The 210,170-nt window shown below is 55.1% G+C and overlaps 59 protein-coding genes across 59 annotated transcripts; 27 read left to right on the top strand and 32 right to left on the bottom strand.

Moving 5' to 3' along the window:
- Positions 1 to 2,680: 2,680 nt before the first annotated feature.
- Positions 2,681 to 5,665, top strand: CGCS363_v005328 (uncharacterized protein; the record flags this gene model as incomplete). The annotated part of the gene is made up of 1 exon (XM_036637177.1): positions 2,681 to 5,665. One exon carries the CDS (start codon positions 2,681 to 2,683, stop codon positions 5,663 to 5,665), a length of 2,985 nt encoding a protein of 994 aa, XP_036497040.1.
- Positions 5,666 to 8,443: 2,778 nt separating this feature from the next.
- Positions 8,444 to 10,804, bottom strand: malA (NADP-dependent malic enzyme; the record flags this gene model as incomplete). Its single annotated transcript, XM_036637176.1, has 3 exons — positions 8,444 to 9,670; positions 9,724 to 10,154; positions 10,627 to 10,804. The coding sequence occupies 3 exons, from the start codon at positions 10,802 to 10,804 to the stop codon at positions 8,444 to 8,446; spliced, it is 1,836 nt and encodes a 611-aa protein (XP_036497305.1).
- An 11,428-nt stretch (positions 10,805 to 22,232) lies between these two features.
- Positions 22,233 to 24,270, bottom strand: CGCS363_v005326 (uncharacterized protein; the record flags this gene model as incomplete). The annotated part of the gene is made up of 2 exons (XM_036637175.1): positions 22,233 to 23,687; positions 23,749 to 24,270. The coding sequence occupies 2 exons, from the start codon at positions 24,268 to 24,270 to the stop codon at positions 22,233 to 22,235; spliced, it is 1,977 nt and encodes a 658-aa protein (XP_036498914.1).
- A 2,274-nt stretch (positions 24,271 to 26,544) lies between these two features.
- On the bottom strand, positions 26,545 to 29,046 carry olpB-1 (Cell surface glycoprotein 1; the record flags this gene model as incomplete). Its single annotated transcript, XM_036637174.1, has 1 exon — positions 26,545 to 29,046. The coding sequence occupies one exon, from the start codon at positions 29,044 to 29,046 to the stop codon at positions 26,545 to 26,547; it is 2,502 nt and encodes an 833-aa protein (XP_036497303.1).
- A 3,613-nt stretch (positions 29,047 to 32,659) lies between these two features.
- Positions 32,660 to 34,319, top strand: aciA (Formate dehydrogenase; the record flags this gene model as incomplete). Its single annotated transcript, XM_036637173.1, has 3 exons — positions 32,660 to 32,899; positions 33,206 to 33,360; positions 33,428 to 34,319. The coding sequence occupies 3 exons, from the start codon at positions 32,660 to 32,662 to the stop codon at positions 34,317 to 34,319; spliced, it is 1,287 nt and encodes a 428-aa protein (XP_036497302.1).
- A 918-nt stretch (positions 34,320 to 35,237) lies between these two features.
- Positions 35,238 to 37,154, bottom strand: Slc7a6-1 (Y+L amino acid transporter 2; the record flags this gene model as incomplete). Its single annotated transcript, XM_036637172.1, has 2 exons — positions 35,238 to 36,077; positions 36,129 to 37,154. The coding sequence occupies 2 exons, from the start codon at positions 37,152 to 37,154 to the stop codon at positions 35,238 to 35,240; spliced, it is 1,866 nt and encodes a 621-aa protein (XP_036498919.1).
- Positions 37,155 to 38,526: 1,372 nt separating this feature from the next.
- On the top strand, positions 38,527 to 39,063 carry CGCS363_v005322 (Uncharacterized protein; the record flags this gene model as incomplete). The annotated part of the gene is made up of 2 exons (XM_036637171.1): positions 38,527 to 38,856; positions 38,929 to 39,063. The coding sequence occupies 2 exons, from the start codon at positions 38,527 to 38,529 to the stop codon at positions 39,061 to 39,063; spliced, it is 465 nt and encodes a 154-aa protein (XP_036497308.1).
- Positions 39,064 to 39,911: 848 nt separating this feature from the next.
- On the bottom strand, positions 39,912 to 41,366 carry CGCS363_v005321 (uncharacterized protein; the record flags this gene model as incomplete). Its single annotated transcript, XM_036637170.1, has 4 exons — positions 39,912 to 40,195; positions 40,232 to 40,248; positions 40,352 to 40,477; positions 40,549 to 41,366. 4 exons carry the CDS (start codon positions 41,364 to 41,366, stop codon positions 39,912 to 39,914), a joined length of 1,245 nt encoding a protein of 414 aa, XP_036497307.1.
- Positions 41,367 to 46,210: 4,844 nt separating this feature from the next.
- On the top strand, positions 46,211 to 48,931 carry sec59 (Dolichol kinase sec59; the record flags this gene model as incomplete). Its single annotated transcript, XM_036637169.1, has 2 exons — positions 46,211 to 46,781; positions 46,833 to 48,931. The coding sequence occupies 2 exons, from the start codon at positions 46,211 to 46,213 to the stop codon at positions 48,929 to 48,931; spliced, it is 2,670 nt and encodes an 889-aa protein (XP_036497306.1).
- Positions 48,932 to 49,199: 268 nt separating this feature from the next.
- On the bottom strand, positions 49,200 to 50,991 carry orc2 (Origin recognition complex subunit 2; the record flags this gene model as incomplete). Its single annotated transcript, XM_036637168.1, has 2 exons — positions 49,200 to 49,314; positions 49,373 to 50,991. The coding sequence occupies 2 exons, from the start codon at positions 50,989 to 50,991 to the stop codon at positions 49,200 to 49,202; spliced, it is 1,734 nt and encodes a 577-aa protein (XP_036498046.1).
- Positions 50,992 to 51,696: 705 nt separating this feature from the next.
- On the top strand, positions 51,697 to 52,443 carry CGCS363_v005318 (Phosphatidylglycerophosphatase GEP4; the record flags this gene model as incomplete). Its single annotated transcript, XM_036637167.1, has 3 exons — positions 51,697 to 51,918; positions 51,970 to 52,308; positions 52,360 to 52,443. The coding sequence occupies 3 exons, from the start codon at positions 51,697 to 51,699 to the stop codon at positions 52,441 to 52,443; spliced, it is 645 nt and encodes a 214-aa protein (XP_036497581.1).
- Positions 52,444 to 53,376: 933 nt separating this feature from the next.
- CGCS363_v005317 (uncharacterized protein) lies at positions 53,377 to 55,194 on the top strand (the record flags this gene model as incomplete). The annotated part of the gene is made up of 2 exons (XM_036637166.1): positions 53,377 to 53,557; positions 53,609 to 55,194. The coding sequence occupies 2 exons, from the start codon at positions 53,377 to 53,379 to the stop codon at positions 55,192 to 55,194; spliced, it is 1,767 nt and encodes a 588-aa protein (XP_036497578.1).
- Positions 55,195 to 56,145: 951 nt separating this feature from the next.
- CGCS363_v005316 (Copper homeostasis protein cutC-like protein) lies at positions 56,146 to 56,898 on the top strand (the record flags this gene model as incomplete). The annotated part of the gene is made up of 1 exon (XM_036637165.1): positions 56,146 to 56,898. One exon carries the CDS (start codon positions 56,146 to 56,148, stop codon positions 56,896 to 56,898), a length of 753 nt encoding a protein of 250 aa, XP_036497579.1.
- A 1,896-nt stretch (positions 56,899 to 58,794) lies between these two features.
- Positions 58,795 to 60,909, bottom strand: phoA-2 (Alkaline phosphatase H; the record flags this gene model as incomplete). The annotated part of the gene is made up of 3 exons (XM_036637164.1): positions 58,795 to 59,326; positions 59,376 to 60,336; positions 60,390 to 60,909. The coding sequence occupies 3 exons, from the start codon at positions 60,907 to 60,909 to the stop codon at positions 58,795 to 58,797; spliced, it is 2,013 nt and encodes a 670-aa protein (XP_036497577.1).
- A 1,933-nt stretch (positions 60,910 to 62,842) lies between these two features.
- On the bottom strand, positions 62,843 to 66,608 carry CGCS363_v005314 (NAD(P) transhydrogenase; the record flags this gene model as incomplete). The annotated part of the gene is made up of 6 exons (XM_036637163.1): positions 62,843 to 62,874; positions 62,927 to 63,001; positions 63,059 to 64,582; positions 64,795 to 65,241; positions 65,295 to 66,431; positions 66,509 to 66,608. 6 exons carry the CDS (start codon positions 66,606 to 66,608, stop codon positions 62,843 to 62,845), a joined length of 3,315 nt encoding a protein of 1,104 aa, XP_036498045.1.
- Positions 66,609 to 68,349: 1,741 nt separating this feature from the next.
- On the bottom strand, positions 68,350 to 70,919 carry CGCS363_v005313 (putative transcriptional regulatory protein; the record flags this gene model as incomplete). The annotated part of the gene is made up of 7 exons (XM_036637162.1): positions 68,350 to 68,845; positions 68,910 to 69,160; positions 69,212 to 69,649; positions 69,699 to 70,000; positions 70,062 to 70,540; positions 70,611 to 70,729; positions 70,917 to 70,919. The coding sequence occupies 7 exons, from the start codon at positions 70,917 to 70,919 to the stop codon at positions 68,350 to 68,352; spliced, it is 2,088 nt and encodes a 695-aa protein (XP_036497575.1).
- Positions 70,920 to 73,079: 2,160 nt separating this feature from the next.
- pmd1-3 (Leptomycin B resistance protein pmd1) lies at positions 73,080 to 77,289 on the top strand (the record flags this gene model as incomplete). Its single annotated transcript, XM_036637161.1, has 8 exons — positions 73,080 to 73,190; positions 73,259 to 73,446; positions 73,507 to 74,163; positions 74,218 to 75,398; positions 75,449 to 75,624; positions 75,678 to 76,207; positions 76,256 to 76,559; positions 76,615 to 77,289. The coding sequence occupies 8 exons, from the start codon at positions 73,080 to 73,082 to the stop codon at positions 77,287 to 77,289; spliced, it is 3,822 nt and encodes a 1,273-aa protein (XP_036497576.1).
- Positions 77,290 to 78,064: 775 nt separating this feature from the next.
- Positions 78,065 to 81,856, bottom strand: CGCS363_v005311 (Heterokaryon incompatibility protein 6, OR allele; the record flags this gene model as incomplete). The annotated part of the gene is made up of 1 exon (XM_036637160.1): positions 78,065 to 81,856. The coding sequence occupies one exon, from the start codon at positions 81,854 to 81,856 to the stop codon at positions 78,065 to 78,067; it is 3,792 nt and encodes a 1,263-aa protein (XP_036497573.1).
- Positions 81,857 to 83,803: 1,947 nt separating this feature from the next.
- On the bottom strand, positions 83,804 to 84,812 carry spg1 (Septum-promoting GTP-binding protein 1; the record flags this gene model as incomplete). The annotated part of the gene is made up of 3 exons (XM_036637159.1): positions 83,804 to 83,902; positions 83,953 to 84,027; positions 84,078 to 84,812. The coding sequence occupies 3 exons, from the start codon at positions 84,810 to 84,812 to the stop codon at positions 83,804 to 83,806; spliced, it is 909 nt and encodes a 302-aa protein (XP_036497574.1).
- A 3,583-nt stretch (positions 84,813 to 88,395) lies between these two features.
- On the top strand, positions 88,396 to 89,028 carry CGCS363_v005309 (putative glycine cleavage system H protein; the record flags this gene model as incomplete). The annotated part of the gene is made up of 2 exons (XM_036637158.1): positions 88,396 to 88,522; positions 88,631 to 89,028. 2 exons carry the CDS (start codon positions 88,396 to 88,398, stop codon positions 89,026 to 89,028), a joined length of 525 nt encoding a protein of 174 aa, XP_036497786.1.
- A 352-nt stretch (positions 89,029 to 89,380) lies between these two features.
- pda-1 (Porphobilinogen deaminase) lies at positions 89,381 to 90,367 on the bottom strand (the record flags this gene model as incomplete). The annotated part of the gene is made up of 1 exon (XM_036637157.1): positions 89,381 to 90,367. The coding sequence occupies one exon, from the start codon at positions 90,365 to 90,367 to the stop codon at positions 89,381 to 89,383; it is 987 nt and encodes a 328-aa protein (XP_036497785.1).
- A 1,398-nt stretch (positions 90,368 to 91,765) lies between these two features.
- CGCS363_v005307 (uncharacterized protein) lies at positions 91,766 to 92,523 on the top strand (the record flags this gene model as incomplete). Its single annotated transcript, XM_036637156.1, has 2 exons — positions 91,766 to 92,102; positions 92,168 to 92,523. 2 exons carry the CDS (start codon positions 91,766 to 91,768, stop codon positions 92,521 to 92,523), a joined length of 693 nt encoding a protein of 230 aa, XP_036497788.1.
- Positions 92,524 to 94,412: 1,889 nt separating this feature from the next.
- Positions 94,413 to 95,615, bottom strand: cefD2 (Isopenicillin N epimerase component 2; the record flags this gene model as incomplete). Its single annotated transcript, XM_036637155.1, has 1 exon — positions 94,413 to 95,615. The coding sequence occupies one exon, from the start codon at positions 95,613 to 95,615 to the stop codon at positions 94,413 to 94,415; it is 1,203 nt and encodes a 400-aa protein (XP_036497787.1).
- Positions 95,616 to 96,328: 713 nt separating this feature from the next.
- On the bottom strand, positions 96,329 to 97,375 carry atnD-3 (Short chain dehydrogenase atnD; the record flags this gene model as incomplete). Its single annotated transcript, XM_036637154.1, has 1 exon — positions 96,329 to 97,375. The coding sequence occupies one exon, from the start codon at positions 97,373 to 97,375 to the stop codon at positions 96,329 to 96,331; it is 1,047 nt and encodes a 348-aa protein (XP_036497790.1).
- Positions 97,376 to 98,517: 1,142 nt separating this feature from the next.
- vps1 (Vacuolar protein sorting-associated protein 1) lies at positions 98,518 to 100,856 on the bottom strand (the record flags this gene model as incomplete). Its single annotated transcript, XM_036637153.1, has 5 exons — positions 98,518 to 98,686; positions 98,737 to 98,821; positions 98,872 to 100,517; positions 100,602 to 100,736; positions 100,798 to 100,856. The coding sequence occupies 5 exons, from the start codon at positions 100,854 to 100,856 to the stop codon at positions 98,518 to 98,520; spliced, it is 2,094 nt and encodes a 697-aa protein (XP_036497789.1).
- Positions 100,857 to 103,920: 3,064 nt separating this feature from the next.
- CGCS363_v005303 (WD repeat-containing protein) lies at positions 103,921 to 105,923 on the top strand (the record flags this gene model as incomplete). The annotated part of the gene is made up of 5 exons (XM_036637152.1): positions 103,921 to 104,587; positions 104,640 to 105,043; positions 105,096 to 105,576; positions 105,628 to 105,772; positions 105,824 to 105,923. 5 exons carry the CDS (start codon positions 103,921 to 103,923, stop codon positions 105,921 to 105,923), a joined length of 1,797 nt encoding a protein of 598 aa, XP_036497792.1.
- Positions 105,924 to 106,759: 836 nt separating this feature from the next.
- On the top strand, positions 106,760 to 108,234 carry CGCS363_v005302 (uncharacterized protein; the record flags this gene model as incomplete). The annotated part of the gene is made up of 2 exons (XM_036637151.1): positions 106,760 to 107,072; positions 107,123 to 108,234. 2 exons carry the CDS (start codon positions 106,760 to 106,762, stop codon positions 108,232 to 108,234), a joined length of 1,425 nt encoding a protein of 474 aa, XP_036497791.1.
- A 608-nt stretch (positions 108,235 to 108,842) lies between these two features.
- On the bottom strand, positions 108,843 to 109,643 carry CGCS363_v005301 (putative hydrolase; the record flags this gene model as incomplete). The annotated part of the gene is made up of 1 exon (XM_036637150.1): positions 108,843 to 109,643. One exon carries the CDS (start codon positions 109,641 to 109,643, stop codon positions 108,843 to 108,845), a length of 801 nt encoding a protein of 266 aa, XP_036497083.1.
- A 1,409-nt stretch (positions 109,644 to 111,052) lies between these two features.
- Positions 111,053 to 111,835, top strand: CGCS363_v005300 (uncharacterized protein; the record flags this gene model as incomplete). Its single annotated transcript, XM_036637149.1, has 2 exons — positions 111,053 to 111,385; positions 111,455 to 111,835. 2 exons carry the CDS (start codon positions 111,053 to 111,055, stop codon positions 111,833 to 111,835), a joined length of 714 nt encoding a protein of 237 aa, XP_036497793.1.
- Positions 111,836 to 113,510: 1,675 nt separating this feature from the next.
- Positions 113,511 to 113,927, top strand: CGCS363_v005299 (uncharacterized protein; the record flags this gene model as incomplete). Its single annotated transcript, XM_036637148.1, has 2 exons — positions 113,511 to 113,757; positions 113,827 to 113,927. The coding sequence occupies 2 exons, from the start codon at positions 113,511 to 113,513 to the stop codon at positions 113,925 to 113,927; spliced, it is 348 nt and encodes a 115-aa protein (XP_036497387.1).
- Positions 113,928 to 114,121: 194 nt separating this feature from the next.
- CGCS363_v005298 (Uncharacterized protein) lies at positions 114,122 to 116,104 on the bottom strand (the record flags this gene model as incomplete). Its single annotated transcript, XM_036637147.1, has 1 exon — positions 114,122 to 116,104. The coding sequence occupies one exon, from the start codon at positions 116,102 to 116,104 to the stop codon at positions 114,122 to 114,124; it is 1,983 nt and encodes a 660-aa protein (XP_036497386.1).
- A 1,844-nt stretch (positions 116,105 to 117,948) lies between these two features.
- lgrD (Linear gramicidin synthase subunit D) lies at positions 117,949 to 121,794 on the top strand (the record flags this gene model as incomplete). The annotated part of the gene is made up of 1 exon (XM_036637146.1): positions 117,949 to 121,794. One exon carries the CDS (start codon positions 117,949 to 117,951, stop codon positions 121,792 to 121,794), a length of 3,846 nt encoding a protein of 1,281 aa, XP_036497391.1.
- Positions 121,795 to 122,610: 816 nt separating this feature from the next.
- Positions 122,611 to 124,137, top strand: CGCS363_v005296 (Queuine tRNA-ribosyltransferase accessory subunit 2; the record flags this gene model as incomplete). Its single annotated transcript, XM_036637145.1, has 2 exons — positions 122,611 to 122,776; positions 122,906 to 124,137. 2 exons carry the CDS (start codon positions 122,611 to 122,613, stop codon positions 124,135 to 124,137), a joined length of 1,398 nt encoding a protein of 465 aa, XP_036497390.1.
- Positions 124,138 to 124,356: 219 nt separating this feature from the next.
- CGCS363_v005295 (uncharacterized protein) lies at positions 124,357 to 125,151 on the bottom strand (the record flags this gene model as incomplete). Its single annotated transcript, XM_036637144.1, has 1 exon — positions 124,357 to 125,151. The coding sequence occupies one exon, from the start codon at positions 125,149 to 125,151 to the stop codon at positions 124,357 to 124,359; it is 795 nt and encodes a 264-aa protein (XP_036497389.1).
- Positions 125,152 to 126,014: 863 nt separating this feature from the next.
- Positions 126,015 to 127,455, top strand: CGCS363_v005294 (Secondary metabolism regulator LAE1; the record flags this gene model as incomplete). The annotated part of the gene is made up of 7 exons (XM_036637143.1): positions 126,015 to 126,104; positions 126,164 to 126,196; positions 126,252 to 126,342; positions 126,530 to 126,684; positions 126,750 to 126,784; positions 126,841 to 126,978; positions 127,032 to 127,455. The coding sequence occupies 7 exons, from the start codon at positions 126,015 to 126,017 to the stop codon at positions 127,453 to 127,455; spliced, it is 966 nt and encodes a 321-aa protein (XP_036497388.1).
- A 1,025-nt stretch (positions 127,456 to 128,480) lies between these two features.
- tdiE-4 (putative methyltransferase tdiE) lies at positions 128,481 to 130,021 on the top strand (the record flags this gene model as incomplete). The annotated part of the gene is made up of 9 exons (XM_036637142.1): positions 128,481 to 128,573; positions 128,638 to 128,670; positions 128,730 to 128,829; positions 128,884 to 128,925; positions 129,001 to 129,155; positions 129,221 to 129,255; positions 129,308 to 129,445; positions 129,505 to 129,924; positions 129,991 to 130,021. The coding sequence occupies 9 exons, from the start codon at positions 128,481 to 128,483 to the stop codon at positions 130,019 to 130,021; spliced, it is 1,047 nt and encodes a 348-aa protein (XP_036497395.1).
- A 741-nt stretch (positions 130,022 to 130,762) lies between these two features.
- On the bottom strand, positions 130,763 to 131,409 carry N7BM (NADH dehydrogenase [ubiquinone] 1 alpha subcomplex subunit N7BM; the record flags this gene model as incomplete). The annotated part of the gene is made up of 5 exons (XM_036637141.1): positions 130,763 to 130,814; positions 130,876 to 131,077; positions 131,140 to 131,224; positions 131,283 to 131,303; positions 131,371 to 131,409. 5 exons carry the CDS (start codon positions 131,407 to 131,409, stop codon positions 130,763 to 130,765), a joined length of 399 nt encoding a protein of 132 aa, XP_036497394.1.
- A 302-nt stretch (positions 131,410 to 131,711) lies between these two features.
- On the top strand, positions 131,712 to 133,447 carry PGS1 (CDP-diacylglycerol--glycerol-3-phosphate 3-phosphatidyltransferase; the record flags this gene model as incomplete). Its single annotated transcript, XM_036637140.1, has 4 exons — positions 131,712 to 131,972; positions 132,029 to 132,100; positions 132,156 to 132,436; positions 132,484 to 133,447. 4 exons carry the CDS (start codon positions 131,712 to 131,714, stop codon positions 133,445 to 133,447), a joined length of 1,578 nt encoding a protein of 525 aa, XP_036497393.1.
- Positions 133,448 to 134,307: 860 nt separating this feature from the next.
- On the top strand, positions 134,308 to 134,700 carry CGCS363_v005290 (uncharacterized protein; the record flags this gene model as incomplete). Its single annotated transcript, XM_036637139.1, has 2 exons — positions 134,308 to 134,341; positions 134,483 to 134,700. The coding sequence occupies 2 exons, from the start codon at positions 134,308 to 134,310 to the stop codon at positions 134,698 to 134,700; spliced, it is 252 nt and encodes an 83-aa protein (XP_036497392.1).
- Positions 134,701 to 135,190: 490 nt separating this feature from the next.
- Positions 135,191 to 136,608, bottom strand: tif224 (putative translation initiation factor eIF-2B subunit delta; the record flags this gene model as incomplete). Its single annotated transcript, XM_036637138.1, has 2 exons — positions 135,191 to 136,015; positions 136,069 to 136,608. The coding sequence occupies 2 exons, from the start codon at positions 136,606 to 136,608 to the stop codon at positions 135,191 to 135,193; spliced, it is 1,365 nt and encodes a 454-aa protein (XP_036498312.1).
- A 627-nt stretch (positions 136,609 to 137,235) lies between these two features.
- On the bottom strand, positions 137,236 to 138,147 carry CGCS363_v005288 (Translation initiation factor IF-3; the record flags this gene model as incomplete). Its single annotated transcript, XM_036637137.1, has 1 exon — positions 137,236 to 138,147. The coding sequence occupies one exon, from the start codon at positions 138,145 to 138,147 to the stop codon at positions 137,236 to 137,238; it is 912 nt and encodes a 303-aa protein (XP_036498313.1).
- A 408-nt stretch (positions 138,148 to 138,555) lies between these two features.
- imp1 (Mitochondrial inner membrane protease subunit 1) lies at positions 138,556 to 139,066 on the top strand (the record flags this gene model as incomplete). Its single annotated transcript, XM_036637136.1, has 2 exons — positions 138,556 to 138,822; positions 138,878 to 139,066. 2 exons carry the CDS (start codon positions 138,556 to 138,558, stop codon positions 139,064 to 139,066), a joined length of 456 nt encoding a protein of 151 aa, XP_036498314.1.
- A 533-nt stretch (positions 139,067 to 139,599) lies between these two features.
- Positions 139,600 to 141,668, bottom strand: VAC8 (Vacuolar protein 8; the record flags this gene model as incomplete). The annotated part of the gene is made up of 7 exons (XM_036637135.1): positions 139,600 to 139,931; positions 139,982 to 140,731; positions 140,783 to 141,028; positions 141,084 to 141,197; positions 141,318 to 141,438; positions 141,496 to 141,581; positions 141,641 to 141,668. 7 exons carry the CDS (start codon positions 141,666 to 141,668, stop codon positions 139,600 to 139,602), a joined length of 1,677 nt encoding a protein of 558 aa, XP_036498315.1.
- A 2,727-nt stretch (positions 141,669 to 144,395) lies between these two features.
- On the top strand, positions 144,396 to 145,877 carry SNF4 (5'-AMP-activated protein kinase subunit gamma; the record flags this gene model as incomplete). The annotated part of the gene is made up of 4 exons (XM_036637134.1): positions 144,396 to 144,662; positions 144,836 to 144,959; positions 145,015 to 145,164; positions 145,222 to 145,877. 4 exons carry the CDS (start codon positions 144,396 to 144,398, stop codon positions 145,875 to 145,877), a joined length of 1,197 nt encoding a protein of 398 aa, XP_036498316.1.
- An 809-nt stretch (positions 145,878 to 146,686) lies between these two features.
- On the top strand, positions 146,687 to 148,140 carry rga6 (putative Rho-GTPase-activating protein 6; the record flags this gene model as incomplete). Its single annotated transcript, XM_036637133.1, has 5 exons — positions 146,687 to 146,902; positions 146,973 to 147,011; positions 147,059 to 147,365; positions 147,418 to 147,918; positions 148,133 to 148,140. 5 exons carry the CDS (start codon positions 146,687 to 146,689, stop codon positions 148,138 to 148,140), a joined length of 1,071 nt encoding a protein of 356 aa, XP_036498317.1.
- Positions 148,141 to 151,675: 3,535 nt separating this feature from the next.
- Positions 151,676 to 152,213, bottom strand: ssb3 (Replication factor A protein 3; the record flags this gene model as incomplete). The annotated part of the gene is made up of 3 exons (XM_036637132.1): positions 151,676 to 151,746; positions 151,899 to 152,001; positions 152,061 to 152,213. The coding sequence occupies 3 exons, from the start codon at positions 152,211 to 152,213 to the stop codon at positions 151,676 to 151,678; spliced, it is 327 nt and encodes a 108-aa protein (XP_036498318.1).
- A 9,042-nt stretch (positions 152,214 to 161,255) lies between these two features.
- Positions 161,256 to 162,288, bottom strand: CGCS363_v005282 (54S ribosomal protein yml6; the record flags this gene model as incomplete). The annotated part of the gene is made up of 2 exons (XM_036637131.1): positions 161,256 to 162,028; positions 162,096 to 162,288. The coding sequence occupies 2 exons, from the start codon at positions 162,286 to 162,288 to the stop codon at positions 161,256 to 161,258; spliced, it is 966 nt and encodes a 321-aa protein (XP_036498319.1).
- A 406-nt stretch (positions 162,289 to 162,694) lies between these two features.
- On the top strand, positions 162,695 to 164,110 carry CGCS363_v005281 (54S ribosomal protein L35; the record flags this gene model as incomplete). Its single annotated transcript, XM_036637130.1, has 2 exons — positions 162,695 to 163,232; positions 163,299 to 164,110. 2 exons carry the CDS (start codon positions 162,695 to 162,697, stop codon positions 164,108 to 164,110), a joined length of 1,350 nt encoding a protein of 449 aa, XP_036498320.1.
- Positions 164,111 to 164,968: 858 nt separating this feature from the next.
- ams2 (CENP-A multicopy suppressor protein 2) lies at positions 164,969 to 168,858 on the bottom strand (the record flags this gene model as incomplete). The annotated part of the gene is made up of 2 exons (XM_036637129.1): positions 164,969 to 168,684; positions 168,738 to 168,858. 2 exons carry the CDS (start codon positions 168,856 to 168,858, stop codon positions 164,969 to 164,971), a joined length of 3,837 nt encoding a protein of 1,278 aa, XP_036498321.1.
- A 1,787-nt stretch (positions 168,859 to 170,645) lies between these two features.
- On the bottom strand, positions 170,646 to 172,129 carry CGCS363_v005279 (3-hydroxyisobutyryl-CoA hydrolase; the record flags this gene model as incomplete). Its single annotated transcript, XM_036637128.1, has 2 exons — positions 170,646 to 172,013; positions 172,079 to 172,129. 2 exons carry the CDS (start codon positions 172,127 to 172,129, stop codon positions 170,646 to 170,648), a joined length of 1,419 nt encoding a protein of 472 aa, XP_036497916.1.
- Positions 172,130 to 172,714: 585 nt separating this feature from the next.
- On the top strand, positions 172,715 to 173,288 carry smd2 (Small nuclear ribonucleoprotein Sm D2; the record flags this gene model as incomplete). Its single annotated transcript, XM_036637127.1, has 4 exons — positions 172,715 to 172,737; positions 172,797 to 173,007; positions 173,085 to 173,164; positions 173,246 to 173,288. 4 exons carry the CDS (start codon positions 172,715 to 172,717, stop codon positions 173,286 to 173,288), a joined length of 357 nt encoding a protein of 118 aa, XP_036497915.1.
- Positions 173,289 to 173,779: 491 nt separating this feature from the next.
- On the bottom strand, positions 173,780 to 175,608 carry dak1-1 (Dihydroxyacetone kinase 1; the record flags this gene model as incomplete). The annotated part of the gene is made up of 2 exons (XM_036637126.1): positions 173,780 to 174,270; positions 174,327 to 175,608. 2 exons carry the CDS (start codon positions 175,606 to 175,608, stop codon positions 173,780 to 173,782), a joined length of 1,773 nt encoding a protein of 590 aa, XP_036497913.1.
- An 853-nt stretch (positions 175,609 to 176,461) lies between these two features.
- On the bottom strand, positions 176,462 to 177,896 carry DCW1-5 (Mannan endo-1,6-alpha-mannosidase DCW1; the record flags this gene model as incomplete). The annotated part of the gene is made up of 2 exons (XM_036637125.1): positions 176,462 to 177,654; positions 177,704 to 177,896. The coding sequence occupies 2 exons, from the start codon at positions 177,894 to 177,896 to the stop codon at positions 176,462 to 176,464; spliced, it is 1,386 nt and encodes a 461-aa protein (XP_036497912.1).
- A 2,802-nt stretch (positions 177,897 to 180,698) lies between these two features.
- Positions 180,699 to 183,539, bottom strand: CGCS363_v005275 (uncharacterized protein; the record flags this gene model as incomplete). The annotated part of the gene is made up of 1 exon (XM_036637124.1): positions 180,699 to 183,539. One exon carries the CDS (start codon positions 183,537 to 183,539, stop codon positions 180,699 to 180,701), a length of 2,841 nt encoding a protein of 946 aa, XP_036498456.1.
- A 3,466-nt stretch (positions 183,540 to 187,005) lies between these two features.
- Positions 187,006 to 188,862, bottom strand: SLC7A6-0 (Y+L amino acid transporter 2; the record flags this gene model as incomplete). Its single annotated transcript, XM_036637123.1, has 5 exons — positions 187,006 to 187,283; positions 187,332 to 187,411; positions 187,460 to 187,755; positions 187,809 to 187,970; positions 188,023 to 188,862. 5 exons carry the CDS (start codon positions 188,860 to 188,862, stop codon positions 187,006 to 187,008), a joined length of 1,656 nt encoding a protein of 551 aa, XP_036497914.1.
- Positions 188,863 to 191,528: 2,666 nt separating this feature from the next.
- On the top strand, positions 191,529 to 192,923 carry rpl401 (60S ribosomal protein L4-B; the record flags this gene model as incomplete). Its single annotated transcript, XM_036637122.1, has 3 exons — positions 191,529 to 191,733; positions 191,996 to 192,146; positions 192,224 to 192,923. 3 exons carry the CDS (start codon positions 191,529 to 191,531, stop codon positions 192,921 to 192,923), a joined length of 1,056 nt encoding a protein of 351 aa, XP_036497640.1.
- A 398-nt stretch (positions 192,924 to 193,321) lies between these two features.
- On the bottom strand, positions 193,322 to 195,593 carry CGCS363_v005272 (Aromatic amino acid aminotransferase; the record flags this gene model as incomplete). The annotated part of the gene is made up of 4 exons (XM_036637121.1): positions 193,322 to 194,054; positions 194,111 to 194,473; positions 194,532 to 195,177; positions 195,452 to 195,593. 4 exons carry the CDS (start codon positions 195,591 to 195,593, stop codon positions 193,322 to 193,324), a joined length of 1,884 nt encoding a protein of 627 aa, XP_036498432.1.
- An 879-nt stretch (positions 195,594 to 196,472) lies between these two features.
- TRA1-1 (Transcription-associated protein 1) lies at positions 196,473 to 208,184 on the bottom strand (the record flags this gene model as incomplete). Its single annotated transcript, XM_036637120.1, has 4 exons — positions 196,473 to 198,911; positions 198,966 to 207,797; positions 207,851 to 208,008; positions 208,130 to 208,184. The coding sequence occupies 4 exons, from the start codon at positions 208,182 to 208,184 to the stop codon at positions 196,473 to 196,475; spliced, it is 11,484 nt and encodes a 3,827-aa protein (XP_036497911.1).
- Positions 208,185 to 209,170: 986 nt separating this feature from the next.
- On the top strand, positions 209,171 to 209,915 carry AIG2C (Protein AIG2 C; the record flags this gene model as incomplete). The annotated part of the gene is made up of 4 exons (XM_036637119.1): positions 209,171 to 209,201; positions 209,253 to 209,260; positions 209,323 to 209,734; positions 209,881 to 209,915. 4 exons carry the CDS (start codon positions 209,171 to 209,173, stop codon positions 209,913 to 209,915), a joined length of 486 nt encoding a protein of 161 aa, XP_036497910.1.
- Between the last annotated feature and the right edge of the window lie 255 nt (positions 209,916 to 210,170).

Raw genomic sequence — 210,170 nt, 5'->3', positions numbered from 1 at the left:
GCTTGCCGAGAGGGCCCTGGGCGGCCCCTCGTGTTCCAATCTAAAAAGCAGCAGGGTTGAGGTAACCGAATCTGTGGTAGTGGGACAAGGGAGCTCTCAGGCGAGATGGTCCCGAGCGCGTTTCCGGGCCAGCCAACGGCAGGCGACGAGGAATGTTTAATAACAGCGGGGGGACATATTTCATAGGGAAATGAGTAGAACCGACGAACGAGACGGAGAGCCAAACGCGGACGCCGTTCTTTGTCCGATGGTGTGTGATTGTCCGACTCAGCAGCAGGTCAAGCACGCGGCGATGCGTTCGTCGTCGGTCGTCCGTCACACAGAGCTCAGACAGGACGGGACGGGCAGGGCAAGCTCCAAGGCTGCTGGGATGGGCTGCAAATGTTTTGAAGGGCTTCCGGGTTGAGCTGCACGGCACGGCCAATGACATGGGAGCTCTGAGCTCTTTTGCTGGGCGAGCAATAGCAGGGCAGCTAAGGTCGCCGCAGTGGGGGGATGAGGATCGCCGGAAGCGATGGAAGCGGGCGAGGATTGGCTGGTGCTGGCGCGCGTTGGGCTAGGTTTGTTCGCAGTGGCTGATCGTTTATTTTTTCTTTTCTGTCTGGTCTCTGGTTGGCGTCACACTCTGACTCTGAGTCTCTGACTGCCCTGACCTTTGGCGTTGTCGTCTCTCTGCGCCAGCTCATGCAGCCACGAGCTGAGCTACCGGCCTTAGCTGCAAAGCTACCTGACAGCTATCAGAGCTCCATGTTTGGTTTGACGTCTTATTTGCCTGTGAAGGTCGCCGGTAGCGTTGGCCCATGTCACGGTGCCAAACACGCATGTCTGGCAGGTCAAAAGACCACCCGACAGCATCAGTGTCAACATCCGAGCGTCGAATGTCGTGCATGCCATCTCATCTCTTCTTCCTGGTGCAGTGGAGAGAACGCGGTCAGGGGAAGCGCGTCAAGAAAGAGGGCGACGGAGGATGAGCATCGACCGCAATGCGTCGACCTCAGTGTGCGCGCGGGATTGACTGAATTAAGAAGACCGGAATCCCAAGACAGCTGTCTAGGGATCCCAGACATTGGCCTCTTGTTGGTCTAGGCTGTGGGAGGAGGCTGGCAGACGGACTGCATCAAGCTTAGACAGGGACAACCCATCACATAATCACATTCCCAGCGGGCGGGCGGGCGATGAGGACGGAAAGGACGTCGAAATGCGGTCACCGTCTGCATTAACCAAGTAATAAGTGGCCATGCAGAATGCAGAATGCGCTGCAGCCGGCATCAGGGCATCAGGGCACTGAGGGCAGACCGACTCTTTTGCTGCTGCAGAATTGCCTTGCGCTGCACCTCGCCTCGCCTCGCCTCGCCTCTTTTCTCGCCTCACGTAATTGCCTTGGCCCGGATTCGATAGTCGCCGTCGCGGTGGTATTCTTAGCCTTCCATTGTTGGTTTCGCTGGCAAGTGAGGATCACTGCAGAACAGCTGCGGCCAGTGGCCTTCTTCCACGCCTGCAAAACGGGGACGGACTGGCGCAAGCGCTTGCATGACGGGGGCTGGGAGGCCTGTCAATTCAGAGGGCATCTCCACACGAACCGATCAAATCCAGGCGTCGCCCACACCACATCACACACTGATCTGGGACACTTGCTAGGTGCGTTCTGCTGGGTAAGGCCATTCCCTGCCTCGGGTACCTGACTTGCACTCTCGCAGCCCATTCCAACCCCCGTCCACCACGTCCCCATCCATCCTCCTTCTTGGACCGGGCATCCACCCATCCACCCATCCACCCATCCATCTTCTTGGATGCAGCGTCCGTCCACGTCCCTGGTCCCCATCCAGCTAACGCACCTTACATGCGCCAGCACCCAATATTCCATTTCCATTAATCCATACCAATTAATAAATCTCCTCTTTCTGTCTGGAACACGAAACCCTCTTTCTGGTCCCCTTTCACCTGCTTCACATCTCCCTCTTCCCTTTAACCCCCCATCCCAGGCCGTGTCGCGGGTGCATTAGCTTGCTCTCCTTCACCCGCCCAGGCGCGAAACATCCGTCTTGCCCGACTTCATTCACTCCTTCTTTCATAACCTACCGACCCTATCCTACCTACCCATCCCATCCCATCTACATACGAATCTCACCTCACCAGTCCCTCATTCTTTCTTTACCTCACCAATCCGACGTTGCCTGCCTCTCTTGTCCGTCCCTACTGCAATACCCTTATCCATCCCACCATTTCTTATTCTTCAGCAGCAACAACCAACCCTACTTAACCTTGCGCGCCCTTGCATCCCCCGGACACCGCGCCGCGACCCCGTTCCTTTTTCCATCGAAGCCACACCAGCAACACGGCTGCCAGTCGGAAACACCCTGCGACTACCCGAACGAACGACAGCTACTCCCGAAGGAACCAGATCCCACCTTGTGTGTGCGACAACCTGCCTCCTACGCAGCCGCGGATCGTCTCAGACCAAGTGCGCCGGACAACAGAGCTCGAAAGCAAGGGAAAGAAAGGCCTGGTCATTTCGGCTTCCTCGATTATGAGAACCGTCTACAAACACCGCCCATGATCCGCGATATGGCCATATTCACCGACGCACTCTTCGTCCCAGGCTCATAGAAGCGAGCCATGCCCGCTCCCCTCGACCTCGCAATCGCACGTTCGACAACAAATTCATACTAACAAACACACAATGACCGACCATCCCCAGCCCGTCACGCCTAGCCATGGCCACCAGCTGCGCCCCCCGAGGCGCCAGTACCGCCTGTCCGACGAGCAATCGCCCACACGAAACCGACCCAACGACGAATTGTTGAACCGCCTAACCCCCATGACCGCCGTCGAGATGCTTCAATCACCAAGCACCGAATTGAAACAGTGCCTTGACAACTGCACCGTTAGCGAGCAGGAATTCGCTATGCGCGCTGCCGTTGCGAGCCGCAAGATATACGAATGGCTCGAGGAGCTGTCCGACTGGCCCTGGCCCGAAGCCTCCGGCTCCGCAGGCTTCGAGATGCCAGACCCTCAGAGGCGGCAATCTTCAGACCAAGGAGACGACACGACCTCCCGAGATGATGCCGAATATATGGGGAGCTTACCTGCCGACGACGTCCTCCGGTACGAGGACAGGGTGGATGGCATTTCTCACGACATGGACGAGTTGCGTATCGAAGATATCAAAAGTCACGTCATGCACAGCCACATCATTCCCTTATCGAGACCCGGAACGCCAGTTTCAACAGATTCCCGATCTGTTTCTTCTCTGCTCGCGTACAACCGCATGGATGACTTGACGGCTCTTCTCACAGCAATAATCATTCAATCACTGCCGAATCTTTCCAAACTCTGTCGCCTGCTGAAGGTTTGGCACATCAGACTGTCCGTCCTTCGTCGCATACCTGCTTTGCTAGCTGGCATTGCAGAGGCAGAGTTCGCCCTCGAATCCGCGTGGGATGTGCTATCATCGCCAGCAAACACGCCGCCGGTGGAAGACGCGGCTGAAAATGACGAGTTGTCTCAGCTCAAGCAAGCTTACACCGTTGTGAAAGCAGTGCTGGAGAAGCAAATCACAAAGTCAGGGCGCAGCCTTGATTACATGCTCGACAGCTTGGAAGGGTTGCAAGATACCCTGCCAGATGACTGGCTTGATCGGATGGAGAAGATTGAGCGGAACTACGCGGAATGGGTTGCCGTCGGCGAACAAAAGATTCGGGAAGGAGAATGGGCCAAGCTCATGCGCCAGAAGGATTCTATCTCAACCACGCCAACTGAGCCGGCGAGTGTCTCAATCAAACAGCCGCCGGAGGTAACTACGAATGGGTCTGAACAGCAAGCTCAGAAAACATCCACCAAAGACACTGTTGAGAAGACCGCAAGCAACCCCCAAGTCAATGCTAGCTCTCTGCCAGTTGTTGCGGACGACCCGAGGACGGTCACTCTGCCTGTCGCCGTCAAGAGTGAGCCTTCAAAGACAGAACCAGTCACCGACAAGAGCGAGAGCAATTCCATCATTTTCCACGCCGACGCCACCCCTGAACAATCAGAGGGCTCCGACGAAGAAGCCCCTGAGGTGTCTCCTTCCCAGCTACAAGCACACAAGAAGGCGCACTCAACGACAACGGCAATTGGTCTTGATGGCTCCGCTGAGGCTTCCAAAGCCAAGCGAATGCCTCTGACCGAGATGCGCAATGAAGAGCACACCAAGAAGAGTGACACATCCAGCTCTCGGGAAGGCAAGGCGAAGGAGGAAATAGTCGTGCCAATCATCAGAGCTAGCCATGAGGACAACACTGGCGCGCCCTCGACTTCGGTCGACGACGAGGGTGTCGAGATTCTGTCGGACACACCCGAGAGCGAAGATGAGCTGGAGCTGCCGCCACTGATCCGTCCTGGTCGGCGCGGCAGCAACGCATCGCAATCATCCACCGTCCTTCATGGTCACACCAGTCTGCTGGCAGATGCCACGAGTGACGCCCCTGAAGTCTCAGCTTCGCCGCCTCTGCCGCGTCAGAAGGCTGTAGAGACCGCCCGTCAACAAGCTGCCACCACACGTTTCATGAGCATCAGTCCGCCCAGCTCACCCCCGTTCCGGCCCAGCTTCAGAGAGGATAGCGCCAGTCCAATGGTTGGTCCACATGGAGACGGCCTGCTGCCGGCGCTCCCTCTCGAGTCTTCCTTCTTGGATGACGAGTTCGACACGTCTTTCACAACCGTCCCTCCGCCTAGAGCACCCTCAGATATCAGGTCAGACGATTATCTTCGGCAGCAAATCAGTGACATTCTTGACTCGATTCCGGCCAACATCAAGCTGGCCTCGGGTCCTCCGAAAGTGAACCTGAACCCTCCGCCACCGGATCTGCCTGCGAGACGGCTTAAGAAGCCATCCAGAGAAACGATGAGAAGATCCGCTTCCGCCATGTCCGTGACATCACGGACCTCTTCGCGAGCCCCTACACCGTACTTGACACTTGCACCTGCCTACGCCAAGAACCCCAGACCGAGGCGCCCTCAGGGCCAGCAGGACATCAAGGTTTACCACCTTTCCCGATCTACCGGAGAGGCTCCTATCAAGTTGTTCATTCGCTGTGTCGGTGAGAACGGAGAGCGTGTCATGGTCCGTGTTGGTGGTGGATGGGCTGACCTTGGAGAGTATCTGAAGGAGTATGCTGCACACCATGGGCGCCGCTCTACAGGTGCGGACAAGGCCAAGGTCGAGGTTCGAGATATTCCCCGTCCGACAACGAGCCACAGCCGGGGGCCGACATCAAGTCCTCCGAGCCGGCCGGCTTCCGCTTTGGACATGTCTCCGATGACTCCGCTGCATGTGCGAAAGGCTAGGAAATCTTTTGGTGCGGCGGATCTCCCATCAAGTACATCTGTCCCAATGTACCTCCCCCAGACTCCAGCGGTGCCACCCATTCCAGACAAGTACACGCCGTCTTCAGAAGATTCCAACAGGTCACGGGCTAGCTCGCACGCCTGGGCCGAAGAGGACAGCTCCTTCCTGGGCCTTGCTGGTCCGACTGGTCGGAGAGTCGAGATGAGTGAGGAAAATCGCGCCTGGGTTGAGAGCGTCAAGGAGAAGGTTCGCCTCGCTAGCGGCGAGATGCGCAAGACCTCTGAGTTTGGCGACATGGGCAAAGTTGGGGGAACGAAACGGCTTTTCCGTAAAGGCTGAGTTCAGTCTTTGCAACCGGTGCAAACAATCAAACACGAACAGGCGTATGGGCATAGGCGACACTACCGCTGGAGCGAGACCGTCGACAGGATCATTTCTTTACAGGATGGAACAGGAGAGAGACTTGGGGTTAAGATGCTTTATGCATGAGCAAAGGGAGTTCTGGGAGCGTGTTGTTCATCCTCACGAGGCAAATCGTACCATGAAGGAACATTTCATTACATCATATCGAAGTTGGAACCTCACTGCAACGGCATAGCCTGGCTTTTTTCTTTTTCTTTCCCTCGCTCATCACCTACCTGCTCTCAAAGCACGCTGTTTTCTTGCTTTGTCATTCATACAAAATACCCCCTCGCATTCTCGGTGCATATTGCCAAACCGAGCGAGCCAGACAGTTCAAAAACAAATCATACCAAGTCCTACATTGAAATCGATGGTGACCCATGGTGATGAAGACCGGGAAGTGACATTTATAGCTGTTTCTATTAAAAGCTGCAGGCATGGGTGCCGCGGTCTTTCGATGTTCCGGTGAGAATGACGGGTTCGGACGTGGCAGAGATTGAAGACCACGAGGCCCTATAGATCGACAAGGCTTAGATTGGAATATGAGTACATCATTCCCCGGACTGCGGCCTCCGCGTGCCGGCAACCACATCCGTATCCCCCCGATGGCCAACCGGGCGCCGTACCCCGACGGCGCGGGGAGTCAGCCCGGGACCCCTATCTCGAGGAGGTAGAGACACAGGAGGGTGCAGCGGGAGAACGTTGGTCCCCCCCTCCCCTCCCCGTCCTCCCGTCCCTCCCCCCTGGCCTCCAATTTCGCGGTACACACACCCCCTCCCCATCCCACCCCGACCCAGCCCCCAACATGCGGAGGAAAACGGGCATGAGCATCTGCAGCCTTAGGAATCTCATCCCTGTGAGATTTGCATCCTGCGTCTGCGTCTGCTCTTCTCCCGTACCACCCACACAATCCACATCTCGCTTCTGTTTTTGGTGGTTCATTACGGAGACGGAGCTTATCTGGCCCTGTCAATGTACTGCGTACCACTCTTCCCCGCGTTGCGCCGATGGAGATGGTGGGGGGTGCGGTGTGGTGTGGTGTTGAGATGGGACAGGATGGGGTTTGCTTGTGTTTGTGTTGCCTACGGATACCTAACGTCGTGAGCGTGTTGGACGAACCGATGCCGAGGCGCTGGGGACTCGACCTTGCTTGCAGTACAGGGTGTCCGTGGATGAAATCCCGAGCCGGCGCCGACACGGGGGGGGTGGAGGTTGGTTGGTTGGTTTTCCCAGACTTTTCAACATTTCGTCTAGTCAGTCAAGTCACGATAAACTTCTTCTCACTGTTATGTTTTCTTTCATCCGGTGTCTTTTTGACGAACTCTCCCTGCCGGCTTGATTGTAATTGCACACGTTCTACAGTCACAAACAGATGGAGCAGCTGTTGAGCTGGACGAAAGACGAACGTCGCATCCCGGATGGATACCCAAGAAAACGCCGCTGGAGCTCCGTCCGACTTACCGAGGTGCCGAGTGACAACCTTATGGAGCCAAAGTCCGGGGAACCTATGCCGAGGGAACATGCAACCTAGCCCAGCCCACGCCCGCGTTCGTTGGGCGGCGTATGACGTTGATTGGATTGGCAAACATCCCCCCCGAGCTTGTTCGCTCTGCATCACGGTGTATGCATGTTCTGTTCTATCTAGACGTTGCGTCCCTGAGACGCCGCCGGTTCTCTAGCGCATGCCGCCTCTCCCGGGTTTTGCTCGTAAGTTGTCTCGGGGGGTTGTCAGGAGGGCGGGTAAAAGCCAATTATATTCCATTGTTTGGTGATTATGATTAGTTCGGCGTAAGTTTGGGGTCCCGGCCGGCTTGCTAAAAGCAAACAAACGTGGCATGCGCTCTTCTGCCTAGTCCGGTCTAGTCGCTGGGATGGGAGAAGCACGGTTGGTTGGTGGTTTGGTGTTTGTTTCCCTTCCTCCTCAACAGGTTCCGAGCTTCCCCAACACAGTTCAGCTGTCCCCAAGTTGGAGACGGGAGCTTTGGGAATTATTGGGGCGAGCTCATTCGTTTGGGGACGGGGGGGAGACTTTTGGCTCAGGTGGGGTTCCATTGCATGCGGGGAGAGCTCGCTTTTTGGGGATCTGGACGACATCCCGAGGATTTGGGGTCGGGGTTGACGTCGTCTGGGTTTCTTTACGATGAAGCTGTTCAAGCTGGTCGCCTAGGTATTGGCTGTAGCTGTGTTGAAGCTGTCCCCTGTGTTTTCAATCATGTAGCTGAGTGAAGCTGTTGCTGTAGTCACGTAGGGGCACATCGCGGACAAAACATTGACAGAGGTATTGAAATCTATTTTCTATGTCGCGTTTCCATTCAGCCTCGGAGACTCATTAGGAAGTATTAACGCGAGACCTGACCACCTCTCCCCTCTCTACGGGGCAGCTCAACTAAAAATGCCGGGAATCAAAAAGGTCCGAAGCGACCACGCGCTCGGTGTATCTGGTGGCATGCAGGGGGCGTTCTTCTGAAGAAAGCATTGTCGTCCTTTTCGGTGACGACGACGAAAATGGTTGTGTATCCCTTCGCTCAATTTTGGGGGATGGTGAAAACAAGGCCCCAAATGCCTACCCCAACGCCGGAATCAAAAATTCAACTCGCTGAGAAAAGCATCTCAGATATCCTGTCCTAGCCCTCTTTTGCGGTCCGTAAATGCAACTCAAAATGTTTTCCATCATCGTACGCGGTTTCTGCTTGGAAGCAGTGTGTGGGTTTCGGTTTAGATACGGCTCCTCTCGGAGAAGCTGACGGGGTCGTAGACGCGCTCCTTGATCCAGGCGTTGAGGGCGACATCACCCCACTCCTCCCACTCGACCCACTGGGACTCGGGAAGCTGGGAGACACCGGCTCTGCGGGCGGCCTTCATGACCTCGCGGGCGACGACCAAGCTGGCGTCACGCACGCGCTCAATGCGGGGGTAGATGAGACCCTTGTGGATCTCGTCGGCGTTCAGAGAGGCGGCAAGAGAAGCAGCAGAGGTGTAAACCATGTCGTCAGTGACCTTGGTGGCCTTGGCGAGAATGGCACCGAGACCAAGACCGGGGAAGACGTAGACGTTGTTGCCCTGGTTGGGGTGGTAGGTGATGGACTCGCCCTCCTTGGACTTGACGGTGACGGGGTTGAAGGGGGATCCAGAGGCGAAGAGAACGGTGCCGTCGGTCCACTGGATGGCCTGCTCGAAAGTGCACTCGGCCTTGGTGAGAGGGTTGCTGAGGGGGAAGAGGACGGGGCGGCGGCCGAGGCCTCCGGCATCGACGGAAGCCTTGAGGGCGCGGACAACGGACTCGGTGAAAACACCGAAGGTGGCAGTGAGACCGACCAAGGCGCTGGGCTTGACGTAGGCGATGACCTCCTCGAGAGTGCGGAACTGGTGGCCGTTGTTGTCAGTACGGGCAAAGTACTTCTTGTGCTCGGCGAGCTTGTCGCCACGATCCTTGGTGACGAGACCCTTAGTGTCGACCAGCCAGAACTTGTCCTTGGCGGCCTGCTCGCTGAGACCACGCTTGGTGTAGTACTCGACAAGCTGCTTGGCAACACCGACACCGGCAGAGCCAGCTCCCATGAAGACCAGGCGCTGCTCCTCAAGAGGGACACCAGAGAGCTCGACGGCGTTGATGTAACCGGCCAGGACGACGGCACCAGTTCCCTGGATGTCGTCGTTGAAGCAGCGGTACTTGTTGCGGTAGCGGTCAAGGTAGTTGAAGGCCTTCTCGGATTCGAAGTCCTCGAACTGGACGGTCATGTTGGGGTAGACCTCGGCAACAGCCTCCATGAACTCGTCCATGAAGGCCTGCTGCTCGGCAACGGAGACACGCTTAGAGCGGATGCCAAGGTAGAAGGGGTCCTTCAGGTTGTTCTCGTTGTTGGTTCCGGTGTCGAGGACAATGGGGAGAGTGTTCTCGGGGTGGATACCGGCAGCACCGGTGTAGAGGGCGAGCTTTCCGATCTTGAAGGCTGTTAGCTGCTTGTCACTTGGCTCATTGTTTGGCTGTAACTTACAGAAATACCAACACCGTTGACACCCAAGTCACCAAGACCCAGGATACGAGAGCCGTCAGTGACGACGCAAATCTCGGGGTTGGGGTAGGGCCAGTTGCGGAGCATGGTGCGGATGGACTTGCGCTGCTTGATGGAGATGTACAGAGCCTCGGGGCGGGTGTAGAGGGTAGAGTACTGCAGGCAGACGTCGCCAATGGTGGGGGTGTAGACCAAGGGCATGAGGTCGCGGATGTTGTCCATGAGCAGGCGGTAGAAGAGGTCAAAGTTCTGGGCCTTGAGCGATGACAGGTAAAGGTACTTGTCAACGGGCGTGGAGCGAGTGTTGATCATCTTCATCGCACGCGCGCATTGCGTCTGGAGGCTCTCCATGGTGTGGGGGATGAGACCGGTGAGGTTCTTGTTGATGCGCTCCTCGGGAGTGAAAGCGAGTCCTGATTCGACCATGGCGGTTAGCTTGGAGGAGTTGTGGATAGAGGACGAAGATATCCTGGGGTTGAGCAGAGGACGGCGGGGTTTAAGATATTGGAGAGAGGAGATGGGGAGACGACAAGAGCGTCCTGAAAGTGAGGAAGCCATGCGGGGGAGCTATTGCGAGGGTGTGAATGGCAAGAGGAAGAGGGGCAGAAAGTGGGAAGGGTAAATGAAGGGAGCAGCTTTATAGAGCAGCAGTGCAGAGTGAAGGGATACGGCATGTTGGGGAAGCCAGTGCGGTGCAGTGAGGTGCAGGTGCGCGGATGCAGTAGGTTCAGTGCGGGCAGTGAGTGGTATGTTGAAGCTCCCGTGCATGACGGTGTAAGTGGAGGTGTGGTGCGAGGGAAGGAAGTGATTGCCCATTGCCCTAGGGTAGGGTATGGATGAATCGTGTGCTGTTTTTTTCTCTCTTCTTCTCCGAGTCCAACTCACCTTTGTTCCAGAGAGGCTCCTTGAGAACCTGGTAGCCAACAGCCTGAGATCTGGGGAGAGGCTCGTTGTTGCGGTATTGCTGGACTTCGCCAAAGGTGTTCTGGGCGTAACCGCGGTGTTGGTCAAGGGAAGCCATTCTCATCTTCTCCTCGATAGCGTTGATGTCAACAGAAGACATTGGGTTGAAGTCCGTCATCCTGCGACTGGAAATGGACATGCGCTTGTTAGATATAGACGAGCGGGAAGAGCGGGCAGAGGCGACGGACGATGGCGAGGGCGAAGCGGACCGGGGCGTAGAGATGTCTGATGAGCTAGATGAGCTGAAAGGATACGACGCCATTGACATTACCGGCGCATGTGTCGGAGTGAGTGATGCGGAGAAGAAAGAGGAGGCGGAAGTGGGCGACGGGACGAGGCAATTAGTAGTTGTTGGAAGAGTGCGGCGAAGCAGCAGGCGGGAGGGATGAGGAGGAGTATGGATAGTGGTGTAATGGGACCGGCCGGAAGGGGAGGAGGTGGGAGGAATCTGACGAGGCAGACAAATTCTCGGAGAAGAGGTATGGCAACGACGAATCGCAGCAGGTGCAGGTGCAGGCGCAGGCGCGAGAGGAGGAGCAGGCGTTGGAGAGAGGGCGGTTGTTGCTGCTGGCTTCGGGCAAGGCGCAGGAGAGTAATTTAGAGTATGGTGAGAGCGTGGAGAATCGAGAGTCGCATTGGATGGACCAACAGAGGGGGAGGGCGTCGTGTTCCCTGCAACTGGGCCGTCGACGAGGAAAAGTCGGTTTAAAACCTTGTGAACTGGTCGGGTTCTAGATGGAGGCTTGCCCAGCCAGGTACCTCGACTTAGACCCATGTGTATGAAGGATCTGAGAATGAGAGGGAGAAGGGGGTTTCAAGGCAGTTTCAGGGACGAGGGCGGGCAGCGAGGGGCGCCGCCGGCAGAGAGCCACAAGTACCGGGTACTTTTGAGGTTGACCAAGAGGGCCTTAGTACGGGATACCAGGTAATAGACGGGAAACGGGCGGAGGAGGAACGAGAATTGGGAAGTGATGGGATGGACGGGATTGGGATGGGGGAGGGCGCACGTCGCACGCACAAGCGACAGGCGTGTGTTGACGAGATGGGATGGCGGAAGAAGCAGGGAGTGAGAACAGGGGGTGTGTGTCTCTTGGGGATGTCGAATCGAGGAACCTATTGGAGGTACGGAATCCGTCCAGAGGCACTCGGCAGAGTATGATGTGCTTCCAAGGTTTCTTGTTCCAGCAGGAAAAGATACCCAAGCCCCGAGAGACAAGACAGACAGCCCGCTGCTCAGTGCAAACGAACGAAGACTAACAGTGAAGTGAGTGAGCTTCGGGAACACAGAGGCAGGCCCAGGGTCTCGAAAGCTAAGGTAAGCGCAAAGAGAGTGTGGGTGGTGTGCGACGGACGTCGGATTGTGCAGCGCGGGAGAGCAATGCAGCCTGGGACGTGGGTGTGTGGGCGTGGGGCCGGGAGACCAGGGGTGTGGAAGAACGGGGGATGTGACGAGGGTCCTGGCCGGACCGGGGTCCAGTCCTTTAGAGTGGGTGGTCTTGAACGGGGGGTGTTGGAGCCCTGGAGAGGATGGGTGTGGAGGAGGGTGGGAGAAGACGGAAGCCAGACCCGATTCCAGGAATTGGCAATTTCTTTTTTCTCGCTGGTTAATGGCTGGTCGTGTTTTTTTCCCTATTCTTTGGTGCCCAATTCTGGCTGAATTTGGAGAAGGAGAATTTTGCGAAAAGTTTTTGGGGTAAGGTAACTTCAACACGGAGGTACTTTGGAGCTTGTACTTCGTTTGTGTACTTCCAGTCCAATACGTACTGCGTATTGTTGATGCCCGGGCGTGGATCAGGGGTGATGTGATGCTGAGGGGCGTCGGTGAGGTGACGGGATACGGTCGATGTGAGAATGTGGTGACGCCGGGACGGTGTTCCCGGTGCCGACGTTTAGTCCAGAAACTACGGATAGTATCCGTGGACGGCAAGGAGGCGATTCCAACACACTAGTCAACGGGCCATTAGTTTCGTTTAGTCCCAGAGAGTTTGCATTGATGGTCAGGCAGGTAAGGTAGCAGAGCACAGGTGATGATGATGTTAGTAGGTGCCCGTAGCTCGAAGCTTGCTTGCTTGCTAGCTTGCTTGCTTGCTTGCGTGTTGAGAAAGATGGGCGGCCCGTTTCCTCAGCTCACAATGGCGTAGATGATGCGTTGTCCATCGACGAACATCATTAGCGAAGCAACGGGGACCGACAGGAAAGCCAGAATAGAAACCAGTGGAGGCCAATTACTATCCAGTAGGCTGATTCACCCGGCCGGAGGCTGGACAGAAGACCGAAATGCAACGTGGCGGTCGGCAGACAACGGGCAGCCCGCGGTGCGCTAAGCTGAGTGCAACTTGTTGCAAGCAATAACACAGGGCAGGTTGGGGTTGTTGGGGGTCACGCCGTCACGGTGACCAAGGTGAGATTGGAGGCGAAAAAGTGAAAAGGGGGACTGCCTACCTGGGAAAGGGGAAGGGATCGGATTCGCAGACTGGCCGCCGGCCGGTGGAGCTGGAATCAGGCCGTGGAATGGAGATGGAAGTCCGTAAGACGCGGCGGGTACGGATGATGGGCTAGGGGAGGCGAGGCAATGCGATTCGATACGATGCGGCGTGCGTGAGCAGATGCCAGATGCAGATGATGCAGACCAGACCAGACCGGACCAGACCAGTGAGGTATTCGTTCGTATACTTGTTTCGGTGGAGCAGTGACTCCTGATGGGGTTTTGCTTGTTTCCGTATTTGATCAAAAGTTGATTCAATTGATTCGGGGTTTGTGATTGATGATATCCCGTCAGGTAAACGATGGCAGCGAAAAAACAAACCAAAAACCAAGACCATGCCTTGTACCATCACCACCACCACTGCTAGAAGACGAGGCCTTGCTATTTCTAGAGAGTCACCAGCGAGAAAAAAGACTCAAGAGTCATAATCGTCGGGACTCAGCTCCGGCCATCGGATCGGCGCCGCTGGTGGCCGCCGCCGTATATGTAAATTGCGCGGGTTGTCTGCGAATCAAAAGAAAGAAGCAGCACGAAAAAAGGAGGCATCGTGGCTGCTAATCGGCCCTTGGCCCCGTCAATTGTTTGCTTGCTGCTTGACTCACTCCACATTCTTTCCACTCGTCGCTCAGAATCCGTGGAGTACGTATCTTTTTTTTCTCTTTTTGTCCCCTTCTCGCTTTTATTCGACCCCTGCAGATCCCCTGCTGTCCCACCGATTTCTCCTGCCACGGTGAGATCCCGTGCAGCAAGTTCGCAAAAAAAAAAAAAAAGTTGCAAGAGTTGCAAAAGTCGGAACGGCCTCGGACGCTGTACGGATAGCTCCAGTCCTGCCTCCTGAGCTCCTCCAGCTGTCTCCATTACGTATTTGCGGCAATGGCAGCTGCATCCAAGCTTCATTCGTTCTCTGCCTTGGAAACACAGATGCAGGTGGTCATAACTGACATAAGGCAGTTGGTTGACTAGTAGTCACTGTTTGTTTACTTACGATGCAATGTGTAAGTACGAAGTAGCAAGTCCCCGTGCTGGAGGTAGGTCCGCGTTTTGTTGGGACGTCCGATCCCTCACCTTCTCCAACCGGTGAGAAGTGCGCGATGTCGGCCCAAACCTTGGGCAGTGACTGGAGGCAACATCCAAATGTGTCAACTGTCGGCACTTTCCCTTCCCAAAGTCGTCAGCCATGCAGCTCGCAGGCGCATCTCCTGTCCTGTCCCTCCAGCCCTGGACACCCTCGACCCTGTCTCGACCTGCATCTGCATCCGCATCCGCCCCCCGTAAAAAAAAAAAAAAAAAAAAAAAAAGGTACTTTGCACTTCACACCTTCACCCTTCACTCTCTCTCCACCACAAACGACATGCTCCAAATCCACTCTTTTCTTCCTCGTGAGGCGTTCCACAGTCCACCCACTCGTGACTCCGTCAACCACGAATATTCGCACATTCTCCATCGCCGGCCGGACAACTCGCCGACGCTAGCTGTTCCTGGCGCAGCCCCGTCCGGAACTCCTTCAACCTCGATTCTTGAATCCGCCGTCCGACGGTCCCCGGGTCGGAGCCCAACTTGGCTGAACCACTCTCGCACTCACCCACCTCACCTCCGTGCGCACACGACACTCGCAGCTGCCTTGCCTGACCAATGCCTTGCACGTCGCATTCCCCATCTGGCAATATGCCACTCTCGGCACGAAACACCAGATGAACGAAGCCTCGTCCGTGGCTGACACACCCGAACAGCGCATATCTGTGTGTCGCCGGTCATTTCATCTTGTGTGTCGCACTATTGCAAGGGAAAAAGCAACACGTCCGAGCCCAGCAGAGACAGCGGCAACAAGAGTTTAACAATCCCCAAAGGCTGCTATTGAAACGGCAATACCGCGCAGACAGGGCAAACCTTCAAGTCCCAGCCAATGACGGCCTTGGGATTTGTTGGCTGCTGCCCTCTTCAGGCTAGTTTCTGTCACAGCGTCCCGAACCGTTGTCCTCCAAAGGCCAGCCGTCGTCCGTGAGCAAATGTTGGAGACTCAGGACTGGGCTGCACACCGTCCACGTCCACGTCCACGTCCACGTCCACGTCCACGTCCACGGCGGCCTGTTGGGCCCGGGTCGGCCGTCGGAATCGTGATCCCTGTTTGCTTGGGGCATGGCGTATCACTCACTAATGCGACGGTGTGTGGTGCCTGCAGATACTTTCCCCCCCTTGGCATGTTCTTGGACGTCTTCTGGAATTTTTGACTGAACAATTTGGAGAAGCCCAGCCAGAATATAGACGACGCTCGCGAAATCCAAACCCTCGCGGCGGATACCCAAAGCATCCACCGACAAAAACGACTGCGACTGCGACCCCCATCGTTGCCTGCGGGATAGCGGGATAACGGCTCGTCAGACGATTTCCCAGCCCTGCTGGAAGCACAGGATACGTCACGGTGAAGATGGGATATCGATATCTCTCGGGCTTATTCCTCGGGGAACTCGTGTTGAGCACCCGATTTGGCGGCGTTTGCTGCCCACCATCTTGCCACCATCCCGTGAGCAAGGTGGACCGTAACCCCCAAATCTCGAGCTCCCCGTCTCTTCATCAAGATAAGGAAAAGAAAGGGACAGAAACCGCAAACAACGGCAGGTACTGCAAAGTACGAAGGACACACTGAGAAAGACACACGAGACATTTGCATGGGCAGCATGACTGCAACATGACTCTCCCTACAAGCCTCAAACTTGAGGCCCTCCCGACTTTGCCCGATGCCTCCACAGGGATTCCCGCTTAGCGGCAAGCCACAGCGATTCGGGTCCACAACGCACGCGCGCTGACGGCGGACCCCACCGGTACCGACTGCCAGGCCTGGCTCCAAAATTTTCAGCCCCCTGTCGCCCCCGACCCCCTGGTCCCGACCCCTGCCCGCCCGCCTGGCTCTCTGCCTTGCTCCGACCGGGCTCCCTCCTTGCCTCCCGACTTCACCTCCATCTGCCACCCCGTTTTCCAGCCCGTCCATCGCAGTCCGGATGAGGATCCTCTGCCAATTGAAACATGGACTTCCACGCGTCCAATGCTCATCACTCACTAGCATCCTCACCCTCACACACAACGCCCGCCCGCTCTCCACCCGTCTCAAACACGAACCCGCTGGGAAAATCACAGTTTCGAAAGGTTTGAAGCACCCAGAAGACGTTATGCTCACTTGTCGCTCTGGATCTCACTGGACGATACGGGTGCTCACCGTTGACGGGTCTTGAGATCGAAATTTCAGACGAAACCACGTTAAATGAACGTCCTTGTTGCACGCGCCTGCCGCCAACGTTCAAATGTCCACGGTACTTTTCGCACTTCATGGCGTTCGAGTGCCCGCCCTGGTCGCCCTCCAGTCCTTGCGCTTCCATCTCGAACCTATCTGAAGCTCTCTCCCTGCTGCCGACGGTCCATACCGACTTCCCAACGCCTCTTATCTCCATGTCTCTGATCGGTGCTGCATCGCCGATGGCGTAACTTGAAATACGCAATCAGGCAGATCCCTTCCCCCAGAAAAGGCAATTTACGGATAAATGTTGCGCAATTCTGCCATCGAATGTACAGACAGCTTCGACTCCTCATGAAAGCTTCTGGCCCTCACTTCGCCGCGCACGTTAAAAAACAGCCCGAGTTTGGCCCGCAAGAAGTCAGAAAAATCAGTTCAACTACTACCAAGCAGCAATTGCGAGGTTCAGACGATTCCGAGACACTGCGGTCGCAATCGCCTGGGCTTATCTTGATTCACCCCAGACTATCGCACGTGCTGAGACAACCTTCTTCACGTCCGCGATCCTGCCCTCGCCTTGGCAAACTTGGCGTCTGGATACCACCGCCAAGCTTCTTGTCAGCAACGATCAGACGCGTCAACCTTAACCCCTCCCACCAGGGACTCAACACTTTGTGTCGACTACCGCGCTCTCACTCACCGCTCTGGCCATGCCTGTGAGGTTTGTCTGTCCAGCTCAGCTCAGCTCAGCTGGTCGAGCACATGAGTCTTGCACTCAATATATATTACCTAACATTACATAATAGCTCTCAGCCTCTGCACATTCCGGTGCTTGCAAACACACTGCTTACAAAATCCGAGTGTTTCACCTCTTCTCTTGCAGGAGAAACACAGCCAGCATGTCTCGCCGTCGTGAGGTGAGAGTCCTAGCGGAGGAGCGGTTAAACGCCGGGATGCACATCGTGTTGCCAAATGGTCAGCCATCCCGCACCTTCTCCTCCAGCTCCTCCGCCTCCTCACCCTCCTCATCAAGTGCGTGGGAACGCGACCCAGACCGGTATCGCTAGCTCGCTCCACCAGCGGCTCTTTGGTGCTTGGAGCTAGAGCGTCAAACCGCCCCTCCCCGGCCCCGCATGGAGCTAACGACGGGGGCGTCGCTCCCCGCACGATGCAACCCTGGAGCTGTCACGTCTTCCGTATACCTCCGTTGGTCTCCGTAACTCGGAACCGGTCCCCCCCTCTGGCGCGCGCCAACCATTTTTTCACCACCACTCTCCGCGTGTCCTCCCTACGCCTACCCCAGTTTCGATTCTCGGGCACCAACGAGAGACTGCCAGATGCAAGATCAAGTCCAGATTGCTGCTCCTGATTGGGCCGCGCCTCTGACAAGCTCTTTCTCTGGGGAAGAACTTCGGACATTGCCCGAGTCCGCACCTCCATTGAAAATTGTCGATTTCTATGCTAGGTTGTCCGCCATCGTGACGGTTAGAGTTTTGTGCGTCCACAGCCTCGTCCAAGACTCCAGTTCCCCCACACCGCACCCTGACCACCACGACGATGTGCCCCACGAACTGTAGGGTAGACCCGGAGCCCCCTCCTCGGTCTCCCCGACTCTTCCCGGGTTCGCAAGAGGAGCTCCTCACGAGAGTTTTTGTCTTGACGGAGAGCATCGAGGTTGACAGATGCCCGCGTGTCGAGGGCCTCGACCCCTCAGTTGCGAGCCGTTTTACCCTGAGGGCAAGTAATTCGCAAACCCTGCAGATACCTCACAGAATCTGCAATTCTAAAATTGGCAGTCAGGCCCGTGAATTACAGATTTGGGATCCCATTCAGCTTGTTTCTCTATCGAGAAGGATTTGATATCACGGCAGCTGGTGTCAAAACTCTTCGGAAGCTGCAGCGATATCGGCCCTGCTGACAAGAAGACGCAAGAGAGAGCAAAAAGACAGCCTTTGCTGCAACTGCCTCGCTTTGCAGCTAAGCTCTTTGCTTACCCCAAAAGTGACTTACATGTGCTGCTCGTAAAGTGGCGTTCTTTGCACAACCGAGGCGTACACGCCGTTGGAGATTGAGGTGCCATCCCGAGGTGAAGAATTCACCATCTTTCTGATGAACAGCTCATCCGTTTGTGTTCGAAGCGCTCGTCATCACAAAAGAACTTGTGATATCAGCCCATCTCGAGATGAGCCAATGCTCCCTCGTGTTTTGCTTTACGTTCCGGCAGATTCCTCTATTGGTCAGCTCGTCTGCAGCTTCCGTTTCTGCAGACAGGCCGGAGAGCTTCTTCTTCTTTTTCAGGTTCTCTCATCACATGCTATGTTCAATTATGCAAGTAGCATGGTTGGGACGGCATGGTGAGTGTTGCGGAACAACACCACCACCCTTCTGGGGGAGATATCTCCAACAAGCTTTCGCCGGGGAGAGGTTGGACTTGTCGATGCAGCTACGCCCCCTCCCTCAGAGCCAGAAGAAACATCTGGGGTGCGAACATCAAGTTCGGCGTACCAATATCAAAGTATTGGCATCACCGTCTACAACCGAACTTCCCCCCATCTCACATGTTTGAAGTCAAATAAATGCTGGAGAAGGAGAGAGGTTCAGCTAAACACCATCTCAGCTGCAAGGACAGGGATCAGGTTTGCGGTTGGAGAAGGTTGGGGGGGATATCAACATCGAAACTTGCCGAGGGTCTCCCGACCGACGAGATGAGGGGTTCGGAAGGGAGCTGCCTCGGGATGTCTTTCGTCGACTTTCGCTGTTGTCGGTCGTCTTCGGTGAATCATGCCTCCTTTGACTTTCAGGCTTCATGTGAAGAAGCTTGAGCTGACGACGCTCGACGCGGGCTGGATACTTGGTTCTGAACTCACGTTGATTCTCGCGGCGACCACGCGTTCTAGTCCGTGAGACCCCGGATGCCGCCGGTGTGAATCGGTGCTCGGCGCCGGGTGGAACCCGTACCGGTTGAGGTTGCACTGCAGATTGGGGCCGGACTCGTCCTCCGATGACCCGATTTCCACTCGGCTTGCCTCCGTGACCAGTCCGGAAATCAGGTGTGTCCTGGGGATCGGTAGAGACCACAATGGTATCTTTTGACTAAAACGGATTTGCACCTATGAATCTCAAAACCTACGTGGCAACATAATGGGTGTCGTCAAGTCATCCGTCTTGTCCTGAACGCGCGGGGACCGTAGTGGCCATTTGAACCGTGGATTATTGCCTCCTCTGAGTGTTATCTTGTCTGCTAACATTGACTGGCCTTCATATCTGTGTTCGTCGAGATATCTGACACGAATGAGCCAGGACCTAGGAAAACTTGCTGCAGTTTAGAGAGATCACCAAGTTGGTCTGCTTCGTTCCTGGTAGCAAGCTAGGTGACGTGCTTCCATACATGTACGAGTCCCTCAATGTTGGATGGGCCGGTCATGTCGTTTCTCATATGTGACGTTCCACTTTACACGTGGACATCTTGGGGCTGCTTCTCAAAACCACGCCCTGTCCACGCAGCAAGACAAAGTCCACCAACGCCTCCATCACCTACTTGATGCTGTTAGGTTCCCAGGGCGACCGCAGGGATCTACCAAGGGTAGATCTTGAAGACAACAGTAATCCGCCATGGGTCCATTTCATCAAAAGCCTGGTGCCTTGAGTTCATGTGTGGTCTGATCCAGCTCGATGCTCGCCATATCGTCGTTTATTCAGAGAACCACAACCACAACCATGACGACTCCATCTCAAATTTCTTGAATGTGGATAAGGTGGCTCGCCATCGTTGTTGCAGCTCTCCGGGGACGTGGAAATGTTGGCACGTCCTATCGTCGTCTCGCTATCATTCAATATGCCAATTCACTATTCCCAGGCATTTTGCAGTGCCCCAGTTGCGAACCCATGAACCGACGTTCTGGTTGTCGTCATGGCTATCATGCCAGGACTCCACAGGTCTTCCTTGGCTGTGTTGGTTTCCCATGAGCCAGGTACGAGCGACGACCGTTGTTCGTGTCCTTCTTCCAAAAGTCGTTGGAAGAAACCCCTTGCCCATGCCTCGACTCTCGAGAAGCAATCACGAAATATCTACAAGCACAAATAGCCAGCTCCATAAATCGTTCTCCGTAGAGGACTATTCTCTCGAGGATAGACGAGACCAGTGATATATATCCTGAAAAGGGACTTCCATACACCGGCATGCTTTGGTCGCATTCTCCTCGTCATGTTCCTTCCTTCCGGAAGCTTCGTGTATTCGAGGGAGAATAAGTCCTCTCCCTGGAAGTTTGAATGTTTCGGCGTAGGCCTCTTCAGCAGCAAGAAGCGTCATGTATCCGAGATGGTCTTGAGTCCTGTCAGTCTTGGCCATCACATAGCCCGTCGTTAAGAGCAAACTATCAATCCATTTACGCTAGGTTCGAAGTAGATGCTCACATTGTGTGTGCTCAGCATCCGCGGCTCATCCGGCTGACGAGATGGTTTGCGTGGTACGTCATCGCGACGGCGCGTGACTTTAGACTAGGACACTGCCGCGTAGGAGGGAACAGCAGGACTGCTTTTTCATTGAATCTTTGAGGCGCCTTCGCTCGCAAATTCAATTTCGACTGAGGGGTGTCTCAGGCTCCGAGGAGAACAGCCAGATCTGATGCGCAGCCAGCCTTGTGAGAGCACCTTGACAGACAACCAGCACACGTTCTTTCTCGAGCGTGATGTTGGGCGGCATGATTCATCGTGGGTTTCCTTCTAACGACTTCGAGAGCACACCTGCCCACGAGCAGCATCGGTCAATGCATACAGGACACTAAAACTCAACAAGGCACCATCGTCTCCAGTCCCTATATTGGGTGGCCCCTCAGTAAACATCACCTGAGCTCAAACAGGTATCCAGAACGTCGGCTTGTGGACGGATGAGTTGAAGTGACGTTTGGTATGAATACCGGCAGAACTGAATGAGATGCGCCTGATGGAGGTTGAACTCGTCTGAAGAAGCTCATAAGCCTAACGGAATGCCATGGTTTGGCACAGAACGGTGACGTATGCGACCTGCACGAGTAGAAGGCTATGTTCACATGTTCCCAAAGCTGAGAGACGAAAAGGCACACGCCACACAGAATCATATGACCAGGCCCGAGTTTGTGAGCGGCGGTAGCCTTAGGACCTAAGAACTGGATTGGGAATGTCTTGATTCTCATGAATTATTATTAGATTTCATTTATATCTATGTTTTTGACATTTTGAAGTCGTGATGACGACCTGCTGTGTCTTCTCTTAGATGCTTTCAAGCAAATCTGCAAGAAGTGGCACTGTGTGAGGATATATATTTGCCTCTGTAGTCTGCCCTGTATAGGGACTTGATGTGCGCTTGGTCGGTTGAAAACCGTCCCTCACTCGAGCTCTGTGTCGGCGGGTGATGGTTTGAGGCCGGTTGCGTGACACCGACGATGTGTCGGATGCGTCGAGCAGAAGGCGCCGCTGAGTCTGGTTCAATGACTCGTTCCATTACTGCGACCTCGAGCGTTCAGACATCGCAGCTGGCGGCTGTGATAAAGTTCTGTCGGCGTCTGCCAAAGCCTTGCAGCTAATGGTTGACCATGTGACGCATCTGTATTCCTGCGCATGGGATTCAAGTGTCCCCCGAGGCAGTGTAAGCAGTCAAGCCACATGGCTGACTGAGTGGCTCATGCGGCTGAATGGCCGCAGTGGTTGAGACAAGACAGTGCGGGTCTTTGTCTGGGTATCATGGGTGTTGCTCAGCTGAGCCCCTCCGCCTAGAGGCCACATTTCGTACTCGGTGATAAAGATTCTCGCTTTTGCGATGTGTAAGGTTGTTCCCACACCTCATCTGTTTGTGTCGCCATGTGCTCCCCTCGTAGGCCGTATGGGATTCATCTCATACGACTGCGGCTCTGCACTCCGCCCTGTGGGTTTTGCCAATTTCATCATGTCGTGAAAGCTGCCAAGCACCTTATCCTCGCGCTCCCGCGTAAATGCATCTTGCCCGGGATGGTATGCTCCCAGGACCTTGGCTTCGTGTTCGTTCTCAAATGTGTCAGGGCCGTGCTGGTATGCTCCCAGCTCGGCCGTCGGCGCTCCCAACATCTTGGCCTCGTTCCGTGAGAAAGTGTCGGGCCCATGCTGATAAGCACTCAGCTCAACCTTTGGGGCTTCCGGGGCCTTTGCTGGCTGTTCATTCAGAGAAAGATCCGGGCCGTGGTGGAAGGTACCCAGCTCGTGTTGTCGCCGCACGATCTCTCGCTCCGCAGCCTCTAGTTCGTGTGGCTGAGGCATCGGCTCAAAATCCGCTAGATTAACTGTGGAACTGGTTTGGTTTTGGCTGGCGCCATAAACGTTTCGCTGTGCCGATGTGTTGGCTGCTCCAGGGGCGAATTCGGCAGCGGCCGTCGGATGGTCGAACTGATGACGGGGAACCGCAGGAGCGGTTGTGGTTGTTGGCCCTATTGATTGTCCGTAGAGCGAGGCGGATCCGCCCGTCGGAGCATTTCGCTGTCCATAGATCGAAGCGCCTGGTGTCTGACTGGTCGTCGGCGGAAGTCGTTGCCCATAAAGTGATGCGATCGGCCCGTCTCCGCCAGCAAAGTCTGATTGCTGCCCGCCATATGATCCCCCCGTGACTGGCGACGGCCCGCTCACATACGTTATATTCTGCTGTTCGGTGATAGTCATCGGCTGCCCGCCGGCGTAGACGGCAGCTTGCTGTCCCCCGATGGCCTGTTGTTGGTGATCCATATAATATCCACCCTGTTGACCGCCGGTCGCTTGCTGTCCCGGGGCGTAGTATCCGGATTGCTGCGGTTGCCCGTTGACGAAGGATGATGCTGGCGGCACGGAGACGGATGATGCTGGCTGCCATGCATTCAAGCTCGATACTCCTACGGTCGGGGAAACGCCATGTAATGAAGAAGGCGCGCTCTCGCCAGATTGTGAAATGCCTATTGAAGAACCTCGGTCGGGGTGCTCGCCGTTTTTCGCTTCGACTTCGCTGTATTTCGTTTTCGGTCGCTGGGATCGTCGCCACCAGAAGAATGCCACCGCCCCTATCAATCCCACGACGCTGAGCGCAACAGCGACGCCGATGCCCGCTCCGGCAGCGGTTGAAATCCCCTTGGACGGCGTACTGGTCGCGGTGGGCGTGCTCATCGCGTCGGCAGGGGACGCAGTCCCTGTTGTCGAAGATGTTTGTGTCGATCCTGTGGAGGTGGAAGTTGTGGTTGTTCGGGTGGTGGTAGTTGCAGAGGATGAAAGCGCAGCTGAGTTAGTGCTGACAGCAACGTTCTGCACCACCTGGTTAGCGGCTCCCGTTTCGATTGGTGCTCGGTTCCCGAGTCAAACTCACGCCAGAATAAATGGTAGAGTAGGCGCCGTCATTGACGGCGCTAACGCTTGACAAAACCCAATGTTGAGCAAGTTGATTTTCTGCGACACCCTCAGACCCGTCGATCTCGTTGGACATGAACAGGTTGTCTTTCGGGTGCACGTCCAGCACGTAGCTGGTCCCGTTCTTCACGTTGACAAACTTGAAGGTTCCCGACCCAAAGTCAGACACATCCCACAACTGAGCTTCGTCCGTCGAAGACTCCTTCATACAAGCAATGGTGTTCCCCGTGGCTGGTTCGCCCGAGTCGTAGCATGCGCTCAGCTGCGCCTTCACACCGGTCTGGTCGAGGCGCATGAGGTAGCGGCCTTTGACATCGCCATAGGGCTGGAACTGCCAGGCCGCTGTTCCACCTGTTATCGGATGGACTCTGAGACCATTGACCTCGGTGCGCAGCTGCAGGTTGAGGGCGAAGGGGCCGGTGCTGTTGTCGACGCGTGTTTCGGAGATGCGATACCACGCATTCGGGTCCAATGTCGCCATTTTCACCGTGCTCGGGCGCACGACTCACTCCTGTGTGGTGTGTTTGGGAATGAAGCTGTCGCAAGCAGCATGCCGCAAGCCGAGCCAGAGAGGAGGAAAGGAGCACGAGCAAGCACTCAAGGCGAGGAGACGACAGCCGGGTACCGTTGCAAGGTGGATGGGGAATGTTTTTGTCCGATCGACGGCCCACGAGTCCACGACGCATTGTTGCCCAGGGCCCGAGAAATGACATTTCCAGGATGCAGACAATGGCGGGCTGGCTGCAGCGGGCGAGCGGGCTGAGGTGCGGCGTGCCAACTTGCTGGCTGGCTGGGCTGCAGCAGCACCTCACCTCCTCCTCAGCCAGCTCACAGTTCCCGCACGCTGCCCACCTTCAGTGACCAGTGACCACCAGCTTCAGTCTTCAGTCACCACTTACCAAGGCGCCCTCGCTGCGTGGATAAGGACGAATTTGCCTGAAAGGATCGCCAAGACCAATCTAGGTACGGGGCGATGCAACCCTGGGGCCGTCATACAGCGCGTCTTCAGGGGCTAAGCTGAATGCAAATATCCAAAAAAGCGACAAACCTGCCGGGATCAGTGCCCCAACCCAGGGGCTTGGGGTCCGCAGTCTGCTGCTCTTTCGTGCCTTTCTCGACGCCCATTCGACAGATGCTGGGCCTCACTTTCACCAGCCCCCATCACGGCTCTCTGTCTCCCGCTCGACCCCAGACACCTTTGCGATTCCAGAGCGCCCGTAGCCTCGATCAGAGGACGCAGTGGTCGTCTATTGGTCCATTCGCCTTTTCGTGGCCCTATCGATTTAATCGCAGCGGCCGCTGAATTTTATGTCCGCATTACTTGGAAGCTGCATACGATGCAGCGCTTCGCTCGGCCAATGATGATGTCGTCTGCATATCGTTATTTCCGTGGATGAGCGCGAGACGATATGCTCAGGCAAGCGCTAGACTGCGCTGTGCATGTCTATATTTTCGTCTTGCTGCTTCTTTCTGAGTCTGCTCAGCCTGCGGGCGGGTGATATGCAGACGCAGACGCGGGGCTGATATCCTAAGCTTCAGAGGAAGCTCCAGCTGAGGGGCCGGCGAAAAAGGTGGAGAGTGGCGAGAAACAGAAAGAGGCGAAAAGGATCGACGGAATCCTTCTTTGCGTGATCGTGACCCAACAGTCCGGTCGCGAGTCCCGGAGGCGAGGTTGAAAGGAGACAGCCAAGGCGGACTGCGTGGGTTTTGTTCTCAACCCAGGCACTGGAAAAGGACTTTGGTTTCCGTCCCGTACTTAGCCGCCGTTAAATCTCCTAAACGGCTGCCTAGTCGAGAACCCCACGAAAATGTTCTGCATGCAAAGGCAGTGCTACCCAGCATCTTGTTGGGAGTGGCCCGCGTCCCTGGCGGTTTCCAAGGGCACTGTCATGTCACTTGCTGATCAGTCGCTCTTGTTGGTTCCTGCTTCGGCTCGCAACTGACTCTGAATCGTCATTTTTCGAGATTAGCTTTCCTTCGGACCAGGGGTATGGAGGGGTTGCATTCAGAATGCCGGACTTGCGTATGATGCGTATGATGTGATCGTTCCAGGAACAACAGTACGTTGCCGGCGGCACGATTTCTTCCTCATAAGTCGAGGAGTCCATCCTCCCTAGGCAATCAGGCGCTCTGGATGTCAACATAGCTATCACTGGTATTTGAGGTGATCGCAACTGTACCCATTTTCTGATGGAGTCGACAAAACGGTCAAGCTGCCATTATGGTTAGCCTCATATGCCAATGTAAGCTTCAGGAAAGGCCCAGGGCTCGATATCCCTGAACCCCTGTGCATCGCGATCCTACGAACCGTCCATCTGGTAAGCTGTGCCGCGAAAGTAGCGCATCATTAATCGACGAGTCGCGGAATGGAATGACAGTTTGAAGTCGTGATGCAGGTTGGACTGCGCGTCGTGAGAATAAGAAGTCGTCGATGCTTCTTTGCCTGGCAGGGCAGGCCTGGTGGAAGACACCGTGCACCAAAGCGTCTTTGGGCAAGAAAGCAGTGAGTTCGCACTGTGCCCCGGTCACCATTCCACTTTCCGTATCTGGAAGCAGGCACGGCCCGGACCCGGGGCTGCCCCGGGAGACTTCCAAGGGTCAGCAGCGTTTGTAAGTGTGCCTCGAATCAACATATTTATTTCCAAATTCATCACCTTGTTATTTTCTATGCTATGGTAATTCTAATTCTAATGTGGATGGCGCTGAAGGTCTACAGACTAGCGATACATGCTCAGCGAAAGGTTGCTCCCGGGTTTCACTTTCGAACGAAAGGCTCGTTTTCCCACTCCGTAGTCGGAGGGGTCTGAGAGAGCCTCCAAGAGCCACACTTGCCATTGCTGGCAACGAAAGCGCCATCAAAGTTGGCCCTGCGGCCGTAGCGAAGATCGCCAGGGTTGCCGCGGGTGTCGGTGGAAGGCCTGAAGGTAAAGCATGCGCCGCGGTAGTACAAGCTACCCGTGCAGCCGTTCTCCAGCTGGCACGAGACGCAGCAGGCGTAGGCCGAGTCGGCGTGGCGTCTCTCACGGGTGATGCTGTAATCGTTGGCCGCTTGAACGATGGGGCGTCTGCCAGGAACGTGCGAGACCAGGTTATCGGACTGGCAAGCTGCGTAAAGCGTCGCAGTCGGCATCGATGCAACAGTGACGGTCGACGTAGCGTACGTGGTGGTGGTTGTGGTGACCTGCGCAGGGACGGATGGGACACTCTGGCTAGGCGTCGGTGCGGTGACGAACGTCGTGAAGACGCCAGTGATGGTGTTGTCCACCGTGGTAGTGGTGTAGATGCGAATGACGCGCTCGCAGTGGACAACCTGAGGGAATAGGGGAGGGTCGGCGACAAGGGCAGCATTGTTGGCGTTAAGGCCAAGCACCAGAGGCTGCCTTACAGAACGCTCTTCGACGTGAGAAGAATCACCGCCAACATTCTGGGCACTGTCACGGACGAGGGCAGATGCGAGAGGTGTGAATCCTGCTGGTGCTGGCACAGTGGCGAAGGTGCCTGCAGTGATGCTGGTGATAGTTGTGAGAGTCAGGGTGCTCGTGATGGTAGCGGGACCTGTCTGGCCGGTAGGGGACACCCCGGTAGGAGTGATAGTTACTGTCACCTTGGATGGGGTGACGTAGTTGTAGTAGGTGACGGGCGTGGTGATGGAATAGATTCTGGAGAATGTCTCTACATTGGCGACTGACCTCGGGCCGAAGTCGGTGTAGCATCCATATTCGCCCTGGACAGTTGAAACGGAGCCAGCCGGGGTTGTGGTTGTGATGCTAGACGAAGTAGTGAGAGTAGATGAAGAAGTAGGACCAGAAGAGGTCGTGAGACCGGAAGTCGTAGGACCAGAGGAGGTCGTAGGAATAGAAGATGTAAGGACAGACGATGTTGTGAGAACAGATGATGTTGTGGGACCGGAAGAGGTCGTAGGAATAGAAGATGTAAGGACGGATGATGTCGTAGAGGTACTTGTCGTAAGAACAGATGAAGTCGTAGGGACTGATGAAGTCGTAGGGACTGATGAAGTCGTGGGAACAGATGAAGTTGTGGGGATAGATAATGTTGTGGGATTAGATGAGGTTGTAGGAACAGATGAAGAAGTAGGATCACTTGAAGTAGTAGGAACAGATGATGTCGTGGGGACTGGCGAGGTCGTAGGGACTGATGATGTTGAAAGAGCAGATGATGTCGTAGCAGCAGATGATGTCGTAGCAGTAGACGAAGTCGTAGGGGCAGCAGACGAAGTCGTAGGGGCAGCAGACGACGTGGGAGCAGACGACGTAGGAGCAGGCGATGTTGTAGCCGCGGACGACGTCGTGGCGGGATCAGACGAGGTGGTCAGAACCGAGGACGTCGTCGGAGCAGACGATGTTGTGATACCAACGGTTGTCGTAGAAATTACAGAAGAGGTTGTGAGGGCAGAAGAACTGGTAGGAACAGAGGAGGTCGTAGGAGCGGAAGAAGTCGTGGGGACAGAGGAAGAGGTTGTGGGTACAGAGGGATCCGTAGAGCTAGAGGAGCTCGTCAGAAGAGACGAAGAAGACGTGAGGCTAGAAGTGGTTGCTGGGCTGGAGGAAGTAGTGAGGACAGAGGAAGAAGTCGTAAGGCTCGACGAGGTTGTGGGGTTAGACGAGCTCGTCAGAACAGATGAAGAAGTCGTGGGGCTGGAAGAGGTTACGGGGTCAGAAGAAGTCGTCGAGCTAGACGGAGTAGTAGGGACAGGGGAGGATGTTGCGAGGCTCGACGAGGTTGTAGGGTTTGAGGACGTCGTAGGGACAGAAGAAGAAGTCGTGAGGCTCGACGAGGTTACGGGGTCGGAGGAGGTTGTCGAGCCGGAGGGGGTCGTGAGGATAGTGGAGGTTGTGAGGCTTAACGAGGTCACGGGGTCGGAGGAGGTTGATGAGCTAGAAAGAATTGTAAGGATAGAGGAAGATGTCTCGACGCTCGTCGATGAGGTTGCGGAATCGGAGGAAGTCGTTGAGCCAGATGGGGTCGTAAGGACAGAAGAAGAAGTCGTGAGGCTCTCCGACGAGGTCACGGGGTCGGAGGAAGTCGTGGAGCCAGAGGGAGTCGAAAGAATAGAGGACGAAGTCGTGAGATCAGAAGAGGTGGAGCTGACGGAAGAGCTCGTGAAAGTCGAAGAGCTCGAGGAGCTTGTGGAGATACCAGTGGTCTCTGTCACGGTGACGATAGTTTGTGTTGAAACAAAACTTCCTTGGACGAGCAGGATGGCAACCGCCAGTCCCGACCTCTTGCTGAAACCCATTTGGACTACGTGGATGAGAGATAAAACGAGTGCAGAGATGAGTCGAGCGTGCTCCAAAAAGTCACCCGGCATCTGGAAAGAATGAGATCAATCCTTATAAGACATTGGTGATGCCTCGGAAGAACCTTGATGACAGGGAAAAAGGTTCAGGTGGCTCGTCTAGAGTGCATGATTGTTGAGGCGCCAAACACGGCATGCAGATCCAGGAACATGAAATCAGTTGTTTGCAGCCGCCTTCGGTAGTTGAGATCAGTAATTGAGTTTGCAGAGACAGCAGCCATGTTCTTCCGTGGACGGCGCCAGGACAGATGAAGGATCTAGAGCGTCCAACAACTTCGCGTGCGTCGAAATTACCAACAGATCCAAAGCCTGTGATGGCCTGAAAGTCTTGTACCATAGGTAGGGCAAGCACATGTCTGATCTACAATGGCTGAGGTCGATGGCGAAGGTTTCAGGAGCCATGACGTTTGGATGGGAATATCTTTCGATGCCATAGATTTCCATGATCCGAAAATGTGGTCTTCACACGGCATTCTAGCCATCGCACCACCACCTTCGTCACTCATTTTGAGTCGCATTCTCGCGCTTTTTCATGTGACTGTCAGCTCAGATTGACTTTCCATGGTGGTTAGCTAGCAATCTGATCTCGGTTTTATAGCTTCAAAACCCCAGCTCAAGCCAGTTCAGTCTCTGTACATTCGTTTCGTGCAGCGCGTGGGCCAGTTGAGTAACAGAGCGGGAGGACAAATAGAGCGCATATTTCATATATGTCCAGAACTCCGCAAAATCAATTTATACTGATGGAGTGGTGTAACACAGCAGGACTTGGGAACATACTCAGATTGCGTATCTCGGGAGCGCTTGCTTCTGAGTGAAGTCTTCGCAAAGGAATTGCTAATGTATCTGACAACTGCAATGATCAGAACTGGACATTCACGTTTTCGGAATAAAAGAAACTGAAGTTGCCCTGCTATCTGGGCCTCTCTCGAATGATTGATCACAAGATTACATCACGACTAGTTCACACGCTTTGAAAGAATTCAAAGTGAAATGGAAACGATTTAGGAAAGCCTCATATTGGTCCGTCAATGAGTACACCGCCATCTACAGCAGTGGAACGTGAACAGAACAACCCGCTTCTTGGCTCCAAGGCAGTAGGTGTGTTGAGATTCAACTGGCACAAAATCAGCAATCTACTGAGGCCGGCCTCCAGCACGTATGCTGTGGTGACAAACTAGAACTGGGTCTGAGAAATCTCACAGTAGCTGTCATATTAGATAGCTACCCCGCATTCGTATGCACTGTCAAACGTCACAAAGGTCTTCCAGCAACACTATTCAAGCTTGGTCAAGCAGGATTCACGGCAAATGACAAAAATGGAAAAAAAGTTGAAGACAAATGCAAAAACAATGGACACTGTGGGAATTGAACCCACGACCTTTCACAATTGGCAGCGCGCAGAAGCGACGATGCGAAGCGAAAATCATACCCCTAGACCAAGCGCCCGTTGTTATTTAATCACAGCTGTTTTGGGTAATATGTAGCCTCACTACAGAGGGCCCCGCTCGGTTTCCGTCGCAGCCGTTGAGCTCCGCGCTTGTGGACCGATAGGGCGCGACGGGCCCGCAAGAACAGGGACACGAAGCTCCGCGCGGGTCCTTGTGCTGTTGGAATGACGGAAGCATGAAGAGGCACGGCAAGTTTGGGCCGTATGATGCCGTCTTCGATGGGCCCCGATTCCATTGCCTTCTGAAGGCCGACCCATCGATGGAATCATGATAACCTCAAGATGACGAAACTCCGAGCTGGAAGCCAGCGCCTGGCCGTAATCCGCACCAGGTCCGCAAGCTGCATCATCTGGCCGCGCAGAATGCCGACGGTCGCTAGACGGATGTGCCTCCGAGGACACAAAGGTGTGGTGCCGGCGCGAGCAGCCAGCACGCGCCAACAATCGCCGAAGCTCTACCCCTCATTGTACAACCCGACAGATCGCCGAGCCATCACCGTGGAGACAAGACACCTCTCGGGCTCGAAGCTTGACGACAAATCTCCGTACTAGCCACCCGAGGACGCATGAGTGCTGATTTGTGCATGGCCTGAGGGAGCTAGGACGCAGCTAGAAACGACCAGGCCCCTGGAAACCGACAGCCGGCCTCTCTTTTGCGCAGACACGCGGCGGATTGGGAGGACAGCGGCGTGCTCTTGATGCAGGAAGCTGGTGGTGTGTGTGATGGTAACAGACGATCAATTGGTAGCGGCGGATAACGATTGGATTGCATTTCTTGTATTAGGTGATGGGATCTGGCCGCGTTGGATGGAACAGCGGACGTATGATGCCAGGTTGGAAGGTCCATTTACCCCTCACTCTGACCTGCATCTGCCTCTGCTTAGCCACGATGGATGGACGGACGACATCTGCTGTTGATTGTCGATGGTCTTTCCTCGGGCGTGTCGTGTAGCCTTGTCGTGCGTTGCAAGGGTACGCGCCAGACGCCAATTGGGTGTTGCTTGGTATCTGGGTCGAGCGAGGTGGATGGCGGCCCTGGTCGCAGGGCAGACCAATGTTCCATGGCTGCAGACAACGTTGAAGTTGAAGATTTGCCGGGGACTGCGGCGTTTCATCGCCATGGGAGGTGCTGCCAACTGAAGCGGGCAGCTTGTTGCTCGGGTGGAGGGGACGAACCATGGCGGCTGGGCGAGCGACCAATGGGGGGAGCCGAGCAGATTACCCCACGCATCCTAGCCAGAGGGTGATTTGGAGATCCCGAATCGATAGTAATTAGTAGTGAGTGTGCATTGCAGTGAAGAAACCTGAGGTGCAGATGGACAGAAGCCGTTGCCGCACTTGGATACTTCACTCACTTCCTCGCAGAGTGAGTGTGGCTAATTAGGTAGAGACGAGACTAGCCAGCCAGAGATCACCGTTTCTCGCTGGGTAGTCGGTATCTTCGTTTCCTGTCGGACGAGATGCCGTGCTTGCGTGCCTCCTCACTCCTCGTCAGTTGCCGCACTTACATGCCATGTTCCTCCCATTAGCTGGGTCTTAGCAAGCAGTACCTTCCCGGTTATGCTCCAGCCTCGCTGCCTTCCCGAACCTTCATGTTTCCGTCCGAGTGTGAGTGGCTGACTATTCAAGGAGATACTCTGGGAAGGAGGGGCAATGGGAATCTGGCATCTCGGAGAGGTGGAGGACGGCCGACATTGGACAACGGGCGGGAGGCAGACACGCAGCTCGGAGAGGAGAAGCTGGCACATCGAACCAGCCCAGACCACGCAGACGAGCGCTCGTCGGATTGTATTGCCTCTTTCTGAACGTTCAGCCATGTACACCATGTACCACACTTGCTCCTGTCGGTCATGTTCCCCGCCCTCTTCATCCCGGCCTCTCGGTGATGCCTGCAAGCATAAATAAACCTGTACCAGCCGCTTTTCCGTGTCCTATTTTCATCCTCATCTCATACAAACACATCTCATCAGCCTAGTCTGCAAGATCCCGAGTCTACGGATCTGTTACATCGCTCTCATCTCTTCTTCTATATAACGACCACCTCCCACCTCACTCAACACCACATCTCTTGTCTCGACAAGCTCATCCTCTACACACATCTTCAAAATGGTATTGTTCTCTCGCAACCTTCGCACTCTTGCCCCTTCTGTCTCTCGGGGACTTCACTCGTCCTCCAAGGCATCTTTCCTGGCTCGGCCTGCCATCAGCAGAGCCGTTGCTCCCTCCACGGCTCTTCCTCGCAAACTGCCTGGCCAGCTTTCTTCGGTCCGCACACTAACAACTACTCCCCACAACCAGGTCAAGGTTCTCGCAGTACTCTACGACGGCGGCCAGCACGCCAAGGACGTAAGTGCCATCTCACTTCCTGTTCTCCCAGATTCCCACAATGGCATCCGACACACCCGCGCCTTCACCACCAAGAAACGTCACTATGATAGCTCGCGCGGAGCTGTGCCCCGCCGTGATCTCAAGCAGGATGTCTCGCCTGCAGAGAGCTAGTGCGGGGATGACGGGAGGTGCGGGGCTCGGAGGTCGATCGCTGATACATCGGCATTCTGCCCCAACTCTTGGCAATGACCCTCCGAAACTACCAAATGCGGGGTGCATCGCATCCATCCCTGGAGCTTCTGGGCTGACTTCGAAACCACACAGGTCCCCGGCCTTCTGGGCACCACCGAGAACGAGCTCGGCATCCGCAAGTGGCTCGAGGACCAGGGCCACACCCTCGTCACCACCTCCGACAAGGAGGGCGAGAACTCCAAGTTCGACCAGGAGCTCGTCGACGCTGAGATCATCATCACCACCCCGTGAGTACAGACCGACATCAGCTGCATCACCATGTTCCACCACGACTGACACGCTTTTCTCCCCCAGCTTCCACCCTGGCTACCTGACCGCTGAGCGTCTCGCCAAGGCCAAGAACCTGAAGCTCGCTGTCACTGCTGGTATCGGCTCTGACCATGTTGACCTGAACGCTGCCAACAAGACCAACGGCGGTATCACCGTCGCCGAGGTCACCGGCTCCAACGTCGTCTCCGTCGCTGAGCACGTCGTCATGACCATCCTCGTCCTCGTCCGCAACTTCGTTCCCGCCCACGAGCAGATCGAGCGCGGCGACTGGAACGTCGCTGCTGTTGCCAAGCAGGAGTACGACCTCGAGAACAAGGTCGTCGGTACCGTCGCCATCGGCCGCATCGGTGAGCGTGTCCTGCGCCGTCTCAAGGCCTTCGACTGCAAGGAGCTCCTCTACTACGACTACCAGCCCCTGTCTGCCGAGAAGGAGAAGGAGATTGGCTGCCGCCGCGTCGAGAACCTCGAGGAGATGCTCGCCCAGTGCGACGTTGTCACCATCAACGCTCCTCTGCACGAGAAGACCCGCGGCATGTTCAACAAGGAGCTCATCTCCAAGATGAAGAAGGGCTCTTACCTCATCAACACCGCCCGTGGCGCCATCGTCGTCAAGGAGGACGTCGCCGACGCCCTCAAGTCTGGCCACCTCGCCGGCTACGGAGGTGACGTCTGGTTCCCCCAGCCCGCCCCCGCAGACCACCCTCTGCGCACCGCCAAGAACCCCTTCGGCGGCGGCAACGCCATGGTTCCCCACATGTCCGGTACCTCCCTGGATGCCCAGAAGCGCTACGCCGACGGCACCAAGGCCATTATTGAGAGCTACCTGAGCGGCAAGGAGGACTACAAGCCCGAGGACCTCATCGTCCACAAGGGCGACTACGCCACCAAGGCCTACGGCCAGCGTGAGAAGAAGTAGACGTGGAGGATGATGGCATCATACCCAGTGAGGGATATTTAAGTGTTATATATAAGCGTTGAATTTCGAGTTATGCATCGGCATTGCATAGTGCTTCCACAAAAGGAGGACTAGGTTGTAGTATATAGGATGCAATCTAATGCGATGTTCAAAAAACTTTTTCTGAAAATGCGTGGTGGTTCTGTGACTGGTTTGAGGATATCCTCATGATAACTGACTAATTCTGTCGTTGATGACAGTGGCTGCTTTCGCTGGTTCATTTGTTCCCTCCCAACTTCGTCCGCAGAACTCCTCCATACCCAATAACGTCTTATTAGCTGCCCGCTTCCGTCGCACACACCTTGGCTGTCAAACAGTGGTTAATAGTGTCACTCATCATGGAACTTCACCCATTTGACTGGAAATCGCGACGCTGATTGATTGCATGGGATTTAAAAAGATGAGGCCGGTCCCGTAGCCCCCATGTATATGCATTGCTTTCAATTACAAGACAAGTAAGTAGTACAGGTGCGTCTGTGTTTTCTGTTCCCTTCCTGGGGGTCCAGACGACGCGGTGTCGTCGAACAGAATTCCGTGTGCCGCGCGACCTCTCGGGTCCGTCTTCTACCACACTCAACGGCTATGTTTTCATAAACAGCTCTTCCCACCACCCATGATGCTCCAGCCGCCTAAGCAACAAGAAAAACACAGCGCGCGCGCGCTTCCAAGTTGCCTGGTTATTTTTGTTTTCCAAAAGAGAAGTATAACTCCATTTTTTTCGAGAAACACAACCGCCCATAGATATATATATACTCCCCTCTCCAATGCTCCAGACGGAAACGTCTTGTTCCCATTGTGCAAAACGAAAGGTCTAATCAAACAACCGCACCCGCGAACGGCCTAAGAGATGCTTTCAATCTGGTGGGAGAGAAAAAGGCTTTACGACCGTTTCCAAAACTGCCACCAGGGCCGCTCCTCATGTCCCGCATGTCTCGTCTCGCGCTTGATCACCTGCTGATCGCGGCCGCGGATGCGCCAAAAGTACACTGGCACGCCAGCGACAACGAACAGCACGACGGTGACGGTCTGTAGCGGCTGCGCGAAGACGGCGCGGCTGAGGAGGAAGAGCGACACGCAGCAGAAGATGATGGGCGTCGTGATCCACGTGCGGTATGGCCTGTCGAGCTGCGGTTCGCGGACGCGGAGGATGATGAGACCCAGGACCGTGATGAAGTAGAATGTGTACCCGGCCACGCCGTAGAACGTCAGGAGGGTGCCGAACTCGCCGACGACAATGTACGCCGCCGTGAGCACGCCGTTGAGCACGAGCGCCCACACGGGCGTGAAGAACAGGCCCATATCATCATCGCCGAGGGCACGGATCAGCATGTTGGCCACGCGCCCGCGCGAAGTGCGCGAGGTTTGGACGGAGTGGGAGTCGGATGGGGAGAGGCCAATGCGGCCGAACATGGAGGGGATGTACCCCTCCTTTCCGGCCACGTAGACGAGGCGCGAGGAGGTGAAGGTGGAGGAGTTGAGGGCGCCGAAGCAGGATGCCGAGACGATGAGGGCGAGGACGAGGGAGCCTACGGGGCCGAAGACCTTGGCGCCGAACTGGACGGCAATCGTGTTGGAGGCGTTGACCGTCGCCAGAGGGAGGACGAGGAAGTACGAGATGTTGGCGAGAACGTATGAGAGGATCACAAGAGGCATCGCCGTGTGGATGACGCGGGGAAGATCGCGGCTCGGGTTGCGGAACTCGCCGACGACGTAGTTTGTCTGCGCATGTTAGTAAAGGTGTGCCACCTCGGTGCAGGGAGAGAATCTTACGTTGTCCCAGCCGTCGTATGCCCAGAGACCGGCATACAGAGCCACGGCCCAGTTGGAGAGATCTGTCGAAGTGCCGGAGAACCACTCGTGCGTCTTCCACTCCATGTTGGCCTTGCCCGTCAAGGTGGTCCCCGTGATCGCGACTACAATGCCGGTGACGGTGACGCCCAGCAGGGCGACAAACTTCAAAAACATGAGCCAGTCGTTCACCTTCGTGCCCAGCTTCGTCGACACGCAGTTCATGAGCGTGACCAGAATCAACCCCACCATGGCGACCGCCTTGTTGATCCACGGGCTCAGGCTCTCCGCCTCTGCGCCTATCGCCGCCCTGACCAGATACTCTCCCATGATGATGGCGATAATGGCCGCACTACCGGGCTTCAGAACCAACACGGCGACCCACGTGAACAAGAACCCGGCCATCTCGCCCAAGATTTTCGCAAGGTAGACCTGCGCGCCGCCGTTCAGGGGTATCGCGCCGCCCAGCTCGGCATAACTCGCAGCACCTGTCCAAGCAAGCACGCCGGCGATAACCCAGACCACGAGGGCGGCGCCGGGCGACCCAACCTTAGAGCTGACCTGGCTGGGACTGGAGAAGATGCCGCTGCCGATTATGAGACCGACAATCAGACTCAAGCCGTTCATGTAGGTGAGGATCTTGTGCTTCTCCAAGCTGCCGCCGCCGAGGCCACTGTTCTGTATCGCTGTCGAGGTCGGGGCGCCGATGGGGGCGTACCCGCCTGCCCCCGCGCCGGCGGTGGAGCTCAGGGGGAAGAGGTTGGCGGCGAAGTCGAAGCCGGAGGAGACTGAGTAGGAGCGGTCATGGCGATTGGGGCGGTTCGAGCTGGCGGCAGGGTTCGCTGCATCGAGGGGGTCTTCGGCCTCGAAGGAGAGCTTGCGCGAGGAGGAGATGGAGGGCCTCGAGGAGGGAAGGTCTGAGACGACGGATTCGGCGCGAGATGAGGAGGCAAGGGAGGCGAGCTCGAGGGAGTCGCGATGCGACTGGATGTTCGTGTAGGGCGGCATGGCTGCGTCTGCGAAGGGAGGGCGTGGATTTCGAGCGAAGGGGGAGAGGAGGAGGAGGATCGCGAGCAGCGATGCTCGACCTGTCGGTTCGTTCAAGCGTTCAAGAAGTTGCAGCGAGGGCTATTGCATGTTGCAGCGCCGACTGGTTCAGGGCCGGTGGAGACGGATCGCACGCAGTAGTCGCCTGCGCACGCAGTGGTGTTTCGAATATTAAGTAGCGGTGGCTGGAGGAATTCGTCGTGACGTCGTTCGCATATACGTTTCGTTTAAAGGAGTCGTGACAAAGTTGCGCCGTGCCCCGTTCTCTCTCTCTCTAATGCCCACTTTCCGAGTCCCCCAGAAGAAAAACAAGAGTCGGAAAAATCCAAGTTATCCAAGGCAAGCAAGCGTGTAGTGCTGTGCAATTAAAGAGACATGTATCGCTTTGGTGTCCAAATAAGATTGCCTCGGGCGCCGGGGGGGTTTAACAGAGAGGAGGAGGTGTACTGATGTAGTAGTGTTTCCGTCCGGGTGTCGTCGGTGGTGGTGGTGGTGTTGAGGTACAGGTACGTATTGGGAGGAAAGGAGGTTAAAGAAAAATTGAGTTTGGCGCAAACAAAGGCGGTTCGGAGAATTGCGACAAGCGGCCAAGAATACTGGATTACGTTTCTTCTTTCAGCAATCCAGGATGTGCCGCCCTCTCAGAGCCTCAGATTCAGAAGACTGACTGGTCGGTTGCAGCAGTGGTTTGGTTGTCAGCCAGTTCAGTCAATCAGTGTCTGAAAGGGACGAACGGGGCCGAGTCAAGCATTTGCACCCAGGCCAGAACCGCCTCTTGGCTGTGAGGTGGGCTCTGGGCAATCTCAATCTGCGACTGGGACTGCGCTGGCTCCAGGAACATCACTGAAGCCCCCATGTTTCGTGCCCGCTCAGACCCTCAGTGCCCTGGAGCAATGACCCGGAACAAACCATGATTGGCCGCTGGTGGTTTGCACGGCAGAATCATCTTGGCGCCTGCCACCAGGATAAAGGTGTGGGGCGCAATGCCTCCTCCCGGTGCACTTCCGCTAGAGACAGGGGGGGAAGGGGGCCAAATCAAGCCACCGAAGCCACTGAAGCGGCAGACCGAGGCGCGCCAGGGGTCTGCCTGCCAACACTAAAGAGCACCTAACGAAACCAAAGACAACTGAAAAGCAACCACACCTACGGAGCACCGCCGCCGGCCTGCAAACAAAACGAGCAACTCCCCGCTCAAGCCGCGGATCGGACAGAGCCAGCTCGGATCCGTTCCCCTCCCATCCCTTCCGACTTCGAATACGCGCATCAGTCGTTCCTGCGGATACCTGAACCTGGGCGCCAACTGACCGACCAACGCCCGGTCTCCGCGCGTACGATGCCGATCGACGAGTACGCTTCCGTCGGCGGCGGCCTCAAGCTCAAGGGCGCCAAGGTCGGCAAGCCCAAGAAGAAGAAGAGCAGGAAGGACAAGACCGACCTGGAGAAGAATCTCGACGATGGCACTGACGGCGGCATGGCGCTGGTGAAGCGCCGCTCCGACCAAGACGACGACAACAACGAGGAGGACAAGAAGGTCAAGAGGACGAAGCGCAGGAGTGAAGACCCTGAGGCAGAGGATGGTGATCACGATGAGGATGGCGGCAGTGGTGGTGGCAGACACAAGACGGAAGCCGAGCGGCGATATGAGGAGAGGAAGCGCAAGAGAGTACGTTTTCCCACCATAACCATTGATTCGCTGTTGCTGGACAAAAAAACGCTGACGATGATGCCCCCACAGCTCCTCGAACTTGCCGAGTCGTCCAGCTCGAGACCCGAACTACTCAAGACACACAAAGAGCGCGTGGAAGAGCTCAACACCTATCTGTCCAAGCTGAGCGAACACCACGACATGCCCAAGATTGGCCCTGGCTAAGGCCGCAGGCCATATCGCAAGAGGACGAAATCGGACAGCATTCGTGTGTGGATGGATCATTTAGGAGTTTTCTTGGTTTTGGCGTTATGAATACCCGCAAAGTCATGAAGAGGAAGATAGAAATGAAGAGAAGCAAAATGCAGCGCCCACGTGTTGTTTTGACTGCCCCCTAACTGACGTTTCGCAAACCACAGTTGCTATTCTAACCGCCTCGAATGGTTAGGTGATGCCGTTCAAGGGCAATTGACACTCATCTCCAAAGGGCATGCGCCCACATACCAATGCCTCCAAAACAGTAGCGCAGTCTCATAAGTTTACCAGCTTCACGCTGGAATGCGGGAACGCCCACAATCAAACACGCATGTTCCAAGCCATCATCAAATCATCGGCACGGCACTGTCTCAAAACTTTGAAATGTCAATTTTGATTTCATTCTTTTCTCCTCCCATGTCTGTTGTTGCATGGGTCTGGTCTGCTAAGGACTGCCTTCAGGTGGAGTTGCTTTTCTTGTCAACACCTGTTTTCTTCCGCCGTACCGAGGCCCTGTCCCATTTTCATTTTCTCTCTCTCCCCAGCCTCCGTCTATTATTCTGCCTCCTCCCTCTCTGCGGGAAAGCGCATTGCCGCGCGAATTCTATGTTGTTGTGTGTGTGTGTTGTGTTGTTCTGCCCACCAGTTTGATGCAAGGAGTGAATAAGACCGTTGAATGTCGTGAGTAAGTAATGCTGATGATGCTGTGTGTGCCGCCCGCTCCGTTTGTACCGAAAACACCGTGATAAAGGAATGATTAACTATGTAAACAGAATAATCGTCTCAACGTGACGATGGTAATGTCGCTGCTTCTGTGTTTAAAGCAGGAGCATAGCGCCGGCGACGAATCCGGCGAGGGCGACGGGCACGCCGAACGAGACGCTGCCGATGGGGGCGGCACCGTTCTGAAGGCCGCCGCTGCCGCCGCTTCCGGAGGTGGAAGTCGGCTCGGCGTCGGGGGCCACGGCGACGACGGAGGTCGCCGTCACGAGCACGACGTCGCCGTTGGAGGCGGTGGAAGTGAAGGTGGAGAGGACGTTGCTGAACGAAGTGGTGGTTCTGCGCGAGGTGGTCGCGGTGGTGGTCTCCCGAGTGTTTTGCTCTGTTATGAAAGTTAGCGTACTGCTCTTTTTCTCACTGATGAAACGGCCATGACTAGAGAAAGGTCGAAGGGGAAAAAATGCCAAATAAGTCTCCAAAACGGCCTCCGCCTTCGCTCGAAAACATGACTGTGCTACAAAACCACAACGCAACATACCAGATTCGGACACAGAGGATGATGAAGAAGGCGCACTCGAGGTTATGGGGGACGAGGATGTCACGGCCGTAGTAGTCTCGGGAGGAGAGGAGGTAGACGTACCCGACGCGGACGCACTCGTAGACCCTGGGGAGGCCGTAGTAGGTTCAGAAGAGGGGGCAGCAGAAGGGGAAGGGGGAGAAGAAGAAGAAGGGGACCCACGAGTCGTCGTCTGAATCTCAGAAGAGGCGGACGGCGGCCCGGCAGTGGTAGTAGTAGTATCAGGAGCAGCAGAAGTAGCCTGCTCCGTTTGTGACGTACCAGTAGTAGGGGCTGCTGCTGAAGTTGCCGGTGTCGTAGTAGTCGTCTCCTGAGCCGGAGTGGTGGTGGTTTGAGGGGTAGTGGTCTCCTGCGGCTGCTGGGTCGTGGTCGTGGTCGTCTGGACGGCCGGCGCCTGAGATGTAGTCGTCTCTGCGGGAGCAGCAGATGTGGTAGGCTCAGCGGCAGACGTAGCCGGGGCTGAGGTCGGCGTGTTGGCCACAGACTCAGAAGTTGTGGCGGCTACGCTGGCGGAAGGCGTCTGGGAAGCCTCGGTAGCAGCAGAGGTCGTGGTGTTGTCCTGACGCTTGGCCAGCTGGAGCAAGGCAGAGGCCAGGTCGGCATCATCAGCCTGGACAGCCTCTAAAGCTTCCTTATCAGAGGCGTATACGCCATCCTGATATCTGTCTGGGAAGTAGGCATGGAGCAGTTTGTGGAGGAGATCGGCCTTGGCAGGGTTGTTGAGGTCTTCCTCACTGATCACAACCTGGGCTTTGGTGTGATGATCCCTTGCACAAGGCATGCCCCGGTGACCGATGACTGAAGCAAGACTGAGTGTCATCAAGCCGCACACAACAACGCCGAGCAGGACACGGCGTGGGCCAGCCATCTTCTTGGTTGGTTCCTTGGACGGTCTGGAAATGGTGGAATCCCTCTTCTCGTCGATAGGCAGCAGTCCCTCTTCCAGGCGGGAGTCGTACTTGGTGTCGGAGGCCATGGTAGCGAAAGAGACCGGTGGCCGAGACGTGAGGCGATATGGGTTGTTATAAGAGGGGACGAAGAGGTTCAGAAGGTTCTGCCCAAGACGGCAGGACGGAAACGACAGGGAAGATAACGTCCAATAACTGGACTCGGACGTATGCAGGGTAGAGTCGGTGACAAGATGCGGGCCTTCTTTTAGCGTCCTCACTGCTGCATGGCGGCGAAACGCAAAAAGATGTAAGAGAGGAGGAGGGGAATCAGACCCGAATGGTGGACTCGAGCCAGGAGGCTTGGGAGCTTTGTATATCCGTAGGTCACAAGCGGCCTCCGTTTGATGTGTGAGGGAGGGGCAAAAGACGATCTAAAAAGAATGATATGCGGTGGTACCTGGCTGGCCGAACCCTTTATCGGTGGCTGGTGTTGAGAGTAGGGCCAAGGCTTGTTCAAGACCCGGCACGCTAGCTGAGGTCTGCGAGGTGGATTAGGCACGCTCTTAGCTCACTTTTGAGGATGAGACTCTGCCGTCGGTTGTTTATTCGTTTTAGAGTGGACGAATGCAAGCCTCGATTGAAATTTGAACTCAGAAACCCCAGTGTCTGACAAGGCGTTGAGTCTTCTGGAAGGTATGTACGCAGATTAGCGTGCTGGTCCGGCAATCTCACGAGGCTCGGACTGAGGAATGAGTCGAGATGAGCAGGCTGTTGATACGGCTTGATAGGCGGCACGATCGGGTGGCGATGTGTTGTGAATAGTACAGACGTGTCGTGTCGGCAGTGATGTATACGAGCGAGCGTGGTAAACAAATCAACAACAATCGCAGTTGCCGGCAGACGGGAGCAATCGAGCGAGAGGATGGATGGCGAGAGACAAGATTGGGGGATCAGATGGAAAAGCGCGAGAGGCGAGAGTGAGCGAGGGGATTGGCGTTTAAACCTGTTGAAGATCGTCCCAGGCAGCCTGCACACCTGCTGCGCGCTGCCGTCTATCCAGACGGCTGGGGGAAGAATCTTTGTGCTATGCATATCAAGATTCCCTGTTTCGCCGCGCCGGCGACGTACCCCTGTCTTGTCGGCCCAACTCAGGTCGAGCTATCCGTCCCATCAGCTGCGCACCCATGCTCAATGGCCCACGGATAGCTCTTTTCTCGCAGACGGAGCCACGGAGCCACCGTTTGCACCCCTGTTCTCTCGACAAGGGAGCTTCTGGAGGATGAGAATCGGCCAACAGTCTTGCAGATTTCTCGCGGCAGAAGCCCCAATTGCCCCAGTGCAACCCCCCCTTCACCGTGGCCCAAATATTGAGCTTCCCATTTCATCACTTCATCCACATCTTCCATCACTCATCAACTCCCGTCCTGTGCACAGCGTCCGTTTTGCCAGGGAAGGCCGGTATGCGCCCCAGCGATCGACTGGCACGCTGGAACGGGTTTCCACCGAGCAACCGTCACCGCCGTCAGTCCTCGGTTCCAGTTTGATATCGACTTGTTCTTCTTCTTCTCAGGAATGATGTATTAGTGCAATCTGTGGACGAGGCCTTGTGTGGTTTTTCCTCGATTCCTTCGGGCGTGCTCTCTGCGCTAGGCATGTCTTTCCGCCCCTACCACGACGGTATGGCGGCGGCGGCTGCTGATGTCCACTGTCTAAGTCCACTGGCTCACGCCCGGCGCTCCCGTCAAGTGGGTTGTGACATCACTACAGCGAGCCTTCAAACACACCAGACACAAGAATCTCGTATCTGCTCTGAGGCATCGTCAGTCTGATCCAAACGTCCCACACATTCGCTCGCTGGACGAGCGCGGGTGAGTGACGCCGTGCTTGCAATACGAGTCGTCTGGTGTGCTGGTGTGCCATGTTCAGATGGACGGGCTTGTAGCATTCTGCGCCGCCGCAGAGTGAACACGTCTCCTCCACACACTGCCACATGCAGACTTGATGTTTCGTTGATCAGTCAGACCATGGGGTTTTGCTGGCCAATTGGTTCCCAGCCTGCATTGTGCTCCCTGGAGAGCTGACTCTCGGGGCCTGCACCCAGCCGCCTAGCGAACGCCCGGGGTTGGGCTTGTGGGCTTCAAGTCTTGGTCTGTCTGCAGCTTTTCGCGACATCGTCCACGTTGTCACTGCATGCAGGCTGACTATTAACACTCGGTCGTCAGCTTCGCGGGGCGGGCGTTGAGTCTCATGATCTGAGGGAGAGTGAGAGGGGACATAAGCCGCTCAGCCTTTCCTCTAGTCTCTCATCTCAGCCCATTGTAAGATGGAGCCTCATCTTTCAAGCCCTCTTCAGCCCAGTTCCGGCTCGTAGGGAGAAAAGAGTGTTCCGATAATGTGACTCTGTTCTCCCCCTGAACAGCCATCTTGTACCTGAATCCGGCGTGGAACACGTCAAACGGCGAGGTGCAACTATCCAGAGCCCAGATGGCGGCAACAAGCATCCATCTGATCTGGGTAGCACAGCACTGTCTTTGTCCTCCGTGGAGGTGGCTGTGATGGTTGGCCGTTTGAAGCGTTGTGCACCTGAAGCCGCCCGTACTGCGTAGGGTCAAGCAGCCCGTCAGACCCGTTTGACGTTCTGTTTGCGTGCTTGTGAAACAGCGAGCCGGCCGTCAGAGGGTGTACTGTCACCCTATCAAACCGAGAAACGGGTACAGACTGAATGCACCGGAGCTGTCACGATGGGGCCTTTGGGGGTCTTTGACAGAGCCTCTCGTATTTTTTTGACTTTTTTTATCTTTTGCCCATGCTCTGTTTGGAGCAGTGGCCCTGTGCTGCGGTTTCTCCAGCGTAACCCCCAGTCTCTGGCAGCCAATCCCCAAGAAGCTGCAGGGACCAGGCGATACGAGATTTGGCCTCTCACGAAAACGGATGAGGACCCCTCCTCTTGGGATGGGGCATTCGCAGTCGAGCAGCCGAATGCCGGACGACGACCCTATTCGCCTTCATTCGTGGTGATTCGTGGGTGTCGACGCACGCTTCGTGGCCCGCTAAGGCATCCCGGAGCTACCTTAGCGGGAGGCGAGATGTTGAGGCAGTGAAGGCAGCTCCCGACCGGTAACTGGCCGGGCCACGGAGAGAATTGAAGATGGTGGGCTCCGGATTGGGAAACGCTCTGCGACCGACCAGGCCCGGCCCCACGATCTGGTGTTGTGGCTTGCAGCTCCGATGGACAGTTATTTTTGGCAGGCCTGCCGTGCTTGCGACGACTCTCGGCGGATTCTGCAAGCCAACAAGAAGATGCGATGGCGACGATCGCGGTGAGGTTTTCGACCGCCCGACGGAGAATTGAATTGAATTCATGAACCGACATGTACTCCGTGGTGTACCTTGTCTGTTATGGGTCACATGGCGGGCTCCGCGGTGTCCAGCGGGATGCGAACTGCTGCCCAGCTCCAGTTTTCGAAGCATTGGAAGAAGCACTGGGAAGCTTCGGAAAATCAACAGGAACTCCCCACGATATCCAGTATTCCAATTGCTATTTCGTCAGCAGTCCACCGCGTTCCAACTCTGATGACTGGGCTCGGTCGAGGCTGGACTCTGGAGCCAGGCCTCGACTCTATTCTGCCATGGAAAGGCATGGTTGAAAAGGTTTGACAGATGCGACTCCCAGCCAGATGAATCGGTGCCAAGACCGGGCGGATGCCGAGATGGCCATGGCTGCTGGGCTGACGTGGTCAATTGAGTTTTTCTTCCGTCTCTTGGAGGGCTGAATGATGCTTTCTGGCCCTTGGCCTGTGCTCGTTGTTTTCGTGGTGCGATTACTTGAAAATGACATGGTGATGGCGACTGTGTTGTGTGCCGTTGACTAAAAGGCCGGGCAATGCCTGCTGGAATTCGCAATATCCGGCGCATTGCGGTCGCAAATTGGGTGTGCGCCGGCCTGGACACTGTAGATGAGGTCACCAGCGTCTGGGATGGTGTCGCATGAGTATCTTCATCTGGCGAGAGGGAGACGGCTGTTGACTCTCGACTCTCGACTCTCGACAACAGCCACAGGTACCTATCGTCAGCACCGCACCCTGATGAGTTACCATGTTGCCCGGTAATCATAAAGCGGCCTTCTTGATTGCTGTTCGGTCCCGTGTCGGAGCGTTAGGTAAGCTGTGCGGCTTCCACTTGGGGCGAAAGGAGGCTGCGCCAAGAGAATGAAGTCGCTGAGCCACCGCGGTGATGTTTGTCTGGTGTGGCTCGCCCGCCCGTGCACCGTGCCCCCTCCCAGTGCGTGGTCCACTGGGTTCCGGTGGGGATTTCTCGCGGCGGTAGCCTGTCTTCCCGCGCCCGGCTGCCCGCTGTCACCCTCTTCCACAGGCTGTCATTGGCGTGCACAGCGCTGTCGCTGTCCCGCCCAGCCAGTCGCGTCGGCGCATCTCTCCCTGGCCGCGCGGCTGATGGCTTCCCAACACTGGTCTGGTGGTGGCAGACGGGAGAATGACAACACGCCTGTCTAAGGTAATCCATAGGGAGTGTCGCTGAAAGTGGTTCTCACCTCACCAATTTGGCACTTTCATGTGATGGAGCTCTCTCCCCACAACCGCCTCGTCGCCGCCAACTTATCCCCTCCACGCCTCCATTTCCAATCCGCTGTGGTCTGACGTGTGAAAAAAACATCCACGACAACATCAACAGCCTACCAAAATACTCTCGGCCCCTGATTGACGCCCGGATTCCGCTTTGCGACCTGCGAGCCGCACCTTCCCCCTTAGCGCCATCCTCGTCTCAACCACGCTCCCTTCCGTCTTTCCATGTTGCCTACCTAGCACCACCACGGCTACCGTCAATCAACTCCACCACGCCCACGCCTAGGTCGGCCTCGTCTTTCTCGAATTGATGCTGCCCCCGCGGCACTCTCCGATGCGATAGCTTCGCCATGCCCGAGCATCTCGCACCAAACGCTCTCTTCGGCCACGATACAGAAGACAAGGATGAACTCCGAACCCTTAGCCGCTCTCCCCACCCCTACCATCACCTCAACACCGAGCTTCCTCATCCTGCCCATCGCATAGTATACCGACCTTCCAACCCGACCTCCACACCGCCCAAGGATTCCTCCGCAGAGTCGAGTCGAACCCCTTCTCCCTTCCCTTCCTTCACCAAGGACTCGTCCCAGGGAAGCGACAGCGGCACAGAAGCCGACGATGAGCACTTCCTCAAGGGTCTCCCCGCCCCCAAGGTCCGTCTACACAAGGGGCTGAGGGGTCGCAACGAGATCATATCTGGCGCATCAACACCGCTGTTTTCCCCAGAGAACCAGGAGGACGACGATGCAGCAAAGCGACAGGCACAAAGGGCAGAGAAGCTTAGATTCTGGGAGGATCGCAACTACCGCCGAACCAAGGAGCTTATCCGACGAGTATCCGAGTTCATCATTGTGGGCTCACTCTTCGCCGTTGTTCGCGCCAACCCCAAGGTCAAACCTATCCTCTCCGCCTGGAGCCAAGGTATGCGATGTGTTCCCCTGCGCTGGCGGACGTTAAACTGACCCTGTATAGATCTGCGCTTCCTTGCAACGTTAGTCACATCGCTCATGCTTCTCTACCCTATTCGACTTGTCGCATGGTCGATCCGACACAAGACCTCATCCAGCAAGTCACCAATCGCAGTTCCGACAATCTTCGACCCTGCGCCTATCCTCTACCCGCCTTCGATCACACTCCTAGTGTCCCTTTTAATTTCCCCTGATAACGAAGCAGTGATTCTTCCAAACATCATTCTCGGCATCTCTTCGATACCCAAGTATTTAATTCCTACGGCACGAGCTCACGAAGCGATCAACCCACTTCAATGGGTTCTGTCATGCGTGCCATTATGGCTGGCGCGACATTCCATAGTCTCTGCGGAAGCAGCGAGACCAAGCGTCCCCCTCGAGACCGCTCTTCTTCTTTACCCCTTGCACCAGACCTTGCTCACTGTGTTACACTATCTCACGACGACCAGTTTGCTCACAGCTGAACTACAGCTGCTTTCGATTGCCTTGATCAATGTTCTCCTGCTTGCTCACTCGCCTCAAGCCACGATTCTTCAAGCGCTGCTCTGGGGCGGTGGTGTCGGCGTACTCGTCGTTTGCGGACCTGTGGTTCGATGGGGAATCGCCTTGGCTAGGGTTCCAAGGTTGCGCTTCAGGCGCGTGATTTCTCCGTCGAAGAAACAGTCCTTCTTTGGATTTCTCTCTGAGGGGCTCTCGATGAGGCGTTTCAAGCATGAGCTGCTGGGCTCCTCGTTGGAAGAGACGGCGTCAGAAGCCGGAGACTCCGAAGACGAAATCGACGGGCCTTTCTCGAAACCACTCAGGGTCAGAACCTTCGGTGTGGCCGACATGCCATCGCAGACGGACCGGAAAGTCGATGGCTTGCATTCCGACAACTCCCCGGACTCGCCTGACGGCTCCGCGATTAGCCGCAGGAATACATTCCCTCACGTGTTGCAGCGACCACGTCCACGGAGGTCCCTGACGCACACGTCTGCTGGTCGCAGAAAGCGTACCGCCTCGACCACAGTCCGCCAGTTCTTCAAGCTCACGGAGGCTCAGGCGACCATGAGAAAGTGGACATACGCTGCCTACGTCTATGCCAGCATTGTCTCCATCATTCTGGTACCTGTGCGAGAATATATCGGCAGGTTTGCCCTTCAAGGCAATGAGCCTGTGGGTTGGGCCTTGGGATACCTGCTTGGCGAGCTTCCGTGGTTCAGGTTCCAGGTGGTGAGCGCAAACCTGGAAAGATGGATTTGTTTGCCTACGCGACTGGATGAGGAAGAAAAGGCAGCTTGTCACGAGGGCTGGGTTCAGCACGTTCGATTCTCTGACTTTGGAGAAGCCAACACTCGACTTCTCATGAGCGCTTACTGGTTGATGATCGTAATCATCGGCTTGACGATTGTCATACGCCTGGATCCCAAGTACGAGGTCGACACGCGGCGCAAAGTCTTCCATTTCATGATGGTGGGGATGTTTCTCCCGGCCACCTTCGTCGACCCTGTCTACGCTGCCCTTGCGTTGATCTTGGTTCTGGCCATCTTCCTCATTCTCGATTTGCTCCGGGCAAGCCAGCTTCCGCCCCTGTCGAGGCCAATCGCATCTTTCCTGACTCCCTACGTCGACGGCAGGGACCACAAGGGTCCCGTTGTCATCTCCCACATCTTTCTCCTCATCGGCTGTGCCATCCCCCTCTGGCTGTCTTTAGCTACCCTTCCCCGTAGCGGCAGCGGCTACTTGGCTGGCTGGGAAGTACCGACGCGCGAGGTGAGCATGGTGGCAGGAGTCATCTGCGTCGGCCTGGGCGATGCAGCAGCATCCCTCATCGGTCGCCGGTTTGGCCATAGAAAGTGGGTTTGGGGTGGTGGAAAGAGTCTAGAGGGCAGTGTCGCCTTTGCGGTGGCAGTTTTCCTTGGTCTCATGGCCGCTACTACGTGGCTGAGAATCGGAGGCTGGCCTGTTGCTCCTGAGCAGCAAGTTGCCTGGCCATCCTCAGTGCGCAACGCGGGCTTCTGTGCAAGCATGGCGAGCTTGACTGAGGCAGTCCTCACGGGAGGAAACGATAATGTCATCGTGCCGGTGGTCCTCTGGACATGTGTCAAAAGCATTGGAGTGTAAAGAACATAGGATGGCGTTTCGGGGGACAGGGTGGGGGGAACAGGTTTACAAAAGACGTTTAGAGCATCCCAAAAGGGGATAATGATTTCACGAATGCAATGCCTCGATTCTGACGCACATTACTGATGTGAATGCGTTGCTTTGCTTTTGACAACCTCCATATGCGATGCGCCCTAGTAGAGTTGCCATCTTCCTTGAACTCCATGTATAATCCTGTGCCATGCGCTCTCATGTTCTATCAATGCTTTAGATCACCCGAATACTTGATTTATACAACCATCTCCTCAAGAATAGCCTCAAGCTCATCCCTCTTGAATGGCAAGCTCAACAACTCCGTGCCGAAGGCGTCCTTCTTGCTGATAATCATCTGATGGTCATGGAATCTGAATCATGTTAGCATACGCTTCTCAAGTATGTGTCATGGGAAAGAGGTTGGCTCACTCTTTCAGCAACGTTCGGAAAGCCACCTCCGAAGTGCTGATGAAATTCTCCTCGGCCTTCCTGTAGACCGTGTTGTACTCCAACCCGGGGTTCTCCGCCCCGAGCTGGTGCGCAGCGTTGCCGTCGTCATCGTCGAGCGCGAGCAGGACCTCGGTGACGATGAGCTGGAAGAGCTCCCTCGCCCTGGTTGAGAGCGAGCGCAGGACGAACATGGCGCCCTCCTTGCCGTTGACGCGGCGCGCCTTGCGGCCGAGGAGCTCGTGGACGTCGTCGACGGTGTCGAGCTCCACGTCGAGGGGCTTCAGGGTGGTGCAGTCGTGGAAGAGGAAGTTGAACGAGGTGCGCTGCGCGGCGTCCCACAGGAGCGGGAAGGACGGCGTGTCGGCGGTCGCGACGAAGCGGACGCGCGGGTGTGCGGCCAGCTGCGAGAGGAGCTGCTGCGTCGCGGGCTTGCGGAGCGGGGCGGCGTCGATGCAGTTGATGATCAGGGTCACCGGCTTCGGGTGGGACGTCAGGGCCGAGGAGAGGGTCTGGAGCATGCCTGCCGGCTGGGCGGGGAGCTTCAGGCTCGGGCTTATGGCGGCGGCGACGGTGGTGAAGACGTCGCGCGGGGTGATTGTGCGGACGTATCCGTTGACCACGACGATTGGGGCCTTGGGGTCTGCCTCGTACAGATGCGATGCCAGCTTGGCTGTCAGATCGCGCTTGGAACCCTGGCCGAAGAGGCACAGGCCGAAGCCCTGTGCCAACTCGAAGCACCACTGCTCAAAGGAGGCTTCGTGCAAGGATTGCAAGAATGCAAGGTCCTCCGCGTGCGGCTCTTCCCGGGCGCGGAGGAGCTCAAAGTACTCGTCATGCGATAGGAGATCGAGAGAGGAGAAGGTGTTGTGGGATGTCTTTGCGCGGCCGGGCTTGTTGTGCTCAAAGTACAGCTCGTGTGGTGCCAGCTCCCGGGGAGGAGTCGGCGACTTGGGGGGCGGTGGTTGCTTGCGCGGACGGCCTCTTTTCCTGGGCGTCGCTGACGGGGTGTCGGGCTCTGTGGGCGGTGCCTCAACCGGCGGTGGTGGTGCCTCTGGTTGCTTCTGCTTCTGCTTCTTTTCTACCGGCTCATCTTCCGCCTCCTCCTCTTCGCTAGATTCGTAGATTTCGCGTGCCAGACCCTCTTCGTCCTCCTCGCTGTCCTCGTCTGCGACGACACGCTCGATCAGGGCCCTGGCGCTCTTCCGCCGCGCAGAGCGATCCGCCGCCTGCCTCCTCCTCGGCGTGAAGCCATTCGCGCCCGTGGCCTTGACTGGCGTCACCAGAGTGTTCACCTGGCGCAGTTTTGACGGGGTGACGGCGCCGTTGGCCGGCGTTGCGGATTTCGGCTGTTGGCCTTTGCGCTTCGTGGGGGTGTGTGTTTCGGGTTCCGATTCGGCGGCGTCTTCGACGTCGTCGTCATCGGAGGGAACCTCATACGGATCGCGGTCGGCGTCGCCTGCTTCTTCTTGTGTCGTCTTTGATCTCCTCCGCTTAGAGGGCGTGCCGTTCACAGGCTCCTCGTCTGCTTCGTCGCGGCGTGCACGTTTTCGGGCGGGGGATTCGGCGGGTTCGGGGTCTTGTTTGCGTGTCCTGGCCATCTTTTCAAGATCTGTCCTCGGTTGATTTGGTACAGATGTTTCGGTTTCCAGAGTAGTGGTTCTAGGTCGAAGATTGTCGAATCTTGAAGTCCAGCAATCTGAGACGCGCTGACGCGAAAACGTGAAGTCCAACAGGGAGAATTAAAGTGGGGTCAGATTCCCCAATTGAGTTCCATCGTTGAAGTTCCCCTAGCCCAGCTTTCACCACCACTGGAGAGACGTCACAACTCATTCGGTGTTGCATTTGAACAATATGGTTTCTAGTTTCTACTTAAGTGTACAATCTTGTTGCGTTAAATGTTCAGCTTGTTGTCCAACTTGAATGGACAATCTAAACTGCTCATTGATATCTGGAGGCAGGCAAAATGACGGCATCTCAGCAGCTTAAGACTCTCAGGAGAACCGAAATACCTCTCTTACTTGCAGCCATGCAAAACCTCCCATGTTACCTGTGTTACCCGCCGATATTCCAGCCTTCGAAAGATGACCTCTGACAGATGCCTCATCACAGGCTGGTCCATCGAACAGGGATCCCCTGCAACATCCCCAGGGGTTCTACTATGCAGTATCTTATCGTCTGACAGGGGTAGCTGCAACCAGATGGCCCAAGCTTCCGCATGCCAAATTTCGTCCCTCTCTACCACTCCAGCCCCGACGTCACTCCTCCAACACATCCAGCCAGTCCGCCCCGGCACTCAGTTCACCATGAATCTCAATCTCTCGGGAACCGTCAACGTGTTCAAATTGCTATTCAAACCATCACTATGTCTTCCGCATCACACCGTAGCAACCTTCAATGACCTTCCTGTTCCTTTCGAGAAAGCCTTTGAGGGACAAAATCGGAAGTGCGATATTAGAGCAGTCGTTCTCGACAAAGACGACTGCTTTGCTGTTCCCCACACAAATGAAGTTCATAAACCGTACAAAGTAAACAAAACTGCAGCTGGGTTTCACGAAATTCTTACTGACTAAATAAAGGAGCGCTTCGAGCAGTTAAAGGCCGCATACCCCGGCCGTCGCCTCGTCATCGTGTCCAACACCGCCGGAGCAACTTCATATGACACTTCGCTCAAGCTGGCCAAGGAGCTTGAGGAGGCTACCGGCATCACCGTTCTTCCACACAAGACGAAGAAGCCCGGCTGCGGCTCCGAGATCATGGACTACTTCCAAAGTCATCCGGAGACAGGAGTCTCGCACCCATCCCAGGTTGCGGTCGTCGGTGATCGCTTGACAACGGACATGATGCTGGCCAACTTGATGGGCGGCTGGGGCTTCTGGATCAGAGAGGGCGTCGTGGCTCCAGAGAATAAAAGCATTGTACGTCACCCTCTGCGCATGCTTGAAAGTCGCGCTAATCGACGAATGAAGTTCTCGAGGCTGGAGTGGCGTCTCGCCGCAGCACTTACATCCAGAGGCTATCAACCAGCCGAGCCGCAGAGTCCATTTGAATAGATCTCCATCTGAAATGTATTGATCGCACCCCGGAAGAGGCAGGTGGCAGATCAGGTTGCACTCTCTCCTCGTTGTATACCACGGTCCATCGCGTATTCGGCTCAGCTCTGTTTCGTCGTCCTGTTCATTTTGACCAAATGCCTTTTCTTGATCTCGGCGAAATATACCGTGGACTTTTGCTATTCGAAATGAATATACGCCCACTCTGATTCACCCTCAGAAAACAAGGCCCAAAGCTTTTCGAGTCACGAGATCCGTCTCCTTCATCCGTTCTTCTCGCTTCGGCCACGAGATTTTCGCGCTAAACCTCACATTCACCATCACCACCCACCCCCTCCCTCTTCTCGCTGACTGCGTCCTCACGTTACGATTTTCTTTGCTAAATCACCGCCTTTTTTAAACAAAAAGTTGGTTCGTCAGTTCACTTGCATCGGGCAACCAATTCACTGGCCAAGTCGCTCTCGCGCCTAAAGTCTTCATTTACTCACCTGGTCCTTCTTTCCGTTCACGTATAAAATTTCGACCTCGAATTTTATCCGTCTGCTCCTTCCGACAAACAACCAACTTCCACCTCGACAAGCACATTTTTAATCTCTCCCACCACCCAACCTTTTGGAACCAGGCTCTTTCCATCACTTCAACAGGTACCCTTCGCTTCTTCAAGGGACTGGTCTTCCTTCCGTTCACCGTACAACTTTCAACTCCTCCTTGTCAACAGCAGCCTTCAAGCGACAGCAGCTGTGCTGCGTGTGCTTAGGAATCGTCCGACAAGACCGTGATTCAGCGATCCGTGGTATTGTCACCGGCTCAGCCTTCGAACTATAAAAAGCCACACAGTATCCTGCGATCTCGCGAGCATCAACCTTATCAACATACATTTTCCACCAACATAACCACCTTTCACCCGTTCACAAAGACATTCGCATCAAAGAAATGGGCGGCAAAGTGTGGTCTCCGGCGGAGGAGCGCGTCTACTGGCGTACCATCGTCCCTCAATCTCAGAAGCGCGCTGGTCGCGGCCCTTTGCCTCCAAAGAGCTGGGAGGATTTGGCGGTGGTGATGCAATCAACAATGCGCAATGATGCTAAGCGCAACTACACCGCCCTTGGACTCTGTCGGTCACATCCCTCTTTCGATTACGCACAGAACGCTGACAGACCTACAGTTGAACACTACTTCCAGAACATCGAGAAGGGCCGCGTCTCGCCCAATGCCACCAAGTATGTGCGTGAGCACAAAGAGACCCTCGCCCGAGTAAATCAAGAGGAAGAGGAGACTGAGATCGAGGGTGATATCACCGATAAGGACGCGACCATCTCTGATCACAGCCAAACATTGCCTAGCTCTCGTACGGGTGAAACTACTGAAGAGGAAGAGATGTCTGATGCCATCGACATATATGAAGATAAGGAAAACCGACCTGCTTCCTGCACCCGCAAGCCTCTCAGATCCATATCCTTTTCCAATACCAACCAAGCCGAGGAGGCTGACATGGGTATCGACCCCAGAGCCTACCTCTCAATCTCCTACAACTTCCCTCGCCCTGGGTTCAATTACCAACATCCAACTTCGGCTGAACGCTCAACCATAGACAGCTTGGGGGTGAGAGGTCCTACACCTGGATTCGAACACCCTTACCAGGACTATCACGATCACTTCCAAAACAATCTGGCTCATCGACGCAATCAGAGCATGTTCCTGCCGCATGACCAGGTTCCTGCCCATTTCCGCGGCAACCCAGCGGACTATGAGCCCGGCGGCCGCTACTTCTCGCTGCCGGCTCCGGACTACCGCTTCGCTCAACCAACCCAGGACTTTTACGGTCTTAACCCCATTCAAACTCAGGCCGCACCTAGCCACAGCCTGGGCTTCAGTGTCTCGAGGCAGCAATACAGCCCGTCGACTGCCGACTTTTCACCTGGAATGTCGTTTGATGTCTCCAATCACAGGAGAACTCGGTTCACTTCCGAAACAAGCAGTTCCGGCTCTCAGTATCACAGCTCACGATCTTCCTCGTCCATGCTTCGGTCGGCTACCAACGGAAGCTCCGTAGATTACGGCCATGCACGCGCCCCGTCATCAACTACGACCCAGAACGACTACTATGGACGCCAACCCAGTACAGCATCGAACTCGGGTATGCCCAAGTCAAGCTATTCTCCCAGCAGCGCAAGGCCCGAGCAGACCCTCAAGAGGAAGTGGACGGGGGAAGAGAACAGCGAACGCCAGTCACGCCAGCAGGTAATGAGAGACAGACATGATCACCGTGGAGAACCCGAGGGAGCCAGCTTCCAGCACAACTACGAGGATTGGCGCAACGAAGACAACCATTTGAGAAGCCAATACAGCACTGCGCATGGCTCGCTTCACCCAAGCCAACTCCCTTCCTCCGCTGCTGTCAACGCCACTTCCTACTACACCTCGACGGGCCCTCACGTCTCTCAGCCTTTTGGCACCGATGGAAGAGGCACTGCCCCAGAGAATTCTCCGCCGACCTACTTCAGCGACGGCGAGGAGTTGTGGTATAGTCAAGACATCCCCGGAGCCATCACAGACCCCGATCCAGCGTATCATTACGGCAAGTCGGCAGGTGAACATCGCCGGTTCGCGGCCTCGATGGCTGTGGCCGAAGAGACTGGAGACCCGAGCGCTATCAAATCAGAAGATGGATTCATGGCCTTTGAAGTCCCTCCCCCTGCCGAACGCGGCTTCACTGGGGCAAACTCTGCATCTCATGATCGCGTGCAGTAGTCAGTCTATCATCGTCTCTCCCCACAGTTAGCATCACTGTACAAACATTCGTTTTCGCAACATCATTTCCAGCAATGATACCCGATACGCATACCTTTCCCAAGACGACAATGCCAGCCTAATACATTATTACTACCTGAAGCGGCACAGGTTTTCAAGTTTGGGGGTGGTCGTACATGATTTGGGCCAGCACTATTTGAGGTCAAAGCAGGATGGAATTTCTTTTGGGTTCGGTATCATGATAATGCTGTCAAGTGACAGTATAAGAAGGACACAAGGATACCCCACATTGATATGCGGTGGCGGAGTGCACTCCGTAATGATAACCCCCAGTCATGAACAAGTTTAGCTAGTTTTTGCCTTCACTCATAGCCTTTTGATACAGAATTTGAACGACAGTCACAAAACCTCTGGCGGCAGGCGGAGTTATCCCTCCCCGAAAATGATGAAAAGACAACGCGCATCTAAATCATAGCTCATCCTGCTCGTCCAACCCCTTATCCCATGCATGATGACTAAGGTAAGCTTGCCGAGGAAACTCGGACGACTTTGAGATCTCCATAGTGGGTACGGGGCGCGTAACAAGGGAACGGATGGCATGATCTGATATTAAGAATTGCTGTCCGAGCGGGAAGGCCATGAAAGCAAGGAAATCGGAGTTTACGGGGGAGTCTGGGACACGAGAACTGGTTTTCCGTCGTTTTCCAATTGTTTTTCGTTTGCTTTATAAGTCGTGGTTGCTCCCCTTCGGGAGAGATGAGATATTGCAGAGGAAACCTTACCAACTTACACAGGAACGTTACATACAGGGTCACACTTGCTTTTTTTGCCCCGTTATCTATTTTACCCCTCATCCCAACCAACCAGAACACTCTTTTATATACTTTCACCCAGCGTCTCATTCGACAAACATACCAAATGGGGGCCGCTCAGATTCTCAAACCAACAACCATGCCAATCAATCTCGAGATACCAGTCTTCTCGCCCTCGTCCGCGCTGCACGCCCAGGCCATCGGCGCGCAGCGCATCGAGCTCAACGCCAAGGGCAGCTACCCCGTAGGCGGCACGACGCCCTCGCTCGCGGACCTGGAGGGCATCACCAAGTGGCTCATGGTCCCCGTGCGCGTCATGATCCGCCCGCGCGGCAAGCCGACCGACGGCCCGGACTTCATCTACACGGAGGACGAGCTCGCGGAGATGGTCAGGGATATCGAGGCCTTTCGCGGGGTGCTGCGCAAAGACCGCGGCGACGGGTTCGTCTTTGGCGTTCTGAAGGCGTCTGCGGATGGTGAAGCAGTGGCGGTTGACGTGGAGAGGAATCGGAGACTTGTGGAGGCGGCCGGGGGGCTGCCGTCTTCTTTCCATCGTGCCTTTGACGAAATTATCCGGGACGGGAGCGCGCAGACGGTCGGGCGGGGCGTGAGGGAGCTTGTGGAGTGCGGGTTTGCCGGGGTGCTCACCTCGGGCGGACCCGGGAATGCCGCCAGCAACAAGGCCGTTTTGGAGGAGGTCGTGCGGGCCGCGAAGCCGTTCGGTTTTGAAGTCATTGTCGGCGGGGGCGTGAGGGCTGCCAATGTCGCGGACGTCACAGACGGGTTGGCGGGTGTTTGGGCGCATTCGAGCTGCTTCAATGGGAGGTGTGAGGAGGGGGAGGTCGATGACGAGGAGGCGATGGGCATCTTGGAGGTTCTTGGTGAGAGGTGACCCTTTTTTCTTGGGTAGTGGAACGGGAGCTTGGAGAGGCATGGGGCAAGTCGTGATAGATTGGAGTCGGGACACGGCTGGCTAGACTGTACATAGGAGGGACATGGATCAGAGCCGAAGCAGGGAATTCTTCGGTCGATTGTAGATAGCATTCGAACTTGCCAAGTATTACATGATTTAAGCCATCGTCTTTCTCCCTGTGCGTGATTATAGAGGCCTTCTAAAGTCCCTTCTCAAGGTGATGTTCACCACCCAGAGTTCCAATGAAGTCAAAAGACGGCCGCCGAGACGGGATGCGGGAGATCGGCCACAGGCGCGTTTACCATTGCGGGGATGGTTCGCGCCATTTAGACGAGATCCGTGGCCAGGCCCTTCAATAAATCAAGGAGGGGGCAAATAACAAGGAAGAAACAGAAGACCATGAAGCGAACAATGCACGACATACTTACATCGTTTGACAGCTGCAGCGTACGATGTTCTGGCCGGGATGCAACCTTGCAATGTTAGTCTCGTCAGTCGACTTTCCCGGAACGGCTTGGAAGGCGAGTTTCCTTCCCGTGTCTCCCCTTGCGCGCATCCATCTATCCCCGGCAGGATCTCGGTGCAATATCAATGGGAAACTCAATTCACGAATGGGGGAAAAAAAGACCGAGTTTGACGGATTTGTAAGTCGTTGATTTCCCTGGGAGAGAAGCAGAGTGGCATTGTGGGCGAACTGACGATTTTGGTGGGACATGACATGTTGATCAGTCCATTTACGAATGGTGCGGTGGACGTGCGCCATGATAGCCGACTTTCGGTATCCCAACTTGGCCGTCGTATCTTTGGTGTTAGTAGTAATGTTGCGGACTCGTGTAGTTGATTTCATCATGGAAATTGTTGGTGTTATGCTGACATGCAGATTGATGCATCCGAAGATGCATTCATGGATATTGTAGCATGCATAGCACAACGTCATTATGAACACTACAACTGACTCAAAGATTGCAATGCTTGAAGATTCAATACATATCTTACTCTCGAACCTCCTGAGGCTTCCTTGACGGAGAGCGTCTCTGCTTCGATGCAAACCGTCCAAAGTAATACCACCAACTTAGTCCAGCCCCGCCGCCCCTTTGCCGCTAACGGCGTCTGATATTTAATAAAGATCTGTCAGTTGACAGCAACGATCAATCTATCGGACAGATTGTTGATACTTTATAAGATGCTGGGACCCCTAAACCAGGATAATGCCCGGATGAAGGGACTCAACGACTGCCAGGGACGAACTCCCCTTACCCTGGCTTGAATGTGTCCCCTCCACTGCCCCTCCCAGGGGACTAAGACGCGGTTCCCAGCGGAGCTATATTCTCAAGTGAAGACGTTTCAAACACAATCAAATATATTGGTTCCCCTGATTCTACGCATCTGCCCCCCAAGAAAGGGGTTTGCGTGGGGTTCGGGAATTGAGGTAAAGAGCTGGGTCTGAACCTAGACTTCCAAAACAAACACACTCTCATCAGTCATATTTTGACGTATGAAAGTGTCACTAATGGGGCAAAAACGGGAATGAAGCCCACTGTCTCTTTTCGGCATCCACAGAACTGAGCATCTGTTCATCCCATCTCATATCCGCTCGTTATCTGTCAAAGTGACACCGGTGGGCCCTCAAAGAACATGAAGATACCCAGAGCTTGTTTAGATGACGACAGTCTCACACCACGATGGAGACGTCGTCAAATTCACTTGCAATAGGCTGTAACGTCTTTGATATTAAGTGTATTCATTATATTCAAGAATTTGTACTTCGTAAATAGTCTACTACTTTTCGCTCCAAACACGACCTCTCAACGCCACCCATGCTTTTACATCTCGCTACATCTACAAACAGGTATGAGAACCTACAGCAGACCCCACTCAGGCGTGGAGGTTGACCGCTCTCCTGCGACGAACACCGCCGCAGCCAGTAGCGTTGCGCGGCTGAGCCAGACCCAGGCAGTTGGCCATCTTGTAGAAGATGTCGATGTTGTTGTAGGTACCGCCAAAGGTCTCCTGGCAGGGGCCGCGGGCCCAGACGGCGACGTCGGTGAGCGAATGGACGCCCTGGGCCTCGTTGGTGGGGATGGTGCCGTTGACGACGAAGCCGTCGGCGGCGTCCTTGGGGTTGACGTAATAGTCGGAGGTGTTGGTGGCGGCGACGGCAGGGGTGCGGGCGGACTCGTGCAGGGCGAAGTCCTCGCGGCGGTCGGGGCTGGCGCCGACGCCGGCGGCGATGGCGTAGCGGGGGTTCCAGTTGAGGGGGAAGTTGGGGCCGGTGTTGTAGCTGATGCCGGGCTGCTCGACGGTGTACTGCGAGAGACCGGACTGGGCGTAGGTGCCGACGGCCTTGCGCTTGGTGCGGTCGTCCTGCTGCTCGGCGAGATACTTGGTGTCGGCGCTTCCGAAAACGCTGTCTTCTGTTAGTGTTGGTTTTTCCAGAGTGGCAGAGTTTAACTTACTCAAAGCCGTGGCCGTGGTCGGAAGACACAACGACCAGGGTCTCCTCGAGGATGCCGAGCTCCTCGAGCTTCTCGATGGTGGCCTTGACAGTGTCGTCAAGCTCAAGAAGGTCACCGAGGGCACGGTCGTAGTCAAGAGAGTGCATCTGCTTATCGATGGAAGCGGCCTCAGACATGAGGAAGAAACCATCCTCTCCACCGCGGTTGTGGAGGATATCAACGGCCTTGAGGGTCATCTCCTTCAGGCCAGGAATATCGAGAGCAGCACTCTTGTTACCGGTAGGGTCGTTCGTAAGCTTGGCCAGGTTCTCGGTGAGAACGTTGCGGTCGAGCCAGACGGGAAGGTTGGACTGGGTGAAGATACCGAGAGTCTTCTGCTTGGAGTCGGCGGCCTCGAGGGAAGTCTTGTTGAGAGCGACAGTGTAGCCCTTCTTGGCGAACTCCTCGTAGTAATCCTTGCCCTCGTAGGAGCCCTTGCCGGCGTAGAACTGCTCAGCACCGCCTCCAAAGTAGACGTCGGGACCCTCCATCTTGGTCCAGGTGTAGTTCGTGATGCCGTTGAGCGCCTGGTCGATAAGAGGACCGTACAAGCTGCGGGACCGAGTGTGGGCAGTCAAGGCAATCGGGGTGGCGTCGGCGATGAAGGCGGTGGAAACAGCACCCCATGCAGACCCCCAGATTCGGTGGATGAGCTCGACAATGGTCTCAACCTTGGGGTCGTCGAAAGCGTCCGGGGAAGAGTCAGCGTAAACGCCCATGGCGTTGACAGTGCTCTTGTGGCCAGAGTACAGAGCAGACGCGGAGTTGGCAGAGTCGGTGATGTAGCTGTCGATGGAGTGCGTCATCTGGTGACCGATGACGGGAAACTTGTCGAGAGCCAGGCTGGACTGGTACTTTCCGTTGATGCTCTTGTGGCCGAGAAGACGGGCGGCAGTGACCATGTTGGTAGTCATACCATCACCTATTAAGCTATTGTTAGTTTGAGACGAAGCCATTTGCAATCAATCTACTTACCGATGAAGAAAATGACGTTCTTGGCCTTCTTCTCAGTCGCCAGAGGTCGCACAACCCAGTTGGCGGTGGTCGTCTTGCCATCGTAGTACTTGAGGGTAACCACATAATTGCCGGGCTCGTACAAGGCGATGTGGCGCCAGATCTTGGACGCCACGTTGACCACGCTCTTCTGCTTCGCGTCCTCGGCGAAGAGGTCCTCGTACCAACCGAAAGACCACTTCTCGAGCTCAGGCTCGTCGAGGCCGAAGAACTCGGTCAGGCCCTTGGCCGCGCCGCCCTCCTTGGCGATGCTGACGGAGAAGGCCTCGTCGGGGACACCGTTGTTGAAGGCCTCGGAGCCGTTGACGGGCGCATGGACCTCGACACGGAGGTCAAAGAGCTGGCCGGGCAGGAAATCGGACTGGTCGGGCGGGAGGACGCAGCCGAGATCAGGGCAGGTGCCGAGTCGCTGGTAGGTCTGCGCCGACACGAGGGACAGCGAGGCAGCCAGGACTGCGAGGGGGCTGAGCTTTGCCATCATGTTGATCCGACGAAGAGTTGTCTGTCAATGGGAGTCGGGACAGAGACGGGAAGCGTGAACAGAAGATCCAAGCTCGGGGAAAGCTTGCTGCAGCTCGAGAGCTTATATACCCTCCTGCAGCCATCGCAAAAGAAAAAAGTCATCCCATGTCAATTGATTTCTGGGAGGGATCACCCCCGCCGAAGCTGTTGTCCGTCCAGTCCCAGAGCCATGTTCCCAATGCATGACAGCATACTTCTGTTGGTTCGCGGATCCTCGCATTCGCGGGCCAAGCACCGTGAGAGCCGGGATGAGAAGCTGCAGATTGCGCCGCGTTGCAATCCTAGCTGAGGAACTTTCGACCAACGCGTTAGGTAGGATTCCGTCACCCGGGCCACAACATCACCACGCGATTGGCCGTCAGGCAGGCGGATGGGCCGATATCATGACGGCGTACGGTGACGGTGTCTTGGGTCGAACGAAGCAGGATGCAACTTCACGGCTCATCTTGGGCAGAAGAGGCACGTGTTGCGCCGAGCTGAGCGGTCGGCATCTCGGTTTGTTATTGCCAAGCCTCTTGTCAAGCGTAGCGGGCGGAGATGATGCCAGGGACAGCAAGAGGAAGCTGTGTCGTCGGTCTTCGAATTGGGGGATGAAGCCTGGACGCCTGGGGTTGCAGAGGAAGAAGAGATGAACGGCGTCATGTGGCGTAGGCTTGGCACTGCAGGTCAAGGACGGGCATTGTGCCTTTAAAGCTTCTGGTGTGCCCGGTGTATGTCGTGATTCGCCGATACGGTTGCTTTTCATCGGTTCGTGGGGAATCGATAAAGTGATCCAAGATGGCACAGCGTGGGAGTCGTGAGCGGTTGCTCCGGGAGGGTCTAACCATGGCCGTTGAGCTTGACCTCGTGGGCGAATTGACGCTTCTGATTGGCTGATCACCGTGTAAGTCGAGGACCAGGGTCCGTTGCGGGGGTCACTCACCACCATATAAGAGACTTTTGGACGGAAATCGTAATCTTGAAAGACCATTTGAAGGATTCAAGGTGATCCATGACGAAGATTCTAACTGTACGTACCTGGATTATTCCGGGCTCAAGCCAGTGACTTGGGAACTGCACGGACGTGCGCGTTCTTCAGTGCCAAGACTGGACTGGATGAGCTCCGATATGGTCAGCAAACATTAACTGCCAAGCAATAGAGAAGCTTTGCTTGGCGTTTAAGCGTTGTGGCCGGTTGAAGACCACCGATTTTTTATTCGCCCGAGAGTTTCTTGAGGAATTTCCAAGTCACATATTTGCAAAAATTGCATGGTTTTGATCATTACTGTTCTTTAAGCCAGACCAGGATGAGGGCGTCAAGTAGAAAAAAGTTTCAGGCCCAGGGCAATGGCGATTGCGACGATGTATGTCGAGCGCCCCAATGAACAATTGTTGAAAGGTAGACTGACAAAGATCATTTGGTGTTGACAAATCAAGGAAACATACAGCAAGTCGAACGACACTGGGTCCGTTATGGGGAAATGCAGACCTGCGGACGACCTCTTACCTGACTAGGCATACCAAGCACGGACTTGGATGCAGCTTAATCTGGTCGGCCCGAGGCCATCGCTACCAATGAAATGGACATAAACATTCACGGGATGTGCCTCACTTCTGCTACTGCAGGGACAGAGATCCTGGCTTGGCTTTTGTTCGAAAAGTATCGAAGCCGGGGACCAAGGTAAACAGCAAGCCGGCTGGCTGCATTTTGCTTCGTCACCAAAAAGGAATATACTGCATAGATTTCAACACTGCCGTCCCTCGTCGGTATGTACAGCAAATCAACTAGATCAAACACACAAAGAAAAACATGAGAGAGCTCCTTGTAGATGCAATGCCTCTAAGAAAGATGCTCCCCAAACTCAGGTATACCACCGAGGATCGACGTGCGCAAAGGAGATCTCTCTAAGATTCTATGCTCGGGCCTCGACAGCTGCTTTGATTGCTGTGAAAATAACGGTCAGTATTGATGCTCCGAAGCGAACGGAATGACATACCGTCGCAAGTAACTTTAGCATCTCCAAACAACATGCGTGTTCCAGGCATGTAGAACATTGGATTGGGTACATCGGCTATATCATGTCAGAATTTGCTTCTTCAAGGGCAGGGCTTCACATCAATGAGCTTACCGTATCCGCTAGCCATGCCTCGTTTCATTACGATGACTTGCTTGCTCTTCCACGCTTGCAGCACGGGCATACCGGCAATGGGGCTACCAGGCTCCAAGGCGATGGGGTTGACGGTATCGTTGGCACCAATAACCAGCGTTACGTCAGTGTCGTTGAAGTCATCATTGATCTCGTCCATCTCCAAGACGATGTCGTAGGGCACGCTCGCCTCTGCGAGCAGGACGTTGCACTGACCGGGCATGCGACCAGCCACCGGGTGAATGGCGAAGCGGACGTTGATGTTCTTTGCTCGCAGCATGCTCGTGATTTCGCTGATGGCGTACTGCGCCTTGGCCACAGCCATACCGTAGCCCACTACTATGATCACATTTTCGGCGTTGACGAGAGCTTCAGCCGTGTCTTCCACGTTTGTTTGCGTTATCGCCCCCTCTATCTTGTAGTCCGATTGCTGCGGTGCCGATATACCACCAAATAAGACGTTTGTCAGCGATCGATTCATCGCCACGCACATAATGTACGATAGAATGGAACCAGATACGCCGATGAGGGCTCCTACTGTAGTTAGAAGCGGGTTATCTAGCATGAATCCTTCTGCCACAAGAGCGAAGCCAGAGTACGCGTTCAGCACTGTGATGACGACAGGCATATCTGCTCCTCCAATCGCAGCTGTTGTGGTATAGCCCTTGATGAAAGACAGGATGGTGTTTGCTGACAGAGCTGCGGCAGCAATCATGGGTGAGCCGGGCGCCATCGTCACAAAGGCACCCATGGTAGCAATGTTAGCTGTGAGCATGCCAGAGTTTAAGACATGTCTTCCGGGTAGCATGAGCGGCTTTGAAGACATCCTGCCGGCTAGCTTGAGGAATGCGACAATGGATCCAGTGAAGGTAATACCACCTATGAGGACTCCCAAGTAGCCAGTAACCATATGGAGCGTTGAAATGTCGTCAATATGCGCCATAACACTTCCGATAGAAGTCAATACAGCTGCCAGACCAACCACGGAGTGGAGGGCGGCAACGGTCTGAGGAAGGTCCGTAGGAGTGATCCGCTTGCCGATAAGAAGACCGACAATACCTCCAAGAGCCGCCAGAGCACCAAACTGAGTTAGAACCTCAGGAGAGAAGCCAACAGCCAGAAGAGAGGCCAGCACACCGGAGCCAACTCCGAGCATGCCCAGCATGTTACCCATGCGAGCTGTGGACTGAGATGCCAAGCTGGAGAGGGAACTAATACAGAGGACAGAGCTGACAGCATACCCAGCCTGAACTAAAAAACTAGCCCCAGTGGCCGCTGCAGCAATATATCCTCCGCCGCACAAGGCCGCGGGGATGGCATAAAGCCATGGGTATTCCGGTGGGTCAGTCGGTCGCTTGAACATGTCCAACATTCGCTTCGTGATGACGAAACCGCCAGATACATTTACGAAGGCGAGGAGAACAGAGAGGGCGCCGAGAACTTGAGGGATCGTCTGAGGAACATAGCCACCACCTAGAATGAATAGGCCGCCAATTCCAACCATTCCTGGCAATTGTTAGTTCTGTCCATTGATTCTTGCGATTTGAGGGAAGCTGGGCGGCACCTGCGGGCAGGTGCCGTGCGAAGGGGTCTGTGCGCCCCGGGCCGGGGCGCACAGACCATTCTCCACCTTCTCGGCCCGCAAAGCATTCCAGATCTGCTATCATCATCACACTGATCGCCGTCTTCGCGCCCATTGCTGTGATAGAAACACTTACCAGAAATCGCATTCGTCACGGACATTAATGGCGAGTGTAACGAGGGCGAAACGTTCCACACGACTCTGTATCCGATGAGGGAAGCGAGAGAGAATGTCATGAAGAGAGGTCCGGTCACCGTTCCCACTGCAAGCGCAGTTCCCATACCAGCGGTGACGGTCGCAACTTCGCGGGAAGTCTTCTGAAATGGTGTCAAAGCGACGACTTCAGCTTCGGCGGCAGCGGTAGGAGTCGGAGGCGGAGCTGGAGCTGGAGGAGGAGCCTTGCGAGGAGCTGGTGGGATGATGTCTCCATTTTGAGTGACGATCGCTCCTCGGACAACCTCATCAGACAGGTCGATTCCGAACTGCTTCTCCTTTGGAGCTATGGACAGTAGAAACTTGGTTATGTTATTGGAGTACAGGGTTGATGATTGCGTGGGCAGTCGCGAAGGCAAGTCTGTGTAACCTGGAAGAGTGTCAGTCAACCATTGTTAGACCAAGGGGCTTCGTAGAACTTACCAATGATCTTGACGTCCTTGTAAACATAGAGCTCTCCAGGCTTGGTCTTCTCGCAGTTTCCGCCTGCCTCAGCTGCCAAGTCGACGACGACCGAGCCGGGCTTCATGATCTCGAGCATTGACTTCGTAATGAGCTTAGGCGCCGGCTTTCCAGGGATCAGGGCAGTGGTAATGATGATGTCGACCTCGCGGGCTTGTTCAGTGAACAGCTTCATCTCGGCTTCGATGAACTCCTTGGACATCTCCTTGGCGTATCCGCCAGCTCCGGAGCCGTCCTCCTTGATGTCGACCTCGATGAACTCGGCGCCTAGCGACTGAACCTGCTCTCGAGCCGCGGGACGTGTATCGAAGCCTCGCACGATCGCGCCGAGTCTCCTAGCGGTTGCGATTGCGCTCAGTCCAGCAACACCAGCGCCAATGACAAGTACTTTGCAAGGAGGAACCTTGCCGGCGGCGGTAACCTGGCCGGTCAAGAAGCGACCAAAATTGTTGGAAGCCTCAAGAACAGCCTTGTATCCAGCAATGTTGGCCATGGAGCTAAGAGCGTCAAAGACCTGGGCACGTGAAATCCGGGGAATTTGGTCCATGGCAAAAGAGGTGGCCTTCTGCGCCGCGAGCTTCTCTACGAGTGGCTTGTTTTGCGCAGGCTGCAGAAAGGAGATGACGGTCTGCTTCTCTTTCATGAGCTCGATCTCGGCGGGAATTGGCCCGCGGACCTTGAGAACAATATCGGAGCCGGACCAGACTTTCTCGGCGCTGTCAACAAGCGTTGCGCCGGCGGTTTCGTAGGCGGCGTCAGGGAAGTCGGCCGCGGCTCCGGCGCCTTGCTCTACAAGGACTTTGGAGAAGCCCTTTTTGAGCAGCAAAGCTACATTCTGGGGTGTTAACGCGACGCGACGCTCATTGAGATAGATCTCCTTGGGGACGCCAACAGCAAGGTTGGCGTACGGGACAGACGGGGGCTCCACAACCGTGGAGTAGGGCGCGGTGGTGACAGGTCCGGAGACTACGGAAGCATGGCGAACGAGCTGAAGAGGCCTCGAGACGGCCGGAACAAGGGCCGTCGTCTGGCGAGCTCGCGCATGTGTGCAATTCCACTTGCGCTGGCCTTCAAAAGCCAGAGTAGCCGGTGCGACTTCTGATGCGGGGTAATCAGCATCGAGCAGGAAGCAATTGAGTTCGCTCGTTGTCTAGTGCCGGGGGAAGCTGGCTTACCTAGACCGACCGGCCACGAGCGAGGGACGAGCCGCCCGGAAGCGCGGGATGAGCAGAGGTTGGTGGCCAGAACTGGCCGCAAGACGGATAGGTTCACCATCGTTGCGAGTAGGCTTCGAGCATCCAGGCTAGCGAGGCCGGGGCGACGAGGCGATCAGGCAGCGCGGCTTCTCATCTGTCGTCGTCACTGCCGATTGAACGACAGACTGGACAGACGGCGCAGGGCACGTATTGGTGTCTATACGAATGCGGAGCTGCTAGAGTGTTGTAGAAAGGGAAAAGAGAAGACACGAAGAACAGGAAGAGAAAGAAAAGTTTAGGGTTGGGATTGACTTTGCGCCCGAGGAAGAAACAGACAACGGGCTCGTACCGTGTCACGTTATTCACCCGCGTCTCGTCCATGCCCCTCCTCCGCCCTCATCGCCTCTTTGGCCTCCCGAGTCCTCCTCCTGGCTTCTCTGCGCATCCGGATCCTTGTTCACTCCCGTTCCCGCTTCCATTTTGCCCCCCCAGGCCCCAGGCGGGAGCGCAGAATCGGCCAAGTGTGTCGCAGATGTCGCAGGACGAGCTCCAAGCTCCTCCAATCACTGTTTGAGTCTGATGCTTGGGGTAGCCGCCAAGGTGGCCACCCCGCTCAAAGCTCTGCTCGCTCTGATTCACAGCCACATGGGTAAAATAACCGGATTCAAGAAGACGCGGGTGCGGATCTTCCGCGAGGGTAACCGTAGACGAACAGTTGGAGGTAGAGAGGGAGATGGTGTGCGCGTGCGACTGTTCGCGTGTGGTACGTATGAGCTTCAGGGGGTGATGGTGTGAGCTGCTGGAGGAAGTGGCCTGCTGCATGCCTCCGTGCAGGGAAGAAGTTACCTCGATTGCGCCCTGGACCCGGTCACCCGCTTCTCCAGTGCGGGGGTGGGGCCGTGGATACCAAATATGGCGCTAAAACATGGCAGCACGGCTCTTTTCCCCGCTATCCAAGCATCTGATAAGCCGTCGATAAGCCCGATAAAGCTCCCCTCGAGCACCGCCATCAGCCAGTATACACTGTACGCATACCAGAGTATTCGTCTCAAGCCAATGCGACGGGAGACGGAGTCATGGGTCATTATGCCGCACGGGCTGCGACATAGAATCCCTGGCCTCATCTTGACCCGTGTTTGCTGCCGTGATGCGGAGAAGCTGCAGCAGTCTGTCCCCTGTATTCGTGGGTATCCGCATCTTCCGTGCTCCCTCCCCGTGATCCAAATTCAGTTGTCCCAAATCTCTTCATATTTCTGGAACACACCTAGCGTAGGGTTGATAAATGGACTCAGATCTCAAAAGCAAACTTTACAGGTTGACTTCAGCAGAGCGCCTGGACAGTAGCTCGTGCTTGTCAAGGTGTCGTCTCGACTCCAATTTAGCCAGCCTGATGACGACCTCCGTTACATGTGTAATGCATGCAGCTGCGCACAGAAAAGGAAAACTTGCGTCGGCTAGCTCGGGCTTTTCCTCGTTGAAGACGGGCGGTAGCAAGATGCGGCAGGAGGACAGCCAATGGGACTGCGACATCTGAGTTGGAGAAGCAGAGATACGTTCTTCAGCTGGGTTGTTGCAGATTTAGTGTCAACCTTCTCAGTCTCGCACAGCAGTGGTCGGATGATGTCTTCCAGCGGCCGTCTTAGTCATGGTGAGAGGCGATGCTTTCTTCGTATTGAAAGCTCTCGAGCTCCATCATCTACCCTTCTACTTCCCTGATCTAATACATGATATTTTGCCTTCCCCGCCTTTGGGCGTTAGCATCCCTGATGCTTTTTTTTCTTCTCGCACACCGCGATACACCATGACCCTTCAGCAAATTTTCACTGCAAAAACGACGTGTCGTCTTCCACAAGACCCATCATCTGCTGGTTACTGTAAAACCAATCCTCCAGCTGTGACGCGTTGCCCATCCACATCATCTGGTTGAGCGGGCCCGGCCCGGCGGGGTTCATACCGTCCTCCAGCGACCCCATCTGCTCCGGGTTTCCAACTTCGCCCGTCTGCTGCCGATCGGCGCCACCGCCAGTCAGCCCCGCCGGCGGGAACCCGAGCGCCGTGAGATACTTGTCCATCTCCTGGCTAGCCTGCACCTGCTCCGACTGCTGCGAGTCCTTCCGCATCTCGACGTACCGGAACGCCACGTTGTACAGTACGTGGAACAGCCGGTAGAGCCTGGCTGACGCTTCGGTGAACTCCTTGGCGGCCTGTATCGATGTGACGAACGCTTGCAGGTGGGCGAGGTCCGCCGCGTCGTTGGTCTCCATGACTTGGCAGAAAATCACAATGAACGGAACAAACGGAGCGAAGAGAATTGTCCTGCGTGAGTTGTTAGCAACCGTATTGTTTGCGTCGTCATAAGCATGCAACCAATGACACTCACCAATTCATGTACATGGGAAAAAGATAATAGCCGTCTTTTGCCATGATCTTCATACAGTCCTGGTGTCTTTGCAACGTCGCCCTCGCTGCATCGATGCACTCGGTGCTGAACGTCGTCGGAGAACCGGGAGGCGACGGCACGGCTCGGTAGATGATGGTCAACAACGACAACCTCAGAACCTCATCAGAGACATTGAAAAAGTCCATGGTGTTTTCACCGACGGCCTCAATCGCTGCTTGAAGATATTGCGCCTGGTCAAACTGGTCAGTACTGAGACATGCAGACCCGTGTTGTGCACTTACGTGAGTCTCTTGCGTGCGCTCCGTCACGCGCTGCAACTCCGCAGCCAAACCCCGAGCGCGACCTTCACGGACGGAAGCTGGTTGTGAGAGTGCCTCAGGACTGTATAGCTGCTCGTACGTCTTCCCCTGGATGCTCGAGACGATTACCCACAAGCAGAAGTAGCTCATGAGCGCCCCGTGGATCTTGCTTGAACTCGACGGGTATGGGACGGTGACGTCGTAGTCCTGGATGCTCGACGGCCTGCCAAGACGGAGTGACAGACTCTTGTCTACAAAGTACACGGACCAGAACAGAAAGATCTTGTAGTCTTCGTCGTCCTTGTTGCTGCTCCTTACAGAAGCTATTCTGTGGTATCCGAGACTTTGACACAGCTGAGCCGCTGCACAGTTGAGCGTCCATGCAAGGGACGGTTTTGCTACCTCGACGGCGTGGTACGCCTGTAAATTGTAAGCCATCAAACAATGCAGCAGAGTTCGTTTAACTCACCCCGAAGAGCAAAGCCACGATCATGTCCATGGTTGCTGGTAGGTGTAGGGGGAGATTGGCGAGGGCGGTCTCCAGGTTATCACGGCAGATGCCGCTCATCTTGGTGTACTCTTCCTTTTGTTGTTCCGTGATCTTCCCCGTCATGATCATATCCAGGTAGAGACTCTCCAGTCCGGCATTGACGATGATGAACTCGGCTTCATTAAATTCAGTTGGGGCAAAGAAGACTTTGAGTGTAAGATCTACAAAGTGATCCGGATGCAAAAAGTTGTTGACCCATTGAACGCCAAGCACTCGTTGCGCTGTTGTACAAGGCGGAAAGTTAGCGGTGCAGTAGAAAACGGCCGGGTAATAAAGTCGTACCTTTTGCATCGCGGATGACGCTGACTGCAGATTGTACCGGAGGCATTTCCCATTCACTCAAGGCCGGCCGTGGAACAGGTCTGGCATGGGCATACGTCAGTTCGTGAGAGGCAGACTGCTGCTTCAGCCCCTCGACGAGCGAGTGGAGGGCGTCGAGGGTTTCCCGCATCTCGAGAACTGATGCGCTGTCACCGACAGTCTTGCGAAGGAACTCGTGAGCAAATATGGACTGGGCCGTCATTGATGATTCGCCCTCGAGCATGGGCCCGGTCGGCTGCACGGTGTTGACATGGCTGGCAGGGGTCGATGTCGAGGTGGTAGCGGGTTGCGAGGGCAGCGCGCCAGACTTGGCAGCTGCGGCGGGAGCGGACGAAGCCGAGGCCGCAGCTGTCGCGACTGTGGGGAGTTGCAACTTGAGGTCTTCGAGAAGACGTACGACGCCGTCCAGGCGGCGGTCAATAAGATCAATCTTCTTTTCGCTTGAAGGTGGGGTGAGTTTGTTAGAAACAAGTTTTTTTTTTTCACGATGCGATGAGATGGGACACATACTATTGAGGGGTGATGAGAATGCGAGTTCTCTTCTCCTTTGGCTTCAGGCCCGAGGTGTTCTTACACTCGATGCCGGCGTGTTGGCAGTGGGCGCAGGGGGTCTCTCTATCGCAACGAATCTGGGGATTCACAAAGTCAGCTCACAGCGTCCAATGAATGGCTGCGAGTGACATGACACATATCATGGCTACACTAGTGTAAAGGGAACAAGGGTTGAGGTTGCTAGGGGGCCATCTGCGTACCTTACGAGCACGGCAAGCGTCACACTACATATTGGATTAGTTGGATGAACTCAAATCAAGGGACCATGATTTTTCAAAAACTTGCCGCTCGTTTGATCGGGAGAGAAGAAGGGTTTGAACCGGGGCCAGTTGCTCCAGCGCCTGCACCAGACGATTCGGCCTCCATGATGGCCGGCGGGATGTGGGTGTGGTTCTGTCAGGTGTGGAAAAGGCTAAGATGCAAGGGGTCACAGTCTTCTAGAAGCCGGCGGGGCGGATGACAGATGGGCAGAGGATCCGAGCCCGGAATAGTGACTCGACGACCGAAATGTGGGGACCCAGACTGGTTCGGGGGCGGGTGACGTCGGGCTCCGAGCAGGTTGAAAGAGCGGGCGTTGGGGGTCGGAACTCAGGGAGTAGGTTCGGGAGGAACGATGCCGTCCGGAGGCGTTCTTTGAGCTCTTCTTAGAAACGAATGCGGAGCGCGCGGGACCCGCAACCGAAGCACTATGGGTCGAGGCCGCCGGGTGCTCGGCGGGATACCGGTGGCTGTATCTCTTGGAGCTAAGGTAGCTAGGCTCTGGCAAAGAGGCTGTGGCTGAGGCTTAGGCTTAGGGCAAGCACATGGAGATTCGTATCTGCAGTTATAAAAGGATGAGCAGCTGTTGCACAAGAAAGGGACCCGGGACATGGCTCATATGAATGGTTCGTGTGCGAGCAATACAAGGCGGACATGGATTTTTCCTAGAGATTAAGCTTCAATGCCCCCTGGGGACTGGCAGCATTCAGGGGACACGCACAGCCAACCGTCCAGGGCAGACCCAAGCCGCCAGCCCCGGACTGGCCGCTGTAGAAGCCATCCTGAAGAGGAATACTTAGCCAGGGCACGGGCCTGTTCAGTTCTAGTAGCGACTTTACAGAGACTTGATTCGTCGGCATAGGGGCAGTACAGCTGTAGATCCCGCTTTTGCAGTGGTTCTAGCGCATCTTCGGGCTTATCCCACCGGTTGCTCCCAGGGTCCCCCCACCGGTACTGACAAATGGCGGGCTATGTTTCTCTGAATAGCGACCAGTTCATCGAGATATCCCGCGGGCATTATGGCTAAACTTAGCTCGTCTAAGCTTGAGACTTTGTCCAAAACCCCAGGACTCCCGCCGCTGTTGAAGCCGTCTGATTGACCGTTGCATCAATTCCTCTTCATGTCTTCTTTCGCTGATGGGTGAGTGTGTTGACAAGAGTCACCACTTTCAAGACGAGATGTCATATCATACCCTCATGTGTGAGTTGTGTCACAATGTCTTCAGCCATGCTTCGTTTGCCCGGGCTGAGTATGGATACGGACGGCTTCGAGGCAGCTTGGCTGCATGCCTGCAACCTGTCGAGTAGTTGAGAGGTCGTGGTGGGTTGGGAGCGACACAAACGGAGCCGGCGGCAGCATTGACCCGTTTGGCTCACCTTGGCTCACCTTGGGAGGAGGGTTAGACGACGAATCTTTTGCGAGTGCGGCGTCTCACACGTGTCGTTTGAGCGACAGTGTCGTCGCGTCTCAGAAAACGCACCAGCTGGCATGCTGCCGCACGATGGAAGAGTCATCGGCGTGACCACGCATTCGGCCGTTTGGATGGACGAATGCTGACAAAATCCGGGGACGCGACGAACCCTTTAAGCTGGCCGAGCCTCCTGAAAGTCCGTAGAATCGGAACCCGCGAACACCGTCGTCCGACGCTGTGGGATGCCGGAGTTGGCCCCTTCGGCCCCCGCTGTCAACCCGCCAAGCGCTTCCGGGCCAATCAGATAACCTTATCTTTTCCGGCTCTTGGCGGGTCCCACTCTTCCTGGTCCGCGGAACGCCGTCCACGAGTGTAATGGGGGTTTCAATGATGAAGCTGGCGACATTGACTCCTGTAATTCGGACAAACGCAGCGCAAATTCTTTGGAATCCCGACAAGGAAGGCGCACGGCGAAAGGTGGCCGCGTCTTTTCGTGAAAGCCTCCGAAATTTCGTCAACCAAGTCATGACGTGCTGCAAGATATAAGCTCTTCGTCCGTTGTTTTCCATCCAAAAGCGCATCATCATCACCAACCCAAACACTGTGAAGCTCGTCCCTTGCCTCCCACTTCCCAAAAGGCGCCAGAGCTTCATCACCCAACCACAATTTCACCACGAAAAACGAAAAAGAAACCCGATTACGAGAATACGAAAATCCTCAACTACAGTTTGCGACCACGGATCGAAACCCCGAAATAATGGGGGCCGAAGCCGAGAAAAGGGAAACCGTCCCGGCGGAGGACTTCGCTGCGGAGAGCTCCCCGGCCGACGCTGTCAAAGAGGAGGGTGGCGCCTTCAAGGCCTATTTGGTAAGAGCTCATCAAGCGCCTTCCATCTGCTCAATTTGCCTGCCGTATCTTGCGCTGACTCTCCAAAGAGGATCTTTTCATACGGAGGAACGTTTGAGAGGATTCTTCAAGCCATTGCTTTGATATGTGCAGTGGGATCTGGTGCGGGAATCGCCCTCCAGAACTTGATTTTTGGCAGCTTCGTCACGACCATCCAGGACTTCACCACTGGAAAGTCCACTCCGGACCACTTCCGCGGCGAGGTCTCCAAGCTCGCGTACGTACATCACTCGGGTTTTTTTTTTTTTTTTTTTGAATTCGGAGCTAACTCCGCCAGTCTCTACTTCGTCTACCTGGGAATCGCCAGATTCGCTCTTGCGTATGGCTACATTTCGCTGACGACATTCTCCGCCTACCGCATCACGAGGAATCTCCGACACAAGTACCTCCACGCCGCCCTCCGACAAGAGGTAGCATTCTATGACTTTGGCACCGGCGGCTCCATCGCGACCCAGGCCATCTCCAACGGACGACTGATCCAGGCTGGAATCGCCGAGAAGCTCGCCCTGACCTTCCAGGGACTTGCCGTCTTTGTTACCGCCTTCATCATCTCCTTCATCACGCAATGGAAGCTCACGCTCATCGTTGTCGGCATTGCGCCCCTCATTCTCGTCGTTATGGGTGTTGCCTCAACCTTCGAGGCTGCTCTTGAGACCAAGATCCTCGATACCTACGCCCAGGCAGGTTCCTTCTCCGAAGGTATCCTCGCGAGTGCCCGAACCGTTCACGCATTTGAAATCAGGTCAAGACTGGTTCAGAAATTTGACAAGTTTCTGCAAGACGCCCATAACCTCGGAAATAAGAAGTCGCCCCTTTTCGGTATTCTGTTTTCATTCGAGTACTTCGTCATTTATGCCGGCTTCGCCCTCGCCTTCTGGCAGGGCATCCACATGATGAACCGTGGTGAGATTACCGAGTCTGGAGATATCTTCACGTAAGTGTAATCCCTGTTCCATCGATTCAGTGCCGAGGAACTGACGTCTATCAGCGTTCTGCTTTCCGTTGTCATTGGTACTACTGCTCTGACCATGTTGACCCCGTACATCATCGAGTTCACCCGTGCCGCTTCCGCCGCAGCTCAGTTGTTCAAGCTCATCGACCGGCCTTCGGAAATCGATCCGTTTGACAAGTCGGGTGAGCAGCCAACTGACACTGTTGGAGTCGTCGACCTGGAGAACATCACCTTTTCGTACCCGACCAGACCTGGCGTTACTGTGCTGGACAACTTCTCTCTGCATATCCCCGCGGGCAAGGTCACCGCTCTTGTGGGCTCCAGCGGTTCCGGAAAGAGTACCATCATTGGCTTGATTGAGCGCTGGTACAACCCTAAATCTGGAACCATCAAGCTTGACGGCAAACCCATCGATCGTCTCAACCTCAACTGGCTCCGTAAGAATGTCCGTCTTGTCCAACAGGAGCCCATTCTGTTCCAGGGCACAGTCTTCGACAACATCGCCAATGGATTGGTCGGAACCCAATGGGAGAACGCCCCGCGGGAGGAGCAAATGCAGCGGGTGCAAGAGGCCGCCAAGATTGCCTTTGCGCACGACTTCGTCTCACAGCTTCCAGAGGGTTATGACACCATGATTGGTGAGCGCGGTGGCCTCCTTTCCGGTGGACAAAAGCAGCGTGTGGCCATCGCTCGCAGCATCATCTCGCAGCCCAAGGTTCTTCTGCTGGACGAGGCTACCAGCGCTCTCGACCCTCACGCGGAGGGCGTCGTCCAACAGGCTCTCGATAAGGCCTCCGAAGGTCGCACCACAATCACCATCGCGCACAAGCTGGCAACCATCCGCAAGGCAGACAACATCGTCGTCATGAACAAGGGCAAGATTGTTGAGCAGGGAACCCACGAGGGACTTCTCAAGCAGGATGGCGCTTACACTCGCCTCGTCAGAGCCCAGAACTTGTCTGTTTCGGAAGAAGGATCTATCACCGAAACTGAGGGCGATGACGACGATTCCACCCCGAAGGAGAACATCGAGATGACAAAGACTATGAGTCGGTACCGGACTGCAGACCAGACCCGCATGGAGCTCCAAAAGGAGCGTGACAACTACGACCATCACAAGCAGAAGGGCCTCATCAGTGTGGTTATCAGAATGGTTCGCGAGACCCCGGAGTTGAACTGGGCTTACTTTGGCACCTTGGTTGCCGTTGTTGTAGCTGGTAAGTGCCCTGAAGATGTATAATCCGTGACAATCGCTGACAGTAAACAGCTGGTGCATTCCCTGGTCAATCTTTGATCATCGCCAACCTCGTCGACGTCTTCACCCTGACAGGCTCAGAGATGATCTCCAAAGGCAACTTCTATTCTCTGATGTTCTTCGTTCTCGCTCTCGGTGTCTTTGTCTGCTACTTTGCTATGGGCTGGACGACCAACACAATTGCACAGGTAAGTTCGGCCCCTAATTTGATACTCCAAGTGCCTGATCTAACGCCTGATAGGGCCTCAATCACAAGCTCCGTAAGCAGGCTCTCAACGATTTCCTCCGACAAGACCTCCAATTCTTCGACCGTAGAGAGAACAACACTGGAGCTCTGGCCAGCAAGCTTGAGTCCAACCCGCAGTCCATCTTAGAGCTTATGGGTTTCAACATTGGCCTCATCTTGATCTCAACCCTCAACGTTGTGGCTTGCAGTATCCTGGCCATTGCCACCACCTGGAAGCTTGGTCTGGTTGTCGTGCTCGCCGGTCTCCCGCCCTTGGTGAGCTCGGGATATATCAAGGTCCGCCTGGACTCCAAGCTCGACAACAGCACGTCGAAGCGCTACTCTGCCAGCGCTGCCATCGCCTCGGAGTCGGTGACCGCTATCAGGACTGTCTCGTCTTTGGCCATCGAGGAGTCTGTTCTTAAAAGATACACAGACGAGCTCGACCACGCAGTCAGGGCTTCAACGGCACCGCTCTTCACCATGACCGTTGCCTTTGGTCTTACCCAATGCATCGAGTACTTTTTCATGGCTCTCGGCTTCTGGTACGTCCCTAGCCCCTTCTCATTGTAGTGCACACTAACACACCGCAGGTACGGCTGCCGACTGTTGTCTTTCAATGAGATTAGCATGTACCAGTTCTTCGTCGCCTTCATGGGCACGTTCTTCTCCGGTCAGGCCGCCGCCCAACTCTTCCAGTACTCCAGCAGCATGACCAAGGGTATCAACGCCGCAAACTACCTCTTCTGGCTCCACGATCTCCAGCCCACCATCCAGGAGACGCCCGACAACCATGACAAGGCCCCCAAGTCAGGCACCTCTCTCGACTTTGATCACCTGAAGTTTTCCTACCCCCTGCGTCCCGAAGCCCACGTCCTGCGCGGCGTCGATCTGGAGGTAAGCCGTCCCAGTCCTCTACAAACTGACGAGCATCGAGACTGACACATCGCAGATCAAGAAGGGCCAATTCGTCGCCCTGGTAGGCGCCTCCGGCTGCGGAAAGAGCACCATGATCGCCATGCTCGAGCGCTTCTACGACCCGACAACCGGCACGATCCGCATCGACGGCGACGCCGCCCTCTCCGAGCTCAACCCGCGCCTCTACCGCCAGTTCGTCGCCCTAGTCCAGCAGGAGCCGACCCTCTTCCAGGGCAGCATCCGCGAGAACATCGCCCTGGGCATCGACTCCGACTCTCTCACCGACGTGCCCGACGCGCAGATCGAGCAGGCCTGCCGCGCGGCCAACGCCTGGGACTTTGTCTCGTCCCTCCCCGAAGGCCTCGGCACCCCCTGCGGAAGCAGCGGCATGCAGCTGTCCGGCGGCCAGAGGCAGCGTATCGCCATCGCGCGAGCTCTGATCCGCAACCCGAGGATCCTGCTGCTCGACGAGGCGACGAGCGCGCTGGACACGGAGTCGGAGAAGATTGTGCAGCGGGCGCTCAATGAGGCGGCGCGCGACGGCGAGAGGATCACGATCGCTGTCGCCCATCGTCTATCCACAGTCAAGGACGCGGACATCATCTGCGTGTTTTACGGGGGCAGGATCGTGGAGAAGGGGACGCACGCGCAGTTGGTAGCCAAGGGTGGCATGTACAAGCAAATGTGCGAGGCGCAGAATCTCGAGTAGAGGGACACTGAGGATTCTTTTGTCATCAGGAGTTGAGCAAATGGCTCCTCCTTGGGTTTTTCGGCATGGCGTTGGGAGACATTACCCTGTACAACGTACGCATCAACTGCACACAACTCGGCCACCATAGAACTGTAGAGTAGATCTTAATGTTTATCCACTTCAAGATAACAACGAATTGTTGATGGTCCTGTCCATGCTGATTTTCATGTGTCTGCGTGGCTACATTTCCTGTGTTCTTAAGTACCCCTACCATTTCGAAGACGATAGTAGCGACGACGGCTATAGTAGCGAAGACGAAGATGACGACAACGGTGAGGTAGATTGTAGCCACAGGTAAAGTAGTCGCTCTACCACAAGGAAAATAGGCAGCCTCTTGTTGTGGCCATACATACACAGAAGCCACCTCCAGGTCCCTCAGCAACCAAGAGAAGGAAAACAATACACAAGACAATACAACACAGTACAATACAATACAGTACAATACAATACAGTACAATACAATACAGTACAATACAATACAGTACAATACAATACAGTACAATACAATACAGTACAATACAATACAGTACAATACAATACAATACATTACATGACAGCAAAATAGTACATTACATCACAGCAATACAAGACAATCCAGTAAAATACAACGCATGTGTTGTATTTGACATGTTGTGTTGTCTTTCTCTGCCTAATGGCCAGAATATTCCATAAACTGGCTTTCGATGAAATTTACATACATCCTACGGCGGTTCATGGTCGGCCGGGCGCAATCTCAGAATATTACAAACTCCTCCACCAAACGCTCTTCATCCTGAAACAACGCATACGGTTCCAGTCCATATAAGTAACAATCATTCGCCATCACCCATCCCTCGCCCTCCTCCCGCCGACGCAGCACAAACGGCTCATCTGCCCCGGGAAAGAACACGACATGATCACCGACCCGTGCCCGAGGACCAGCGAGCCCCATGGACTCGTCTTCCGTGATGAAAAACCGCCGGCCGTAGCAGGAAAGCTCCATCTGCTTAGCAAACTCGCGGAGCTCATACTCAACTTCCGTGGCAGTCGTATCTTCTCCGTCATCCTGTTTCCCGACGCCCAGCCACCACAGGTAGAACTCGCGGTCCCGCAACATCATGGCCGGGTCCGCCTGCTCGAGTATCCCCGTGCCGCAATGGCGGTACCACTCGGCGTACCCAAAGTCGATGCTGTGCAGCTCATCGCCATGACTGGCTGCCAGAGTGGCCGCAAACGCCCGCGTCACTGACGGGGCATTCATCGTCTTCGTCCACCCGGGAATCAGCGTCGCTGCGAGGGCTTCCCATTCTCGCATGACGCGGGCAAAGGCGTCTGTTCCGGGCATATAGGCTATGTCTGCGGGCAGTTCGGGCCCCAGGGAGCGGATCGTGTCGACACGCTTTCCTTTAAGCAAGAGCGCACCGTCATCTCGGAAGGACATCCCGGGAAGAACCTTTTGCGTCAGCTCGCTTGCGGGAACACTGGAGGAAGTCCCGTCCGCCAGTCGATAGTCCAAGTCTTGCGGGGTGCCGTACGGAGGGTGCCACGAGTGCAGGGGAAGCGTGCCCGCCGTCGCCGTATCTGTAAAGTCGGGCACCCAGGACGGCAGGGACTTCGTCCGCGCTCCAACGCCGAAACACCTCAACACGCGTAGATCGCCCGTCAGCCGGATCACGGCTTCCGTAAACTGGCGGAATATCTGCTCCACCGGCATATCATAGTCCACCGTGACGAAGCCCGGCTCAAACAAGCCCAAAATCCCGTATACCCTGTCCTCGACCTCGCTCGTCTGACACACGCGGCTGTACCGCATGATGCTCACGGGGTCACTGCCGTACTTCAACAAGCGCAGTCTCCAGATGTGACTGTCCGCGTCGAACCCTGAAATGGGATGGTCCGGGGGATTGCCTGGAAAACTCAGCCTGCTCGACAGCCCGTTGGCGCCGCCCGAGATGTCGGAGCGGCCGGAGCCCAGGTCCATCCACGGCGCCGCGTCCTCCCCGCACATGACGATGGCCCTGCGGCTCAGCGCGACCTCCTGTATGACCCAGGTGCGGAAGAACCACGGGCGCGTGATGAGGGCGAGCCACGCGCGGCGCAGACGGGGCGTCGGTTTTGCAACGTTGGGCCAGGACTTCTTCGCCGACTTGTCATTGAGGTGCTCGAACACGAGGCGGGAGTCGTCGGCGGCTTCGCCCAGCCAGACCACGACCTGGCGCGCGGACTTGTAGATGTCTCCCATGATCATGACCTGCTGGTTGCGCTCACCGTGAGTCGACTGGTCGATGCAGAGGGCGTCGACCCAGAGAGTTCGGGCTTCGCTGCTGTGACGGAGGTGTACCAGCGCCAAGTGGAGATTTGAAGTGATTGGCACGGTATGTTCTTCGATGAGGATATGTTCGCTAGACCTGGCGTCTCCCCAGACGTACGACAGAGCTTCGTATTCTGGCTGGTAGGTGATGTCGCTCTGTATTAGACGACCACTCAAGGGTGCTGCGCGGCTGCTTGAGGGGAGCAACTCTAGGAGGCGGAACGAGCTTTTGCTAGGTAAAGGGGTATACTCAAGTATACTGTTGGCGGCGTTGAAATGCGCAGTTGCTGTTGGCGGTCCACGCTTCAACTGCGACATAACATCGGGTGACTCTTGTCGAGTTTCGACGAGTTGTTGTAGCCGCAAGTCCCACGCCCGTCTTTGTTTGATTATGGCGTCTTTTTGACGAGTTATGAGCTCCCCATAAGAAGGCAGTGACCAGTCGTCATCGCCATGAAGCTTGCGTTCCAGCATCTTGACCACATGCAGCCGCTCACCGATGTTCTTCAGGGAATGATATTGACCTTGCCGCATCGCCGTTGACGCATCCAACTCCAGGCCAGGACACCCAGGATCAGCGCCAGCTTCAAGAAGCATCCGCATAGCCCTGATATTATCCCTGACAATCGCAAGATGCAGCCAGCTCGTCGGCGTCGGCTGGTCCTTCCCGTCGCGCCGCAGCCTGGCGCTGAAAACCCAGTCAACGTGCGGACCGGGATACTCGGAGACCAGATACCGAATAGTGTCCAGGTATGCATGCCCGCTGCTGATCAACCGAACGGCCGTCTTGCCCCAGCTCTCCGGATCCGAGGCGAGCTGCGGCCCGTACTCGCCGACACACCAGCGCAACAGCTCCAGCTGCTGCCTCGACAGCGCATTCTTCTGCATCGCGGCGGGATCCAGGACGGCGCCGTGGGATATGAGGAGCCGCGCCATCTCGAGGCTGCCGACGTCAGCGGGGACCGTTTGCGGGTGGATGCCGCGCCGGAGGAGACGTTTCGCGAAGTCGAGCTGGTTTCTGCGGGCGCAGTAGGCGATCATCTCCTGGTAGTCGGACTCTTCAAGGCTTTCCGCGCATGCTAGGAGGCCTTCCATAAATGTCAGAAGTCTTTCTGCGTCGCCGTAGCGCCCTGATGCGATGGCTACCTCTAAAGGGGTTTTGTCTTCATCCGTCGCCCGGTTGCCAAAGACGCAACGCCGGCGGGTTCGTGGGCTTTCACCGTGTTCCATGAGAAGCTTCGCGACTGGAAGCTGGCTTGTAGCTGCGGCGGCATGTAGGGCAGAACCGAAGGAGTCTCCGTCTCCCTGGCCTCCGTCCACCATCCTGGGGCCGGCCACATTGGTAGCGACACCAAAGCTAAGTAGCTTGTCAACGAATTCGAATGCGCCCTGGTAGCAGGCAATGTGCAGCAACATAACAAGCCCTGGGTCGTCCTTGGTGTACGAGAGTCCTGCCTGCAAGAGGTGAAGTATGATGCCGCCCCAGGTGCCTTTGAGATACAGCGCCCACATCGGTCTGTCGTAGTTCACCCCAGGCGGCCAGCCAACCCAAGTCATGTCGACGATGCGTTGCGGCGATATCAAGGCGTCAAGCGTGACCTGAAGAAGATTGACTTTGGTCTCCGGCTTGACCTGCTGAGGCCCCTCAAACCCGTCTTCGGTTTTGCCCAGTTGTACAGGGGGTGACCGATGATGCTCAGTCGAAAGTTCCGCTCCAGCGGCCACCAGAAAACGGAAGAGTTCCCCATACCCCAGGACGCAAGCATAGAACAAAGCCGTATTTCCATCCTCATCCAGACAGGTGACCGAAGCCCCGTGTTCGATCAAGAGCTCTACTATGGCCATGAGCTCAGGACTGGACTCTCTGGGCGACTGGCCAAGCAACCCAGGCTCGACCTTGACCGCTTTGATCGCGACCTGCAGGACATCATTCTCCTGTGCAAACAGAACATTCGTGTCGTCCTGCTCTACCAGTATGCGTGCAAGGCGATAGTCCGGTTTCAACCCCTTTGAGAGACACTTCCGTACGGCCTCGACGTGGTACCGTTTGAATACCGGTGACTGCCGATACAGCACAAAGAACTCGTCGAATTTCAGCTGTTCAAGAGGAGTGAATCCTTGCGGATCGTCATGTGTGTTTTTCTTGCTGCACAGGCTCACGAGCCAATCTCCTGCCGCTGCAATGACTTCTTCCGTCGCGATGGCATCGTCCTGGCCGGGTTGCGGGTATTCCATCAGCGCCGTGATCAACGTCGCTGGGCTGAAATAGAGTGAAGAAACGTTGAATTATGTTGTCTCCTAGGGCTCTCGCAAGATCAAGAACTATGAAAAGGAAAAGTCATTATCTGGGTTGCAGAGTGTGTGGCGTCAGATCCTCAGTCTGCTGCCTAGCAGATTGCCGTGGCGAGGTAAGCACGCTACGCAATGGCGAAACTGGACAAATCCTACGGCTGAAGCTTGAAGATGCTAAAATAGTCCCGCGCCTCCGGAGGATGCAAGAAGCAGAAAAGAACAGCTTATCGTTAGTGTAGATCGCTGACAGTGTGCTTGTCGGTTCGGCTCCGTGACGGAGGCCGGATGTGGCTGATGGGGGTGCCGTGATTGCCGATCGGTGTGGGCACACCGCGATCGCGCCCCCGGGCATCTTGCCGGCTTGACTTTCGGATTCCCAATCCGGCGCCCAGGTCGACGCCGACAAGAGTCGCGAACTATGCGAAAGCTAGTCAAATGAGTGGCCGATTTCAGGAATGAAAATACGCAACGCCAAACCACGTCCCGGTAAGTTGAGCGTCAGGGGACACAGTGCAAGGCTCCTTGGGACACATGAAAACGAGGTTGCCCTAGTCATATGCCCACTGACAGTCAAAGGAAGACGCGTTGTCGATGGCGAGGCAGAGCTGAAGGTAGTTACTCCCTTCTTCCAATCTCGCACACGCCCGTCAAACTCATCCGCGTTTCCTCCACCCCGACCGACGCCAATTCCGAGAATCTCGTTCGATGCACGTCATTTGGGCAATGGGCAAATGAGCATTGACATGGACAACCCGGCACTCACCAAATAACACCCTCAACTAACTCCTGTCGGTTAGCAGGCACATCTCAGGGAAATTGGCACCAACGAGAAGCCATTCTCTCTCTCAACGGCATGTGGATTGTCCGATCTCAGCCTGCGTCGTCTACTTTGACGGCAGGCTTTACAAAAAATATTACACGGTCGCCCCCTACGGACCAAGGTTCCAAAGCCGTCTACTCCTTCAGCCTCTGCAAAGTCAGAGACATGTTTTTTTCAGAGAGGAAAAGAAAAAAAGTGGGCGAAGTAAAAAACACGCAAGGTGAATTACTTGTTACATGGTGATCTCTTCTTTCCTGCTTGTATCGTCTTCTCCATCATCTTCAGGGAGACCCCGGAAAAACAACAACTGGGTTGGCCATATCAGGTTGATGGTGATCTGAGTCCAAAAAAGCGACAGAAAAAGGAAAATGTGTCAAAAGCAAGTTTTACTGCACCACTTCTTCTCTGGTGCAGTGTGCAACGGCCGTTACGCCCAAGAACAAGACGGGCACTCCCTTCCAGCCTCATTTCCCTCTTCGTCCCCTCGTGCTGAGAAGAGTTCGAAAAGAATTAACTGAGTGGAGGGAGCCCCGCCAGACCATGATCCTAAAATGCATCTTATCCCGCCTTCAACCAGGCCCGCCGTTCCCTACCAATCTTTGAGAAGAAGAGTTGAACAGATGTGTGCAACGCCAATTGCGATCAGGAGGGGAATGTGTAATGTGTGGTGTGAGTGTGATGGTGTGCGCGTTGATCAAACTGGTGACACTGAAAACGCTGCGATGAGGCCTTTACGGCGAGTTTTGTTACAAATGAAAAAAGTGAGTGATTCGGGTCGATAGTCGAATTATGCCCGGAAAAATGAGCTCGTGGCGCTCTATGCAATCTGAAAGTCTCAAAGTCGGGGCTGCGCGGTCGCCAGGTTCTTGACGGCCCGCCTTATGCCTAACGAGGAGGCTCCAGTAGTTCAGCCGATGAAGATCAGCACGTTTTTGAAGGTCGTAAAGTACGTAATGGGTCATGATCCATTATAAGTATGCGACAGTCGAGTTGAACAGAGGTACGTGATCGAACGTAGTCGAGGGCATCGCACCAGAGCCAGGACAACTGGCTGGCGCGGTCGGCTGAAATCAGCAGGACTGATACAGGAGCAACGGCTCTCCTACGTTCTCGATTTCGGGGATGGTGCACTTGAGGTCGAAGGCCTTGGAAAGGACAATCTTGAAGATCTGCGACGAGTCAGCTTTTGGTTGTCTGGCGGGTTGTTCGGTGGTGTCACCTTCTGCACGTTGATACTATGGCTCGTGCTGGAGAAGATCAACGCCGCGCGCATCGCCTTCGCGAACCGACGAGCCTATGGTGTGTCAGTTACATGAAGAGCCCAAGAAGGCGAATGTGACATACCTGGTTGGAGATCTCTTCTTGGTCTTCCCTCGGGAAGTTCACAAAATGGTCGTACTTGGTGCCCACTAGGATTGGGATGGCCGTCTTGTTGAAGCCTCGGCCTTGGCGATACCACTCCTTGATGCTGTTGAGGGTGCTCTTCCGTGTGAGGTCGAACATGAAGAGGATGGCGACCGCGTCATTGCAGACGAGGGGCAGCATGTTGACAAACTCGCGCTGACCGCCCAAATCCCAAATGGAGAAGGTGATTTCGGTATTCCGAATGGAGATTGTCTTCTCCATAAAGTTGACGCCCAGTGTTTGGATATAGTCCTCGTCCCAGCTTCCCTCCACGTACTTGACCATCAAACTCGTCTTGCCGATTTGCGCATCTCCCACCATGCCGACCTTGATAACGACGTGATTGCGACCGTTGCTCGCCGCAGCCTCGGCGCCGGCGCTGCTTCGTGACGCATGGTCGGCGTAGCCCTGTTGTGCGCCATTGCCCGAGAGGCCAGATGCCGGTCTTGAGATGGGAGGAGCGTTCATGGGCAGCGGCGGGGTGTTGTACCGGTCGGCGTGCTCATCGGCCCGTGGTGATTGTGGTGGGAGGCCCTGGTCGATGGATTGGGCTGATTGATGGCGCTGCTTCTCTGCGTACTCGTATCCGTTGGACTGGACGACCTGAGGAGAGCCGTCAAGACCGCCGAGGGTATCGTCGGGATGAGGCGGGGCGGGGGTGTATTCGTGCTCCATGTTGTCGACGGCGTCGTGGAACTGGGCCGGTGACCCCGCGGACAGTGTTGAGGAATCCAGGGTGGAGGATCGCGGGGGAGGCGGGGACAGAGAGGCTCCGTCTCGGGCGAAGGGTGAAGAGAGGTGAGGTGTTTCGTCGCGGTTGGCCGTCTAGCGTGTCGAGGACAGCTGGTCGTCGGCACGAGGCTCTGTCGGGGAGCGAAGGAGAGACCGGGGTGGTAGGCGGCAGGTTTCAGTTTAGGCCCGACGATGGCTTCATGGGCACAGCCAAGTGCAGTGAGGCAGCGACAGATCGTCTCTGAGCGCCTGACTCGAATTTCAGGTCTGCAAAGCGGTAGCCGTCAGTGATTAAAGTTGGCGACGAAAAGACACGCAAGTCTTGGAAGTGAATGGCGGCGTGAGAGGAAAGGGAACGAGAGAGTGTCAGGCGAAGATGTCTCACCTAACCTCTCCACACAGAACAGAGGCAGAGGAGGAGGAGTCGAGGAGGGACAGGAGAGTGAGGTAGGTAGTGTGTGGTGCAGTGGACGGTACGGAGCGGTACGGTACCTATGGAGTCGAGACGGTGCAGTGGCAGACAGAAACAAGAGACGGGATTGGGCGAGGGAGGTGAACCAGGGGTTGCCCACCACAAGCTGGAGTCGAGTCGAGTCGAGCCGAGCAATAGGAAGACGGGCTTGTATTGGACCAAGCAACGTACCGGCGTGAGAAAGGGTGTGGTGGCAGTTGGCGAGCGGGAAGCCGGGCTGGACCAGGTTTGCTGGACTTCAGAACCCTCGTTTGGATCCAATAGTCGGGTCAGGCCCGAGAGATGAGGACAAGCCAAAGCAGGGCAGGGCACAAGGCGAAAGACCAAGGAAGGAAGATGAGCAGCAATGTGCAAGCCTGGTGAGGTTAGGTTAGTTGTGTAGGCAGGGCGGCGAGAACAAGGTAGTGACGGACGGGACGGGATGCTGATGAGATGCGGCGGTGCAAGGCGGTGCGGTGCGGTGCGGTGCGGTGCGTGGGTGGATGGAAACAGACCTCTGAAGGCTGAAGGAACCAGCAGTCACGGTCCAAGGAATGTACCGAGACGGACGGGTCAGGGCAATGGAAACGGGGGGAAAGGATGGAGATGGCGATGGAGACGGATGGGATTAGCGGAGCCCAGCAGCAGCACGACGCATTTGTGTTGTGCGCGATGCAATGTGGATGAGCATTGAGATGGGGGACGGGGACGGGGATGCGATGCGATGTTCGTGTTATTCCGTCTCGACACCTGGGTGCTGACCGGCTGTTTGTGCTACGGTGCCTTGTGCTTACCGGCCAGCGTGCTGTGACCACTAATGGATCTGGATTTTTAGCGGGTGGCCTGGCGGGATTTTAGCAGACACGCCAACGCAACGCAGGAAACGCGGGCAGCAGCGAGGAAACAGCCAGTCAGAGCCCAAGGATGCGCGCTGGGGAGGGGGACCGGCCAGAGGAGGGGGGCGGCACTGGCGAGTGATGCACCGGTGATGACGCCAAAACCTCACAGTCCGGCCCAGTTTGTGTGGGGAAAACGCGCAGGACGCGTTCACAATGTTTTATGTCTTCTTTTTTCAGCAGCCCCACGCACATAAACCACAACCACCTGCTTATGCCATGGAATTAGCACCCAGGCACTACTGTGTATTCCATGCTTTAAGTTGTTAACGTCAAGGTCCAGAGGTATCCGTAGGTTGTGGACAGTGGACGATGGACCATGGTCCAGGCGGCATTTATGACGGGCGGATTCACACTAGCCGCTTGTGCTCTATTTTCCACCACGGCCATGGTTCATCGGGCTTCATCAGCCAGGCCACGCCTGTTTCTGGTCTCCTGACTCCTGAGTGAGCCTCCCTGTCTCTGAGGTTCTGGCAGCAATTCAGGCAAAAAGCTGAACGAGGCCCGGCCCAGAGTCCACCCTTCGCTGTGGGACTCGACAAGGACGCTGGCGAGCCAAAAGACCCGACGGCGACGGGTACGGGCAGAGACGGTACAGACGGTGTAACTCATCGTAGGGCACTGAGACAAAACGTTCGACGGACCAACCGAGACTTGCGGACCAAAACGAAACAGCCTCCGGGGCGGTGAGTCGCTGGCCGCTACCAAGCGATTAGCTAGCTTACCCCCTCCAAAACTGCCAATGCAGGAACGGAAGAGACAATCGATCGATCTTGGGTTTCTCTACTCCAACCAAACACCAATGAGCACAGAACAAGTCGATTGTTGTTATTGTTGATGTTGATGTTGCCGTCGCCATTGGCAGTCGTGCGTTTGAAATGCGTGATATTGGACCTTACCTCCCGCTTGCAGCTGGTTGTCCGGTAAAAACTGCAACCCCAATGTCAACAGCCAAAGTCAACAAAGGGGAACGCCAACTGAGCCCAGAGCACGCGACATGGGACGATGCACGGGGTCAAGGGTAGTCAGTAGTCAGCCAGCCAAGCAGGGACTCTGACGCCAGACCGCATTTCTAGAAGCTGTCTCTCGTATCAATCAATCAGGCAAAGAACCAGAACAGCACCGATTCCGATCGCAAACCTTAGGGTTGAGCTAAGAATGAAGAGGTGACCAAAAGAAATAAAAATATTTGCCGTGCAATCTCCTGGATTGCAAAATGGGCAATTCATGCAAACGGCATGACGCCGTCAAATAGCACCCGCTGTGTCCTGCAGAGAAGGCCCCCGTAGACGGTGGGTTTGTTTGCGACGTGTTCCTGGCCCGCTCCGTCCAAGCCATTGGGTTGTGCCCGGCTCGACCGCGGGGTCCCTCTTACTAAGCAAAGCCGTTACCTACCTTACATAAGACGGTGGTCACTGGTTTGAGTATTTCTGCAATGACCGTTGAAATGTGCCAGCGTGCGTAGACGCAATGACAATTGCAACAATCGCATCGTTGGCTTGACAATGATCATTGATACGAATGGTGGCAATCGAGTTTAGGCTCTACAGCAACAATAGCGTAGAACGATGGAGCACTTTCAATGATGCCGAGCATGAGAAGAACAATAGCAGGAACCGGGAAAAAAACGATGCAAAATGACACAGAGAGTACGCAAGTAAGGAAGACGGAGAGAATGAGGAACATTCAATCGCGACGAACCATGGAACGGAACAGAGATATTTATGGCGTGTCCTTGTTAACGGAGACATTCAAAGGGCAAAAGAGGTTACCAACCTCAGTCGAACAATTGACTTCCTCACGCCCATTGCCCGATAATGACTAAAGGCAGCGCGCTTCTTTGTCTGATTGGCCGAACAAATGCTTCAGACATGGCGCGGCTGCTGCTGCCATGAGGCGACGGATCAAGACCCGAGCGCTCGGTGGGCAGCTCCGAATACTCGTCGAGAGTGGATTAAATAATCACCCGTGATTGGCTGGAGGCCCATCCAGAGCGGATACACACCGATAAGCAACCCCCCCGAACCGGCTCTCTTCCCAAAGCTCTAATTATCTACTGCCGGTCCTGCTGGTCACCCTTCTGACCTCATTATCTCAGTCCCTCGCGAAGACCAATTTCCTCACTCAACCCACGGATTTCCTCCTCGACAAACCACACCACCCTTCACGAACAGCAACAATGGCCTCAATTGCTCGCAGCATGAGGGCAATCCGCCCCTCCGCCCTCTCCCAGATCACCAAGGCCGCTGCTCCCCGCGCCGCCTTCGCTCGCCCAGCCGTCCGCTCCTTCTCCACAACCCCCATTAGTGAGTGTCCCGCAGCGCGCATTGCTCTTCCACGGCCGGATATCTCTTCGCGAAGCATTCCGCACTACACAAGCACACCATACTGACCTCCGGATCCTCTTCCGCCAGGCTTAATACGCAAGTACACCAAGGACCACGAGTGGGTCGACCTCAACGCCGACAAGAAGACGGGCGTCGTCGGCATTTCCGAGTACGCCGCCGAGCAGCTGGGCGACGTCGTCTACGTCGAGCTCCCCGAGGAGGGCGCCACCGTCGCCCAGGGCGATGCCATCGGCGCCGTCGAGTCCGTCAAGAGCGCCGCCGACATCAACGCCCCCATCACCTGCAAGGTCACCCAGGTCAACACCGGCCTCGAGGAGAAGCCCAGCACCATCAACAAGGTCCCCGAGGACGACTCCCACGGCGGTGGCTGGATCGCAAAGATCGAGGTCGACGAGGCGGGCGTCAAGGAGATCGAGGCCCTCATGGACCCTGAGCAGTACAAGGCTTTCACCGCCGACCACTAGAGAGAGCTCAGGATTTGCGATAACGAAAGAAATAAAGACGAAAAGGGCAAAAAGAGCAAACGGGTGCGGGAACGTAACCGGTAGTGTGGCCGGCAGCAGTTCAACCTGACATATGGTCTGCAAAGGGTGAGGGAAGGGGTCGTCGGGTTGTATCATACACCGATACCGGGCGCGGATATTATTTTTATTATCATCATAGGGGTTACGATTTCAACGAGATAACCGCACACATAGAGGAGATGAACAAGACAGCAGACAAGATTAAAAAGTCATCGTCAATGCTCCCATGCGTCAGGGAATCAGTCTATTTTGTTGTCATGACATGGTCGTTAAAAAACCGTTAAAACAAAAGTTAAGTAGCGGGGGCGGCAGTTGTCGTCGTCGTCGGCTGCGCATCCGGCTTCATCGCGTTGATCTCGTCAAGGATCTTTTGTGCGCCTCTGTCCACCAGGTCCTGTGCCACAAGCTTGCCAAAGTCATCCGCCTCCTCGGCCGTCTCGATCGTCTCGGTCCGCTCCGCGTCCACCCCCTGCTGGCCGTCGACGTGCACCACCGTCGCCTTCACCCGCAGCTTCTTGGCCCCTCCCTCGGCCTCCACCCAGCTCGTCTCCACGCCAATCGGCACACTGCACCCTCCCTCGAGCGTGCGCATGACGCTGCGCTCTGCCACGCACGCCAGCATGGTCGTCCGGTCCTCATACTCCTTCAGCAGCTTCAGCACCCGCTCGTCGTCCGACCGCGCCTCGACGCCGATGGCGCCCTGTCCGACGGCGTGCAGGATGCCGCCGCTCTCCGACTCGAGGTACTGCGAGATGCGCGCGCCGTAGTCCATGCGCAGCAGGCCCGCGGCCGCGAGGATGATGGCGGAGAAGGGGCCCTCGGGGTCGTCGCACTTGCGCAGGCGGGTCTCGATGTTGCCGCGCACGTCGGCGAACTTGAGGCCCGGGTAGCGGCGCTTCAGCTGGGCGATGCGGCGGATGCTGCTGGTGCCGACGACGCTGCCGTCGGGGAGGTCGGCGATGGACTTCCAGCCGTGCTTCTCGGCGAGGCCGGCCTTGAAGACGACGACGTCGCGCGGGTCCTCGCGCTTGGTGACGCAGCCGAGGACGCAGCCGTCGGGGAGGGTGGTGGGCATGTCCTTGAGCGAGTGGACGATGATGTCGATCTCCTTCGCCATGAGCTTGGCCTCGAGCTCGTTGGTCCACAGGCCCTTGCCGCCAAAGTTGTACAGCGCCGTGATCTGGTCCTTGTCGCCGAGCGTCTGCATGCCGTGGACCTCGAACTTCTGCTCGGGGCGCAGCGCGGAGAGGCCGTCGACAACGATGTGCGTTTGCTTCATGGCCAGCGCCGACTTGCGCGTGCCGATGTGGATGGGGGCGCCGTTGTCGGCCATGGTTGCTGGTAAGACGGGGAGGGGAGGGAAGGAAGGGGGGCGTGAGAGTTGCAAATTCGTCCTCAGCGCATCAGTCGACGGCTTCCGTGTGTCCTTGGAAGGTGAACGAGGTCAATTGGACTCGGTGTACGTGGTGGTTTGCGGTGTGTTGCTGGGGATCGTACGAAGTTCGGGATCAGATTTTGGAGCTCAGATAATACGCCTGGCGCGGGAGCACAAAGATGGCGGGGTTTGGAGGGGTAAGGACAAGGTGGTGCAGGCGCAGACAGTGCTGATTTATGTATTTACTGGGTGGCCTACGGTGCATATGCAGGGTCTAGTTCGGCTTCGGCTTCAGGGGTCCCGTCTCATCAAACATCAACGCCGCAGCTCCGAGCCGACCGCACCTCAGCCACCCAGTATTGTTCATCCGACCTGCCCTTGGCAGCCGTCAGCTTCCAGGTTGCCGTGGAGGTGTTCGGGTTGCGTGCCTGGAATGTACGTCGGAGCATCCGAAGCCGAGAATGGCAAACCTCTTCTGACGTGTCGAGGCACGAAACATGACACGGCACGCTTCGATGGCCGGGAATTCCTCCTATTTTCCTAATCTCCTTAAGACAGGATCACAATGCGCGACAATGCCCAACTCTGGAGGGACACCATTCTCAGGAGAACGTCTCACCGATGCCTCGAGTGCGAGCACCTTCTAGTGAAGGGTGGTGCGCAGAAAGATATTTGATCGTATCATGAACTACCATCCCTCCCAAAGAGAGTCCATTTTCCTGGGTCGTGACGTGGTCAACATGTTGTCGAGTCCTGTTGCACCCGTCTAGTGATCGGTTACCTCATGACCTATGTGACCGGAGGGCGGCAAGTGTGAATTCTGATGGCGCGATGAAGTTATCTTGATTCAAGCCCAGCCAAATGAGATATCGCGGGCTAGTTAGGCGCCGGTATCGAAGCACGATGCTGAGGAAGTGTCCCGGCGTCTCTTAAGACTTGAAGGCAGATTTGAAAGTCTCCAACTTGGATTGGCTCATCTAGTTCAGACTCGAATACGCCGGAAACAAGCCGTCCCTCAACGTTTCACTCCTCTCTCATCGACGGCGTGCCGGTGCGACTCTATTCACGGGTGGAACGGACAACGTGTTTGCAACCCCAGACCGAGTCCTCGACAGCAGCGATGACTTGGAGTTCCCAAAGGCGTCCCTAGACTATCAGACTGTTTGGTGATCGTGAGAAATGTATATAAAAGCTGTCAACATTGTCTAGACAAGCAATCACGCCATCCTCGTCCGCATCAGAATCATCAGCAACTTCTCATCACTTCTCTTCCCTGCAAAACAAACGGACATCACTTGAAAGATGAAGGCAGCTCTCCTCACTCTGACCTCCCTCCTAACCTGGGCCTCGGCAATGCCCCAGGCCGAGGGAGGACAGCCAGAACAACCTCAACCTCAGCCACAAGTCCCCACGACCAACGTCGTAGTCGTGACCGTCACCGGCCAACAGCCACCGCCCGCTGAGACGCAACCCATCCCCAACGTCCCAGTTCCCGTTGATCCTGCGCCGCTGCCCAGCACACCGGTCAACCCGACCGCACCCGTCCCCACGCCTCCCAATCCCGCGGTGCCTCCGTCCGGCGGCAAGAACTGCGTTTGCGGCGCCACCTACTGCGGCAAGGTCCTCGTCGGCTTCCAAGGTACGTTTGCACTCACGATACAATACCAGAAGAAACCCAGGCACTAACGCAGGGAATCCCCCCAGGCTACAAGACTGAGGAACTCGGCCAGAGCTACTGCGCTACGCCCAACACCAACTGCGCCTCCTCCGCCCCGTCCCCGGAGTCCCTCGAAGACACCCTCTTCGTCTGCATCTGCGACCCGGGCCAGGAGAAGGGCAGCGTCATCGAGCTCCTCTGCCCCTGCCAGGGCCGCTGCAAGAACGACAAGCCCGACTTCATCGGCCGTTGCGAGACGCCTTGCAACCTGGGCTGTGCCGCGCCTGCTCCGGGCACCACCGGTGTTCCCGTGCCCGAGCCCGTCCCGATGCCCGTCCCGGTCTCGCAGGGGGTACCGGCTGACGCCGCTCCTCCGGCGAACAAGAAGGCTAGGCGGCTCTAAGCGGTGTTTTGCTTGAGTCGCGGAAGTCGAAGGGGAGAGTAATTCTATGATGTTTATGTCTTCTCTTTTGTTCCTCCGTTTCTGGTGGGTTCTCTAGGAATGTGAATGGTAGTATTAGTCGGCACCCCACGAAGGGTGCTGATGTCGACACTCTTTTTGATCATGTATGGGGCGCAAACGAAGGGCTCGAGTTTTGCTGGTACAGCACACCACGTTCGTTAGGTTAAGATACCAACATTCCCTCAATCTACTTATGTGATATTGATGTACTTATGTACAGTGCGTTTGTGCTGGCTAGAGAATCCTGCGTGACCCTCTCGTTTTCGAGCTGCAGTTTTACTTCTTCGGAATTATCCTGCAGTCTCCAAGCGGGAAATATGCTCACATTTTTCTTTGAAAACGAGTGACCGGTATGTGTGTGTCCGTCTCCAGTCGTCGAGAGGCTTCTGATCCAGCAATGAGATGTGGCATGGAGCATCAACTACGCCGAAGCCATCTCCTGATTCTGCATTGTGATAAGAAAACCTCGCATACAGCACCATGCATGAAATACCTGCATTACATCGAGGCGCAAAGGTGATGCCAGGCCCCTGTTGTCTGGAACAATCGGCTTGAAAAAACTTGTCAAGTCTACCAGCGTGAAACCTGTTCCTCTGCGCATTATTACATCTCGTTTTTGACAGAAACTGTGGGAACTTTCAACACGTCGCAGGCTTGGTCAGACAAATCCAGCGCGAATCGGATACCATAATCACTACTGAACAGCGTTATGACACGCTTGCTTTTTGCCCACGCAATCCTACCTACATACATACATGCATACAACAAAAACGGAGCGGTGAGCCCATGCAGAACCCGGGGAACCAAGCAAGCCCGCGTCTTTCCACCACGCAACCACTCCTTTCGCCACGCTGAGCCCATCTTCGACAATGATAGGTGAGAAATGAACGCTTCCAAAAAGGTCCGGGAAAGTTATCCGTCTCGATCCGACACGCCGGAACCAACTGAGACAACCAATCTGAGAGCCATTTCCTTAGAGGATGGCGTTGAGCGGCAGAGTACAGAAGGGGACAGGGAGGTGGACAAAAGAAAACACACAGGAGAAAAAAAAGAGGATCTCTCTCTCCCTCCCGCTGCTGTCGTGCCGTCGCGGGAGCGGCTTCCGGCATGGTGGCAGACAGGGTCAGAGTCGGTCAGACAATGTTATTCAATGAGAGCCAAACCCCCGGCCATCTCACCATTTAAAGGTGGAAAAAGGAAAGAAGAGGCAGACAGTGGCGGTCTGGGACGGGAGGGCGCAGCGGCGACGGGAGGGAGGTCGAAGAGGGCCGATTTTTCATGGCCGCAGGGGAGGCTCGAGATGATTCATCGGTGCGGCTTCGTATATTTAGAGATGAAAAGGGAGTTCTTGTGAATGTTGAGCTTTTGACGAGGAGCTCATCGACGAAGCAACACCAATTACACAGTCATACAGCCATCAAGAAGCATTGTGAAGTGAGTATCACACTGACTCTGTCTAGTTGCTTTGGCTGAAGAATTTCAAGGTCTTCGGCGACTAAAAGACCGTTGTAGTCTGCTACAGAGAGCAGCGTATACGAAGAGGAGCCGCGAGCATGTCCAGGAAAGATCCGCCCTCTCCTCGGCCGCCTCCAAACCCCCCGCCAAGTCCTAGCTAGCATCGAGTGTGGTGATGCTTGAAAGAGTGAGCGAAGATGTTACTCAGCCGTTCGTTGAAGAAATGGCGTGCTGATCCATTCTGTCTAGACTGAAAAGACGATACTGGGTCAGGATTGAGGGCAAATGAATAGATATCAGATTTGAAGCTCTAAATAAGTAGTCTTCATGAAAACCTCCAAGAAATAATACAACGGCAATTATCTATACACACCTCAAAGCTTTGACTTTGCTTTGAGTATCAGCCCTCCATTTTGCACATCAAAATCTCTCCCCTTCTTCCACCCAAACCAATCCGAGAGCACCCTCTCCGCACCATCGCCAGGGGCTAGGGTGAAGCCTTCGTATCCTCTTCCTAGCACCCCCGGACCTTGGCCTCTTCTCGGATCCCCCGTCTTGGCTTCGTCGACGGCCAGACACGGCGTCTCCACCAGCGTCACCACCGGCCTCTGATCACCTTCCCTCTCCGGTTCCGTCTCGAGCTCTGAGTACTCCAACACAGGTGTGGTACACGCATCTGTCCCATCAAACACCTTCTCCCACTCCGGCCTCGTCCTACTCTTGAATGTTCTCGTCAGAAGCTCCCTCAACTCCGGCCACTTATCACGGTCGAACCTCCTCTCCTCCCACGTCCTGTCCAGCTCCAATCCCTTTACCAGCGCCCTGAAGAACTGCGGCTCCAGCGCCCCGACAGCCATATACCTGCCGTCCTTGGTCTCGTAGGTATCATAATAAGGACACCCGCCGTCCAAGATGTTCTTCCCCCTCCCCGCATCCCCAAGCGGCCCCTTGAGCGCGAACCGCGGGAACGTGGCCAGGTAGGCCGACCCATCCACCATGTTCGCCTCCACAACCTGCCCCTTGCCGCCGTTCCTCTCCCTCGCCAGCAACGCCATCAACACGCCCTGGAACAGCACCGCCCCGCCGCCCGCGAAATCAGCCAAAATGTTCCACGGCGGCTGGATCTTCTCCCCCTCGCGGCCCAGCAGACCCAGCAGCCCCGACACGGCGAGGTAGTTGATGTCGTGGCCCGCCATGTCCTTGTACCGCCCGTCGCGGCGAAACCCCGTCATGCGCCCGTACACGAGCCTGCCGTTGAGACCGCACAGCACCTCCGGGCCCAGGCCCAGCTTCTCGAGAACGCCCGGGCGGAACGGGTCGATGATGACGTCCGCTTTTGACGCGAGGCTCTTGACGAAGTCCACGCCGTCCTTGGACTTGAGGTCGACGGCGACGGAGGCCTTGTGGCGCGCCAGCATGTCCTCGGTCGGCAGCGGGGTCCCGCTGCCGCCGACGGTGCGGTCGATGCGGAGGACGGAGGCGCCGGCGTCGGCGAGGAGCATTCCTGCAAAGGGGCCCGGGGCGAGGCCGGCGAATTCGAGGACTTTGATCCCCGTGAGAGGCGGAGGGCCGACCATGTTGGGCGGATTTCACTCTGCGATGGCACTGGATGGTGGTGGTTAAGAATTGAAGAAGAGGTTTACACTATCAAGCTTGAGTAAAGTGATCTCACAGGAAAGGAGAGCACTTCATGTAAGAATGAAACGAGTGAGCGTCTGAAGACATCTAATATTAATGAAAAAGGCACGGAATAGAATAACCGGCAGAGATAGAGTTGGAGAAGCTCCAAAAAGCCGAGGCAGATTGCGCCTGTGGAAGGGACCGCATCCCCGGTCAATCCGCTGGGGGGCACTAAAAACAGCCGAATCGCGGGGGAGGAGAGCCGCCGTGGGGGCCCTTTCAGTGCATGAGAATGTGGGGTCACCGACGGTGAACTGGTTGCTCGATTCGGATTGCTGCTGATGCCGTGACTTTGTGAGCACCTCATCACATCACTTCTTGTTGAAGATGTTTCTCGGATTTCCAAAGTTTTAAGGGCTCCTCAAAAAGAAAGACGGGCCTATTAAGAAAACAAGTACTAACTTGATGGTTTTGCTCAGTAATATTGCGACAAACTTCAATGCCCGACTTACACGGCACAGTTCCAGGTTGATACACATGTCACTTGCAAGCCACATCACAGCAACGCAGCAACATAATACATACCTATCCGAGACAAAATCATACAGCCCGAGGTATCTTACAATTTCCCAATCCATCCCCAAGACAAACGAAAACCCTCAACGTCAAGTTACAAGTTCTTCGAGAGCCCAGGATCAACCCCGTCCAGCAACTCCACCGTCTGCTCCCAGAGCCGGGTCTGCATGGCCTCACCCTCCTCCCCTTGCATCAGCTTCGGGAACTTGACAACGATACAGTCGCTCATGTACCTCCCGTGAGCCTCCTCCCCGGCGAATGCGCCCGCCATGATCGTTCGCGACCCAACCTCCGCCGACCGCGCAAACAGCTTCAGCCCGACCTTGACCACCACCGTCAGCGGGAACGGCACGTTGCGGAACAGCGCCGTCGCGCAGAGGCCCGGGTTCAGCGTCGTCACCTGCACCTTGCCCTTGCCCGACGCGTCCGCCGCGATGGCCATCTGCCGCGCGATGATGATCTGCATCAGCTTCGTCGTGTTGTACCGGTCCGTGAGGCTCTTGTTGACGTTGAGCGCCTTATAAATGTCCTCGTCGTTGCGCTCGTGGAACTTGGCCTGTCCCCGCCCAAAGATCAGGATCCAGCTCGACGCCAGGACCGACAAGCCCGAGATGTACGAGGATGAGGGACTCACCATCTGGCTCGCGTCCGAAGCCGTAATCACAATCTTGGGCGTCACGTTGAACGTCGTGCCCGTCCGCCGCAGCACCGGCAGCAGCTTCAGCCCCAGCAGGAACGTGCTCAGCACGTTCACCGTCACCTGCGACTCCCACCCCTCCGCCTCCGTCCGTTTGGAGGTTGCGATGCTGGCGTTGAGCACCACGTAGTCGAGCCGTGGCAGCTTGTCCGCCCGCGCCGCGAACTCCTTGACGCTGTCGAACGACGCCTGGTCGAGCGGCCACACCTCGAGCACGTCCCGCCGGCCCGTCGTCAGCTCAATGTCCGTCTTGGCCGCCTCGCCTTTGTCGGTGCTGCGGACCGCCAGGATGACTTTGCCCGCGTTGAGCCGCACGAAGTGGCGCGCCGCTTCGAGGCCGAGGCCGACGTTGGAGCCCGTCACGATGATGGTGCGGCCTCCGCAGTCCTCAGACGGGTAGGGCAGCTTCTTGAACTGCGAGCGCACAAAGTCGACTGCCTTCATCTTGGGTGTCGGGACTTGTGTGTTCTGTTCCCTACAAATATTTAATGTCTGTTGTTAAAGAGGTCTACAGCGCAGGCTGCAGAGCTAAAATCGACTCGTTGCCTTTGCGTTGGTGAGCTTTCTGTTACTAGGTAAGTAGCTATATAAGTGAAGATGAAACAGGAATGGCGGGGATGAGGAGATGCAAAGAAAAGGGAGAGAACGACGTGAGTTTTGTTCTACAGAATTCGCGTGCGCCTCCTCCCTTCTTCCAACCGAGCAGGCCGCCTGTCCTCCCCTCCTCGCCTCATCTTGAGCGGAAGCTTCGACCACTTCCAGAAGCGGGGAGGGCTAGACGCAAGGGAGCTACCCTGATGCTTCCTGGTTTCACCCGACACAGTTGCACTAGCGCACGCAACGTAGAGGTACCGGAGTTTCAATACCCAGATGCTTCATGTGGATGGCGTATGGCCGTATTCGTACTTACTCTTGCTTGGGAGATGTATATCGCTTTGACTCGCTCTTTCAACGGTAATCTGGGCCTAGACCAGACCATGTCCGAATGGCTGCCCTGGAAAGTATACAAGAGCACGCGCCATGCTGGCACCTCATCGAGTACACCGACAGCTTGGTTCTTAACATAATCCATCGAAGCGACCGACAGTCGTAGGATATTTTAGCCGTTGAACGTCATACATGTGTTGGCGGATATGAGCATGCGCTTTAGGGACCGTCTGAATGTTGAATCAATTCCAGGGGCATCTCACGAAACGAGAGCTCGAGCGCAAACGTTGGCGAAGGGACATGAATAACGAAAGCGAGAGACGATCCGAAGTCACGTTCCTTCAAAAGTTTGCGCATAATTTTTCATTGCTGCCTTCTCCACGCTAGAATGTCTTGACGTCTTGATCCAGTCTTGTCTTTCCCTGAAGGAACAATTGTATGCCGTCTCATTAAAGGACTATCACCGGAACTGCCGCCACCCAGCCGTCTACTGTCGTCCACGCCTCCAGGGGCCCCGCTGACGATTTATGGGAATATTCCACTGCCTTAACGCCGCGCTCCTTCTTTTTGTGTGCCCCCGGAAGCGTGGGCCTGCCAGCACTTCAGCAGGCAAAGCTCTCATGTTCTCAGGAGCTATCATGTGCGTCGTATCGTGTCGTTTACTGGACCTGGCTGACGATCTCGCTGGCCTTGCCGAGGGACTCGACCATTTGCTGGCACTCCTTTCTTCTGCGGATGGTGAAGTCACTCTCTTTGAGGAGGTCATCCAGGGTGTCGCTGCGGTACATGTTCTCCAAAAGCTCCTTCTGCATCTCGTCCTTGGTAAATCTATCGCGTGTCAGCCATTTATCCATCGTGTCAGAAGGCGTCTTACTCACTGAACGAGGGTCAGCATGATAGCCTTGGGAACCATGTCAATCATCGTTCTCTTAACAATGTTGTAGTAAGAAGAGATGAGCAGCTCTGCAAGATTTGTTAGGCGCTTGTAACATAATACGACCCAGAATACTTACTGATAACCTCAACCTCGATGTTCTCCCGCTCAGAGAGCGTTCCAGAGGCCTTGAGTGTTGGCGGCGGCGCGTCCATCGCCGCAGCCTTCTTCTTGTTCTTGGCAGCGAAGAAGCTACCAAAGAAACCAGAGTTTGAGGTATCCTCGGGAACGACAGGGCTGGATGCTCTAGGTGTGCCACCCGGGAGGGGCTTGCCCGTCTTGGGATCGACCTGGACAGGCTTGGCGGGGTTGTAACGCTCGTTAACGATGGCCATGGCGCGATGGCCGTTCAAAAAGTCAGGGTGGCCAGTGTTGATGTAGCATGCCTCCATCGCCACCAGATCCTTGACCAGCTTGTTGGTAGGCTCCATAGCCTTCTTAAAGAAGTTGATGACAACCGCGTGGACCTTCTCCTTCAGCTGAGGATATCTGCGGTAGAGCGTCTTACCAAGAAGCTGCGACAGGATGCGCACCAGCTCGTCGTAGACAAGGGATACACACTTCAAGCTGGGGTCTTCCAAGCGCTTAATCTGCTGCTTCACAATGAGCTCGAAAGCAGTGGTGCCGACGAACAGCGCTGGGGAGGAACCAGAGGAGTTGTAGAGGATAGTGCGGATATCCACATCCTTGACCACGTCAAAGGGATCCACCGCCTTAACACCGTTGGAGTACAGCTCGTGGAAAACGAAGCTGATTCTTGCACCACCTGACAGTTCCGTGCTCGAGAGCTCCGTGTTGTTTCCGTCCAGCACTGTCCGCCACTCGTTGGTGAATTCGGTGATGATGTTGAGCACAATGTTTCCGCTGTTGCCGAGCATGCTTGGTCCCAAGCTCTCCAATTCTGCCGCGTACTTGGACAGGGAGCTGGAGATGCGGGCCTTGATGTCGGGCAATGTCTGCTTGATGTGCATCATGAGAATAAGGTTGAGCTTCCTAGCCAGGTAAGGGGTACCGCAGTATGAGCTCTTGTTTCGGTACGCCTTGTGGTTCTCAAAGAAATTCTTCTCGTTCTCCAAGGCAGCGGTAATAGGCTTCTTGTTGTCAATGTCACGCTGACCACGGTTGACAACGGGGACGTAACCAAGTCGCAGAGGAATAATACGGCCAGCCAGGATATCCACAACGTCGGTTCCCTCGTCCATGAGATCGACCTTGGTGAGGACACCAATCGTCCTTTGACCCTCGGGGTCAACCTCGCGGGCAAGCTTGAGTCCGTCAGAGTTGGCCAAGTCGATGTTGGCAGCGGTGACAGCGAGGATAATGGCGTTGGACTTGGAAATGAACTTGAGAATCATGTCGCGGATCTGGCGCTCGATGTCTCGGGGCTGGTCGCCGACAGGCACGCGCGTCAGACCGGGCAAATCGACGAGGGTCAGGGTGAGGACGTTCGGGGAGTAGATTCGGAGGTTGATGGGAGCGGGGGAGATGCCGGCGTTGCGGCCGACCTTGGCCTCGGTTTCTCTGCTGATCTCATCACGGATCTTGTTGAAGTCGTAGAACTTCTGGCCGGGGATGTGGAGGAATTCGCCCCATTCGTCGGCGTTTGCTGCCTTGTCGTTGGTGTCGGCAAGCTCCTCGACGCCGTTGGATTGGGAAGTCGCGGGACGGTTGATGAGCTGGAGAACGAGGGGTCGACGGGTGACGATGCCAGAGCCTCGAGGCAAGCTGGGAAGACAGGGTTGTTAGTTGTGGTCCATAACCGGGCAGCATGTGACGATGGCGGGTCACGCAGTGGTTGGGCAGACTCACAAGTCTCTTCCGACGATGTTCTCCAAGACGGAACTCTTTCCGCTAGACTGACTGCCGACGACGACTATTTGAGGCAGATCGATGGGGTTGGTGACACCGACTGTTGTGAAGACATCTTGAAGCTTGTTCACGAGCCTGAGGCGCAGGGTTACAGTTAGCTCGAGGATTGCGTCGAGGACGGTTGGGCATCACGAACGTGATCAAGGCGGGATCAGAAATGCCACCTTGCGTGGAGAGGGACTGAGGGCCGCTCATGGTTGCGTTGCGACCGGCGCTCTTTGGAGGTGGTTGTTGGCGGTGAGAAGTGTTCGAGGCAAAAGGGTCGGAGGGACGTCTTTGTGGTCAAGTGTCCTGTCGCAGGTCGGTCGCTCCTGAATCGCAGTGTGTGGAGGGACGACCGGGTAAAGGGGGGGTCGGATTCGGTGAGCAGGACGACTGTGCACTGGTCGGGGTCAGCCAAGATCGGTCGTGGTAGCCTGTTTGTCGGCGAGGACGGGGTATTTGTACGGGTTGAGGGTCGAACGCAGGAGATCGCTTGCGAGAGAAAAGCGTGGTGTTCTCTCTTTTTTGTTCGGTTGGGGGTGATGGTGGTGGTGGTGGGATGGCGGGAGAGACGTCGCAAGCACCCAGGCCATACATACCAGGTGCTTAGGTGCTGCTCTCGAAACCTAAGGTACGGTCTGCGGTGCCACTCGCACTCTGGACCCATCCGTACCTAACCTGACGGGACCCAGGCCACGTCCCCTACCTTACGCAGTGGCAGTCCACACGTTGCTGCCCTGAGAGATCCCTGACGCACCAGCCACATGCGACTTGTCTCCGTAGGCCCCTGTCACTCTGCCGACACGACGACGTTTGGCGGGGCTTTGGGACGGTGAGGGACCTCACGTGATCGATCTGGGGACTTGACAGCTGGAAACGATAGGCGGACATTTGAGTGGTCAGCCACGATCTCTAGTGCAGCTCTCGGGTTACTCGAGATGTGCTCTTTGCATGCGACAGGCAGGGTAGGTAGGCGGCGATGAAGGAAATACAGTTGCCTGTTCCGCGTACGTCATTCAAGCCGCGTCAGTTGTTGACAAGGTAAGGTAGGGTAGGGTATGTTGACGATGCCAGGTCCCGAAAAGACGACAAGTGAGTTATCGCTTATGCCTCTCCAGAGTCAAGTCAAGTTGCGCGTGAATTCATCACCCTGAGGGACTTTCAGATCCAGGCAGCGGTGGTGCCTCTTGATGCACGTCCGAGTCCTCCGTGACTGATACAGCCAACTGACCGAATTATCTCATTTGTTTCTCTCTTCAGCTGAAATGGTACCAAGGGGTTTATGTTGTTTCCTCTCGTTCCTGTAGTGCATCTGATGCTGCATGAAGACGAAAGAAACGTCGGTGTGGACCAGGATCCGCTGCTCTGTCGCCCGGACCGAAACGGCGAATGACGGCAAGGGACCGGAAGACAGGCGCAACTTGCAAGACTTGGCTCTGTGTTGCATCAAGAGACCTGTCCAGACTGCTCGGTCCAGAAAACTATCATCAGCAACCATACAGCAGTGGTTACGACAGATAAACTGCATGTTCATCCACACTCTGACGGGGACGATTGCCGATATACTTCGGGAAGTGAGTGACAGCATCGTAGCTTGCCGGCTGGCTTGATGATGTACACAGGCACCTGACTGATAATGAGCATCCCGGCCTCCGTTGTCGCTGCTACCTTACACTGCCGTTACCTTAGTTAGGCAAGGCAACGTTGGGGTACCCGCCAGTAAGACCGATAAGAGAAAGCTCAGCCCAAGCATCCATCTGTCTTGGGTATCTGTAGGTACCTTGTCCAAATGCCACTTCGACCTCCCATCTTCCACGCCTCTGTCTCGTGAGCAAGGTATCCCAACGCACTTTATTCCCGGCTTTTATTCGGACCTTGGTTGTGCACTGAGAAAGGCAAACGTGCCTTGGCCATTCAAGCGCGCGCCCTCCTCAACGTATCACCAGCAGGAATCCTCCTTTTCAAATCGTATCTAGGGTAGACACTTGTTGTATTTGGCGTGGTGCTGCTCGGACAAACAAACCACTTAGTCGGCCTCGACTATGCACTTGTATGTGCTAAGCAGCTAAGGTAGGGAATGGTTGTCTCGGGTTCTTGGGAGATGGACTGCACTGAATCGTCCCTCCAACCCCCCGGTAAGCGGTGCAGGTCATTCGTCCCCACTCCATCGCGCAGGGTGGCTGCCATAGGCCCAATCAGCCGGCATCCCGTCATCTGCTCGTCCGCTGGCTCCAGTGGCACTCCCTGCAGCCCAGTCAGTGTGCTGCAGCGGTGCGCGGCTGCCGTCCACGGGTCCCTACCTACCTACCTTCTTGCCTAGGTAGGTAGGTAGGTACCTTCAAGACAGCCCAGGCAAGTATTCGGCCAACCTACAGTGGAAGGTACGGTAGAGACTACGTAGATGACCTGCTGGGTAGGTATGACCGATGCCATCCTTCACTGCCCCGAAACCTGCACCAACGAACTCCAAACCTCAAAGCTTCCCCTTCCCGTCCATTTCACGCTCCCTCCACCACCCTCGTCTACCTACCGTACCTCACATACCTTACCTCACCAGAGACTACCGGCCTCAACGCCCAGGCCCGACTCCCAGACCTCGTCCCTCGTGCATACCATCTGCCTCGTCTGCTCTCCCACCAGCGATTCGTACAGACGCAGCTCTACTGACCCTCGCCTTGCCGTCCCTACCTACCTACGTTACCTTACCTAACCTGACCCGACTACCTGACGCCCACAAACACATGTCCGTCCGTTCGCACCCATCTCTCAGGCCTAGTAATTAAACTGCCTAGCAACAGAGCGACTCGTCACCGCCGACCTTGCATTCCTCCGATGCTGGGCGACCCTACCTGCTTTTCCAACAGATACCGACCGACGAGAGCATCCGCGGGTTCTCCCCGCGGCAACAGAGCCCGACCTGGACCCCAACTTCGATCCAGATCCCAACTCCCACTACATTCTCGCCGCCAACGATCACCCCACCCCGCCGAACGTTCAGATACCCTCTAATCCAGATCTATTGCCCTCTGTCGCCGCGTCTCGCCCCTCCTCGGCCTCCCCTGACGAACTCCATCCTTCGTCCCTGCACTCCCCCGCCGTTGCCCAGCATTCCTCGACTGCCACCGAAACGATAGCATCTAATACGGCGCCTCGTCAGGTCTTGGGCCGTAGACAACGAGCCACTTCCGACTCGGATCGGGGAAGCCCTCCTACTACGTCTGCCGGCGCCAGTCGATCCGCCTCCCACCGCGTCAAACGCAGAAGAGGCGACGCCAACATGATCTCAGACGGAGATGGACTGGCTTCCAACGGCGCTCCGAGGGCTTACTCCAACGGCGCATCCTCTGATGCCCAGCTGTCTGCCTCTGCTACAAATGGAACTCGCAAGGCCGCTGCCATGAACGGCTCCTCCCGCTCCGACAAGGAAACACCGTCACGACCGCCGACGACATATTACGGGCATGATCGCGAGGAGGTGACGCGCATTCTGATCCAGGCCCTTTCCGACATGGGTTATCATGGTGCTGCGGAGAGCGTCAGCAAGGACAGCGGCTACGAGCTCGAGAGTCCAACGGTCGCCGCCTTCCGGAATGCGGTCGTCAACGGCGAGTGGGGTCAAGCCGAGGAGCTTCTCTTCGGAGCCGTCATGTCCGATGACCGAGGCCAACAAGGGAACGGCTTAGTCCTGGCCCCCGGGTCAGACAGGAACGTCATGCGATTCTGGTTGCGCCAGCAGAAATTTTTAGAGCTCCTGGAACAGCGTGATACGAGTAAAGCTCTCATGGTACTACGAACAGAGCTCACGCCGCTTTATCAAGACACCCAGAAGCTCCATTTCCTGTCTAGTCTACTCATGTGCCAGTCCACGGAGGATTTGAAGGCCAAGGCAGAATGGGACGGTGCTCACGGTCAGTCCAGAAAGGTGCTCCTGTCGGAGTTGTCGAGTATGTGATATTCCCCCGAGCGTCATGTGTCGCAAATGTTGACCTATCGTAGAATGTATATCGCCGTCTGTCATGTTGCCTGAAAATAGGCTGGCGGTTCTCCTGCAACAGGTAAAGCAGAGCCAAATAGACAGCTGTCTGTGGCACACCACTGCATCTTCACCATCATTATATTCCGACCACTACTGCGAGCGGAGTCACTTTCCCACCGAGGTAGCCCTGGAGTTGACAGATCTGAATGGGGAGGTATGGCAAGTACAATTCTCACACGACGGCAAACGTCTGGCAGCCTGTGGTAGCGGCGAGGCAGTTGTCATTTGGGATCTCCCTTCATTCTCAGTTTCACAAGTTCTTCGCCCACACGCTCATGGTGTTGGCAACTTCTCATGGAGCCCCGACGACTCGATGCTCGTAACGTGCTCACAGGACAAGTATGCACGGCTGTGGGACACATCGGTATGTTTTGTGCGCCTGCTTTGAGGCCCCTAGCTGACAACTCATGATACAGACTGGGGAATTGAGGCTTAAACTGGAGCGCTTCGAGGAGCCAGCCAGCGGTTGTGTATGGGCCGCTGACAGCAAGAGTTTCGTGACCGGAGCTCTGGATAAGCAACACGGCCTGCGCACTTGGAGCACCTCAGGGGAAATGCTGTACGAATGGGGCAAGAAGCACCGGGTTCAGGACTTGTGCGGCTCGCCCGATGGTCACTGGCTGGTCGCGGTGGACGACGTGCAGAAGATACACGTCTACAATCCCACCACACGCGAATTGGAGTATGAAATGGAGCTGAAGGCTCGGCCAACTTGCGTCAGCATCAGCGAAGACTCCCGTCATCTTCTCGTCAACAAAAAAGACGGCGAGGTGCAACTGATAGACTTGGCAACTCGAACCTCTGTACAAAAGTTTCTCGGACATACGGGAGGCGACTTCCTCATCAGGAGTGCTTTTGGTGGCGCCAACGAAAGTTTTGTTGCTAGCGGCAGCGAGGGTAAGTCGGAGTCGCACAAAACTGCATCGTTACAAGCTAATCTAGAAGCAGATGGGAACATCCTCATCTGGCACAAGAATAGCGGCGCTGCCGTTGAAAGGCTTGAAGGCCATCAGCCCCGGACTAATGCCGTCAGCTGGAATCCAGCAGACCCTTGTATGCTGGCGTCGTGCGGCGACGACGGAAAAGTCAAAGTGTACGTTGGCAACACCACGACGAGTCGTGCATCTCTGCTGACAACCAACAGGTGGTCGAATAAGAACCAAAGTACAACTCTCAGATCATTACATAGTGCAGCCTCGAGAGGCTCGAATGGATGGAGAGAAGACGATCGAGCTGAGGAGTAGATGTACGTGATCAGATGATTGGAATCATAGACCAGAACAGGAATAAATCTCCTTCATGCAATGTGTATTATGGGGTATTGGCGCTCGGAGAATGGGCATGGCGGTAGGGCGGCCACTGAGTTGACGATGGACTCGTTCGTCAATGCTTACAAATATTTCATAAAGGCATAAATCAATTACATTACCGCCCTACGTTGACCACGCGGGATCTTGCGACTCACTTGCGGCTTCCCCCCACCAACATCTATGGGTCTTGCCGTTTTGCAAGTCAAGTCCGCAGTCGCCGCCTTCTCATGACAGCTCCTTCTGCAGTTGGTCGATGTATGCCAAGACGAAGGCGTAGAGACTTCGATGCCCATGGAAGAAGACGCGGGTTACCTCTTGCCGAAGTGATGCCAAGTTAATCGAGCTTGGGCACCTGCCACCCGTGGGACTGCTCATACCGTCATTACGCCTAATCATAACTGATGTCTCTCCTCCATCTAGATCTCTGCGAGAATCATCCAACGTCACGTCCATTTTCGACCAGCTCAATTTCCAGCCATCAGTATCTTCAGCTACACTTTTGATATCCATCGCTCGTCATCCTTTACCGGACACAACAAGTCCCATTCATTCACTTGCCATTCTTCCTTCTCGCTGGAAGAATGAGCTTCCCCATCGGGTCGCCAATTCCCAGCGTGGACCATGGCTACAATAACCTGGATCCCGCCCCCCGAGGCAGTTCTCGTCCTGCTTCTCGGGCTGTTTCTCGCACCGCTTCTCGAGTTGGTTCTTCGGAACACACTGTGGTCCACGAAAAGCTTGCAGGAGACCACAGCGAGGACAAGCCCAAAATGGCCGGGGCTCAAAGACAAAGCGAAACGGTTGAGACGATGAGAGCTGTTGTCTTTCGTCACAGAAATGATCCCTTACTGCAGACCAGAGAGGGTCGAACTCTACAGCTTGTTTTGTCCGATACCTGGCTAGCCGAATCCACCGACGTGAACAAGTGGTATCCATCATTGGAATACTACTGGTGCTGTGCTGGCATGGCGTACGCGAAGACGGAAGAAATGTTGGACCGGATTGCCTACTCGGAAGACCCTTTTGCTCCGTCAGATGTAGGCTTTTGCCATTCCGTATGTCTAGACTACACGTGCAGCCGCGGTAAGTCCATCTCCCGAAGAAGTCACCTTTCACGAAGCTAATCAATGCAGGATCCGGTGCTGCAGCCATGGCTCAGGCTCAACGCCTCGCGATTCGAGAACACTATGTCATCAAAGGCAGCGAAAAACTAGACCGTCATGCCGCAGGTTCCGAAAGAACGAGGACCATCAATATAAATCACCAGGAAGTTACTATGCGAGAGAAGCTCTGCAGAGAGCTCGACAAGCATCCTTTCCCGAAACCGCCCATGGGGTCACCCCGCCGGTTCAAGCCTGTGATGACCCCCTACATACCACCGCCTCAAATGGAGATGCCCGGGATGAGGAGCCTGCCTGTCATCTCTGAGTCGCCGGAAACGTCGATACCTCGTGTAATTCGGCGGAATCCGCTCAACAGCCCACCTGTACGACACCGGACTCCTTCCGTGATCAGCATTGTCGAAGAACTTCTCGAGGACCCCAAAGAAAACAACTGCCTACGCGAGAATCGCCAAGATACTCCTGCAAGATCGCCGGATGTTCTGAGAAGCCCTGTGTTGGGATCACAAGATCCTAATGTTGTGGTTGACAAGCCATCTGCATCTCACCGACTCGCCCGTGATCCAATAGCTCCGGCTGGACTTAACCCCCTGTTCCACAGCGTCCACGACGATCCCGTCCTTGGCACGGCCCAGGAAGTGCGCCTGCACACTATTCACGAAGACCCTGTTACCCAGGTGGCTCGCCAGCCAGAAGCTCACAGGATCAATCAAGATCCAAAGGCCAAGGTCGCAGCCGCTGCTTCACCTCACAGCGTGCATGAAGATCCTGCTGTCAAAGTCGCAGCCGCCGCTCCACCTCACAGCGTCCATGAAGATCCTGCTGTCAAAGTAGCTGATTACGGCTACGACCATCGGCTCAGTCATGATCCAGTGGTCGCTTCCGAACCCCCAACGAAGCCTCACACCGTTCACGATGATGAGACTGTGGCGATGCCTAGAGCGTATCAGCCGGCACCGCACCGCCTGAGCAGCGACCTTCAGGTCATCGGAAGGGGGCCAACAGTGCCTCACAGTGTCCATGATGATCCAACCGTGAAGGTGTCCCAGGGCGACCCGAGGAACCATACCATGCCAAATGACTCTGATGTCAGGAAAGGCAACGAGAACTCGCCCATGCCTTAATTGGCGTCATCGAATCCTCTTTGGGCGACGAAGTCTATCGAGGGACTCGCATGAGGGATAATGAGGCATTCCTGCTGCCAAAGTAGCAGATGATGCAGGGGAAAACGGAGATAGGAGGACGTTCCAGTATTCTTTGTAATTATGGTATCCACCGCTAGCCTTAGGATTCCTCGACTGGTAGTATTGAATACCACATCCTACTCGTCCAGGCAGTTCGCTCCATCTCCTCCTTGAGAGGCTTAGGAGCTTTCCATGCAACCTTCTTCAGTCGTAAGGCAGACATGTCCTTTAAGGGGAGTGATCCATGTTACGGTCTCTAACCATCAGCTTGGGTCTGCCGGGTGAAGCCCAGGGTCCTTCGTCCTCAGCTCGTCGATTATGCAGTTGTGTCATTCGGCTGCTGCACATGCTTTACTGGGGCCATTCAGCAGCCCCAGAACCCATGTTTTCATACGTTGTCTCCTTGAATATAACCCAACTCTTGCAAACCTGTTGGCGATGATGGTGGGGAAACACATGAACTTGCACAATCGCTGTCTAATTCGCTGTGCATGTTGAGCGTAGACACATTCCGTCCTGAGCGTTTCCGTTGACAAGTATGCTGCAGTCTACCAACCACTCTTCAGACACTCGGCGAAGAACTTCATCAGAGGAAACATCTCCTCGCGGTCCCGGGGCATCGCCACGTCTTTTCGCTTCCACCTTACCACCCTGACGTCAAGAAACTCTTCCTTCACTTCATCAAAAGCGTCATCGTCAAGCTGGACCAGGCAGGCTTTCGTCTTCGACTTGCCGCGCGTACTAACCGTCGGGATCATGGAATGGGGCAGGGGCCCGCCGATGGAGAGCACGCCCTTGAGGGTGCCCTCGTCCACACCCTTCCCTGCCTTCTGGCCGCCGTCCGTCACGTCGACGACCTTGGGGCCCAGTCGAAGCTGCGAAGCAAGGCCCAGCGCGAGAGATCCACCCTGCCCGAAGCCAAAGAGTATTATGTCGCTCAGCTCCCAGCCACAGCGGCCGATGAGCGTCTCGCGGATAAGCTTCTCTGTGACTAGGTTTGCGGCTTTGGTGAATCCCGGATCCGGGGAGATGTCGTCCGTGGCGGGGTCGAAGGTCAGGTCGTCGCCCCAGTGGAAGTGGCCTGTCGGGGAGGAGGAGGAGGACTGCTGGGGCAAGTCGGGCAGCATGGATGGAGGCAGCGGGGAGGGCCCGCGGACGGAGATTGCGAGAACGCCGGGGAGGGACATTGCGCGGGCGAAGGAGGCGAAGGGGGCTTCGGAATCTCCCAGGCCGTGGAAGAGGATAAGGATGGCTGTTGTGGACTCTGGCGGGTTTGGGAAGGCTAGGGTCAGGGGTAGGACTTGCTGGATTGGAGCGAAGTCCTCCGGGGTCGGGATCCGTGGGGGCATGATGGTGGTGTTCGGCGTCTTCTTTCCTGATGGGGGGTTTTGTGAGAGACGGCTGAGTCGTTGACGTCTCCTATTTTTGAAAAGTCTCGAGTCGTAGGGATTTTGTGAAAAGTGTGGATGAGTGAGTTACTCGGGAGATGTTCACTTGACTGAATGCCAAGCCGAGTAAGATGAAGTTATCTCCAAGTGGAGAGGTTTGACGTATGAACGAAAGCGAGAGAACTGACTTTTGACCCCACTTTTCTCCAACGCAAAGTCGAGCTTCAAACACCACCATGTGCGATAAATTGCTTTCCTCAATCACCGCAGGGCTGATCTTAGCCCACTGAACGTTTTGGGCCCACGAGCATGTAATATGGGTATCGTAAGCTTACAATCTATCGCCGGTCGATCTGCGGGGGGTTAGGCTTGACAGCTCTCGGCGGCTTCACTCCTACCTCCCTCTGTCTGTCTCTCACTCATCGCACACTCTCACATGGCTTTCATGGTTAAAGGATCCGGCATCATCGACCGAGACCGAGGCTTTGACAGTCCGGATCAGTGAGAGAAAGCCTACGCGTCCCTCTCAACACTGACTCTGCCCAACGGTCCCATCATTCCTCAAGGTTCAGGCTGTCAAAAACATCAGTAAAACTCGTCTCAAATTTGAGTTTTTCTGCCTTTCATAACCTGCTCTCCTTCCACCAGTTTCCCTCTGCAGACTCTGCAAAGACCGGTTCGCCGCTGACTCGAGCCAACACCCAACTTCGTCGTCGCATCATGAGACGGCGCAGCCAAGACCTACCTGCTCAATGGGGAGGGGGACAGCATGAGGCTCAGCCCCGGCCGCGCCAGGGTAGGCCCTTGAAGTCGACCGGCATCTTTACCGTCTAGCTGGACCCACGACCACGAGGCGGCTCTACGGTTCTCGTACGCCTTTCTCTAATGCTACCCTTTATTTTTCTGAGTGTTGCTATGTTTGTACACACGCGCGTAGAGAATAAGTAATCACCTCACTCTGAAACCAACCCGCGCGCCTTAATCTGCCCGTATGGCCCCTCACCATCCCCATCGTATCGTCGAAAGCCTAATCACCGACCAACACGGAGGCAGACGGCTCCGGTACGGCGGCGCCGAAGGTTCGTCCTGTCAGTGCTTTCCCATGGATCTGTCGAGTTGGAATGTGTAAAGACGCTGGTCCGAGATGCTCGGAAAGATCTATAAGATCGGCCAAGACTCCCGCGTCTGTACCACGTTTTGTTCCTCTCTCCATCTCATCTTCAATCTTTAGTCTTCGAGTCTTATTCTCTACTTCCCACAGCTGTGCTGTCGTTTCAATTCCTTCTCACCAAACCATCGTCTCTCGCTCAACAATCGTTTTTAATTAAAACCTACTTTTATAACCACCTTCTTTTACAAACAAACTCAAGATGAAGTTCTCCATCGTCCTCGCCGCCCTCGCTGCCGTTGCCTCTGCTGCCCCCACCAAGGACAGCAGCAGCGCCGGCAAGATCCAGAAGCGCGCCCCAGTCTTCACGGCCAAGACTTTTGACGAGCTCTCCATCAGCGGAGGCACCGCCGGCACTGCCAAGGAGGATGCCCTCAAGAAGTTGAGCGGCCTGCCCACGGACCTTACCCAGGTTGACAAGGCGGACATCACCTTCCTCAACAACGTCAACAAGATTGCCAACCAGGCCGAGCGCGGCGCTTACAACACCAAGATCGCCGAGACCACCCCTGGTGAAGATGCTCTTGCTCTTCAGGTTTGTTTCCCACCCGGCTTACTTTGTTATGAGAGTCTCAGAATATGCGACTAACACGACAACAAACAGCGCGCCAAGATCCAGAACAAGGTCCTCAAGCTCACCGCCACCGTCATGCAGCTGCAAGCCCAGCAGGCGCAGGGCCAGAACGTGACGGCCAAGCTGGAGGAGGAGACCAAGAAGCTGAACAAGAACATCGCCGACGACCAGGCCAACAAGGGCAAGACGGCGACCTCGCTCAAGTTCAACGCCTCCACCGACAACCCGACCGCCTCCGACGTCCCCAAGGACGACGCCGTCGCGAAGAAGGCCGGTGATGTCGTCGACGCCTCCGTCAAGGCTGCTGGTGGTGGCACTGCCGGCGCTGCCAAGACCGCTCCCAAGCCCAAGAAGACTGCGAACAAGGTTGTCGAGGCCGCGCCGGCTGACGCGGTTGAGGATGAGGAGTAGATTTGATGATTGATGATCAGAAAGTTGGCCGAGGGGTGTTTAAGAGAGCTTGGTTTCTCGACGCCCTGGAGTGTCTACTCTTATTCTCTTTCTTTTAGATACTGGAAGATTTTAATTAATACATTCCCGTTTCTATGGAAAATATTTGATACGTCTCTGTGATGACCTTCACTGAGGTGAAATAGAATATCACCGAGCTTCAGAAACTCATGCCATTAACTCCACTGTCACCCAGTAGTTTTGCACGTCTCTCACGAATACACTCCGTGTTAGTCGGGGATTGAAGATTGTGATTAAGTATCTCAGCAATTCAAGATCCAATTCAACACCACATTCACTTCCAAGTCCATGTTCATCTTCAAATATGACCGGCAATGAAATCCTACTTAGCATTATGACTGAGCTCATCTAGGTGCCAAGATCAGGCAGCTCCGCACTTCTTGAATTGACAACAACAGAAATGACCATAGAAACAACGACGACGACGGCAGAGCTCCCCGAGAAAACGTTCAGCTTCCATAGCAAGATCAGACGGAGATCATCTCAGCCGTGATCGTCACCGAGCCGTGGTGATCCCCACAACCGAAGCCGTCTCCCGGGCACGTCGTATGCTGACAGCAGAAACCCTCGGCAGATCTTTCCGGGGGGATGGTCCAGAATATTCCAAAGGTTTTGGGAAACAAGTGCCTCTTTGATTCAAATTGCTTGAGCCATGCTAAGAAAAGATCCGCCCGCTCCCAAGCTGTCACTGTTGCGGGATGCCGACTCTGCCGAGACCTCGAGCTTACCATCCTTCGGACACCGTACCCTCCTCTCCCCTCAAGAGCAAAGCCCACCAACCACGTCCGAGAACCGATCGCATGAGCTCTTTTCAGAGTACCTTACCCCATGTTTTCCTCGAATTCGTCGCTGAAATACAAAAGAAGCCTAGCCCAACTCACACAGCCTTCGGTTCCGCTCCGAAAATGTGAGGGTCGTGAGGAAGCGATACCCCTGTCCGCGGTTTCACCTCTCCAGACGAATTCCCCACCAACATCGTCGCATCACGACTCCTGGAAGCACCAATCTAAACCCAAAAGGCCCTCTTGCATGTCCCAGGACAGAGCCTCCCCTTACCCATGTTCGTCTCATCCACGTCCCCTTTTGGCTTTCGCTCTTGGATAATGACAGGGCTTAGACTTTTTTTGCTGGTGACGAGGTGAACCTCAGACGGCCGTGATTCAGGTCGTCGACGGCCGTCCCATGTCACCGCCTCCTCCTTTACCTCAGCTCTTCTTTCAGCTGGGGGAGTGCAGCAAGTCTGCCCTCCCGAAACTCCCTCATCCCTCCGGTTGATCATGGGGATCGTGTAGTATTGGGGTCCGATGGGTTCGGTCACTTCGCCTCTGATTGCACCAAGCCAATTGACGCATCGTGAAAGCCGGGGTTCGAGCTCAGATGGAGAGGACTACTCCGGACGCTTATATATAACCTTACCGTTCCCGCCCCTCTGGATGACTTGTCTCGTTAGGCCTCTCATCTCAACTGTTCAGTCTCTTCTGCTTCTCTGCCGCCGGTCGGACATTCTTTACTTACACACATCCTTCTTTTGCTCTCGCGCTCGACAAACCCGGCCACAGTCTTTCCGACACCCACCAACACGCATATACCCAAATTCTCCATACCTTGAGTCAAGATGAAGTTCTCCCTCCAGACCATCGTGATGGCCTTCGCCGCCGCCCACGGCGTTGCTGCCGCCGCTGTCGAGGACCCCGCCATGGCCGCCGTCCGCCGCGATACCCTCCTCATGGAGCGCCAGGGCGCCAACGACAACCGCCCCGTCCCGAATGGCGCCTGCTGCGTCGCCAACACGAGCTTGAAGCAGGACGTCTGCAACGTCAACGGCCAGACCGGCCGCTGCGTGCCTGACAGCATCAACAACTGTGAGTTTGCACTTTCTAGGAAGCCAAATAGAGAGGGAACTCGGGACATGCTGACACTTACGAAACCAGGCGGCGCACAATTGACCTGCATTGAGGACAGCCGCTTGACGTGTGACCCCAACACCCTCGAGCGTGGCCGACCCCTGTGCCGCCGCACCCCTGGCGCCTAGATTCCGCGAGATGTGAAACCGCGTTGATCTCCTTGCTATTCAAAGATACCATAGTAATTCCAACGAAATTCTCGCTCATGTTTGCCGAGGACATATGATGCTTCAGTATCGGCTCCGTAGGCCGGTTTCATGATCCAATCAAATGATCTTGTTGACTATACATCTAGTATAAGTGTGCTTCTCACGTTATATAATTACCACCGCGGTATCCTCTCTTCCTCTTCTACTAAGCTTCGACTCCGCACCATGGAAGGACCCTCCTTCATGTCTATCCATTTGCCCTCGGCGTTCCAGATGCCGGCTTTAGTAAAATCATAACTCTCGCTGCCTTCCATGTATCCAAAGCGGAAGTATTCGTTCATTCCAAGGTTGCTGTCGCGTGTCCATTGGAAGCTATTCTGAACGGGCGTGTCGTCAAAGTACGTGCGGAAGCGCTCAACATCGTTGACAAGAACACTGATTCCATCATAAAGAGCGCCTGAGGGGACGGTCCACGTGAAATTGATGCTCCACGTGCTTCGAGCAAGATCGATAACGGGCGGGAGAATGTTGGGAAGTGCTGATCCATGCTGCGCGTCTCCTTGCAGCGCGGCGGGTGTTTGGAGGACGGCGTCGAATCCCCAGCGAGCGATACCGTTGATAAAAAGACCCACCAAAAGGCCCTGATAAAGTAGCGAAGGGCGAGTCTGCATGCTTGTGCCGGGCAGTAAAAGCAAGGCGAGAATGTAATGATGGATGCGCAGACTCAAGTCCGGAAGGACGAGACATACGATGATTCCACCAAGGAAGAGCAAGTATAGCTTTAGGTACTTGATGAGCCGGCCTTCTTGTCTAAAATACCACACCTGTTTGACGATGATAACGACAAGGACAATGATGATGATGGCCAATGCGGCTTTGGCGCCAGGTTGCTGTTGCAAGTCGTGGGCGTTCAGTCTTTGGATTGGAATCCATGTGAACGTGTAGTTGGTGAGAGCACCGACCCAGCATCCGCCGAGCCAAAGAATGGTTTTCTCAATCTGAGCCGTCAGGCCGAAAAGAGTGCGCCTAATACCCATCTTGTCGTACATGACCCAGGCGCAGAACATTGCCGGAAGGAACTTTCCGATAATGTTGGAGACCAGGTCAGCCACGGAGTAGTGATTCGGCGGGTCTGAGGCCAGTCCAACGTGCCAGAAGATGCCGGTGAAGACCGAAAAGAAGAACAGCGCTGGTGAAGCCGTAAAGATGGAAAGGATGGCAGTGAAAACGACCGAAACAGCTAAGAGGTTCCACCGCAGATCGCGGGCCTTGCATTGCACATTCGGCTCGAAAGTGAATGACAGCGGGAAGTACGAGTCGAAACTGATGCTCTCAATGTCGTTTCGTTCGGTGCTGATGTAGTCTTGTTGCTTTCCAACGAGACGAACCACTCCACAGCCTCCATTCTCGTTGCTGACCACGCCAGCATGGATAGCAGCACCGCATAGGAAGGAATCGCCGCGGTAGACGGGCTGGCTAGTATCGTTGGCCGGTCCGCCGATGACGAACGACTGGTACACGATTTCCTGGTCACCGACCGCTCTCGGGTTTAGAACCATGTAGCCTTTGCAGTTGGCCGAACACCTGAAGGGAAATCCGCTGCCGTTGAAGGGACGGCAATCGGCGCCATTGAGGCCGCACTTGTTCCCTCGCCCCCAGTAAGTCGCGCCGCATCCAATCTGCTGGGGTGCTCCCCAGCCCTCAATCTCGGTCGCAAACGTCTCACTCCTCTTGACCAGAGCGAATGTGATTATCCAGATGGCAACATAAAGAAACACAATGCCGACACGATGCTTGAACGTCTTCAAGTACTTCTCAACCAGAACGAGAGGAAACTCTTGAACCTGGGGGAGAATGGGCTTGATCTTGTAGTCCCTGGGATTCTGTGGGCCCTTGGACCACTTCGCGGTGGCCTTCAGGATTCGGCGGACCGGGTATGGCACCCACTTCCAGCGCTTCCATTCTCCCTCATCCTGCATGAATCTAGGAGTCGATGGTCCAGAGTCCTCGTCGACTTCAAGCTCGCGGCGTGGATTGTCTTCGAGGGGCGCATCGGGATGGTCGGTCGGGTTCGTCCGGTTCGCAGGCTCGTCGGCCTGTTGTCGCTCCATGTTACTCAAGAGCGGCTCGTTCTCTGAATGGTTTCCATCGACCATTGTGTTCGCGGGTCGGGAGCGTGGGGGTAGTGAGATGATATGTAGTCGTAACAGGTCCGGACCGGACGGGGGGGCGAAGGGCTAGGAGCGTGGAAATCCGAGGACGGCTGCGCCATGACGATCAGTCAGCGAGGGAAAAGGCTCGGCATTTACACCCATTGCGGTCAGATCGGAGCGGGGGGAAGGCATACCAGCGTGCCAAGTGGTGAGAGTGCGGTAGTATCAATGCGATGCAAAGCGATGCAGAAAAATGACGAGTTCTCTCGGGCGTGAAACGATTGTTTCGCTGGCCTCCATCGAGCGAACGACGTCGAACGCTTTGGCTTCAGAAAAACATCAGACGAAAGGACGGTTGAACGACGGATGGCACAGCTGTGGCTAAGGTGAGGAAACGCAGCAGCACACAGCACCCGGCCAGGTGATCCAGGTCCTGGTCCTGAAGCAGTCGATCCCGCGCTGCCGAAGCACTTCTCCCCAGCTGTTCCCTGTCTCACTTGGCAGGTGGGCCATCGACTGGTCCATGCGTCTCGCGTGGCGATAGAGTGGTTCCGGCGATAACGCGCCCAGTACGTATCTTTTTCCCAGTGCTGCTTTAGGGGTGGGTGGCGCTGCTTCGGTACCTTACGTTTCCTTTCCAGGTTCCTCAATTTACCGACAGCCGATGGTCGGATCTCGGAGCCCCCTACAGCCACATCAATCACAAGCCACACCCTGACAGGATTATGTCATCTTACAGCCACTCACCGGACCGAGACTCGCCCGCAACAAAGCCACAGAGGTAGCACGCAACCGGGGCTCCTCAACAACCAGCGAGTCATTTCGCATGAAAGGTCGATTTCGTGCTTGACTCTGTCTTTAATTTGACAATTGCAACTCAGCTTAAATTACCCATGCTCAAGAGACAACAATGGACCCCACGCGAGTTAACTTTTTTCGTCACCGACATCGTCTGCAACTTTTTTGCATGTGTTAAAGCCTCGCCCGCCTTTCATCCCAAGTGCCCCCCTTACGCCCTTTTACCGCATAACCAGGCCTGGACCGGCCAATTGAGGCATCCTACGTCGCCTAGTTGCTTAGGGTAAGGTTCGGAGTAGTCCAGATGCCTGCTCAGCCCGTCTGGCGGCCCTAGGGTACCGAACAACTGCGACAACCGCCTTCCCGCGCTGCTCTCTGCGTTGGAGTCGGCCGGGACACGGTAACGACGCCGACACCCCGGGTTTCTTTCGCCTTCCATCCAGCTTGACCCAGTTAACCCAGCCGGTCAACTCTGTCACTTAGCTTCTGATTGGCCGCTCCCCCACTGGAGGTGGGTGTTATGGGCCGCTCTCGCCTCCCCATACTGATGAATGAACGCTTCGTGACAACTATCGCATTTGCATGTGCTTCGCTGGTTGGTCCCTGACTTGTTGAGGGACTTCTTAGCGGGTAGGGGACTTGCGAAAGCCAAGCAACCCAGGCAGTTAGGTACCTTCCACCATGTCCTTCCTTTTTGTTGACTTGCTTTTTGCCCGGGATCTTCCTCTGTATTCAGGTATTCTCGCCTTCCCTCAAGGTAACTAAAGTTGGAAAAAAGCTCTGGCAACCTGGTCTCGTGACCAATTTCCTTCCCAGCCTTTGAACGCTGCAGCTTTCCGGCACTTCATAAAAGTCCTAGAGCTTAATCTAAATCTTTGCCTCTACACTACTTGCAACCTTGCTACACCATTCCTGGGCACACTGTCTGTTGATTTACCTCCTTATTTCTCTTATCGTGTATCCCGGGAGTGACCACCGTTTCCTCATACTTACCTTATCTTCTTGCATTTGGCCTACCTTATACCCTACATATCCTGCCAACAGTAATAATGCCTATTCTCGACGTCAACAAGGACCTCGCTGCCCTCTTTGAGCAGCAGGCCAAAGCCACCCCAGATGCTGTGGCTCTCGAGGATGAGACTCGCACCCTCACCTACGCTGAGTTGGACCAAGAAACGCAGACTCTCGCTGATCGTTTGCGCCGGCAATATGGAGTCGGCCGGGACCACCTCGTCGGCATTCTCATGAACCGGAGTGCCGACTACGTTGTGGCTTCTCTGGCTGCTCTCCGTGCAGGCGGGGCCTTTTTGGTGCTCGAGCTGGCATACCCTTCCGGGTTGCTGCGCGATGTGATTGAAGATGCGAAGCCGACAGTAGTCATCACTCAAAAACAGCATGTCGACCACATCAAGGCTGATGTGCCCATCATCGCCTATGACGAGCCTAGCCAGCCAGCCGTCAACGGACACAAGGAGTCAGAACTCTCTCCGTTGCCCGCCAGCGATGATCTCGAGCGTTTGGCATTTGTGTCCTACTCGAGCGGTACAACTGGCCAGCCTAAGGGCATCGCCAACCCTCACAGAGCTGCTGTGCGCTCATACGACCTCAGATTTGGCCTCAGCGACCTTCAACCTGGCGACAGGGTGGCCTGCAATGTTTTCTTTGTCTGGGAAATGCTTCGGCCCCTTCTGCGTGGCGCGACGGTCTTTGCCATTCCAGACTGTGCTAGCTATGACCCGACAGCTCTTGTGAGCCTGCTTGAGTCCCGGCGCATTACAGACACTCTTATGACACCTACTCTATTGGCTACTGTTCTGTCTCGTCACCCGCACTTGGGCAGCCGCCTGACAGAGTTGCGATCTCTCTGGCTCAACGGTGAAGTTGTCACCACCGACTTGTGCCGTCGAGCAATGAAGGCTCTGCCCAACACCAAACTGCTCAATGTTTACAGCGCCAGCGAGACCCACGAGGTTGCGGCCGGAGACATTAGCACGTTCATTGACTTTGAGGCCCGTGTCTGCCCCGTGGGGCCGCCTATGGATCCGGAGCACATCTACATCATGGATGAGGATGGTAACCGCGTTGGCAACAACATCAGCGGCGAGCTTTACGTTGGTGGAGACCTCCTTGCACGTGGGTACCTGAACCTGCCCGAGACGACAGCCAAGGCATTCCACACAGATCCCTTCGACAAGAAGGAGGGTGCCCGCATGTACCGGACGGGGGATCTCGCCCGCATTCTTCCTAATGGGTTGTTGGAGATCACTGGCAGAGCCGGTGGCATGATCAAGACGCGTGGCTATACCGTTCAGCCCGGTGCCGTTGAAAATGCCGTCGTGAAGCACCTGGCTGTGCGCGATTGCGCTGTCTCCTCTCACGGTGACGGCCTCGAGAGGCAGTTGGTAGCTTATGTGGTGCGGGATAATGAAGACAAGAGAGGCCGCGCAGATGTCGTTATTGACGAGTCTGGATACAGCCCAGGCGCGAGGCGCATCCTCTCAGAGCACTTGGCTCTGTACATGATCCCCACTTTCTGGGTTGAGTTGGAGCAGCTTCCCACCCACGGAGTCTCTGGCAAGGTCGACCTCAAGGCTTTGCCTCCACCCCCAACCCCCAAGGTTGCCGTCAACGGAGACAAGGAGCAAAATACCAAGGTCAAGATGGAGACCGTCAAGAAGCTTTGGGCTGCTTCCCTCAACATGCCCGCAACCGCCATCACGGAAGAGCACAACTTCTTCGATATCGGCGGTCACTCTCTTGTGCTGGCGGACCTCGCAAATCGATTCACCAAGGAGTTCGGATTCCCCGTTCCATTGGCTCCTCTTGCGGGCAACCCGACTCTGGAGGGTCACCTGAAGGCAATTCGTGATGCCCGCGATGGTCACACTGCCGCAGTTCAGTCTGATCTTCCCGCCGTTCTCCGGGCTGACTGTGAGCTTCCCAAGGACATCAAGTCCAACGGCACTCCTATGCGCAAACTGAATGATGCCGATACGGTGCTCCTTACCGGCGCTACCGGCTACCTGGGAGCCTTCCTTCTCAAGCAACTCATCGAGACTACCGCCGCGCACATCATCTGCCTAGTCCGTTTCACGGATCCGACAGAGGAGTCTGCGCCTGCAGGTATGGCTAGAGTCCGCAAGAACCTCATCGATCTGGGTATCTGGGACGACTCCATGCTTGACAGAATGGAAATTCTGCCCGGCAATCTGTCTCGAGAGCATCTCGGTCTGGCACCCGACGTCTACGACGAGCTCGTCTCCCGAATTGAGGTCATCATTCACGCTGCTGCAACTGTCAACTTGGTTTACCCCTACGCTGCTTTGAGAAGCCCCAACGTTGGAGGCACCAGAGAAATCTTGCGTATCGCATCCAAGAGCGGTGCCACCCTGCACCATATCTCCACAAATGGTGTCTTGACACCGTCTGTGGCCGGATGGTCCGAAGACGCCATGGTCGACATTGACGATGTCCCCGAGAAGCTCATCGATGGTTATGGACAGACGAAGTGGGTAGCCGAAAAGCTGGTCTACGAGGCTGCTCGCCGCGGCATGCCTTGTAAAGTCTACCGCCCAGGTACAATCAGTGGCCATAGCAAGACAGGCTCTACCAACGCCTGGGACTTGCTCAATGCCTTGATTGTCGAGTCTCTGCAGCTCAAGACCGCACCAGGCATCGACAACTGGTTCGCAGAGATGACCCCTGTTGACTATGTGAGCGCTGCTATTACAACACTCGCTAACCATACCGACCCCAACCAATTGGTCTATCACCTTGGCGATCCCGCCCCAATTTCGGCCAGCTACATCTTTGACAGCCTACGGGAGCTTGGATACACAACGACCAAGATTCCATGGGACGACTGGGTCGAGCTCTGGACCAAGAAGAGAGGATTCGGCACCAAAGCTGCTGGTGACGTGCCTTTCACCGTTGACATTCTTCGCGGTGGTATGCCCACTGCCGAGACTCTGCAGGCCGTCACTGTCCTCAAGGACGATGCCACTGCGCCTGTCCTGGCAAAGTACAAGCTGGATCGTCCCAAGATCGATAGCCATCTGCTTGAGACTTACACTCGTCACTTCTACGCTAGAGGATGGCTTTCAAGACCGCCGCGTCGGGCCAACGTCAACGGCGCGGCATCCAGAGTTAACGTGGGCCGCCTTGCTGGCAAGGTTGCCGTAGTCACTGGTGCTTCATCTGGCATCGGAGCAGCCGTCGCAGCTGGTCTCGCCAAGGAGGGCGCCCACGTCGCTCTCGCGGCAAGGCGCACCGAGGCCTTGGAAGGTGTCAAGGCCAAGCTTGCCGGCACTGGAGGCAAGGTTCTCATTCACAAGACAGACGTCACGAAGAGGGAAGACGTCGAGTCGCTTATGCAGACCGCGACCGAGAAGCTTGGACCGGTTGACATTCTCGTCAGCTGCGCCGGTGTCATGTACTTCACCATGATGGCCAACAACCACACCGAAGAGTGGGAGCGTACGGTCGACGTCAACTGCAAGGGTCTCTTGCACTGCCTGTCATCTACTGTGCCCGGCATGCTCGGTCGCGGAAAGGGCCATATTGTCGCCATTTCGTCAGACGCTGGCCGCAAGGTGTTCCCGGGTCTCGGTGTCTACTCTGCTAGCAAGTTCTTTGTCGAAGCCACCCTGCAGAGTCTGCGTCTGGAGACCGCAGGCACAGGTCTGCGGGTGACTTCGATCCAGCCCGGAAATGTGGCTACGGATCTGCTCAGCATGTCTACGGACGCCGAGGCCCTTAAGAAGTTCGGCGAGCCTTCGGGCGCCAAGGTCTTGAATGCCGAGGATGTTGCGTCGTCAATTGTCTATGCGGTCTGCCAACCGGAGCATGTTGCTGTCAACGAGGTACTCATTGAGCCTAGGGATGAGCCCATTTGAGCTGTTGCCCAGGAAGAGGTATATGTATGGACATTTACAACGAAGTTTTTGGGGTTGAGATTAAACTCCAATTGCCTTTAGTTTGATTCATTTTGAAGATATAGTAATCAAGACGATTATAGCTGGAAAGTGAAATAAGGCATCTAAATCTCCGGGCTTTGCCAAGAATTGCGTTCAGATGCACTGTTCTCCTAGGATCGTCTTATTTGTCAAGGCGTTCATAAAGCACCGGATTATGCAAGCCGGCCGAGCCGTTAATCTGAGCACCTCTTATGACATCAAAGATGGATAAAGCAGCAGGGGAACTAGACCCAGTTCAAAATCCCCGGAAAGTCTAAGAAACCCCCTGCCGTGAGTGAATCGAAGTAACAAGAGTCAAGTGTCATGATTGGTTGAGTCTGCCATGGCCCGAGTTGCTTTGCCCCTGCAGCAGCTCCTCACTCGGATCCGCCCGAGCTTTTCCCCCAAACCCCGGCTGCCATCTCTTGCCCACTTGCCCCACCTGGCCAGGGAAGCTCCAGCCACATCGACCAAGCCTCGTCCCTGATAGCTCGTGTGGCTTGAACTCCATGTGTGGCTGCCATGTCTGTTTTCTCTCACTCATTGCGCTAGAAACACCACAACTGACGATTTACCGAAACGACGAATATTGGCAAGTAGTCCACAAAATCTGGGCGCGGAGAAGCGAAATACTTCAAAAATTCATTGGTTACGATAAAAACGCTCCGAGAGGTCTCAGCAAAGACTTTAAAGACCTAGTGCCATTGAGCTTCTGAGGTTGACTCATTGGCAAATCGGAGTTGGTGATGTGCCAAAATGTCTGATGCTACAACCTGCAACGGGGCGAGAAAACAGGACGACATGATTTTCGATATCTTAAAGAAGTCCGCCGACGGTGCGGCGGCAGCTCGTCTGGGAAGGCTAGTGCTCCCCAATCGAAGGCCCATCGAGACGCCCAACTACATTGCGACGGGCTCACGAGGTGTTGTCCCTCACATCACCCCCGACAACCTCGCAAAGCACACATCCTTTGGAGCAACCTACATGGCACTCGAAGACTGCAAGTCTATCGCCGATATCCTGCATGTACCGCGAAGCTAACTGAACACAGTCATCGAGAAGAAGAAACCTTCCGCACTGTCAATACCTTCAGGGGACCAGAGACCGCTGCATGCCTTCACCTGCTTGCCAGATAGTATCGCAACTGTCCTAGCTCCAAGGCGAAACCCGGCCATCAAAACACCAGTAGGGAACAGGAACAAGACCATCTCCATCTTCACCTCGACCGGCTTCCGGAACCTCACTACTGATGATTATTCCGCCGCCGTCGAGACACTCAGGCCCGATATCGTCATTGGGCCCGCTGATCTATTCCACACGAGCAGCATGCCACCGTCTAAGAAGCTTGTGCGCATGGCCGAACGGACTGAGGAGTGGACCGACGTCTTTCTGAGTCCCAAGAGGCAGGAGAGGCTCAAGGAGCGTGGTGTTTCGGTCTTTGCGCCGGTTCTTGCCGTCCCGTACCAAATCCAATGGGAGCACCTTAGCCATCTGGCAGACGACATTGTCGACTCGCTCTCAGGACTGGCCATCTATGACATTGACCTGTTGCCTGATATCGAGGAGAACTACAAGCCTTTGGTCCACCTGCCTCGGTTGTCCTTGCACATTCCCGAGACACCGCAGGCTATCCTCCGCCAGGTCTCTCTTGGAGTAGACATTCTGACGGTCCCATTCCTCAACACCATCTCCGACGCCGGTGTGGCGCTCACCTTCACTTTCCCCCCGACAGACGGTGGCATCCAACCTCTCGGTATCGACATGTGGCAACCAGACCACGAGACCGCGCTCGAACCCCTGATGGAGGGCTGCCAATGCTACGCCTGCACGACGCATCACAGAGCTTTCGTCCACCACCTCTTGAACGCAAAGGAAATGCTTGGATGGACTCTTTTGCAGATACACAACCACCAGGTACTGACAAACTTCTTCGCCGGCATCCGGGCGGCGCTGCAGGCGGGCTCCGATAAATTTGAGGAGGTATCGGAAAAGTTCGTGGCCACTTACGAGGCGGAGCTGCCGCAAGGAACCGGCACCAGGCCGAGAGCGAGGGGGTACCATTTCAAGGGCGAGGCGAATCCTAGCAAGATCAACCCGTCCACGTGGCAGAACTTCAGCGACGGTAGCTCCGATGCTGGGGCGGAGGTGGGGGTGATCGCTGGTGAGGCCAAGGTCGCGGCACAAGAAGGAGCAGAGACACCACTTGTTCCTGATATCAGCTCATTGGAACTCCAGGAAAAGGGTTTCGCTGAGTTGGCTGAGGAGAAACCAAAGTCCACATGATGGCACGATCACGCTGAAAGCAGAAAATAAGACTCTTCACGACGGCAAATATGCCATCACGCTATCAGATTCTCGGGATAATACTTGATTGACTAGACTGCGATCCCCTCACTAGACGAAGCACTGGATGAAGTGCTGTTGCTGTGTTTATCCTACTGTGTACCCTCTTGATAGATGGGCCGTAAAACTTTCTTAACACAAAGCTTGACTGAGAAGTTTTTAGTTGTGTTGTACATAAACGCCTCGGCTCACTCGTTCAACCCGATACACAGGAGCAGTAAATGATCTCTGATCCCGCTTCTTGCGATTTGTGTAAGCATCGTCGCATGTGTTCCACATCCTATATAAAAGTTCCTTCGCCGCGATATTCTCAAAGGACCTCTTGGAATACCTCTGTGCCCACAAGGTCTTCAGGACCTGCGCTTTTGGCTTGCTTGAGACTTGTGCGTCTAGAACCGTGCGCGCGTGCTCATAGACGCCCCGGAGGAACATCTGCTCCTGGCTGGGCTCGGGAACGTTGTTTCTTAGCACCTCGTGCTGCCACTCCCTGTCAAACATGCTGATATTATCACCCAAGCGATGAAGGTGGTTCAACATGGTCCGCCACTTCGAGGGAGACAGCAGGATGTAGACGGCTCGAGAGATGACGGTTGCCCAGCTGGGTGCTGTCGGGTGGTAGTTTGGGGTCGCCCATCGGGTGCCGTGGTCGAGTGATGACCATGGGTTGTGGGCGAGGGTCTTGGTGGCATCGATGGTCTCATCGCCATCGCTGTCGTTGTCACTGTCTTCGGTGGCCTTCTTCTGCTGGTCGTCTTCCTCATCTTCATGGATGGAGGGGCTTGAAGTCTTGGTGGATGAAGTGTGGTTGTCGAAAAAATCACCAATCATGACAAACTCTTCTTCGGTCTTGGGAGCGTCCGCCGTCTTGCCTGCACCCTCTGGGATCTCACTTAGATCGACGACTCGACCGTCGTGGGAGATATAGATGGTTTTGGGAGAAACAATTCGAGCCATGACTTTGAAGCGTGTGGACTGAGGAGCTTCTTTCGAGTTGAAGAGGATGTATCAAGCTGACAGGCAGTATTGGTTCTGTCAAGCTGGATGGTGAGGAGGAAAACTTTCAGACCGTAAAGCGAAAGAAGAAAAGTCTTTTTAGTAAGGTAAAATACTGCGTCAGAGAGGTATAATCTTCGTTTTCACACCTTTTCTATGCTTGCAACTTAGTGTAAGTTGTGGAATTTGGAACCCTACTGAGCTCTTGTGCAGACAAGGTGCTTACGCCTCACACAACCAGCAAAGTGTGTGTGCGTCGGAGAACCAAGTAAACTTTCACAAGGTAGGCCATCGTGGCTCTGCTCTCAACATTTCGGCCTTGACCGGATATCCCTAAACCGGCACCCGGCCCCGTTCGTCCGCCGGACCCATAGCGGCTCTTTTGGCCCGGAAGGACTCAATTCGGACTCAGTGTTCTCTGACCTGACAAGACTGGCTGGTCAATGGTGGCAACGAGATTTGCATATGCAGCAGAGCGCGTTGCCAGTCTCGGTTACGCAGACCCATGGTGTTTCTAGCCAATGGCGCCCGGCAACAATCTGCAACAGGTGACCTTCCTCGGATCATGGCCCGATTCAGTCCACACATCGCCGGACCTTCGCTTTCTTCAGGAAGTTGGGGTCCAAGAACGCGACGTCTTCCACACTCGCCGCCAGCCTGCATACACAGACGGGTGTCTTTTCGGCCAAGGAGAGGGGTATAGACTGCGCCGCGTTCGTAGATTAAATAGACAGCATTCGCTCGCTCGCATGATTCTGTACTCCGCCTTCTTGATAGAACATTGGGAAAGCCTGTATGTTTGAAGCAACATTGATTCGTCCGTAATGTCTGCAGCCACCGAAACATCGGCTCCTGCGCCGAATGTGCAGTCTGACAACCGAGCTGCTGACGATACTCCCCTTGTTGCTGATGAGGTATGGATTCACCATGCAAATCACGATCAAGACGATCGACCTGACAAACCTATCTCTAGGCCACCGACGACGCAGCTTCGGATCTCGGTGCAGTATGTTATGCGAGGATAGTTCAAGTTTCGCATTCAGACTTACAGTGTATCACAGAGCATCGCTTCTTCGACTACAAGTGTTACTGAGTCCATCTTTAATTACAGATTGGAGAATGGGCGAACATACCACAAATACAAGGACGGAAGTGAGTCCCCCGCCCCAAAGACCGGATTTGGTGTGAGGTTCTGACAACAATAAGAATACAACTATCCCAATGATGATAGGGAAACGGAACGACTCGGTACTGTCGCCCTGGTTTCTCGCTTTCCTCCTTTCTAGCTTGTAACCATATTCCAGATGGACCTCGTTATATTTACTCACAGCTTTTATAGACCTGCAGCATGAGCTGTTCTTCCTGTCTCTGAACGACAGGCTGGGACTGGCACCGCCCAACGACGAGGGTTCGAAGGTCAAACGCGTCCTCGATGTTGGAACTGGGACTGGACTTTGGGCTATTGACTTTGGTGACTTGCATCCTGAAGCTGAGGTATGTTAAGCTTGCCGCTCTCCCACGGTGAATAAGAACTTGCTGATCGATACGTCATTATTCAGGTCATTGGCGTGGACCTCTCCCCTCCTCAGGCTGAGTATGTTGCAACCCTTCATTGGAATGTCTTTGATGGCATGTCGTTAACAACTTCAGCGCGCCTCCTAACGTTTCTTTCGAGATCGACGACATCGATGAGCCTTGGACATACAGTCGGCCGTTTGACTACATTCATAGCCGGATGATGACGTCGAGTGTCGCCAACTGGAAGACCTACATCCAGAACTGCTTCGAGTACGTCGTTGGGTGTGACCTGCATGAAAGTATCTGCTTACGAAGCTACGCAGCAACCTCGAGCCCGGCGGATATCTTGAGCTTCAGGAGACTGACCTCTTCCCCGGATGTGACGACGGAAGCCTCAAGCCAGATGCGGCAATGATCAAGAGCGTAACGTACATGGAAGAGGCTTGCAAGATCCTCGGGCGACCTTTCCAAGATATACCGGCACTCGTCGACGTAATGCGTGAAGTCGGCTTTGTCGACGTCTCCATCATGAAGGAGAAGTGGCCGTCAAACACCTGGCCTAAAGACCCGCACTACAAGACGCTGGGAATGTGGGCACATCAGAACAGTATAGATGGGATTGAAGGCTGGACCATAGCGCCCTTCACTAGGGCTCTTGGGTGGAAGAAAGAGGAAGTACAGGTGTTCCTCGTGGACGTGCGAAGGGAGCTGAAGGATACGACCATCCATGCATGGTGGCCTATGTGAGTATTTTCCCCTGTCTTCTGCAATGCCCCTGCTTCAGCCGAGTTGCTTACTGACATTTCAAAGTTATGTCATTCATGGAAGAAAGCCGTAGTGAAGAAGGACATCTCATGCAGTACACAAGATAACGGCGGAAACTTCGATGGAAACGGGTTCTGAAGGAAGGGTATGAATATCGGCATGAGCTCTTAACATCGCGGATGCGCTATGATTACCACCAGGTGAGGGCTAGGCCAATTCCGCATTGATATGTAAATGAATTTGTTTTGAGATATGCCATACAAGTCTCTTTGTTGTGTAACAAGTGGAGATGGCAAGTACTGCAATAGGTGGGCAGGTTTCGAAAGAGGAAAGGCTGGAAAGATGACTTGTACTCACCTGTGTGAGAAAGGCAGCTGCGGTAACATACAACCCCTATTACCTTATTCGCCCTATTACCTTATTCGCCCTATCTCCCGATCTCTCCGTTTGATCTTCAACGCACGCCATTGTGCCATCAAGTATAGCAAACTGACATGGGAACCGTTGCTCATGCGTATCTTTGCGTCTCTTTACTTTCGGCACAGGCGACGTCAGCTTGCTACGGCAAAGCGGGTTACTATCGTATGATCGAGATTCCTCTGTTGGTCCCCGGACAATCTCAATACGGATGTAGATCCAACAGCATTTCTCGAACCCACGCAACAGATCGTTTCCCCGAGCTTGGCTAAGCGCGCCTCGTTCAATGAGCCAATGAAATTAAATCTGAGCTTGTCATAAAAGAATTTCGTCGGGTAAGGGTCCAATTCTGTCCGGATACACGTCGGACTTGGTGTTCTGCTTGGGAAGCTGCAATAAATCGTTGCATTTTGCGGCAAAGTGCATTGTTGCCTCTGGCGTGCATGAAAGTCATCTTAGAAGAGGGGTAGATGAGTCCGCATCAGCTAGATCGATAAAAAGAGCAAATTGATCGCATGTTTTATCCGACTTCGCTATCCTCGATTGAACGCCAAGCTCATAGAAAGCAAGCAGCATCTCGCTACGTCAAAATGTCCACGCCCAACATTGTAACTCCTGCAGGACGTGAACACACCGATATTCGTCATGTTGACGAGACTCAACTTATAGTCGATGATGCTGAGGTAAATATTATCTGCAGGCAACGAATAGCTACCGCATTCCATCAGCAGCGCTTAACTTCCACAGGTCGCCGAAGACGACTCATCAGAGCTTGGTGGTGTAAGTCGACCCCACTGCATTTGACGATCATTCAAGCTGTTGAATGACACTTCACGTAGAGTATTGCTTCTTCCCAGCAGACTGCTAGTAGTATTGCTAGCTCCATTTGGAACTTCCAACTTGAGAATGGGCGAACGTACCATCGGTACAAGGAAGGAAGTAGGTCAACCAAGCTTGTGATTGATGTGGTGTTTTGAAGCTCACAGATGACAGAATATCAATATCCGAATGACGAGAAGGAGACCGAGAGACTAGGTGGGATTCTAACGCGCCCCTATGCGATGACGATGTTGTGTATTTCGTCATTTGGCTGACATTAAATTGAGATAGACCTCCAACATGAGCTTTGTCTCCTCACTCTGGACCGGAAGCTTGGTCTGGCACCGCCAAACGACGAGAACTCCAAGGTTAACCGTGTGCTTGAAATAGGCACTGGGACTGGGCTGTGGGCCATCGACTTCGGAGATGCCCACCCCAATGCAGAGGTAAATTGAGGATCGGCTTGATCTTAGATCAATGGAGTTTGTTACTCTAACGCATCTTTACACAGGTTCTTGGCGTTGACCTTTCTCCCCCAGCAGCGGAGTAAGTTTGTCTCGCAGGAAATCCTCATGAACATGACCTGAAACTTTCGCAGGATTCCACCGAACGTAGTATTTGAGGTCGATGATGTTGAAGAACCATGGGCGTACACCCAGCCCTTCGACTACATCCATAGTCGATTCATGACATCGAGCATTTCGAATTGGGAGAAATACATCCAGAACTCCTTCAAGTAAGTTACTCAGATTCCGCACCATATCATGATTACAAGATGTTTACAGGATCTTTCAGTAATCTTACCCCCGGAGGCTACTTCGAGCTTTTGGAGGTCGGTGGCCAGCTTCAGTCAGACGACAACACGCTGAGACCTGACTCCGCCGTTGTAACAAGCGGTAAGCTTTTGAGAGAGGCATGTGCAATTCTGGGCCGGCCGTTTCAGAGCATTCCGTCTTTAGTCGACGTCATGAAGGAAGTTGGCTTTGTCGATATCGTTATGACCAAGTACAAGTGGCCTATGAATTCGTGGCCCAAAGACCCGAAGCATAAACTCATCGGCACTTGGTCACTCCACAACAATCTTGAAGAAATTGAAGGTTGGACCATGGCTGCCTATACCAGAGCGCTGAACTGGAAGAAAGAGGAAGTGCAGGCCTTCCTGGTCGATGTCCGGAACGGACTGAAAGACAAGAGCATGCATGCATACATGCCGATGTAAGCTACCCTCGATCCCTGGAGTACTTTTCTGCCCTCATGATTCCACTGACTAACACTCCTAAGTTACGCTATCTACGGGAGGAAGCCAGAGTGAGAGGTGCTTTTCGTAGCGTGTGGGATACATGAGGGCGGCGACTTTGATCGGAGTAGGTTTTGATGAATGGTAGTTGACGAGTGTCACCGCAGCCTCCTGCTGCCTGCAATGAATAATTCAACCCTGACTATTTGCGTTATGATGGCCCTCTTTGAAAAGACCAAGCAGAATTAGCAGACCCAGTAGCAAGTAGGTCTTGAAGCGTTCTGTAGGTGTCGTCAGAGTCGCAACAAATCGAGACTCCAAGTAATGGATGAATTCTACCAGACGACCCAGCCAATATAAACACAATTACCCAGTATAGTCATCTCACTTAAGGGAGTTCTGTTGATGGAACCGAGGGTTCTGATAGGATTTCAAACCTCGCGACGGAAGATTCGTCAAGCAGCAGCTGAACTGTCCTTGAAACTTGATTCTTGTAGGATCCTTGAGCAGCATCGACGATGCAGGTAGTAATACCAGTCATCAACAGTATGTGTCAACAGTACCGAGCGCCCCGGTTGGAGGCGAAGCTAATCTCGAGACACTCATCATCAGAACGATGCGTTCCCAATAACACCAATCCCGTTGCTATCATCACTCATTTGGTGCTTGAACAGCCACTGAGGGTACCCGACCAAGCCGCCGAACGGCGGACGCCAAGCAACACTACAAGCAAGTGCTGTGATCACAAAGCGAAAAAACTCTGAAATTGCGTCGAGCGATGTTGGCATATGTACATTCATCCCTCACTTTCAGCGCTCATTGCCTCTCAACAGCCTTGGGCTCCCAGCTCGCAATCTTTGGCTTCGTTCTGCGGAGACAGTATCAGCAACCCGCCACATCAAGACCCGAAGAAAATGAAACAAACTCACGTGTTAAACGTCTTGAATGCTCCTCTAGTGGCAGTCAGGTTGGGAATCGGCTCCGGGCGCTCCCACTTGCGGGTCTTGGTCTGGAGGAGGGGGTCCTCCGTGGGGGGCTTGTCGACCATGAAGCCTTGCCACGCGTGCCAGCCGGGCTCAACCTGCGCCGAGTCGTAATCGTGCTTCTTAAAGTCCACCCATCGTGTACGCACTACCCAGTTCCTTCGTCAGCCTTCATCCTACCCATTGCGCAATATCGGAGGGGTCTCGTACGGGGGAGTTCGTCGTTGTTCTCGTAGAACTTGTTACCGGCCTTGTCCTCGCCGACAAAGCGTCCGTGCTTGGTGTCACCAATGTACTAATTTCTCGAGCGTTAGAGGGGTCAACTGGCGATCGGGGTTCGGAGGCGGATGTACCAGAAGCTGGCGGAAGTATTCCTGCAAAAGAAAGTCAGTGGCGGCTTCGTGATCGGGGCGGGAGGTTGTTGCATGCCTTGATTCCAACCTTGCGCAGGTTGCTAATCGTTCTCGGGAGGGTCGACATGGCGGCGGCTGGTCAATTGACCTCGAGAAGCTGTGCTGTCGTCGGCGATGATTGAAGGCTCGACGTTCGGGAAGGTTGAACGACGCAGGTACCGCTGTGGAGCTGGGATTACATAACCTGAATGGCGATTGGACAGAGGCTCCCTCGCTGGAGCCGGTGAATCCCGCCGCCAATGACGGAGCTTCATGCACTAATCCTGGTCTTTGGGGTCTCGAAGTTCGCATTCTTTAGATGAACTCTTTCTTGAATGCGCAACCTCATGGCGAGGGAAAAATAAGTGTTTTTCGGTCCATCAAAGCGCCATGATTGTCCGCGGGGTCTCGCGGTGCTCCACGAAGCTCAAGATCCCTTTCGCCCAAACGAACGTCACCCGGTCCCGACCGCAATGCCGACGATTTGCGATGCCCGCCGCCGGTGCTCCAGCGGCCTCGAGCTCCGGTAGTGCAGCAGGCATGCTTGCGCCCTTTGCGAATGAGCTTGACAAGATCGCGCCGTCTTTCAGTATAAATGGCTCCCAAATCCGAATCATCAAGACACCGACCGATTTCTACGAAACTCTGAAGGTGTGCGGCGCAGAGAACTATTTCAAGCTCGGAGCGGAAGACTGATTCGGCGATAGGAGCGGATACGCAGCGCCAAGAGCAGGATCTTCTTGTCAACCCTGTACATCGGAAAGACGGAGAAGGAGCTGGTGAGATACACTGAGAGCCCATTTCGGCCTGGAATGACAGCTGATGGAGCTTGAGATCGCGACTTTGCATGAAGCTCTGCGGAACAATCCTGAGCTTAAGGTGAGCATCCTTACGGATGCGCTTCGAGGCACTCGAGAGGAGCCGAATCCATCATGTGCCTCACTACTTGCGCCTTTGGTCACCGAGTTCGGTCCAGACAGAGTAGAGATTCGAATGTACCACACGCCTAACTTGACAGGAGTGAGAAAGAAGTACATCCCAAAACGCATCAACGAAGGATGGGGCCTGCAGCATATGAAGCTGTATGGCATCGACGATGAAATCATTCTTTCTGGGTATTAATGTCCCTTCCCAGTTCCAGATGATAGCTAACAGAGTTAAGGGCGAATCTTTCTAACGACTACTTCACTAACCGTCAAGATCGCTACCATCTATTTTCCTCAAAAGAGGTGACCGAATACTTCTGGAATATTTACCAAGGAGTAGCTGGTTTCAGCTTCCTCGTCGAGCCCTCAAAGGAGCCCGCTGGGTTTGTCTTGACTTGGCCAAAGTCCAACCCGGCGCCCTCCCCTCTGGAAGAGCCGAAGCAGTTCATCAGCACAACCACTCCCGCTCTCCATGCCCTTATTTCTCCCAGGCAGACCGCCGCGCAGGATGCGAGCAAAGACACTAAAGTGTATATGCTCGCTCAACTGTCGCAGTTGATGAAACCCGACACATCTACCGAGCTTCCCGCTGTCACGCACGTCCTGTCCACACTTGCCCTGCCTGAATACGCAGGTTCATCTTGGACTTTTACTGCAGGCTACTTCAACCCTGCACCGTCATTAACCAAACTGCTGCTTTCCACAGCGTCTCAAAATAACGTCGTCATTACAGCCTCCCAGCAGGCTAATGGCTTTTACGGCTCCTCGGGCGTCTCTGGGCTTCTGCCTGGCGCATATACCCTTCTTGCTCGCCGCTTCGTACGCGCCGTCCACGAGCGCAAGCTGGACGACTCCATTGTTCTCAAGGAATGGCGCAAAGGTACCGTTGGTGAGCCTGAAGGCTGGACCTATCACGCCAAGGGCCTCTGGATTACGTTGCCAGGGGAGAAAGACCCGTCCATCAGCGTCGTGGGAAGCTCCAATTACACAAAACGCAGCTATTCTCATGACTTGGAAGCGGGCGCCATGATTCTCACCAAGGACGAGGACCTCAAGAAGCGCCTGGGCGAAGAGCAAACATGGCTTCAAGAATACGCTGAGCGCGTTACTCGCGAGGACTTCTCTAAGCCTGAACGCCGCGTCGGTCTCAACGTCAGGATAGCAATGTGGATCGCACAGGCTGTTGGCGGCGCATTGTAGAAGTGTATGTATAGACGTTTACGTATTATGTGAGCAATCTGCTCAGGGGGTTGGAAAAAAACAGTGATACCCGTCGTTTAATTTACCCACGTTGCCAGCGTGCTAAAAATCCATCTGATTGTTGCAAAGAGAAAAAGCTACCAGGTAGCGGAGGCTCTGTGAGAAAAAACGACGTGGGAGATACAAACAAAACGATTTAGGAGGATAGGTGGAAAAAGCAAAAGAAAAATTCCGAAACCGAGAATCGAACTCGGGGCTATGCCTAACCTCTCAAGTTTATGAGAGGGCATCATGTTGGCCACTACACCATATCGGACGCTGACAATTAGATCTGAATTCATTGACTAAGAAGCTTTACCGCATGTGTTCAGGTCGTGAGGCGTGCTGTCAAGCGTAGGGAGAAGACCTTTTGGGCTATAGACATATCTGAAAATACCATATCAAAATCAGACGAATAATTTGTCATAAAAGTTTCCTGTGAGATAGTTTCTCTTTCCTGTCCTTAGGTCGGGAGGTACGAAAGAAAGTCTTGACATCCAGGGGAGTTGAACCGCCGAAACCCCCATACTTTCAGGGGTCTACAGCGCTGGAAGCACCCCCGTCCAGCGTTCACCCAGCGATCGAATCGGAAAAACTCGATTTGCAATTATTCCGCCGACCCCAGCGGGCAGCCCGCCCGGCCGGGGACGCGGACCACAGACCACTCATCCAAGCTGCCATCACCACCTCAGTCAATTGAATCGAACCCGACGCTCCACCAAACCCGAGATACCAGCTATCTAACGATCGGCGGAACCGGCCCTTCCGTCAATTGACCACCTCTCGAACCCTTCCCGGACCCCTTCACAACTCAAACGACAATGGTCGGCAGGATCGCCTTCTGGAGCGGCTTCGGTGCGTGATGCCCTTTCCCTGCGTTCCGTCACACCCCGATCGGCTTCCGAGAGCCATTGAGGACGGCGAAGTTGCTATCGGCCTTTTCAAGAGAACAGAAAATAGGTATTGAGGACAGCATTGCTGACGGAAGAACCACAGGCTTCGCCGTCCGCTTCTGGCAAATGGGCATCGAGATGCGCCCCTTCTTCAACAAGGAGTCCCTCTGGGTCTACCCTATCTACATGGTCGGCGGTGGCAGCTTCGGCTACTGGCTCCAGGGCGTCGACGACAGGCAGACGGCCTTCCTCAACGAGCGCAAGTCGATTCTGCTCGAGAAGCGCGCGAGGGCAGCGGCGCGCAAGGAGGCTGATCAATAGACGACGAAATTTACCGACAATGGAAAAAAAGAAAGAAAAAGATAGAGCGGAAGGAGTTGTCTATCTCGAGGATCGGGTAGAGCGACGAAACGATACTCGAGAAGCTTAAGCATGACGACGGCTCAGGATTCGCCAGAACCTGTATCAAGCTGGAAAGGCTGGGAACTGTGCCACGGGGCGTCCTTGAAAGTTTTTAGGACGATGCCGTATGGGATATTCTCTTAAAGAGAGCGGATTCCCTGTGTAGATATTGCGCTGAGAGAGGCTTAATTGACGCCGTAAAAGTCACCAACGTCTCACTGCCAGACATGAACTCTTCAAATCGCGATGAGCATTTGCTAAGCTAATGTCTATGATGCGTCTCTTTCTGAGTCCGCATGGATTGGTATCTATTTACGGGAGAAACCAAGGACTAGAAGCGCCCAAAACCCGGTGTGTCCCTTCGGGAACACACGTCGCTGCCTCACACAATCTACCACCTTTTTCTTTCTTACAACTCCTCCAACTTCCTCAGAATCGCCGGCACAGACACAGGCGAGGTAATGCCCAACTCCGTAATAACAACAGAAATGTGACGATCCCGAGTGGTGTCGAAGAGCAGACGGAAGCTGTCCGCAGTCATCTGCTCAGGGTCGATCTCGTTGAACGTCAGGGAGTCCATTGCGACTCTCTCAGTGAAATTGATGGTCTCCGACAGCGCAACCACGCGGATACCCTGGTCTGCAGCCGCAATAGCGATGTCGCTCGTTCCCGCGCGAGCGTACATGGCACCGTTGCTGAACATGGCCTCCGCGCCGACCAACACGCGCGATGTCTCGTGCAGGTGGGCTCGCATGGCGCTCAGGTCCGGGCAGTATGAGACCTCGACACCGCCTCCGGGAAGGGCGCGCAGGCTCTTGGCGAGCTCGCGGCCGGTGCTCTCAAATGGGTCGTCGACGACAGTGACGGAGAACTTCTTGCCGTCGGCGTGAGCTTGACGGAGGGCGCGCTCGACGAGCGGGTGGTGCGCGTAGGTCAGGACGACCTCGCCGTTCTCGATGCTGTCGGCAGCCGTCTTGACGATGACAAAGTCGGCCAGCTCGATACGCTCGCGAATGAAGTTGTCGACGGATTCGCAAAGGAGCTTCTTGGCCTCGAAGTCGGGGAGGTCAATATCGATCTTGCTGACTTGAAGCTTCAGCCAGCGCACGGCGTTACCCATGGAGAAGCACATGGGTCTGCATGCCGAGAGATACTCGATCTGGGGGTTCAAAATGTGTGATGTGAAGTGGCGGGAGAATGTGTTGCCCGGAGGTGTTGTGTATGAGTCGATGACCTGCCACACGTGAGAAAGAGAGTCTTGACCTTCTCGGAGCAAACAAAACCAACCTTCTTGAACGCCAGCAAAGTCGCCTCCAATCTCGTGGTGCTATCACTGATCGCGAAAGCGCTCATCTGCTGGCCCAGCGCCAGAACGGAGGGGTGCACGTCCTTGTCAACTTCCGTCATGTGTATCCTCTTAGCCATAGACAGATGACTGAAGCACTCAGGGACTTTGGGTTTGTTCTCCTTGGGAGGGGCGATGACAGCCTTTCCCGCTGGACCGCCCTTTCCACCAGGACCACCGACGCCTTGTGGTCCGTCTTGTCTCTGTTTCGATTTCCCTCCCTTCGCATCGCCGCCCTGCTGAGCTCCTTGGCCGGCTGGTGGTGCGGGTTGCGACTCCTTCGCCTTTGCTCTTCTCGCCGCCTTCTCCGCCTTCGCCTTGGCCTTCAATTCGGCGCCGGAAAGCTTCTTCTCTCCTCCCTCGGCAGGAGCATCTTTCTTGGCGTCGCCCTTTTTGGCATCGCCCTTCTTTTGGGGTTGTTGACTCTTCTTCTCCTCGGCGGCCGGCGGCGGCGCGGGGGTGTTTGGTGTCTCCGTCGCCATTGTCTGGTCTCAGGGTCGATTGAAAACGTCTGCTCCGTCCTCGGTTGTGGATTTTTTCGGTTTCTATTTGATTAGGAGGTGAGTTCCGACTTTCTGCAGGTAGTTTTGATCGCGTTCGAGGTGGGACAAGTCACCAGAAGTTATCTGATCGGAGAGGCTGAGAAGTTTTGGAGGGTTGAGTCACAGGGGTTTGCGCGGCGGGATGCGACTCCTTAGGTGCCCCGCGCTAAAAGCTCGCTAAAGCTTAACTGCATCGTGCGGGGAATGACGTCCAAGCTGTGGCGCCAATCACTATCCAACAGCACGCCTGCGGCCCAAGGCTTCTGCAGCCATTTGGTCGTCCTGACTGATTGAATCAGATCTGGTTATCAGACGATTCCATCTGATAATGATGAGAGCTTTTAGGCCATCAGGTATCCGTACTCAGTCACCCATCTGCCCCAGGCAAACTCCCACCACACAATCACTGCAGTCGGGTTAAATGGAACGCAGAGTCTCTATAATTTTTAGTGGTGGTCTATAGATCAACATCATCCATCTTACAGTTTCTGTCCGCCTTTTGTATTTCCTGTACAAGTCTGTTGACTCCGCCTGTTGTTACATGCATGTGGTAGAGACATCAAACGCTCAAGAGGCAGGGGCTGCTTGCTTCTCGTCGGGTGAGGCCTCAGGCGAAGTCTCTGATGAAGCTTCTGCCGAAATCTCGGACTGGTCCTCTGCAGATGTCTCGGACTGCCCCTCGGCAGACGCCTCGGAGCCATCCTCAGCCTGAGCCTGGCCAGCCTTGCCACTCAAGTAAAGTCTCATCACCTTAAGTGGCTGGCCCTCCGAGGCCTTCCATTCCTTGGCGCCGCGGGTCTCTTCCACAACGTCTCTGACTGCTTGAACAAGAGCTTGCGCTTCATCTGCTGTAGCAATCCTGCTTCCCTTCTTTTTGGCCATCAAGATCTCAACCTTGTAACCCTTGGTTAGGAACGTCCTCAACTGCCTCATCTTGTGGTTGAGGTCATTCGACGCAATCGCCCAGTTGAGTTCCAGCTCTTTGGTCTTGTTTGTCTTTGCCTGAAGTTTCTTCGCCTGCTCCAATTTGCGCACCCTGGCTCTCTCCTCCTGAATGTTTATGATCTTGCAAACGGCGTAGGCTGGTTGGTCTGGGCCCGGGTCCGAGGGGGCCGGGGAAACCAGTCGCAACGTTTCCTTCTCGAGGTCCAGGGATAGCAGGACTTTTGAAGTGGCGTACGGACCAGCCAGCTTGTTGTCCTCGTCTACAACCATGATATTCCTGTCGCGGATCCTGTCGTTTTCTATCAGGCGCTTCTTGTTTTCGTCTGGGCGGCCCGTTCCGCGCTTCTTATATCGATGGATCATGGATGCGTGGCGTGAAAGGTTCGGTATCGACGCGGCGACGGGTGGAAGGACTCTGGTTGCGGGAGCAGAGAGAGCGCTGCATCGTGATAGCACCTCAACTTTTTCGTAGGGCGAGATGAACACCCTATATAGGGCTGTCCTGCTGTTGAACAAGCATCGTGCGACCCTCATGCTGGCAACCCGTCTCCTGAAAACGTTTTGGAGCTTTGGATCGTCGATTGACTCACAAGGCGGGTTGTTGCTTGTTGATTTCAGCACGTTTGGTAGGTGGGAGCTGGCGCAGATGATGGGAGGCGAAGAGATGAAATTGTAGAAGACACATGGGGTAGGTAGCTTCCCCGCCAATCAAGTCCCGGTTCTGAGCTTTCAGTGGGGTCCGAGCTCCGACTTCTCGCGCCGGCGGGTTCGCCGTGGTCTCCTCATCACCGTAGGGTGTGACACTCAACTCCTCAGCTGTTCTCAGGCCTGAGACGAGCATCAACAAACACACGGCTTCCCCGTTCGGACGCGATGCTGCCTCCATGGGCGAGAGCCATAATTGGCCATCCGATTCGCCTGGTTCTCGCTGCCGGAAAGACCATGGCCGCTGCCCATGTCTTCACAAGTTACTGCTTCGAATGGGGACCGGCGGCCGGCCCGTCAATGCTGCCGACTTTCGACATCGCCGGTGATCACATCATTGTTGACAAACGCTACCGCTACGGCCGCAATATTGTTGTAGGAGACTTGGTGCATTATCGAATTCCCATATTCCAACGTGCGGAAGGCATCAAACGCGTAATCGGCATGCCAGGTGACTACGTCCTCGTGGGAAGCCCCGATGCCTATCCCCAGAAAATGATGCAGGTATGGCAGCTTGTGTTATGAAGTTGGCGAAAGTCTCACACTGACGATCTGTCAGGTACCCCAAGGTCACTGTTGGATTGTGGGCGACAACTTGGAGCTCTCGAGAGACTCACGGATGTTTGGACCAGTACCACTGGCTTTGATAAAGGGCAAAGTTATTGCCAGACATTTGCCCTGGAGTACCCGTCAGGTATTCCGCAATGGCCTTGTGGATCCAGAAGACGAACATGATGATAAGGAATGAACCCGATAATCCAACCAGATCATCCTCACGAGGGGCACAACGAGGGCTTGCTCGACTAATGGATGAGAATTAATCACGAATAGTGAGTTGTTTTTTGGTCTTCTAAGGTCTGATCCTAATTACAACGAGGTAGGAAGGCCAGTGGCGTTAAGGAAAAGTTCATCAAGCCCGGCGACAGGCCGAGTAACGTGGGAAATTGGATAACCCGACTGACGGGCCATAATGCTTAATACAAAGTAAAAGGGTTAGGTCGTCCTTCTTCAAGAGACATGCCGTACCTTGAAACTAAGGACGGCGGAAAGGGTCGTCCGTCAGGAATAGGCTCGCCAAAATAAACGCTCCTTCAAAATGCTTCCACGCCAAAACAAATACACGCAAGGTACCGACCGGAACTCATTCTGCATAGTCATCAACGCCATAACACCTACAACCCAAGCCCCCGAGCCATTTGATCCTGTAGTAGTACCCCAGAAGGGAAGCGGAGGAACGAAACAGTGAAAGCGAGACCCGTCATACTGAAGAGAAAAAGGGCTTTAGCCCTCGATATGAGACTTTGAGCCACTCTGGCCAAGCAGCTCCAGGCAACGCTGTGCCAGGTTCACGACCTCGCCCTCGTCGTCATCTTCGAACTCGTTGTCAGGCTCAATTTGGCGGTTGGCGATCTCCTTGATTTGGTCGACAATGTCCTGGGCCTGGCCGATCAGCTGGATGAGGTTCTTGTCCTCCGACTCGAGCAGTTGGAGCAGAGTCCAGATTGCTATGTGCTGAAACGTCGCGTCGCCGCTCTGGAGGAATCTCGTCAAGTATCCGTGGATACCGCCGTTAGGCTCTTTCCAGTCTTGAACGAACACGGCATAATCGCCAACTGCGGATGAATTAGCACTCAAACCTTGATTGAGGTGGTAGGAACCATACCTTTTGAAGAGAGGTTGCCGAGGGCTGCAGCGCTGTTGCCCTGCACCTCAATGCTGGGAGAATGGGTGAGGGGAATAAGGACCTCAAAGACACCCAAGTTCAAGAGGTGCGACTTCAGCTCATCACTAAGAGCCAAAACAGCAATCGCAGCCGTCATCTCGGATTGGACCGTAACCGGGACGTCCAGCACCAACTGCTTGCACTTCTGAACCGCACCAGCATCGAGGACCAGTGCCTTGTTGCGATCAGAGCTGGCCGCCAGGTTCCTCAGCGTCGATATGGCGTGGCACTGAATCTCCTCATTCTCGGTCGATCCCAGCAGGTCCACCAACGGTTTCAAGAAGCCAGCTTCGATAATGGGCGACTCGTTTAATGGGTGAATGGAGATGTTGCGTATGCAGGCGACGGCGGAAAGGATCAAGGGCAGATAAGACGACGACAAGAGCCGCAACAACGGAGCCAGACCATTTGACCGCACAATATCCAGCTGGTACTTTTCGTCCGAAGCCAGGTTACGAAGTGCGAGCGCTGCCTGGCATTGAACTTTGGGTGACGAGGAGTCCATGAGAGTGACGAGCGAAGAGACAAGCTTCGATTCGGTTTGTGCAAGTTTTCGTCGGTTGTTAGCATCGACTGCAATGTTGCTGAGAGCGGTTGTGCAATAGTACTGCACATCAACGTCTGACGAGGACAGGAGTTGAACCAGGACGGGGATGGCTCCGGCGTTAACGAGCTGCTGGCGGTTCTCATCTTTCTGAAGTTAGCGAGAATGACATGTCGATAGTATTGGCGATAACGTACCCGAATGTGTCATGTTCAACAAAGCTCCAGTTGCGTTCCTCTGAACCCGCATGTCCCTGGATTTTGCCAGCCTCGTCAGAGGACCCAACGCGCCGGACCGCGCAATCTTGGCTTTGTTCTCCTCATGTGTGGCCAAGTTGGTAATGCAGCCGACGGCATTGCATTGCACCTCGACATTTGGCGACAACATCTGCCTGATGAGAGGCGTAAGTCCACCGAGCTGGACAATCAAAACCTTATTCTCGGCTGGCGATTCAGATCAGTAGTGCTCATCCTACCAGGCGCGCGAAGCTAGACTCACTGTTGACGGCCAGATTTCCCAGGGCTGCGCTGGCGGCGCGCTGAACTTCGATATCAGGACTCTGCAACAGGAAGAGGATGGGCTCGAGGGTATCGCGGTCGACTTCGCGAACATCTACGGAACGGGCACTGGCATTAGCAGGTGACGTAGACGAAGACGCCCGCAGGTGCTACATCGCACGGTTCGTTGGACCAGCTTGAAGCTCTTCTCGGGCGGTTAAAATGTTCGACATACCTCGCTCTGTGATTTCGGCAAAAGTAAGACTAGCACTGCGTTGAAGATCGATGTTTTCAGAGAAGACGAGAGTGCTTAGAGCTCGAAGAGGTTCGCCCGAGAAGAAGTCGGTTTCACCGCGCTGAAACACAGTCAGTATGAAGGTTCAGCTGTGTGGTGGGTAAAGAAAAACGCGTACGTTCTCCAGGTACTGGAGGAGGTCGGCGACAGCCTCCCGTTCGCTGTCGGCGAGGACTGGCTCGTAGAGTCCATCGCGGGATCTCCCTGTGCAGTCATCATCAGCTTGGCTGGTCAGCAGCATGTGGCAGTGAACCGCATCATACCTCCGCAACACGATTGACACACTCCCATGGCCGACGTGGGCAACAAAGGCCGATGTCGATGATATGAAGACTCGACTTCGAAGTAGCGGTCTCGGGGGGCGGCTGGGGCTGTTTTGTTTGGATGGATCCTCTTTCGCAAACACGAATGTTTTAGCAGCCCAACCAGAGGGATGCGGAGCCTGCGATGTTTCCGACGGGTCGATGATAGAAGCGTATTGTCGATTAAACGTGACGAACGGATTAAATTCGATAGTGAGCGATAGCCGGCGAATTAGAGGTACGTTGCTGCCCAGCGGAAGAGGCCCGACAGTCGGTCGGTTGATGGACGATGTGATCGGTCAAGTGAGGTTCTGGGAAGAAAGTGCCGTCGGGAGGCTGCTCCAGTTGTCTCTCGGAGCACAGGCCCAAGCCGCAGCAACAGCAGCAGCAGCAGAGAGGTAGCAACAGCAGTAGCGCAGGACCTTGGTGAGGCTAACGTGGTGGGGCTAGTAGTGACAAGGTACAAGCACCTAACTTGGGTAGCTTCCCGAGTCACCAAGCAACGAGCAAGAGCAGGCACAGGCACAACACCACAGGATGAAAAAAAACGAGCACCACCAGGTCCAGCACCAGCAACGGGACTGGCACTCTGGAAAAGCAGCAGCCGCCTCCAGGTTGTGATAGGACCGTGACACTGTGGAACTCTCTGTGGAGCTGCCGACTTTCCACAGTTGGTCGTGCTAACCCCGTCGGGATTAGGGGGTCTAGGTGACCCAGTGCAGCAGGTACGTACTGAGCGTACCTGCAGCGTTGCCGACTTTTACTCGTGATGTGACTGGCGGGCGGCTTCCTCTCCCCGGTTAGAAGAGGATGCTGGAGAGGCGCATCCGCCTCACTCTGCCCAGATTCCAGGACCGCAAGTTGCAACCACTCCGCGCCGCCTGTTCCTCCTCTCTCCATGTCGGGTCTCCTCCTGCCTCGGGCGGCACTGCCGCAGCTTCCTCACCGTTCCTCACCGTCCTCCACATCTCGAGCTCGAGACACACGGACCACCCACCTTCTTTATTCACATGCGGAAACAAGCTGTGTTTGTGAAGCTCATCCTCCGCGGAGTCGACTTATGTCATCCAGCAAGACATCATATCGCAAGCAATGCAAACTCGTTCTGGAGAATGTGGGAGAGCCTACCTTCTGGCTTCTACTGTGTCCTCGAGAGCTGCCATCAATTTCTAGAAACCTATCAACAAGCGACGTCTGCTTTCCTTCCCCTTTGCGACAGCCGGAATGTACATCGGCACATGATAGCGAAGACCTTATCTTGCGTACGTGCTTCATGAGAAGCTTTGGTACGCCGATTCCTCCATGGCGCCTGCACGATTGCCAGGCAAGAGAAGCTTCAGACGAACATTACAACAGGAGCACACCCTCTTCTACCCGCGATGTTGCCCCTCAAATGACCCGATGACTTGCCCGTGTGCTGCTACCCTGAATGCACAGGAGCCTCCAGGGTCCAATATCACGCGAGCCTACCCGCGGAGACGCTGGCTGAATGAGGCATGGATGGGTTTCCATAACAGACAGCATAGAGTCTATTTGGGCAATGAGAAATCGCAATGTGATGCCTTTCCACAACAATCTAGTGTCGCATGGCACTCATGAGGGGAATTTTTTGTCGGCATGTCTCGCATTGCAGCTATCCCTGGCAAGATATCAATCCGGGAGAGACAATCTTGCTCGGGGTAAGAAAAAGAAAGACTGTCGGATGGCAACGGCGCGGAATCTGGCCACCGCACGGCAAGATGCAGCAGTGATCTCGTCCCAGTGAGATTGTGCTCCAGCCGCTACTCGTCGGGCGCTGCACAGTTGATTCAATGACCTACCTAGGAAAGAGATGCCGGAAGGAGCAGCTACTACCGCTGGAGTGTCGATGGCCGATGTCTGTCTGCATGTGGCTCAAGTCGTGTGTGTGCTTCATTCGCGCGTGTAATCTTCTCCGCCCATAGCAGCCGGCGGATCATTGAAGCCATCTCCAATGGCGACGGCTCCCGTTACAACCGTCATCATCCTCTCTTGTCATTCGGAACTGAAGCCGCTGCACCCGTCAAGCTGCAGTGCCAAGCGCTAATTATAAGCATCACTTCGTTGACTTCCACTGGACTGGTCATCGTCGCCGGAGCGGCAGCGCCAGCGCCAACCTGCGTCAGAAGCCAAAAACCCCAGAATCAGACGGTCGACGCCACCCTTGTCTTAGGCATCGGTGCTCGTCCGGGCTGTTCTCCAGGTAGGCTCTCCAGGTATTCGTAGATCCAGTCCTTGCTCTTATCCTTATCCTTATCTATGGCTGCCACAGGCGAGGTGAGACAGGAGGGATGCAGTCGTCAGTTCGTCTGCCGCCAGGGCTGTGGAAAGGTACTTGCTGCTGCTGTCACTGAGTGTCCATTGCTGCCACCTGCCACAGCCGCCGCCGCTGTCACTGCTAGTCACCTCTACTATCTGCCACCGCTGGAGGGGAACAGAGAAGGAACCTGGAAGAAAAAAAGAACGACAAGGGAACAAAAATCACCAATGCGTCAGTTCCAGTTCCAGCCCAACCCGTCCGATTCTTCGACCGCAAAATTCCGTCCTTGTCTCTGAACTCCCGCCTCTGCCGTCCGTCTCCCGTTTCCTGTCTCCCGCTCTCTCCTCCCACACCAGTTCCCCCGTACCCCGTCCCGTCCACGTCCAGAGGGGCCACGCGCGCCATTAGCCAGCCCTCCTCGTACGGCACGACGACACAATGGACGACCCCTCCTCCGCGTCCTCGGCGTCGAAGGACAATGCCGGTCCTGGCTCCATGTCCATGTCGCATCAGCAACAGCCTAGCGGTACTGGTCCACTACAACCGCCCGTAGTCGCTACTGCTGCGTCCATCGCGAGACCACAAGGTCACGAGCTTCCCTTCGTCACGCCCTCATCCTACCTACGCCCAAGACCGCCCTCTGTGCTTCGCAAAATGCCTGAAAAGCCCCCGAGCCCTCTCGATAAGGACCAAATGCAGGGTCTGGTAAGCTGCTTACACCCTTCCACCGCCCGTTTTCCCCTCGAGCGTCATGCCGAATTTGCCCTGACCTGCTGCCTCTGCGCATGCGGGGTTGCGCTTTACCATCTGCCCGCCGCCATCGCGAGGGGCGCGTTTAGACCGCAAAGACCCGTGGCTAATTATGCTTGTCTGCCCAGAAAGCGATCCGCGAGTTCCTCAAAGTTCGGACCAGCTACGATGTCCTGCCGCTATCCTTCCGTCTCATCGTCCTCGACAATGATCTCTTGATCAAGAAGAGTCTCAACATACTCATTCAAAATGGTACGAGTCATGCCGCCTGAATGCGCCGAGCTGTCCATTCTGACTTTCGCCGTAGCAATCGTTTCCGCGCCGTTATGGGATTCGCACAACTCGACCTTCGCTGGTCTTCTGACAGCTACCGACTACATCAACGTCATTCAGTACTACTGTCAATTTCCTGATGAGATGAGCAAGCTGGAACAGTTTCGCCTGAGTAGCCTGCGAGGTTCGTGATAAGGGCAGGCTCGTTTGCTGGGGACCACTAACCAACGGCTTTTTGTAGATATCGAGAAGGCTATAGGCGTATCTCCGCTCGAAACAGTCTCTGTCAACCCCATGAGACCACTCTACGAGGCCTGCCGCCGGATGCTCAAGACCCGCGCACGACGAATTCCTCTCGTGGACGTCGACGACGAAACCGGCCGTGAGATGGTTGTCAGCGTCATTACGCAGTATAGAATCCTCAAGTTTATCGCCGTCAACAACGAGCATAACACGGTGCTGCTGAAGAAGTCGCTGAGGGAGATCGGTCTGGGCACATACAAGAAGCTGGCAACGGCCAAGATGGGCGATTCCGTCCTGGACGTTGTAGACTCGATGGTCAAGTATAACATCTCATGTGTCCCTATAGTCGACAAGCACAACCGGCTGCTCAATGTTTTCGAGGCTGTCGACATCATTCCATGCATCAAGGGTGGCGCGTATGAGGAGCTGTCCTCCAGTGTTGGCGAGGCCTTGTGCAGGAGACCCGATGACTCCCCGGGAATCTACACATGCAGCCCTGACGACAGGCTAGACTCCATCTTCGACACTGTCCGCAAGTCACGAGTGCATCGTCTGATCGTAGTGGATGATGAAAACCGGCTCGTGGGCGTGATTTCCCTGTCCGACATCCTCAAGTACGTTCTTCTGTACGGAGAGGAGGACGACACCAAATGAACATGAAGTTGGAAAAGAAAAATGGAATTTACATAGAACCAAAGAGCGACGGATCCTCGCTGGAATGACATGGGACACGGTAGACATGGTAATGAGCATGTGCCAGGCGTATGGGGGCGTAACTGGGAGGAATACCAGATGGTGCGCATATTTAACATTTTCTTTCACTTCATTATAGAGGGTTGGAAGGTCTATATGGAGCAGTCGGCTACCTGGATGCATCACGAAATGAGAACATGTCGATATCAACTCCTCAGCGTACTTGTCTGTTTCTGGCATCATGCCACCCGGGCTCCAACTTGCACCCTACGTTAAGGTTTGTCATTTGCGCGGGAAGGCGCATCTTGTGGCCAACGGCGCAGGCAATGTCACCAGTGGCTGGCTCGCAATATCATCTTGCTATCCAGGTAGGCTGGGCCAGGAAGGTGCGATCCAGTTGAGGCTGTCGCGTCTCTCGGGATACGAGGCAAGAGCAGACTGATGACAACTTTCTTTCAGCCATTTTATTGTTTTGGACAGCCTGAATCCAGGCACAAACGCCTCCCCATCAAACTTGATCAGCCACTCCGACCTCACTCGCAAGCTTGCAGCGGTTTGGCATAACATAACTTGTATCCCGAGCAGAGCTGGCTGCGTCCAATTCACCTACTCAGTCTCCATCTCATTTGCGCAACTCCTTTGCGATGCAGCATTATCGCCCCGACCCATCGATATCCTCGGCCGCGTCTCGCGATGCAGAGACTGTGACCCATGCGAGCCAGAAGCCTAGCACAGCACCTACGAGCACATTACCTCCTCAACTGCCAGTGATGTCTTTCTCAACACATGATGGCCCCGATCGACAGCGCGTACCCAACTCGACCACACTTCCCGCACTTGCCAGCAGGGACAACCGTCGCAACCGGGCTCTGCCAAGCAGCGCAACATGGACTTCCTCTGCCGCGGACCTAGCCTTGTACCCAGACACCGATGTGGTCGAGAGCCGCGAGTTTTTTGTTCAAGAGTACAATCGTCTGGCCAAAAAGGTAACAAAAATCCTGTCTGCTTTAGCGCAGTGCCTTCCGATGGTCGATTATCGCTAATGCGATATGACAGCATGGAATCCGAGCTCTTGTTGTCGGGGATTTTGAAGGAGTAAGTGAATATTCCAAAGTGTGACAACAAGAGGCTAATTGCTCCAGCGACCAACGACACCTGCGGCCATGTCAGAAAAGCGGAGGTGGTGGTCGCGAATGTTTCGTTCACCTTCATCTGGACAGCCGTCCATTTCTCGACGACCATCCAGGTCGATCAAGCACAGGCGAAGTATCAGCGATCTTGCTCTAAATATGGTTGCGCATAGGAGACCGGAACGCAGAATCGTTGATCTTCAGACGATGGTCAGGCTCAGCGGCAAGAACTTCCTCTACTTGCCAGAGCCGTATGCCCCGAGCTCTCTCATGTTGCCGACTTGCTTCAGAGCAACGGCTCAATATCTGGTCCAGTATGGTATGCTCTTCCTCCTGCTCCCTGCACATGATCATAACCTTACAGTGAACAGGACCGGAAACCCGCGGAATCTTTCGTATTCCAGGGTCAATCCGTGGAGTCAATACAATCTTCGACTACTACTGCGACGAGAAGGCTGGTGAAGAAGTTACCAATACGATTCGCTGCGCGTCTCTCCCGACCCATATCAACGTCGGAATACACGACATAGCGTCAGCCTTCAAGAAGTTCCTCTCCGTTCTCCCTGGCGGTATCCTGGGTACACTTTCGCTTTTCGATGCACTGGTGGCCATACAATGCCAGCTTCGGGGTGAGCCCGAGCTAAGCAGAACGAAAGAGACGAAGCTTCGAGCCCGCCTCATCGCGCTAGCAATCGGTACTGTCAAATCACAATTCCAGCGAGAACTGATATGCGCCGTATTTGGTCTGCTCTCTGTCATCGGCCGTGCTGGGGAGACGGCAGCCCGCGAAGACGAGCGGGGTCATCCTCTTCCCACGTCTGATCTCATGGGATATACCGCATTAGGCATCGTCTTTGGACCCCTGCTTGTTGGTGATCTTCTAGATTCTTATACCATGAAACTGGCAACCCCGTCTGCTGGTCTTCTACTTTTCCCCCTCACGCCGCCGCAGTTAAAAAGAGAACGACAGCGCACAGCGAAAGCACAAGACGAACCACCACTTCCAGCGATAAACAAGGTCCATGTCGCGAACGAAATCGCGGAGATGCTCATCACCAACTGGAGGGAGGTCGTCAAGAACATGAGGGATCTAAGAATACTTATTAGGACTGATCAAGGAGTGGACAAAAAGGCCCGTCACAAATCACATTGGTCTTCCAGCTCCGACCCGTTTACAATTGGACTGCCCAGAGGATGGAAAAGCAAGTCGGCCACGCCGGGAGCCACGATTGATCGGGATGGATCTCCGACTCTAGACTCTCCCACACCAACTTGCAGTAGGCCAGCCTTCTCTCTGGGTCAAATTTGGACTAACGAGATAACACGAATAGGGACATTGGCACGTTCGGCGATACCCGACGGTCCGACGCACAAACTTGACGTACAAAAGGTCCGACCCCAAGTGTCTCTTTCTCCATCCTCGAACCGACTTCCGCCTCAACAATCACTTCACTCGTTGTCGCCCACTGCAGAAGAATCCACGGCGAATAATCATGGTGTCAAGAGAATTGGGAGCAAGCAAAGCAATGTCAAGATAAAATCTTCCAAGACCAGTTCCACGAGGACCAGAGGTACAAAGGCGGAGCGAGCCTCAGAGGAAGCAAGTCAGGCAGCGGTCTCTACATCGTCGATCACGGGCGGCTCTCCAGAGGGGAATCGCTGCGAAATTTCTCATCCTACATCTGGCAGTACTCCCGATTTACAAACACCGACGAGAGTTGGACGCCACGACAAGCACACGAACAACAATGCTCGGATACATGACGTGCTCATTCCGGAGAGAACTTCATCTAGATCGACAGTCCACCGGTCAAGCGAGCCGTTAAATACCATGAACATCAAGGAAGCCAGCGAAACTGGCCATGGGCAAAATACCCGTCTGTCTGAGAGATCTTTGGAGCAAGTCTCGGAGGAAAACGGAGGAAAAGACGCTGGATTTGTCTCTACAGCTTTACGTCGACTTGTTGGAACTGATCGAAGCGGTGGTTCGTCCGGCAGCTCAACACCAAGAACGCCCAAGAGAGAACACATCGTACCTGATGACATGAGTCCTCGAACCATCATCAGATTGAGTGGGAGTGATTCTTCAACTCCAACAGCAAGGAGCTTGTGTGGATCCGACGTGGCTCAGGAAAATTCAAAGCCCAATGTCCCAGTGCAGAAGGCTGTGGTTGCGAACGCAGGGACCCAAACGCGTGGTTTCCAGAAAGTGGCAGGGTGGAAGTGGTTATCAGACAGCGACGTCCGTCTGCCTAGAACGTCGGATCTCGAACGCGAGCGACCTAACCCTCGAACCCCGCGGCATAGCGACGAGACTGACATGAAGTTCGATGACAACAGCTCCATTCAAATCACTCCGAAGGAATACTGCGCTGAAATGACAGTCCCTCAAAGGTCTCGAAATAACGGCGCAAACTCGGCCAAGGCGTTATAGGACAAGCTGCCAGCAGACGATTCTTGCCCGAAAGAGGGTTTGCAGACGATTTTGCAAAGAGATAAGGACATCAACACTCACCACCGGAATGGCTTCGTCGAGATACCTTCGGAGAGAGATGAATCGCATGCTGGCTTACCATATGTAAATGAATCATATACGAGAAAGTCGTCACCGAAAAGCTTGGCGTCCAAAGCGGAGGAGGTTGCGCAGCGGTCGCGAGCCTCTTCTTTGCGGCCGGTGGTGACGCCAGCGCGGACATCCGGAGGAACATCTAGAGTGTCCACACCTGCGCGTAAGTCAACCTCCAAGCCTAACAGCGTCAAGGCCATCGCCGCGATGTTTGAAGTGGCTTCTATGAATTCGTCATATGCACCTTCGCCGATGACGGCGTCTCGAGCGAGCGAGACTGCGCCAAATCTCGTTCATTCTAGACTTGAGACACCGTCTCCTAAGTCTTTGGCATCCATGGGATCATCTTGGAGCCTTGGAAAGACAAAAGAGGAGCAAAACCGTCAGAGCTTCAACTTGAGCAGTCGACCCAAAAGTGTCCGCCAAGTTGGCCGCCGGCCTGAACACGCGCCTGCTCACCCAGAAACCCCCGTTTTCTGCCAGCTTCGACAAACCCCCGACCTCCAAAATCACCACAAGTCTGCCGCGAAAGGCCCGCATCTGAATGATGACAGAGGCCTACGAAGTTTGGGTACAATGACCCGACACCTTGAACAGCCACCTGTTGCCCAGCATGTTAACTTTCCTCGGCCTCCATCTACGCCATCACTGCGCCAACTTGGGGAATACACAATGGCTCCACGCCCGGAAAGCCCCGCAGGAAACTCGATGCTGTACGCGCAAATTCGCAGCTTGCAAAGGCAAGTAGACGCCAAGACGGAGGAGACTGCCTCGCTTCGTCGTCAGTTGGAGACGAGAGACGAAATGGATGTTGGCCTGCTCAGCGAACAGTTACGCTCGGCAAAACGCGAGTGTGCCATGTGGAAGGGGCGAGCAGAAGCTGCCGAGAAACGGGTCGCGGTGCTCGAACGCTTCACACGCAAAATTCGGTGCCTCAAAGGGGGAGATGGGCAATATGATTCGGTTGATGTGTCTTCCAGGGAGCGAGAGAGCACCGACACGACCGGAACCGAGGATGGGGAGTTGGTAACATCGAGAATAAAAATGGCATTCAGGAATTTGGATGGCACCAGAAGCAGCGATGGCGGAGCCGCTGCGTGGTGGAATACAAGGAACGGTGTTGATGAAGGGATCAAAGTTGGTTTGACTGACACAGCCCTCCTCGGGGTTGTGGAAGCAGTCCACGAATTGATGGCGGACGAGGAAGGCTATTAGGTAAACATAGCCGGCAGTGTCAGGATATCGGTCACCTGGTGTATAGGAGTTTCTTGTAGTAGTCAGTTAGGCATGAACGCGGGCTTGAATAGGATTTCAGCCCCCAAATATGAGATTAGAAAGTTGTTCATTATCATCAAGACGTTTTGTGTTCGTGATCTAGACACAGCCAAGAGCAGATGCTAAGTACTATCATCCCCCGAGTCCCGACGGATCCTCCACCTTCCAGCATCGTCCATACGCATGGCGACAGTGCCGACGGTCATTCGGCCGATACCGTCCAGGATGGCCCCCAAAAGCTCCGAGTCGTCGACAACCTCATTAACACCGACTTCGGATTCCTTTGGGCGTGATTTATGCCTGCGGTGCCTGCGTTCCCTTCCGTCCCTGTGGCTACGTCCCGAAGTCGTGTCCTTCGACCTGGTGGTAGATTTAGACGGTTCAGGGGATGGTGGAGTTGGGAGTAAATCTGATGGGCGGGACGGTGGTCGAGTGGTTGATGTTCCCGCATCACTGCTTTCTTGCTGGTGATGTTGACGTTGACGCTGGGATGATCTTGGAGGCGTTTCGGGATAGCGTCTCTGTGCTTGTGAGTAGGGCGTTTGCGGGGTGGAATGCTGGTGATGCTTTTGTGTGAAATCAGACGAAGGGGTTTCGGGGATGGGTGGCGGTTCATGATATCGTAACTCTCTCTGTGGTAGCTTCTGCTGCTGCTGCTGCTGCTGCGTGGCGGATGCCGTCGCCGTCGCCGGCCGGGTCACGGGTGCGGGTGCGGGTGCGTATTTACGGGGCGTCGCGGGGATAGTGACCTGTTTGCTCCCGTACACGCGTCCGGGCGGCTGGGGCGGTCAATTGTCGAAAACGAAGAGGGGCTTGTGTTGGTGAGTTGCCTCTACGACGGCGGAGGCAAGTGAGTAGTCTGCAGATGATGTTAGCGTTGAGTGAATGGGGGCTGGGCGGCATAAAGCAAAAAGCTTCTCGGATGAGCAGAAGCTCAACGAGAATGCTTGCGTACTGCTGCCCGAGACTACGAGACATGGAGCCAAAGGTCAGGAAGCGAGGCCGACTTACCCACGCCAGGTCCTAGGTCTCTGGAGGAGAGAACTTTGATGGACAGGTCGGGGTTGACCTTGCCGACGATCTGAGCACCATTGCCATTGGTGAGGTGGACGTCCTGAGAAAAGCGCGTTAATGTCTCGATGCTTCAAGTTACAAGAGACGGCATAGACAAACGCGGTTCAGAATGGCGGTGACGTTGCCGTCGGCGTCAAGGACCGCCGAGTCGCCGCGCAGCTGGACGACCTTGCCGACGAGCATTACGTTCTTGCCGACGTAGTTGTCAAGGTACTGCGCGGTGATACGCGGGGTAGAGGTAGTTTCGGCCATCTTGAGAGGATTGGCTTTGTTGGCGGATGCTACGTTCTTGTTGGTGCGCTGCGGTATGAGAAAGCAAGGGTTTGATCGACCCCAAGGTAGAGAAATAATTGGCCCACAGCTTGTTTGTGCTGACAGCGGGATCGTGCAGGACAGGGACGCAGTAGAGTCGTGTCAAGATGGCGGGGAAGGGGTGATTCGCCGTCGCGTTTCTGGCCCCTCGCGCCAACACTTATCGCGCTGTCAGGTGAAAAGCGGGGTCGAATTACCTGAATTAGATAAGCAGGAGGACCCTTCAGGGTTCCATCGACGAATGGTCCGTTCCAAGTGATCGACAAAACGTTATGTTAACGGTGGTTTGGATCGCGTATCCCGTCCTCGTCTGCCAGGCCCTTTTCGATGCTCCCACCGAGGGGGAATCGGTGCAGATGGTTCAAGAATTATGTGGCCCCAGTCGAAAGTCAATTGACCGCTTTATCAGGCTTGGTCCGCATTCAATTGGTCAGTCAGCTACTGGTAGGAAGACTTATTCCGGATGGTTCATCTTGATGGCTTCCCCTTCCGAACGACTCGCCAAAGTGGTATCTGGTGGGCCTTGGCTGCCACATCAGACGCTGCCTTTTTCGAAAACTTTTCAGTTAACCGGGATGACGTCACTCAAAGCCCTATAGCCTGTTTTTATGGACGAGCGTGCAGGTCCCGGTCGATCATTAGGATCCAGCACTGGAGCAGTGCTCCTCAATGATGGTGATGGCTCACTAACAACAGAGCCCGATCTGAGACGCGTAGATAGCAAACAGAGACATCGAGCCTGGATTCCTGGACATAGGAAGTGTGGTTCAATGCCAATGAGCCAAGAGTGCGAAGGATGAAGCTCAAATATCAGTGGTCTCTGAACTTCGGAGGTTGCGCCGTGCGGATCTCTTGGGGTCCAACCGGTTTCATTGCGGGCTTCTGACGCCATGCTTCGTCGATGCTGAGGTCAAGAATGCATGAAGGGTCCTCAGTTACTGCAAGAAAAAACTTGGGTGGTTCGTTATTAGCAGAACATTTCTAAGCGCATACACGTGTCGAGGGCGGTCGAAGCAGGGGACGTAAATCTCTTTCCCGATCAGGGACCACACGGTCTCGGCGGTGCAAGGCGGGCTGGTAAGAAACCTGGAATGTTGGACACGGCAGGCAATGGAATTGCGACGGTTGGCCCGGGGCCGATTCAGGGCCGGACATGAGTCGGAGATGGGTGCCGCAATCACCCCACCATTGATACTGGCTGAGTGACCACTCCCACTCCATCACGTTTACCAAATCCGTCCTTGCGACCCAAAGTTAGTTACGCGACGCAACCATCTGAACAAACGGCAGCCGATTGAGTTGCATCTCTCATCTGTCGTTCGTCGATGTGTTCGGCACTTGGCAGTCTAAGCTGATGAAAGACTGAGGCGAGCGTGTGACAATCTCAGGGTCCATATTAGTATCACATCTTGCAGGGACTGGGTGGTACAGACCCGGTGCCTGGCTGGGGCTGGGTAAGGAGATCATGGTACAGAAACAGGGGATTTCTGGAAACTTCGACAGCCACGAACTTGTTGTGTGACGCCGACGGTTGATCTGTTTGTTTGTTTGCGTCTGGCCCAGTCGGGCCACCGTTTTGCGAGGCTGTCTGGTGGGGAAAGGTACGGATTCTGCCTCAATGTTGACGGGGCGGCATCTTGCTGCTCGAGGCGGCTGAGAAGGCATTCAACTAACACAGTACAGCAGGATATGCTCCCATATCGGGTAAACTGAGGTTGGAATTGCTTCGTTCTCGGGCCGCGATATGGGTCGAAGCAGGCGGACGGGGCTTGATGCTAGTCATGGCCCCGGTTTGCGATGATTCGGAGCTTCTCATCGGCGATCTGGCATCGTATTCCCATCTTGACGATCCAGAACATCGGTCGATGTCGATTTGAGAGTGATGGCGATCCCGTAGTCTCTCAGTAAGTCAAGCCGGGCATACCGGGTAGACAGACGTGAGAAGTTGTGCTTGAAACGGGGCCTGGCCAAAAGGCTCACGTACTTAGTAAGTGCGTAGGCAGGTAGCAGGAATAGGCAAACAGGGGATTGCAGGGAAGAACACTAACAGAAGACGTGCTGTTTCCGTGGGTTGAGGCAGGTCGCAGTTATCGTAGCAGCGGGGTTAAGAAGGTTTGGCAGAATGTGGTGCGCCAATGGCGAAGGCAGGCTCAAGCGCACCTCAGCTGGCTAGGTAGGACGCGGAGGGGCATGTTTTCGGTGGTGGTGAGCTGCCCTGGGCTTTGTGGTGTGGTGTCCAGTGTGTGTGTGTGTGTGTGAGGTGTGAGGTGCCCCTCACTTCCCCACCTAGCGCTCCCGAGCTCCCCCTGTTTCCCACCCCTGCGCCAAAGAGCCATGGATGCCAGCCAAGCTAGGCATGCCACGCAGGCCCTCAGCCAAAGGGAACAAGACCCGGGCCATCCAGCTCCATATGCGTTGGTTCCCGGGCAATGTCAGTGTCACCTCCCGGACCTGCCCTCTTGCCAGTCACTGTCCTGCTACTGGCCTGTGCTCACCGAGCCAGTCATCAGCGCTAGGGATCTGTCGTGTGGGAGGGAAGGGCTTCGAGCCTTCCAGGGAGAGTTGATGAGGGACTCCCTGGCCTCAAAAACCGTCTCATGCCTCTCTCTCTCTGGCTGTGGCTGCGGCTGCTTGGTGCTGGACAGAGAGCACGGAAGGTCGAGCGGGAGGGGGTATCTGGTGTCCGGCATCCGGCTGGTTCTAGCGTCAGAAAGCTCAGCGGCCCACGTTGCAGCAGATAGGCACTGCGCAGCGCACTGAGCTTTTGAGACTGATCTGGGCCGTGGCGCGCTATGTTTGGTGGTAACCTTTTTTACACCATGGAATTGTTACCAAACATGATCAACCGAACCTTGGCACATGTCCTAATGCCGAAAACGCCGCAGAGAAGCAAAGCAAGGCCCAGATACCCAGTAGCAGTGGCAGCTAGCCAGCCAAGGTAAGGTAGTGTAGCTTTCCAGCTCGCATCCCACACATGCATCTGGTATCGTGTACCGTACTGCGCGGGCTGAGTTGCTGCAGGGAAGGCAATCAGCAGAAAACAAGAGCAGACTCAGCAGAGCACCTCAGCAAACGATAGGAGCGGCGACCAGAGCGTCAAGCCAGGTCTTGTACAGTTTCGGAGACTTTCATCCGAAGGAACAGGGGCCCAGCGGTAGCGTTTCCTGTCGAGAGCACTGGGCCCCTCTCCCTTCACCCTTTGCGCAGCAAGGCGAGCCTGCAAGAGGAAATTCGGGCAGGGTAGCTTCCTGTAGGTATCCTGGCAGAGCAGCTTCCGAGGCAGGCTCTGACAGCCCAACACACACAGAAAAGGTGAAGGCGAAGCTTGGGTGCAGCCATACAAACAGCTCTGCCCTTGCGAAGCAGCATCCGCAAACTCTGCGCGATGTTGAGAAGGTAGGAAGGCGGGATGGAAATAGCCATCCCGTGTCTGGCAACGCTTGCACCTGCACCCGCACTAATATCCTTAGCAGCACTCACCGCTGGCAGTCGTGTTGTTGCCATGTGTGCAGAGAATGGAAGGTGACGGGAGGTACAGCTAATTGCCTTAGCTGCCTCCCACCTGCCTTCCAGTCTGAGGTAGGTATGTGCTTGCTTGCAAGTGCACTCCCGCCAGCACCTGCACCTGCACCTGCACTTGCACTTGCAGAAAGGCAGAAACGTAGAAACCGGGTGCTTCAAGTAATGCAATTGTGGAAGCAGCTCCTCCTCGGCTTCCCACAACGACCTGCCCTGATCTTACCTTACCCCGTCGTGTCTGAACCTCACCTCACCTCATCGCACCTCACACTCACGCATCCGTCCCTCCCACGTTCATCGCCTGCCGGCTGCGTGCCTTACCCCAACGACATCCGCTCGTCACCCTCCCTTGCAGGCCTCCTCCCACCTGCTGCTCATTGATCGGTGCTTCGACTGTCCAAGAGCTCCATCTAACCGACCGACTCCTCTCGCCACAGCTTGCTCCCTTCCTGAGTCAACCCCATTCTTCCAGGTCATTGAAGACCGGAGTACACTCCGTCTCCCGCAGCTGTCTCTTCCATCCTCGTCGTCCTTCTTCGTAGCACCTGCCGATTGAGAACGATCTTGACCTCGCCGCCGTCGTCGTCCTTCATCTTCAACACATACAACCAACCGGTCTTGCGTCGCTTTCCGCTTATCCCTGCCCAGCCGGCGACGTCTGCTTGTGCGACTTGGACTGCTCCATCGCACTGCAAGCACTAGCAGTGTCCACCCACACCACTACCTGAACATCCTTGCTGGCCTGGTGGAAGATTGCCGCATCTTCATCATTTTGGTACCGCGTCCGGCAACACCGTGACAGCGTGCCATGATACTGGCCACTGTCGAGGATTACGGCCAGATTCTACAAAGGCATCCAAGTCGCATCGTCGATTGACTTGCTCTCCTTACCGCTCGCCTGGCCGTATCAAAGCTTCGTCAACCAACAGGGGCTACCTTACCCTAGACGACCACATCGCCATCTCGAAACGGAGCCTTCTTCCGTTTCGCTACCGTTGCCAGAGCTCTGGCTTCTCAATTTGTGTCGCAACCCATTTCGCACGACTCTCATTGGAACCGGCGGCAATATCAAACCCGCGCTGAGGAAACTGGTCCTGGATTCAGGTAAGCCGATTAGACACTTTTCTCAGGTCGTCACATCCCTTCGCGAGATATTCCAAGTTCCAACATCGCCCCCAAACTCTGCCGTTTCCGTGTAGTGGGCGGCGTCTTCACCGGCGAGTGTTGCAGCGGCCTGATCGCTCCGGCTCACCCCTTGAGCTTTCTCTTGGCCCTGCGGGCAGCACCCACGTCGCCCCATCCACAATGACAGCGGGCCCTCCGTTTCCGAGCATTTGATAGTCAAGGTACTCTCAGATGCTCTCTCTACCATCCTTGCTGCCGTTCTTACTGTCGTCCTGCCGTTCCGCTCTTCGTCCTTTACTTGTACTCTTGTTCTTGCCGTCGTACTCCCGGAGTGCCCATGCATATCGACATGGCATTGCCTGTTGCACCGCCTCCTGTTCATCGATAATTCCTAGCTTGCCCCATCAGCCCGTTGCACATCAACCTGATCTGCCCAGACGTCATACTTTGTGGTAAAGACTGACCAATTGGTGCTTGTAGCTCCATCTTTTTCGAAATCATCGAAGCGCACCTACGCTTTGGTCACTGAAAACCGGCGACTGTCGCTTTTAGAAAACGTCGCTCCTTACACATACCCGACTTGAAGCAGCGCAACGGCTTGTGCACTTTCAATCATCGCCAAGTACACGGAGGCTTTGAGATTGTGACAGGACCACACCGTTTCCCGCGCATTCCGCGCTCATCGCACTTCCGATATCCGCTTCGAACTTCCACCATCGTCCTCACTATCGTCCCGGTCAGCGTTCTCGTCCTTTTGTCCTGTCGGCCATTGTCGTTACTTGGAGCGTATCGTATCGGGTAGGTGTGGGAACGACCACAATTTCATCAACTCAGTAATCTTCGACCTTTCCCACGACCAGACCATCTAGACGGAACCGATTGTCGTCGCCACGATGAACACCCCTCCCAGTTTCTTCAATGACGCGGTTGATCTTGCGACACCGACTAACGAATCTTTCGACAGCGACCAGCCCCGGAGTCTACTGCCTCCGGAATCGCTTCCAATACAGCCCCCAGAAGCCCACACGTCTTCACCAACAATGTCACAGAATCCTTCAATCTATATGCCCATGCCGAGTGCATGGGACCCAATGATGTCTAGCATGCCCGCGATATATGGCAATCACCAGGCGCACTACACCACCAAGCAAGAACCTGTGGACGACGGACCGACGCTGATGCATGTGCCATCTACCTCCAAGTCAAGCTCGAGGACAGACTCCACCAGCTCGATGCTCACCCAGACATCGTCCAAGTCGAGCAGAACGACGATGCCATCGGATGTCAGCCCTCCAAGAAAGAGGGGAAGGAAGGGAAAGGCGCCCATGCAAGACAATAACAACATTCATGACGACGGCGACGGCGATGGTGAAAAGCGTAATAAGTTTCTGGAACGAAACCGAATAGCAGCAAGCAAGTGTCGACAAAAGAAGAAGGAGTGGGTAACTGACTTGCAGGAGACCAAGCAAGGCCTGGAGAGCCAGCACGCTCAGCTGCAAATGGAATATAACGGTTTGGTGGACCAAGTCACACGAATGAAAAATGAGCTCATGTCCCACGCCAATTGCAACGACCCGAACATCAACTTATGGCTTGAAAATGAGGCCCGACGATTTGTTCAGAGTAGCGCAGAACGTGTTAAGAAGCAAAGCATCGACGCTAGTCGAGGGGTTGGTGATAGACCACTCGATATGGGACCAGGATACAGGCCCTCAATCGACAGTGAGTTTATCGATTTGTGATCTTTGTTGCGGGAAATTGACCAACGACGTAGGTCAAATGTCTCTGATCTCCCCTACCAGATCTGAGCGGGCTATGACGAGCATGTCCTCTAGGTCTGCGAGCAGCATGGACTTCAACTATGACCACATGCCAGATAGTGTTTTCGAACAAGCTTGATGTACTGGCGTTTTAAAGATTTTGGGCTTAGGACTTGACCATGAGAAATGAGTTGGACGGGTATAATGATAACCAAAAGGGTATTGGTCGGAAGCAGATAACAGAAGGCAAAGCTGGAATTGCAATCGGATACCCTGGTGGATCGTCGGGCGCAATGCAAATGCCACGGAATGGAGCCTCGGGACAGGGTTCTCCAAGAAACGAGTTATAGATATGGCCACTAGCCGGGCTTCAAGACCATTTATCAAGGGCCAAATGCCGGAGCGGAGCCATTCGCTTCCGGGTGAAATTCTTCCCGGTACACAGATCAATATTCAAAAAAAGAGATTCGATGAGACAGCGGTGTAGATTGAATGAGAAGAAATGGGTGGGCAACTGACCTGGCCGTGCATGCTTGACTACTTATGTCGTCGCTGTGACCGGCGGCTGCTCTCTTCACCGTCGTTCCTCTCGACGAAGTTGCCCTCATGGTATTTATGGGTCTCTTCCAATGCGATAACTGCCGTTGACGATGTTGTCCTTAACAAGAACTCGGTCGTTCTTTTGTGTTGGAAAAACGTGTTTCGTGCTTGAGTTTGAGACGATGGCGAGCGGGCTCAGTTCGCAAGGGTAGGACTCAGGGCGAAGCTCACACCAGAAGAGTCTTGGATCCAGAGATTCGTTGCAGACGGGATGAAAGTCATATCATGAGACGGAAGCGAGTTGTCGTGTAGGAGTAGGAAGAAATGAAATCAAATAGGAGAGTAGGAGAAGTGACGGGTTCTTAGCTACCCTTTCCTTCGTAGGCCAGCTGGGAGCTGGGAGCTAGGAGCTTGGGCTGTACTACTACGTCAGAACAGCTCCTCCCTGGGCCCAGTTGCAACATCGTTGGGTGGGCTTTGCTCGCTTCGGGGCGTCTTTCCCGCTTCCGCGTCGGGGTGAGTATGCATTGCATTGCATCTTGAGCAGTTCATACAGGGAGAAAATTACCATTGACAGGAGAGCACGGGGGTCATCGTATTTGGCGAAGCTATAAGCTGTGCGAATGAGCTTACCTACCTCATGTTGCCCTTTTGTCTAACTCATCTCTACGTCACCAGTCCTCCTTCCGGCAGGCGACAGCGAAAACACCCCCCTTGAACGGGTCGCGTATCCGTGACTCGAAAAAGGTAAAACGCGCTTAACGGTGCCGCATGGGAGTTGGAAAAGGGAGGGGAGGGGTGTGTAAACTGCATCCTTGAACCCGCACCCTGGGTTAGGTGTTTCCTTCCCGTCGTGCCATTCATGTCGTCTTTCACTACTGCATGTATCTGGGCGGGAAACAAGGATGTGGTGAGCCCTATACAGGGTACTAGAGGACATCTGACGTCCTGTTTCCTCTGATTGCCCAGCTACAAAGGTCTTGTATGATTCTAAAGGCCATTGAAAGGTTGCTGATGTTTACGCTTGCAAGCTTACTCCATGCCCATTATTTTCCCTCCTCTTTCAACACGAAGCTTCATCGATACCCAGGACCCAAAGGCACTTGCTTCAGTGGAGAACTTGGGTATAAGTGAACATCCTGCATGGGAGTTGTCCTTGATCGGGAAACTCTAAGTGCCCTGACGATGGATGTCGAAGGGGGGGAATGACGAGCCAAGCTGTTGTGCCGCCCGCAATGACGTAGGGTGCGTGCGCGCACGCCGCCGGGGCCGGGCTCGCATGCCGGGCCGCCGCTCCACAAGCCGACGGGAAATATGGGGCCGGAGCAGGGGCTTAAATCGCCGGCGAGAACAGGGAGCGGCGAGCCCTGCAAAACCCCCCAACGATGGGGTTCAAACTGAATGAAACTGCCAGACATTCTGAGCAGTATTCAGTTATTGTGTGCTTTTGCAGCTTTTTCTTCGACATCACAGTAGAAAGAAAAACATGGGGTGTTGCTTTACGAGTCGTTCGGTACATGGTTGGCTGGGTGTGGGTGGGTTGGTACCCGGGCAAAGTACCCGTTTCTGCCAGGGAATTTGACGCGGTATGGCGTAGGAGGTTTCCGAATGGAGGCAAGTTGAACGTGTTGGCGCCCCATTTTGCGACACAGGATCCCATGAGTTTTCTGCATTACCCCTCAGGGGAATTATGCACATTGTCATGATGTTCTCAATTTATACAGTGAGTTGAAGCAAGACTTGTACACTTCGTTTCATTCAGTTATGTGGCTCGTTTTTTTCTCGATCCTAACCGCACACCATCCATGAAATCATCTAACAAACGTTAGCAATGCAAATTTGGCCTACTCAAATATGGCCTTACACTTTAGACCGACGTAATCACACATTCAAGCGCACATTTACAGAGTGAATGGCAGGATATGCCTTCTATTGCTACACGCTGAAGAGGCGCCTTTTGATCAGACAATCTCTGCTGCTTGGGTGATTGGTGTTACACGATATCGATTTCTTCCTCTCACCTTCCTCGTCGCCCTCTTTAGTACTGGATAATTTCCGGGCCTGACCTTGTGATACCGTTAATGAAGATCTTGCTGACCAAGTCGCTCTGGTGCGCCTCGATGATCTCCTTCAGCGCCTCCCTCTCAATCACCACACGTCCCTCCTCCAACAGGTCCTTCACATCCACGTCCTTGACATCAAGACACCTTCCATGGTCACCCGCCGCCAACATGGTCCTGGAGAGCCACGGCTTCTCTCCAGAGGTGACAAACAACGTCCGGCCGTGCTCCTTGCCCCACTGCTTGGCCTCCAGGAGCTGCAAGATCCATTTGCGGCTGTACTCCTCGTCCAGCTTGGGCGGCATGCACCGGGCCTCGACCAACGAGGTGAAGTCCCACGGCATCTTCAGGTCCATGCCGTTCTCGCAGACGATGAGCTCTCCGCGGCGGTAGCGGTAGCTCAGGGCGGTGCGCCACGCGACGTCGTAGACCTTGCGGTTGAGGCGGGTGCTGAAGTCGCGCGGCTTCGGGCCGTGGGCGACACCTCCGCCGACGCGGATGGGAGACTGCCTGGTGCCGACACGGGCCTTGCCGGAGCCCTTCTGGGGGCGCACCTTGCGATGCGAACCGCGGACCTCCCATCGCGTCTTGGTGCTGGCCGTACCCTGACGGGTCTTGTCGCCCTCGTAGACGACGGCGAGATGGAGGAGATCGCGGCGGAGGGGGAGGAAGAGGTGCTTCGGCGAGTAGACGTCGAGGGTTAGGGGCTCGAGGTCCGGGAAGGCGTGGATCGTGACCGGGACGGAGGTGGCTGCAGAGGGCCTTGTTAGCAATTGCTTCCGTGGTGTATGAGCGAGGGGTGAGCGGGCAATGCGTACTTGGTGCCCAAGTATCGCTGGGCCTTGAGATCGCCGACGTCGTGATGTTGGGCAATGGCGCCTCGCTGGCCATTGATCTCGTAAAGTTCGATGAGCCGAGGAAAGATGTTGGCCTCGTCGCTCTGCAAGCCTGCGATGAGACCGCCAGACCTCTCATGGCCTCGGTGAGGCTCCTGACTCCCCTGCCGGCCATTGTGCGAACGGGCGACGGCTTCGCAATGGAAAGGAGACTCGGGGTTTTGGTTGATCAAAGATCCGTTTCCGCGGGGTGGTCGTCCGTCGTCGTCAATTTGGAGATTCGACCGGATGGCCCTTTGGAGGAGCACGAAAATTTGGCCCGTCTGTCGGCGCCTCACCAATCAGACAGCGCTAAAAGCCGGTACGTGCAGCCGTTAGAGGTGGGAGCTCTGCCCGCTGGGCTGTCTCCCCCCGGGGCGGGATATTCCGTGCATTCAATTGGAAAAATAATTATGGAGACCCGCAAAGTGCGTGCCATCCCGCCGAAGCTGGGTGAAAAACCTCCTTCGCCGTGAGAGCGCCTTGTCGTCGAGACAAATCACCACCCACATCCACGCTCCACCGCCCACACAGCCCGCACAATGTCATCGTCGTGTAGGCAGGCCGTCCGGCCGCTGCGGCGATGCCTGAACAGCGCCACAACGACGACTTTGCCGATACGGAGGGGCATCTCCACGACACCGGCACCGGCCGCCCAAGTATACAAGGTGGTCCGCGAAAGACCCGAGACGGCCGACCCCCTCGAGCTGGATCCCAACACGGCGGTGGCCCCCTGGGCCGAGAAGGACCTTTGGAAGGCCGGCACACCACCCGTCGGTTCGCGACGTCGCCGTTACGCCATCCGCACGAGCCAGAACCTCCCCTTCGAGCAATTGCCCTACCAGGCTTTCCAGGAGGCGCGCAAGATTCTCGCGGCGGACCGTGAAGAGAAGTTGGCTGCTATTGTTACCGAGTCGGCCAAGATCAAGAGGCTGGAGGCCATGGACCCGAAGGATGTCAGGGGTGGGGAGCGGATGCGCCAGATGAAGCTGAGCAGTCTGCGCAAGCACGTTGAGAAGCTCAAGATTCTGGCGGATATAAACGACCCGGCAGTCAAGAGGCGGTTCGAAGATGGTCTTGGTACGGCTCAGAGACTCAAACCGGACCTCTATGTGTTGCATTGGGTGCTAACATGGCATTGAACAGGCGACATGAGCAAGCCCATCTACCGCCACCTTGCCGAGCGCAAGTGGCGCGGCTACGAGTCCAAACTGACTGAGCAGCGTATCGAGCAGTTCAACATCGTCCCCGACATTCTCCCCAAGCTCACACCCTCCTACGACGTCCAGCTCTGGTTCCGCCGCTCAAAGGTGCCCCCGGGCAAGATCCTCCCCAGCAACGTCACCGAGGTGGCCCCCAAGCTGCGGGTGACCCCCTTCACCGCCGGCGAGCGCCTCGTGTCCATCGTCATCATGGACTCCGACGTCCCCAATGTCGAGACGGACGGCTTCAGCAAGCGCGTTCACTACATCGCCGCCAACGTCCCCGTCTCCCCCACCAACACCTCCATCCCGCTCTCCAAGCTGCGCGACCCCTCCCAGCTCGCCGTCCCCTACCTGCCCGCCTTCGCGCAGAAGGGCAGCCCGTACCACCGCCTCTCCATCTTCATCCTCGAGCAGGGCGACAAGCGTCTCGACACGGCCGAGCTGGCGAAGCTCTACTCCGGCCGCGACGGCTTCTCCCTCAAGTCCTTCCGCGACAAGTTCCGTCTGAACCCCGTGGGTTTCAACATCTTCCGCACAATCTGGGACGAGAACACGGCCGGCGTCATGGAGCGCGCGGGCGTCCCGGGAGCGGACATCGAGTTCCGCCCCACGCGTGTCTACTCGCTCAAGGAGCCCAAGAAGGCCCGCGGTTGGGAAGCCAAGCGCCAGGGTCCCAAGTACAAGCACCTGTGGAAGTACACCAAGCGTATCAAGGGATACTCCAACGCCAAGGGTCTCATCAGGAAGAAATGAGGGGCGCGGATGTTCCGGGGAGAGTGAGGAGGCGGGAAGTGCATCTGGCGAGGGCAAGCCAGGAAGATATGACGCAGCGGATGCTGAAACCATTGTGGACGTTATTAAAAAGTGTAGAATATATGTACTCTATGTGTCATCATCTGGCTGTAGATGGAAGCGGTCCACGACTGCGGTTGGTATAAATCACCTACTATTAACTCCACATTGTGCTTCATGGTTCGCTGCGGAGTAGGTCACAGGATGAAGATGTGAAGCAAATCATTCGGCTGTGCGCATTAAAGCTGTTTTATTGATCTGGTAGAGGCCACCTCTTTCTGATAGGAAGGGACCAGAATGAATGACAACTCATGTAAGATGATTCGGATCACTGGCCACATTTTGTGTACAGTTGTCGCCGGGACCTTGAAAATGAGTTCCTTACGATTAATGCCACAAACATATCTTCAGCAACCGAAGCTCCTTTAGAGCCGATACTTTTACGGTCACATGTCGCTGATTGAGCACTGTATTTGAGAATAGCAAAGTAATACTGTGGCATTAACTGTTGTGTTGCTGATACGCGATGCTTCATAACGGTAAAATGTGAAAGCAAAAGAGTTCTGAGCCCATTGATGGAACGTCAACTCATCATAATACTACTGGAGTCGTAAACCCAATGCAGTAATCATAACACCCAAAACATCATCATCGTGATGCGTTGCAACGCCTTCCCATAGAGTATCACATGCTTGTGCTCTTGTATGCAGTCCCAAAAAAACAAACAAATCACGCGAGTCCTCGCGATGCTGTTGCGTGATCGAATCTCCCATCCCTCTAGGTCGATGCACAAAACAATATTCCATTAAATCGGGGGTATCATTGCCGTCTGGCATCTTCTGCGGCCTGACGAGCGCGCATATTGGTTTCCCACGTGTTCCAGTCGTCGTAATCCGTTTGCTGCCGAGCCCTTGGAGAAGGTCGAGAGGGCGTGCCCAACAGGTCGCCAAACTCAAGCTCCATGTTGGTGATGTCGAAGTTGCCAGAAGCATTCATGGTCTCTGCCAGCGCTCGGTTCATAGCCTCGAGCATGTCAGAGTCGTACTGGTGATCCATTGGCTGCGTTTGGAGGTACTCTTCAAGCGCCATCTCCATCTGAGAGAAGTCTTCTTGATGCAGGCGAGGACTTCTTCGAATTGGGCCCTTAGCCGATCGAGGTGTCCGCGTAGGAGTGCGCCGAACGGCCGCAGGAGACCGAAGCAGATCCAAAGAACGAGAAACGCTTCGAGTGACGCTCCTGGTGATCGGCCGGTGACTGGGGGTTGGCCGTGTGGGCGTTTTGAAGGGGCCATTATTAGGGGCCGTGTCGCGAGGAGGGGGCGTAGATGGACGAGGAATCATGGGGCTTCGGAAAAGATCTTCGAGATCATCGTCAGGAATTGTGAGATTTTCCTTGTTAGCACCAGTGGCTTCAGGCATGTTGTCCTTGCCAGGACCCTTCTCAGAGGCCTTATTCTGTGCTGTGTTGGCAGGGGCCGTAGACTCCGGTGCGGTTTGCACAATGTTAATGGCCAGCTCACCCAAAATCTTCGGAGCGCCTTCCTTTCGTGGAGAGGGGAACAGCAGTCGTCGAGTTGAGCCCATATTGCTGTGGCCTTCGTTGTTATCAAGCGTGATTGGGCTCTTAGCCGTGCCACTGCCTCTGGAATGAGTAGAGCCAGCGTTGGAGGCATTCCCAGGCGACGCAGGGCGGGAGTCTTGTTGGTCTGGTTGCTGAAAGAACAGATCACAAGACTCGTTGGCATTGCTGACTTGAGAGGCGCCTCGAGATCTGCTCTCATCATCCATCGGTGAGATTTCCTGGTCGTCAGGCCCAAGAGGATCAGTCGGGAAGTACGCCTCAGATGTCGGGTTCATTTGATTTGGTCCGGATTTCTTTGTTCTGGGCGGTCGTGGGGCTCGTCCAGTTCCACGAGGTCGCCTTTGCTGATTGAGGCGACCCCTGTCCTTCTCCCACTTCTCTTGCGGCCGATGCGCCTTCCACTTGGACAACCAGATGCCGCAAGGGTTGCAAAGCATGTGTCCTTTCCACTCAATTTTGTTGTCGTCACGGCCCAGCGCCTTCTTGATGACCTGGTATTTCGTGGGCTTTTCCTCGGCATCACGGTCGAGCACCAAGATAGCCGTGACTCTTCCAGGTTTGTCGGAGAACTCGGTAAACTCCGGCACTCCTTCATGTTCTTGAGTCCATATCTTCCGCCAAGTCGGAGTTTCAATGGCACCGCAGTTTGTGCAGTACATCGGAGTCTGTCCATTCTCAATCGCCTGCAATAACTTCTCTCTAATAGCCTGCTTCTTGACGTAGTTCTTGTTCGTCCTCGAAGATTGCTGAGGGGACTTCGGAGCCTGTAGCGCATCACTAGGCGGGCAAGGTGCCTCCGAAAAGGATGTAATATCCGGTTGAGAAAGGGCAGGCAGAGCCAGTGGACCGATCGGATCACTGGCAGGGACTGTGGGTAGAGCCAGGGAAAAGCCCGAGGATTCGGAGCGCTGCAGTGAAGGGGGCGCAGAAGGCCGGGCGAATAAATCAGCCTCATCCGCGGCCTTTTGTGGCTCTGGAAGAGCCGGTTCAGGCAAGCCATGTAATGCCTGGGCCAGTTGTTCCAACGCAATGTCGACGGTGTCGATCGGCTGCGAGTTCTCTGGCTTAGGAGCAGCTTGGACGTCCTTCTCGGCGTCTGCTTCAAACGCCACAACCGGCTCCTCTTGTTGTGGCGAAGGCTCTTTTTCCGCCAACTGAGCAGGCGGAGGAGCCATAGATGCTCTTGGATCACTAGTGCTCCGCGACGGCGGAGGTAATGGGGGCTCCTGCGAAGGTGTTGAAGTTGGTGGGCGGGATGGCATAGGCTGCATATTTCTGGAAAAGTCTGCTTCGCTAGATGGCTGAGTTGATAACTGGAAGACTTGGACTGGGATACCAGAGCGAGACCGTTTCTCCTTTGTGACATTGGCCTTGAATACTGGTGCGACGGCGACTGGATGGGGGAGCTGCTTGATAGCTTCATCCTCGAACAGGTCATCGACGCTACCGCTCATGAATCCAGAATCAGCGGGTTGGCCCATGGGCATAGGCATTGGGGGGAGAATGGGGCTGGAAGCTGGCGGGCTCGAACGCACGAAGCTCACTGTGCGAGGGACAGGCGGTGACGACCCAATAGCGGCAGGACTGTCTTCAGAGTACATCGGAGATGCAGCTTCAGAATCCACAGGCGAACGGCCATCCTGCTGACTGGGAGACAGGGCGAAGGGAGGCTCAGAAAAAACAGGCTGGCTTGGGGGTGTCGCAGCTTGGCTCAGAGTCGACTGCCGACGGAGCTTGCTACCATTAGCAGCTTTGCCAGCCGGCTTCGACGGCCCCCTGTCAGGGACTGGTGTAGGGGCTCTGGGGACCTCCAGCATATGGGAACCCATGGGAGCGTCAGCAGGGCTGCCCGCTGGCCTCAGGCTCCGCAAGGAGCCAGATGTGCTAGCTGCCACTCGCAATAGCTCTGGACCGCCTCCAAATGGGGTGTTGATGTTGTTGTTGACCTGAGTGGTGGTAGCCCTCTTCTTCTTTGCTGGACCCTCATCGCCATCGGTTCCATCTTCGTATCCTGAGGTGTTGCCTTGGTTCTCAGCTCGTGGTTGCTTGCGAGGTCGGCCACGAGGGCGTCCGGTAGGCTTTGACTTCCTGGATCGGTTGGATGCCCTGGATGAGGGTCTCGAAGGTGGATTGGCCTGGGGTTCGGTTGCTGTGTCAACAGGCGTCGGGGCAACGCGATTGGGTCCTTCAGAGTTTTGGACCTGTTGTTGAGGTGGCTGAGGCAGTTGAGGCAGCATTTGCGGCGGCATCTGTTGCTGTTGCTGCTGCTGCTGTTGCGGTGGCGGCGGTTGTTGTGGTGGTGGTGTGTTGTAGTTGAATGAGTCGTTGCGCTGCATCGGCGGCTGGTACTCGTGTTGGTTTGGGGGTGGGTGAGGCGAAGCAACTCTGGCAGGGTGTTGCTGGCTGGCCATTTGAGGATTTGATTGCATGAATGCGTTCCACTCGGCATGGCTCGATGGCGTGACGACGCCCTCAGCCGGTCTGGCAGGCTGCATCTCAACGCTCATGTGGCTCTCGGAGCGCTGAAGGGTGTGTCGAAAGTCTGGCTTCATTTCGGGCTCGTACTGCGGTCGTGCCATGGCGGCCACGGGTTTCAACTTGAACTTGATCTCCAAGATATCCTTCACGCCTCCGCTAAAGACTGAAAGGGGATTCCTGGTGGCACGTCCAATGATTCTCTTGTCGTCGGCGTGATTAACGATCCAGCCAAGCAGGCCTTGGCCAACAAGGGGTTCGTCCGGTTCCGAGTAGTCGTATGCGTAGACGGCAAAGTCGCGGGTGCTGTCGCTGAGAAGCTCGGGGCTGCACCTAGCAACCGCCTGAGCACATATGCTGAGGTCGACCATACCAATAGTACGCTTCTCGTCAATTGGGACCGTTTGGATAGGCAGTAGCTGGGGATGCCGCGCCAGAAAACTCTCGCCATTGTCGGCGAATGTGTATGTGACCTTGACTATAGAATCGCGTCAGTAACACTCCCAAAGCACCAGGACAGAAAGTCCTTACGGCCCATAGTCTTGATCTGAACCCCCATCTCCTCGGCCTCCTGCGTTGGAGGCGGTGTTGGTCTGGCCTGGCCGTTTCCTCCCCAATTGCCCATGGGGGCTACGGGCATTGGCGACGCCATGGTAGGCGAGGCTCTCAGTGCCGGATCGTGTGTTGGTCCAGTTTGGTGGGTGTCGACGTGTATAGAGGAGAGGAAGGTTGAATTGGGAAGGTCGACGATATCGAAGGGCGGTGACCAAGGGTGGAAAAAGGAAAAAGGGAAAGTTTAAAGTGGAGGAGAGATTTGGGTGGAAGGTGGGTTGGCAATTGGTGTTTGTAGAGTGGTGTAAAGTGGTAAAGTGGTAAAGTGCAGGCGTCACGTAAGAAACCGCGGGGCGGGTATCATGGCCGTGGTCGTGAAGTAGTCGCGTCCTGCGTCCAGCTTTGGTGTAAGTCGCGTTTTTGAGAAAGTGGATCAACCACTTAGACCCCCTGCGCGACTACCTTTTAGGACAGAAACTCGTCCGAGACAACCTGCAGCAGCTTGTTTGCAGGCCTCAAACGAACGAAGAAAACGAAGATCGAGGAATTGGCAAACCAAACTTCAAGTTGAAGTACAAAAGACTGGGTTAAGATGTTGAGGCAGAGGTATTCGTACGCAGAGGAAGCAATAATACGACGAAAAGACTGCAGTTGTGTCGCGTGTATTGGAGATACAGCGAGTCGCAGGTCACGGCACAAACTGGGTTAGGCGGGTCCGCTCTGTGACGTTGGACCAGGGGGTTGCTCTCGCCTGGCTTCCTAGCGCGGACAGCCGAATCCAGAACGCGCCCAAACACGTGCAGGCACGCTTTCTCGTTTGTCCCGCGACTGAGACTTCGAAGTCTCCGGATGGTCCGTGCGCGAGTTGGGTTACCTTACGTAAGAAAGCTGGGATCAAGACCTCTCTGCTGGAGCCTTGATGGGAACGGCGGGCGGTTGCTGAGTGAATGCCGGAAGTGGGTCCCTCTTTCGCTTCTCGGGAGTGGGTGGGGGCCCTGGTCAGCCGATTCCTCACCTCTCTTTTGGTCGGACTTTGTGCTTGCAACCGGGGCCTTCTCCGGAGACAGGTCCAGGCGCCCGAACTTGCAACTGGAGATTGAAGAAAACAGGAGGGAAATTCTGTATGAGATTCCTTCTTTTCCCCTGACCGAAGACGGCGGGGCCCCGTCCCTCTTTATACTTGTCCCCCCTGAAGCCTGAGGTCTCTCCTGGTCCCCATCTTCTCTCGCCTGCGTTGTCTGTACAATCCCACGGGCCAGCTGGGTAGGTTGGTTTGCTCTTTTCCCATTCATCATTCATCACTCCCATTCCATCCGTTTCAATGCTTTTTTTCGTCGCTAGCGTTCTACCCATGACTCATCTCCACCTACCTTTGCTATCCGCAACAGAGTTTGGCCAGCCTAGTGTCACCGGCCCAATGAAAGTGAAGCCATTCTGCGCCAATCTCTTCACCCATCTTGCCACTTTTCCGAGGTTTAAGTGATGACTGTGATGGCGACATCCGAACCGTCAAATGGTTCGCGCGTTAACTCCGACGTCTCATGAGGCTGCCGACCGCAGGCAACACTACCGCAACCAACACCCGGACCTATTAGAATGAAGTCATTCTTACCCCAACTTTCCTCTCAATCTCGTCCACGATGAAGTTTAGTTATCGAAACATCTCAAAACCCAGTTGGCCAATCAGCTACGATTAGCTTGTTATCGCTCAAAACCAAGCCCCCAATGAGATGAAGCTATTTTGGCAATCAGTGCACGTCCATTGCAGCACTTGAACGCAAAGGTGACTTCTTTTTTGTTTATTCAGACACGTAATGAAGCATCTACAGTATTATACACACCTACGCTCCAGAGAGACATCGGCGAACTTTCATTCGCTCCGCACGCCTACCAGATACCACTTTCTTCCCAAACCGCACGGCCTTTGTCGTTCACAGACGTTCTCCTGGCCAAGATGTCCTCGACAACCTGCTTGACACCCTGGCGGCCATTGCTGTCCTTCACCATCTTATTCAACACCTGCTTAGGCGAGTACTGGCCCTCGATGACGACCTCCTTGACGTCCTTCTCGGTTGGCAATCCGAAGTAGAAGGGGTATTCAGAGTAGTTGCGGTTGTTCAGCAATTCTAGCTCATCGCCTTCCTTCTGGAAGAACGCGTCGACATCCTGGGTCTTGACGGCGTCCAAAGTGGCTGGTTGCCACTTGGGGGTCTCCTTGCGCACTAACAGCGCAGTCACGCCCTCGGAGAAGTCGGGGTGCTTCATGAACTTGGTCGCAATCTGGTGCTCGTGTTGGAATGTCTTCCCAATACCCCACTCGCGACCAACGCGCATTTGCTTCAAAGCGACATTGACGGCCGTAGGCGAGCGCTGGTGCAGCGTATCCAGCGTCTTCTCGGCCCACTCCTTGGTCTCACCCTCCTCAGCCTTAAGCGACTCAATGATCCCTTGGAGGCTGCTCCTTGAGAAACAGCGATCAATAGCCTCGCGAAGCTCACCGGCGATAAGCATGGGCTCGTCGAACGGCAGACCGGTGGCGTACTCCTCGAGCGTCGCTGCAATGATCTTCAGGCGCTTGTCCATACTATCCTGGTCCTCGAAGTGGATTTCAGCCAGACGAGATTCGAGCTGAGGCAGTGAAGTCGAGTGCAGGTAATGCGTAGCAAGACCCGAGTAGAACACATTCACGCCCTTGAGTCGCTCGCTTGTGAGGGCGAGGTAGGTGCCGACGTAGCCCTGCAGTCTAGGCAGGAAGAAAGAGGCACCGACGTCGGGGAAGAAACCAATCGTCGTCTCGGGCATGGCGAAGACGGTGCGCTCGGTAGCAATACGGAAGGGCGCGTGGACGCTGAGGCCGACGCCGCCACCCATCGTGATGCCGTCCATGAAAGCGACGTATGGCTTCTTGTATGTGGCGATGTAGTGGTCCAGCATGTACTCGAGCGCAAAGTAGTCCGAGCTCTTCTTCCACCCGTCCTTGCTTTCCAGATTGTACTTGGCCAGCTCGGCGACATCTCCGCCGGCGCAGAAAGCCTTTTCACCGGCTCCCTTCATAACCACCACGTTCGCCATGTCGGACTTCGACCACTCCACCAACCTCGGCAAAATCTTGCGGATCATGCTGGCGTTCAACGAGTTGAGCTTCTTCGGGCGATTCAGCTGGATGGTCCGCAGACCGTAGAGACTGTTGAAGAGGACATCATCGGGATCGTCATTGCGGCGCTCCTGGAATTCGGCTGGGACTTTTGTAGACATCTATGCGGGCATGCAGTTAGCGCCTCACTTTCTGGCAGGTTTCTCAATTGAGTAAAACAACTGACCTGTGCGCTTGACGAAGCTTGCGCACCAAGAATCTTTGCTCTGAGAGGCATGCCGAAGCTTCTGCTGCAGCTCCTGCAAGGAGCAGCTAGTGCTGCCGACCCGGCTCGTACTGAAATCGTCCTGGAGAACATTTATTTGTGTGCCAGCTGCCTATGCGCTCGTCTAGGACAAGCGGCGCATCGACTGGGGGTTGGCGGGCTCGTGGAACGGAGGGGTGGAGGGATGGTGTTGGTCGAAGAGTCCAGGATTGATTTAGACGACGCCGCGGGAATGATTTTCCATGCTCCTCACCACCAAAAATTGAGGCCGAGGATACCCACGGGCATCATAAGGCAATTGGATGGTTCCAGCGGTCGGGATGGTGCACTGGCCATGCGTGCGGGTGCCATTCTGCTCCACTAAAGCTGGCGCACCTTGAGCTTTGCCTGGGTGCCCGCGCTGTAGATGGACGGGAGCACTTTTTTGCCAGCGCCGACTTCACTGGACAGGTGCAGCCAATCAGCGCACCATCCGCTGAGCAGCAAGCACCGCCAAACTCTTTCAGCCTTGCTGTGGCCTACATCAAAAGTATCACTCGCGACGTTACTTATCCACTTCCACATACCACCACCATCTCCCCGCCATAACCGCCCATCATGTCGACCGACCCCAAGATCCAGTTCGTCCCCTGTTCCCCAGCTGAAAGAAAAGATTGTGACGCTGACATGCGCAACGCAGGGAGCTTCTCACCAAGCCTCGTAACGAGCTCACCGAGTACGAGATCGCCCAGCTCGAGGAGCACGAGTTCAGCGCCGGACCCCTCTCCATCCTCCAGACCGCCGTGCGCAGCCACACCCAGGTTCTCATCTCCATCAGAAACAACCGCAAGCTCCTGGCGCGCGTCAAGGCTTTCGACAGACACTGCAATATGGTTCTCGAGAACGTGAAGGTGCGACCATCTAAACCCGCTGTGGATCATCAGACGGAAGAGCATCAAGGAACACAGGCGCTGACTTTGGATCGCAGGAAATGTGGACAGAGACCCCGCGTCTGGCCAACGGCAAGAAGGGCCGTCCCGTCAACAAGGACCGTTTCATCAGCAAAATGTCAGTACACACTTGCTGGCAACACGACGCGCCGGCCCCCGTTCCCGACATGACAACATCGCAAGCTAACATACGATGCAGGTTCCTCCGCGGTGATAGTGTCATCCTGGTTCTCCTGAGCTGAAGGAGCTGTACATCTACGAACGAGTTCAGAATCTTAGTCTTTTTACGACCGTCCACGAACCCTGCATCATCCGCGACGCGTCGCCGGGAAGAGAGCGATAGGGCCACGATGCCCTACGCCCGCATCAAAATCAAGCGATACGGAAATGTAAGCTGCTGGAAAGGAGCTGTTCAATTGAGATATAGTCGCCACGTGAGAAAAGAGCGACGGGCGAGTCAATGAGGGCGGAGACATTGCGTCAAAATACCCACGGTAGAGTGGCTTTCTTTAAAAACGGGACAAATTTGGCGTTGAAGAGACAAATAGGATCATTGGTGTTTTTTTCTCTGTGCTACCATGGCCGTCAATTTCCCGACATTGCTGCATTTTGCCGCTTTCCAAACACATGTGCAACCGCCCCTTCCAGCCCCTGAATCGCTTTTCCCTCCCAATCAAGAAAATTATAACAAGATGCGTCTAAACGCAGGATATCAAAAAATAGCTCCCTCTTTTTACAACTTCTCCCACCCGTCCTCCTCGCCAGCAAGACCGGAGAAGAAGCAGCTCAGGCCCCACGCACCAGGGTCGGGGACCTGCTCGAAGCCGGAACCGCCAATGTACACCGTCCGGCCGAGACTGGCCTTCATGCCCTTGGTCTTCTCGGCGCCGGCGCGCGCCGCCTCGGCAGCCTTCTTGACGTCGCCCGTCTCACCGAGGGTCTCGACGAAGGGGTACAGCGCATCGACGAGCGTGCGGTCGCCGGGGCGCGCGGGGGTGTAGCGCGACATGGCGTCGCTGCTCTGCTTGAGGGCGGCGGCCCAGACCTTGGGGTCGGCAGTGCCAGGGGCGAGGCTGCGGAGGGCGCCGACGAGGGCGTTGAGGAAGATGGCGTAGAGGGCGCCCGAGGTGCCGTCCATTGTGTTCTCGACAACGGGGACCGCGGAGGCCAGGTCGACGACGGCGTCGCCCGTCAGGGGCTTTTCGGAGATGTGCTTGAGAATGGCTGGGTTTTGAATGTTAGCTTGCCGTGCGATGTCTCAATCTGGTTTTTGAACTTACCCTCAGCTCCTCTCTTCAGGCCGATGCCGCAGTCGCCGTCGCCGACAATTGTGTCGTACTTGGTGACCTCGGGCTCGGCAGCAATAATGCGGTTCAAAGCATTGGTGATGGTCTTGGTAGCGGACGCAGCGTCGTACTTGAGATCGCTGGGCTTAGTGGCCTGCTCCGCGCCGCTTCCATCCTCCCTCGTGGCAGTGTTCTTAGCTTCCCAGGTCTCCTTGAGGATGGGAGACGACCAGCCGGTAGCCTCGCAAGGGGCATCCAGAAGCTGAATCATGCTGGGTCCACCGATATCCGTGTTGACAACGTTGAGCAGCGTGATGCTGAAGCCCAAACCGTTGAGAGAGGTCATGTAAGTGCCGCTCAGGATGCGGACGGGACGGATGCCGTAGCTGCCCTCAAGCTGCGAAGCAACCTCGGCTGTGATGCCGCCCAGCTCCAGGGCGCTCACACCACCGAGGTTGTTGATCAGCAGAACGACCTCGTTCGAGTTGACGTTGAGGAACGCCCGGTCCTTGTCGTTCTGGTCCAGCAGCTGCGTGAGCATCTTGGCCACCAGCTCCGGCAGATCCGCCTTCACCCTGCCGGAGCCGGGCTCGTTGTGAATGCCCATGCCCAGCTCCGCCTCGCCGAGCTGCAGCGCACCCTCGTCCTTCTCGCTGGGGATCGTGCGACCCGGAACGTGGACGTGCTCCAGACTGGCTCCGACACTGACGAGGTTGTCCGCGGTGAGGCGCGCGACCTTGGCGACCTCGCTGAGGGGCCGTCCCTGGGCCGCCAGCGCGCCGGCGATCTTGTGCACGAGCACGGTGCCGGCAATACCTCTGCGACCGACCTTGCCGGCCTTGGCGCGTCCGACGCCGACGTCGTCGCCAACGACCACCATCTCGACCTCAAGCCCCTGGGCGCGGGCCTTCTCGACGGCCATGCCAAAGTTCAGGACGTCGCCGGTGTAGTTCATGACGGTGACCAGGACTCCCTTTGACGTGTCGACGCGCGAGGCGATGGCGGTGCGGACCTGCTCGGCGCTGGGGCTGGCGAAGATGGTTCCCGCGACGGCGGCGGAGAGAAGTCCCTTGCCGACCATGGCGGAGAACGAGGGCTCGTGGCCGGAGCCGCCGCCGCTGATCACGGAGGTCTGGGGCGCGGCATTGGCGGTCGGTCTGAGGTAGATGATCTTGTTCGTCTTGTCGAGGGCGAGGCTCGGGTTCGTCAGCGTGAGGCTGTGAAGGGCCGTGTTCACCAGCTTGGTGGGATCATTGATGAAATGCTTGGCTGACATCTTGACGGGAGGTTTCGATCTTGTTCCCTTTCAGGGCCGGTCTGTCGAGTTGAGATGAGTGAGGCGAGATTAGACGAGTCTGAAGCTCTAAGGAGAAAAGATCACGCAACAGAAGAACGGACGACGATCTAGATGGCCTCGGGATACACGAGGGCTACCGAAGCAAATGAGGGGAGATGAGAACAGAACCCCGCGAAAAGGATTCTGGATGGCACCGGGAAGAACCCGACTCTATGTAAGTCGGGTGTTGGCCCCCGAGGGAACTGGACGACCATGACGTCCCACCAGCGCCCATCCTCCTGTACAGGTGCCGCGGGGTGAAGCGGGGCCGCGGGGGGAGGTTGCACCCACTTCGGGAAAGTGTAAGCGCTCGGGTTTACGCCGATGGTCAAAATTGGGAGATTTTAAGCTCTCCGCGCTAGAGAAATGAAGAGACATTTCCCAACCTTCACGACAGCAACTGTTGCCGTGTCGGAGCTAGCCATGAATCAAAAATTGAGGCATACTAAGCGCACGTCGCTTGCAAAGACCTCCGAAAAACAGTCATTCAAATTCACTCGACAAGTTCACACGAGGTGCAAAGACTCGAAGCAGATAGGGAAGTCTAGGCGAAGACTTGGCTGGCGGACAGATTTCAAAATAAGAATAAAATATGTATGTATATGTATGTATGTAGGGTATATCATCAACCCAAACCCTCTCTGGAGGGATATTTTCAGCAATTGCTGCCGCCCCGGCCATACCATGCGAAAACCGCTCTCAAAGCTGGTTTGTTCCTCAACGCCGTGTCCAATGCCAAGTCCGAATTAGATGCCAGCGAAACCCAAAGACAGTTACTGATGATGCACACTCATCATTTCATGATGAAGAAGCATCCGCCAACGACGCTGAGAACCATGGCTGTCGTGGCGAAGCCGGCGGCTACCCTGTCCTTGGTCTCGATTGGCGGTAATGTGGGAATCTTAGGCTGCAAGCTCATGCCGGCATTGGGGTTGCCGACTGAAGTTCCTCCAGTATCGGCCGTCACCGGTGCGGTCTTGACATCGGACTTCTTCACCAGCATATACATGGCCGCATCGAGAGCGCTCATCTGAGGACCCACGCCGACCAGACCGTCGAATTGGCCTTTGGGGTTCCACTTGAAGCCGCAGGCCGTTCCGGGTTTGCCTTTGAATCCAGTAGCCGGCGATCCGTTGCAGACCGACATGGCTAGCTCGGCGTTGGGCCTCAAGAGACCCATGATCTTGTCGAACAAGTCCGGTACGACCTGCGCGGTCCCAGCCATCCAACGAACCAAATAGCCCTTGAAAGTCTGCTGGTCAATGTCGCATAGGGTAAAAGGCTCGCAAGCCTGCTCGCTGATGGCGCTCTGGTTGAAAAAAAGCGTGGTCGCTTCGGTGAGGACGCCCTCGGTGCGGGTAAACCACTTCTTGTCTTGGGTATGGTTGTACATGACGGCAGCGCCGTGCATGAAAATACCCGCGTTGTAAGACCATTGGATCGTATCCTTGTCCTGGCAGTTCTTGCCGTTGTCGACTCCTGCACCGTCGTAGATCTTGAAGTCAGGCGTGATCAACCCAATGCTCGTCTCCCAATCCCAAATCTTTTCCGCCCAGTCGGCATATGTCTGGTTACCCGTAAACCTTGCTAGTCGAGCAGCAATATTGAAAAAACAGCCGTTGGAGATGGAGTTCTTGTAGTTGAAGCCGTTGTTGAAAGTGAAGATCTGCCACCGCAATCCGCCGCCGCACGTTTCGGTATCCCAACGGGTGACATATTGATTGAAAACGGCCTGGGCGAGCGCTAGCCATTGGGGCTGGTCTTTCGGTGGGTCCGGGAATTTGTTCTCTGCTGCACTCATCGCCGCCATCGCCCAAAATCCCTGGTCGTCGTTTCCTTCGCTCTTAGTCTGGTTTCGTGGCATGAAGTCGGCGTCCTCTCCAGCCTGGTGAAGCATGGCCTGCGTTGTCACGTCGTTGTAGGTTGAGTCTCCAGTCAACAGCCAGTAGTCGATCATCGTTCCAAACATCGCTCCTGCCTCCCACCCTGTGAGTTGTTAGTGAGGATCCTAGCTGATGGTTGAGTGTGCTCCTACAGAAATAAGGGTCTGGCAGGTTTCCTGGCACGTCACCAGTGTTGTTTCCTGTGTAGAACTTCAACAGACCAAAAGCAATCGTGCTCGCTCCATCCTTGATCGATTGATCACTGTTGAAATTGACTGTAACTGCAGCGTCTGCCAGCTGGCCCAGCACGCATGCCGCACTAGCGAACTTGAGAAGCCCCCTCATGGTTGGATGTGATTTGATGTGTGCGATGACCGAGTTGAAGGTCGGGGTCGGCGACCAGAGGAAACAGACTCGTCGAAGGCTCTGTCGTTGATATCGTCGTTCTTCCTTATTCCTTTGGTAATCCTAAGTGTAGTTGTTCATCGACGTCTTCCTCCCGAGGCGACTATATCGAATGTACCGTTGGACCCAGCTAAGAAAAGAAAGTAATAATAAAGAGATACTCGTGACAAACTCAAAATTCGAAATAGGGTCGCCTGGACTGTAGGAGGAAGAAGAGAAACAATGAAACAAGAATATGAATAGCGAGACTCGACCAGGAGTGAGTAAAGAATGGAATAGAGAAGTCGTAAACGATTTCTCGTTCAACGAAAAGAAAGGAACACTCCAGAGGGAAACAGAACCAATGAAGCCCAGATGAGAGTGCACCAAAGGTGGTAAAAGGAAGGAAAGATGGAATGACGTGGGGAACCAGAAGGGAAGAGAGACATGCAGACCTGCAGGACTGACTGGCTGTCTTGCAGCGGGAAGGGGAACGAGCGCCATAGCCGAGTTTGGACGACTTTTTTCTTCCAGTCTCGAGACGCCTCTTGCACCGCGGACCCCGTATTTTCCTCGAGGTTTCCAGACCTGGTAGCCCTTGCATCGTGTTGCATCGCCATGAACCGCACCTCCTTTTCCTTCGAGTTTGCGTGCCTGATAGCCGTGCAAGTCACCGGGGCCCCTAGCCCCACGAGTCCACGACAGTCAGCGAGACTCCTCGACGACTGCGAAAAACAAGTGAGAAAAAAACCGGGATCTCGTGGGCATGCGTGGGCGAGGCGAGCGAGGCGGTGCGGTCGGGTTTGGGAGAGGTGAAACGGTTGCGGTTCGAACTTGGCAGCCTCTCCGTCTCAAGATGGGCCGCAGGCCCCCTGTTACTCCAAGACGTGTAACCGGAAAGACCAAGGGACGTGTAAACAACTTAAGCTCGTATGCCAAGCCTTTAGAAGATCTGGATCTTTCCTGGCGGGAGAGGACTCAAAAGAGGCTCTTTGCGTTCCTCGCCTGTCTCTCTCTCTCCAATTAGCTTTTGCGTTGTGTTTCCCTCACGAACCGCCCGGGCAACAGTAGCCGACACAACTCTCGTGTTGCAAGTATGGGGAACGAACATCTCTCTAAACTTGGAAATTTTCAGTGGGCAATGACACGACCACGAACGCCGTGGAGTCGCTTGCCACATTTCTCGTCCGGAGAGCGCAAACAATGGACGATGCATCTCTGCGTCAGCATGAACTCGCAGCGCCTTGCAGCGAAAGCGAGGTCCATATCCGATGTTGCTTGTTGTTGCCAAATTGATGTTCGGCAGAGTTGCTGTCACGCTGCACGCCCAGCGTCGAAACCCCTGGAGGCTCTTGGTCCGTGCCCCACACTCCCGCCCAGTTCCATGCCCAGGGCCCTCGTCCATGTCTCCCCTCCTTTCCCTCAATCCATCGATTGGCTTCTCACGAGAACTGCTGCATGACTATTTTCGTCTAGGTAGCCCCTGGGTTGGGATGGTCGCAGCGGGTGTTCCTCAGCCCGAACACCCATACACGCAGCTACCCACACACACACATCACCAACTCAATCATGTCAAGATTGAGGGTGACGTCTGCGCCTCACAGGCCAACGCTCACAGGCCTTGGTGCGTTTAAGGTTGCGAGGGCCTGAAAATATCAAATATCCCGCCCCCTCCGCGCTAAAAGATTCTCTGAACTTCAATCGATCGACCGAGGCGAAGCCAAACCTCTCCCAAGCACATGAGTGCCGCGGACCCGGTGTCGTGCGAGATCTGCTTGTGGACGACTTATTTGCACGTGGAGAGGAGACAGATCATCTTGGCCCCAAGGCCGATCCCCGGGTACCCATTACTAACTTCTTGTATCAAGCTTTCGTGAAAGAGAGGTCTGTTGTTCCACCAAGTCCTTGGCTTAGTGGACTACTGGTTTCGATGACAAGTCAGTCAGTCGTGTTTGGCGGCAAAAGAAAACACGACCAGTACATCATCCACCAGAACCTTTTCCACAAACAACTACGCAGCAGCGTCGCAAAGATCGGCCAAAATTCAGTTCCACGGGACGTATTTTTTATCCCGTTCTGGTACCTCCGGATACGACTATGCCATAATAGAGGGAAACCATGCGAGCCCCCGAAGTGTTATTAAATACCAATAGCATCTTTGGCGGAAGCATTATGGATACACCACAGCACCACAGGAGCGACCACATTGACGTCCCTTACAACGGCTCACCCAACAGGAGGGGCTTCCACGTATCTTCAACACTAAATAAAACTATGTGCTCATCCGCTGCAGCCGTTTTCGACGTAAATTCTCGCTGATGTTTAATGTTGGTAGCTCCGTGAAAGCATCCTGCTCTGCACTTTCCGCACCCTAAACTCCTCGAAAAGGGTTGGACGAACCAGCCGTTTTATTAATTGGGCACCTGAAACGGAACAAATGGTTGAACCGCTATGTCTAATAACCTCTTCTTATGCTTTAAAGGTATACTTGCTTGGCTGCCTGGGTGTTGCAGGAATTTGATCTCCCTATGTCGATGAGTTGACCGAAATAGGTGCGACACTGGCTCACTAAATAAACCACAGGTTGAATCGGCACTCTTGTGTCGCTGAAGAAGACACTTGATCAGATTGTTCCAATTTACTCCATTTCGTACAGACAATTAGTCTCTAAGTATCTCATAGCATCTATCGGCTTCTAAGCCGTGGTGTATAAGCTCATCATAATACTCGTCCGTTTCTCATTTCATTCATTCGTGCATGTTATCATTCCCATTTTTCCCATTCCTGTAGCAGCTTCTTGCTTTCTTCCCTTGCCCAGAGGGACCTCTCCTGCTCCAGCTTGGACAATCGTTTGTATGTCTCGACGAACATCTTCTGCCGCTCGAGTACCTTGACCTCAAGGTACTTTGGATCGTTACGGCGGCAAGCCTTGTCAAATACGGCTCTCATTCGAGCCGAGTACAGCTGGCACGTTGCATCCTCGAGGCGTTGGGGCTTCACGTAGAAGTTCCGCGCAATGACGTTGCCTTCTTTCAATTGAGGTGCCACCACCTCGTCAAAGCAGTCACCGCATACGGTGAACTGCGGGAGGTACTGCATGATGTGCCAATTTTGGTCAAAAACTGGGTTGTCCTTGCAGCACTCAGTGAAAACCGATAGACTCTCGATATCGCTCACAAGCTTGGCAATGTTTGGCGGCTGTGCTGTAGCGAGAGCCACATCTGACGTGGTCTCCAATGCGTCAAAGTACATCACGAAACGCTTCCGATCAGGATTGTAGTGCATTGCACAAGTGCTCCGGGTCGGCTGCGCTGAAGGGTGCAAAGTGACAAACACGCCTAGCAGATTGGGTAACAGTCCCTCGACTGTTTTGGCACACTCGTGACAGACGGTGAAATCCGGCATGGTCGTCTGCGTATATGGGTTCTTGAGGGAATACCAGACGCGCGTGACGCGACGATCTCCGGGACAGGGACTGCTGCTAGTCACCTTGCTGGCGACATTGGCGACCTGGTAGAAAAGGCGCAAGTCTGTATGTCGGTTTTTCAATGTAAGGAGCCACGCAATGTGGTACCACCCAATCGAGCCAAAATCACAAGCAATTGGCTTGTCCATTGGCCGAAACAGCATGGGCATGAAGTCATTGCGGAATTCCGTGTTCAGAAAAACTCCGTTGTAGCAGTCAGGGCAGATGTTGAAGTTGTCGCAACGTGGCAGACTAAGCCAGTCGGCGCAACCAACAACGCCGTTTTTTCGAGGGCACTCAGGAAAGTCAGGCACGCCCCCTCTGTCGGCGTCATGCGAGTACCGCCGATAGCTGCCTCTTGGTCCATCAAGGGCAAGCGCGCTCTTTGTAGGATCGAACCTGGCCGGTGGCCATGCATCTGCTTGTGAGACTATCGCAGCAGGTTGCGTGATAGGTCTTCTTTCGGGCGATCTCCTCTTCTCATTTGGGCTTCGTGGTCCAGCAGGAACAGGCATGGGCGGCATGACTGCTGGCATCACTACGGTGTTGTTGAAAGTAGATGCACGAGAGCGCGAGCGAGCTCTAGATACACGTTCAGGCTCGCGAGCGCTGAGACGGCTCGTGCTAGGCAGGATATCATCCTCAGGATACGGTGTAGTGGGCTTCTCCCGCACATCACCACTCTCCCTCGGGTCTTTGATGATAGGAAAAGTTGCCGAGACGCGAGGTGGAGGAGGGAGATCCTCGCCGAAAGACTTGGTTGATACCCGCGGGGATGGGTTGACAATTTCAGCTGGCGCACGAGACCTAGATCTGCCGGATTGAGACGGCCGGGTCTGCTCGGGGCTCAATAGAACATCTCTGCTCTCTCTGCCCTCCTGGTTCACAATTGACCTTCTCCTTCGGGCATTGGCCGTCCGGGGGGTGTGCGAATAATCGCTGCTGCTGGAGCCGCTGTCATCCCGTCGACGTGGCGAGTCGCGCTTGTAGGTTGGAGTCCGTTTCGTCTCACGCTCACGGTCACGATCCCGTTCTCGCTCACGGTCCCGTTCGCGATCTCGGTCGCGCTCTCTGTCCTGCTCCGATCGATCGTACGGCGTGGTGGGATCTTTCTTCTCTGGTCGCTCACCACGGGGTACGATGCGTTCACGCTGGTGACGAGGAGTCTCAGGGACTCTGTCCCCGGAAGACTGCCTGGGCTCCTTGGGAGAATCAAAGTTCGTGTTCGAGCGCCTAGCTGGTGGGGGATTCGACGACGATTGCCTTCCATAATTATCGTCGAACCGCCTTTGGTCTGCGAGGTTCGAATAACTTCGTTGGGGCCGCGGTACACCGTTTCGACCGGCCTGGGAGTAATCGTAGTAGACCTTTTCTCGACCGCCTGTTGCGTGCTTGATGACCTTGGGGGATAGCAATGTCTCGTTCGGTTGCCGCTTGTCGTACTGGGCAGAGAAGTAGTCGGCTTTCTGTTCTGCACGAGTGCCTGACTTCGTTCGCTCGTGTCTCCGAACACGCGGCTCCTCTTCTTTGATGTCGGTCTCGATCTTGGGCAAGTCCTGTCTGCTCTTTCTCTTCTCAATGCCTGGCCGTTTGGCGGTGTCTGGGTCATCAACTCGCGGCGCATAATATTTCCTTGATGTGTTCGCGCCATAATCTTCGTTGAGTCTTGTCTTGGCAGAACGCGAGCCGCCGGAGGAACGCGATTTTGCGTCGTCTGACGAGGAGTCTCCGTCTCCTCCCTCACTGTCGGATTTCGGGATGATCACGAAACGGCGTTCAGGGTTGTACTCATGTACCTCCATAATGATGGGGTGTTGTTCGGCGTCTCCTCGTGAAGGAGGCTCATCGTCTGACGCCGACACGACGCTGCCGTGTTCTTTGAGAAGTGATTCTGTCTCATCTTCACAGGTTGGGGGAGGCGGGTAATTCCTGCGGCGGGAAGTTCTTATCGGCGCATCGAATGTGCGGGGGACATAGGCATCGGCGTAGTAGCTTGAGCGGGTTATAGTAGATGTATGAGGCGGCGGTACGACGGCATCGGCGTAGTAGCTCGAGCGGGTTATGGTAGATGTATGAGGCGGTACGGCCGGGGGCTCCGGTGTGGATCTGTAGTTTGGGTCAGAACTTTGGTTGCGCATTGGAGAGGAGATGTGTGGTCTTGGCTCGGCTTACGGCTTGGGAGTCTTGGCCCTAGTAGTGGTGAAATAGCCCGTCTGTAGAAGATCTTCAATATTGCGTGAATCGTTCATGTTTGGTTATCTGTATGACCAAGGTAAAAGGGTACAGAATCTCAGGAAGATGTCGGGGTCTTTGAAGGCATTGTGTGTCTCTCGGCTCGGCGAGAGCGGGAGCGTCGTAATGCGGTCTCTTGTGTGGCCGCCTCAGCCTTGCGCAACGTTTCGGTCCCTCAGCTTGGGTCGGGACGTTGGCTTGGGTCGCACTGGCGGTAATCGTCACAGCCAACAGAGCTGATTTACCAGTAGATCGAATCCCGAGTTGCGATGCTGACTTGATACGTTGAGATCAGATTTTCGGCAGAGGGTGAGAGCGAGAGTCGAGGTGAGTTCCAAGTGGTCGTGGCGGGTGGAGGATGGGGGGGAGCAGGCGTTGATGTTAATTAAGGTGAGATGCCTGCGGGTGGAGGTGGAAGGCACGGGAATCTGGGCGGACGGGTTTGGACACGGAAGCGGTTGGCAAGGTAGGACCGACTAGATCGAGTGAATGCGCGAGCGAGGTGAGATCGCTTAAGACAGACAGCGTAGGCAGGTAAGGTATCTGGTGGTGTCAGGCGGAGAGGGGGAAGGTGGGATTTTGGGGAGCGGCGTTGAAGATGCGGCGTAGGTGCAAGAAGTCCTTATTTGAACATGGAAGGCCATGGTCATGGTCATGGGCGAGCAGGGGTGCATGGCATTGGCATTGGGTGGGAGGGGGTGCCCCTCCATGATGACGGCTGGGCTGCTGGGCTGCTGTAGGGCGGTACCTTGTACCGCACGTCTCCACCGCCTTCTGTTTTTTATTTTCCTTCCACCTCCAGCCCGGGTCCAGGGCCACCACCGCCCGCCCACCACCACCACCAATGGCACCAAATGCCCCGGGCGTTCGTTCACCTCCGACGACAGCAGAGTCCAGCCCGTGTTGTGTGCCACGGTGCTTCCCGTTGCCGTTAAAGACCAGCCGCCAACACACACCGTCGGTGCTCTGTGGTCACCGAGGTGACACCGTTCCTAACGCGACTCTTGGATGTTGTTGGATGCAAAGTTTAAGGCAGGGTCCCTCTGCTTATCGCGACACACGTCCTGCCGAAACGGCCTTGATGGCATGGCTATAGTCGCCAATCTCACGTTTATTATTGTTGTCGATGTCGCCGTCGTTCTCCGGCCGACCGTCAGCATTGATGGTTGATGAACCTGATCTTGGTCGGCGGCACATGTCTTGAACCAGGAAAACGGCCCGGCAGCGGTAACATCATCATAATCTCCACAGTCGGCGACGTCGAATACGGACACATGTCAATTGGCAATACGTAAGGCCTGTCACTGAACCATTCCAGTAGGGCATCCAGTTCAGTTCTCGGGTTGAGAGTGGCGACCGTCTCGACACGAACAAGAGCCCCTTCACCACTCACTCTCGATGTGCCAATCAATACTGCGCCATCATTAGTCGCTTTCCCCGACCTGCAGCAGTAGAAGCAGCAGCAGCATGAGCATGATGGCCATGCCCACGCACTACGACGCAGTCTGCTGCGTCCTGCAGATGGGATGTGGGATGGGCTGGATGGGACCCGTCCCAGACACCACCAAGAGTCCAAGCCTGACGTTCAAGCGTGACTTGTGAGTGCGGTCGGCCCAAGTCCAAAGCCTAGGTCTTGGTGCAATTGCATCGAGCCATCTCCACTTTCACAGCCGGTTCTCACGTCCGGCCTGCACACTGCATATGCTGGGAACCTGTTTAGGGCAACCGGCACCGTCGATTAGGTCTTCCACCTCGATGAGTCTTGAGCCTGGCACTTAGCCGACTGGTCTCTCCCACGCCTGCACCTGGCACGGTACCACGGCAGCCAGCCTGCCCATTTCCAATTATTCACGTTGCACGGATTGCCTTGACGCGGCCTGATCTTTGCCATCCTTTCCCAACGACCGTCGTCCGGTGGACAATCGCGATGGCTTCTGATATCCTGCTCCTGGTGAACCACAAGACTTACCGAGCCAGACGTGCGGAGTTGTTGGGTACGAAGGCTTGTTTGACATGTCAAGACAAAATGATACGCACAGTTACAGTGGGCTGGAGTCTGCAAGAGCGTGCGCCACGCGGAGTGCCCGTCTGCCCTTGGTCAACGTCCAACTAGTCGTGGCGATGGGGAGGCTTAGTCGGCGTTGGATGCAGAACGGCACCGCGGCAAGCACCCAACACAATGCCGGCTCCCATTCGGAGGCCGATGTCTCCAGTTTCACGAGGCGGCGTCGGTCGGGAAACATTTTGATCAACGGCGTTGGCTGCGCAAAGTGGACTCAACTGTGCCATGAAACCGACTTCACCACATCTGCACCTATCTGTCGACCTCGCCATCAAAGTCGTCGGGCCGTGAGGCTTGCACAACCCTACCCACGCAGCAGGCGAAACATACCATTTCTTATCAGGGGAGTCTAAGACCCGATCAATGACTGAAAATATGCAGCATCCCAGGCCATCTTACGTATCCCGATCGAGCCAGGCAAAGATGCTGCGACCGTGTCAGACGCCGGCAATTTTACTCCCCACCACCATGTACATTCACCCGCCCTCTATCCGCCGTCCGCCATCTGCAGTCGGGTCATGCACACGCTCCGTCAACGGTGCACTACTAAGTATGAATTTTCTAGAACATTCAAAGTCTCCGACTTCTTAGAGCTGCAACTATGTACGCCAGCTCGTCATGCGAAGATCCGTCAACCCTACCTTATTCCGATGATCTGCGCGGGAAGAAAGAGCGGTGGGAACTTGATTGCAACATATCTCACGCCACAACTGTACATGTCAACTGTGACAAGAACATCAACTTACAATCACGTCGCCGCGGTAGCATAAACTTCGTTCTAGTCAGTTCTTCTGAAGCCAATCATGGGGGCCCGTGAGTGAGGTCATCCAAGCTCATCAAGCACCGTGCATCAGCTAGCATTTAGTCACACAGAGCAGCAGTCTCTTTTCTGGTTCCTCAACAGTGTCTCAATATTTTGTATTGGTATCACAATGTGATTCCGCCCGCCTGGAAACGATCAAGCACTCGAGCCTAACACGGACTCTGCCGTCGCCCAAAGTTTCACAGGCCTCATCCGGCTCTTTGCTTTCTCTGTGCTCGCCGAGCTGCTGATGACATCGGCTGCGTACTGGCTCAAACGTGGGGAGGCAGGTAAACCTCGGCCTGTGCAACGCTCTTCGAAAGGGGACGTCGAGTTCCATCCTCGTAAGAATTCTGAATATCCTGCGCCGCCTTTCTGGCGTGTCGAGAACTGTCCGAGCACAGTACGATGCTCCGGCTCAGCCGCCCGCCGTCGATGAGATTTTTGACGAAGAAAGCATGTAGCATATGCTGCAATACCCTAATGACACGCGTCGCCGGGCACAACTTCATCCTGCCTCTTGCCTGTTGGTGAAGCCACGCAACCCGAATCTAAGTGAAAAGAAGGCCAAGCCGAAGAGGGCGACCAAGAGGATGGCCGCGCCCTGCAAAGGATCCGTGATGACACCTCTGACCACCAACAGACCACTAATGGCACTGAAAATGATGGGGTTGATGAGCCAAGTTCTGTACTCGGCCGCTTTCGCTACTGATGCACGACGGTCTCTCCGTCGAAGCAGAATGAGTCCAACAGCGGACGAGAAGAAGATCATGTACGCCGCCAGGCCTGCATTCTGTCAGTCCACGACCTGGGAGCTTGAGTGGTTGTACATACCAATGAATGTTACAAGGCCGTTGAAGCTACCCACGACAACGTAGACAACTGATAAGCCGCAGTTCAGCAGCAGTGGGAAACTGTTCCGTTCGTCAGCTAAAAACTCGGCTGGGTGGTGTCACTCTCACATGGGCACGTTTCTGCGCCAACGTCGGTTTTGCGTCCACGAAACGAAGCCTTTGATAGGCCCTCCGAGCAGCCTCGGCAAAGCAGAGAGTTGTTCATCGACATAGCCGGCTTCGTCCTTCTCATTGCTGCAATGCAGGTTCGCCAAGACAGCGGGAAAATAACCTCGCTGACTTGCAACAACTACTAGCTTGGCGGTAGCAAAGACATTCGAGTTCAGAGCGCCCATCGCCGAGATGGAGACGATTACGGAGAAGAGGACACCGGCCCAGCTGCCGAGAACCCGGTTTGCGAACTCCTATTCTGATGTCAACACGAGCATTTGCTGGCTGACAAGAGTTGCAAACTTACCACTGCCACTGTACTACTGTTCTGCATGACAGTCATTGGCAGGCAGACATACAAGGCAGCATTCATCAGCATGAAGCCAGTGATCACTAGCGTCATCGAGCCATTAATCACGATGGGCAGATCCCTACGAGGATTCTTCATGTCTCCCGCGACAAATCCTACCTACGGAACATTCAGCAGGTTGCCTGGCATAGTTAGAAGGGTTCACTCTCACCATTTCCCAGCCCGCATAACACCACAGAGCCCCAAAGGTTGCCGTCCCGAAGTTTCCTAGCCACTCCCACAGACCAACCTCACGTTGGTCGGGCCGCTGGCCGAACCACCCGTATTCAGACGAAGGGACCCCTTCCCCATGACCGAACGCCCAGACGCCGCACCCCAGAATAATGATGGTTGCAAGGGCAGCCATTTTCAGGAACAGGAACAGATTAGCCGCTTTCGCGCCCGCCGTTGCGCCCAGACAGTTGACGAGCGTCATTGTGACAATGCACCCGGCCGCTACCATCTTTGATAACCAGGGCTCCGGTGGCTGGTTGTCCGGGACGAACGCCTCGGTGAGGTAGTCGGCGAAAATGGTAGCAATCATTGAGTTCGCCGCCGGCTTGATGATGGTGCACCAGACCCATGTAAACAGAAACCCGGCAAACTCGCCGTAGCACGCCCGGAGGTACTCTTGGATCCCTCCGTTGTTGGGTATCCTCAACCCCAGCTCGATGAAGGACGCCGCGCCTGTCCATACGAGCAGCCCGCCAAACAGCCATGCTAACAGACCGTAGCCCGGGGCCGAGACGAACTGGCTGATCTGCGAGGGCACGCTGAAGATTCCCGAGCCGATCTGCAGGCTAATGACAATGGCCAGGCCGTTGACCAGGGTAAGCTTTCGTGCGGCCGCGGGGTGCTGCTCCTGACGTTGGTCCTCCTCTCGGGACAACGCTGGACTACCAGGCCGTTGGAGGAACGGCGAGGTTTCGTCGGTGCGGAGGTCCGCCATCGGAGCTAAGCTGCCCGAGCTGAAGGCGCAGGTGTTGTTGACGGGCTCTGTGTTGTGAACCATGTGACTGACAACCCGCCCCCGTGACAAGCTTGAAAATGTTGAATTTCTTGGGGGTGTTATCGCAAGCCACTGTCAGTCAACGTGCGCACTGCGAAGGGTCCTTGAAAAACATTTATATAGTCTCGGGAATAAGGAGGCTCGGATGCCGACTTTGAGAAGGTCGATTGCGACACTGGACGCGTAGCTTATCTCTGGCCCATCTGGGGCCATTTTTAGGTGTTGACAGGGGTCTTGGGCCCCCTGATAGCGACGATAGCTTAGTTGATTCGCCAGATGTTGGTAGACCTCGGTGATGCGCATGAGTGTGGGCTAAGCGGGAGAGATACGAGTTCAGTTGAGGTTGCTGTTGGCTGGGTCAACGGAGGCAAGTTGCTCAGTTTCGAGGTTGCGAACCGAAGACTGCAGTCGAGGAGAAGCTGCGGGGTATTAATGAGAGGTTCATATTCTGGTTTCCGGCCATGCATCGCATCGATCAAAGATCGTATAATCTGCCCTGATGGTCTAGCGGTATGATTCTCCCTTAGGGTTGTCTTCGACATCCCAGTCTGGGAGAGGTCCCAGGTTCGATCCCTGGTCAGGGCCCATTTCTTTTGCATTTCTTGCGCACGATTCAATGATCGCCTTCATCTTTTTGGCTCATCGATCCATCCCATCCCTTTCGAGTTCCTAGCACAAGTAGCGTCGTAGTCGCCCGCTCAAAAGATGCGTCGCCCACTACACATTGCTGTGTGATTGTACTTCTGTACTTGAGCCGCGTGACACTCTGAGAAGTGACGAGACCTTGCACTGAGCTTTGGTGTAAGTGGTACAGCCAACCAAGTGGCACCGTCCACCCAGCTTGAAGTCGTCCATACCTGGAGTTCCGATGAGTTGAGATGCTGACCGAATCACTTCTGCCGTCCCATCGAAATACGACAAAACATTCGACAATTGACGTTGCGCGCAAACTCTCACTGGCGTGCCTGTCCCTGCACCCCGCGTTTTCATTGACGAACTTCAGAACCTTGCCCACCTCCATGCTTCTTCAGGATTGAGGGGTAACGGCATATCGAGATTCCAGTCCTTATAAGTCACATGGTCTCTCATTCGAGTAATCGGTTATAAAGCCAGCGTGCCCCCCTTCCCGGCCACTTCCTCCATGATGATCAGGCAAGCAGTCAATTCCATTCTTATGGGTCCGCCCAGCTAGGCCATGCGCCGCCTAAGTCTTCTTCCCATCATGGCTACACTTTCTCTCGTGCGAGCAGACGACTCATAAGAATCCTTGCCCTCAACTGGCAGCACCTCTCCGCGAAGGCAATGAGCCAATTCGCCAAACGCCCGCCCTGGACCCTCTCGTCATCTCCTCTCTTGGGTCGAGCCAGCGGAACAGAGTCAGGCCACGAACGCGGTACGCGATGTCACCTCACAGACACGCCGTGATCGTGGTCCACGGCATAAAAGCGATCGCCCTATTGTACAGCGCCGGCATCGTAAACGTCGGCAACGCCATTCATTTCGCAACGCTTGTTGGCGGATCTGGAGCGTCTTGGAGTCGGGTTTGTGGATGTGGAGGTAGTTGTTGAATGAGGCATGGTGGTAGTGATTGTGGTTGCAGGCTTGGGGAGTGGGTAAACGGCAATGATCGTTGTGTTTTGTCCGATTCGTTATGTATACTACACCGATATTAAAAACATATGCATTTACTTTATGCACATGGTCCTGGTTTTTTTGCTTTTGTGTTCATTCCTATGTACTCTATAGCAATGTATCAACCGTATGCAGTGTACGCATACACCTCTGTATGGACAACCAGTGCAGTGACCTCTCTCTCAACTTCCTAAAAAGCCCCTGGGTTTGAGAATATGATCGGTACTCTGATTGAGTGAAACTTGAGAACGCGGATAAGCGCCCTTGAAAGTAAGTCGTTTGTTTCTATGCAGGCCGTGTGCTGTCAGTCAAGAGGTGTATTGTTGACTCCGGCAAGATGGGCTCATGGCCTTTTGAAGATCGGATCGTGGGACAAATCCGACGGGAGCGTCAACTTCCAAGTCAGTCCTCCAGCAATCACTCTCACCTCGCCGCTCGAGGTCCCCGTGAGGTTCCCGGACTGGTTTGTCTAAGAAGCCTATGCACCTCAATTCAATGATGAGTGGGCATCATCAGCCATTTTTGACAAAGGGGCTCCAGGAAGGCGTATTGGAATCTGCCCCCGCAAAGAACGGACAGGCTCTGTAATTGACACTGCGACAATACAATTGGCAGACATCAGTCCCTAGGGGCCGATGTGGAGCAGTCCGTCCCGGCGAGCGACTTCCAACACTGTGACCCGCCCGCCACACGTGACCCTAATTCCCAGCCCGGGCTCAATTCGCTAACAGCGGTACGTACCTTAGGGTCTCCGCCCACCAAACGCAGCCAGAGGGAAAAAAAAAATCATTCAATTTTATCGCGAACGCAGAAAGTGCCAAACTTCAACCCCGTCACTAACCCAGCAGCACTGAAGCCCACCGTTGACCCAGGTACGTGCGAATTTTTCTCGGTCCCCCTCTCGTCTCGAAAAGTTCACCCTACCAGCAAGGCGTCCCGGCAATTGGAATTTTCTTCTCCTCTTTCTCTTTCTCTTTTTCCCACTTCGCAGACAACTAATCCGTCCTTCCGTCGACAGGGTCAATCAACGATCAAAAATGGCTTCGAGACCTACCGTCACCATCATCGGCAAGGATGGCAAGTCCTCCGGCAACACCCACACTCTGCCGGCCGTCTTCCTGAGCCCTATCCGTCCCGATATCGTCCAGGAGGTTCACAAGGGCATGGCCAAGAACAAGCGCCAGCCCTACTCCGTCTCCGAGAAGGCCGGTCACCAGACCTCTGCTGAGTCTTGGGGAACTGGTTAGTGCTTCCCGACAATCCGAACGCGCGCGAGAAGAATCTGCTTGGAAGGGAGGGCGAGAGGGTCGCATTGGTGAACGACGGCGAGGGACCTCGGGCAGGAAAGATCGTGAAGGAGCTGGAACTGCTGCTGCTGGATCAACCACCCGAGGGCTCCAGCCGAAGTTTTTTCCTTCCACACCCGAGTCCCGCGACAAGAGATTGAGAGGCGCTGCTGAGATGATGGGAGAGGAACACCCAAGCTGACGGAAACATCAAACAGGTCGTGCTGTTGCCCGTATCCCCCGTGTCTCCGGTGGTGGTACTCACCGTGCCGGTCAGGCCGCCTTCGGTAACATGTGCCGTTCCGGTCGCATGTTCGCCCCTACCAAGACCTGGCGCAAGTGGCACGTCAAGGTCAACCAGGGCCAGAGGTAAGATTTTCTTCAGGCCCCACCGCGGGGAAAGACCTGGAAATATACGAGAACGACGATTCTAACAAGTCTCCCAGACGCTACGCTACCGTCTCCGCCATCGCCGCCTCCGGCGTTGCCCCTCTCCTCCAGGCCCGCGGTCACCAGATCTCCTCCGTCCCCGAGGTTCCCCTGGTCGTCGACTCCGCTCTCTTCGAGAACGCCGCTGTCGCCCGCACCTCCGCTGCCGTCGCTCTCCTGAAGACCGTCGGTGCCGGCGAGGACGTCGAGAAGGTCAAGGGCTCCAAGAAGCTCCGCGCCGGTAAGGGCAAGCTCCGTGGCCGCCGCTTCCGCCAGCGCCGCGGTCCCCTTGTCATCTACGACCCCGAGGTCGACGGCAAGGAGCTCGTCACCGCTTTCCGCAACATCCCCGGTGTCGAGTCCTCCCCCGTCACCGCCCTCAACCTCCTCCAGCTCGCCCCCGGTGGTCACCTCGGTCGCTTCGTCGTCTGGACCTCCGCCGCCTTCAAGGCCCTGGACACCATCTACGGCTCCACCACCACCCCCAGCGCCCTCAAGAAGGACTTCCTGCTGCCGTCCAACATCGTCAGCCAGGCCGACCTTGCCCGTATCATCAACAGCTCCGAGACCCAGTCTGCGCTCAACGAGCCCAAGGGCTACGCTCTGACCCGCCGCTCCGCGGTCCAGAAGAAGAACCCCCTGAAGAACAAGCAGGTCATGCTCCGCCTGAACCCCTACGCCTCGGTATTCGCCAAGAAGGCTGCCGAGAAGAAGTAAATTACTTCCTCGGTAGGGTGTTTTTGACAACGGTGGTGGAACGGAGGTTTCTGAAACGGACGGGGCTACATTTTAGCATGGTTTGTGCTTGAGGCGTAATGGCAACTAGGAAATGTTGACCTCAATTCATCAATGGACAAATGATTCCCTTGAAAGCAACAAAAGTTTGGTCTGGCCCTGGACCGTGACGACTCAATTCCAACACGTGATTATGACTTTTTCTTGCTTTTGTACATCTCAGGGTTTTGGGAAAACGTAGTTACTGTCAGGTAGCTACAAAAAAGTTCTCTATACATTCTACCCTGTCTTTCAAGTGTGTGACATGCCTGCCATCTAGCTATGTGTTTCGGAAGCATCAATAATGAGATCATCACGTTCGTTATCGCTTCAACATCCACTTAACATCCCATCCAAGTGCCCAAATTGCCCAGCCCCTCCTCCATCGCGTCCTCGTGGGCCGTCACCAGGTCCCCAATTAACTCCTCAATATCCTCCACCTTCTTAAGCCTCCAGAACCTCTGAATGGCCTCGGCAAGCCTCTCCGAGCAGCGGTCCACATTCTCCTCCGTCTCCGCCGCAAAGCACAGCCGGAAGTACGCCCATCCCCTCTCCGCGCGGATCGCAGGTGTAGCACTGAACATCATGCCAGGGCTCACCAGCACGCGGAACGGCTTCTGCGTCGCGTAGATCATGAGCGCGGTCGACAGCTTCTCGCCGTCGATCAGCGGCAGGATCTTGCCGCCCGTGGCCATCCACAGCGGGTGCGTCTCGAAGCGCATGCGCAGCCAGATGAACATGCCGCCGCGCGGCCAGTCGAAGTCGTACAGCCGCGTCTTGCTGACGACGCCCCAGTCCGCGTCCTCGACGCTGCGCGGCGTCGACTGCTTAAGCTGGACGGCGCCGTCGTCGAGGATGGAGGACATGCGGTTCATGCGGCGCTCGTAGACGCCGCGGAGGCCCTCGAGCCAGCGGACCCAGCCGTCCATCTTCCAGCCCTCGAACGTCTGCTTCTGGCGCGACGTCAGGGCTGCGAAGGCAGATCGCACGGCCGGGGGTTGCTCGCCCATGACCAGCTCTGCGACGGTGGACTGCACGAAACCGGAGGGCTGTTGCGTCGTGACCTCGGTAATCCTATGACTTGGTTAGCGTTTTGGGTCGTGTGTATGTGAGACAGCGGACCGGCTTACCTCAGAAGACGTTCGATGATGGCCGGCTGGGCCGTGATCCAGCCCAACCGGCATCCGGGAGCAATGGTCTTGGAGAAGGTATCAAGACGAATGACTCTGCCGTCAACGTCGATGCTCAAGAACGATGGTGTTAACGAGTCCAGGAACCGGTATCCCGACGATTTGACGGGCTTGTAAGTCGACGATGCAGTGGCGGGGACGGGTAGGCCTCTGTGCCTAGCCTCATCCTCAGCAGCGGATGGGTACTGCAGGTACCAGTACGGGTCATCTTCGACGATGATCACATCGTACTTGCTGGCAATGTCGTAAATCTCCTTGCGACGCTCAACAGGGAGCACGCCGCTAGTTGGGTTGTGGCCCATGCTGAGATCGAATGTTAGCAAACACTGATCCGCAATGTCGCATGCAAGGGAGAACTCACGTCACAGTGTACATGAAATGCGGCCTCCGGCCATTGGCCTCATCCCAGCCAGACAACAACTCATCCAAACCGCCAGGACCATAGGCGATCATGCCCACATTGTCCATCTCGACAGGCGCAACCTGCACGCCGCGAGGGAGCGCCTGCGTCAGAACCTGACTGTACACAAAGACTTCGCACAGCATGCCCTGTCTATCCCTAATGTCATTCTTCGCAGGGTTCCAGGGGTTCGTCAGAAGCTCCAAGGTCTTGGAAAAGCCATCCGTGGAACCGCAGCTGAGAATGACCTCGGGACCGCCGAGGTAAGGCACATTGGGATGCAGGTGCTCCCGGGTGAACTGCCTCACGAAAGACCGCAGGGGAGGATAGCCCTCGGCGGTGCCGTACTGCAGCGCTGTGGCGACGTCAATGCGCCGGAGCGGATCGAGCTCGGCATCGCTACCGGGGACGGTGACGTGCCGCGCCGCCTTGACGTCCTCTTTCGTATCCCGGCCGGATGTCTTGCCCCGGATCGGCAGTGTTGCTGCTGCGGCGCCGTTGGGTGCGCTATAAGTGGCGTCGGGGATCGGGGATGGCTCCCATCTTTCGGGCTTCGCGGCCTGCGCCTCGAGGGTGTCGAACGGGAACAAGCTCGAATGAGGTAGACCTGGGGCGCCCGATTGGTTAGTGACTCAGGTGCCTGGGGCGTTGTGCCGGGATCGGTTGGTGAATGGGGGTTGGGAATTGGTGTTGCGCAACATGGTGGTGGAAGCACGCCACGGAAGGTGTATATTGCGGCATGTATTGCGGCATCCTTCCCGCACGACGCGCACGCGACATAGCTCTGATTGACGCCATGCAACCACCAGCAGTGCCGTATCAAGATCCGACATGTGCCTTGCAATGAAAAAAAGTGAAGGCATGTAGACTCAGAAACTCACCTCCAGCTAGTTGACCAATGCCCGGAATCTGAAAGTACTTGTAGTACTCCTTCATCTTGCTCGGCTCTCTCGCCTTGGTCACATCGGAGAAATGGTGCTCCAGGTTCAGAGGCGGCCTCTTGTCCATTGCGGCGGCAGACATCTTTGACGACGGTGGGCGATAAGGCTTGAACGGCAGATCTGTCGTCGGTTGCATCGGCGGCATGGGAACGAAAGTGACCGTGTGTGCCGTCGTAGTGGTTGGGCGTTTGTCGTGTAACGGGTTGGCCAAGAGTCTTTAGACCAAAACGACGTCCGACTCGAGATCCCAACGATATGAGAGAAGGGATCGATCTGAAGATAAGAGTGAGAGTAGGGAAAGAGGAAAAGATACCAAGTACGAAAGAATCGAGGGGCCCCAGTTGAACCCCGGGATTACAAATCGTCATCCATCTCGAGGAAGGGTGCCCCGATAAGGAAGCTCAAGCTTGGCTCCGCCGGTGGCCGTTGATAAGGGCGTTCAAAGGCGTTTGACCGGGGTGTTTTCGAGGTGACAGGGATATCGGCTGTGGTTGACCGACCTCTGACTAGCGAGTTCGGACTGTCACCGACTTCCCGGCGTGTTGGACCTGCAATCGGACCCCAGGTCGACCCCAGTTCCCCGGTTTCCGCCTCCCTAAGGCTGCGCGTGAAGGTTCAGTTCGTCCAAAACTCAAAGCACATCAACTCATCAATTCAAAGGCAAATTCAACTTCAGTTCTTCTTGAACAAATAAACAGTCTGATTAGCGGAGCAAACTTGCTCCAGTAGAGGTCTGATGATGGGCCTAACTTTTAGGCCGTACAAGTACAACAGGGAATCGTCATCTAAGCTTCATTTTCCCGAGTCCTCCCAACGCAGAATCGGATGCCTTTTCCTCCGTCCCCATCGCATCCCAGAACGCCTTGCTCAAATAATACAGAAAACAAGATCAATCAACAGTATAATCATCTTCTCCTCTCCTCTCTATTCCTCCCCGCCAGCTTTTCCACAAGCTGGTCTCTTATAAGTACGGCATCCAGAGCGCATCGCACTGGGCCAAGTTCATGGGATTGACGGCCTTAGCTACTAGATCAATCACCGTTTGGTTGGCTGGTAGGTTGCCAACCGGGCTCTGCGCCAGGCTAACGGCACGCTTCACCACTGAGTCGCTGTTGACCTGAACAGACTCGCGGAGCTGGTTCTCCGTCATCTGGACAGTTCGGTGGGAGCTCGTGAACCAGAAAATCATCTCATCGCGCACAAACAACGTGAGGGCGTGCTCCAACTCGTACTCGGGCTCCGTGAGGCAGCGCGCGATAGCCATCAGAGCGCAGCTGAAGATGCCCTCTGTCGCCAAAGGTCCCATGAGCGTCTGGAGGTTGGGCGTCAGACGGAATGGCACTGGCTCCGGGTTGTGGAAGAAAGGCTTGGCGGCGCTCATGTAGGCCATCAGCTCTGAGCCCCAGATATTACCGGATCCACGGGCGATGTTGATCTTTTGCGGGTATCGGTTATGCATGTAGAGGATGTATGTCATAAAGGTGAGGGCGGCAAGCTGGTATGAGAATTGTCTCCTGAACAGCCAGAATTCGGTGAAATCGGGGAAGGCTCTCTGGAAGTATTCCAGGGCTAGGTTGTGAGGAACCCACTTCTCCTGGATGGCGTGGAACACTTCAAGACGTGCAGTCGCGCTTTGCTCAGCATGCTTCGAGTTCTTCGTGTCAAGAACGCCGCGAAGCTTCTCCATGGTGAAGAGCACGGGGTCGTCCTTGGACATGCCGTGACGCCGGCAGTGATCTTCGTAGACGCTCTGAAGAGTGATGTATGAAGTGTCCTCCTGGACGATGCGGATATGAGGCGCCAGAGGCACCATCAAGGGAAGAGTGAACTGGAGATCGCGGCGACGGGACTCCTTTCTCCTGCCTAGGGTCTGGTTCAATTGTCGGAACAGCTGCAAGATGCGCTCCTCGCGGCGGCAATGCCTTGCGGCGGGATGCTGGACAGCCCAAGAGTGGACACTTCCATCGTGTCCGCGCATCTGGATGCGGCGGTACGATGCGCTGATTGATCTCACCAATTCAACATTGGGCAAGAAGCGCTCGATGCGAATGAAGTCCTGGTTCTTGTCCTTGTGTTGCAAGTACTGTCCAGGTATCTCAACATCGTCAAACCTCTGGTAACGGAACTCTGACAGATGTGGCGAAAATTGCTCCAAGGAGACGCGGGTAGTTCTGCGGTCGAGCTTCTCTTCAAACTTGTTACGCCACCGGCGAAGTTTGTGAATATACTCGTACATTGTCGGCTTGAAATCCACAAAATCTGCTTCAAATGATTTCTTGATGTGAGCAGGCAGAATCGTTTCAGCGAAGCGGGTGATGTTGGTCTCGGTCGCGGAAGGAAGCTTGACGTCCTTGGCAAAGGAAGAAGGCATGCGACTGACGTATGCCAGAGCATCGTTGAGAAGGGCGACGATGAGTCGGTAGGCGTCTTCGTCGGGAGGGCACTTGAAGTGCTTCTGAATCTGATCGACCATCGTCTCCATTGACAGTGCAAGGAGGGGGAAGGCTGTCTTCAAAGCACTCATGATCTCCTCCGTAAGTTCCCAAGGTGGCTTCTTCTGACCAGCCGCCGATGCCTGGTCGCCTGTGGCCGCAGTGCCGTTGGCGTCATTGCCCTCAGTCTTGACGGCGGCATTCGCATCACCACCGCTGGCAGTGCCAGGTCTTGAGCCGGAGGCGTCAGGCTTGGCAACACCGTCTTGTTTGAGTTGTTGTGGTGATGCGCTGGGTTTGCCGTTGGTTTGTGCTGACTGAGCGCGCTGGCGGGCCTTCTCCTTAGCCTCTTGGTTCTTCTTGATAACCAGCATGTCTTCCCTGTTGGTGCGAAGCTGGAAGTAAAGCGCCTGGGGATAGGACCTGGCAATCTTGACGAGGATCTGGTGCACCCTTGGAGCTTCCTTGTGGCCGAGACCGGTAAGGAGCTGAGGAATGAAGGTGATCCAATACCAGACAGGGGTTTCGCCCTTGAAGTCGTCAAAGCCGGCGGCGATCGATCCATTGGCGTCGTCAAGACTGAGAAGCCACAGGATGCGGGCAATGAGCTTCCGCGACTTTGCGTTCTTGTAGCTTCCGGCAGCTTGCAGGTACGACGTGAGAGCTTGTCGTGCAGAATTGATGTCTGATGGATCCTCCTTGTACTTGCGTTCGTTGAAGTAACCCCATTCGGCCCAAGCCTTGGCAGCGGTAATGTCGAAGTACAACGCCGTCCCATAGGCGGAATCAGCTTCCTCCTTTTGCTTGAGCTTCTCCAGGAACATGCCCTTCAGCGTATAAAACTCGGCCTTTTGCGGCGGGTTGAAGTAGTTGAGGTTTGTGTTGTTGATCACATCCAACCCGCTCGTGAGTTCTTCAGGGTTCTCGTAGTGACACTTGGCTTGCTCTCTCAGCTTTAGGAAAGCTTCCTGGATCTCGATGTTAGGCAGAGTGTAGATCCTGCTCAACTGCGTGATGCAAACTTCAGGCAGACTATGCTTGCGAGCAACATGCGCGAACCGATTGATGATCCAAGCCGTCTCATGGTAACCACGGTACGCGAAAGACGCACCACTAGCATTCTGACCACCCCCTTGAGGCAGCAACTGCAGATAGGTCTGGTTGATGAGGCCAAATATGTGTTGACGCCAGGTGACGAGATCTTGCCAAGCAGTAATGTCGTCCCAAACGTTAGGCAAACGATCACGCCAAGCACCGAGCAGGAGCTTGAGTTCTCCTGATTTGACGTCGAGATTGGACTGGTTGGTGCTAGCAAGGCTGTTACAGATAACGCTGGCATCGTGCAACTCGACCAGCTGCTGGAAGTTCTGGAGAAGCGGGATGTGAGCCTTCGTGAGTTGCTTCGGAAGCTGGTGCCACTTCCGAATAGAGAGCTGAATGGCCTCATCGCAAGACTTGGCAAATTCCTGGGGTGTCTCCTGCTTGTTGTAGTACTTCAAAAGCGACATGAAGGCCTGGAAGAAAGCCCGACGAGGAGTAGGTGCGTCCATGACACCCTTGATCAGGTTGTCCAAGGCCTCTCTATGTTCTTGGGTCTGCCACATCTCCGTGTTGTTCCTCCAGGCGCATTCCAAAAGCAAGTCCTGGAAGTTTTCGTGCTTGGCAAAGTCCTGGAGGATCTCCCATTGTTGCAGCTTCTGAGCACACAGCACCCAGTGGTCTTCCCAGAGAACGTACTCTCCCTGGGAAAATGGGATAACACCGGTGCGCGCCTTGATTTGAGCGGCTTCATACATCTTCTGAGCCTTATCCCACATTCCATTTTGTTCATAAGACAAGGCCGCATTTGTCTCGACGAACTGGCAACGTCTGCGCCACGTGCCATAGAACAGATCGTCTTCCTGCAATGAAGCATACAACTCCACGAGGGCATCCAGGTTACTTTCTCTGACAACCGCCGACTCAACTTCTGGCTTGATCGCAGCGTTCTCGAGTTGAACAAGGGCAGTGTACCAGGCATCATACGTCTTCGCCTCATACTTCAGAACGTGCGGTGGGATCTTGCAGTCGGGCCATGCCTTCGCAGCACCTTCAAGGAGAGACTGAACGACATTGGGTCGCTTGTCGATCTGGCGGCTGTGGTAGTCTTTGGTGAGGAGGGCAACCATGCCACGCTCGAGATCTGTGCGCTCTTCCTTCATCGTCGCAGACCAGTAGATAGGGAACAGAGAAATCCACAGCTGATGGGCCAGCGTGTTGTCGACGTGTTGGAGCTGGGTCAAGGGCTCAATGAGATCGCGAACCTTGACATCCCCAAGCTCGATCATAAAGCGTCGGTGGGAGGCCATCAGTGCGTCAAACTTGTCATCCGACATATTGGCAGGCTCTCTAGTGTCCTTGGCATGAATCGAGAAGAGCTGGGTGATGGAAAGCGTCTTGAAGTCTTCGTGATGAAGCTGGATGCTGTTGTTCAATTCCACTGCACCGAGGAGAAGATGCGATGCTTGAGCCAACCAGTAGCTTTCGCCCAAAGTGTCCCAATTTTGAGATGTGAGCACATAGGCGAGTCGGGCACTGGCCGTTTTGGAGAGACTCTTGTCGAAGATCGTCATGAACCGGTTCCGCATCTCAACGTCTTGAGCACGGGTGCCGATAAGGAAGGCATGTTCCATGCGCACCGTCAACTCTGTCCTCGTAATCTTCGGGTCCTCGTAAATGCGAATGACCAGCTCTAAGAATTTCGTGAGCATTGTAGGGTCTTGTCGATGTTCGAAAGAGAGCATTTTATGCAGCACCGCAGTCTTTTCCTTGAGAGTAGGCCAAGTGCCTTCAGAGCGGAAAACCCAGCCTTCTACCATGTTAAGAATTTCTTCGCAAAGGGGAATGTGCATAGACTTCTCGACAAGTGTGGCCAAAACACTTAGGAAGGGGCGTCTGTTGTCACCCAGGACTTCCATCCGCAGAGCAACGACTTGAATAGCCTTGAGCATGAGGCTTGTGGAAACTTCAAGGTCGTAGCTTGACATCTCTCCAGTGGGCGCGTTGGGATCTTGCGCTCGAGGGGGCTGGCCAGGCTGGTGATTGGCAACGGCAGTGTAGTGCTGAACATGCTCACGCGCAAGCTTGCTCTGCAGAGCCTTCATTAGAACAGGGATGTGTTGGTCGATGACTGTAGGCTTTCGGTTGCCCAGAGACCACAGAATATTGACTCCGGATCCATAGTGGCCAGCAGCCATTGCCTCGCCGGCGATGGTCGAAAGAGACTGTATAATCTCAGAATTCTGAGATTCGGATTCGCCCTCGGCATCAGCGTCTTCCATTGGAACATCCTCTGGTACCGCATCGAGGACTCGCTTGATCGTCGACTTGATATCGCGGTCGTCGTCGTATTTCTTGTCTGCGAGATGCAAGCAATCCTGAAGCTCAGGATTTTCGCTCTTGAGAGCCTTGTCCAAAACCTTCTGAACGTGGGTCATGTTTCGCGCGATCCAGTCGTCCGACTTGAAGTTGAGAATGATGCGAACAACTTGGAGAGTGTTAATGATATTCGTGATAAACTTCTCGTCAAACTTCTCCTTGTCGGCAGGGTCTGCTGAAAGAATGTTCTGCGTCTTCTCGCTGGCCAAAACGACATCGGTGACATTAGGGAAGAGATCAACATCCAAATCTCCCCAGTACTGAGGTTGAAGGAGGTTGTAGAATAGAGACATGGCCTTCTTGCACAGTTCGGTGGAAGCAGGCGGCATAGCCGGGCCGTTCGTGGCAACGGAGTCTCGCGTCCGCGTGGAGGGAAGCTGGTAACGCTCATTGAGTTGGGCGATGAACTCAACGAGGTACTTGACCATTCTCTGCCGACCAATCACTGGAATGACGTATTCCGCCCTCTCAGGAGCCTGCCTAGCGGCTGGAGGCGAGGACATGGGCTGGTCGCTGTCCAGCTTCCGCTTCTTGGACTGTGGTGATTCGGAAATTGAGCGTGTCACGGCGTCGCCTTTGCCCTCAACGCGTCTTTGTTCCCAGAGCCAGATCAACCACATCATGTTGAGAGCGAGCTTCTTCGACTCGTTGGATGGGTTGGGAGGGGCAGCAACCTTTCTCAGAGACTGGATGATGAGCATAGCGTACTTATCCCTAGACTCGTAAAAAAGGTCGGGGTGCTTGACAAGGAAGTGGAAGATGCTCGTCATTTGCTGTACGTTCTGGCCTTCGTCCGCGAGAATCTTTCGTGGCGCCAACGCCCAGCCGGCGTTGCGGTCATTGGGCTGAGTTCCAAGGCGTTTCGGTAAGACCGGTGCAATCAACTCGAGAGCTTGCGTGACAAGGGCTCTACCCTCGTTTTGGTTGGTTCGCAACAGGGATAGGTACACCTGAGTGACGATCTTGACTGGTGTCTCATACAAGGCAATGAAGTACCCTATGACGACATAAGCAGCATGTTTGTTGATAACATCGTCAAGGCGGATGAAAGTCCAGCAACTCTTAATAATATCCTTTCTCGCCTCCTGGAAGATGTGGGAGTGGTACTTCACCAGCATAGCCGACAGCTGGAGAACCTCAAACTTGGTGTGGTCGATGCCAGGCTGTGCGACATCGTCGTAGTCATGCTGGCTTGTGTCCTGATGCGTTTTCCAGATCTTAGCGGTGATCGCATCGATGATGGCCTTGTCCATGAACCGGCCCTTGGTTTGGGGAGGTTGATTCCAGTGTCGCTGGACATCCATGGCAACGATTGGATTCACAATGTTGTGCAGGAGGAAGCATTTCATCTTCTGGGAAACATTCTTGGCGGGATAGGATTCCAGACACTTGAGCACCGTGGCCTTCCAGAACTCCACCGAGTCGCTGCTGATGATGTTTTTGTAAATGTAGGTTATCAGAGGCTGCGAGGTGCGGAAGTCGTCTGTGGTCACAGAGTCCACCAGGCTGAAGAGAGGCTCGAGATCTCGCGGGTTGCGCTCCAGCGACTTGATGAAGATGGACATCAATTGCTCTGATGCTTGGCATGCAGGAAGTCTGAGGTTGGGCGACAGAGTGTGTGCTCGCATTTGCTTCTCTAGTTCCTTGCCAACACCCTTCAGCCAGTTGAGGTGCTCCTTCTTCTCCAACCAAGCGTCTGACCCAGTTGACAGAGTCAATGAGTAGAGGACTTGGATGGCGTTTACAACGGCAACAAACTTTGTGTCCTTGTTCTGTTGGATGGTGCTGTTGCAGAAGTCGATCAGGGCCTGTACGTTGCCAGCCACTGTCTCTCGCAGAGGAGCACTCTCTGGATGTCGGATGACCTGAGAGAGGAATCGTCCATACTTAAGATCCTCAAGTTTGGGTAGAAGATAAGTCCAGACCTCATTAGGATAGCGGTTGATGAACTTGTAAAGAGGCGCGCGGAATGGGCTCTCGTGGGTGCGACGAAGCTTCTCCTCAAGCTCTAGAGACAGATCGATCAGTCTCTGCTTGAACCCTTCTGCTTGTGGGGGCAGGAGGTGGAAGATATTGAAGACTGCTGCGACGATCTTCATCTGCTGGTTCTGCTCAAAGAACGTGAAAGCGAGTGGTTGAAGCACCTCTGGGGCGGCGAGGACCTTAACGTGGTCGAGTAGACGGGCGCCAATCTCCACCTTGAAGTACGTAGTAAGGAGCTTCAAGAGACGACCGAGGTTGTCGAGCCCGTGTGTAGTCAGCTTCTTGGCATCTTGCAGACTGGCCAGCACCGGTCGAAGACCTCCCTGAAGCAGGTCCTTGGGCAACTTTTGATGCGCTTCCAGTGTGTTCTTGAGGGCGCTGTTTGCTGCATCGATCGTAGCCTTGGAGTCCGAATAGAGACACTTGAAAAAGACCGACACAACCTTTGAACGAGTCGGGTGGCTGCCTTGTTTAAGCGGAGCAAATTCCTCGAAACTGGTCGCCGTGCTGAGAATATTGATGCAAGCGACCCGAAGGTTCACAATGTACTCATGTGTTCTGAACTCCCCAGGCTTGTTGGCCAAAGACTCGTCGCTGGCGTCAGCCAGAGCCAGTGACTCCATGAGTAGTCTGTTCAAGTTGTCGTCAAACGTTACCCATTCCTTTCTCAAGGTCATGTGGTATGTCATGGCGTCGATGTAGCCGATCTGGATGGGGAACGGCAAGGCGCGGAGAGGCTTGGAGTAGATGGGTTGGAGGAAACGCTCCTTGTAAGGCTCAATCACCTCCCATACGGCACAGCCGGCTGCCTTGGCGATCAGCTCCAGGGATCGCTTGGCGGTCTCACGAACGTGGCGATTCATGTGCGACAACTCGGTATTGAATTGCATGCAGATCTGGGCGAGACGAGATCTTTGGGGCGCTTGACCTTGAGCCGAGGGTTGCGGGGGCAGGGCATCTTCCTTCTTGATGTTCTTCGTGATCCTGTGAAGCAGCGTCTCCAATGTGGCTTGCGCAGATCTCCTCGTCTTCTCCGGAAGATCCTGGGGCATATCCTTGATGACGTACATGAGCGCTCTGATGAACTCAGTTTGTTTGCTCAAGATCCATTGGTCGCCAAGGTCCAGCTCAGTCAAAAGGAAGTTGATGCCGAGAGAACCGCCCGTCTTGGTGAACCACTCCTCTTCGTAGCAGCCATGGCAGAAGGTAGAACTCAGGTGGCTGAAGAATGCTAGCCGTGCCACGTTTTGATCGGATCCGAAGATTGTGGCGGCGGAGTCGTAAACCTCACGAATCGCGCGCTGCGCAGCCTCCCGCACATCGGGATGGTCTGAAGCCAAAGATTCCACAATGGCGTCAGAGAACACCCGAGTGTCAATGAAGAGCGGGCCCTCTCCGGCCTTCGGATTGAATGGACTCAGGATTCGCTTCATCTCAATAAGAGTGCGTCCAACCTCAATGATGGTGAAGTGTCTGCAGATGTTCATGAGGAAAGCGTTGGCCTCTTCCTTGAACTCTGGCAAGGACTCGGCAAACATGATGGCCTTGAGCAAACGCCGGAGCAAATCATCCTGCTCGTCCTTCTTGGGGATCGATCTGTCCCGGTCAGATGTCTCGAAGGCGGCGAAGTCGAAGTCAATCTTCTTGTGAAGCAAGTCCTGTGCCTGGAGACGCACCAGTCTTGGCAGATCGTCGGGCAGATTCTCGAAGCCGATTCGCATCTTGAGCTGGGACTTGATGAAATGAAATGACTGCTTCTTGTAGTAGGCGTCATATTGGCGAGACTGGCTGCCCTTGCCTTTTGGCTGTTCCATCAACTTCCTAATCGCAAAATCCACACCAGTTTCAGCAGGGAACGCTCTGTCCTTCTTGGAACCAACGAGGCGGATGTCAAAGCTGGTAGGGTCGTCGGCGAAATTCTTGTACGAGAGGGGTTGTGCATCGGTCATGAACTTGCGATTGCGGCCTCCTAGTTTGCCCAAGATGCGCATAGTCGTGTGAGCGTGGAAATGGCTGTAGGGATGCGGCTTAAGATGGTCAAACAGGGCTGTCATCAATTCATCAATGACTGGCGCCATGATCGGGTCGAGATAGTCTGCAGTGAGGTTATCGACACAGAGCTCTAGTGTCCGCAGCCCTTGACCAACGAGATCGGTTCCAGCTCGCAGCGCAACGACAAGTGGTCGCATCAAGAAGCTGAGATGTGGCAACAGGTTACTCAGCCTCGCAGGCACGGTCAAACACAGTTCAACGTAGAGATCCCGTTCGGCAGGCTTTCTTGCTGCCATGAGCAGATTGTTGAGGACGTCCAGGAGCATCTCGAGAAGCGGCAGGATCTGCTTGTAGAGGTGCTCGAACTTCCCACCACCTATGCTTCTGAACAGTGACCTCAACAGGAGGAAGTAGTTCATTGGCTCCTCCGCTTTGGTCGAAAGCTCGATGGACTTGGTGACAATATCCACAACGTGAGGAAGAAGGACTTGCTCGTTCTGGTTGGCAAACAACGTGACGGCCATGAAAGCCAGCTTGAACAGCCTCAAAAGAATCGACGACTTCTTCACGTCCGCTGAACCGACTTGGTCGATCCGTTCCATCAGGAAGCGCAGCAGCATACCGCAAAAGCTAGGTGAAGTAGCTTCGCTGGCGAGGAAGAACTGGGGGATGTGGAGCAGACCGGTGTGTTCAAAGATCATGTCGTACAGATGAGGAATCTCTTGCTGGAAGACCTCGTGGAACGTGGCGGGGTCTATGCAGTGGAAGACGGTTGCAAAGGTCTCAAGAAGTTCCTTTTCTTCCTTGCTACTAGAAACCATGTAAAAGTTGGCCATGTACTCGACCGGTGACATGTACTGAGACTCGGTGGCAGGCTTCTCAATTTCGTAGTAGCGGAAGACATATGCTCCCTCCCTGAACAGCTTCACAATGACATTGACTTCTTCGGCAGTGAAACCGTAGGCGACGTCTTGCCAGTGTGCTGGAGCGTTTGTCAGGTCAACGTTGGTGTTGACGTTGCAGGTCCTCAACTGGTAGAAGGTGTTCTTCAAACCATTCATCAGGTTCTTGAAGAGGAACTTGTTGTCAACAACAGGATCTGCCCCTCGATCCCTGGGGTTTGAAGTCTTGATAGGCATGGCAGTGAAGATATCTGTCTCATCCCAATCCGGAGGGTGGTCCTTTTCTGCAAGGTAGCTGTCCTGGGTTCCGTCGGCGGCTTGCTGGGCGTAGAGTTTCGAGAGCTTCACTGCATTGGGGTATTGTCGATTCATAGCCACGAACTTATCACCGATGGCGTTCAGGATCATGATGAGGTAATGCCGTGCGTCGACCTTGTTGGGCATCTTAGCGATGCACTCCGCCATGTTGAGTAGAAGCTTAGCGCTCATAGTCTGAAAGCTTGTTCCCGGGAAGTTGTCTTGCAGGTTTTTGGTGTATACCTCGACCGTTTTACGAATTTGTTCCGGTGTGAGGCTGTCGCGGACATGATGGATCAGGTCCGCAAGCATGCTGTAGGCCAGTGGCCGCATCGTCTCGTACACTGTCAGGCCATCGCCAATGAGAGTCTTCTCGTCGAGGAGTTCATCAATCTTAGGGAGGAAGATTTTCCTAAAGTTGAAGTTGATGATATGCCTGATAGCAACAAGCAACTCCTTGCGCGCACCTGATTTCTCACGAGGGCAATCCTGGAGAAGCCGTACCACAATCTCGGGGAGGGTCGGGAGGAAGTCGGTAAGCTGCTGCGAGTACTGGCGCAAGAGGTAGGCCAAAAAACTCATAGTCTTAACTTGGGCGGTGATGAACTCTCCAAAGGCGGCTCTGTTCTTAATGAGAGGACTGACTCCTGTGAAGATCTGACCCCTGGCCTTGGCGTCGGCATGAGCCTGCTTCTGAGCGCTTGCCTGAAGGCACAAGAACCCCTTGATGAGCGGAACGAAGGCCTTGACGTTCGTAGCGACGGTCGTGCGATATACTTGGAAGACAGAAACCACTATGATTGGGCATTCTGACAGGACCTTGAAAGATTGCATGCCCTTCAGCAGCATCCGGTTCTGTTGTTGGGGATCCGGACCAAGATCTGTGACAGACGCTACGGGCGAGCCCGGTCGAGGAGATTGGAAATTCGTTTGAGAGCTTCCTGGAGTTGACGGGGCTCCAGAGCTTGATGCCGTGGCGAGAGAGGTGTTGTCCAACTGCTCGCGGACGACCTTCTCCATCTGCTCAAAGAGCTCCTGGATCAGGTTGAGGAACGCCTGGACCTTGCCCTGCAAGACCTTGTGCTGATGGCGCATGACATCAGATATGATCTTAACACACAATGTCGCATTTTCCTCATTGTCCGTCCGGACCAATTGCATCAACAGGTCAACGACTTCTTCGGCGTAAGGTTCGAAGGCCTCGGGGGGTGTCGGCGTCGTCGGCAGTCGGTGGAGGATCTCGAGGATGCAGTTCCGGAGTTTCTTCCATCAAGGTCAGCAGGGTACGTACCACCTTGTGCAACACAGCAGCTTACCTGCTCCGGGGAGCTGCTCTGGAAGATGCATGGTCCTCTGAGGGTATTGATGAAGATAGGGACGAGCTTCTTCAGGAATGGTGCGTAGATGGGACCGTTAATGTAGTGGTCGATACTGTCGCGTAAGGTAGTCGCCGCTTCTACCTTGACTCTTGCATCTATCGACGTCACATGTCAGACATTTCACCATCAGAAGCGATGCGCCTTGCAGCGGGGTCGTGCATCGTGAGATCGCATTGTGGGGGAGAGGGAGGGTGCAAAGGTCGCGGCGGAGCGTACCTGTCTCGGGAGTGCTGAGTCGCTTGACAATATCATCAATGGTGGTGCCAGACATGGCGGCGTCAATGGCCCCTTCGGGACGCGTGATTCGTTCCCATGCGTGGGAAAAAAAGATGTCGTGGATCAGTCGTGTCGCGGCGAGGCTGAGGTAGATGAAGATGCGCGCGCCGGGGCTGGAGGGGTATCTAGTTGGGTTTGTAGATGAAGGAGGAAGAAAAAATCAAAAGTCGCTGTGGAAGAAGAAGACAGTGAATTACTCAGAGTTCGACGTTGCCTGCAGCTGCCTTTTGGGTGCGCCTTGTGGTTGGGAGGCGGACAAAATGGTTCCCAGTCACCAACAGGTCGCGCGGCTTGTCTAATTGGATTTTACGCTCCAGGCTCGACCGAACTTCGAAATTTCCCAAAGCCGTCGCGAAGCTGGGGGCAGCAGCCGCCAAATCATTTGGCGCTAGGCGCTGTAAGAATATTGATCCGGCAGGAGGTATCCACCCGGAGTGCAGCCGGCCCGCGATTGTAGCAGGGGCAAGCTGGGGACGCTCTTATCGCGGCCATCAAGCTCTTATCGCGTCTGCCCGGCGGCTTCTCCAGGTGGAGGCCGGAAATCCGGAGGTGGGCCGGGATCGCACTTCACTCTCCGGCCACCTTCCTTCGGTTCCGGGGTCTTTGACGTTTGTTCGATTGCAAAGCTTGCTGTATGTATGCTATCTTTTCTCATTTCACTGGCGGCTTCTTGTGAGATAGACAAAGGTAAATGCTTGCGTAACTTTCTGCCATCTGCTTGGCTTATTTGTCTCTTGTATCGCTTCAACAAATATCGCGATAAACATTAAAAGACGCTTAAGGCAAGCGCAATCCGTTCCAGAAGCATCTCTGTGGACTTACAATAACACTGGATCTCACAAGTCACATATATATACCTTCTCACAGCGCACCTTCTTCGGAAACATCTCTTGCTCACCACAACGACTCCAACCCAGGATCATCAACCAACCTACCCACATCAACTTCACTTGAGTCACCAACTTGAAATCGAACGTCACAATGAGTGGAGAGCACACTGCATTCTTCTACGGTAAGTCTGGCCCATCTACCTGCTGGTTTATATCCTAACGCTTCTCAACAGGCACCCTGGTCAGTATCGATGACTGAGTCACTCCGAACATCACCGTTGGACTTCACTAACCCTCAAGCAGATGGAGCCCAAGGTCTTCTTCACCGTGACCCAGGGCGACGGCAAGCCTGCCCAAGCCATCAAGGACCTGTACACCTTCACCCCCGCCGTCCTGCACGACTACACCCGCCACCGTGTCAACAAGGCCGACTACCCGGGCATGATCCCCGAGAAGGGCGGCTCCGTCCTGGGCATCTACGCGACTGGCCTCACCGACGTCAACGTCATGAAGCTCGACTTCTTCGAGGGCGGCGAGTACGAGAAGAAGGTCGTCACCGTCAAGGTCCGCGGTGCGGACGGCAAGGAGGAGGACAAGCAGACCACGGCCTACATCTACAAGCGCCCGGAGAACCTCGACCGGCGCGAGTGGTCTTTTGAGGAGTTCCGCAAGGACAAGATGCACGTCTGGACCCGCGAGAGCTACGTCTTTGAAGGTAACGACTAACCTGAGCCCACTTTCTTTTGCCGTTGGCATTGCTTCTTCTTGATGAAACCCTGGAGGCTGGAGAGGAGAAAACGGACTGGCCAATCTTACGCATCTTGGAGACGCCGTCACTAACGCTTTTGACAAAACGAACAGGCTGCGACGACTACGCCGAGTTCGAGAAGGTTTAGGCAGAGAATGTCAAAAGCTATGATGAGAAGGAGAATGTGGTCAAGCAGAGTGCAGCTTCGACATGCTGATTAGACAAGATGAGACTTTTGCTGCACGACCGCTTTTCGTGTCTGGCGGCAAATGGGATTTTCTGATGGGCTCCCCTGGGAATTGGGCGTCAGCTGCAGGTCCGCGACTGGGCCATAGGGCGGTGTGAGGCGAACGACAAGTCAGCACCTCCCTCACCCCATTCATTGGAGAATGGCTGCCGCCGG

This window comes from Colletotrichum siamense (assembly GCF_013390195.1).
Source record: "Colletotrichum siamense strain Cg363 chromosome Unknown KSG_Cg363_contig03, whole genome shotgun sequence".
Lineage (NCBI taxonomy): Eukaryota > Fungi > Ascomycota > Sordariomycetes > Glomerellales > Glomerellaceae > Colletotrichum > Colletotrichum siamense.
Note: the sequence above shows the minus strand (reverse complement) of the source record. Positions and strands in the feature narration are given on the sequence as shown.